Below are 288,358 nucleotides of genomic sequence, written 5' to 3' on the forward strand. Positions count from 1 at the left end.
TAGCCACCATATAAACCGATCCCCAGATTTGACCTCCGGAGCCTCTTGGAGGGGCAAAATTCATCCGATCCGGTTGAAATTTGGTACCTGATGTTAGTATACGGTCTCTAACAACCATGCAAAAATTGGTCCATATCGGTCCATAAATATATATAGCTCCCATATAAACCGATCCCCAGATTTGACCTCCGGAGCCTCTTGGAGGAGCAAACTTCATCCTACCCGATTGAAATTTGGTACGTGGTGTTAGTATATGGTCTCTAACAACCATGCAAAAACTGGTCCATATCGGTCCATAATTATATATAGCTCCCATATAAACCGATCCCCAGATTTGACCTCCGGAGCCTCTTGGAGGGGCAAAATTCATCCGATCCGTTTGAAATTGGGTACCTGATGTTAGTATATGGTCTCTAACAAGCATGCAAAAATTGGTCCATATCGGTCCATAATTATATATAGCTCCCATATAAACCGATCCCCAGATTTGAACTCTGGAGCCTCTTGGATGAGCAAAATTCATCCGATCCGTTTGAAATTGGGTACCTGATGTTAGTATACGGTCTCTAACAAGCATGCAAAAATTGGTCCATATCGGTCCATAATTATATATAGCTCCCATATAAACCGATCCCCAGATTTGACCTCCGGAGCCTCTTGGAGGAGCAAAAGTCATCCGATGCGGTTGAAATTTGGTACATTTCGTTAGTATATGGCCTCTAACAGCCATGTAAAAATTGTAAAATTTTATTACTATAGAAAGTCTTGTCAAAATTTCATTTCTATAGAAAGTTTTGTAAAAAGTTTATTTCTATAGCAATGTTTGTCAACATTTTATTTCCATAGAAAATTTTGTCAAAATTTTATTTCTATAGAAAATTTTGTAAAAAATTTATTTCTGTAGAAAATTTTGTCAACATTTTATTTCTATAGACAATTTTGTCAACATTTTATTTCTATAGAACATTTTGTCAAAATTTTATTTCTATAGAAAATTTTGTCAAAATTTTATTTCTATAGAAAATTTTGTCAAACTGAATTATATACGTATTTAATCGGCCTTTTTTTGTTTAATATATACCCCTTATGGACTAACTTACAATTTAGAAGACAGTGTTAAAAAGTTTTACGATACCTTGCCATCGGCAAGTGTTATCGCAACCCAAGTAATTCGATTGTGGATGACAGCCTTTAGTAGAAGTTCCTACGCAATCCATGGTGGAGGGTACATAAGATTCGGCCTGGCCGAACTTACGGCCGTATATACTTGTTTTTTTTTTCGTGTCCAATCTGATAGTCGTCCAATCTGCTTTAGATGGCCCAAACAGTTTTTCTTCCAATGAAACGCAGGTCCAACCTCCTCATCCTACATTGCAACAGCCGCCATGATTATCATTATTATTGTTGTGCAATCTTTGGCATTTACAATGCTCATGGGAGAGTACTCCAGTTCTGGATTGTTATCCAAGATGTGTGTCAGTGCAATGTTTGTTTTGTTGTTGACAACATGACATGAAGTTAATGACCGAGTAATTGCATCATTTTCACAATACAACGCAGCAGGACATTAAGGAAATGAATAGTGAAGGCAATGGTTGAAACGACCAAACTGATGATTGTATACCTCTACTGTACACAAGAGGCTATTATTATAGTGAGGAAATGGAAATATTTTCATGAGAATGGGGGATACCACAGAAATTCATTTGAATCCATTTCGTAGAAGCGATCTGCCTCTAGTGGCTACACCCAGAAAGATGTCATATCTGTCGGATTGCAGGACACGCGAAAAGATGTCTCTTGGCGAATGCCCACACTCCGAATGTGTACAGATACCACATCCCAGATGCGATAGGAATGCTATGTTGTCTCTAGGTAACCAATTTCCATCTAGTACAATGCTGCACTGGTAGGAAGAAATTGTGACTCCAATCAGGTGATTAACGGATTACTTAGGTTAGGTTAGATAAGTCTCATATTTGCCTTCTGCTTACACGATCCGACTGGGGGTGTTCAACATGTTGTCTTCAGACGCATATAATCCTTCAAAGTTTGACTCAAGACGAAACGGAAAATTAGGGTTTCCGTTTGGGATCCGAGTCATCCAAATGCTTGGGCCAATCTTCTCTATTGTGAACAGTAATATACTGAATCCTAGGATTGACTGCAGTTTCTTTCTGGACCTCATCCCTCCTATGTGTTAAACTCCAAAGGAAACGTTGGCCAGATCCCACTTGGTGGAATGAAGCTCTCATTCTAGTTGACGCTGTAGCTGGCAGTTCGGTAAAGACAAATTCGCTTTTCATTAGCGAGATAAATGACTCTCAGTTAGCTTTAACAAACTTCATAAACGTTCTATTTTGGTGGCTTTATCAAAATGTGATATTGCCTGAGCTAATTATGGTAAGAAGAAGCTTTAGTAAGACGCTGATATGTAGGTCAGGGGTCTTCGTTTATGAAATCTATCTGATTCGCAATACTTTCTACCTTAATGTCACACCCAAGCTCTGAGCGTCAACTGTTACGAATACGCATACATGATCAACCAACATCGTAAAAGTTATCCCCCTATTTTCAAACGGGAGTCAGATGTGGTCAACGGCATGGACCTCTGTTTCACACGAACAGCTGTGGCAAATACCCACCGGCGTTCCTTTCCGATCTGTGGACAAAGTAATAGGACGCTTCAGTAAGACCGTTCTTATTAGAGAGTTTGTATTCATGCAGCGTACCAATGAGAATATCTTTTCTGTCCATTAAATCGGTGATTTCGCCCTCTGCAAGGTGGACTCTGTACCAACTGTACTATGTGGCACAAACGAATTGGACTGTTGTGTTGGTTAAAGAGCGGGAGCTGTGGTGCATTGTCCTAGTTAATATGTAATTAAATTCACAATTCGCGAATTCCTCTCGAGTATGACTGAAGATAGCAACACGGTAAGGGCTAGCGCACACAGCCCATAAAACCACAGTCTCTTGTTCCGATCATAGGATTGTTTGAACAGAGACAAACATATCCTTATGAAAAATCTATCTTCAGAACTAAGTCAAGGTGTATCCGTAGTATTCCCCTGCACCATCTTCATGTAAATAGAGGTCAAGAAATTACAAGTAACTCCTTGGTTGTTTTGGTAGTAGCCATCCCAATCGCCCTTATATGCATGGATTTCCCAGAATTTCAGGACCATCTATAGAGAGAGTCTCTAGCTTACGACACTCCTGTACTTGGAGTCCGACCAAACCAGATATCACCTGTGTGACTTCCCTCGGTATACCAATATAGTTTGGCCCATCTAATACCGGGCAATTTCAGCCACCTTAAGCTAGGCTAGGTAGAATGGATGGGATTGTTGGAACAGAGAAAACCCTCGATTTATTCTGGATTACACCATAAACACCTAATAAAGTTTATTTTCCGAACTATGTAAAAGTGTATCCGAAGTATCCCCCAGAACCATCTTCATATGGAGACCATGATAATTACAAGCTTCCAAATCAGTATCTCCTTGGGTATTTTCATAGTAGCCGTCTCAATAGTGTAACGACGAGTTTTCCCGCTCCTGGCTGGGATAAGATTCTCGGGACCGAGGTACGTCACAGAAAAGGAATTTGCTTTGGAGAAGACTAGTTTTCTGTTGTTCAGTAAACGTTATCTTTATTGAGTAGTTCAAAGAAATATGTTAAGATTTTACGGTAGAGGCAATGAAGAGGTGGGTAAAGCGTGCGCCGAAACCCGTCAGTCCTTGGACTTTGTTGAGCAGCTTTATGTAGAGGGCGCACAGTTAGGATTTTTTCTGGGAGGGGAGGTCTAGACTGTACTGCTAGGGTGATCACACACCCCTAGCAGGTGGTTGGAAGAACACTTAGGATCGGGAAAAACGTGGCTGGATGTATTGAGAAGAGTGAGGAGGCACAACGAAGCTAGAGTGTTCACACACACACACACATCTAGCTGAGGACTAGGAAAGAATGTGAGAAAGTAGGAGCCGTTGACTGGAGTGATTACACACATCTAGCTGTGGATTAGGAACAAATGAGGAAATGTGGAAGCGCGTGGCTAGTATGGTTACACAACTCGAGCGGTGGGACAGAAAAGGATGAGGAATTGTAGGAGCGCGTGGCTAGAGTGGTCACACATCTCTAGATGTGGGATAGAAAAGGAGGAGGATATGTAGGAACACCTGGCTAGAGTAATCGCACACCTCTAGCTGTGCAATAGGAAGGAATGGGGCGAAAAGCAGGAGCACGTGACAAAAGTGTACTTTATTCATAGTTAGTAGTCCGTTGTAATTTATATAAATTGGCCGCTAAGTGGCTTCAAATTACATGATGAAAATAAAAATAAATAAAATAAAAGTGGTCGCACACCTCTACCTATGGAATAGGAAGGGAGGAGGGAAAAGTAGGAGCACGTCACTAGAGTGGTCGCGCACCTCTAGCTGTGGGATAGGAAAGGTAGGAGCACCGTGGGTAGGGAGCCACCGTGGTTCAATGGTTTGCATGCCCGTCTTGCATACACAGGTTCGTGGGTTCGATTCCTCCTTCGACCGAACACCAACAAGTTTTTCGGCGGTAGACTATCCCCTCTCAGTAATGCTGGTACCATTTCTGAGTATTTCAAGGCTTCTCAAAGTACTTTCACCGCAATGTGGAACGCCGTTCGGACTCATCTATAAAAAAGTAGGTCCCTTGTCATTGAGCTCAACATAGAATCGAGCAGCACCCAGTCATAAGGGAGAAGTTTACCACTGTGTTATCAAAAATGGAATGGTCTAAGTGGGCTTGAAATATCGGGCTTCCACTATACCTGACATAACCTAGGAGCACGTGGCTAGAATGGTCGCACACCTGTAGCTATGGAATAGGAAGGATAAGGGAAATGTGGGAAGGCGTGCCTAGAGTGGTCGCTTAACTCTAACTTAATTATTTACTTTAACTTCGTTTCACTCTCCAATATTCTACAATTGCAAATATATACTAAGATCCTCACTTACCTTAATGATGTTACCTCCTTGACTGCTGCTGACCCAGATCTCGAACACTGCATGCCTTTTGAACTGTTCCCCAGCATGCTTTATAGGTGATGCTCGCCTGTGATGTTGTTGGTTTATAACGGCAACTTATTTACGCAAATTATTTACGCTAGATTATAGAGAATTAATATTTGAAATTAACTTTATAAATAAAAATGTAATTCGTTGTTATTAAATATTCCTTCACTATTATTATACGTTGTGGCTGAAAAAGAGGGTCTCCAACTTCCAGCGTCACAATCGCATTGACGTCCATTTCCCAGAAAGTCGGGACTTTTCATCACCATCTAGAGTGTACGATCCAACGTGAGAGAAGAGAGAGTCTCTGTTTTTGGTACGGACCACGACTAATTCCGAGCATTTTTAACGACCTTAACTCCTACTTATGTGGAATTGATAGCAGCCTGGCTGATATTTGCCCCCTATAGTAAGAAACCCACATACGTCTCAGTATCGCTACGGAAAATCCTAACCGGCGATCCTTTCCGATCCTGGGGGCAAAGATTAGGACTCTTTGATAAGACCGTTCTATTAGACAGTTTGGATTCCTGTAGCGCAGCAATGAGAACAACATCCAATTAGTTCCTGCCAATGCTTGAGGACGTTGCCCATGACGGATCTGTTTCGGGCCAATCCAACAAATTGAGGAGATTATTGATGCGAAGCTTTAGGTTGTCGGCCTATTGAAGATGGAACAATTGGATTAGTTTAGCTCTACTGAAAATGTTCCTTCTGCAAGCTTTGAATCAATGAATTGGATTGTGTCGATTTGAGAGCGGGAGTTGTGGTGTGGTTCTCCAGGATAATGAGCAAAACCGCGAAGACCTCTCGGCTATGACTGCAGATAAGAAAACAGTAAGGGCGAACGCACACACATGAGAATATAATGCTCTCAGTCTCGTCGATATAACGGAAAAGGATGCAACAGAAGATGGACAAGTGGGACTCCTTTTATCGATCCCGTAACTAAAAATTTATTGCAGCTGGGCTCATCGTTCTTGTTTTAACCACTGGTATTTGTATGAATATTGATAGGATTATTGGAACAGAGAAAACCTTCGATATATTCTGGGTTACATCTATTTCGGTTCTCAACAGTGACATTGGTCCCAAAGAAGACTCGATCAAAGAGTACGGTTAGGTTAGGTGGCAGCCCGATGTATCAGGCTCACTTAGACTATTCAGTCCATTATGATACCACATCGGTAAACTTCTCTCTTATCACTGAGTGCTACCCGATTCCATGTTAAGCTCAATGGCAAGGACCTCCTTTTTATAGCCGAGTCCGAACGGCATTCCAAATTGCACTGAAACCACTTATAGAAGCTTTGAAACAGTCAGAAATGTCACCAGCATTACTGAGGTGGGATAATCCACCGTTGAAAAACTTTTTGGTGTTCGGTCACAGCAGGAATCGAACCCACGACTTTGTGTATGCAAGGCGGGCATGCTAACCATTGCACCACGGTGACTCCCAAAGTAAAGTACGGTGGCTCAAAGAGTAAAGGATGAATTGATCGAGGAAACTAAACTGAATACTACATGAGTTTTTCAGCATGAAATGGATGAACTATGCAACGTCTAGGTGGATACAAACAACAAGCGACAGGCGCCACAAAAGACAAGCAGAACTTGTATTTTCCTGTACCTGTACCATGAGGCCATGATAATTACAAGTTTCCGAATCAATACCTTCTTGGTTTGATTCGTAATAGCCGTCTCAATCGCATGGACACCCACTTCCCAGAAAGTCAGGACATATCGTCACTATCTTGAGCATAAGGTCCAACATGAGAGAGGAGAGTCTATATAGCTTAGGACATCCCTGTTTTGGGAGTTCGACCAAAACCAAGCACTTCCAGCTACCTAAACTCCTACTTATCTAGAATTGTTAGCAACCAGACTGATATTTATTCCCTGTAGTAAGAAGCCCAGGTAAGTCTCAGTATCGGTTGCATTACCAAACTTAGTCAAATCACAATTAAGGCATTGGAATGTGTCCCACTGCAATGGCAGAGTTCATCGATCTAAATACAAGTTAACAAATTGCCAGCATACTGACCAAATGGAATATAATCTCAACTCTACATTGATTATATTGAAAAACTGGAGGCGCAAAGCGATCCTTGGTTGTATCCAAATCTTCCTACTACTTTCAGCATCATATAGAGGGAAATAATGGAATTATAAATATTAAATATCCACCACAGATAAAAGACTTATCCACATCTCCTCATATAACGGAACATCGTCGTTTATTTATGATTCTCCAGGGTTGTTATGGTAACAGCGATAAGGATACTTGTCTCTCTATCGCTCACATATTTCACCATAGAAGAGCACTTAGTCATTATCCATGACAACTGGCCTTTTTTGCAATATGGAATTTGATTGGGTGCGTGGTCCGTTTATGGTATGTCACACTTCCATAGATCTCATAGGTGACAAAGACACACGACAGTGGCTACTAAATTGAATGGACTCAAAGGAAAATCGAATTCATACAAAGAAAAACCCCACGCACAAGCGGCCCGTCCGTACATCAAGCCAAACCAAAAAAAAATACAGACCAAACAACACAACAATGACATAAAAGAGGAAATGAGTACAAATTCCACAATACGATGATGAGGGGAGGGATCCCACTGAATGGACAACAATATGACAATCATTCGTTCAAAATTTTGTCGGTGACATCTATCTATCCACTCTGCCAGTTACCCAATCCAATCAAGAGCATCTCGTCTATTGAGGCATTGTCTTGTAACATTTTCCTTGTTAACCATCATATCCAGTTTCTGGGTGGTTATGTTTCAATGAATATCTGATGGATAGATAGATGGATGGATGGATTGGTTGAATGGCTGTATGAATGTTGTGTTGTCAAATGAACACAGATTTCAAGTTGTACCACTCCTCCGGGTATTCGTTTAACTTTTGGATTAACTTCTCATTAATGAGCTTCATAATGGATTGGCTTGTTTCGATTTTTCCTTCATCTCTGAATGGAATGGATGGACGTGTGATGTGATGTGAATGAATTGGTCAATATTTTGTTACAATTAATAAAGCGGTTGATTCCTTTTTTGGGGCATCCTCATTTATAGCTCCCTTGATTTTTCCTTCCATTTTTGGTTCTTGTCAACTTGTTGCAGTTGAAGGCCAATTTCCATTTTTGAACTGGAAATTATTTCATTACCGGAAATTATGGAAAAACACGCCATCTGTATTTGCCATGAATTTGTTTTTCCATTTCCGTTTTTGAAATGGCTATAATAGCAACAGCTAACTCTGAATATAGTTCTTCTATATGAAGGTGTTGGTTTTAAAGCGGATGTTTTCATTGTTGAATACAATACAACAGCGTTATTTTATGGCAATCTAATTTAAAAGGGTCATTCATCAAGATTTGAATCTTAATAAAAATTATTTCCATTGTATGTGAATTATGGGAGGATATATGGGAAATGTTGTGCCAAAAACACGATACCATGAACACTTGGAAAAATTATTAACGTTATTGCTAAAATATGAAACAGGCGTCCGAAGATTTTTAAAATTTCTGCAGAACAAGGATAATTTGGGAAAAATAATTGGAGTATGTAATTTTCATAAGAAAAAAGGATATAAGACTCTATGAGAATCATCGAACCCCGCCAGATCTATGATGAAGACTATGGAAATTCTCTTTCGCCTGAAATGAATCTTATATCCAGGCTTTATCTACTTGTCCAATATGCTTCTATAAAAATTTAAATAATGTCTCCGTTAGAGATAGCATATAAGACCCAAAATTGACTTCATTATCAATTGAGAATACGTCAGAGGCTTCCAGACTACGGAAGGTTCTAGCATCCACCAACTCCGCTCCAGGTTTCATTAAAACATCGGAGGCCAATTGGACAACGTCCAGTGAGGAGACGCTGGAGGTACTATTGGACACATATTTTCCTGGAAATCAGACGGTTGAACCAGGTTCTGGCGGTGCCACAGTGGCTCAGCGGTGGTTTTCTATCGAGGAAAATATATCGGAATCTACACGCAGAGAAGGAATATGATCACCTCAAACATGTTTCAAGAGCACAATGTTATTTTTGTATGGTGACCATGTAACATGTTTGTCACTGAAATGTTATTTTCTCGTCAAAAATAACCTGCTTGCCGAAATCAGATACATGATTTTCGAGAAAATAATATGGTTGCGAAAACCATGTTACATGGTCACCACCCAAAAATAACATTTTGCTCTTAAAACATGTTTGAGGTGATCATATTCCTTCTCTGAGTGTAGAATAAAATGGGCTTTAAATAGCTTTGGACCATTCAAATCCCCCGAACCTGATGGAATTACTCCGGCGGAATTACAAGCAGTGGCTGAAAGAATTATCCCCTGGTTGACGGTGATATATAAACGATGTGTAAACTTAGCATATATTCCAGAAAAGTGGAGAGAAACAAAAGTCGTCTTCATACCTAAAGCGGGAAAAGCCTCTCACTCGAGTGCGAAGGCTTTCCGACCAAACAGCTTATCTTCATTCCTACTTAAGACCCTGGAGAGGATAATAGACATGTATCTTAGAACTAGCGTGGATTCAAGTTTGCTCTCGAAACGACAGCATACATACTCGAAGGGCAGGTCTACTGAGACCGCATTGCATGAACTAGTCACTAGTATTGAAAGCTCGCTATCTGTCAAAGAATACACAATCGTGGCGTTTCTAGACATCGAAGGGGCGTTCAATAAAGTCCATCCGAGCTCGATATTAAATGGACTGACAACTCTGAATGTTGATCCAGGTATACTTAGGCTGTTAGACGAACTTTTAATAAAGAGACGTATTTCAGCCACACTAGGACAAGCAAACATGCAATGGTATGTGAACAGAGGCACTCCCCAAGGAGGAGTTCTATCACTTCTTCTTTGGAATGTTGCTATAAACAACCTTCTGGTTTCCCTAGAAAAAGAAAGGATAAAAGTGGTGGCATACGCAGATGATGTGGCGCTAGCAGTCAGGGGAAAATTTCCATCAACAATCAGAGATATTATACAGAGAGCTCTCCGGATGACTGAGAAATGGGCAAAAGATAATGGTCTTGGGGTAAATCCAGCAAAGACAGAACTAGTCATGTACTGCAAAGATCGCAAAACTCCCACGGTTAGGCCCATTTCCTTAGGGGGTATTGAAATTTCCTTTGGTGAGTGTGCAAAATACCTTGACGTTATTTTGGACAGGAAGCTGAATTTTAGGCTTAATATTGAAGAAAAAGCGAGAAAAGCCACGGTAGCTTTTTACTCGTGCAAAAAGGCAATAGGGAAAAAGTGGGGACTAAAACCAAAAATTGTGCATTGGCTATACACGGCAGTGGTTAGACCTATAATGCTATATGGTGTTGTAGTCTGGTGGCCGCCACTTCAGAAACCGACTTATTTAGATAAAGTTCAGCGTATGGCGAGCTTATGTATCTCAGGCGCATTTAGTAAGACAGGAACAGACTCCCTTAATGTCATGCTGCATCTATTGCCTTTAAAGGGTGATACGGTCAAAATTTGGTCAATATAAACTTGACGTATTTCTTTCAATTTTGCTTTTAAAAAACCTGAACAACCCTCATTTTGAAGGTGTGTGTGTAGAATGTTGCTCCTATTTTGATTTTGGAATTCACTCTTCAGTTGTCAAAATGCCGTCCAAGCAAGAAGAGCAGCGTATCAAAATTTTGCTCGCGCATCGCGAAAATCCGAGCTACTCGCACGCAAAGCTGGCAAAATCGCTAAAAGTTGCCAAGTACAGTTGTCAAAATGCCGTCCAAGCAAGAAGAGCAGCGTATCAAAATGTTGCTCGCGCATCGCGAAAATCCGATCTACTCGCACGCAAAGCTGGCCAAATCGCTAAAAGTTGCCAAATCAACTGTTAAAAATGTAATTAAAGTGTTTGGGGAACGTTTGTCGACAGCCAGGAAGTCTGGAATGGGGGGGGAAATTGAAAACCGGAAGCCGCTGAGACGACGAAGAGAGTTGCCGGTAGTTTCAAGCTAAACCCTAACCTCTCTCTTTGAGATGTCGCAAATAAGCTTAGTGTATCGTCTACAACCGTGCATCGAGCCAAAAAACGAGCCAGACTATCGACTTACAAGAAGGCAGTGACTCCAAATCGCGATGATAAACAAAATACGACGGCCAAAGCGCGATCCCTGAGGCTGTACACGACGATGCTGACGAAGTTTGACTGCGTAGTAATGGACGACGAAACCTACGTCAAAGCCGACTACAAGCAGCTTTCGGGACAGGAGTTTTATACGGCAAAAAGAAGGGAAAATGTAGCAGATATTTTCAAGCACATAAAACTGTCAAAGTTCGCAAAGAAATATCTGGTTTGGCAAGCCATCTGTACCTGTGGCTTGAAAAGCAGCATTTTCATAGCTTCCGGGACTGTCAACCAAGAAATTTACGTGAAAGAGTGTTTGAATAAACGTCTGTTGCCTTTCCTGAAGAAACACGGTTGTTCCGTACTGTTTTGGCCGGATTTTGGCATCTTGCCATTACAGTAAAAAGGCCATGGAGTGGTACGCCGCCAACAACGTGCAGGTGGTTCCCAAGGACAAGAACCCTCCCAACACGCCAGAGCTCCGCCCAATTGAGAAATACTGGGCTATTGTCAAGCGGAACCTAAAGAAGACCAAAAAACTGCTAAGGAGGAGCAGCAGTTCAAGGCAAACTGGCTTTCTGCGGCGAAGAAGGTGGACAAGGTGGCTGTACAAAATCTGATGGCAGGTGTCAAGCGTGAGGCCCGGCAATTCGGATTTGGAAAAGCGAAAGCCTAACTGAATATTTTTCCTGAATTTTATACTAATTGAACTTGAAAAAGAAATTTAATTTGATTTTTTAAATAAAAGATTTCACCGATTTACACGCGTTTTCCCTTGACCAAATTTTGACCGTATCACCCTTTATAATGCTATATGGTGTTGTAGTCTAGTGGCCGGCACTTCAGAAACCGACTTGTTTAGATAAAGTTCAGCGTATGGCGAGCTTATGTATCTCAGACGCATTTAGTAAGACAGGAACAGTCTCCCTTATTGTCATGCCGCATCTATTGCCTTTAGACATTTTGGCCAAACAGTCAGCTGCAACAACGGCTGTGCGGTTGCGCGAGCTATCGCTGTGGTCGGAAAAATGTACGGTCACAGTTCGGTCCTCAAAGTAATGCCAGATGTGCCTAACGTAGTGGATTACACACTGGCAAAACCACTTTTCGACAAAAAGTTTGAAACTCTAATTCCCAACAGTGAGGTGTGGTGTACACAGACCCCGGGGAATAAAAGATATATAGATTTCTATACTGGTGGCTCCAAATTGAACGGACAAGTGGGGTTCGGAGTATATTCTAAAGATCTGGAAATTCGAATAGCGAAAAGATTACCTAATCACTGTAGTGTTTTTCAGGCTGAAATATTGGCAATAAGAGTGGTGGTGAATTGGCTGAGAAGTAATGTTCCAACAAATATTGACATTAATATATACTCAGACAGTCAACCTGCAATAAAATCCTTGGACTCTGTGTTCCTTAACTCGAAAACGGCCATAGACTGCCGCAAATCTCTCCACGAGATGGCTGAGCAGTACCATATTCACCTAATATGGGTGCCAGGCCATATGAACATACCGGGGAACTACAAAGCAGATGAGTTAGCAAGGCTAGGAACTACCTTACATATTCCAGGGGAACTAGAATCTGTTGGCATGCCTCTGGCCACCTGCAATATCTTACTGCGTGAGAAGGCTGTTATGATGGCTAATATTCGATGGAGAATTGCAAGGGTTGTAACGACACCAAGCAAATATGGCCCCATTTAAACTTAAACCGCACACTAGATATGCTAGTGTTCTCAAGGCGTCAGATAGCACTCCTGATATCTGCTATAACGGGTCGCTGCCTGATAGGCGAATTTACAAAAACTATAGATGCGAAGTATAATGACTATTGTATAAGCTGTCATGATGTGAAGGAAAAGGAATCAATTAAGCACATCTTGTGTGAGTGTCCTCCTTTTTGTGTAAGGCGTAAGCGAATTTTAGGAGCATATAGCTTTAGATTACTGGCGGATCTGGAAAACGTTAACTTAAGCAGTTTGTTAATGTTTTTGGAGCAATCTGGTTGGTTCAACAAAAGTAAATAATAGAGAAGGTTCAGTGGTTAAGACTAGAAGTGCCCATATGAAATAGGTACTTTTAGATAAATGTGGTATCACAATGGACTAAACAGTCTAAGTGAACCTGAAATTTAAGCGGGCTGCCACTTTAACCTATCCTATTATCAATTAACTAAAAATAGAATGGGACAGCACAATTGCTGTAATTCTCAGCAGCAAAACCAAAAACCAAGCAGAAAAAAATTGATATTGGCCGTTAATCTGAAGATGATTGAGAAACTCGCGTCAAACGATCATCGTTTTAGTGTGGGTTTTAGCGACGCTATAGTCAGGCAAATAAAGGATATGGAGAAGAGTTTGATATTGACAGCTAATCTGAAGACGACCGAGAAACTCGAGTCAAACAGTCAACGTTGTAGCGTGAGTCTTAGTAGCTCTTTCGTCAGACCAATAAAGGATATGGAGAAGAGTTTGATATTGACAGCTAATCTGAAGACGACCGAGAAACTCGAGTCAAACAGTCAACGTTGTAGCGTGAGTCTTAGTAGCTCTTTCGTCAGACCAATAAAGGATATGGAGGAGAGGTTGAAGTCTGGCTCAGCAAGTAAATGATGCCTAAAATAGTACAGAATCATGCAAAACGTTTCCGAAGATTCTTAAAAGATATAAAAACGAAGTAGGACAAAGTGTGATATTGGATGTGGAGGAGAAGCTAAGCACTGACTCAGTAATAGGGGTTTCTTTTGCCCGGACTTTTTCCATTCCCGAGAAAGCCGGAATTTTTTTTAATTTCCCGGGATCCCGGTCAAAGGGAAACCTGCTTTGATGTGGAATACATTTAGACATTTAAATAAATTAGAAATCGCCTAAAGCTATGGGAAAGCGGGAACGAAAAAATAGCAAATTCCCGGGAAATCCCGGGATTCCGTTCCCGGGAAAAAAGTAGGGTACTCAGTAAGTAAAATAGTACAGATCAATTTGTATCAATGTGAAGTGACTACCACTAATTAAACCTCCATTTACTTAGGCGCAAGATAGACGTCGCCCTGGTTCAAGAACCGCGATAAGGGGGAAAACGATAGAGGACTTAATGCTTATTTCATGGAAATGCTAATAATTTAATTTAATAATTTAATTTTATAATTTGTATATTATTAAGGAATAATATCAAGTGTTTCTTTTCAAATCAATTTTATGGCACGGAACAAACTGCACTGATTGTAGATCTGAATTCTGGGCAGGTCATTTTATCGTCAGCTTACTTTTCACACGACGATGTTTTATTGCCACCACATCAGTACTCGTAGTGAAAGTTTTTGTAAAATACTGCAGAGATATAAACGCGAAGCAAACGCTGCTACGGGCGAGCATAGACACTAATACCAGGGCAGGAAGTTTATTGGAATATTTTCTGGAAAATCAGCTGCAAGTCCCTAATAGGGAGAGGATTTCCAACTTCGAAACCCGTACTAGGAGGGAAGGGAAATTAAGGTTTGTAGAACCAATTTGGAGTAACATCGGTTATTAAATATGAAAATTATTGCCTAGTTTCGAAAAAACATTAGCCATATCTACATATATTTGAACCGATTGAAATGATATTTTGCAACTCCGGAACACAAATCTGGGGATCGGTTTATATGGCGGCTATACCTAAAAGTGGTTCGATATGGCTCATTTGGAATACCATCCGACCTACATCAATAACAATTGTTAGTGCCAAGCTGCCAAGGGGATGGCATATTTCGTTCGGCAGATACCAGACGGACGAACAGACGGATATCGCTAGATCGACTCAGAATTTCACCGCAACACAGCATATATACGCTTTATGTGTATGTGAAACCAATATTTCGATGTGTATCGAACTGCACGATAATAATGCGACTGGAATCTTGCGGGACACCAATGGCCAGATCGATTCGGAGTTTTTTGCTAGAGGCCATAGACTAACATCAACTACTAAAATTCAACCAGATGGGATGAATTATGCACTACCAAGAAGCTGTGGAAATCAAATCTGGGCATCGGTTTATATAGGGGCTATACCAAGGTTAGGTTAGGTGACAGCCCGATGTATCAGGCTCACTTAGTCTATTAAGGCCATTGTGATACCACAGTGGTGAACTTCTCTCTTATCATTGAGTGCTCCCCGATTCCATGTTAAGCTCAATGATAAGGGACCTCCTTTTTATGGCCGAGCCCGAACGGCGTTCCACTTTGCAGAGAAGCTTTGTAACAATCAGAAATGTCACCAGCATTACTGAGGTAGGATAATCCACCGCAAAAAAACTTTCTGGTGTTCGGTAGAAGCAGGAATCGAACCCGCGACCTTGTGTATGCAAGGCGGGCTTGCTAACCACCTTCCAACCTGGTATTGGAAATGGGAAGTAAGCATGATTTCAACAGACGAACGGACGGACGGCATTACTGAGGTAGGATAATCCACCGCAAAAAAAACTTTCTGGTGTTCGGCCGAAGCAGGAATCGAACCCACGACCTTGTGTATGCAAGGCGGGCTTGCTAACCACCTTCCAACCTGGTATTGGAAATGGGAAGTTAGCATGATTTCAACAGACGAACGGACGGACGGCTATCGGAAGATCGACTCAGATTTTCACCACGACCCAGTAAATATTATTTTTATTGAAAAATCTGTCAAAATATTATTTCTATAAAAGATTTTGTCAAAATTTAATTCAAAGTGTATTCAAAATTTTTTCAAAATTTATTTCTATAGAAAATTTTGTCAAAATTTTATTTCTATTGATAATTTTGTCAAAATTTTATTTCTATAGAAAATTTTGTAAAAATTTTATTATTATAGAAATTTTATGTCAAAATTTTATTTCTATAAAAAATTTTGTCAAATTTTTATTTCAATAGAATATTTGTCAACATTTTATTGCTATAGAAAATTTTTCAATTTTTTTGTTTTTTATAGGAAATTTTGCCAAGTTTTTATTTGTATAAAAAATTTTGTCAAAATTGTATTTCTATAGATAATTTTCTCACAATTTTATTTCTATAGCAAATTTTGTAAAAATTTTATTGCTATAGAAAATTTTGTCAAAATTTTCATTTCTATAAAAAATTTTGTCAAAATTTTATTTCTATAAAAAATTTTGTCAAAATTTTATTTCTATAGAAAATTTTGTCAAAATTTTATTTTTATAGAAAATTTTGTCAAATTTATATATCTATAGAAAATTTTGCCAAAATTTTATTTTTATTTAAAATTTTGTCAAAATTTTATTTCTATAGAAAATGTCAAAATTTTAAATCTATAGAAAATTTTTTCAAAACTTCATTCCTATGGAAAAATTTTGACAAAATTTTATTTCTAATGATAATTTTCTCAAAAGTTTATTTCTATTGATAATTTTCTCCAAACTTTATTTCTATTGAAAATTTTGTCAAAATTTTATTGCTATAGAAATTTTATGTCAAAATTTTATTTCTATAGAAAATTTTGTCAAATGTATATATCCATAGAAAATTATGACAAAATGTTTAATAGAAATGAAAATTTGGCAAAATTTCTATAGAGAATTTTCACACAACTTTATTTCTATAGAAAATGTTGTCAAAATTTTATTTCAATAGAAAATTTTGTCAAAATTTTATTTCTATAGAAAATTTTTTCAAAATTTTATTCCTATAGAAATTTTATGTCCAAATTTTATTTCTATAGACAATTTTGTCAAATTTTTATTTCAATATAATTTTTGTCAAAATTTTATTACTATAGAAAATTTTTAAATTTTTTTGTTTTTATTGGAAATTTTGCAAAATATTTATTTCTATAAAAAAGTTTGTCAAAATTTTATTTCTATAGAAAATGTCAAAATTTTATTCCTATAGAAATTTTATGTCCAAATTTTATTTCTATAGACAATTTTGTCAAATTTTTATTTCAATAGAATTTTTGAAAAATTTTATTGCTATAGAAAATTTTTAATTTTTTTTGTTTATATAGCAAATTTTGCCAAATTTTTATTTCTATAAAAAAGTTTGTCAAAATTTTATTTCTTTAGAAAATTTTGTCAAAATTTTATTTCTATAGAAAATTTTGTCAAATTTATATTTCTGTAGAAAATGTTGCACAAAATTTTTTTCTATTAAAAATTTTGTCAAAATTTTATTTCTATAGTTAATTTTGCACAAAATTTTATTTCTATTAAAATTTTTTTCAAATTTTTATTTCAATAGAATGAAAATTTTGTTTCTATAGAAAATGTTTTAAAATTTTTATTTTTATAGAAAATGTTGTCAAAATTTTATTCCTATAGAAAATTTTGTAAAATATTTATTTCAATTGAAGTTTTAGTCAAAATTTTGTTGCTATAGAAAATTTTTAATTTTGTTTTTTTTTTTTTTTTGGTTTTATAGGAAATTTTCTATAGAAATAAAATTTTTATTTCTATAAAAAATTGTGTCAACAGTTTATTTCTATAGAGAATTTTCTCACAACTTTATTTCTACAGAAAATTTTGTAAAAATTTTATTTCTATAGAAAAGTTTGTCAAATTTATATTTCTATAGAAAATTTTGTCAAATTTATATTTCTATTTAAAATTTTGTCAAATTTATATTTCTATAGAAAAGTTTTTCAAAATTTTATTTCTATAGAAAATTTTGCACAAAATTTTATCTCTATTAAAAATTTTGTCAAAATTTTATTTCTATAGAAAATTTTTTCAAATTTTTATTTAAATAGAATTTTGTGAAAATTTTATTTCTATAGAAAATTTTTCAAAATTTTATTTTTATAGAAAATTTTATCAAAATTTTATTTCTACAGAAAATGTTGTCAAAATTTTATTACTATAGAAAAATTTGTCATATTTGTATTTCAAACGAATATGAACTTTTTTTAAATAAAAATTCTGTATCTTAAAAAGAATTTGTTGTTAATATTAAGTAAGTCGCATATCCAAAAATTAAGGTTGCATAATCTTTCATAATTGGTCAATATTTTTAGTGTAATTATTAATACCTGTTTCATTCATGCTTATTGACTTTCAAATGTATTACTCACATATTATATATATAAAAACTTTGAAAGTAAATTTAAAAATTCCATCATTCCAAATACAAACATCACCTATAAACATGAAAGCTCTGAGCTTTTGCTATCACATATGCCAAGACATTTCGTACAGTGGCGCACAAAGGTTTTGGCACAGCTCTCTTAACCACAGAGTGGTCAGAGTATCTACGAAAATATGTGCCTGCCAGAAATATTGATTTTAAGCTACATAAAGTATATACCGATCGACTCAGAACCACCTCCTGAGATGGTTTAGCCCTTGATGTCCGTCCTCCTGACCATGACTTTGTTGTTCACAGTATTCAGGTCACTATTAAAGGGTGATTCTTTTGAGGTTAGGATTTTCATGCATTAGTATTTGACAGATCACGTGGGATTTCAGACATGGTGTCAAAGAGAAAGATGCTCAGTATGCTTTGACATTTCATCTTGAATAGACTTACTAACGAGCAACGCTTGCAAATCATTGAATTTTATTACCAAAATCAGTGGCAGAAAATCCGCTTTTTTATCGACAAATTTTGTTCAGCGATGAGGCTCATTTCTGGTTGAATGGCTACGTAAATAAGCAAAATTGCCGCATTTGGAGTGAAGAGCAACCAGAAGCCGTTCAAGAACTGCCCATGCATCCCGAAAAATGCACTGTTTGGTGTGGTTTGTACGCTGGTGGAATCATTGGACCGTATTTTTTCAAAGATGCTGTTGGACGCAACGTTACGGTGAATGGCGATCGCTATCGTTCGATGCTAACAAACTTTTTGTTGCCAAAAATGGAAGAACTGAACTTGGTTGACATGTGGTTTCAACAAGATGGCGCTACATGCCACACAGCTCGCGATTCTATGGCCATTTTGAGGGAAAACTTCGGAGAACAATTCATCTCAAGAAATGGACCGGTAAGTTGGCCACCAAGATCATGCGATTTGACGCCTTTAGACTATTTTTTGTGGGGCTACGTCAAGTCTAAAGTCTACAGAAATAAGCCAGCAACTATTCCAGCTTTGGAAGACAACATTTCCGAAGAAATTCGGGCTATTCCGGCCGAAATGCTCGAAAAAGTTGCCCAAAATTGGACTTTCCGAATGGACCACCTAAGACGCAGCCGCGGTCAACATTTAAATGAAATTATCTTCAAAAAGTAAATGTCATGGACCAATCTAACGTTTCAAATAAAGAACCGATGAGATTTTGCAAATTTTATGCGTTTTTTTTTTTTTTTAAAGTTATCAAGCTCTTAACAAATCACCCTTTATTAACCGATTATGATGAAATTTCGTACAGTGCTGATTGAAGAATGGTTGAATATATTTACAAATAATAATAAATGGACTGAATAGTCTAAGTGAGCCTGAAACTTAATCGAGTTGCCACTTTAACCTATAGTTACAAATAAAACAAAAAATATTTCCATTCATTGTCTAGACTACTTGATGCTGTTATCAAACAAACAGGATTGTCCAAAAAGTACAAAATGTACTAAAAATCTAATTTAGAACTAACTGTGCCAATAATTTTTTCCTCAAAAAATGTACCTTGTTTTATTTTTTTTTATAATTTAAATATTGAAAGAATCGTTTCTTTTTATTTTTTCTAAAAAAAATCTATATTCTTAATGCAGTTACAATCCTAATTAATTTTTTTTTAATTTAAAATAGTTCCATATCACTTTTAAAATATGGGTCTTAAACAAAATTGCTGGGTGTGCCAATACTTATGTACGTCACTGTATATCTCACCACACTTTTGTTGTTTATTTTGAACGGTTTGTTTTGTTACGGGTATTCGGTGCGGCTTTTATTTAGCAAAAGCTAAATTGCCGGCATTTTAATGCAGTGTCCACAATAACAAACCCCTGATGGATAGGGAGATAATGGGAATGTTGGATATAAACAAAACATAAAATTAAAGGAATACTGCGTCGGCGCTAAAATTGTCAAAAATTGAAATGTAAGCAAAAGGCGATGACAACCCTGGCAGACAGAAAAACAAAAAAACACAGAACATTTAGAGAAAAGAACCAGCAAAGGCACAAATCGATGAAGTAAAGTGAAAAGTGTGGATGGAATTCTAAATTAGTTTTCCAAATAAGAAAAAAAATAAATATTTGAAAATCCCCAAAGAGTAAAAGAAAAGTCCATAAAAAATTAAAGCAATATTCATTACAAGTGAATTATCTCTTTTATGATAATAAAATAAGAAAAACGAGTGAAATTACAAATAGCTTAAAAACCCTCAGCCAGACAGCATCCATATTTCAGTGACACTGTTCAGAAAATCTAACATAGAAAAAAAAAATTTACCATTCAATTTAATTGGAAAAATTGCAATTTACGGTCAAAAAAAGAAAAATCCTTGTGATATAAAAAAACTGTCCTTATTTGCTTCGGGTCTTTTTCACCTCGTCATTACGCAAGTAACGGTCACTTATACGGTTGAAATTTTATTCACGCTATAGCCGGTTTCCAGCGTCAGCCAAGACTTCGATATTTATATTCGTCTACATCTATTTTGGAGCCTCCACCCCTCTCTCTTTAAAAAAAAAACAGCAACCATTGCTATTCTATTGAGTCGTAGTCTGAGATTTCTTCGTTGGAGAAAAACAACAACTTTAAAGGTATTAGTCATCGCCGTCATCAGTGACGTCGTCATCGGCTTTGTCGTTATCATCACTACCCCACCAACAGACACCCACGCACTTATTCTCCCACCTCATTGTCCTCATTTCTCACCTACCAACTAAATCTGTTATTGTACATATGACCAAACAAACGCACACGCACGCAAACATACAAACTCACATACATTAGTGATTTACATGACATTGTCGCTGTCGCAGAAATTTTTATTTTTGTTTTCATCGATCTCCTTCTTTATTTCGACATACACCATCTTTTGTTTGTTTTTGTTTTATTTTGTTTGCCATGTTTCTTTGTTTGTTTTCTTATATATTTTTTTTTTATTATTGCATTCCACACTTTTGGTAATAATTTTGTCACGTGTTTTGGATATAATTGTCATGTATGTTGACGTGGCACAGTGTCTCCACATGGGTTTTGTGTAGGGTAGGATATTTCTATAGTGATAGGTTAGCTATTTCTGATATTAAACAAGAGGTGCTGGGTTTAATATCAGTTCCTACCGAACGCCAATGTTTTTTTAAGCGATGGTTTCGTTTCAGTAATGCTGTTGAAATTTTTGTCAAAATTTTATTTCTATAGAAAATCTTATTAAAATTTTATTTCTATAGAAAATCTTGTTAAAATTTTATTTCTATAGAAAATGATGTCAAAATTTTATTTCTATAGAAAAATTTTGTCAGAATTTTATTTTTATAGAAAAATTTTGTCAAAATTTTATTTCTATAGAAATTTTTTTCAAAATTTAATTTTTATAGAATGTTTTTTTTTTCGACTTTTATTTCTACAGAAAATTTTATTTTTATAGAAAATTTTGCCAAAATGTTATTTTTATAGAAAATTTTGTCAAAATTTTGCTGCAAGTAGAGGATGCTGATGAGGAATGTGGTAATTCCGAAACGTGCGTCCATCCAACCATCTTGCAGTCTATAGGGCTTTGCCCAAATAAATTTGACAAACATTCTTTTCCTCTGTTGGTTAAGCTACTCTTGTAGTTTAGTCAATGTATGGTTTTAAGCTGAAATAAAAAACAACAACACAATTTTATTTCTATAGAAAAATTTTGTCAAAATTTTATTTTTATAGAAAAATTTTGTCAAAATTTAATTTTTATAGAAAGTCTTTTTTTCGACTATTATTTCTACAGAAAATTTTTCAAAATTTTATTTTTATAGAAAATTTTGCCAAAATTTTATTTTTATAGAAAATTTTGCCAAAATTTTATTTTTATAGAAAATTTTGCCAAAATATTATTTCTATAGATAATTTATTCAATTTTTTTTCTATAGAAAATTTTTTTTATAGAAAATTTTGCCAAAATTTTATTTTTATAGAAAATTTTGACAAAATTTTATTTCTATAGATATTTTATTCAAATTTTTTTTTTCTATAGAAAATTTTGTCCATATTCTATTTTTATAGAAAATTTAGTCAAAATTTTATTTCTATAGAAAATTTTGTCAAAATTTTATCTTAGAAATTGTTGTCAATTTTTTTATAGAAAATTTTGTCAACATTTTATTTCTATAGAAAATTTTGCCAAATTTTATTTCAATAGAAAAATTTTGTCAAAATTTTATTTCTATAGAAAAATTTTGTCAAAATTTTATTTCTATAGAAAATTTTGTCAAAATTTAATTTTTATAGAAAGATTTTTCAACTTTTATTTCTACAGAAAAGTTTTCAAAATTTTATTTTTATAGAAAATTTTGTCAAAATTTTATTTTTATAGAAAATTTTGTCAAAATTTTATTTTTATAGAAAATTTTGTCAAAATTTTATTTCTAAGACAATTTATTCAAAATTTTATTTCTATAGAATATGTTGTCCATATGCTATTTTTATAGAAAATTTTGTCAAAATTTTATTTCTATAGAAAATTTAGTTAAAATTTTATTTCTATAGAAAATTTAGTCAAAATTTTAGTTCTATAGAAAATTTAGTCAAAATTTTATTTCTATAAAAAAAATTTAGTCAAAATTTTAGTTCTATAGAAAATTTTGTCAAAATTGTACTTCTGTAGAAAAATTTATCAAAATTTTAGTTCATTAAAAAATTTTTAATCTAACAAAACATCTAGAATTCTACCAATCTACCAAATGGTGAAAAATCTATCATTTTTGGTACCACTCTACCAACTGTGGCAACCGTGCCCCTGAGAATATGCAGCCATGTACGTCTGTCCATCCGTCCGTCTGTCTGTGAACACATTTTTGGAATCATTTCTGGAATAAACCCTATTGATTTGGGAAAAATCGGTTCGAATTTAAATAGCTCCCATATAATATCTTTCTTCCGATAGACACTTATTTGACCCTCAAAAAAATTTTTGAAAAAATTTTCTATAGAAATAAAATCTTGAGAGAATTTTTTATAGAAAAAAAAAAAATTTAAGAAAATTCTATATAGAAATAAAATTTTGAGAAAATTTTGTATAGAACTAAAGTTTTGACAAAATTTTCTATAGAAAAAAAAATTGACAAAACTTTCTTCAGAAATAAAATTTTGACAAAATTTTCTAAAGAACTAAAAATTTTAGCTACAATTTCTATAAAAATTAAAATTTTAACAAAATTTTGTATATAAATAAAATGTTGGTCTAATTTTTTATAGAAATGAAATTGTGACAAAATTTTCTATAGAAATAAAATTTTGACAAAATTTTCTATAGAAATAAAATTTTGACAAAATTTTCTATAAAAATAGAATATGGACAAAATTTTCTATGAAAAAAAATGAATAAATTATCTATAGAAATAATATTTTTGCAAAATTTTCTATAAAAATAATAAAAAAATTAGCAAAATTTTAGCAAAATGTTCTATAAAAAAATAAAATTTTGGCCAAATTTTTTATAGAAATGAAATTGTGACCAAATTTTCTATAGAAATAAAATTTCGACAAAATTTTCTATAGAAATACAATTTTGACAAAATTTTCTATAGAAAAAAAATAGACAGAATTTTCTATAGAAATAACATTTTTAACAAAGTTTTCTATAGAAATAAAATTTTGGCCAAATTTTTTATACAAATGAAATTGTTACAATAATTTTAATAGAACAAAAATTTCGACAAAATTTTTTATAGAAATAAAATTTTGACAAAATTTACTATAGAAATAAAATTTTGACAAAATTTACTATAGAAATAAAATTTTGAGTAAATTTACTATAAAAATAAAAATTTTAACAAAATTTTCTATAGAAATAAAATTTCGACAACATTTTCTATAGAAATACAATTTTGACAAAATTTTCTATAGAAATAAATTGTTGACAAAATTTATTTTGGAAACAAAATGTTGACAAAATTTTTTATAGAAATAAAATTTTGACCAAATTTTCTATAAAAATAAAATTTTGATAAAATTATCTATAGAAATAAAATTTTGACAAAAATTTCTATAGGAATAAAATGTTGACAAAATTTTTTATAGAAATAAAATTTTAACAAAATTTTCTATAGAAACAAAATTTTGGCCAAATTTTTTTATAGAAATGAAAATGTGACAAAATTTTCTATAGAAATAAAATTTTGGAAAATTTACTATAAAAATAAAATGTTGACAAAATTTACGATAGAAATAAAATTTTTACAAAATTTACTAAAGAAATAAAATGTTGACAAAATTTACTATAAAAATAAAAATTTTAACAAAATTTTCTATAGAAATAAAATTTGGACAAAATTTTCTATAGAAAAACATTTTCTATAGAAATTAGATTTTGACAAAATTTTCTATAGAAATTAAATTTTGACCAAATTTTCTATAGAAATAAAATGTCGACAAAATTTTCTATAAAAATAAAATTTTGATAAAATTTTCTATAGAAATAAAATGTTGACAAAATTTGCTATAGAAATAAAATGTTGACAAAATTTTTTATAGAAATAAAATTTTAACAAAATTTTCTATAGAAATAAAATTAATAAAAAGGCTTTATTTTGTCAAGCTTGAGATCTAGATCTCAAGCTTGACAAAATAAAGCATTTTTATTAAAACAGAAAAAGATCGAATAAGAAACAAAATAAATCAAAGAAATAAAATTTTGGCCAAATTTACTATAAAAATAAAATGTTGACAAAATTTACTATAGAAATAAAATTTTTACAAAATTTACTATAGAAATAAAATTTCACTTGTGCAACGTAACAAAAAAAAACATTTTTTATAGAAATTAAATTTTGACAAAATTATTTCTCAAAATTATTTATAGGAATACCATTTTGACAAATTTTTCTATATAAATAATAGCTTTAACAAAATATCATGTAGAAATAAAATTTTAAGAACATTTTCTATAGAAATCGATTTTTGACAAAATTTCTATAAAAAGAAAAATTTTAACAAAATTTACTATAGAAAAAAAATTTTGACAATATTTACTATTAAAATAAAATGTTGACAAAATGTACTATAGAAATAAAATTTTGACAAAATTTACTATAGAAATAAAATTTTGACAAAATTTACTATAAAAATAAAATGTTGACAAAATTTTCTATAGAAATAAAATTTTGACAAAATTTTCTATAAAAATAAAAATTTTAACAAAATTTTCTATAGAAATACAATTTCGACAAAATTTTCTATAGAAATAAAATTTTGAGAAAATTTTCTGTAGAAATAAAATTTCGACAAAATTTTTTATAGAAATAAAAATTTGATAACATTTTCTATAGAAATAAAATTTTGACAAAATTTACTATAGAAATAAAATGTTGACAAAATTTACTACAGAAATAAAATGTTGATAAACTTTTTTATAGAAATAAAATTTTGAGAACATTTTCGTCAGAAACAAAATTTTGGCAAAATTTTCTATAGAAATACAATTTTCACAAATTTTTCTATAGAAATAAAAACTTTGACAAAATTTTTCAATAGAAATAAAATTTTTTGCAAAATCTTGTATAGAAACAAATTTTTGAAAAACTTTTTTTTATAGGAATAAAATTTTGAGAATTTTCTATAGACATAAAATTTTGAGAATATTTTCTAAATTTTTGACATAATTTTCTATAGAAAAAAAATTCTATCGAACCAAAATTTTCTATCGAAACAAAATTTTCTATAGAAATAAAATTTTGAGAAAATTTTCTAAAGAAATCGATTTTTGATAAAATTTTCTAAAGAAATCGATTGTTGACAAAATTTTCTATTCACATCAAATTTTAACAAAAGTTGCTAAATTTTTGACGTAATTTTCTATAAAAATAAAATTTTGAGAAAATATGCTATCGAAACAAAATTTTCTATAGAAATAAAATTTTGACAAAATTTTCTATAGAAATAAAATTTTAACAAAATTTTCAATAGAAATAAAATTTTGACAAAATCTTCTATAGAAATAACATTTTGACAAAATTTTCTATAGAAATAAAAAGGAGTTCCCTTATCATTGAGCTAAATATGGAATCGGGCAGCACTCAGTGATGAGAGAGAAATACACCACTGTTAGGTTAGGTTAGGTTATGGAGGATGACACGAATCCGAACTAGCGGATTTGTGTCCACTTAGACCATAGTTGGTCCATTGCGATTCCTCAAACTTCTTCCCATCTTCCTCCTCGTGTCCGTCTATTTCCGGCCGGAATGAGTCCATTGTATGATAATGTATCCTTCGGACGCTCCTAGTTCCTCCACCCCGAAGCCTTCTTCCACAGCCTCGGGGTCCAGACACCACCTACAAATATCATCATTCGCTAGGCCTATCCTTACCATGTGTTTTCCCAAGGTGTTGTGTCCCATTATGACGCCTATCATAGTCCTCACATCCCTCAGAGTTCCTAATATTATTTTCGTCAGTTTGGTTTGTTCATAGCCAATAGAAGAAGCCCATCGTCTCTTCCATAAGTCTTCATATTTGCTATTGATCCTGTAAATAAACCACCTGCACCTTCCTTATCCCTACACCACTGTGGTATCACAATGGACTGAATAGTCTATAAGTGAGCCTTGAAAAATCCGGCTGACACTATACCTAACCTAACCTAAGTAAAGGGTGATTTGTTAAGAGCTTGATAACTTTTTTTAAAAAAAAAACGCATAAAATTTGCAAAATCTCATCGGTTCTTTATTTGAAACGTTAGATTGGTCCATGACATTTACTTTTTGAAGATAATTTCATTTAAATGTTGACCGCGGCTGCGTCTTAGGTGGTCCATTCGGAAAGTCCAATTTTGGGCAACTTTTTCGAGCATTTCGGCCGGAATAGCCCGAATTTCTTCGGAAATGTTGTCTTCCAAAGCTGGAATAGTTGCTGGCTTATTTCTGTAGACTTTAGACTTGACGTAGCCCCACAAAAAATAGTCTAAAGGCGTCAAATCGCATGATCTTGGTGGCCAACTTACCGGTCCATTTCTTGAGATGAATTGTTCTCCGAAGTTTTCCCTCAAAATGGCCATAGAATCGCGAGCTGTGTGGCATGTAGCGCCATCTTGTTGAAACCACATGTCAACCAAGTTCAGTTCTTCCATTTTTGGCAACAAAAAGTTTGTTAGCATCGAACGATAGCGATCGCCATTCACCGTAACGTTGCGTCCAACAGCATCTTTGAAAAAATACGGTCCAATGATTCCACCAGCGTACAAACCACACCAAACAGTGCATTTTTCGGGATGCATGGGCAGTTCTTGAACGGCTTCTGGTTGCTCTTCACTCCAAATGCGGCAATTTTGCTTATTTACGTAGCCATTCAACCAGAAATGAGCCTCATCGCTGAACAAAATTTGTCGATAAAAAAGCGGATTTTCTGCCACTGATTTTGGTAATAAAATTCAATGATTTGCAAGCGTTGCTCGTTAGTAAGTCTATTCACGATGAAATGTCAAAGCATACTGAGCATCTTTCTCTTTGACACCATGTCTGAAATCCCACGTGATCTGTCAAATACTAATGCATGAAAATCCTAACCTCAAAAGAATCACCCTTTATATGAATATGGGAATATTAACCTTTATATAGCTTCCAACAAATTTGAAGGATTTGAGATGGTACGAAAAATTTTGGTCTACACTGTGGTGAATGCTATAATATAGTCGGACCTGCCCGAGTTTAAATCTTTTTTACTAGTTCTTTTTATTATGCTTAAATACCTCTGCCTCTAGTTGCATTGAGAATAATTGGGTTTCTGTAGAAATTCCTATGACTAGCTTAAATTTATATTATTTCTTATATTCTTTAAAATATTTTTGTTTTATTTAATTAAAATTTTCATTTCCTTCATAGAATGTCGGTTTAAAGTCAATAAGAATCATATCATCAATCATATTCGGCCCAATAAAAATGCATACAATATATAGTCTAGCTTCGGCAGGTCGTTTATATTTAATTTCTAATCTAACCAAAATTTTCGAAGCATACTTTTAGGCTTGATTTAAAAAGACTACGTAGTACAATGAAAAACCAAAAGTAAATTCAAATTTCTAGCTTAATTCGATTATCTCTGAAGAATTTTTTTTATTTTGTTTTCAATTAAAACGTACACGTGTTTTAAAAACATTTATATTGATTACCGCAAATTATCTTTGCGCCATGCCATTTCACTTGTTCAACGTAACAAAAAGAATTGTGAAATATTCCATAAATAAATGTAACCTTTTGTTGATATTTCGTTTTTCTCGATTGTACCGTCCCATTCGTTTATGTTTGCGTTTATTCACCCTAAACCAGAAAACCTTTTTAGTTTATTGTATGTTTGTTTCCGTTTAGTTTCCAATTTCTTTTTTTTTTCTGTCCAATTCATTTCCATCCAGCCAGTATCTTATGCGTTGGCAAACCAAATCCATTGGCATGAAATACTCAAACACAAACCATCCATCAACCTTGACACATTGCCTTATTTTGCTAATCAATCAACAACGTAATTTTTCTAATGTATTTTTAATAAAATGGCTGTGCAATTTTGTAAAAATTTTATGTCAAAATCCAACCTAATCCGAAGCTCCACAAATCCTTTGTTGCACCACTTGAATTTAATCTCTTGTTGCTGCTGCTACCGCTGTTGTTATTGTCGGCTAACATCATCTGCAATACTAAAACGCCAGGTTTTCTCTAAAAGTACGAACAGCATCATTGACAGCACCACCCGCACCCGCACCTTTGTCATAGTCAACGGTCAGAAGCACCGAAGCACCATCTCCACCAACGTCACCTCTTCTTGTTGTGCTCTAGAAATCATGTCGCAAAAACGTTTCTTTCATGAAGGAAATATCGTAAGTAATGATGTCTTTTTAATTCGTCATCTATTTTTTCAGGGCGGGGAAGTAGTTGGAGACAGAGAGAGAGAGAGAGAGTATATATTTTTGTTATAATTATTAATATATATTTTTTCGAATGTAAATACCTTATTGTAGATTTCATCTGAAATTTTGTTTCTGTTTGTTTGTTCCATTTCATTTCTAGTTCAATTATTCAATGCAGGAGCCTTCGTTTGAATGTCTCACGCCCACTTCACCCAATGGTGGGGGCTTCTGTGATTTACCAAGTAAAAAATATTATCGCAAGGCAGCTCATAGGTGAGTAAAATACTAAAGAATATTATTTTTAAATTAATGACTATATGATTGAATAGATTTTTTAAATACATTTTTGATTTTTCGATAATATAATGAAATATCTTTTAACTAAAAAAATAATCGTTCATATTGAAAATCTAGGATTTTCAGTAAATAAATTAGGCAAATATAAAAATCATATTTTAAACAAAATTTCATACTAAAAAAATTAAAAAAATATATATAAACAAGTAAGTGAAGTAGATAGTCGGGCGGGGCCGTCTATATCACACCCTAAACCACCCTTACTGAATTAGTAATCATAAGCATTTGTGGGGTAACATTGATATAGGTATGGGAGATAAACCGCAGTTGCATATTTAAGAAAATTAAGGGGTACATGTTTATGGGTGCTTTGTGTCAATCTGACTATAGCTCATAGTCAATGTCGCCAGGGAAAATGTTCGGTTTACCCTACAAGGACAAAAAAGTTCCCTACTTTCCCATACATTCCCAAACAATTTTCCCTACTATATTTTTCGTTAAATTTAAAAAATTTTACAAAAAAAAATGGTTCTAAGTATTTTATTATCTTATAACATGAATATGCAAAGTATATAACTTAGAATATAAATTTGTATTACCACCACGGTTGCCACAGTTGGTAGAATTCTACCCAAATTAGTAATCTTTTTTGTTAAACCTCTATAAAAATAAAATTTTGGAAAAAGTTTCTATAAACAAATTTTTGTGAGAAATTTTTCTATAGAAATAAAATTTTGACAATAAATTCTATAGAAATAAAATTTTGAGAAAAAAATCCACAGAAATAAAATTTTGAGAAAATTTTTTATAGAAATAATATTTTGAAAAAAAATTCTATAGAAATACAATTTTGACAAAATGTTCTATAGAAATAAGATGTTGACAAAATTTTCTACAGGAATAAAGTTTACCACACATTGTTAAAGATCAAGCCTTACCGGCTTCAAATTTCCTTCTCTAGAGCCACCAAAATGTAAAAATTATTACAAATTGTGTTGAGTGAAAATGTCCTACATTGTGGCCCTACGTCCCTACAATACGCTAAATATTAGAAAAACCATACATATAGGGAATTTCCCCTAATTCTGGCAACACTGGCTGTGTTGATATTGTAACTACGGGGTTAGTATGCCACTAATATTGAACCTATTATTAAAAAAGAGAAAATCGCCCAATTAGTGTGGGTAATAAATACAAACTTGTAAAAATCGAGCAATATTCTTATGTAAGAGCTACAAGTACACATTAGTACGATCGGCTAGTACATCAAAATTTGAAATTTGAGTAACATTGGTTAATAAATAAGAGTACTATGGCCAAATTTGGGAAAATCGAGCGATGCATATATATGGAAGCTATATCTAAATCTGAACCAATTTGCATAATATTTTGCGGATTTTATTAATCCCACAAAATGTTACCTTGTGCAAGATTTTAGTAAGATCAGTTAAGAAATGAGGCCTGTATGGTCAAACATAAGGTTATTAGGGGCGAATTTTTCAAAATCGGGTGATACATATATGGGAGCTATATCTACATCTGAACCGATTTCGATAAAATTTTGCACATATAGTTAATGCTATAGAAGACTACATTTGGCCAAATTTCAGTAAGATCGGTTGATAAATAAGGGTTTTATGGCCAAATTTAGAAAAATCGGGCGGTACATATATATGGGAGCTATAGCTAAATCTGAACCGATTTCGATGATTTTTTGCACATATAGTTAGTGCTAGAGAAGATTATATTTAGCCAAATTTGAGTAAGATCGGTTGATAAATAAAGGTTTTGTGGCCAAATTTGGGAAAATCGGGCGATACATATATAAAGGGTGATTCTTTTGAGGTTAGGATTTTCATGCATTAGTATTTGACAGATCACGTGGGATTTCAGACATGGTGTCAAAGAGAAAGATGCTCAGTATGCTTTGACATTTCATCATGAATAGACTTACTAACGAGCAACGCTTGCAAATCATTGAATTTTATTACCAAAATCAGTGGCAGAAAATCCGCTTTTTTATCGACAAATTTTGTTCAGCGATGAGGCTCATTTCTGGTTGAATGGCTACGTAAATAAGCAAAATTGCCGCATTTGGAGTGAAGAGCAACCAGAAGCCGTTCAAGAACTGCCCATGCATCCCGAAAAATGCACTGTTTGGTGTGGTTTGTACGCTGGTGGAATCATTGGACCGTATTTTTTCAAAGATGCTGTTGGACGCAACGTTACGGTGAATGGCGATCGCTATCGTTCGATGCTAACAAACTTTTTGTTGCCAAAAATGGAAGAACTGAACTTGGTTGACATGTGGTTTCAACAAGATGGCGCTACATGCCACACAGCTCGCTATTCTATGGCCATTTTGAGGGAAAACTTCGAAGAACAATTCATCTCAAGAAATGGACCGGTAAGTTGGCCACCAAGATCATGCGATTTGACGCCTTTAGACTATTTTTTGTGGGGCTACGTCAAGTCTAAAGTCTACAGAAATAAGCCAGCAACTATTCCAGCTTTGGAAGACAACATTTCCGAAGAAATTCGGGCTATTCCGGCCGAAATGCTCGAAAAAGTTGCCCAAAATTGGACTTTCCGAATGGACCACCTAAGACGCAGCCGCGGACAACATTTAAATGAAATTATCTTCAAAAAGTAAATGTCATGGACCAATCTAACGTTTCAAATAAAGAACCGATGAGATTTTGCAAATTTTATGGGTTTTTTTTTTAAAAAAAGTTATCAAGCTCTTAACAAATCACCCTTTATGAGAGCTATATAAATCTGAAGCGATTTGGATGAAATTTTGCAGACTTGAAGGGCGATGGGAAAGATTACCTTTTGCCAAATTTGGTGACGATTCGTTTGAAAAAAAAGCGCAACGTGACCCCATTTGTCGAAATCGGGCGATACATATATATGGGAGCTATATCTAAATTTGATCCGATTTCTTCCAAATTCAATAGCGTTCGTCCTTGTTCCCAAAAAACTCCCTGTGCCAAATTTCATCAAAATCGGTTAATAATTGCGACCGGAATCCTGTGAACAACAAATACATGGACAGACGGACGGACGGACGGACGGACACCAAGCGCTAGATCGACTCAGGAGGTGATTCTGAGTCGATCGGTATATATTTTATGGGGTCTAAAATCAATATTTCTGGTAGGCACATTTTTTGGCCGATCAAACTTATTATACCCTGACCACTATGTGGTTTAGGGTATACAAAGCTAAATTAACAGTTCATACGAAAATACCTTTTTCAGTCTTCACATCTAGGATTTTATTAAACATTATTTGGTTTAGCTACAGAGTATTTAAGTCTCAACATTGCAAAATTTTTAATTAAAACCAACCCGTTGTACAGTTTATTTTAACGCTCACTGTATACCATGGAAATGTTTCCTTCACAACATATCAAAATTTAGTTAGAGGCTTCAAATTAAATTAAAACACAAATTGTGACGTCAGTGCCACCTATTAGTAAATAGTAAATTTGTATAAGAAAACAAATAAATGAAGAAATATAATCTTCATCAGAAATGGCGGACGGAAAGGGATTAGAAACACAGTTGCCAGAAATTTGAACAAACATCTACCAAGCAAAAAATCATAATATGCAAAATTTTACTCTTATTCTTGCCAGAAATTTTAACAAAAATCTACCAAGCAAAAAATCATATTTTGCAAAATTTTATTCTTATCGAACATTTTGTCAAAATTTTATTTTGAATAGAAAAGTTTGTTAAAATTTTATTTTGTATAGAAAATTATTTCCAAAACTTATATTGAATAAGAATTTTTGTCAAAATTTTATTTTGTATAGAAAATTATTTCAATTTTTTTTTTCGAATAGACAATTTTGTCAAAATTTTTTTTCTATAAAAAATATTCTCTAATTTTATTTCTATAGAAAATTTTTTCAAACTTTTATTACTATAGAAAATTTTATTTCTATAGAAAATTTTGTAAAAATTTTATTTCTACAGAAAATTTTGTCAAAATTTTATTTCTATAGCAAATCGTGTCAAAATTTTATATCTATAGAAAATGTTGTCAAAATTTTATTTCTATAGAAAATTTTGTCAACATTTTATTTCTCTAGGAAATTTTGTCAAACTTTTATTTCTATAGAAAATTTTGTAAAAATTTTATTTCTATAGATAATTTTCTCAAACTTTTGTTTCTCTAGGAAATTTTGTCAAAAATTTTATTTCTATAGAAAATATTCTCAACCTTTTATTTCTATAGAAAATTTTCTCAAACTTTTATTTCTATAGAAAATTTTGTAAAAATTTTATTTCTATAGATAATTTTGTAAAAATTTTATTTCTATAGAACATTTTGTCAAAATTTTCTCAAACTTTTATTTCTATAGAAAATTTTGTAAAAATTTTATTTCTATAGATAATTTTGTAAAAATTTTATTTCTATAGAAAATTTTGTAAAAATTTTATTTCTATAGAAAATTTTGTCAAAATTTTATATCTATAGAAAATGTTGTCAAAATTTTATTTCTATAGAAAATTTTGTCAAAATATTATTTCTCTAGGAAATTTTGTCAAAAATTGTATTTCTATAGAAAATATTCTCTAACTTTTATTTCTATAGAAAATTTTCTCAAACTTTTATTTCTATAGAAAATTTTGTAAAAATTTTATTTCTATAGAAAATTTTGTAAAAAATTTATTTCTATAGAACATTTTGTCAAAATTTTCTCAAACTTATATTACTATAGAAAATTTTGTAAAAATTTTATTTCTATAGAAAATTTTGTAAAAGTTTTATTTCTACAGAAAATTTTGTCAAAATTTTATTTCTATAGCAAATCGTGTCAAAATTTTATATTTATAGAAAATGTTGTCAAAATTTTATTTCTATAGAAAATTTTGTCAAAATATTATTTCTCTAGGAAATTTTGTCAAAAATTTTATTTCTATAGAAAATATTCTCTAACTTTTATTTCTATGGAACATTTTCTCAAACTTTTATTTCTATAGAAAATTTTGTAAAAATTTTATTTCTATAGAAAATTTTGTAAAAATTTTATTTCTATAGAACATTTTGTCAAAATTTTATTTCTATAGCAAATCGTGTCAAAATTTTATATCTATAGAAAATGTTGTCAAAATTTTATTTCTATAGAAAATTTTGTCAAAATATTATTTCTCTAGGAAATTTTGTCAAAAATTTTATTTCTATAGGAAATATTCTCTAACTTTTATTTCTATTGAAAATTTTCTCAAACTTTTATTTCTACAGAAAATTTTGTAAAAATTTTATTTCTATAGAAAATTTTGTAAAAATTTTATTTCTATAGAACATTTTGTCAAAATTTTATTTCTATAGCAAATCGTGTCAAAATTTTATATCTATAGAAAATGTTGACAAAAATGTTATTTCTATAGAAAATTTTGTCAAAATTTTATTTCTCTAGGAAATTTTGTCAAAAATTTTATTTCTATAGAAAATATTCTCTAACTTTTATTTCTATAGAAAATTTTTTCAAACTTTTATTTCTATAGAAAATTTTGTAAAAATTTTATATCTATAGAAAATGTTTTAAAAATTGTATTCCTATAGAACATTTTGTCAAAATTTTATTTCTATAGCAACTCGTGTCAAAATTTTATATCTATAGAAAATGTTGTCAAAAATGTTATTTCTATAGAAAATTTTGTCAAAATTTTATTTCTCTAGGAAATTTTGTCAAAATTTTTTTTCTATAGAAAATATTCTCTAACTTTTATTTCTATAGAAAATTTTCTCAAACTTTTATTTCTATAGAAAATTTTCTGAAACTTTTATTTCTATAGAAAATTTTCTCAAAATTGTTTTTTCTATAGAAAATATTCTCTAACTTTAATTCCTATAGAAAATTTTCTCAAACTTTTATTTCTTTAGAAAATTGTGTAAAAATTTTATTTCTATAGAAAAATTTGTCCGAATTTTATTTCTATAGAAATATTTCTCAAAATTGCATTTTGTATAGAAAATTTTGTCAAAAATTTTTTTTGTACATAAAATTTTTGAACTACCTCTTAGTTGGCGAGGCATATTTGCAAAATATACCAAAACATCAAGAAATATACTAATCTATCAAACAAACAACAATTTATGTATCTCCAACATATGCATTTATGAACACATCAACCGATTCTTCAAGTGTCGAAAAACGTCAGGACTAACATATAGATGTTTTGAGTGCTCAAAAAATATTTTTTTTTTCATTTTATTGTTAAAAAGCAAAACATGTCCGAAGTAACATTGCATTTTAGAACCAGTTTAGATCTGTTCGTATTCGCTACCTTTGCAATAAATTATAACCTTCAAGCGGACGTAAAAACCATTATGCCGTCTTGAGATTGTCAACCCTGGCATTTTTTTTATCTCCGAACTATGCAAAAATCCAACGGTTTGGTATTCGGAGAATTTTGTGGTAATTGCACAGAAGAAATATATAGCGACTGGTTGACAAGCACTGAGTGAGATGGTGCTGAGTACTGTAAGGAAGTCAATTTCCTAAATTTTAGCATGCCCAGGCCTTCCATACTGTCTTTAGGACATTTTTGCGACAATATTCAGCATTTCTTTAGAAATTAAAGTTTTAAAAAATTTTCTATTAGATTAAAATTTTGAGAACATTGTCTATAGAAATAAATTTTTGACAAAATTTTCTATAGAAATAAAATTTTGACAAAATTTTTATAGAAATAAAACTTTTACAAAATTTTCCATAAAATTTTGAGAAATTCTATAGAAATAAATAAAATAAAATAAAATGTTGAGAAAATTTTCTATAGAAATAAATTTTTTAACAAATTTTCTATAGAAATAACATTTTTAAAAAAAAGTTCTACATGAATAAAATTTTGAGAAAATTTTCTAAGAAATCAATTTTTGACAACAAATTTTTTATAGTAATAAAATTTTGACAAACTTTTCAATGAAAATACAATTTTGACAAAATTTCTGAGGAAATGAAATTTTAATAAAATTTCCTATAAAATAACATTTTTACAAACATTTTCTATAGAAATAAAATGTTAATCAAATTTTCTATAGAAATAAAATGTTAACAAAATTTTCTATAGAAATAAAATTTTAACAAATTTTTCTATAGAAATAAAATTTTGACAAACATTTTCTATAGAAATAAAATTTTAACAAAATTTTCTATAGAAATAACATTTTGACAAACATTTTTTATAGAAAAAAATGTTGACAAAATTGTCTATAAAAATAAAATTTTGACAAAATTTTCTATAGAAATTAAATTTTGACAAAATTTTCTATAGAAATTAAATTTTGACAAAAATTTCTAGAGAAATAAAATGTTGACCAAATTTTCCATAAATTTTTGAGAAATTCTATAGAAATAAAATATTGAGAAAATTTTCCATAGAATTAAAAAAAATGTAAAATGTATAAAAAATTCCAAAGAAATAAAATTTTTAAAAAAAAGTTCTATCGGAATAAATTTTTGGCACAATTTTCTTTAGAAATAAAATTTTGAGAAAATTTTCCAAGAAATCAATTTTTGACAAAAAATTTTTTATAGTAATAAAATTTTGACCAACTTTGCAATGAAAATAAAATTTTTTCAAAATTTCTGTGAAAAAAAAAATTGATAAAAATTTCTATACAATAAAATTTTGACAAACATTTTCTATAAAAATAAAATTTTGACAAAATTGTCTTTAGAAATTAGAAAAAAAAAATGTTTAAAGAAATTTCTATAGAAATAAAATTTTTAAAAAAAGTTCTATAGGAATACATTTTTGGCACAATTTTCTAAGAAATCAATTTTTGACAAAAAAATTTTTATAGTAATAAAATTTTGACAAACTTTCAATGACAATAAAATTTTGACAAAATCTTCTATAGAAACAAAATTTTGATAAAATTTTCTATGGAAAAAAAATTTTTCAAACATATTCTATAGAAATAAAATTTTGACAACTATAGAAATAAAATTTTGAAAAACATTTTCTATAGAAATGAAATTTTGAGAAAATTTTCCATAGAAATAAAATTTTGAGAAAATTTCTTATAGAAATAAAATTTTGAGAAAATTTTCCATAGAAATAAAATTTTGAGAAAATTTTCCATAGAAATAAAATTTTGAGAAAATTTCTTATAGAAATAAAATTTTGAGAACATTTTCTACAGAAATAAAATTTTAACAAAATTTTCTATTGAAATAAAATTTTGACAAAATTTTCTGTACAAATAAAATTCTAACAACATTTTCTATAGAAATAAAATTTTAACAAAATTTTCTATAGAAATAACATATTGACAAACTTTTCCAAAAATAAAATTTTGACAAAATTTTTTATAGAAATAAAATTTTAACAAAATTTTCCATAGAAATAAAATTTTGAAAAACATTTGCTATAGAAATAAAATTTTGAAAAACATTTTCTATAGAAATAAAATTTTGACAAAATTTTCTATAGAAATAAAATTTAAAAAAAGTTTTCTATAGAAATAAAATCTTAACAAAATTTTCTATAGAAATAAAATGTTGACAAACATTTTTTATAGAAGAAAAAATTTGACAAAATTTTTATATAAATCAAATTTTGACAAAATTTTTATAGAAATAAAATTGTGACAAAATGTTTATAGAGATAAAATTTTGACAAAATTTTTATAGAAATAAAATGTTGAGAAAATTTTTCATAGAAATAAAGTTTTGAGAAAATTTTCTATGGGAATAAAATTTAGCCACAATTTTCTTTAGAAATAAAATTTTGAGAAAATTTTCTAAGAAATTTATTTTTGACAAAAGAACATTTATAGAAATAAAATTTTGACAAACTTTTCAATGAAAATAAAATTTTGACAAAATTTCCTATAGAAATAAAATTTAAAAAAAAAAATCTATAGAAATAAAATTAAAAAAAAAATTTCTATAGAAATAAAATGTTGACAAACATTTTTTATAGAAGAAAAATTTTGACAAAATTTTTATATAAATCAAATTTTGACAAAATTTTTATAGAAATAAAATTGTGACAAAATTTTTATAGAGATAAAATTTTGACAAAATTTTTATAGAAATAAAATTTTGACAAAATTTTCATTAAAATTTTGAGAAAATTTTCTATAGAAATCATATTTTTGAGAAAATTTTCCATAGAAATAAAATTTTGAGAAAATTTTCCATAGAAATAAAATTTTGAGAAAATTTTCCATAGAAATAAAATGTTGAGAAAATTTTCCATAGAAATAAAGTTTTGAGAAAATTTTCTATGAGAATAAAATTTAGGCACAATTTTCTTTAGAAATAAAATTTTGAGAAAATTTTCTAAGAAATTTATTTTTGACAAAAAAACATTTATAGAAATAAAATTTTGACAAACTTTTCAATGAAAATAAAATTTTGACAAAATTTCTGTGGAAATAAAATTTTGATAAAATTTTCTGTAAAATAAAATTTTGACAAACATTTTCTATAGAAATAAAATTTTGACAACATTGACTATAGAAATAAAATTTTAACAAAATTTTCTATAGAAATAAAATTTTGAAAAAAATTTTCTATAGAAATTAAATTTTGAAAAAAATTTTCTATAGAAATTAAATTTTGAGAAAATTTCTTATAGAAATAACATTTTGACAAAATTTTCCATAGAAATAAAATTTTAACAAAATTTTCTATACAAATAAAATTTTAACAAAATTTTCTATAAAAATAAAATTTTAACAAAATTGTCTATAGAAATAAAATTTTGACAAACATTTTCTATAAAAATAAAATTTTAACAAAATTCTCTATAGAAATAAAATTTTGATAATCATTTTTTATAGAAATAAAATTAAAAAAAAATGTTTCTATATGTTTGAGAAAATTTTCTATAGAAATAATATTTTGAGAAAATTTTCTATAGAAATAAAATTTTGACAAAATTATCTATAGAAATAAATATTTGAGAAAACAAATTTCGATTTTGACCAAATTTGGTACACTTCGCTAAAATGTTAATTGTACTCCAAATAAATTGGAGTAAAAATTTGACATGACTCTAAATCGGTCGAATGTTATATACATATCCCCGAAAAAAATTATATGTGCCACGTGTAAATTTATGTTATAGCCTTATAAAAAACTTTTATTGAAAACATGTTTTTTCCTATTTTATTTACACTTTTGTACGTTACTTAAAAAAAAAATAAATTAAATCTTTAGTTAACGTTTGCTTTTATAGAAAATTCATACTTAAATGTTTAGTCATAAAAAATATTTATATGTGCAAAATTATATTTTAGTTATATGTCAAAATAAAATTAAGATAGTTTGATTGACTAATGTGATATACGTTGTTATTGGAGCTTGATGTAAACGGTGAGGCATAGAACATACCAAGTTTTTCAAAGTTGCCATATCGATTTTTTTTCCATTCCGTAATTGCCGACTTTAGTTCTTTGGGTGTTGTATATTGCTTGGACTTCGCAAATACCTTAGTGGATAATATGCCTATAGGATTTAGAGCGGGACTTAGCACTGGCCAGTCCAGTAAAGGTATATCACGAGACTTAAAAAAGGTTTTTGTGAGGCGTGCAACATGGATGGGAGCAATGTCTTGTTGGAAAGTCCAAACTTCATCATATAACTCATCTGCAAAATCTATTAAATTGTTCTCCAATAAATCGACATATATCTCTGCGTTCATTTCAGTGGGGAAAAAAACCTATTTCAAATTTTCTTCGTGCTCCAAAAGCTGAACATACCATAAGATATCCACCTCCGTGGATGCGTTTATAGCAAGTTTGACGAGGGTACCGTGAATCTCGCCAATATTTGTGATGGCCATCAGGGCCATCCAAATTGAATTTCTTTTCGTCGCTTAATATAACCGTTTCGAACTCTTTGTCCCAAAAATTGTACTTTTCTGCAAAATAAATACGAGCAATTTTATGGTGTTATGCTAACTGCGGTTTAGGAATTTTATTTTCGTATTTTAGTCCTATATCGTACTTGACAATTTGCTGTATTCATTGTCTAGTCACATTCAGACCAAATTGTACTTTTATTTCTCTGCAGCTCATATGTTTATTGGCAGCAAGTTGGCGAATATGTCGCTTTGTCCTTTGGTCAACGGTTGGAATGTGCCCACTGCGTTTAGCACAACCATAGTTTGTGGGATTTTTTAAAAAATTGCTAATCGTATTGCGGTGTCGATTTGTCGCCGATGCAATTTCTCCAATTTTTTTGCCAGCTAGGTCCATTCCGATAATTTTTCTGCGTTCTTCCTCTGAAAAGTTCACTTCCTCGAGGCATTTACTAAACTCGTGTCTCCCACAAAATAGATCAACATTTCTTAAAATTTATAAAATTTATATATTTAGCAATAATGCGCCCATCGTGAACTTCGTAGGGTACTAATGATGTTTTTGCAATTTTTAGTTAAGTCCAATTTTTTTTTTCGTCAAACTTTTTTCTTTTTTAATTTTCTAAAATTAACCAAAATTTTCCTTTCTGGTGGGTTCACAGTTTTTTTTTTTTGAGTGTATATTGTAAAATACACAAATTACTAGTTACGAATAATATTTCCAACAAATGCAGTTGGCAACACATCTTATCAATTATCTCCAATGTGTTAATAGATATCTTCCGCGTCTGTGATTCTTGTTAAAAAACATCAATTTCACAATTGATAAAGTAAAATTTTATAAATAGATATTATCTTCTTTTCCACATGGGATGCTATTCATGGCATTCATTTAATTACAATCACAGAATTAACATTACACAAAAAGAAAAAAAAATATTTTTCGAAACGAAAGTTTTGATAATAAAATTTAAAAATTAAAATATATTATATTTAAGAGAAAATAAATTTATACAAAGCTATTTAAAGATTGTCTTAATCTTTTATTGTTCTTAGAGAACTTTTGAGAAATTTTTGTTATACCCTCCGCCATAGGATGGGGGTTATATTAACTTTGTCATTCCTTTTGTAACACATAGAAATATTGCTCTTAGACCCCATAAAGTATGAATATTCTGGATCGTGGTGAAATTCTGAGTCGATCTAAGCATGTCCGTCCGTCCGTCTGTTGAAATCACGCTAACTTCCGAACGAAACAAGCTATCGTCTTGAAAGTTGGCACAAGTAGTTGTTATTGATGTAGGTCGGATTGTATTGAAAATGGGCCATATCGGACCACTTTTACGTATAGCCCCCATATAAACCGATCACCAGATTTGGCTTGCGCAGCCTCTAAGAGAAGCAAATTGCATCCGATCCAGTTGAAATTTGGTACATAGTCTTGGTATATGGTATCTAACAACCATGCAAAAATTGGTCCACATCGGTCCATAATTATATATAGCCCCCATATAAACCGGTACCCAGATTTGGATTCCGGAGTCTCTAAGAGAAGCAAATTTCATCCGATCTGGCTGAAATTTGGTACATGGTGTTAATATATGGTTTTTAACACCCATGCAAAAATTGGTCCACATCGGTTCATAATTATATATAGCCCCCATATAAACCGATCCCCAAATTTGACCTCCAGAGCCTCATGGATGAGCAAATTTCATCCGATCCGGCTGAAATTTGGTACATGGTGTTAGTATATGGTCTCTAACAACGATGCAGGAATTGGTCCATATCGGTCCATAATTATATATAGCCGCCATATAAATCGATCCCCAGATTTGGCTTGCGGAGCCTCTAAGAGAAGCAAATTTCATCCGATCCGGCTGAAATTTGGTACATGGTATTGGTATATGGTCTCTAAAATCCATGCAAAAATTGGTCCACTTCGGTCCATAATTATATATAGCCCCCATATAAACCGATCCCCAGATTTGGCTTGCGGAGCCTCTAAGAGAAGCAAATTGCATCCGATCCGGCTGATGTTTGGTACATGGCGTTGGTATATGGTATCTAACAACCGTGCAATAATTGGTCCACATCGGTCCATAATTATATATAGCCCCCATATAAACCGATCCCCAGATTTGACCTCCAGAGCCTCATGGATGAGCAAATTGCATCTGATCCGGCTGATATTTGGTACATGGTCTCTAACAACCATGCAAAAATTGGTCCATATCGGTCTTAATTGTATATAACCCCCATTTAAACCTATCCCCAGATTTGACCTCCAGAGCCTCATGGATGAGCAACATTCATCCGATGCGGTTAAAATTTGATACGTGGTGTTAGAATATGGTCTCTGACAGGGCTGTAGAGTCGAGCCAATTTGCTCGACTCCGACTACGACTCCAGCATTTTTCATCAGCTCGACTCCGACTCCGGAGTCGACTCCGGGTAATATAATTAAATCTCATTTTAATACCACTAATTTGTAGTTCTATTGTGTGGGTACCTTAAGTGGATCGATATAAAGTATCGTATTTATTTATGTGTGCAAAAAAAAGGTCTTAATTTCACATTAGATGCCAATTGAACTCTATATTTTAAATTTAGGACAATGTTTAATAAATAAGATAATGATATAAATGCCCATCATAATATTAGAATATACCAACAGTATATGTATTTGTGGACCAAAATTATTGATACTATCTCAAATCCTTTAAATTTGCTGCGAGCTATATAAAGGTTTATATATCCATATGCATGCATTTGAATCTGAATCGATTTAGACAAAATTGTATATACTTCTACAAAATCTATGTACTTAAAATTTAAAGCTAACGTTATGGGACGTAACACAATTTTAACAAAAAATAAAAATGCAAGGAAAGTCTAAAATCGGGCGGCCCGATTATAATATACTCTGCTCAACTTTGTATTTAGAACTACATTTTGATAAAATCTCAAATCAGACTTCTACAAAATCTCGGGCATTATTTGGGAAATATTTATAATTGCTAAGACAATTTCGCAAAAATGCATTTATGATTCATTCATTGAAAAATTTGAAAATTTGTGTCATTTCTACTAGTTTTCGACTTAGCAGTGAGTATCAGTGAGCATACAATTTTGGAAAAATTTTTGTCTAGTAAAAAAAAAAATTTGCAAAATTTTATATAGAAATAAAATTTTGCAAAATTTTCTACAGAAACAAAATTTTGACTAAATTTTCTATAGAAATAAAATTTTGACCAAATATATAGAAATAAAATTTTGAATAAAATTTTTATAGAAATAAAATTTGGCAAAATTTTTTATAGAGATAAAAGTTTGAAAAAATTATCAATAGAAATACAATTAAAAAAAAACTTGTGAAGCTAGCAAAATTTTGCAAAATTTTCTATAGAAATAAAATTTTAAAATAGAAACAAAATTTTGACTAAATTTTCTATAGAAATAAAATGTTGACTAAATTTAATATCGAAAAAAAAATATTTCTATAGTAATAACATTTTGGATACATTTTTTATAGCAGTGAGTATCAGTGAGCATCAGTAAGAAAAAAAATTTGAGAAAATTTGCTATAGAAATAAAATTTGACAATTTTTTCTTATAGAAATAAAATTTTGACAAAATTATCAATAAAACTACAATTTTAGAAAAATTTTTGTGTAGCAAATAGAATTCTGCAAAATATTCTACAGAAAAAAAAAAATTTCGACTAAATTTTCTATAGAAATAAAATTTTGACTAAATTTTCTATAGAAATAAAATTTTTACAAAATTTTCTATAGAAATAAAATTTTGACTTAAATTTTTATAGAAATAAAATTATCAATAGAAATAAAATTTTGAAAAAATTTTTGTGTAAAAAACAAAATTTTGCAAAATTTTCTATAGAAATAAAATTTTGCAAAATATTCTATAGAAACAAAATTTTGACCAAATTTTCTAATAAAAAAATCTATTACTATAAAATTTTGGCAAAATTTTCAATAGAAATAAAATTTTGACTTAATTTTTTATAGAAATAAAGTTATCAATAGAAATAAAATTTTGAAAAACTTTTTGTGTAACAAGCCAAATTTTGCAAAATTTTCTATAGAAATAAAATTTTGCAAAATATTCTATAGAAACAAAGTTTTGACAAAATTTTCTATAGAAACAAAATTATCAAAATTTTATTTCTATGGAAAATTTTGTCAAAATTTTATTTCTATGGAAAATTTTGTCAAAAAATTTTTTTTTTCTATAGAAAATTTTGTCAAAATTTTATTTTTATAGAAAATGTTGTCAAAGCTTAATTCCTATGGAAAATTTTTCAAAATTTCATTTCTATAAAAAATTTTGTCAAAATTTTATTACTTTACAAAATTGTGTCACGATTTTATTTCTATAGAAAATTTTGTCAAAATTTTATTTCTATAGAAAATTTTGTCAAACTGAATTATTTACGTATTTAATCGGCCTATTTTTGTTTAATATATACCCTGTATGGACTAACTTACAATTGAGAACACGGTGTTAAGAAGTTTTACGATACCTTGTCATCGGCAAGTGTTACCGCAACCCAAGTAAATCGATTGTGGATGACAGTTTTTAGTAAAAGTTTCTATGCAATCCCTGGCAATCGGCAATCTCTTCTTTCAGTGTAGTTGCTTAAATATTTGATAAAGATTTTCTGAGTTTATTTTTTGCCTTAGCTCTAATCTCAATCTTCCAACTTTGACTATCAGCAATTATATATTTTAAATAAATATTTACAATGGAATGGGACCTGTGTTGCTAGTAGCAAAAAGGTCTTTATCAAGGTAAACTTTGAATTCATAATCGATTCTATTTCCAGGGTTTGTCAATAGTAAATACAGCTAGATTTGGAAATAAGAATTTTCTGTTATTGTTGGTGTTTGCCAGAGGGAAAAATTAATAAATATTTAAAATCTTTAACATTGACATTGTAGTTTATTGAATGACTTTATACACCCTACCCCCATAAAAAGTCCTGTAGGCGCCTAAAAGTAAATGAACTTTTATCGTATTTAGTTTTCAATTTAGAAAATACGAAAAAAAATTAATAACAAACTTTGTAAATATTGTTAAATATTGTTAAAATATTTCAAAAAATATTTAAGTACATTGCTAAGTCTATTATTGTTGTTTTATGAATTTTTCTCCCCTGCTAATTAAAATTTGTCTATAATTCCTTTTGTTGAAAATATATATATTTTTTTTTTTTTTTGTATTTTTTTCCCAAACACCTCAATTTACCATAGACTGAGAGGTTCATTGATCCAATTGATACTCGTGGCCAGTGTCTCATGTATGGGGCCATTGTATTTTCTTTATTAAATCGAAGAAAAAAAACAAGACACAATTTTCAATAAATATTTCTATATAAACTCGTAAATATTTCTTAAATACACATCATTGTCTTACATATAAACGCCCGTATATGTGAATCTTGTCAAAACAAAATCTAACAAAATAAGGAGAGTATTTTTTTTTTTGCATCTATAGGAAATATTTGCAATGGCTCGTATTGCTTAAGCACAAAAATTCTATAGGAAAATAAGCAAATTTGCTTTGTCTTATCAGCATTACATAGAGAGCATTTGTCAGGCTTTACTTTACTTTGTCTATGGTAGCAATTTAGAATTTTCTTCATAAATTTCATTATTTATTTGTTTCATCTATGGAAGTATTCTAAACAGATAAAATGCAAAATAACTTAATTAGAATTTTAGTCTAATCCTTTGAAAAAATATTGTAAGACATATTAATATTCATCACTTGGTCGATTTGAAAATAATATTTTGTACATTTTGCATTTCTTAATAAATATGGTGTTAGATTATTTATTATTTCAGCTGTTATATATATTAAATATAATGTGTATATTATATTCCTAATAAGTCTTATTTACATTATCGATTAAATATTTGTAGAACAATATATATAGGGTAACAGTTCATCGAATGTCTTACTAATCGCATATTAAATCTCACATAAATTATCACCCTGATGTTAATTGAAGTACATTCACATATATTTATTGATGTATTTTTACACATTCGTATGACAATAACAAATTGGAAAATAGAAATAATTATTTGTCATCAAATAAATTAATGTGGTAGTGGTTTCCTCAATTAATATGTTTAATCTTTACGTATCAAAAGAAATTTTTACCAAAAATATACTAAATTCAAAAACAATTTTTTTCAACGTTTTGATCAAATTTTTGTCAAAATTTTCTTTCTATGGAAAATTTTGTCAACATTTTCTTTCAATAGAAAATTTTGTCAAAATTTTATTTCTATAGAAAATTGTTGTCAAAACTTTATTTCTATAGAAAATTGTTGTCAAAACTTTATTTCAATTGTCAAACTTTTATATCTATAGGAAATTTTGTCAACATTTTATTTTTATTTAGAATTTTTCCAAATTTTTGTTTCCTATAGACAATTTTGTCACTTTTATTTCTATAATATTTTGACAAAATTTTATTCCTATAATTTTGTTAAAATTTCATTTCTATAAAAAATTTTGTCAAAATTTTATTTCTATGGAAAATTTTGTCAAAATTTTATTTCTATACAAAATTTTGTCACAATTTTATTTCTATAGAATATTTGGTTAAAATTTTATTTTTATAGGAAATGTTGTCAAAACTCTATTCCTATTGAAAATTTTGTAAAAATTCTATTTCTGTAGATTTTGTCAAAATCTTATTTTTATAGAATATTTCGTAAAAATTTTGCTAAAATCTTATTCCTGTAGAAAATTTTGTTAAAATTTTATTTTTATAGAAAATTTTGTCAAAATTTTATTTCTATAGAAAATTTGGTTAAAATTGTATTCCAATAGAAAATTTTGTCAAAATTTTATTTTATAGAAAATGTTGTCAAACTTTTATTTCTATAGAAAATTTTGTCAACATTTTATTTCTATAGAAGATTTTGTCAACATTTTATTTCTGTAACAAATTTCGTACAAATTTTATTTCTATAGAAAACTTTGTCAAAATTTTATTTCTATAGAAAATTTTGTCAAAATTTTATTTCTATAGAAAATTTTGTCAAAATTTTATTTCTATATAAGATTTGGTCAATATTTTATTTCTATAGAAGATTTTGTGAAAATTTTATTTCTATAGCAAATTTCGTCAAAATTTTATTTCTATAAAATGTTTTAAAAATTTTATTTCAATAGAAAATATTGTCGAAATTTCATTTCTATAGAAAATTTTGTGAAAATTTCATTTTTATAGAAAATTTTGTCAAAAATTTATTTCTGTAGAAGATTTTGTCAAAATTTTATTTCTGTAGAAAATTTTTTCAAAATTTTATTTCTACAGAAAATTTTGTCAAAATTTCATTTCTATAGAAAATGTTGTCAAACTTTTTTTTCTATAGAAAATTTTGTAAAAATTTTATTTCTATAGAACATTTTGTCAACATTTTATTTCTATAGAAAATTTTGTCAATATTTTATTTCTATAGAAAATTTTGTCAAACTTTTATTTCTATAGCAAATTTCGTAAAAATTTTATTTCTATAGAAAATTTTCTCAAAATTTATTTTATAGAAAATTTCGTCACAATTTTATTTCTATCGAAAATGTTGTCAAAAATTTATTCCTATAGAAAATTTTGTCAAAATTTTATTTCTACAGAAAATTTTGTCAATCTTTTATTTCTATAGAAAATTTTGTCAACATTTTATTTCTATAGAAGAATTTTTCAACATCTAATTTTTGTGACAAATTTCGTAAAAATTTTATTTCTGTAGAAAATTTTATCAAAAATTTATTTTTATAGAAAATTTCGTCAAAATTTTTGTCAAAATTTTATTTCTATGGAAAATTTTGTCAAAATTTTATTTCTATACAAAATTTTGTCAAAAATTTATTCATATAGAAAATTTTGTCAAAATTTCATTTTTATAGAAGATTTTGTCAACATTTTATTTGTATAGAAGATTTCGTAAAAATTTTATTTCTATAGATAATTTGTCAAAATTTTATTTCTATAGAAAATTTTGTCGTTTTCTATAGCTAATTTCGTAAAAATTTTATTTGTATAGATGATTTTGCCAAAATGTTATTCTATTGAAAATTTTCCAAAACTTTTATTTCTGTAGAACATTTTATCAAAAATTTATTTCTTTCGAAAATTTAGTCAAAATTTTATTTCTATAGAAGATTTTGTCAAAATTTTATTTCTATAGCAAATTTTGTCAACATTTTATTTTTATAGAAAATTTCGTCAAAATTTTATTTCTATCGAAAATTTCGTCAAAATTTTATTTCTATCGAAAATTTTGTCAACATTTTATTTCTATAGCAAATTTCGTAAAAATGTTATTTCTAAAAAAATTTTCTCACAATTCTATTTTATAAAAATTTCGTCAAAAAATTATTTCTATAGAAGATTTTGTCAACATTTTATTTCTATAACAAATTTCGTAAAAATTTAATTTCTATAGAAAATTTTCTCAAAATTTTTTTTTTATAGAAAATTTCGTCAACATTTTATTTCTATCGAGAATTTTGTCAAAATTTTATTTCTATGGAAAATTTTGTCGAAATTTCATTTCTATAGAAAATTTTGTAAAAATTTTATTTCTGTAGAAAATTTTGTCAAAATTTTATTTCTACAGAAAATTTTGTCTAAATTTCATTTCTATAGAAAATTTTGTCAAAAGTGTATTCCTGTAGAAAATTTTGTCAAAATTTTATTTCTATACAAAATTTTGTAAAAATTCTATTTCTATAGAAAACTTTGTCAAAATTTTATTTCTAGATAGGATTTGGTCAACATTTTATTTCTATAGAAGATTTTGTCAAAATTTTATTTCTACACAATGTTTTAAAAATGTTATTTCTATAGCAAATATTGTCGAAATTTCATTTCTATAGAAAATTTTGTTAAAATTTTATTTCTACAGAAAATTTTGTCAAAATTTCATTTCTGTAGAAAATGTTGTCAAACTTTTATTTCTATAGAAAATTTTGTCAACATTTTATTTCTATAGAAGATTTTGTCAACATTTTATTTCTGTAACAAATTCATAAAAATTTTATTTCTATAGAAATTTTGTCAAAATTTTATTTCTACAGAAAATGTTGTCAAAATTTTATTCCTATAGAAAATTTTGTTAAAATTTTATTTCTATATAAGATTTTGTCAACATTTTATTTCTATAGAATATTTTGTAAAAATTTTATTTCTATAGCAAATTTCGTAAAAATTTTATTTCTATAGAAAATTTTGTCGAAATTTAATTTCTATAGATAATTTTGTCAAAATTTCATTTCTATAGAAAGTTTTGTCAAATTTTATTTCTATAGAAGATTTTGTTAAAATTTTATTTCTGTGGAAAATTTCATTTCTATAGAAAATTTTGTCAAAATTTTATTTCTGTGGAAAATTTCATTTCTATAGAAAATTTTGTAAAATTTTTATTTCTATAGAAGATTTTGTCAACATTTTATTTCTATAACACATTTCGTAAAAATTTTATTTCTGTAGATAATTAGCCAAAATTTTATTTCTATAGAAAATTTTGTCGTTTTCTATAGCAAATTTCGTAAAAATTTTATTATATAAAAATTTTTGTCAAAATTTTATTTCTATAGAAAATTTTGTCGAAATTTCATTTATATAGAAAATTTTATCAAAATTTTATTTCTATAGAAAATTTTGTCACAATTTTATTTCTATAGAAAATTTTGTCAACATTTTATTTCTATAGAAAATTTTGTCAAAAATTTATTTCTATAGAAAATTTCGTCAAAATTTTATTTCTATCGAAAATGTTGTCAAAATGTTATTTCTATAGAAAATTTTGTCGAAATTTCATTTCTATAGACTATTTTGTCAAAATTTTATTTCTATAGAAAATTTTGTCAAAATTTTGTTTCTATAAAATATTTAATCAAAATTTTATTCCTATAGAAAATTTTGTCAAAATTCTATTTTTATAGAAAATTTTGTCAATAGTTCTATAAAACAAGTATATACAGCAGTAAGTTCTTAAATACTCACCACCATGAATCAAATATAATAGTTTACTTTGAAAACTCTTCGTCGTGCCGGGTTGATAATAAATTGAATTTCAGGGGATTTGATGACAAATATTCTCCCAAGCAAATCAGTTCAATCAGTACACTTCCCGAAGATAGATTTAAAGATTTTACCTATGAAGACTAGATCAGATTCAGGATTTATAAGAACTAATATTGTTTGATTTTTAGAAAAATCATTAACATATCGTGTAAATGATGAAATAGCGCCTTGATTTGAAATTTTAAATCTGTCGATTTTTACCGACATTATTTAAATGATTACGAGGAGCAAAATCTGTAAATTTTACTTTCACTTTGAAGCAATTTTCATGATATACACTGAGAGACGAGTTTTCTTTTCTAAGGAACAAAATTTTCGACCAGCAAAGTTTCCTTTTGACACAAATTTTAGAGACAGTCGTTGAATCGCTTATCGAAAATGCTCTAAACGAATTTCTTTTGTCTAAAATTTCATTTCGGAGGAAAATATTTTTTCTTTGGCTGTACCCTCAAGAAGTGCAATCGATCTATATAGATGCCTTACCAAATGGACCGGTAAAAATAAATGCCATACACTTTTTTTAGGGTCTAAAATACCAGTACATTTATATTTTCGGGATAAAAACTATTGTTTCTAGAAGCCAAGAAGTTATACCGGGAGATCGGTCTATGTGAGAGCTATATCAAAACATGGGTCGACACACACCATATTCGGCTGACCTATTTGTCGTTAGCCGGATTCAAGAAGTCCAAGAAATAAATTCGGGTGTCAGGTCTATATGGAGGTTATACCAAAACATGGACCAACACTCACAATTTTCCTCAAATACCTCTAGAATTCCAATTTCAGACAAATTGGGTAAAAACCACGAATTGTAGAAGATCGGGAGACCAGTCTATATGGGGGCTACCATTGTCGACACAGCTTTTTATGGTCCAAATTAGATAAAAAAAACTTCGGTTTTTATAAGCCCAAGATCCCAAATCGGGAGGTCAGTAACCTAACCTAAGTATCAAAACTTAGGTTAGGTGGCAGCCCGATGTATCAGGCTCACTTAGACCATTCAGCCCATTGTGATACCACATTGGTGAACTTCTCTCTTATCACTGAGTGCTGCCCGATTCCATGTTAAGCTCAATGACAAGGGACCTCCTTTTTATAGCCGAGTCCGAACGGCGTTCCACATTACAGTGAAACCACTTAGAGAAGCTTTGAAACTCTCAGAAATGTCACCAGCATTACTGAGGTGGGGTAACCCACCGCTGAAAAATTTTTGGTGTTTGGTCGAAGCAGGAATCGAACCCACGACCTTGTGTATGCAAGGCGGGCATGCTAACCATTGCACCACGGTGGCTCCCATCAAAACTTGGACCGATACAGCACATCTTCGAACTTGACCTGCCTGCAAACAGAAAAAGAAAGCTGTGCCAAATTTCAGGACGATAGCGGCATTATTGAAGGCTGTAGCTAGATTACAACAGACAGACAGACGGACATGCTTATATCGTATTGGAATTTCTCTCTGATCAAGAATATATATACTTTATATAGTCGGAAATCGATATTTCGATGTGTTGCAAACGGAATGACAAACCCGTCACCATTCTATGGTGGTGGGTATAAAAATTAAATAGCTCTTTTAGTTGGAGTGGAATATTTTGCAAAATCTAACAAAACATTAAGTATTCTACCAATCTACCAAACAGTAAAAAAAATCTACCATTTTTTTTCGGCAACCTTTATTCATTAAAAACAGGATTTTCAAAACAGATCTGTGGACTGATAAAAGTTTGTAGATCAGTTATAATTTAAAATGGTCTTTAGGTTAAAATTGCATATCTGTAAAAAAAATTGTTTTGTTTTACCGTATATGAAAGTTTATAGGCACATTATAAAAAGTGTTTTCATCAAAAAAACTTAAATTTTCAATAATTGCAGGATCAGAAAAATCAACTCTTAGAAAATTTAAACATATTAGAAATAAGCGCAGACACTTTCAAAAGTCCAAAAAATGTAAAATTAAAATGATGCAAATCACTTTGCCAAAGTTTCAAATCTATAATTATGACTTTTGAGCCACTGTAATTCATTTTTTCCAATTCATGTTATGTTAGATACTTATGCACACAAACGAAACAATTCTTATGAAGTAGCACTTCAAGAGCGAGAGTAAAACACTACAACAACAAAAACCAAACTGCAATTACTACGTCATAGACGTATAAGTTACGTCGAAATTTCATCAAATAAACAACTCTTTGTTTTCATCTCTATTACTCTCTGTTTGTAGTGCTATAAACAAAAGCCAACAACAATTATACAAAAACAAAAGCACAACCAAATATATCTCCAGAATATGTAAAATCCTCACTCCACCACACAACACTCAATTCAAACAAACCACCACCACCATCCTTAACCATTTGCAATGGGTTGACTCAGTAAAGTTCCAGCCCCCCTCCCCGTTTAAACACAATCTATCTAAATAACTACGAGGTGTAGAAAGAGCTTCAAGACCATATGGGTTCTCACTCTCTAACTGTCTCTCTGTATATACGAATATCTCCCCAAAACTCTCGTTTATACGATTACTTGGCATTCATTTAATAGACTTTGCTTTGTTATTGTTTTCATTTCTTTGACTCACGATCAGTTGTACGCCGTACGTTGACCATACATGAGCATTATTATCATACTATTAAAGCAAAAGTTAAACAGAAAATCTACGAATTTCTTATAGACATTCCTATTCTCTTATTTATGTTTCATGAAATTATTGATAGAAAATATTGAGGAAACATAAGAAGAAAAAAAAACACAAACAATAACAAGACTACAAATCTAAAAAAAAAGAAAACAAAAACAAAGTGTGTCAGTGGAATTTCCTTAAAAAACATTTACACTCGGGTATATATAAACAATTGTAACAGGCATATATACATACATACATACAAAGTTATAAATAGATATAAAGAAGTGTTCAATATCTGCATATCATTGTTATCTGTAAATCATAAAAAAATCATAGTTTTCGCATGGTTCCCATTTCAATTAATAGCAATTTGTATAAACTTCCTGAACTTTAAGTGCATTCTCTACACTGAGAAAAAGATTGTTTACTCTAAAAAATAAATTTAAAAGAAAGTTAATTATTGTTGTGAAAGTATTTTCTTTAGGTCTCAATGTCAATCGCTATGTGGAAAGTCATCATTTCTTGCAACTGATACAATAAAAAACAACAGCTGAATGTGAACCAAAAATCAGCTGTTAATACACTCAGAGAAAGAAAATGATCATCTCAAATATGTTTTAAAAACAAAATGTTATTTTTGGTTGGTGAACATATAAAATGTTTGTCGCCAGCATGTTAGTATCTTGGAAATTATGCATCTCACATAAAATGTTTACCGGGAATTGTGTTTTGGGTCAAGAGTGTCGGAGAGTTCCCCATCTAAAAAAAAACAAGATTTTGCTCTTGAAACAACTTTGAGGTGATCATATTTCTCTCTGCGTGTAGGATTTTAGTCGACCACCATTACAAATTCGAATTAAATTGAATTTTCCACAACTCAGTGTCAATTTTAATGATCAATAGAAGGGAATGAAACCGACAAGTCTCGTCGCCGATTTTGGACGAGACCGATATCACCGGCTCCCACCCTACTTCAAGTTATGAAAAGTTTTATGATTTTCGAACACGGTTGCTATTGTTGGTAGAAATCTAACACAATTGGTAGATTTTTTTATTGTTTGGTTGATTGGTAGAATTTTCGATGCTTTGAAATAAAAATTTTGCAAAATTTTTGTATAGAAATAAAATTTTGTCAAATTTTATAACTATAGAAAATGTTCTCAATTTTCTATAGTTATAAAATTTGACAAAATTTTCCGTAGAAATAATATTTTGAGAAAAATTATAATATAGAAATAAAATTTTGACAAATTTTGACAATTTTTTTGTACAAAATTTTCTATAAAAATAAAATTTTGAAAAAATTTTGGTATAGAAAAAATTTCATAGAAATAAAATGTTGAACATTTTGACAAAATTTTCTAGAGAAATAAAAATTTTACAAAATTTTCTATAGTAATAAAATTTTGAAAAATTTTCTATAAAAATAAAAGTTTGACAAAATTTTCTATAGAAATAAAATGTTGACAGTATTTTCATTAGCAATAAAATTTTGACAACATTTTATATAGAAATAAAATTTTGACAATATTTTCATTAGCAATAAAATTTTGACAAAATGTTATATAGAAATAAAATTTTGACAAAATTTTCTATAAAACTAAAATTTTGAAAAAATTTTGGTATAGAAATAAAATTTTGACAAAACAACAAAATCTTTGATATAAAATTTTAAAATGGAAAATTTTCCTATGGAAATAAAATTTTGACAAAATTTCTATAGAATTAAAATTTTGAGAAAATTTTCTATACAAATAAAATTTTGACAAAATTTCTATAGTAATAACATTTTCAGAAAATTTTCTATACGAATAAAATTTTGACAAAATTTTCTATAGAAATAAAATGTTGAAAAAATTTTTTATAGAAATAAAATGTTGAAGAAATTTTCTATGGAAATAAAATTTTGACAACATTTTTGCTATAGAAATAAAATTTTGACATAATTTTCTACAGAAATAAAATTTTGACAACATTTTCTACAGAAATAAAATTTTAACAAAATTTTCTATAGAAATAAAATTTTGACAAAGTTTTCTATAGAAATACAATTTTGACAAAATTTTCTATAGAAATAAAATTTTGACAAAATTTTCTATAGAAATAAAATTTTGACAAAATTTTCTATAGAAATTAAATTTTGACAAAATTTTTGCTATAGAAGGGCAGCACTCTTATCACTGAGTGCTGCCCGATTCCATGTTAAGCTCAATGACAAGGAACCTCCTTTTTATAGCCGAGTCCGAACGGCGTTCCACATTGCAGTGAAACCACCAAGAGAAGCTTTGAAACCCGCAGAAATGTCACCAGCATTACTGAGGTGGGATAATCCACCGCTGAAAAACTTTTTGAAGCAGGAATCGAACGCACGACCATGTGTATGCACGGCGGGCATGCTAACCATTGCACCACGGTGGCTCCCGATTTGCTATAGAAATAAAATTTTGACATAATTTTCTATAGAAATAAAATTTTGACAACAGTTTTTCATAGAAATAAAATTTTGAATTTTCTATAGAAATAAAATGTTGACAATATTTTCATTAGCAAAAAAATTTTGACAACATTTTATATATAAATAAAATTTTGACAAAATTTTATATAGAAATAAAATGTTGACAAAATTTTCTATAGAAATAAAATTTTGACAAAATTTTCTATAGTAATATAATTTTGAAAAATTACCTATAAAAATAAAATTTTGACAAAATTTTCTATAGAAATAAAATAAATAAAATTTTCTATAGAAATAAAATTATGACAAAATTTTCTATAGAAATAAAATTTGGCAAAATTGTTGCTATAGAAATAAAATTTTGAGAAAATTTTCTATAGTTATAAAATTTTGAAAAATTTTCTGTAGAAATAAAATTTGGCAAAATTGTTGCTATAGAAAAAAAAATTTCATAGAAATAAAATGTTGAAAATTTTGACAAAATTTTCTAGAGAAATACAAATTTTACAAAATTTCTATAGTAATAAAATTTTGAAAAATTTTCTATAAAAATAAAATTTTGACAAAATTTTCTATAGAAATAAAATGTTGACACTATTTTCAGTAGCAATAAAATTTTAACAGAATTTTATATATAAATAAAATTTTGACAAAATTTTATATATAAATAAAATTTTTACAAAATTTTATATAGAAATAAAATTTTGACAAAATTTTCTATAGAAATAAAATTTTGAAAATTTTTCTAAATAAAATTTTCTAAATAAAAGTTTGACAACATTTCTATAGAAATAAAATATTGACAGTATTTTCATTAGCAATAAAATTTTGACAAAATTTTATATAGAAATAAAATATTGACAATATTTTCATTAGCGATAAAATTTTGACAAAATTTTATATAGAAATAAAATTTTGACAACATTTTCTATAGAAATAAAATTTTGACAAAATTTTCTATAGAAATAAAATTATGACAAAATTTATGACAAAAATTTGGCAAAATTGTTGCTATAGAAATAAAATTTTGACAAAATTTTATATAGAAATAAAATTTTGACAATATTTTCATTAGCAATAAAATTTTTACAAAATTTTATATAGAAATAAAATGTTGACAACATTTTCTATAGAAATAAAATTTTGACAAAATTTTCTATAGAAATAAAATTATGACAAAATTTTCTATAGAAATAAAATTTGGAAAATTGTTGCTATAGAAATAAAATTTGGAGAGAATTTTCTATAGTTAAAAAATTTTGAAAAATTTTCTATAGAAATAAAATTTTGACAATATTTTCATTAGCAATAAAATTTTGACAAAATTTTCTATAGAAATAAAATTTTGACAAAATTTTCTATAGAAATAAAATTTTGACAAAATTTTCTATAGAAATAAAATTTTGAAAAATTTTCTGTAGAAATAAAATTTGGCAAAATTGTTGCTATAGAAAAAAAAATTCATAGAAATAAAATGTTGAAAATTTTGACAAAATTTTCTAGAGAAATAAAAATTTTACAAAATTTTCTATAGTAATAAAATTTTGAAAAATGTTCTATAAAAATAAAAGTTTGACAAAATTTTCTATAGAAATAAAATGTTGACAGTATTTTCATTAGCAATAAAATTTTGACAAAATTTTATATAGAAATAAAATTTTGACAAAAAATTATATAGAAATAAAATTTTGACAAAATTTTATATAGAAATAAAATTTTGAGAAAATTTTCTATAAAAATAAAATTATGACAAAATTTTCTATAGAAATAAAATATGGCAAAATTGTTGCTATAGAAATAAAATTTTGAGAAAATTTTCTATAGTTATAAAATTTTGAAAAATTTTCTATAGAAATAAAATTTGGCAAAATTGTTGCTATAGAAATAAAATTTTGAGAAAATTTTCTATAGTTATAAAATTTTGAAAAATTTTCTTTAGAAATAAAATTTGGCAAAATTGTTGCTATAGAAATAAAATTTTGAGAGAATTTTCTATAGTCATAAAATTTTGAAAAATTTTCTATAGAAATAAAATTTTGACAAAATTTTCTATAGAAATAAAATTTTGACAAAATTTTCTATAGAAATGAAATTTTGACAAATTTGTCCATAGAAATAAAATTTTTAAAATTTTTTCTATAGAAATATAATTTTGACATCATTTTCTACAGAACTAATATTTTTGCTATAGAAATAATATTTTGACAAAATTTTCTATAGAAATAATATTTTGACAATATTTTTTTGAGAAATAAAATTTTGACAACATTTTCTATAGAAACAAAATTTTGACATAATTTTTTGTAGAAATAAAATTTTGCAAAATAATGTTTTTTTTTTTGTTTGTTTGGTAGTTTTTTGATTGAAGTTTTTTAAATTTTCAATTAAAAAATTAATTGATACAATTAACTTTTTAATCGAACTCGGAAGAATAAGACAGTTAAAAAAATTATGGATATATTGTCTTAGTAACAACCGCCATTACGAGGCCAAGAAATAGCAATGCCTAAAAAAAATGTTGTGATGAGGCCAAAGATTACATGTCTTTAAAATACGAATGCGAATTTTGCTTAGCATAGAAGACGCATTTCTCTGACATAAAGCTTTTTTCTTTGTCCTAAACTTTCCAATGAAATCGATTTGAAGTCGTTCTTATAGGTAAGAGATGCATCTTTTAATTGGGTATCCTAACATGAAAGAAAATTCCGTTTCACCAAGGTCAACTTGGCTGAACTTCTGAAAAAACCTTTAAAATTAATGAAATCCTCTTTAAATTTGTTGACTTTTTGGACTAGTTTCAAGTCTAAAATTCATAACAATAACCAATAAATGTTATCATTGTATTTATGAAATTGTTACGTTGGCTCTATTAGAATGACAAATTTCTTTAATATCATGGAGATTTTTTTCCACCAGTGTATAGCAGTGGAACAAGTTCAACAAGTTTGCCATGCCCTCAAATCAATTCAATATACAAACAAAACATTAAACAGAGCAATAAGAGTAAACTTTGTTTATCATTGAACTTCTAAACACTTTTTCGAGTGTAGCCACCCGCTTGTTCGGCAAATAGCTATTGTCGCATTTTCCCTACCTATATAAGCACTCCCAATGTTCAGGAGGTTATTATGGTATAGAATAATGAGTTCAAAAAGTACTAAAGACCCGTTTTCTGTATGTATATAATGTACCCTTCCATTACATCCAATTCAGCACCATAAAGTAATCTGTTAAATAATCGATAGATTATATTGGGCATTACCAGTTGAGCATGAAATCGATAAGAAAGACGCTGTCTCTCTCACAGAAAATAAATGAGAGAGAAATTCAAAAGTATAATCCAGGGACCATTTAATTTTGGTATCTAAAAGTAATGTACAAAATAGTGTCTCTAGCAAAACTAAACAAAAACACACACTTATGATCGGAATAGAGTTTCGGTGGTTACGCGTAATGCATAAAAAGATATGATATAATCGTAAGGTGAAGTTTGGTTTACTGAACAAAAATAAGCAAAGTCCCGCTCGAAGACGTCACAAAAATTCCACTTCTCATAATTTGTTTAGTTGTTCTCTGGGTTGCAAATGGTTTGGTCGGACACGGAGTTCTCATAGGGTAATCAAAACGAAAGAAAAATGTAAGTAAAAAATTAGTAATAATTCTATTATATAGCAACTATATTTATTTCATATTTATATTCAAATTTCAGGTGCAGTTTATTTACTTTCTAGCAGGATTGGACCTCCATAACAACACATACGCCTAACAATGCAGCGACAAAAGAAGTGCCAATTTGAAAGTAAATGCGTCTTACCACGAATATTAAAATAATTCCTTGTTGTTTGTATAGTCATAACTTAATTATTTTACTTATAAACTAAATAACATATTTAGTTAAAGTCCAAATATAAATTTGGCTTAATAAAAAACTATAAAAATCATTCTAGCAAAATTAGTGCTTATTTAGCTACCATTTTTTCACTATCCTTTTCAGTGGGTAGAGAAGTGTGTACAAATTATGTGTGAATTTTCAGCTACCAAATTGGTGGTTATCGATAATGCAGAGAATAGTCTATTGGTTATATTCAGCGACATGTTCTCGTTAAACTCTCCGCTAAAACACATGGGGTGTAATGCGGAGCGTAAGTAGGGGTGTTTATAAATTAGTAGCTATATAGTTAGGTATTCGCTGCTTCCCAGAACAAGCGGGCAATGTCATATTCTTGCATATGCCTACTGTGTATATGAATGTATGTATGGATGTATATGTGTGCCTATCTATTTATCTACAATTTCATTCATTTTGCGGGCTTCGGGTATAAAATCCATTAAAACCGATGCGATTATTGCTACTTTATCACTCCCACTCCGTATCAAAATAAAACCCGAGATAACAACAAACGCCGCATAACACACATATGGAATTTCGATAAAAACAAATACAAAAACAAAAAGCACATCTCTGAGCAAAAGCAAAAATATCGTATCTTAGATATATTACTTACTCTTCTTATTGTTGCTGGGGCAGTTCGTGGTATTGTTGTAGAATAGTGTTATGCCTTATAATGGATATAATAATCAAGTGTGCGAGAGTACGTACACATATACATACTCTTACCCCTCTCTCCATATTCTCACGTACAATTTCACCATAGCCTCCGTATGGAGCAAATGAAATTCTAAAAGTTATTTAATTTCAAATATAGTGCAAAAATAAAAATAAAAATAAAAAACAACTACTCAAAAAACTTTAAAATAATTAAAAGTGTCTTTGTTCCAAAAAAACATAAACAAGGTTGCGTTTGTTTGTTTTTATTTTTTACATAAACATTGAAATTCTTTATTGTGGTTTCCAAACTAAAACAAAAAATCAAACGGAAAAAACCTGAAAATGCAAAGTGTATGTACTGAAAAGTGTATGTTTGTTGTTGTTAAAAAAAATATTTCACAATTTAGAAAAAAAGAAAATACGCTAAAACAAAATCACACTGCAAACAAAAATTATATGTATGTACATATTTGGTTTATTGTTCAAATAACTACATAAGACGACGACGCCAACTTAAAACATACGCATACTGCCAAATTATGACGCTGACAACTGGTTATGCCAGTACGTATAAAATAGAAAAAATTAATAATTCATAGACACCACGTCATTTATTACCCAATCACCACCATGGCTATTTTCATATCGCATTGGAAAGCAATGACACCTTGGTGTATGCAATTGAAAATAACAACAACAAAAAACAAGACTGGGTATTATAAAGTGAAAATAAACTATTTATTTGTGATTGAAGAATTTATCTATTTTTCAATGTATGTATGTATGTCAAAAGGGGGTGTGTCATTCCACTTATATTAAAAAATTATTTAAGGAAATATGCATAATGAAAATTAAATACTTTATTTAACTTAGCCTATTTTAGATGATTTAAATTATCTTAAAAATTTTATCTAAATGTATCCCCCACATTTTAATTGTAGTCCAGTTGATATAATAACAAAACAATGGATTTCCTTTAACATGTTAAATGAGAGCAACATGCAATTAACATTTAATTAAAAATGTTGTTACTAAACAACAAAAAAACAAACAAGTCCAATAAAGAGCAACAAGCATTTTTGCAGGTCGTGATGCAAATTTTACAAAAATAATAAACCATTACGGAACATCTGCCTCAACAGTTTATTGCTCTGTATTACCATGAGTTTGAGTGTATAGGTTAATTTCCATGACGATATCTGCAAAAACTAAAATTAGAATTGAAACGTGACGTTTACCAATTAAACTCATTTATAGTAATCCAAAAGCCTAATCCACTTCATTATGATAAATTCTAACAGTGTACGAAAATATTTTCGTTTTCAAAATCTTGATATCACCAAGAATGTGAGTAGCAACATGAGTTGGTTTTTTGTTAAAAATAATTATGCTTTGAAAAGTGGGGAAACCCCCATGGCGTGTCATTAAATTCAAATTTATTTGCATTTTTTATATTGATGTACACACAAAAAAAAATTTCTGATTCAATCACGAAATTAATAGATCCAATTAATTTTTTAATTGAAAAGTCTTCAATCACAGAAACGATAGTATTAATTAAAAAAATCCAATTAAAACACTAACTGATACTATTAATTTTTGTATTGTTTTTTGTTTCAATTAAAAAAATTGTTGAATCCATTAAATTTTAAGTTGAATATTTTTTAAAATTCAATAAAAATTTTAATTGGAAACATTTTCGTGAATTTTTTTCTGTGTATAGACACAACCATAGCGGTAGGTGACAACTTGTTTATGGGCATTGGTAGAATTCTACCAAAAATGGTAAATTGTTTTACGGCTTGATAGATTGGTAGAATTCTTGATGTTTTGGTAGATTTTGCAAAATATTCCCAACTAATAGTTACTTCACAAATTTTCTAAATAAATAAAATTTTAACAAAATTTTCTATAGAAATAACAATTTTTGGTAGAAATAAAATTTTTTCTATAGAAATAAAATTTTGGCAAAATTTTCTATTAAAAAAACACTTTTGAGAAAATTTTCTAAAGAAATAAAAATTTGAGAAAATTTTCTATAGAAATAATATTTTGAGAAAATTTTCTATACAAAAAAAATATTGAGAAAATTTTCTATACAAATAAAATTTTAACAAAAATACTACAGAAATAAAATTCTGACAAAATTTCCTATAGAAATAAAATTTTGACAACATTTTTTATAAAAATTAAATTTTGACAAAATTTTCTATAAAAATAAAATTCAGACAAAAATTTTTTATAGAAATTACATTTTGACAAAGTTTTCTATAGAAATAAAATTTTTAAAAAATTTTTTATAGAAATAAAATTTAGACAAAAATTTCTATAGACATTAAATTTTGACAAAATTTGTTATAGAAATAAAATTTAGACAAAATTTTCTATAGAAATAAAATTTTGACAAAATTTTCTATAGAAATAATATTTTGATAAAATTTTCAATAGAAATAAAATTTTGACAAACTTTTCTATAGAAATAAAAATTTGTGAAAAATTTCAATAGAATAAAATCTTGACAAAATTTTCTACAGAAATAAAACTTTTACGAAATTTTCTATAGAAATAAAATTTAGACAAAATTTTCTACAAAAATTATATTTTGACAAAATTTTTGGTAGAAATAGAATTTTTTCTATAGAAAAAAACTTTTGAGAAAATTTACTATAGAATTAAAATATTGAGAAATTTTTCTATAGAAATTAAATTTTGACAAAATTTTCTATAGCAGTAAAATTTTGACAATATTTTTTATAAAAATTAAATTTTGACAAAATTTTCTATAGAAATAAAATGTATACAAAATTTACTACAAAAATTATATATTGACAAAATTTTTGGTAGAAATAAAATTTTTTCTATAGAAATAAAATTTTGGCAAAATTTTCTAAAAAAAAAACTTTTGAGAATATTTTCTAAAGATATAAAAATTTGAGAAAATTTTCTATAGAAATAATATTTTGAGAAAATTTACTATAGAAATAAAATTTTGACAAAATTTCTACAGAAATAAAATTCTGACAAATTTTCTATAGAAATAAAATTTTGACATATTTTATAAAAATTAAATTTTGACAGCATTTTTTATATATAGAAATAAAAATTTGAGAAAAATTTCTATAGAATAAAATCGTGACAAAATTTTCTACAGAAATAAAACTTTTACGAAATATTCTATAGAAACAAAATTTAGACAAAATTTTCTACAAAAATTATATTTTGACAAAATTTTTGGTAGAAATAAAATTTTTTCCTATAGAAAAAACTTTTGAGAAAATTTTCTATAGAAAACAAACTTTTGAGAAAATTTTCTATAGAATTAAAATATTGAGAAAATTTTCTATTGAAATAAAATTTTGACAAAATTTTCTATAGCAATAAAATTTTGACAATATTTTTTATAAAAATTAAATTTTGACAACATTTTTTATAGAAATAAAATTTTGACAAAATTTTCTATAGAAATAAAATTTCTACAAAATTTTCTATAGAAATAAAATGTTGACAAAGTTTTGTATAGAAATAATATTTTGACAAAATTTTCTATAGACATAAAAATTTTTTATAGAAATAGAATGTTGACAAAATTTTCTGCAAAAATAAAATTTTGACAAAAGTTTTGGTAGAAATAAATTTTTTACAAAATTTTCTATAGAAATAAAATTTTGGCAAAATTTTCTATAGAAAAAACTTTTGAGAAAATTTTCTAAAGAAATAAAAATGTGAGAAAGTTGTTTATAGAAATAATATTTTGAGAAAATTTTCTATAGAAATAAAATTTTCACAAAATTTTTTATAGAAATAAAATTTGAGAAAAATGTGTACAGAAATAAAATTCTGAAAAAATTTTCTATAGAAATAAAATTTTGACATTTTTTATAAAAAATAAATTTTGACAACATTTTTTATAGAAATAAAATTTAGACAAAATTTTCTATAGAAATTAAATTTTGACACAGTTTTCTATAGAAATAAAATTAAGACAAAATTTTCTGCAAAAATTATATTTAGACAAAATCTTTGGTTGAAAAAAAATTTTCTATAGAAATAAAATTTTCACAAAATTTTCTATAGAAATAAAATTTTCACAAAATTTTTTATAGAAATAAAATTTGAGAAAAATGTGTACAGAAATAAAATTTTGACAAAATTTTCTATAGAAATAAAATTTTGACATTTTTTATAAAAAATAAATTTTGACAACATTTTTTATAGAAATAAAATTTAGACAAAATTTTCTATAGATATAATATTTTGACAAAATTTTCAATAGAAATAAAATTTTGACAAAATTTTATATAGAAATAAAAATTTCTATAGAATAAAATCTTGACAGAATTTTCTACAGAAATAACATTTTTACGAAATTTTCTATAGAAATAAAATTAAGACAACATTTTCTGCAAAAATTATATTTAGACAAAATCTTTGGTAGAAAAAAAATCTTGACAAAATTTTCTACGGAAATAAAATTTTTACGAAATTTTCTATAGAATTAAAATTTTGAGAAAATTTCCTATAGAAATATAAAAATTAAATTTTGACAAAATTTTCTATAGAAATTAAATTTTGACAAAATTTTCTATAAAATTTAAAGTTTTCTATAGAAATAATATTTCTATGGAAATAAAATTTTGAGAAAATTTTCTATGAAAATAAAAATTTGAGAAAATTTTCTACAGACATAAAAATTTGAGAAAATTTTCTATAGAAATGAAATTTTGACATTTTTTATAAAAAATAAATTTTGACAACATTTTTTATAGAAATAAAATTTAGACAAAATTTTCTATAGAAATTAAATTTTGACAAAGTTTTCTATAGAAATAAAATTAAGACAAAATTTTCTGCAAAAATTATATTTAGACAAAATCTTTGGTTGAAAAAAAATTTTCTATAGAAATAAAATTTTGACAAAATTTTCTATAGAAATAAAATTTTGCAAAATATGATTTCCTTGTTTGGTAGTTTTTTGATAAAATTTTCTCCAAATTTTAGTAGAATATTTTTGGCTTGAGTTGCAACCGTGAGTCGCCATTTTTAAAATATCTTCTAATTCATTGGCGGATAAAGAGAATGAGTGTTGCTATTTGAGTACATTGAAAAATTTTTGATAATTATTACAAAATCTACAGGAAGTCGTTCGTTTACTCTAAAAAGCCAGCAAAAAAGAGCCAAAGAGAGATCACACTTATGTTAGCATTTGTGAAAATGCATGTTATTACTCTCTTGCAAAGTTTTACTGTACAATTTTTACAGGAAAGGTACACAAATACACCTAATATCCATCCATAATATCCATACGTCAAAAATATCAATAACAATGGTGTTGTTTTTATGTGTTAAAAACCAGCGTTTGGAGCCTATTGCCTTTTTAAGTTCTCTCCCAGAGCCGAATTAGAAGAAAAGCAATTTTTTCTCATAGCTCTCTACATTTTTTCGCACAGCACAGAGCTGTCTCTTAATATTCAGTGCTCTTTCCTCTTACATGAAATAATGCTGACATTGTTACTTATTTCTTAAACTCAACAAGACAACAACAACAAGTATGCATAACACATTTATCACTGCTTTCTCTGTATATAAACTCTTCTTATTCAATTATTTTCTCTTGATTATCAATACTATTGTCTCTTGATTATCAATACTATTCGCTGATTATTTTATCTTCGAATACAACAAATAATATGAATTTATTACGAGGAGGTCTCTGTCAATATTGTATAATAGCTCCGTTCAAGTACCCGATAATGTTTGCCAATTATCACAACTTTTTACTGGAAATCGTTCATTTACTCTCAAAAGCCAGCAAAAGAGAGCCATAGAGAGATCACATATGACATTTGAGTAATTGCAAGTTTAACTGGAGAATTTTTTACTCTCTTGAAAATTTTTACTGGATGACTTTTTTTTGGAAAAGTACGCAATACTTTTCATTCATATCATTAAGTTTACGTCCAAATATATCAATAACAATGGTCTTTTTTATATTTTTTGTGTTAAAAACCACAAAAGTAGTACAAAAACGATGAGAAAATAATAAAATATATAGTGTGCGTGGGTGAAAGTGTAGCTTCTTGAATACGAGTATATTGCCTATTGTTTGCGTTTTCTTCCAGAGCCGCTTTTCTCATAGAACTCTACACTTTGACATTTTTTCAGCAAAAATCTATCTCTTAATGCTCTTTGCTCTTACATGAAAGAGTGCTGCCATTGTTACTTATTTTTTAAACTCACCTCTAGAAATTGTTTTGCAACTTAACCCAGGAGGCAACAACAGCCACTATACATAACAAACTTATCACTGTTTTCTCTTTATGTAAACTCTTCTCATTCAATTATTTTCTATTCATTAAATTAGAATATATCAATACTATTTAGTCGGTTTATGCCAATATATTAAAATATGAAAGATACACAGAAACAAAAAAAATACATTTATCTTTAATTACAGATAAATTAAATATATCCAATTAATTTTTAATTGAAATTTCTTCAATCAACAAAAGACTCAACATCAAAAAATTGATTAAACCAACTTAAAAAATTAATTGATACAACTATTTCATGTATTGTAATTTATTGTTTTGATTTTTAATAAAATTTTTAATCAAATTCAAGTAAAATTTTAATTGAAAATTATTGAGGATATTTTTTCCTATGTAGATTTGTGCAAAATTTATTCTAATAAATTCCAAGTTGGTTTTAATTTTTAGGTTATTTGTCAGTTGTATTTTTAAATTTTAAGTATAATTTATTGAATGTGATATTTTTTCTCGATATAACCATGGAAATGCCACACTCAAAACACACACAAACCTACAATGCAGAGCAATAAACTCTTCTGGCAGATGTTCGTCACGGTTTATATTTTTCAAATTAGTTTTGTGCAGAAATCCAACACGAGCTGCATAAATTTCGATTGAATTAAATATTATTTGCTTTTTGTTTTGCTTTTCCAAATAACATCAAAAATTTGATGTTACCATTTTCAAATAGAACATAATTAAATCGGGGGATATTTCTATGAGTGAGAAAAGATTAAGGCCCAGGAGAGCTCAAAGTTAAAATATATTTAATTAAGACAATGGAAAAAAATAAATTATATAAATTGAAGGGTAATAAGCTCAACAAAACATTAAAAATTTATAATAAGAAATTGGACTAAATTACATTAACATTTTAGTTTAATAAAATAATTTAGCATAAAATTATAGTACAGCTCCACTAACATGAAAATGTCGTCTTAAATTCATTTAGAAATTTAAGAACTACTTAATTTTCTCGTCAGTTTCATAAATATTAACTTTGTCATTCCGTTTGTAACACATCGAAATATTGCTCTAAGACCCCATAAAGTATATATATTCTGGGTCGTGGTGAAATTCTGAGTCGATATGAGCATGTCTGTCCGTCCGTCTGTTGAATTCACGCTAACTTCCGAAAGAAACCAGCTATCAACTTGAAACTTGGCACAAGTAGTTGCTATTGATGTAGGTCGGACGGTATTGAAAATGGGCCATATCGGTCCACTTTTACGTATAGCCCCCATATAAACGGACCCCCAAATTTGGCTTGCCGACCCTCTAAGAGAAGCAAATTTCATCCGATCCGGCTGAAATTTGGTACATGGTGTTACTATATGGTCTCTAACAACCATGCAAAATATGGTTCATATCGGTCCATAATTACATATAGCTCCCATATAAACCGGCCCCCCGATTTGGCTTACGGAGCCTCTAAGAGAAGCAAATTTCATCCGATCCGGCTGAAATTTGGTACATGGTGTTAGTATATGGTCTCTAACAACCATGCAAAAATTGGTCTACATCGGTCAATAATTGTATATAGCCCCCATATAAACCTATCCCCCGGTTTGGCTTGCGGAGCCTCTAAGAGAAGCAAATTTCATCCGATCCGGCTGAAATATTGTACATAGTGTTGGTATATGTTCTCTAATGACCATGCAAAAATTGGTCCACATCGGCTCATAATTATATATAGCCCCCATATAAACCGGACCTCCGGAGCCTCTTACAGGAGCAAAATTCATCCGATCCGGTTGAAATTTGGTACGTGGTGTTAGTTTATGGTCTCTAACAACCATGCAAGAATTGGTCCATATCGGCCCATAATTATATATAGGCCCCATATAAATCGATCCCCAGATTTGTCCTCCGGAGCCTCTTGGAGGAGTTATATATAGCCGATCCCCAATCACACAAAAATTGGTCCATATCGGTTCATAATCATGGTTGCCACTCGAGCCAAAAATAATCTACCAAAATTTTATTTCTATAGAAAATTTTGTCAAAATTTTATTTCTATAGAAAATTTTGTCAAAATTTTATTTCTGTAGAAAATTTTGTCAAAATTTTATTTCTATAGAAAATTTTGTCAAAATTTTATTTCTATAGAAAATTTTTTTAAAATTTTATTTCTATAGAAAATTTTGTCAAAATTTTATTTCTATAGAAAATTTTGTCAAAATTTTATTTCTATAGAAAATTTTGTCAAAATTTTATTTCTATAGAAAATTTTGTCAAAATTTTTTGTTCTATAGAAAATTTTGTCAAAATTTTATTTCTATAGAAAATTTTGTCAAAATTTTATTTCTATAGAAAATTTTGTCAAAATTTTATTTCTATAGAAAATTTTTTCCAAATTTTATTTCTACAGAAATTTTTTGGTGGTGTTAGAAATTTGGTACGTGGTGTTAGTTTATGGTCTCTAACAACCATGCAAGAATTGGTCCATATCGGTCCATAATTATATATAGGTCCCATATAAATCGATCCCCAGATTTGTCCTCCGGAGCCTCTTGGAGGAGTTATATATAGCCGATCCCCAATCACACAAAAATTGGTCCATATCGGTTCATAATCATGGTTGCCACTCGAGCCAAAAATAATCTACCAAAATTTTATTTCTATAGAAAATTTTGTCAAAATTTTATTTCTATAGAAAATTTTGTCAAAATTTTATTTCTATAGAAAATTTTGTCAAAATTTTATTTCTATAGAACATTTTTTTAAAATTTTATTTCTATAGAAAATTTTTTAAAATTTTATTTCTATAGAAAATTTTGTCAAAATTTTATTTCTATAGAAAATTTTGTCAAAATTTTATTTCTATAGAAAATTTTGTCAAAATTTTATTTCTATAGAAAATTTTTTCCAAATTTTATTTCTACAGAAATTTTTTTCCAAATTTTTCTTCTATAGAAAATTTTGTCAAAATTTTATTTCTACAGAAATTTTTTTCCAAATTTTTCTTCTATAGAAAATTTTTTCCAAATTTTATTTCTATAGAAATTTTTTGCCAAATTTTACTTCTATAGAAAATGTCAAAATTTTATTTCTATAGAAACTTTAAACTTAATTATATAGTACGTAATTAATCTGCCTTTTTAATTTAATATATACCACGTATGGACTATGTGATAGATATTACGGTGTTAGGAAGTTTTAAGATACCTTGCCATCGGCAAGTGTTACCGCAACCCAAGTAATTCGATTGTGGATGACAGTCTTCAGTAGAAGTTTCTACGCAATCCATGGTGGAGGGTACATAAGCTTTGGCCTGACCGAACTTACCGTCGTATATACTTGTTTTTTTTTTTTTTTTTTTGTTTTAATTTACTGAGTGCTATTACTCTTAGTTTTGTTTAACTACAACCGTGTTATCTTTAATTTCTTACTTTAGCCATTTAAAATAGTGTTACCTAACTCATATTAAAAGTAACAAAATTAAAAAGAAAAAAGTAATAATTTGTTTGTCAACATTTTCCCCAAATCAATTATGTACAATTTACCACCGCCACAGTATTTATTTCACCTCAGTAGTTAAAGATTAAACATCTGATACACCAACAAATTTGTTCTTTTTCGCAAGTCACAAAAACTACCCACATTATTTTTTCCATTGCAATTATGTTCATACAAGATATAATTTGAGTAGAAAGCTTTCTCTTATTTCAATTACCTGCAAGTGGGTGTTGAGTATTCACTTCAAAAATCATCCAACAACGACAACAACAATAAGCCATTTGCCGGCTTAACATACAAAGCCAAAGAGATTATACACCATGTATACATACATGCTCGTATAACCCCCACCACTACTCCAATCAAAGTATATCTCTCAATCATTAATGCTCTTATTATGCTTGCTGCTCTTTTTTTTTAAACAACTCACTAAAATTGATTAAATTTCTCAAAGTGAAAACAAAATCAGATGCTCTTGAAATTGAATTTGATGTTTAATTATAATCGGCCAGTTTACCAGTTTTTATTGCAGTAAATATTGTTGTTTTTTTTTTTTTGTTTTTTTGCTTCATAGCTTTATCTCATCAGCGATAACGATGTATTTTGTAATTTTCCACATACATTCGTCTCCCACCCGAGATCGATGAAATCTTTGGTGAGAATGCATGTGTAAAGGCATATTGCAATGTAGTGAGTTGTTGTTTGACTGACGTTAGTCGCGTCTTTGACATCTGCTCTTGATTGGCCTCATAAAGTCGTCATAGTGTTACGTTTAAAATTTTTCTTATCGCTTGTTTGTATCGATGTTATTTTGATCACTCACCTATATGGTGTTAATCGTTAATCAGCTAATCGTACTATAACTTGTTTTTTTTTTATAATTCTTGTTGTTGTTGCTGCTGTTTGATTTTGTTACTTGTCAACTCTCTTTTTGGCTAAGGTATATTTAAAGTGCATAGCATAATGAGACCATATGTACTGTGGGGATTGTGCTTAATAAAAGTGTGTGGGAGCACAATGTTTTCGATTGAATTTTTAATGAATTTAGGATAGATGCTTTTTGGGAAATTCCCTACTCCCCTTGAGACACTCCAGTATTACCTGTAATGAATTTGTTCTCCATTGAATGAGTTTGTATATAGTCTAGCTCTATACTGAAAAATTAGTCGGTGTAAAGCCATGGGAGTTTATTCAAGAAATACCAAAAATTTAAAACTTTATCAACTTTGTAGAGACTAAAAAATTTAATATTTAAATAATAAACTTGAATAAAAACAAATTATAGGTTAAAAAGGTACTAAAAAAGTTACGGTCCCGAATCTCGTGGCGCTTAACTTTTGCTCTTTCTCGTTGGTTTATTTTTTTTTACTTTTTAAAAATTAAAGCAAACATACAAATCTTTGTACATTAATACCTGCAAGAATAATTTCTGTAAAAAATTATTTATTTATTTATCGACATTTACAATAAAATTATAAATATAATTGTATGATTTGACTGCCAAGGTCTTAAACTTTTCTGTAACAATTAATTTGTCATATTGGGATTTTCTCTTATTGATTAAAATAGGAAATATACTATTTCCATTTATTTTAAAATTCTACTCTATTCATAACTTTCGAGAAAATTCTGAAAACATCTTTCCATAACACGTCATTTAAAACAAACAAAATCATATCTATGTTTATGGTATTATTGGCTACCACATTATTATATTGTTTACTCGAGAGAAGCCATTGACTCTCAGACTAACTGTCTTACATTGATGATCTCTTTAATTGACTGTAAAGAGTAAAGAGCATGACTTACTCTATACAATGGTGATTGATAACAGGACAAGTAACAGACATGACGTTTTGGGGGGTGATAACGACAAGCAACCCCACCAAAACTGATAATGAAAAAAATTAACAACACATTAAGCATACAAATAACAAAAACAACAAGAACAACAACAAATATAAATGTGAAATAAAATGAGAACAACAACAACAACACACATTTTTCGCATGAAGCGATAGACAAAGGGCAGAAATTCCTAGAGATATATTCATAGCAAATACTAATGAAGATGAAAAATCGATTTAGACAACAACAACAACAACATGAAAACGAGACATACACGAAAAACAACAACAGCAACAAATATTTTAGTGTCAAAATTATATGAACTTTCTTCGGCCATTGTAAATCGAATTGGATCGGCGATCCATATGCATTTCCTAGGCGACTCAGTCGTAAAGTGACGTTCAATCGTAAGCAACGTCGGGTTAAGAAAACAAGCCGTGGAAAATCGTTAAATTGGAAATAATCTGAATTAAAAAAACAAAGAAAAGCCCAAGACAAAAAGATAATCAAAAAATCCGGTAATAAAAACTAGACAACAAAAAAAGTGATTTGAAGTGATTTTTGTGATTAGCCATAAAAACCTAAAACCTCCACAACTAAATTTTATAGCTTTCAAAGCTACTCTGTGTGTGTGTGTTTTTTTAAATTTAATTTCATTTCAATTTCTTGCCAAACGTTATTTTAAATTTTTTGTTGTTTTTTTTTTACTATGCCCGAAATCTCGCAAGATGCTTTTGAAATTGAAAATCCCGGTTTATTACCCATAACCCCCACTGAATTACGTTCTCGTTCCAATTCTTTAGCCAAAAGAAATACAAATAAAATCAAAGTACCCGTTAATAACGCTCCATTATTGAATTTAACTCCACCCGTTGTTGACTCTTTGGAAGTTCCGGAATTTCGTGGTCGCACTTTTACCGCAGGTGAACAAGATATGGATGAAGCTATAATCAATGGACTATCGGGAATTGATGTATCCCATCGTTATAAACGAGAATTAGATCACAGGTAAATAGAATCGAGGAAAAATAATAATAAAATAAAATTTGTGAATTAGAATTTAAAATTAAAAAAAAGGATTGATATTAAAATTAAAAATAGTGAATTAAAAAAATGGAATAATATTAAAATTCAATATAGTGAATTAATAAAAAAACTTAAGTACCACCCTATTATACAAGGCCCTTTATTAATTGTGACTGATGTTAGCATTTTCCCCATATTGTGAAATTATTTGCCACTTTTGCCAATGCATATCACTGCACAACTAAAAACTTTTAAACAATTTTTTTCATACTTAAAAAAAACAAAATTAATTATATTTTGTGAATTATAAATTCTAGAATTGCAATTAATTCACGGTAATCTAAAGTTTTGGCACGTGCCATGAGTTTAGCAGATTCGCTGTAAATAAAATGCAAATGGTTGATAGTTGATTTTTTGAGATGTTTCGTATTACGATAAAAAAATTGTTCTCTCATTTCATAAAATTTGTTTAAGTTGATGCTTGAAATTAAAAAGTAAAATTTAATTTAATTTAAAAAAATATCAAAATAAATTACAATATAAAGGGACGAAATTAAATAGTGCTAAGAGCATGTATCCTTAGCACACTCAAAAAAAAAAAAAAAAAAAAAAAAAAAAAAACAAGTGAATCCACCATGAAAGAAAATTTAGGTTTATTGTAGTACATTTTTACTAACCTATTTTACTAATGCAAATAGATTAATAAAAACTATTTAAGAAAATTTGCATATTATGAACGAAAAAAAAATGGAGTTGAAAATTTTTAAATGTCTTATATTGGTAGCAAAAAATACGTTTTTAACGAAACATTTCTTTTATTAAATTGAAGCCAATCAACCAAAATCGAAAATACAATGAACTTTTTTGTTACTATTCTTCATTTTCATGAAGCTCCGTTAGTGCTTCTCGGTGAAAAGATATTTGCAATTTACTTTCTGTCTGTAGTTAAACCCTAACAGAGCTACATAAAAATGGCCGTATATCGATTTTTTTAAACAATGAACTTTTTCGTACTGTTAACGAATATTTTAATAAAATTTAACAAAAATATTTAATCGTATCAATTTCGTTGGCTAAATTTTAATGAAGTTTTTTTTTTGTGTGTAACGCCGTACAAAAATTCGAGACAGACACAATTAAGGTATTTTTTTCTTTGAGACTTTTTTTTTAATTGGGACGTTATTGCACGGAAGTTTGTGTTTTAAAATATTGATATTGATAAAAATATTGATTGTTTGAAATTTTTAATTAAAAATTGAAAAAAAAATCCGTGACTTTTGTTAACTGACTTAGTCTTACGAGTTTAATTAAAAAACAAGTATATACGGCCGTAAGTTCGGCCAGACCGAAGCTTATGTACCCTCCACCATGGATTGCGTAGAAACTTCTACTGCAGCCGATGGCAAGGTATCTTAAAACTTCCTAACACCGTAATATATGCCACATAGTCCATACTTGGTATATATTAAACTAAAAAAGGCCGATTAAATACGTATATAATTAAGTTTAAAGTTTCTATAGAAATAAAATTTTGACAACATTTTCTATAGAAGTAAATTTGACAAAATTTTCTATAGAAATAAAATTTGGAAAAAATTTTCTATAGAAATAAAATTTTGACAAAATTTTCTATAGAAATAAAATTTGGAAAAAATTTTCTATAGAAATAAAATTTTGTCACAATTTTCTATAGAAATAAAATTTTGTCAAAATTTTCTATAGAAATAAAATTTTGACAAAATTTTCTATAGAAATAACATTTTCTATAGAAATGTTTTCTATAGAAATAAAATTTTGGTAGATTATTTTTGGCTCGAGTGGCAGCCATGATTATGAACCGATATGGACCAATTTTTGTGTGATTGGAGATCGGCTATATATAACTATAGACCGATATGGACCAATTTTGGTATGGTTGTTAGCGGCCATATACTAACACCACGTTCCAAATTTGAACCGGATCGGATGAATTTTGCTCCTCCAAGAGGCTCCGGAGATCAAATCTGGGGAACGGTTTATATTGGGGCTATATATAATTATGGACCGATATGGACCAATTCTTGCGTGGTTGTTAGAGACCATATACTAACACCACGTTCCAAATTTGAACCGGATCGGATGAATTTTGCTCCTCCAAGAGGCTCCGGAGGATAAATCTGGGGATCGTTTTATGTGGGGGCTATATATAATTATGGACCGATATGGACCAATTCTTGCATGGTTGTTAGAGACCATATACTAACACCACGTACCAAATTTCAACGGGATCGGATGAATTTTGCTCCTCTACGAGGCTCCGGAGGTCAAATCTGGGGATCGGTTTATATGGGGGCTATATATAATTATGGACCGATGTGGACCAATTTTTGCATGGTTGTTAGAGACCATATACTTACACCATGTACCAAATTTCAGCCAGATCGGATGAAATTTACTTCTCTTAGAGCAATCGCAAGCCAAATTTGGGGGTTCGTTTAAATGGGGGCTATACGTAAAAGTGGACCGATATGGACCAATTTTGCATGGTTGTTAGAGACCATATATTAACACCATGTACCAAATTTCATCCGTATCGGATGAAATTTGCTTCTCTTAGAGCAATCGCAAGCCAAATTTGGGGGTCCGTTTATATGGGATCTATACGTAAAAGTGCACCGATATGGACCAATTTTTGCATGGTTGTTAGAGACCATATACTAACACCATGTATCAAATTTCAGCCTGATCGAATGAAATTTTCTTCTTTTAGAGCAATCGCAATCCAAATTTGGGGGTCCGTTTATATGGGGGCTATACGTAAAAGTGGACCGATATGGACCAATTTTTGCATGGTTGTTAGAGACCATATACTAACACCATGTACCAAATTTCAGCCTGATCGAATGAAATTTGCTTCTTTTAGAGCAATCGCAAGCCAAATTTGGGGGTCCGTTGATATGGGGGCTATACGTAAAAGTGGACCGATATGGCCCATTTTCAATACCATCCAACCTACATCAATAACAACTATTTGTGCCAAGTTTCAAGTCGATAGCTTGGTTCGGAAGTTAGCATGATTTCAACAGACGGACATACTCAGATCGACTCAGAATTTCACCACGACCCAGAATATATATACTTTATGGGGTCTTAGAGCAATATTTCGATGTGTTACAAACGGAATGACAAAGTTAATATACCCCCCATCCTATGGTGGAGGGTATAAAAATTGACTTAAGATGAACTTCAAATTTTTTTACTGAGAAATAAAATTGCATGCTTCATTTGGGTATAAATTGTTTTCTTTCTGTTAGTTCTCGTATCTAAAGTACAGTACAAAACTTATTAAAGCGAAAGAAACCTACTCATATGGTGTTCTCATATGACCTAAAACATCATAATTTCCATGAACTAAAATAAATGTAAATTGTGCCCTCTTTCCCTTTTCTCTTTTTGTGAGTGTACAAATATGCAAATGAGTACGCAATAATCCACACAGTACAGAGTCGTTATTTGATTTAAAATCTCTCATCAATTCACTCGGTGAACACTTAATTCAAATAAATCGATCTGTATTACAAATGCATGAGCAGAAAACAAAAATCCATCAACAACAACAGTAACTACAACAACATTGATTAAATTGATGTTGAAAATATCAACTAACATGGTGATGGTGTGTAGGTGTGTAGGTGGCCTTTTCTCTTTTCACACAGAGCCTGTAAAACAGCCCACGCATAGGAAGTTCTCTGTGGTAGAGTAGTGGTATATGTGGTAGGTAATATTTTATGGTGAGATATTACTAGGCATTCGTCTATATTTAAAATGTTATGCTTTAAAAATAAAATGAGATTTAACTAAGAAAACGCACGGCATGGAAATGCATGCTAATAATGGTCAGTGTAGGGTTTTATTTCTCACAAAGAATAGAGGCAATGTGGGTTGATTTACATTTAGTCTCTGCTATATGGATTGCAAAGCAAAAAAACACAAACAAAAGAGAACAACTCTTTTATTTATATTTGGCACAACAATCAGCTCTGTCAGGAATTAGACTAATTCAAAATCTGTAACAACGCTAATTACAAACTAAATTTAAGTAGTTCCTCTCTCTTGATTAGTTTGAAAGCAAAAAACTGCCGTATTTAACATGGGTTTGTCATGAACGGAAACAAATTGACTTCCTTATACACTACCTGTCAACGACAGGGAAACTAATTCAGATATATGTCTTATTTACATAGCCTCAAAAGTTTAGCTGAACTTAACTTTTCCCTACTAAATGCTATCACAAATCTTCTTCTAGACACTTCTACCAAAATATAAATATTATAAATACTAAATGAGCTCAAAGCAAAAGTTTCCTAAACCTTGAATTTAAAGAAAATTTAAACTTGAAGATGATAGTTTTTTTTTATCATTTTATTTGAAAGATAATATTCCCAGTAAGTATTTTTCCAAAAATGTATTGCTTGTATCCCTGAAGGTTTTGTCATTTGTCCCATTTTATCACTGTAATCGGCTACCAGCTGTCATGTTTTCAGTGAAAAGAACAATCCAAGTTTTCCTTGAATATTTAGGATTTGGTCAAATTAAAAAGTTTTCACTTTTGCAAATAAACTTTATCCTTGCTATCTTTATTAAAAAACATTCCAACAAACTGAAATTGTAGGATTGTGTATTAAACTGTGAAGTGGTATCTTAATGTACTTCAAACAAAAAATAAATAAATCAGTAAACTTAATGGCTTTTATCAAATAAGTATTTCTTTGGTAGGGGATATTAACTGACATTTTAGTCGCAAAGTCTGTAATACAAATTAAATGACACAAAAATAAAATTTGTAAAGAGGTAAACAATAATTAGTTCTTACTCTTGGGAATATTTCAATATTGAATTATTTGCCGATGCCAGAGCTATCCCAAACCCTTGGTTATTCATAAGGGGAATGAGGACTTAAAAATTTTTAAAAGGGGTTTAATTTGATCAAAACTTTTCGCAAACATAACTGAAGTTTCGCCAGTGAGTAATTAATTTTATAAAATATTGATATAAGTTGTGAAAAGGCGCATTTATAAAAATCCATTATAAGGGTTTCGATGACAAAATTAAGAGTGAAAATTTTTGGAGTTTTTTTTAAACCACGGGCAACACTGATTTGTTTCACAATCATTTTAATAACAGACACATAAGAGTTGCCAGAATCCATTAAAAATTATAAACATTATTTATTTGACAAAATATCACAGAAATGTTTCATTTACATCCAAAACATTGAATTCGGATCACACCTAAAGAAGTGATGCAAATTCAGTGCAACGGCTGTTGAAATGAAGGACTTCCGTCCCATGTTAAATTCATCGCTTCTGCGTCAATTTTGCACCACTTCCGGATCCAAAAAGAACATTTTCATTACATTTTTGGAGATGCTTTTTTTGCTGGGTAATTTTTCCACTAAAAATGTCTTCCAAAGACGCTTTAGAAATAGGCCATTTTTGTATGCCTTTTACAAATCGATTTAGATCATCGTAATAGTAATTGACAGTTCATTGGGAGCTAAACGCACTACTTACTAAAGACAAGTTTCGTTGCATAGTTTTAGGCGCTACACGTGGCCATATCAACGTTTCAAAAAAATTCCACAAAAATATAAAAAGCATGTCACAATTACGTTTGCCACAGAACAAAAATGATAGATTTTTTTACTATTTGGTGGATTGGTAGAATTCTCAATGTTTTCTATGGATATAAAATTTTGAGAAAATTTTCTATAGAAATAAGATTTTGACAAAATTTTCTATAGAAAAAAGATTTTGACAAAATTTTCTATAGAAATAGAATTTTGTCAAAATTTTCTATAGAAATAGAATTTTGTCGAAATTTTTGAAGAAACAAAATTTTGAGAAAATTTTCTATAGAAAGAAAATTTTTAGAAAATTTTCTATAGAAACAAAATTTTTAGAAAATTTTCTATAGAAAAACATTTTGCGAACATTTTTTATAGAAATAAAATTTTCTATAGAAATTTTGACAAAATTTTTTATAGAAATAAGATTTTGAGAAAATTTTTTATAGAAATAAGATTTTGACTAAATTTTTTATAGAAATAGTATTTTGTCAAAATTTTCTATAGAAAAAAAATTTGAGAAAATTTTTTATATGAATAAGATTTTGAAAAATTTTTCTATAGAAATAGAATTTTGTCAAAATTTTCTATAGAAATAGAATTTTAACAAAATTTTTTATAGAAATAAGATTTTAACAAAATTTTTTAGGTATAGAATTTTGACGCGCATTCTTCCGTGTCTTTTTTGAAATTCATTCTCTTGTCAGGAGAGAGATCTATTATATTAAGCATCTCAAGAGTGTATCTGCGCCTATGATTATTCTCTTGAGCAAATATCTCGACGTCTGTGAAGTTGGGCTTGTGTCCTTCACAGACGTCGAGATACGGTGACTTGCAGAACGAAAAGCATCACACGAACTTACGTTAGTTATTTTCAATATATTATATATAAAATAATATTGTGATTTGTGAACATTAAAAGTAATTTAATTTTTGTATTTTATGTAGATACAAAATCCCAGAAGATGGTTAGTGGCACTAACCGAAATATTGGAAATAAATATTAAAACAAATCAATAATCGATTGTTTCTATGACCTCAAGCCGAACAAAATTAATAATCAGAATAAACATAAAATAGGTCAACAACACTCAAAAATATTTTTAAAAAATAAAATTTTGACAAAATTTTCTATAGAATAGAATTTTGTCAAGATTGTCTATAGAAATAGAATTTTGACAAAATTTTTTATATAAATAAGATTGTGACAAAATTTTCTATAGAAATAGAATTTTGTCAAAATTTTCTATAGAAATAGAATTTTGACAAAATTTTCTATAGAAATAGAATCTTGTCAAAATTTTCTATAGAAATAAAATGTTGAGAAACATTTTTATAGAAATAAAATTTTGAGAAAATTTTCAACAGAAAATTTGACAAAATTTTTTATAGAAATAATATTTTGACAAAATTTTTTATAGAAATAAGATTTTGACAAAATTTTTTATAGAATACAATTTTGTCAAAATTTTCTGTAGAAATAAGATTTTGTCAAAATTTTTTTGAGAACATTTTCTATAGAAATTTTGACAAAATTTTTTGTAGAAATAAGATTTTGACAAAATTTTCTATAGAAATAGAATTTTGAAATTTTGAAATTTTTTATTGAAATGAAATTTTGAGAAAATTTTTTATAGAAAAAAGGTTTTGTCAAAATTTTTGAAGAAACAATATTTTGAGAAAAAATTTTATAGAAATAAAATTTTGAGACAATTTTTTAATTAAAATTATTTGACATTATATTTTATAGAAATAAGATTTTGTCAAAATTTTCTATAGAAATAAGATTTTGTCAACATTTTTGAAGAAACAAAATTTTGAAAAAATTTTCTATAGAAATAAAATTTTGAGAAAATTTTTTATATAAATAACATTTTGAAACAAATTTCTATAGAAATTTTAACAAAATTGTTTATAGAAATAGAATTTTGTCAAAATTTTCTGTAGAAATAGAATTTTTTCAAAATTTTCTATAGAAATACAATTTTGGCAACATTTTTGAAGAAACAAAATTTTGAGAAAATTTTTTATAGAAATATAATAATAAAATTATTTATAGAAATACAAGTTTGTTAAAAGTTACTATATAAACAAAAATATTTGTTTGGTAGTTTTGTGGTAAAATTTTCTCCAAACTTTGGTAGATTATTTTTAGCTCGAGTGGCCACCGCAAAAAGTAAAAATTTTCTATTAAAGTTAACACAGACTTGAATCTCATATGAATTCAAGGCAGTGATATAGATTGTTCTTCCTTATTCGCCTTCATATTCCAATGCTAGTTCTGGCTAGAGGCATACCAGCATCTCGAAGGACTTTAATTCCAAATTTTAAACAAGTAAATCAAATTAGAAATTTTAGCCAAAAATTACAAAATTGGACACATCGAATTATTAACAGATTTCCCTTTCTTGGCCAAAAAATATTCTTGGCTTTTAAATATTTTTAGAATTCCTCCAAAAAATAAATTCGATGGGAAAATTTTCTCTTCTTAAGAATCACAAACAAAAAAAAGTTCAATTAAACATCACAGACATTCTATTCATCGACCTCTGGCGTTTGTTCATTGGTGAATGTGGTGTTAAGTGGTGGCAGGCGAATATCTTTTTTATGGTTAATTTAATTTCCTCATCTTCAAACGAATCGATGAGAATAATTTGCGGATTTACACATGGGCTAGTTTCAATGTTTGTTTATTTTTGATAATGTGCTAATAAAAAAATTTTGTTGATATTTTTCAAGTAAATTTTAGCATACAATCAATGCCTCCCTGTGTAGCATCAAAGAATGATGCCTGCCCACCACTTCTCCCCTCCGCTCGAGATAATCATAAATTTTTTTGAATGAATGAACGAATAGAAATCAGAATATTTTTATTTTGTCATTAAATTTAGCATGTATGTTTAGATAAAAAGATGAAATGGTGATGCTATTGTCCTAAGTATTATCGGAATTTTTGTTACAGTTCATATTTACCATAAGGAAATTTCACTCATGTTAGTAACTAACAAATGTCCATTAGGCATCAATCATAATTGTCATAAAAGAATAGAAGTTTTTTCTACTAGAGACAAACAAAAAGGCAGTTCCATTTAAAAAAAAAGTCATTTCAATGTTTGAGGCCATCAACAAGATATCAAGAGTTTTTTGATAGAAATCCGAGGAAATTTGGACAATTTTGTCAAAATTTTATTTTTATAGAAAATTTTGTCAAAATTTCATTTTTATAGAAAATTTTGTCAACATTTTATTTTTATAGAATATTTTGTCAAAATTTTATTTTGATAGAAAATTTTTTTTCTATAAAAAAATTTTTGCAAAAAACAAAGTTTTATTTCTATAGAAAATTTTGTCAAAATTTTATTTTTATAGTAACTTTTGTCAAAATTTTTTAGAAAAATTTATCAAAATTCTTTCTATAGACAATTTTGTCAAAATTGTATTTCTATAGAAAATTTTGTCAAAATTATGTTTCTATAGAAAAATTTTTCAAAATTGTATTTCTATAGAAAATTTTGTAAAAATTTTAGTGCTATAGACAATTTTGTCATGGTAAAATTAATTTATGAAAACCCCCATAATATTCATTTGAGGCCATCAACAAGATATCAAGAGTTTTTTGAGAGAGATCCGAGGAAATTTGGACAATTATTTCAAAATTTTATTTTTATAGAAAATTTTGTCAAAATTTTATTTTCATAGAAGATTTTATTTTTTTTTTTCTTTCTATCTTTTCTATATTTATTTCTATAGAAAAATTTTGCAAAAATCAAAATTTTATTTCTATAGAAAATTTTGTCAAAATTTTATTTTTATAGTAAATTTTGTCAAAATTTTATTTTTATAGTAAATTTTGTCTAAATTTTTTAGAAAAATTTATGAAAATTCTTTCTATAGAAAATTTTGTCAAAATTTTATTTCTATGGAAAATTTTGTAAAAATTTAATTTCTATAGAAAATTTTGTCAAAATTTTATTTCTATAGAAAATTTTGTCAAAATTTTATTTCTATAGAAAATTTTGTCAAAATTTTATTTCTATAGAATAATTTGTCAAAATTTTATTTCTATAGAAAATTTTGTCAAAATTATATTTCTATAGAAAAATGTGTCAAAATTGTATTTCTATAGAAAATTTTGTAAAAATTTAATTTCTATAGAAAATTTTGTTAAAATTTTTGTGCTATGGAAAATTTTGTCACGGTAAAATTAACTTATGAAAACCCCCATAATATTCATTTGAGGCCATCAACAAGATATCAAGAGTTTTTTGAGAGAGATCCGAGGGAATTTGGACAATTATTTCAAAATTTTATTTTTATAGAAAATTTTGTCAAAATTGTATTTTCATAGAAGATTTTATTTTTTTCTTTCTATCTTTTCTATATTTATTTCTATAGAAAAATTTTGCAAAAATCAAAATTTTATTTCTATAGAAAATTTTGTCAAAATTTTATTTTTATAGTAAATTTTGTCTAAATTTTTTAGAAAAATTTATGAAAATTCTTTCTATAGAAAATTTTGTCAAAATTTTATTTCTATAGAAAATGTTGTCAAAATTTTATTTCAATAGCAAATTTTGTAAAAATTTAATTTCTATAGAAAAATTTGTCAAAATTGTATTTCTATAGAAAATTGTGTCAAAATTTTATTTCTATAGAAAATTTTGTCAAAATTTTATTTCTATAGAAAATTTTGTTAAAATTTTAATGCTATAGAAAATTTTGTCACGGTAAAATTAACTTATGAAAACCCCCATAATATTGATAAATATCTTATAGTCATCATAAACATCTACATCTACTTAACTTCTCATTTTCAATAACGACATTTTTTCTACCATTAAAACACGCCATTATTTCCCCTGTCGTTATTACAGCAAATAAAAATCCAGCAGCAATGGAATTTTTAAAATAATTTCTAAATAAAATTTACAATCCAAGTGTCTCTTCCTCAGATGCCCTAGTTGGCATTTTAATTTATCGTTGTATGCCACTACCATCACAAACATCACATAGTCATCCTTCTTATATGGAATGCATTTTGCAGATTTTTTTTTTAAAATAAACATTAACTATGATGATGGCATAAAAACAATACATAGAATGGGATGTGATGCATAGGAATGGGGGCAAACTCGACAGAGAGATGTACCACCGCTGTTTCCCCCCGAACCGAAACAGTTTTTGGTTTTGGTTTTTTGCTTTTTGATAGCTCATAATCTAAACCCTACTGACTTAACCTGTTTGCATTTTGTGGCGTTCTCAGTTACAAATTAAACACTCCTCGGTTATTTAGACCGTAATGTTTTCTTTCATCAAAGAATGTTTTATACAAAAAAAGAAAAAAACTTCACATTATCTCTAGAGTTTACGCTGGTATGCGCATTTAACAAAAATATCCATATTGTATCATAGCTAGAGGAAAATAGTAAATGAACCTAAATAAATGCGAAATATTAAAATTAAAATTTATTGAAAACTTAATTAAAATTAATGAAATTTTTTATAATTATTATTTATTTAGTAAAAAAATGAAAAGCTTAATTTTTTTAATTTTTTCAATTCAAATTAATTATATTTAACTTAACCTAAATTAATTAAATTATTTCTATTTATTAATTAAATTATTTCTAAATTAATTAAATTATTTCTATTTATTTGCAGGTAAGACACCAAAATGGTAGAAATCTCAAAACAATAAAACTTTCATTAAAATTGAGTTGAGTTGAGATCGGTTTTAATAGAACATTTGTTCTCTATTTGGAAGAACGAAAATCGTGAGTAATAAGACCTAAGAAAATTTTCTCCAAAAGGGTCCCCCCTATATCTTACGATTTTTTTTTATGTCATCATATCTATAGTATTTGTCATTACCCTCTTTATTGCATTTACAGATGCTTATCTGTTAGTCATAATATTAAAACTCGCATTACCTTAGTTGAATACATATTTGAGTTGGTTAATTTCTCATTTACTGAAGTGAGGAGCTATTTCCTGTCTGTCATCCGTTTAATTTTATTCCATACCAATGAGTAAGCATTTCAGTTGTCAGAAAACGCCATTTACATTTAGTAAACAGGTAACTGTATTTAATAAAAAATTAATTATTCTAAAACGAATGTTAAATATACAGTATTAAACAAATTTATAACACAAGAAAACACCAAAAATAGAAAAAATTGACAATTTTGCCAAAATTTTATTTCTTTAAAAAATTTTGCCAAAATTTTATTTCTTTAAAAAATTTTGCCAACATTTTATTTCTTTAAATAATTTTGCCAAAATTTTATTTCTTTAAAAAATTTTGTCAAAATTTTATTACTCAATCAAATTTTGTCAATTTTTTTTTTCTATATAAAATTTTGTCAAAATTTTATTTCATAGAAAACTTTGCGAAAGTTTTATTTCTATAGAAAATGTCGTCAAAATTTTATATCTGGAGAAAATTTCCTTAAAATTGTATTTCTATAGAAAATTTTGTCGATTTTTTTCTATAGAAAATTTTGTCAAATTTTTATTTCTATAGAAAATTTTGCAAAAATTTTATTTCTATAGAAAATTTTGCTTAAATTTTATTTATTTAGCTGTTTAGGGACCTTTAGCCCAGAGGAAAGAAATGTTCACAAAATTACTTACAGAAAAAAATTTTCCGCAAATCTCCTATAGAACTGAAATATTTAGGAAACTTTCTATAGAAATGAAATTTTCAGAAAATTCCAATAAGAAATAAACTTTTTAAGAAATTTCCTATAGGAATGAAAATTTTCAGATGATTTTAATTTTGTCAAAATTTAATTTCTATAAAAAAATTCAAAATTTCATTTTTATAGAAAAATAAAAAATTTTGTGAAAATTCTATATAGAAAATTTTGTCAAAATTTTATTCCTGGAGAAAATTTCCTTAAAATTTTATTTCTATAGAAAATTTTGTAGAATTTTTTTTCTATAGAAAATTTTGTCAAATTTTTATTTCTATAAAAAATTTTGCAAAATTTTTTTTCTATAGAAAATTTTGCTTAAATTTTATTTATTTAGCTGTTTAGGGACCTTTAGCCCAGAGGAAAGAAATGTTCACAAAATTACTTACAGAAAATAATTTTCCGCAAATCTCCTACAGAACTGAAATATTTAGGAAACTTTCTATAGAAATGAAATTTTCAGAAAATTCCAATAAGAAATAAACTTTTTAAGAAATTTCCTATAGGAATGAAAATTTTCAGATGATTTTAATTTTGTCAAAATTTAATTTCTATAAAAAAAATTCAAAATTTCATTTTTATAGAAAAATAAAAAATTTTGTGAAAATTCTATATAGAAAATTTTGTCAAAATTTTATTCCTGGAGAAAATTTCCTTAAAATTTTATTTCTATAGAAAATTTTGTCGATTTTTTTTTCTATAGAAAATTTGGTCAAATTTTTATTTCTATAGAAAATTTTGCAAAAAATTTTTTCTATAGAAAATTTTGCTTAAATTTTATTTATTTAGCTGTTAAAGGACCTTCAGCCCAGGGGAAAGAAATGTTCACAAAATTACTTACAGAAAATAATTTTCCGCAAATCTCCTACAGAACTGAAATATTTAGGAAACTTTCTATAGAAATGAAATTTTCAGAAAATTCCAATAAGAAATAAACTTTTTAAGAAATTTCCTATAGGAATGAAAATTTTCAGATGATTTTAATTTTGTCAAAATTTAATTTCTATAAAAAAAATTCAAAATTTCACTTTTATAGAAAAATAAAAAAATTTGTGAAAATTCTATATAGAAAATTTTGTCAAAATTTTATTCCTGGAGAAAATTTCCTTAAAATTTTATTTCTATAGAAAATTTTGTAGAATTTTTTTTCCTATAGAAAATTTTGTCAATTTTTTATTTCTATAGAAAATTTTGCAAAAATTTTTTTCTATAGAAAATTTGCTTAAATTTTATTTATTTAGCTGTTAAAGGACCTTTAGCCCAGGGGAAAGAAATGTTCACAAAATTACTTACAGAAAATAATTTTCCGCAAATCTCCTATAGAACTGAAATATTTAGGAAACTTTCTATAGAAATGAAATTTTCAGAAAATTCCAATAAGAAATAAACTTTTTAAGAAATTTCCTATAGGAATGAAAATTTTCAGATAATTTTAATTTTGTCAAAATTTCATTTCTATAAAAAAAAAATTCAAATTTTCATTTTTATAGAAAAACAAAAAATTTGTGAACTTTTATTTCTAAAGAAATTTTTGTCAAAATTTTATTTCTGTCGAAAATTGTCAAAATTTTATTTCTATTGAAAAAATTGCTAAAATTTTATTTCTATTGAAAATTTTGTCAAAATTTTATTTCTGATAGAAAATTTTTTCAAAATTTTATTTCTATAGAAAATTTTGCTAAAATTTTATTTATTTAGCTGTTTAGGGACCTATAGCCCAGAGGAATGAAATTTTCACAAAATTGTCTCTAGAAACGCAAATTTCCGCAAATCTCCTAAGGAAATTAAATTTTTAGGAAACTTTCTCTAGAAATGAAATTTTCAGAAATGAACTTTTTAAGAAATCTCCTATAGGAAATGCAATTTTTTTAATGAAATTTTCAGATAATTTTAATTTTTGTCAAAATTTCGTTGCTAAACAAAAATTTGTGAACATTTCATTTCTATAGAAAATTTTGTCAAAATTTTATTTCTATAGAAATTTGTCAACACTTTATTTCGATAGAAAATTTTGTCAAAATTTTATTTCTATAAAAAACTTTGTCAAAATTTTATTTCTATTACAAAATTTGCCAAATATATTTTTTTTCAAATTTTATTTTATTTTTATAGAAAATTTTGTCAAATTTTTATTTCTATAGAAAATTGTGTTAAAATTTTTTTTCTTTAGAAAATTTTGTCAAAATTTTATTTCTATAGGAAATTTTGTCGATTTTTTTTTCTATAGAAAATTTTTTCAAAATTTTATTTCTAAGAAAATTTTGCAAAATTTTATTTAGTTAGCTGTTTAGGGACTTTTAGCCCAGAGAAATGAAATTTTCACAAAATTCCCTATAGAAACGAAATTTTCCGCAAATCTCCTATAGAAATTAAATTTTTAGAAAACTTTCTATAGAAACGAAAATTTCCGCAAATGTCCTATAGAAATGAAATTTTTAGGAAACTTTCTATAGAAATGAATTTTTTTGAATAAAATTTTCAGATAATTTTAATCTTGTCAAAATTTCATTTCTATAATTTTTTTTTTCAAAATTTCATTTTTATAGAAAAATAGAAAAGTTTGTCAAAATTTTCCATACAAAATTGTCAAAATTTGATTTCTATTAAAAATTTTGTCAAAATTTTATTTCTATTAGAAAATTTTGTCGATTTTTTTTTCTATAGAAAATTTTGTCAAAATTTTATTCCTATAGAAAATTGTTTCAAAATTTTATTCCTATAGAACATTTTGTCAAAATTGTATTTCTATAGACAACTTTGCTAAATTTTATTTATTTAGCTGTTTAGAGACATGTAGCCCAGAGACATGAAATTTTCACAAAATTCCCTATAGAAACGAAATTTTCCACAACTCTCCTATAGAAATTAAATTTTTTGGAAACTTTCTATAGAAATGAAATTTTTTTATAGGAAATGCAATTTGTTTAATGAAATTTTCAGATAATTTTAATTTTGTTAAAATTTCATTTTTATAAATTTTTTTTTGTAAAAATTTCATTGTTGTAGAAAATTTTATTTCTATAAAATATTTTTTTCCAAATATTTTTTCATATATATATTTATATTTTTTCAAAATTTGATTTCTATCGAAAAATGTGCACAAATTTCTATAAGAAATTTTGTCAAAATTTTATTTCTGTAGAATATTGTCAAAACGTTATTTCTATAGAAATTTTTGTCAACAATTTATTTCTATAGAAAATTTTGTCAAAATCTTGTTTCTATAGAGAATTTTGTCAAAATCTTGTTTCTATAGAAACTTTTGTCTAAATTTTATTTCTATTGAAAATGTTGTCAAATGCTTTTCTATTGAAAATTTTGTCAAAATTTTATTTCTATAGAAAATGTTGTCAAAATTTTATTTCTATGGAAAATTTTGCCAACATTTTATTTCTATAGAAAATTTTGTCAAGATTTTATTTCTATAGAAAATTTTGTCAAAATTTTATTTTTATTGAAAATTTTATCAAAATTTTATTTCTTTAGAAAATTTTGTCAAAATTTTATTTCTATAGAAAATGTTGTCAAAATTTTATTTCTATAGAAAATTTTGTCACAATTTTATTTCTATAGAAAATTTTGTCAAAATTTTATTTCTATAGAAAATTTTGTCAAAGTTTTATTTCTATAGAAATTTTTGTCGAAATTTAAATTTTATAGAAAATTTTGTCAAAATTTTGTTTTTATAGAAATTTTTTTCAAAATTTTTGTTTTTTTAGAAAATTTTGTCAAAATTTTATTTCTATAGAAAATTTTGTCAAAATTTAATATCTATAGAAAATTTTCTCAAAATTTTATTTTTATAAAAAATTATCAAAATTACATTTCTATAGAAAGTTGTCTCACAATTTTATTTCTGAAAAAAAAAATCTGAAAATGTTATTTCTGGAGAAAATTTTCTTAATATTTAATTTTTATAGAAAATTTACCAAAATTTAATTTCTATAGAAACTTTTGTCAAATTTTTATTTCTGTAGAAAATTTTCTCACAATTTTACTTCTATAGAAAATTTTTCTATAGCAAATGTTCTCAAATTTCTGTAGAAAGTTGAGATGCCTCTTAGCTGAAGAGTAATATTTTGCAAAATCTACCAAAACTTCAAGAATTCTACCAACCTACGAATCAGTAAATAATCTACCATATTAGATAGAATTCTACTACTGTGGCAAAGGGCTGCCAATATACCTAACGTACAGATTACAAAATGTTTAATAGAGACATTAGCGTAGCTAGACAATTTTCCTAGGGGGGGCTATAGCCCCCCTAGCTGAAAATTTATATACTGAACTTATAGGTTCAATTAATGTTTTATTTCATAAAAATGAATAACAATATAGGCATCAAAATAACTCGACAATTAATTTATAATAAAGACACTAAAAGTAGTTCCACACTTTTCCCAGCAAAAAAATTGGGAGTTGTTCTAATGTCACAACTTTAAAAGCACTTCCAAAAATGTCCTCACAAAGAAGTTAATTATTTTAACTGCACAGGAAGTTTTTTTACTTCATTTTTTCATATTTTAATGCGTAATTTTTCTTTTAAAAAAGGTAAGAATAAATAAAATGGTACAAATTATTCAAATTTTGCCACAAAAATGCTAAATTCATTATAGAAATTTTTATAGAATTTTTGAAAATATTCGAGGGAAAACGTTTCAAAAAAGCGTTAGAATGCATTAAAAATCATAAAAAATTTAAAAATTAATTATTTGGGAAAATAAAACAAAATTTTTTAATTCACATTCAAAACACTGAATTTGCATCACAACTTAAGAAGTGATGCAAATTCATTGCAACGGCTTTTGAAACGGTGGACATTCGTTCTATGACAATTTCATATTACATTCATCGCTTCTCCGCCAATTTTGCACCACTTCCGGACCCAAAAAGAAGATTTTCACTTCTTTTTGGCTATGCTTTTTTGCAGCATTATTAAGATATTAATTTATGAAAGAATAGTATCAATTACTATTTTTTAATTAAATTGACTAAACCAGACTAAACAAAATAATAAAGGAGCTTTAGTTATTCAACTAAATCAAAAGTTCAACCACAGATTTATTTTATAAATATCAGATTTCAAACATTGCCATCGGCAACTGCTACCACAACCAAGCGGAAACTTTGTGCGGTTGTATATACTTGTTTAATTTTTAGAAAAATGTAAAATCGTAAATAGGTTTTCAAATTCTGGGGGGGCTAAAATTTTTCTGGGGGGGTCTAAGCCCCCTCCCCAGAGGCCTTCCTACGCTTATGAATAGAGATTCACTATTTTTTAAAGGTCTACAATTCTTACGCACTATAAGCTCTATTGCGAGAGCAGATATCATACGTAACCTCCATTGAGACTGACTATTGGCCATAACTCTTACACACATATACAACAAATGTCCTTTCGCATGTCTAATGGATGAAAGCATATTGCATACTTGCGAATGTATAAACTGTCATGCCAACAAAAATATAATAAAATGTGGACAATGGTTGACCATGTATGGCAGGATGATACCATCTTCAAAAGAATTAAAACTAACGACCGAATAAAAACACAAGGAAAACGAAAAAAACTTTACTCTCGAAATGATGGCGTAACTTCCAGAAAAGACAAAATATTATACGAGAAATTTTTTTCTGGATTTTACTTGCAATTTCCCATCAATATTTACCATCGCACCAAGCTCCCGCGGAGATGACATAGTTATCTTCAATTTTAAGCAATTTCCTTTTTTTCTGTTATACTCCTGTACGGTTGTGAGTGTTGGTGATGTCCGTTATTGCATTGCATCGCAATGACATGCATGATGGCAACAACAACGCCGGTGTCCTTTTTCTGCAATCTTGCGTGACATGAAGACTAATTGAAAAGAAAAATGACACGCGCTAATTCGTAAGGCATTGGAGAGAAAAACCTTACAGCAATCCGGTGGCCATAAATTTGGTTTCCATTGTTGTTTTTTGGTGGCATTTGGATTTTATTGGACTAGGGATGATAGAAGAAATTAAAGAGGCGAGAATCGCCTGAGAACTAGGAAAGAATTTTGATGAAAATATAAAGTGGGTGTGAGTATTTCTTCAAGGAATAAGAGATGAATGGAAATAAAAAAGATATTTTTTTATGAAATATAGTAGGTCAAGTACAATGCCAGTCCGACATTTCAGACACACTTAGACTATTCAGTCCGTTGGGATACCAGAAGTGGTGAACTTCTCATTTATCGATGAGTGCTGCTCGATTTATATATTTTTAACTTTTTATATCTTTTTAGGGACCTATAGCCTATAGAAATTAAATTTTCCGAAAATTTTCAATAGACATGAAATTTTCCGATAATTTCCAATCGAAATTAAATTTTCCAAAAAATTTCCTATAGAAACGAAATTTTCTAAATATTTCCCATAAACATGAAATTTTCCGAAAATTTCCTATAAGAAATAAAATGTTCCAAAACATACCTATAGAAAATGAAATTTTTCAAAACTTTCCTATAGAAAATGAAATTTTCTGAAAATTTCCCAAATGAAATGAAATTTTCTTAAAATTTCCTATAGGAAAGATGCGACTTCTTAAATATAAAGGCTAGTTTTAGGGACCTATATAGTTCAAAATCTAAAATCAATTCTGTGATATATTAATAAAGCTATTCAAGTGCAAACAAATCAAGTACAAAAGTCGAAATTATGTTATAAAGCCTAAAAATACATTTTTTCATATACCCAAAAAAAAAAAAAAATATGTGGAAGCTATATCTAAATCTGTACCAATCTGGCTTATGTTTTGATTCGGCACCATGGTTGCCACAGTTGGTAGAATTCTACCAACTATGGTAGTTTTTTCACTGGTTGGTATAAAAATAAAATTTTGAAAAAAATTTCTTTGGAAACAAAATTTTGAGAAAATAAAATTTTGTGGAATTTTTCTATAGAAATAAAATTTTGAGAAATTTTTCTATAAAAATAAAATCTTCAAAAAGTGTCTACAGAAATAAAATTTTGACAAACTTGTCTATAGAAATACAATTTTGAAAAAATTTTCTATAGAAATAAAATTTTGACAAAATTTTCTACAAAAATAAAAAAAAATAAAATAAAAAATTTGAAAACATATTCCATAGAAATGAAAATTTTGAAGAAATTTTCTATAGAAATGAAATTTTGACAAAACTGTCTATAGAAATAAAATTTTGACATAAATTTTCTATAGAAAAAATTTTTTAAATTTTTTTTTTTAAAGAAATAAAATTTTGACAAGATTTTCTATAGAAATACAATTTTGACAAAATTTTCTATAGAAATACAATTTTGACAAAATTTTCCATAGAAATTAAATTTTTACAATATTTTCCATAGAAATAAAATGTTGACAAAATTTTCCAAAGAAATAAAAATTTGAAATAAAATGTTGGCAAACTTTTCTATAGAAATAAAATTTGGAGAAAATTTTCTATAGAAAAAAATTTTGACAAACTTTTCTATAGAAATAAAATTTTGACAAACTTTTCTATAGAAATAAAATTTGGCAAAATTTTCTATAGAAATAAAATTTTGACAAAATTTTCTATAGAAATAAAATTTTGACAAAATTTTCTATAGAAATAAAATTTTGACAAAATTTTCTATAGAAATAAAATTTTGACAAAATTTTCCATAGAAATAAAATTTTGACAAGATTTTCCATAGAAATAAATTTTTGACAAGATTTTCCATAGAAATAAATTTTTCACAAAATTTTCTATAGAAATAAAAGTTTGACAAAGTTTTCTATAGAAATAAAAATTTGACAAAAATTTCTATAGAAATAAAATTTTGACAAAATTTTGCATACAAATAAAAATTTTGAGAAATTTTTCTATAGAAATAAAATGTTGAGAAAAAATTCTATAGAAATAAAAATTTGACAAATTTGCTATATAAATAAAATTTAAAAAATTTTCTTTTAAAAATCAAAAATTCGACAAAATTGTCTATAAAAATAAAATTTTGAGAAAAAAATTTTCTATAGAAATAACACTTTGAGAAAATTTGCTATTAAAATAAAATTTTGAGGAAATTTTCTGTAGAGCAAAAAATACAAAATTTTCTATAGAAATACAATTTTGACAAAATTTTTATATAGAAATAAACCTTTGCCAAATTTTCTATAGAAATAATTTTTGAAAAATTTTTCTATAGAAATAAAATTTTGACAAAATTTTCTATAGAAATAAAATCTTGAGGAAATTTTCTTTAGAAAAAAAATTACAAAATTTTCTATAGAAATAAAATGTTGACAAAGTCTTCCATAGAAATTTTTGACAAAATTTTCTACAAAAATAAAATGTTGAAAAATTTTTATATAAAAATAAAATTTTGACAAAGTCTTCTATAGAAATATAATTTTGAGAAAACTTTCTGTACAAATAAAAATTTGACAAAATTTGCTACATGTTTATTTTTATTTTGAAATCAAAAATTTGACAAAATTTTCCATAGAAATAAAAAATTGGAGAAATTTTTCTATATAAATAAAAATTTTGAGAAACTTTTCTATAGAAATAAAATTTTGACAAAATTTTCTATAGAAATAAAATGTTGAGAAAAATTTCCATACAAATAAAAATTTGATAAAATTTGCTACATATATATATTTTTTTAAATCAAAAATTTGACATAATTTTCCAAAGAAATAAAATTTTGACAAAATTTTCTAGAGAATTAACATTTTGATACAATTCTTTATAGAAAAAAAAATTACAATATTTTCTATAGAAATAAAATTTTGACAAAATTTTTATATAGAAATAAACCTTTGCCAAATTTTCTATAGAAAAAAAATTTTTAAAATTTTTTCTATAGAAATAAAATTTTGACAAAATTTTCTATAGAAATAAAATTTTGACAAAATTTTCTATAGAAATAAAATTTTGACAAAATTTTCTACAGCAATAAAATTTTGACAAAATTTTCTACAGAAATACAAATTTGAAAAAATATTCCATAGAAATAAAATTTTGACAAAATTTTTATAGAAATAAAATTTTGATAAAATTTTCCATAGAAATAACAATTTGACAAAGTTTTCTATAGAAATAAAAATTTGACAAAATTTTCTATAGAAATAAAATTTTGACAAAATTTTGCATACATATAAAAATTTTGAGAAATTTTTCTATAGAAATAAAATTTTGAGAAAATTTTCTATAAAAATAAAATGTTGACAGACTATCTACAGAAATAAAATTGGACACAATTTTCTAAAGAAATAAAATTTTGGCAAAAATTTTTATATAAAAATAAAATTTTGACAAAATTTTCTATAGAATTAACATTTTGAGAAAATTTTTTATAGAAAAAAATTACAATAGTTGCTATACAAATAAAATTTTGAAAAAAATTTTGATATAGAAATAAACCTTCGCCAAATTTTCTATAGAAATAATTTTTTGAAAATTTTTTCTATAGAAATAAAATTTTGACAAAATTTTCTATAGAAATAAAATTTTGACAAAAATTTTATAAAGATATACAATTTTGACAAACTTTTCTATAGAAATAAAATTTTGAGAAAAATTTCTATACAAATAAAAATTTGACAAACTTTGCTATATATATTTTTTTTAAATCAAAAATTTGACAAAATTGTCTATAGAAATAAAATTTTGAGGAAATTTTCTATAGAAATAAAATTTTGACAAAACCGTCTATAGAAATAAAATTTTCTATAGCAATAAAATTTTACAAAATTTTCTATCGAAAAAAAATTACAAAATTTTCTATAGAAATAAAATTTTAACAAAATTTTCTATAGAAATAAAATTTTGACAAAATTTTCTATAGAAATAAAATTTGACAAAATTTTCCATAGAAATAAATTTTGACAAAATTTTCTGTAGAAGTAAAACTTTGACAAAATTTTCTGTACATAGTACACAAAACTACATGAACAGGCAGACAGACAGACAGCTGCATAGACAGACAGTTGGATATCGCTAAATCGTCTTAGCATTTAAGACTATCGGTATACTAAACGATGGGCCTCAGACGATGGGTCAGAGTTACTTACTATGTTTTGTATAGAAAACTGAAATAAATTTAAATTTATTGTGAAAACTACGTAACCCAAAGTGAAAAATAAATCCATCTCTAAAAGATAATTTTCGAATATACACTAAAAGTAGTGACTTTGGAAAAACTTGACGGATTTGACGTTCTCGTCATTGCCTTTAATATCTTCCCCCATATAATTCTCCATTATCAATTACAATCCTCATGACTTAGCGCACGCATACGATGCGAATGACAAACAACTCAAGAATATTCGCATTCATGCCACACAGATCAAATGTGCTGGAATATTTCACTACGTGGCTTAGCATATCGCTGAAAAAGGTATCTTAAACCATTTGTACATCTGTGCATCTCTGATGAAGAACAAAAAAAAACAAAAACACGAGTATGCAAACCAAGTTAAAAAGACGTGCGATCATCAAGTATTTCTACTAAAGGGGACAATGTGGAAAAGGTGCACAGAAATGTCATAAGCATTTCACATCAAAACTGGTATTAACTATAATTCCTGGAATTGCATTTCTTTTACGGTTATGCTGTTATTAAAGCAATATGTTCAGCTATATTCCATGTCCTTGAATAAAAGTTATAATATGAGAATGTTGTAGATTTAATTCTCATATCTAGGGGTTATTCCAAGGAGATAAATAAAATGAATAAGTCGTTCTTGGAAAACTCGAATATCAAACGTATCAATGTTAAATGATGATGTTTTAAATGCGCGTCTGCAATGACATAGATATACGTACATTGTATTCATGGTTAGTATGTGGTATATAGCCACTTTAACACTCATACGCACAGAGGACCCATAGCAATTTAAGGAAAAATAGCAAATGCTCATACGCCCCATTGGTCACAGAGTTTGTTTTTTAAACAAGTATACACGACCGTAAGTAAACGTATATATTAAATAATATGTAGAATTTCAAGTGGATTTTATGAAACAAACGAAAGTTTCCTAAGAAATAAAATTTTCCAAAAATTTGCTATAGAAATTAAATTTTCAGGAAATTTCCTGTGGAAATTAAATTTTAAGAAAATTTCGTATAGAATTTAAATTTTCTGGAAATTTCCTGCGGAAATGAAATTTTAAGAAAATTTCGTATAGAAATTAAATTTTCCATAACTTTCCTATAGAAATTAAATTTTCCAAAAATTGCCTATAAAAATGATATTTTCAAAAAAAAAAAAACAAAATCCTATCGAAAAGGAATTTCCGAAAAATTTCCAATAGAAATGAAATTTTCCAAAAAAAATCTATAGAAATGATGTTTTCAGAAAAATTCCTAAACAAATTAAATTTTCCACAAAAAAAAAATCTATAGTAATTTTTTTTTTTAATTTTCCAAAAACTTTCTTAGAAGAAAGATTTTCCAAAAACTTCCTATACACAGAAAAAAATATCACGAAAACTTTTCCAATTAAACTCTTATTTGAGTTTTAAAAATTATTCAATTAAAAATTTAATTTATTCAAAACGTAATTTAATTGAAACAAAAATCAATCACAAAAATGTATAATAACAATTAATTTTTTAATTGGATCAATTAATTGATACTATCATTTCTATAATTGAAGACATTTCAATTAATTAATTAATTGGATTAATTAATTTCTTGGTTGAAGACAACAAATATTTTTTCGTGTGTAGCACTGAAATTTTCTGAAAATGAAATTTTAAGAAATTTTCGTATAAACTTTTAATTTTCTGGAAATTTCCTGCGGAAATGAAATTTTAAAAAAATTTCATATAGAAATTAAATTTTCCAAAAATTTTCTATAGAAATGAAATTTTCCAAAACTTTCCTATAGAAATTAAATTTTCCAAAAATTGCCTATAAAAATGAAATTTTCAAAAAAAAAACAAAATCCTATCGAAAAGGAATTTCCGAAAAATTTCCAATAGAAATGAAATTTTCCAAAAAAAAAATCTATAGAAATGATGTTTTCAGAAAAATTCCTAAAGAAATCTATAGCAAATTTTTTTTAAATTTTCCAAAAACTTTCTTTGAAGAAAGATTTTCCAAAAACTTCCTATACACAGAAAAAAAAATATTACCAAAACTTTTCCAATTAAAGTCTTAATTGAGTTTTAAAAAATATTAGATTAAAAGTTTAATAGATTCAAAATATAATTTAATTGAAACAAAAATCAATCACAAAAATGTATAATGACAAAAAATATTAAATTAAAAATTTAATTGGTTCAAAATATAATTTAATTGAAACAAAAATCAATCACAAAACTGTATAATAACAATTAATTTTTTAATTGGATCAATTAATTGATACTATCATTTCTATAATTGAAGACATTTCAATTAATTAATTAATTGGATTAATTAATTTCAACAAATATTTTTTTGTGTGTAGCAATGAAATTTCCTGCGGAAATGAAAATTTCGTATAGAAATGAAATTTTCCAAAAATTTTCTATAGAAATGAAATTTTCCAAAACTTTTCGATAGAAATTAAATTTTTCAAAAATTTCCTATAGAAATGAAATTTTCAAAAAAAAAAATCTATAGAAATGGTGTTTTCAGAAAAATTCCTGAAGAAATGAAATTTTCCAAAAAAAAATCTATAGTAAAATATGTTTAAATTTTCCAAAAACTTTCTTAGAAGTAAGTTTTTCCAAACACTTCCTATACACAGAAAAAAAATTCACTAAAACTTTTCCAATTAAACTCTTATTTGAGCTTTAAAAAATATTCAATTAAAAATTTAATTGGTTCAAAACATAATTTAATTGAAACAAAAATCAATCACAAAAATGTATAATAACAAATAATTTTTTAATTGGATTAATTAATTTTTAATTGACTTCCAATTAATTTTTTAATTGATACTATCATTTCAGTAAATGAAGACATTTCAATTAAAAATTAATTGGATTAATTAATTTCTTGCTTGAAAACAATGATAGCAATGACATTTTCTGAAAATGAAATTTTAAGAAATTTTTGTATAAAATTTAAATTTTCTGGAAATTTCCTGCGGAAATGAAATTTTCAGAAAATTTCATATAAGAAATTAAATTTTCAGAGCATTTCCTATAAAAATTAAATTTTCCACAAATTTCCTATAGGAATTAAATTTTGCGAAATTTTCCGTTACTTTATTAAAATAAAATAAATAAAGCGATTTTCTACTCGGTTTCCTATAGAAGTAAAATTTTCTGAAAAATTCCTATAGAAATTAAATTTTCTAAAAATTTCCTATAGAAAATAAATTTTCCATAAATTTCCTACAGAAATGAAATTTTCTGAAAATTTTCTATAGAAATGAAATTTTCTGTAGATTTCCTATGGGAATAAAATTTTCTGAAAATTTCCTATAGGAATAAAATTTTCTGAAAATTTCCTATAGAAATGGAATTTTCCAGAAATTTCTTTTAGAAAATAAATTTTCTAAAAATTTCCTGTAGAAATAAAATTCTCCAAGAATTTTCTATAGAAAGGAAATTTTCAGGTAATTTCTTATAGAAATAATTTTTCTGAAAATTTCCTACAGGAAATGAAATTTTCCAAAAATTTCCTATAGGAAATGAAATTTTCCAAAAATTTCCTATAGAAATTAAATTTTCAGAAAATTGCCAATAGAAATTAAATTTTCAGAAAATTGCCCATAGGAATAAAATTTTCCAAAACTTTCCTTAAAAACGAAATTTTTTATGAAATTTCCTATAGAATTTTCTAAGAAAAAATTCTTTAGACATGAAGTTTTCCAAAAATTTCCTATAGAAATTAAATTTTCCAAAAATTCCTTATAGAAATGAATTTTTCAAAAAAAACCTATTGAAAAAAAATTTCCGAAAATTTCCTATAGAAAAGAAAGTTTCCAAAAATTTCCTATAGAAATTAAATTTTTCAAACAATCCTAGAGAAATTAAATTTTCTACAATTTTGTTTTTTTACAAATGAAATTTTCCAAAAATTTCCAATAGAAATTAAATTTTCAAAAAAAATCCTATGGAGAAGAAATTTCCTATAGAAAAGAAATTTTCCAAAGATTTCCTATAGAAATTAAATTTTTCAAAAAATCCTAGAGAAATTTTCCACAATTTTTTTTTTAAATGAAATTTTGCAAAAATTTCCATTAGAAATTAAATTTTCAAAAAAATCCTATAGAAAAGAAATTTTCCAAAAACTTTCTATAAAAATTAAGTTTTCCGAAAATTTCCTATAGAAATGAAATTTTCCACAAATATCCTATAGAAATTCAATTTTCTAAAAAAAAAATTTTAGAAATTTTCCAAAAATTTCCCATAGTATTTAAATTTTCCAAAAATTTCCCATAGAATTTACATTTTCCAAAAATTCCCTATAGAAATTAAATTTTCAAAAAAAAAAAATCCTATAGAAAAGAAATTTTCCAAAAATTTCCTATAGAAATTAAATTTTTAAAAAAATTCTAGAGAAATAAAATTTTCTAAAAAATTTTCTTTAGAAACAACATTTTCCAAAAAATTCCTATAGAAATTAAATTTTCCAAACATATTTTTATAGAAATGAAATTTTCATAAAAAAAATACTATAGAAAAGAAATCTTCCAATAGAAATGAAATTTTCCGAAAATTTCCTATACAAATGAAAATTTCTAAAAAAATTCCTATAGAAGAATTATTTTCCAAAAATCTCCTATAAACATACAATTTTCTGAAAATTTCCTATAACAATGAAATTTTCTGGAAATTTCCTATAGAAATTAAATTTTCTGAAAATTTCATATCGAAATGAAATTTTCTGAAAATTTCATATCGAAATAAAATTTTGCAAATACTTTTTTAAGACATGGAATCTTTCAAACATTTTCAAAAGGAAATCTCCTACAAAAATGAAATTTTTCAAAAATTTCCTATAGCAACAAAGACACCGTGGTGCAATGGTTAGCATGCCCGCCTTCCATACATAAGGTCGTGGGTTCGATTCGTGCTTCGACCGAACACCAAAAAGTTTTTCAGCGGTGGATTATCCCACCTCAGTAATGCTGGTGATATTTCTGAGGGTTTCAAAACTTCTCTAAGTGGTTTCACTGCAATGTGGAACGCCGTTCGGACTCGGCTATAAAAAGGAGGTCCCTTGTCGATAAGAGAGAAGTTCACCAATGTGGTATCACAATGGACTGAATAGTCTAAGTGAGCCTAATACATCGGGCTGCCACCTAACCTAACCTACACACAAAAAAATTTTTCTCTGATTCAATCACCAAATTAATTGAACCAATTAATTTTTTAATTGAAATGTCATCAATCACGAAAATGATAGTATCAATCACAGTTTTAATTGGGCATAGAAAAAATTCTTGATTAAAAAATTAATTGATTTTTTCAGCAAAATTCAATTAATTTTTTAATTGATTCAATTAAAAATTTAATTGATGTTGATTGCAAAACGCAATTAATTTATTAATTAAAAAAGGTAACTATTTTTAATTACTTAGTTAGATTGGCTTAGAGTTTTTATTTGGATTAACAAATGATTGTTTGAAATACATTTGTAATTAAAAAAGTAAAAAAAATCAGCACTTTTTTAACTGAATTAGTCTTCCGAATTTGATTAAAAAGTTAATTGTATCAATTAATTTTTTAATTAAACATTTTAAAAATTTCAATCATTGACTTAATTAACTTAATGTTTCTATCATGATTAAAATGTTAATTGTATCAATTAATTTATTAATTGAAAAAATTTTCAACTTCAATTAACTTTTTAATTGGAAATATGTTGGTGATATTTTTTTCTGTGTATAGCAACGAAATTTGCCGAAAATGGGTTTCGAATTTTTTTATCCATAGAAAATTTTATAAAAAAAGTTATTTCATTAACATAAGAGAATAAAAAATCTAAAAAACAAAATTTTATCGAAATTTTAGTTTATAGGATGAGAGATTTCCTAATATTCATACATGACAAACCTGTTGCAAATGCATGTAACTATCTCTCTATTATATACTACCTGCGTCCCAACAATTAATTTTAAAAATGTCACAAGCAAACGGGAACATTAACAACAAATGGTACAACTTAAAAATAAAGACTCATGTCTTTAGTAAATCACAGGAATTACCATCATATGATAGAAGTCATGCTCTCCTTGTCCTAAATAAGCTTCACATACCAGTTATCCAATTCAAAAGACTCTACTCTACCTCTTCATCAATTCCCTCTTCTGTTAATGGAAGCGTTCTGCTCGAATGCATTTTGTTGCTCCAATTTCAAATGGATGGATTGCAATCGCATGAAAAATTTCAAGAAATCTTTTGTGCTCGCAACCATAGAGGATTGACTCTATGTGGTGATGCTAGCTAGGTCTCCGTGCCGTCTCCATTTAAACGATGCTCAAAAGTCATTTGAAGAACACAAAGTTACAGGATTTTCCGTTTAACATCTTACGAAAGCCAACTTGACATAACATTCCGGTGGAATATAGAACAGAAGCATATACAAACACTCCCAGACACCCTCACAAACACTAATATACAATAGATCCCCTGTGGCTAAGGGAAACTGGGGTAAATGCAACATTCATTTATCATAACACCCATTCACATATAGAGAAAGAGTGAGAGAGAGAGCATTGTAAAGTTGACGTATGCCAAAGCCACATGTCACATGGTGAAATGCATCAGAAAAGTCTTCAACAGCAGTTCATGCAATGAACACCTCCTGTGATTGCATTTCACGAGGCACTATCAATAGCCTCACATACACATTCACACGCACACGCCCCTACATACGCACATAACTAAGAAGCCCAGCGGGAAAATTGCGAAGTACTGCAAAAATCATACCTTCTTAACCCATGATTTTGGGATCCTTAACACCTTCCCATATGCCTTCTCCTATCATGCATGCTAAAATGCCTTGCACTTCCTTTCTAAAAAATGCCCGCACACATTATTCTGTGCCTTCTTTGGGAATTGGAAAAAGAAGGACCTACATTGTTGTTATAAGAACGAAAATTCAGTTTTTTTTTATATAATCATCAAACAAACATTTGTATCAACATTTTTAACAGGACACGGTTTTAATCCGATTTGCCTTAAAACTAGAATTTGCTGTTATTTCGCAAGATGATTTATATTTAGATATAGTTCTTGATTTTAGTTCTAGAGCATGTAATGCGCTATTCTCATCCATTTGCCAGAAATTTGAAAATTAGTATCCCTCCCCCGCCTTCCAGTGTATTTAAAATAGAATATATCATTATGCCCTCCACCATAGGAACAAAAAAAAGCAGTAGAAAAGTGAAGTTTTGTATTCGAAACAGCGTTTCTGGCGATGTCTTAAAATTTACGTATTTTTGGGATTAAGTTGGTTGTAGATCAATTTACCCACATATTTTCCATTGGTTTTACTATATACGTTTGTTTTGATCGTGATATTTCAATTTGTCTTCTATATTAGTTGTTGTTGTTATAATACAGTCTTGTAATGTTGTTGTGAGAGCATACACACAGAAAAATTCATCCAAAATCCAAAGATTTTGTCTTTACTTTAAAAAATTTGGTATTGATTCCGAGCCAAAGAAGCGGAGAATACAAGTAAGGATACTTTTAAGACACAATTCTCTTTTAAATTTAGGTTTTGTGTACTTGCTTCTAGGAAGCAAATTTTAATTTTTCGCTTTCTCAGCTTTTTTTCTTCATATGCTATCAAATTCCTTTAAAAACGAGTTAACGGCAACTTTATTTTCCAAATTAGGACTCGACTTACAGTAGAAATTATGCTATGTTTGAAGTCTAAAACTTGTCCTATTATTGAACGATTTTTTGCTTTGTAGTCAAGACGCAAAAAACCAACAAATTTAAAAATAATTTCATTAAATTTAAAGAATTTTTCTGAATTATTAAAGTCAAGTTGACCTTGGCCTATAAATTTTTTCTTTCATGTTAAGATACCTATTTTTAAGTCAAATCACTTAATTATTAGGACAATACGACTTCATTGAAAAGTTTATCGACTTTTGGACAAGGAAAATAACTTTATTTTAGAGAAATGCGTCTTCTATGCTAAGCAAAATTTGTATTCGTATTTTAAAGACATGAAATCTTTGACCTCACGACAATATTTTTTTCAGTGTAAACATAGTAAAAGTGCTTGCCACTCAAAAAAAGAATGATTGTTCAAAATTTCAAAAAATTGGCTGAGTAATATGGGATATAAACTCATATCGGACGATTATATATACGGGCACTATATATATACCTGACGCGATCTCTTTGAAAATTGACAGAGATACTACTATTAACAAGAGCAAACGTTTTGCCAAATTTCATGTAAATCGGTTGTTCCCTTGAATTAATACCAGTTTGGGGGTCAAATACCCCACTGTGCGACGGGATACTTTGTACAAGTAGCAACTATTTATGTAGGTCGGATGGTATTGCAAATGAGCTATATATTTAGGTGTATCCCACGATCCTCTTGGAGGAGACAATTTTATCACATCCGGTGGAAATTTGATACGTGGCCTGTAACAACCACACGCAGAGAAGGACTATGATCACCTCAAACCTGTTTCAAGAGCAAAATGTTATTTTTGTATGGTGACCATGTAACATGTTTGCACTAAAATGTTATTTTCTCGTCAAATATAACCTGCTTGCCGAAATCAAATACATGATTTCCGGGAAAATAACATGGTTGCGCAAACCACCCAAAAATAACATTTTGCTCTTAAAACATGTTTGAGGTGATCATATTCCTTCTCTGGGTGCAGGCAAAAATTAGTCCAAACCATCAAACCAAACGATCAAGAACTGATTTAGCATATATAGGTATTTAATCTACCTCCATGTACATTAAGGCAATATTAAGAGGTTTTAAGATACCTTGTATTTAGTAGAACTTTCTTCGTAATGGTCCATAAGACTCGGCCTGCCTGACATTACGGTCGTGTTTACTTATTTTTATAGTGCGGTTAAATAAATAAACATAAATCTTTCTAAATAATTACCCCCATATGCAAAAAAAGTTAAAGAAAACTTCAAGCCTACTTTTCCCATATAAATTTATTCGATAAACTGTCAATAAATTGTTTTGCATGTAGGCATTAATAACTAAATTAATAATAACAAAAATCTATAACTTTGCCTATGGTAGAATTTGTTCGAACCCACCACTGATCTCATACTCATTCTTTGTTGGCTGCCAAGCTATTAATTTGCTTATGTCTAGTTACTCCTAACTTTGGCCTTGTAGAAGACATTCTCTGTAACATATAAAAGATCCGATACCCATTATACGTTCACTTCCAACAGAAGGGAACGCGGAATGACCTCACGTGTAGCTTAAGTTTACCTTTTGGCGCCCACATCACATAAATGTGTTGTAGGCCAGTGGATGAGTGTAGGACTACCAATAACGAGGACCCCGGTTCAAATCCCGACGGAGCAGAAAAATAAAAATACACTTGAGGTAAATATTAAAATCACAAAAATAAGATAAACTGTATAGGAAAAGTAAGTCAAATTAAATTCTAACGTAAAAGATATGAGGGCAAATGTTCAGTTCATAGACAACCTTGCCTTCAAAATATTTATTTTTACACGCTTTATTTTATGCCTTCCTGTCCAGGCCTTTTTGAGGGCCTTCTTTGGAAGGCATGATTTTTATACTTAGTATGAAGGCCTGATAACATGGCATCGACGACACCACCTCTAGAAGGCATGCGAATAGAAGCGAGAGGCAAGGCCTTGGTCTCCAATCCAATCCAATGTTATTTTGAAATGAACACGTAATGCAGCGCCCAGGCCTTATAGCTACCCGGACAGCACTTCCATCATCGATTCCACGTCGCTTCCATTTCCCGCTGGGAGCTATTTCATTCAGTTGTGGTAGTAATTTTTTCTGATACGTGATAGTTCATAGAGTTACGTTTGGGAATTTTTCGATGGTGCTAGATGCTGGTGGTAGATCTCTTCTCCATATTCTTCTCTTCTCTTTTTTCAATTTTAAATTGTAGGGTTCTTGCATTCGTTTTGGGTTTTCTGAAACTTACCACAAATACTAGTTTACATTTTAGATGACAAGCAAATTGTTCGTTAGGAGCATTGTTTCCATAGCAGATTGGAAAGATTGTGGTTAAACAATCACTTCTCTAGTTTTGGTAATTCCATTTGGGGTTACTTTGAAAGGGGGAATGAAAATTCAAGGAAATTGCTTTGTGTGAGGAAAACGTTTGAAATTCACCAATCTCAGTAAAAACGAGAATAAAGAGAGTAATAGAGAGGGAGAAGCTGGCGATTATCTTAACACTTCAAAGCTTCTTGTGATTGTACGATATTTTGACCACAATGCATTCTTGGTTTACATTGCTAAAGCTTGGATTTTTGAATTGATTATATTTTTGAGAATTGAAGAAAAAACTTATAGGTATATGATTGAAATTTTTATTAGCAAATAAAATCAAAATAAATTATAAAAATATATACAGATAAAGTGTAAGGTACTAACGACCTTTTATCCAATTTTTGTTTGTCTTTTTTTATAAAATATAATTTTAGGATATGTAATGAAAAAAAAAATTATTAGTTAGTGTCATAGAAAAATTCACTGGAGTTTCAGTCTTTCACATCCTTCTTAACTCTAATCTCTATTTATTGAACTCAAATTTTATGAAACAAAATTTACACAATATGAAGGACAAATTTCTTAAAAAAAATAAGTGAAGGAAAGTTAACAATGAACATTTTACATTTTCATTCATTGAATTTAGTTTACTCATCGTTTTCCTGTTCGTTGGATTCGTATATTTTTGAAGTAATGCAAATTTCCCTCATCTTAAAGAAGCCAGATTTTGATATAAATCCTTCAATTATAAAAAAATAATACCCACATAATATCCACATTGTGGCGCAGAGTATAACAATTAAAATACAGGTTTTATTGAGAATGTTCTATCCTTGATTTATAGATTTTTAATACCCTCCACCATAGGATGGGGATATATTAACATTGTCATTCCATTTATAACACATCGAAATATTGTTCTAAGACCCAATAAAGTACATATATTCTGGATCGTGGTGAAATTCTGAGTCGATCTAAGCTTGTCCGTCCGTCTGTCTGTTGAAATCACGCTAACTTCCGATCGACCAGAAACTCGGCAAAAGTAATTGTTATTAATGTAGGTCGGATGGTATTACACATGGGCCATATTGGACCACTTTTACGTATAGCCCCCATATAAATCTACCCCCAGATTTGGCTTGCGGAGCCTCTTAGAGAAGCAAATTTCATGGTACATGGTGTTAGTATATGGTATCTAACAACCATGCAAAAATTGGTCCATATCGATCCATAATTATATATAATTATATATAATCAAAAATAATCTACCAACATTTTATTTTTATAGAAAATTTTGCCAAAATTTTATTTCTATAGAAAATTTTGACAAAATTTTATTTCTATAGAAAATTTTGTCAAAATTTTATTTCTATAGAAAATTTTGTCAAAATGTTATGTCTATAGAAAATTTTGTCAAAATTTTATGAATATAGACATTTTTTTCAAAATTTTATTTCAAAAGAAAATTTTGTCAAAATTTAATTTCTATAGAAAATTTTGTCAAAATTTTATTTCTATAGAAAATTTTCTCAAAATTTTATTTCTACAGAAAATTTTGTCACAATTTCATTTCTATAGAAAATTTTGTCAAAATTTTATTTCTATAAAAAATGTTGTCAAAATTTTATTTCTATAGAAAATTTTGTCAAAATTTTATTTCTATAGAAAATTTTGTCAAAATTTTATTTCTATAGAAAATTTTGTCACAATTTTATTTCTATAGAAAATTTTGTCAAAATTTTATTTCTGTAAAAAACTTTGTCAAAATTTTATTTCTATTGAAAATTTTTTTCAAAATTTTATTTTTATAGAAAATTTTGTTAAAATTTTGTCAAAATTTTATTTCTATAGAAAATTTGTCAAAATTTTGTCAAAAATTTTATTTCTATAGAAAATTTTGTCAAACTTTTATTTCTATACAAAATTTTGTCAAAATTTTACTTCTATAGAAAATTTTGTCAAAATAATATTTCTATAGAAAATTTTGTCAAAATTTTATTTCTATAGAAAATTTTGTCAAAATTTTATTTCTATAGAAAATTTTGTCAAAATTTTATTTCTATAGAAAATTTTGTCAAAATTTTATTTCTATAGAAAATTTTGTCACAATTTTATTTCTATAAAAACTGTTGTCAAAATTTTATTTCTATAAAAAATGTTGTCAAAATTTTATTTCTATAGAAAATTTTGTCACAATTTTATTTCTATAGAAAATTTTGTCAAAATTTTATTTCTATAAAAAATTTTGTCAAAATTTTATTTCTATAGAAAATTTTTTCAAAATTTTATTTTTATAGAAAATTTTGTCAAAATTTTATTTCTATAGAAAATTTTGTCAAAATTTTATTGTTATAGAAAATTTTGTTAAAATTTTGTCAAAATTTTATTTCTATAGAAAATTTGTCAAAATTTTGTCAAAATTTTATTTCTATAGAAAATTTGTCAAAATTTTGTCAAAAATTTTATTTCTATAGAAAAATTTGTCAAAATTTTATTTTTATAGAAAATTTTGTCAAAATTTTACTTCTATAGAAAATTTTGTCAAAATTATATTTCTATAGAAAATTTTGTCAAAATTTTATTTCTATAGAAAATTTTGTCAAAATTTTATTTCTATAGAAAATTTTGTCAAAATTTTATTTCTATAGAAAATTTTGTCAAACATTTTATTTTTATAGAAAATTTTATCAAAATTTTATTTCTATAGAAAATTTTGACAAAATTTTATTTCTATAGAAAATTTTGACAAAATTTTATTTCTATAGAAAACTTTGTCAAAATTTTATTTCTTTTGAAAATTGTATAAAAAAGTTTGTCACAATTTTATTTCTATAGAAAATTTTGTCATAATTGTATTTCTATAGAAATAAAATTTTGTCAAAATTTTATTTCTACAGAAAATTTTGTCAAAATATTATTTCTATAGAAAATTTTGTCAAAATTTTATTTCGATAGAAAATTTTGTCAAAATTTTATTTCTATACAAAATTTTGTCAAAATTTTACTTCTATAGAAAATTTTGTCAAAATTATATTTCTATAGAAAATTTTGTCAAAATTTTATTTCTATAGAAAATTTTGTCACAATTTTATTTCTATAAAAAATGTTGTCAAAATTTTATTTCTATAGAAAATTTTGTCACAATTTTATTTCTATAAAAAATGTTGTCAAAATTTTATTTCTATAGAAAATTTTGTCAAAATATTATTTCTATAGAAAATTTTGTCAAAATTTTATTTCGATAGAAAATTTTGTCAAAATTTTATTTCTATACAAAATTTTGTCAAAATTTTACTTCTATAGAAAATTTTGTCAAAATTATATTTCTATAGAAAATTTTGTCAAAATTTTATTTCTATAGAAAATTTTGTCACAATTTTATTTCTATAAAAAATGTTGTCAAAATTTTATTTCTATAGAAAATTTTGTCAAAATTTTATTTCTATAGAAAATTTTGTCAAAATTTTATTTCTATAGAAAATTTTGTCAAAATTTTATTTCTATAGAAAATTTTGTCAACATTTTATTTACATAAAAAATTTTGTCAACATTTTATTTTTATAGAAAATTTTGTCAAAATTTTATTTCTATAGAAAATTTTGTAAAAATTTTATTTCTAAAGAAAATTTTGTTAAAAATTTATTTCCATTTCCCTGTAAGAAAGTTGTTGTTTTTTTTTTTTAGAAAAGTATGTACATTATGTGAGAAACGTTGATTCTTTTAGAGGATGTAAAAACAATTTCAAAAGTGATTTTTATACCCTCCACCATAGGATGGGGGGTATATTAACTTTGTCATTCCGTTTGTAACACATCGAAATATTGCTCTAAGACCCCATAAAGTATATATATTCTGGGTCGTGGTGAAATTCTGAGTCGATCTGAGCATGTCCGTCCGACCGTCCGACCGTCCGTTCGTCTGTTGAAATCACGCTAACTTCCGAACGAAACAAGCTATCGACTTGAAACTTGGCACAAGTAGTTGTTATTGATGTAGGTCGGATGGTATTGCAAATGGGCCATATCGGTCCATTTTTAGTATAGCCCCCATATAAACGGACCCCCAAATTTTGCTTGCGAGGCCTCTAAGAGAAGCAAATTTCATCCGATCAAATTTCCGGCTGAAATTTGGTACATGGTGTTAGTATATGGTCTCTAGCAACCATGCAAAAATTGGTCCACATCGGTGCATAATTATATATAGCCCCCATATAAACCGATCCCCCGATTTGGCTTGCGAGGCCTCTAAGAGAAGCAAATTTCATCCGATCCGGCTGAAATTTGGTACATGGTGTTAGTATATGGTCTCTAACAACCATGCAAAAATTGGTCCACATCGGTCCATAAATATATATAGCCCCCATATAAACCGATCACCAGATTTGACCTCCAGAGCCTCTTGGAAGACCAAAATTCATCTGATTCAGTTGAAATTTGGTACGTGATGTTAGTATATGGTATCCACCAACCATGCAGGAAGTGGTTCATATCAGTCCATAATTATATATAGCCCCCATATAAACCGATCCCCAGATTTTACCTTCGCTGCCTTTTGGAGAAGCAAAATTCATCCGATCTGCTTGAAGTTTGGTACGTGGTGGTAGTATATGATATTTAACAACCATGCCAAAAGTGGTCCATATCAGACGACCATAATCATATATAGCCCTCATGTAAACCGATCCCGAGATTTATTTTTGGAGCCTCTTGGAGGAGCAAATTTCATCCGAGTCAGTTGAAATTTGGTACATTGTGCTAGCATATGACCGTTAGCAACCATGCCTAACTAGGTCCATATCGGTCTATAGTTATATATAGCCCTCAGATAAATCGATCCCCAATCACACAAAAATTGGTCCATATCAAGTTCATAATTCTATATAGCCCCCATATAAACGACCCCCGTATTTCAATTCTGGCTCTCTACGTACCGTTCAAAAGTCCATGTCGATTTGTAATTATTTGTAGGCTTACCTATACATAACTTTTTTGTCTAATATATACCACGTATGGACTAACTAACAATTTAGAAAACGATGTTAAGATGTTTTAAGATACCACAAACCATGTAATTCGATTGTCGATGACAGTCTTTCGTTGAAGTTTCTACGCAATCCATGGTGGAGGGTACATAAGATTCGGCCTGGCCGAACTTACGGCCGTATATACTTGTTTATTTTTCGGACCGTGAACCATACAGTTTGTAAGCCACTAGGCTACGTAGCTGTTACTGTCATCGACAGACAATTATCGCTATAGGCATCAACGCACAAGCAATGCGTAGTTATATTTATAGAGCATACTTTTGGGCGCCCCCAAGCCGATGTAAAAAATACCTTTAGTTGGCCACTTTCTTAAATATAAAAAATTTTGGAAATGGAACCAATGTAATTTTACATATATTCCAAAAGAAATTTTCGGCATTACATATTGCTGTATTCAATTTGTACTATGAAACTTCAAAATGTGTCTTACGAAAGACTTAAAATCAGATAAGAACACAGCTTGATATAAACGAAATGGACTGTGAGTTGGGAATAAAAATTATTTTTTTTTTCTATTTATTGCCAAACTAAAAGTTTTATAACAAAAACAAAATTTTATAATAAAAGTTTGAAATTGTCGTAGTAATTCAAAAACCTGTAACAAAAGAACAACGTTTTCGATACACGTTTTCCAAACGCTTTTTGTTTTTCTTAACGTAGGTTAAAGTAGCAGCCCGATTAAGATTCAGGCTCACTTAGACTATTCAGTCCATTGTGATAGATCGGCTTATATGGGGTCCATAGACCGCTGTGGACTAATTTTTTTATGGTTGTAAGAGAGCATAAACTTACCAAAATTTCATCTGAATCGGATGAAATTTGTTCCTTCAAAAGCAATTCAAATGTGGTGATCAGTTAATGTGGAGACTATATATAATTATAGACCGGTGTGGACCAATTTTCGCGAGGACTTCAAATTTCATCCAGATCGGATGATATTTGCTCTTTCAAATCTGAGGGTCGTTTTATATGTGGGCTATATGTAATAGTGGTAGTGGTACTATATGGTCCATTTGCAATATCATCCGACCTACATCAATAACAGTCACATGGGTTAAGTCGATAGCTTGTTTCGTTCGAAAGTTGTCATGATTTCAATATACATACAGACAAACGGACATCGCTAGATCGACTCTGAATTTCACCAATACCGAAAATATATTTTATGGGCTCTGATATCAATATTTTGAAGTGTTATAAATGGATTGAGAAAGTTAGTATACCTCTCATTCTTTAGTGGAGGGTACAATAAAATGTGGGTTTGAGACTATACATCGAAAACAAATCCGTAAATAAACTAGCGCTAAATTTAACTTATTTTTATTGGAAAAAATTATTTTAATGTAGTTAAATTTCATTATTTTTTTCTTCGAAATTATCCACAGCCCATGAAATTTTCCTTTGTTTTTGTGTATGTCTCAAACATTTTATGAACTAAACGTGGGTAGGAAGTTCAATGAAAATCTTTGTACAATTCCCAAAAAAAAAAATAAAAATTGGCCCCAATGATTTTTTCCTTTAATTTTAATTTTTTCTTCCATAAGAGAGTGTATTTTCGTATCTCAAATCTCAAAATGTGGAGTATATTTTAGTGAAATTTTCGCCCGGCAGTTTATTTTTATACCCTCCACCATAGGATGGGGGGTATATTAACTTTGTCATTCCGTTTGTAACACATCGAAATATTGCTCTAAGACCCCATAAAGTATATATATTCTGGGTCGTGGTGAAATTCTGAGTCGATCTGAGCATGTCCGTCCGTCCGTCCGTCCGTCCGTCCGTCCGTCCGTCCGTCCGTCCGTCCGTCCGTCCGTCCGTCCGTCTGTTGAAATCACGCTAACTTCCGAACGAAACAAGCTATCGACTTGAAACTAGGCACAAGTAGTTATTATTGATGTAGGTCGGATGGTATTGCAAATGGGCCATATCGGTCCACTTTTACGTATAGCCCCCATATAAACGGACCCCCAAATTTGACTTGCGAGGCCTCTAAGAGAAGCAAATTTCATCCGATCCGGCTGAAATTTGGCACATGGTGTTAGTATATGGTTCCTAACAACCATGCAAAAATTGGTCCACATCGGTCCATAATTATATATAGCCCCCATCTAACCCGATCCCCCGTTTTGGCTTGCGAGGCCTCTAAGAGAAGAAAATTTCATCCGATCCGGCTGAAATTTGGTACATGGTGTTAGTATATGGTCTCTAACAACCATGCAAAAATTGGTCCACATCGGTCCATAATTATATATAGCCCCCATATAAACCGATCCCCCGAATTGGCTTGCGAGGCCTCTAAGAGAAGCAAATTTCATCCGATCCGGCTGAAATTTGGTACATGGTGTTAGTATATGGTCTCTAACAACCATGCAAAAATTGGTCCACATCGGTCAATAATTATATATAGCCCCCATATAAACCGATCCCCCGATTCGGCGTGCGAGGCCTCTAAGAGAAGAAAATTTCATCCGATCCGGCTGAAATTTGGTACGTGGTGTTAATATATGGCCTCAAACTCCCATGCAAAAATTGGTCGAAATCGGTCCATAATTATATATAGCCCCCATATAAACCGATCCCCAGATTTGACCTCCGGAGCCCCTTGGAAGAGCAAAATTCATCCGATTCGGTTGAAATTTGTTACGTGATGTTAGTATATGGTATCCAACAACCATGCATGAATTGGTTCATATCAGTCCATAATTATATATATCGCCCATATAAACCGATCCCCAGATTTGACCTCCGGTGCCTCTTGGAGAATCAAAATTCATCCGATCTGATTGAAATTTTGTACGTGGTGGTAGTATATGATATTTAACAACCATGCCAAAAGTGGTCAGTTGAGTCAGTTGAAATTTGGTACATTGTGCTAGTATATGGCCGTTAACAACCATGCCTAACTAGGTCCATATCGGTCTATATTTATATAGCCCTCAGATAAATCGATCCCCAATCACAAAAATTGGTCCATATCAATAATTGTATATAGCCCCCATATAAGCGACCCCCATATTTCAATTCTGGCTCCCTACGTACCTTGCAAAATCCATATCGATTCGTAATTATTTGTAGACTTACCTACACATACTTTTTTTTTTGTCTAATGTATGGACTACCTCACAATTTAGAAAACGATTTAAGATACCACAACCCAAGTAATTCGATTGTGGATGACAGTCATTCGTAGAAGTTTCTACACAATCCATGGTGGAGGGTACATAAGATTCGGCCTGGCCGAACTGACGGCCGTTTATATTTGTTTTTTCCTGTGTAGCCACTGGCCGATGCTTTGAGTTATTCTGTAGAAGATCTATATTTGTGAAGGGCCATACGCATATCGTATAAGTTGATCTATTTAAATTATAAACCTCTTTTAAAATTAAATTTTATAATACATATATTTTTTTTATTTTCAGGTAAGACCCTTTTATATTTATTACGTCTCATCATCATAATGTGAAAACTTAGAATATCTAAAGAGACACAATAAAAAAAAAGCATGTAAGTCACAAAGTAATTATGAATCACGTATTTCATTTAGAAATACGTTTTAATATTTTTCGAATTTTTCGCTGAAAACTAAAATGTAAATTTCTGGTAACTGTGAGATTACTGCTGTTGTCGCACAATATATAACCATAATCATTTTTTTTGTAAATATTTATTTAATTAAAATCAATTTCTGCTAAAAACCATTTGTTACCCATATTTAAAAAATAAAAAGAATCATCAGTCATATTTTACGATGATTTTATATGTGACAGCTTTCATCAAAATACCAGAATAAACAATCTCCATTTCTATATGACATTGAACTATTTTACCCCTATAGCTGGGATTAAATAACGAAAAAACCTTTTTTTGAAATACATGACAATTTTAATGCGAATATTTGATGACATCTCTTCCATCATTCAATTTACAGTTCCAGTTAAATGACATTAATTTTATTTTCGTATGACGTTGTTGATGTTCGTTTTTCCCTAACTGATGATGATGATGAACCCACGTTTATTTGCAACAAATTAAATTTTATAACGCCTATGCTTTTGAACAATGTTTAATGCAACGAATTGTCAAAGACGAAATTAACAAATCGGTGATATGTTGTAGTTCGTTCCATTCATCCATTCCATTCCACTGTACTAAAATTCTTAACACAAAATTTACTTTGACCGATTAAATTCACGTTTCCACAACAACGTTGGCACAACGTCGACGACAGATGGTCTACGCGCAAGGCGCCCACCAACAGTGACTATAAACTATTGACTGTGCTAGTATCTCACATGTCTGGTTATTTTCCTTTAATAACTTGTCCACAAATTCATTTAGATAATATTGTTGGATATTTTATTGTACATTAGGATCGAATGGTGACAGTGATTGGTAAGGGAATATAGCCTCAGCAAAAACGACAACGAAAATGTTTATAGTATCTTTAACTTTATTTTAGTTAATGAAACTAAATTGATTTTCAATTCAAGATTTGAATTCTATAGAAAATTTTGTCAAAACAGAAAATTTTCTTAAAAAAAAATAAAATTAAAAATTTTATTTTTATAGAAAATTTTGTCAAATTTATATTTTTATCGAAAATTTTGTCATAATTTTATTTCTATAGGAAATTTTTGCAACAATTTCAGTTCAATAGAAAATTTTGTAAAAATTGTATTTCTATAGAAAATTTTGTCAACATCTTAGTTCCATAGAAAATGTTGTCAAAATTTTGAAAATGTTATTTCTATAGAAAATTTTCTTCAAATTATATTTCAATCTAAAATTTTGTTTCTATAGAAAATTATGTCAAAATGTTATTTCTATAGAAAATTTTGTCACAATTTTATTTCTGTGGAAATTTTATTTCTATAGAAAATTTGGTAAAAATTTTATTTCTATAGAAAATTTGGTAAAAATTTTATTTCTATAGAAAATTTGGTAAAAATTTTATTTTTACAGAAAATTTTGTCAAAATTTGATTTCTATCATTAATTTTATTTCTACAGAAAATTTCGTCAAAATTTTATTTCTGTCGAAAATTTTGTCAAAATTTAATTTCTATAGAAAATTATGTGAAAATGTTATTTCTGTAGAAAATTTTCTTAAATTATATTTCTATCAAAAATTTTGTTTCTATAGAAAATTATGTCAAAATGTTATTTCTATAGAAAATTTTGTCACAATTTTATTTCTATAGGAAATTTTTTAACAATTTCAGTTCAATAGAAAATTTTGTAAAAATTGTATTTCTACAGAAAATTTTGTCAACATCTTAGTTCCATAGAAAATGTTGTCAAAATTTTGAAAATGTTATTTCTATAGAAAATTTTCTTAAAATTATATTTCAATCTAAAATTTTGTTTCTATAGAAAATTATGTCAAAATGTTATTTCTATAGAAAATTTTGTCACAATTTTATTTCTATGGAAATTTTATTTCTATAGAAAATTTGGTAAAAATTTTATTTCTATAGAAAATTTGGTAAACATTTTATTTCTATAGAAAATTTGGTAAAAATTTTATTTTTACAGAAAATTTTGTCAAAATTTGATTTCTATCATTAATTTTATTTATACAGAAAATTTCGTCAAAATTTTATTTCTGTCGAAAATTTTGTCAAAATTTAATTTCTATAGAAAATTATGTGAAAATGTTATTTCTGTAGAAAATTTTCTTAAATTATATTTCTATCAAAAATTTTGTTTCTATAGAAAATTATGTCAAAATGTTATTTCTATAGAAAATTTGGTCACAATTTTATTTCTATAGGAAATTTTGTAACAATTTCAGTTCAATAGAAAATTTTGTAAAAATTGTATTTCTATAGAAAATTTTGTCAACATCTTAGTTCCATAGAAAATGTTGTCAAAATTTTGAAAATGTTATTTCTATAGAAAATTTTCTTAAAATTATATTTCAATCTAAAATTTTGTTTCTATAGAAAATTATGTCAAAATGTTATTTCTATAGAAAATTTTGTCACAATTTTATTTCTGTGGAAATTTTATTTCTATAGAAAATTTGGTTAAAATTTTATTTCTATAGAAAATTTGGTAAAAATTTTATTTCTATAGAAAATTTGGTAAAAATTTTATTTCTGTAGAAAATTTGGTAAAAATTTTATTTCTGCAGAAAATTTTGTCAAAATTTGATTTCTATCATTAATTTTATGTCTACAGAAAATTTCGTCAAAATTTTACTTCTGTCGAAAATTTTGTCAAAATTTAATTTCTATAGAAAATTATGTGAAAATGTTATTTCTGTAGAAAATTTTCTTAAATTATATTTCTATCAAAAATTTTGTTTCTATAGAAAATTATGTTAAAATGTTATTCCTATAGAAAATTTTGTCACAATTTTATTTCTATGGAAATTTTATTTCTATAGAAAATTTTGTAAAAATTTGATTTCTATAGAAAATTTGCTAAAAATTTTATTTCTATAGAAAATTTTGTAAAAATTTTATTTCTATAGAAAATGTTGTCAAAATTTTATTTCTATAGAAAATTTTGTAAAAATTTGATTTCTATCATTAATTTTATTTCTATAGAAAATTTTTTAAAAATTTTATTTCTATAGAAAATTTTAAAAAAATATTATTTCTATAGAAAATTTTGACAAAATTTTATTTCTATAGACAATTTTATTACAAATTTATTCCTAAAAACCATTTTCTCAAAAGTTTGTTTGTATAGAAAATTTTGTCAAAATTTTATTTGTATAGAAAATTTTGTCAAAATTTTATTTGTATAGAAAATTTTGTCACAATTTTATTTCTGCAGAAATTTTGTCATAATTTTATTTCGATTGTTATTGTTGGCTTCTCTTCAATCGTTATTGTTGTTTTCGATCTCAGCTTCAAGCCATGCATTGACTAAACTACAAGTGTAGCTTAACCAACAGAGGAAAAGTATGCTTGTCAATTTTACTTGGGCAAAGCCCTATAGACTGCAAGATGGTTGGATGTACAGCTGTTTCGGAATTACCACATTCCTTATCAGCATCCTCTACTTGCAGCAAAACTATCAACCAATTATCAGAATAAATTCGGGTAATTCACTCAACCCAAAGTGAACTGCACCTGAACCTTCCGAAAAAAGGTTTGATAGTCGGCTACTGCCTAAACAAATTTGCAAATTTTTTCGGAAGGTTCAGGTGCAGTTCACTTTGGGTTGAGTGAATTACCCGAATTTATTCTGATAATTGGTTGATAGTTTCGCTGCAAGTAGAGGAAGCTGATGAGGAATGTGGTAATTCCGAAAAAGCTGTACATCCAACCATCTTGCAGTCTATAGGGCTTTGCCCAAGTAAATTTGACAAGCATACTTTTCTTCTGTTGGTTAAGCTACACTTGTAGTTTAGTCAATGCATGGCTTTAAGCTGAGATCAAAAACAACAATAATAATTTTATTTCTATAGAAAATTTTCTATATACAATATATACAAGTTTGTCAACATTTTATTTCTATTGTAAATGTTGTCAAAATTTTATTTCTATAGAAAATTTTGTCAAAACTTTATTTCAGTAGACAAATTTCTTACAATTTTATTCCTATATTTCTATAGAAAATTTTGTCAAAACTTCAACTGAAATAAAATTGTTTCAATTGAAATAAAATTGTGACAAAAACAAAACAAAATTGACAAAATTTCTATAGAAATAATTTTTTTGAGAAAATGGTCTATAGGAATAAAATTGTAAGAAAATTGTCTCTAGAAATAAAATTTTGACAAAATTTTAAATAGAAATAAAATTTTGACAAAATTTTCTATAGAAATAAAATTTTGACAAAATTTTCCATAGAAATAAAATTTTTACAAAATTTTCAATCGAAATAAAATTATGACAAAATTTTCATTAGAAATAAAATTATGCCAAAATTTCTATAGAAATAAATTTTTTGAGAAAATGGTCCATAGGAATAAAATTGTAAGAAAATTGTCTATAGAAATAATTTTTTTTGAGAAAATGGTCTATAGGAATAAAATGTAAGAAAAAATTTTGATAACATTTCAATAGAAATGAAATTGTGACGAAATTTTCTATAGAAATAAAACGTTGACAATATTTTCTAAACAAACAAAACTTTGACAAAATTTCTATAGAAATAAATTTTTTAAGAAAGTGGTCTATGGGAATAAAATTGTAAGAAAATTGTCTATAGAAATAAAATTTTAACAAAATTTTCTATAGAAATAAAATTTTTACAAAATGTTCAATAGAAATAAAATTTCAATAGAAATAAAATTTCAATACAAATACAATTATGACAAAATTTTCTATATGAACAAAATTTTAACAAAATTTATGATAGAAATATAATTTTAAGAAAATGTTCTATAGAAATAACATTTTGACATAATTTTCTATAGAAATAAAATTCTGACAAAATTTTCGATAGAAATACCATTTTAGGAAAATTATCTAATAATTTTTATATACAAAAAAATTTTGTCAAAATTTTATTTCTATAGAAAAGTTTGTCAAAATTTTATTTCAATAGAAAATTTTGTCAAAATTTTATTTCTGTAGACAATTTTCTTACAATTTTATATCTATGGAAATTTATTTCCATAGAAATATTGTCAAAATTTTGGTTGTTTAGAAAAGTTTGTCAAAATTTTATTTCTATAGAAAATTTTGTCAAAATTTTATTTCTGTAAAAAAATTTTGTCACAAATTCTATAGAAAATTTTTTCATAGTTTACATAGAAAATTTAGTCAAAATTTGATTTCTGTCGAAAATTTTCTAAAAGTTTTATTTTTATAGAGAAGTTTGTCAAAATGTTATTTCTATAGAAAATTTTGTCATAAGTTTATTTCTATAGACATTTTTCTTACAATTTTATTCCTATAGACCATTTTCTCAAAAAAATTATTTCTATAGAAAATTTTGTCAAAATTTTATTCCTATAGAACTTTTTCTTAAAATCATATGTCTATCAAAAATTTTGTTTCTATAGAAAATGTTGTCAAAAATTTATTTTTATAGAAAATTTTGTCACAATTTTATTTCTATTGAAGTTTTGTAAAAATTTTATTTCTATACAAAATTTTGTCACAAAGTCCATACAAAATTTTGTCACAAACAATTTTTTGCAAAATTTTTATAGAAAATTTTGCCACAATTTCTATAGAAAATTTTAGCAAAATTTTATTTTTATAGAAAATTTTGTCAAATTTTATTTCTATAGAAAATGTTGTCAAAATTTTATCTTTATAGAAAAATAAATGTCAACAGTTTTATTAAGCTTGACATTTATGGAAAGAAGTAGATCGTATAGAAAAATTTTGTGAAAGAAAATTTTTTTGCAAAATTTTGAAGGAAAATTTTATCAAAATTTTATTTGTATAGAAAATTTTATCAAAATTTGATTTCTATAGAAAATTTTATCAAAATTTGATTTCTATAGAAAATTTTTTCAAAATTTTATTTCTATAGAAAATGTTGTCAAAATTTTATTTCTATGGAAAATTTTAGCAAAATTTTATTTTTATAGAAAATTTTGTCAAATTTTATTTCTATAGAAAATGTCAAAATTTTATCTTTATAGAAAAATAATTGTCAATAGTTTTATTAAGCTTGACATTTATGGAAAGAAGTAGATCGTATAGAAAAATTTTGTGAAAGAAAATTTCTTTGCAAAATTTTTAAGGAAAATTTTATCAAAATTTTATTTGTATAGAAAATTTTGGCAAATTTTATTTCTATAGAAAATTTTGTCAAAATTTTATCTCTATAGAAAATTTTTCAAAACTTTTGTCAAAAAGATAGAAAATTCTACAAGTTTTTGGGAAAACAAAGCTGCTTAATACATTTTAACAACCCAAACATCCCTCTTACTAAAATGTTTTTCATCAATTTGACAAAAATCTATTTACTTTTTGTATCTTATTGCAATTAGCAAAATATTTTATTTAAAATTTTGTAAAATAAATCTACATTTTCTTTCATGGTAGATTCACTATATTTTAGTAAATTAAGCAATACAATTCTTCCAATTACAAAGCTTCTCTCTATATGTATTTTGCATGCCCTTGAAATTCATCCCATTCATCATAATCCTTTTATGCGTATAACCTGTAATTAATTAAAATACACATGAAACATGTTGAACTTCCGTTATACCCTTCTGTCGTCGTTATAATCCCACGCTAAAACTAAAAGATCGACAAACCTGTGCCCCCCACTTCTACACAAATACCCGCAATCAAAGCCACATAGCCTTACAACAAAACTGTATGGTAAAATTTCATTTTAATTTTTTCAAATTTTGTGACGATAGTTCATGCATTTACTGATGGTGTTGTCGTTGTTGTTGTTTTTGTTGCTTATTTCAATGTTGGACCCAAGCATCAATGGGTGTTTCAGTGTGTGTGTTCTTTTCATGCCTCCAAATATTGCTACAATTGATGTTGTTATTATTCTAGTTGCTGTAGTTGTTCTTGTTGTTTTTGCTGTTGCAGCTCTTATATTGTTATTGTATTTGATTGCTGTTTTTTCGCATGCTTTTACACGTTGGCTGTTAATGTCTGTCTGTTAGTTTATCGAAAGGTCTTACAGTGCAAACACGCTTTTCTCGGTGGTGGCCGACGATTTACGATTTACAAAAAAAAAATTAATGGAAAAATTATAATAATGAGATTTTCGGAAAATTGATTTTCTCTAAACGAAAGAAAAATATCCGAAATACCTTTTTGTGAAATAACCAAAGATAAAGTAAAGTGGGCTTTTATGCCGGCAGCTAATTAGCTATAATAACAAAAACAAATAAAGTGCCATAAAATCGGGATTTCTTATGCACCTCAGACATAATAAGAACCAACGCGCTGCGTATTTAAGATATTAGCCTATTATGTTTGTTGTTGCTGTTTAATCGCGTGCTTTGTCATCATCATCATAAATCTAGGCGCCATTGTTGTTATGACGAATAGTGGTAGTGTAAGAAAAAGGCCAGAAGTCTAACACTTCCTTCTTAACTTTCAAACGAACTCTTTCACCTTCCTCTCTCTCTCTATTTGTCTCAAGTCGAGAATACTTTTGAGTGTTGTTTTCAACAGTCTTCAGCGAAAATGTGTTTTGTTCTTCTCGCCTTTTTATACTCTCTTATTATAGGCTGCCAACAATTGACTCTCACCCACACATAGGCACCCGAGTATATTTCGTCTTTTTCCCCCACATCATGACTCTGAGCACAAGGAAATTTTCGTGTTTAGTTGCTTCAGACATCACGTTGCTGTTGCTTTGTTGTTTCTTGGGTTTCTAGCGCATGGAAGAAAGTGTTGTAACCGATATTCTGACGTATTTTGCAAACAGCCATAACCAATTTGAACGAAGCAGGGAGATGTATTCCCACAAAGGGGTTTAAAATATGACCAGCAATTAATTTATATTATTTTTTGTAAATCTAATACGCACACTTTGTCGATCGGCGACTTAGGATAAACTACTAAGAACCGAGGTCTTATTAGAAAAGGGGTGAGATACAAATTTCGTTGACAATAATGATAATGGTGGTCATAGTGAGGCTTTAGCTTATGTCACTTTATTACAAAATTCAATGATAATTCTACTTTTTAAGTAGAGATGGGTGGCTTATTAAGTACTTCATTTTAAAATAGCAAACGATTTGGAAAAATTAATACGATTTATTTTTCTAATTTTTATTCGGTCAAATTTAGCTCCTACTTTTTTAACCTATCTGGAAAGTTTATCTGCTCGAGGGTTGCTCATAGGCCTCCCAAACGGTGCCAGCAAATGACTTTTAAAAATATAAACAAGCCCTACATGGTCACAACGTAATCCAATAAGACCAATTTCGTCGCCTACTGATGAGCTCTTCACCTTACTAACAATGATATTTTGGAGAAACTAAAAAAAAATATTTTAAAAAATATTCTATTAAAGAGCACACAGAGAAAAATTGTGACGCCTCAAGGCCTCAAGGAAAACATTTTTGTTGCAACGATATTGTTTTCACGCCAAACAGTTACATGTTTGTCAAAATCGGAAAAAAATTCTCTAAAACAACTGGGTTGTGACAACCATGTCAAAAGTTAGGTTAAAGTGGCAGCCACGGTTGCCACAGTTGCTACAATTCTACCACAAATGGTAGATTTTTCCTGTTTGGTAGATTGGTAGATTTTGCTAAATATCCCTCTCCAACTAAGATGTAAAAATTTTTCAATAGAAATAAAATGTTGACAAAATTTTCTATAGAAATACAATTTTTATAAAATTGCATATACAAATAAAATTTTGAAAAAAATTTTCATAAAAATACAATTTAAAAAAAAAATTCATAAAAATAAAATTAAAACAACATTTCTCTTACAAATAAAATTATGACAAAATTTTCTATAAAAAAAAATTTAACAAAATTTTCTATAGAAATAAAATTTTTATAAAATTTCATATAAAAATAAAATTTTGAAAAAATTTCTCATAAAAATAAAATTTTAATAAAATTTATCATAAAAGTAAAATTTTAACAAAATTACTCTTATAAAAAGATTATGACAAAATTTTCTATAAAAATAATTTTGACAAAATTTTCTATAAAAAAATTTTTTTGACAAAATTTTCTATAGAAATACAATTTTGATAAATTTTATATAAAAATAAAATTTTGAAAAATTTCTCATAAAAATAAACTTTTTACAAAAAAAAAGGAAACATATCTCTTGTTTGTTTCGAATTTATTTCGGCATAAGCCGGCTATCATACAAAACCTTTTTTCGGAAGGATCAAGTGTGGTTAATTGTTGGGTTTAATGAACTGTCTGAATTTATTCTGATAAGTGGTTGATAGTTTTGCTGCAAGTAGAGGATGCTGATGAGGAATGTGGTAATTCCGAAACGTGCGTCCATCCAACCATCTTGTGGTCTATAGTTCTTTGCCCAAATAAATTTGAAAAACATTCTTTTCCTCTGTTGGTTAAGCTACACTTGTAGTTTAGTCAATGCTTTTAACAAAATTTCTCATAAAAATAAAATTTTAACAAAATTTTCTATAGAAATAAAATTTTGACAAAATTTCCTATAGAAATAAAATTTTGACAAAATTTTCTATAGAAATAAAATTTTTATAAACTTTTGAAAAAAATTCTCATAAAAATGAAATTTAAAAAAAAAATTCATAAAAATAAAATTTTAACAAAATTTTTCATAAAAATAAAATTTTAACAAAATTTTTCATAAAAATAAAATTTTAACAAAATTTTTCTAAAAAATAAAATTATGACAAAATTTTCTATAAAAATAAAATGTTGACACAATTTTCTATAAAAATTTAATTTTGACAAAATTTTCTATAAAAATAAAATTTTTAAAACATTTTCTATAGAAATAAAATTCTAAAAAAATTTTCTATAGAAATAAAATTTTGATAAAATTTTCTATAAACATAATATTTTGACTAAATTTTCTACCAAAATAAAATTTTGACAAAATTTCCTATAAAAATAAAATTTTTATAGAATTTCATATAAAAATAAAATTTTGAAAAAATTTCTCATAAAAATAAAATTTTAACAAAATTTATCATAAAAATAAAATTTTAACAAAATTACTCTAACAAGTAAAATATGACAAAATTTTCTATAAAAAAATTTTGACAAAATTTTCTATAAATATAAAATTTTTAAAAATTTTTCTATACAAATACAATTTTGATAAATTTTATATAGAAATACAATTTTGATAAAATTTCATATAATAATAATATTTTGACAAAATTTCTCATAAAAATAAACTTTTAACAAAATTTCTCATAAAAATAAAATTTTAACAAAATTTTCTATAGAAATACAATTTTGACAAAATTTCCTATAGAAATAAAATTTTGACAAAATTTTCTTAAAAAATAATATTTTGACAAAATTTTAATAACATGTCCCATAAAAAAATAAAATTGTGGCAAAATTTCATATAAAAATAAAATCTTAACAAAATTACTTATAAAAATAAAATTTTAACAAAATTCTATACAAAATAAAATGTTTACACAATTTTCTAAAAAAAATAAAATTTTAACCAAATTCTATATAAAATAAAACTTTTACAAAATTTTCTACAAAAATAAAACTTTTACAAAATTTTCTATAGAAATAAAATTTTGACAAAATTTCCTATAGAAATAAAATTTTGACAAAATTTTCTATAAAAATTTTATAAAATGTTATATAAACATAAAATTGTGACAAAATTTTCTATAGAAATAAAATTTTCACAAAATTTTCTATAAAAATAAAATTTTGACTAAATTTTCTATATACATAAAATTTTGACAAAATTTCATATACAAATAAAATTTTAACAAAATTTATCATAGAAATAAAATTTTATATAAAAATAAAATTTTTACAAAATTTTCTATAAAAATAAAATGTTGACAAAATTTTCTATAAATATAAAATTTTGAGAAACGTTTTCTGTAAAAATAAAATTTTGAGAAACGTTTTCTGTAAAAATAAAATTTTGAGAAACATTTCTATAAAAATAAAAGTTTCTTTTAAAAATTAAATTTTGACTTCTATAAAAATAAAATTTTGACAAAATTTCCTATAAAAATAAAATTTTGACAAAATTGTCTATAAAAATAAAATTTTAGTAAAATGTTCCATAAAAAAAATTATGGCAAAATTTCATATAAAAATAAATTTTTAACAAGATTTCTCATAGAAATAAAATTTTAACAAAATTTTCAATAACAATAAAATTTTTACAAAATTTTCTATAAAAATAAAATTTTGACAAAATATTCTATAAAAATAAAATTTTGACAAAATTTCCCATAAAAATAAAATGCTGACAAAATTTTCTATAAAAATAAAATTTTAGTAAAATGTTCCATAAAAATAAAATTGTGGCAAAATTTCATATAAAAATAAAATTTTAACAAAATTTCTCCTAGAAATAAAATTTTAACAAAATTTTACATAAAAATAAACTTTTTACAAAATATGCTATATAAATAAAATTTTGAGAAACTTTTCTATAAAAATAAAAGTTTTACTAATTTTTCTATAAAAAAATTTACAAAATTTTCTATAGAAATAAAATTTTGACCAAATTTACTATAGAAATAAAATATTGATCAAATTTACTATAGAAATAAAAGTTTGCCCAAATTTACTATTAGGACTAAAATTACTATAGAAATAAAATTATGAAAAAATAAGTTTTTTTTTTTTGGTAGTTTTTTTTTTTTTTTTGTAAAATTTGCTTCAAATTTTGGTACATTATTTTTGGCTCGAGTGGCAACCCGGTGGCAGCCCGATTTAATTTCAGACTCATTTATACTATGCAGTCCATTGTGATTTACAACCATGTTACATTTCCCCCGAAAATATAACATTATATGATCTTGAAACATGTTTGAGGTGATAATATTTCGCATATTAAATATATGCGCCTTGAATACTAAAATCCTGAGTGTTATACTTCTCAACTATACCTAATAATGGTGAATATTTACCAATTCACCAATTTTCACATAGGGTCATTTTTCCAACCAAACTGGATCATTACTCATTTATGTACCCTGGCAATACATCCCCGGCACATTATAACAAGTTCAGACTTTGTGCCTTTATGCTGTTCATAACAGCAACAACAACACCATCTACTTAAAATTTAGCACACATTATATTTTTTCCAAACGTATCAGAGAAGACCTTGAAACTTGGACACTTTATTGTTTTTTGTATCCAAACGTTGTTGTTGAAAGTCTTGGCAAAAACAAACATCACTTGGGCTTTGCATCGCAGATGTTATGTGCAGGAATAGAATCTTAAGTGAAGAGTTTTTCACTGTCAAATGGCCAGGGCAGTAAGGGTTAGGCCTTAGACTTGCTGTCATCGTAACTCTTCTAATTCAGGTATTACAAAAGTGTTAACGTCGTAATTGTCTCAAGTGAATGTGAAAAGTGTGAAAAGAGTTAGAGAGGTGAATTTTCGTAATCGTATATGTCATTTGTCGTAATGTTTGTTGTTGTGTTTTGTTTTTTCTCACCAGCCCATTCATCGTCTTTCAATTACGTGAGATAAATACCATAACAGAGAGAATATCTATTGGCAACCAATAACAGTAAACGTGACTTAGTAATGGCAATGTAACAACAACAAAAAAAGTGAATAGCCACCCAAACCCATACATTTTTTTCTCTTGTCCAGCAATTGCCAAGTGTGTGTTCCTATGATTGTTGCAAAACCGCAAGTGTCAATTGAGAAAGGAGCACAAAAAAAGGAATGAATATGAATATTTCTCTCGATTTTCATTCATGGAATATTGAAATATTGATTTTTCTTTGCCATTTGCATATCTATACATTCACTGGTAATAATTTCAACTTGTGCTATTCTTTCGTGCATTCAATAAAATTAATTTTAAATGTGTATGTAATATGCAATCACAACAAATACACACTCATAGACTCTGTGTGTGTATGCGATTGTAGAAAAATATTAAAGGATGTGTATGAAACCAATCTACAATGGTTTAACCTTTCGTGGGATTTCGTTTAACTTATGCCTCAGGTTGGTTTTCTAGAATTGTTTTAATCAGAATATCATATGAACTTTATTGTTAGAAAAAATTTTGTCGTTTTGACATTATAGGAAATTGTATAAAATGTTAGCCGTTACAGGAACCTTGATAAAAATTTGATTGTTGGAAAAACAGTTTGAAACAATTTGTAATAAAAGAAAATGTTTAAAGAAATATTCTTATAATGAGAAATTTAAAAAACATCACTTTTATAAAAATTTTCAGTTATGAAAATTTACTAAAAAATTAACTTGTTGCAAAATAACTTTATAGACAATTTGTAATTAAATAATATTTTAACGAACTGTTGTTATTCGGAATAAATTTAAAAAATTAAAAAAAAAACTTTTTTTTTAAGAAAATGTTCTACGAACAATTTTAAGAAATTTGTTTGCTAGAGAAAATTTTATGAAACTTTTTTCTCACAAAACCAAAATATTTTCAAGGTAAAAACTTTCCTAAAATTGTTGGAATATAAAATTTCATACAAATTTTAACGATATGAATTTATCATAAAAATTTTGTGGATTAATAAACATTTAGCCGACATTTTACAGAATACTTTGAAAGAAAATTTGTTAAAACATTTTTGTTTTTTTTTTTTATTTTTTTGTTAGAAAAAAATTTTTAGAAAATAGTTTTTTGATTTTTTAGACAGTTTTCCCCCCCAAAAAAATAGTACGAAATTTCTTCTAACAAAAAATGTATAAGAACTTTTTTTCTGTCATGACAATTTCCCTTACATTTTTACGGTTTCATAAATATTTTGCGTTTTGAAAATTTCATAAACAACTTTGCTTGTTTCCAAAGAAAAAATCATATCTAATTTATAATTAAATAAAATTTTATACAAAAAAAAATAATGCCGATAGAAGCATAAATTTTTTCTTGAACTAAAATTTAGTAAAAAATATTTTTTTGGACAATATTTCGTTAGAGAATATTTTATAGAAATTTTGTTATTGGAGGACATTAATACTTTTTTTTCACGACAGAAACATTTCAAGAAATTTTTTCGTTATAAAAAATTTTATAAAAATTTATTGAAAAATATATTTATGACATTTTTTCTATCACAAAAAATGTCCTTAAATTTTTGACATTTTGAAAATTTCATAAAAAAATTGACAATATGATAATATTATAAAAAAAAATATTTTTTATGAAAATTTCATAAATATATTTGCTTGTTGTGTAAAAATTTATAAAAAACATTTGTAATTAAAGAAAATGTTATAGACATTTTTATCACACAAAACAATTAATAAAAATGTTACCGATAGAACAATTATACAAAACCTTTTTGTTGAAATCAAATTTAGTAAAAACATTTACAAGAATTTTTTAATGCATTTTATAAAAAATGTTTGTAGTTCCAGAGAATTTTATAGATTTATTTCTCACGCAATAAATCATATAAAATTTATAAATAAATTTCTATAAAATTTCCCCAATTTTCCCCAAAATTTCTATAAAATTTTCCCCAACGAAAAAACTTCTACATCGAAAAAAAACCTAAACTGTCTTATTACAATTAGTCAACTCGTGCGAAATTTTCAATAAATTGTACTTTTATGCTGCAATTCACGAAATTACACCCTCCCATAGATAAACAAAATTAACAAAAAGTAAAGAAGAAAATCATCTTACTATTCGTACGAAATCGTACGAAAATTTTCTTTCGGTTTAGTTCATATTGAACTTATCTATACGGTTATCGAACTTTATATTAACGTTTAGTTCATAAAGTCTTTCAGACATACTTAAAAAACATAAGATTTCATTAAGTTGTGCAAAATTTCGAAAAAAAATATTAAAATTTAAGTAAAAAACAAGTATATACGTCCGTAAGTTCGGCCAGGCCGAAGCTTATGTACCCTCCATCATGGATTGCGTAGAAACTTAATCTAAACACTGCCATCCACAATCGAATTACTTAAGTTGCGGTAACGCTTGCCGATGGCAAGGTATCTTAAAACCTCCATCTTCTAAATTTTATGTAAGTCCATACGTTGTATATATTAAATCAAAAAAGATCGATCCAATACGTATATAATTCAGTTTGACAAAGTAGACATAAAATTTTGACAAAATTTTCTACAGAAATAAAATTTTAACAAAATTTTCTATAGAAATAAAATTTTCACAAAATTTTCTATAGAAATAAAAATGTTGACAAAATTTTCTATAGAAAGAAAATTTTTACAAAAATTTCTACAGAAATAACATTTTAACAAAATTTTCTATTGAAATAAACTATGACAAAATTTTCTATAGAAATAAAATCTTGGTAGATTATTTTTGGCTCGAGTGGTAACCATGATTATGAACCGAATAAAATTTGAACAAAATTTTCTATAGAAATAAAATTTTGATAAAATTTTCTATAGAAATAAAATTTTGACAATGATGAAAATTTTATTATGAACCGAATAAAATTTTAACAAAATTTCCTCTAGAAGTAAAATTTTGACAAAATTTTCTATAGAAATAAAATTTTGGTAGATTATTTTTGGCTCTAGTGGCAACCATGATTATGAACCGATATGGACCAATTCTTGTGTGATTGGACCAATTTTGGTATGGTTGTTAGCGACCATATACTAACACAACGTGCCTAATTAGAACCGGATCGGATGAATTTTGCTCCTCCAAGAGGCTCCGGAGGTCAAATCTGGAGAATGTTTTATATGGGGGCTATATATAATTATGGACCGATATGGACCAATTCTGGCACGGGTGTTAAAGATCATATACTAACACCATGTTCCAAATTACAACCGGATTGGATGAAATTTGCTTCTCTTGGAGACTCCGCATGCCAAATCTGGGGATCGGTTTATATGGGGGCTATATATAATTATGAACCGATGTGGACCAATCTTTGTATGGTTGTTAGAGACCATATACCAATATTATGTACCAAATTTCAGGCGGATCGGATGAAATTTGCTTTTCTTTGAGGCTCCGCAACCCAAATCTGGGGATCGGTTTATATGGGCGCCATATATAATTATGGACCGATGTGGACCAATTTTTGCACGGTTGTTAGAGACCATATACCAACACCATATACCAAATTTCAGCCGGATCGGATGAAATATGCTTCTGTTAGAGACTCCACAATCCAAATCTGAGGGTCCCTTTATATGGGGGCTATACGTAAAAGTGGACTGATATGGCCCATTTTCAATACCATCCGACCTACATCGATAACAACTACTTGTGCCAAGTTTCAAGTCGATAGCTTGTTTCGTTCGGAAGTTAGCATGATTTCAACAGACGCACGGACGGCCGGACATGCTTAGATCGACTCAGAATTTCACCACGACCCAGAATATATATACTTTATGGGGTCTTAGAGCAATATTTCGATGTGTTACAAACGGAATAACAAAGTTTATATACCCCCATCCTATGATGGAGGGTATAACAAAAAATTTTTTGCAAAAAAAAAATATGTTAAATTTAGCGTTAGTTTAACTACGGAATTTTTTTCTCTAACAAACAAATTTCTATAAAATTTTATCAAACTAAAAAATTGTCTACAAAATTTCTATATAAAAAATTTCTATTAAATCTTCGAAAAAAAAACGAAAAAATGTCAATAAATTTTATTCTAAAGAATTTTCTCTAACGAAAAATTGCAACAAAATTTTCTATAACAAAAAATATCCATAAAATATTTTCCATCGAAAAATTTTCTATAACAACTTCTCTATAAAAATTCTTTTAAATCTTCTTTAACGAAAAAATTTCTATAAAATTTGTGTAAAGACAAAGTCACTCTACGAATTCTACAAAATTTTCTATAACAAAAAAATATCCATAAAATATTTTCCAACGAAAATTTTTCTATAACAACTTCTCCGACGAAAAAATTTCTATAACAATTTTATTAAATCTTCTTTAACGAAAAAATTTCTATAAAATTTGTGTAAAGACAAAGTTACTCTACGATTTCTACAAAATTTTCTATAACAAAAAATATCCATAAAATGTTTTCCGACGAAAAATTTTCTATAACAACTTCTCCGACGAAAAGATTTTTATAAAAATTCAATTAAATCTTCTTTAACGAAAAAATTTCTATAAAATTTGTGTAAAGACAAAGTTACTCTACGATTCCAAAGATTTTGTCTTCACTTAAAAGGCATTTCATTTTTATGAAAAAATCATAATTCGTTAGTTTTTCTATCCGTTATTATCCGCCCTTATCAGATTTAAAGCAGCTATGGTGAAATAATTAACATAAAACGTATTAAATAAGAACACAAAATGCATAAATACCCACGTCTCAAGTTCATGGAGAACTATTATCATAAGGCAATTATCATAAGGCTAATAACGAATTTATGCACCCCAGGAGACCATTTATGATACATAAGCATCTAATCACTATTAGGCTATCTCAGAAAATAATTTGAATCTCGATTGTTCTCAAAGATTCTTAATAAGCAGATTGTACTCACCACACACACACACTATCTACTTAATATTTTCCGAGAAGGGAAAGTGGGAGGCTTACACTATATTGGCCCTCACAAAATGTCTATATTTGCGCATTGCGTATGTGGTTAGTATAGTTACACTAAAATGTAAATTTCATTAAATCTCATCTAAAACCAAAATTGCAACAACATGCTATTGTTATAGTTCGCAGGTAGGTCTTTTCATTTGTCTCCCTCATATGTATGGATATGTTAGAGGGAGAGCACCATAAAAGAGTTAACTACTGTAATTGTCATAATCACCAGTTAATCGATGAGAGTATAGAGCAAATTTTCTTTAATTAATCTCCTTTGTTTGGTAAATGCTGTCATGAATATGCAGTGTATTTGAGATTAGGTTTTGAAGGAATTGTGTGTGAGTGTGTTTTTGTTTGTGGTATGTTTCGCTTTAATGTACAAGTGTACTGACCACAGCTTTATAACCACTCCTATTTGAAATTTGGTATTTTAAGAAAATAAAAATCGATTATTGCGTGGTTCATATGACTGAAGGTAATTCTTTTGTTAAGTTTTATTTGTTGCCTTGTGGCAAAACAATTTTAATCGAATTTCTTCAAAATAATATTTTAGGGAAATGCAATTTTCTTTTGAAATAAAATAAATTAAATGGCCTTTAAAATACTTAAAAAAATCTGATGTTGAACAACATTCTTATTTTGCAAAGAGCTTCCCTTAACTTTTCCTATCCATTTCATTGTCCCCTATATTACTACATTGTGCAGAATTATATTGTTATTGTTGTGCTATGTCTATATGTTCCCTACTTGTTTTCCTGCTGCTATGTTTACAAAGCCATTAAATTTTCAATATTGACTATTGGTTTTGGCCAATTTGTAAATTTTAGCCTATATAATACCATCATTAAATAATTTTGCCAGTTTGTTTATTCATTTTGCTTCGAAAGACATTTAAGGCTTTTCCAAACACAATAGGGGCCAGACTATGATAGGTTGAGAACATAATTGGTTTAATTTTGTATAGAAATTTTATGAAAACAAATTCATTGTGTTTTGAGAAAATAAATTAATACCCATTATGGCTTTACAAGGAATACACTGAAAATAATTTATATCTCATACAAAAGTATAAGACAAGGATTTTGACAATAGTCTATAGAGAAGAAAAAAAATTCCATTGTTAAACCGAAGCTAAAATTAAATAATTTTTTATTGCAAAAAAAATATTTTTTTTAATTTATTTAATTTTAGAACCTTTTCCCATCCTAATGAAATTTTCTTAATTTTTCAAGTATGTTCCCATATTTTAAGAAATAATCGTGGGTGTAAATTTCAATGATCTACAAATAAGATCAACGTTAATTAAAGCAGAAGAAAATTTTCGTACAGTACTCAATAATTTCACAACTAGAAGATGTCCTTCGAGACTTTATTCTAAAGTCGCTCTTTTGTATTTAGAAATTTAAGTTCATGAATATACCCGAAAAAAAATTATAAAATTTAGGTGCGTTTCCTACTCTGAAACTATTTTGACTTAATATTAAAGGACTATAAACCATAGATTTCAGGACACACAATTTGCATAACAGGACAATTTTTTTACCCTGAACAGCCTGTCCGTTCGTCCGCCAGTCCATCTGTCTGTGAACACATTTTTGTGATGAAAGTCTAGGTGGCAGTTTTAGTCCAATGGACTTCAAATTTGGCACAAGTATCCCAGCAAATAAAAGTTGGAATTTGTTCTAAAGGCAGAATCTAGTATGCCCAACTCACATTTATATTCATCTTTGGATAAATTCTCCGCGCTTGGACTCGGAAATCAATGCTAAATTCTTTAAAGTGTAAAGGCAATATCCTTGGACAAACTTTTTTCAGTATATGATGAAATATTGGCCCAAGTTATCCATAATTTGAGTTTTTCAAATGATAATGCGCACTATGATTTAATACCTACCAATCGCATTTTATATTTATTTTTTATCCAAAGGTTTCATACAGTCCCTTGAATATCACCAAATACAGAGCGTTTTTAATTTAAGTAGATTTCGGGTTTTTCCCATTCAACATCAAACAGGGTTTAATATGAAATATCAAATTTCTCCCTTACCGTCTGCTTTGGTCATTTGTAGCTGATCCTCCTGAATTCATTTGAATACGGAGTGTTCTTGTTTTGAATATATTTAGGATTTCCCCCCATTCAATGTCATGTTGTCAAATTTGAACCAATTTAATTCTAGTTTCCTACAAATACTCTCAACTCTTCATCTAATGAATGTTTGCAGCACACGAATAATTTCCGTTTCCAAATAAAATATTGCACATCAACGTTTGAGTCCTTCTAATGCTTGAAAACGACACGGAACATGCCATTGTGATTGTACACAGTTCAAATGCAATGTGTGGTAAGGTGGTAACAAAGTTTTAATAAAAGAATCTAAGTGATTTTCGATGTATTAAGAATTTAACATGTTGGACACATTAAGATGGTATATAAGTTGGGTTAGAAAATCTTTATCCACAGGAGAAAAAATAGAAATCTAAATTTTAAATTGTAAAGAGCTAATTAATTTAGATGGATATGCAATCAGTTCATATTTTAAGGTTTAACTTGTTTTCTTTATGCCATTTATTTGCCTAAAACACATAAGACAAGAGAAACTGTCTCATTTCGCCCGACTTTCTACTTTACTCACTTGTTTTACCTATAATTTTGAACTCTCTCTCATCACCGCCCCCCCACTCTAATATATTCAACCTGTTTTACCTTATGTATGCACCTAATCGCTTTTGCTACATGTACAATAAACAATCTACGACTATAGCTGAGTTGCATTTAAATTTTCAGTATGCAAATAGCAACACACACCAATTCTACTAAACACAATTGAAAATCTGAAAAGGACTACAGATATTACCAAGAGCATATGTGTTTGTGTTCATAAAGTAACTATGACCTTTACTATTATATTAGTTGAACTTTTGCAAAATTCACTTTCACCACTAGAAGAAAAAAAACAATTGAATCAGTATCAACCAGAATAAGGCGAAAGTATTTGAGTTTTTGGGACATTTTTTTAAATAAAAGCAACAAAAAATTGTATACTTCAATATTAAAAACGGTTGTTTTTAGAAAGAGACCTGATAATATTTTACTAGAAAATTCCCATTGATGGACATTTGTATCTCCAAGATTTGCTCTCTTCATACAAGAGAACAAAGCATTATCTCAAATCCAAATTTCCTTTGTTTGTAAGAGAGACAATTTACATTTAAAATAGATCCCTTCTCTTTTTCTATTGAGAGAGCAAATATCAAGACTATAGAGCAGGACAGAGACATTACGCGGCGTTTCGCTCTCACTCTCCAGAATATTCTCTCGGTAAGCAGGAGCACAAAATCAATGTTTGATATGGCAAACAACATAACACCCATATTCATAACCTTTCTAAACTTGTTCAAGTTCAAATACCGAATCAGGTGCATACCCTGCAAACATTTTCTATCGAAAGTGTATTGAAGTAGTTTCGCCGCGGAAGATAAAACTTTCGCAGGCGATATCATCTTCTTATCGAATTAGGGTCCCCGTTCGAGAACAAATGTCCCACTATGCGATAGTGTTCTCGGGGAATCGAACCAGTGAATAAAAGTAGTTAGAAAAGCGACAGTTATTTTTTAAAAAATAAAAATAATGATCGGATGCACCGAGCATTGAACTCGGAACCTTTCATTTTCAAGTCAGAGGCTCTCCTCCTCTGTGCCACCCAAGCTCGTTGTACACACATGTACTCTCAGAGAGGTGCTATTGAAAAATTAGCTATGTCGATGTATGGAGTCTATATTTAGATTTTTAATCGCTGTTAGAGTCGAATTTGTTTCGAAACGGAAACACCCCACGAGATAGTTGTTTTTATTGTTGCTGTGCTTGAGATTTTACTACCAGAAAACTTCCTTGCGATCCGAAATAGTGACATCTTAGCGAAAGACGATAAAACTATCACCCAAATGTTGGCAGGGTAAAGAGAGCAATGATATGCACTCGCACACAAACACAAATGTCTCTCTGTCTATCTCTGCTTTACAGGTATATGAGTAAAAGGTATTTTTCTGAAAAGTTTCGGTAATTTACCGAATGACCCTCATTACACGCAGAGAAGAAACATGATTGTCACAATCATATTCGAAGAGCACAATAATATGATAGGAGCTATTTTTGCGGCGACCATTTAACATTTTCACCTGCAACCATGTTGGCTCAGTGAACATGGTTCTAAGAAAAATAAAATTGTCCTCATCTAAAATCTTTTTATATTGATAAAAATAATTTTGTTTGAATCAAAAGACAATGGTCACGATCTAAAATGTTATGGTATTCGTCAAAAATGGTTTTCTTCCAGTTAAAAGAACATGGTCACCACCTAAAATGTTTTGATCTTATGAAAAAACGTTTATCGCCGTCGAAAAAAGGACGCCACTTGAGAAAAGAAAACACAAAATTAACTTTATTTATTGGTTTTTATTTATTTATACATGAAATCATTGTTTATTTGTATTTATAATGTCGTGCAAGCAAACATCATATATTTTTACACACTCTATTTTGGTTCAATTTCAACAATAAGTAATCATTCCATATTTACTTCGTGCCCAACAAATGTACCAACGCAGACATCATGCAACTGCAAATAAAAATAAATTATACCATATATCAAAATGCAGAACAAAAACCAGGTACATTTTTTTCAATTACACTTTCCTTTTTTTTGTGGTCACACAAAACCACGTGCCACTTCTGAATAAATAAATTAACACAAAACACAGTAATTCCGTATTCTCCGTCCATTCCAAGAAACAACCAACACACGACTGACGCGAAAAATTAAAATCGTGTGTACCTGCTCAATGTTTTTATAAAATTCTTTTCGCTGCAAAAAAATTAAAAAAGTAAATGGTCACGAAAACAATGTACATGGTCTTTATGGCCATATAATGGTTCTAGACATGTCTATACGTAACCTATAAAAATACTTTTTTCTCTGCAAAAAAGTAAGCAAATTGAATGATCAGGAACATAATTTTCCCGACCATGTAATGGTCTCAAATTCTATCATTTAAATAATAGAACATGTTTGCGGCATTTGAGAACCATTTAAATGCTTATTGCCAACATATATTTTTCTTAGCTCGAAAATTATTTTTACAAAGACAAAATACATGGTTTTCGCGACAATTACATACTCTAGATAAGCATTAAATGGATGCGGCAACCATGTCCAAACATGTTTTTTCTGTGCGTGTAAAAAGAAGAATGAAAAGATTATCTATCTAGTCTCTCTAGGCAACCTTCTCTCGTCTTCATTTATGGGCAATAGTCATTAGAAAAAACAACACTCCCGTGTGAGTAATGTCCTTTATACCCTCATCACCAATCATCACAGAAACAGATGAAGCATACCATACACATTCGGTGTTCCAACGGTATATTCTAACAACAACAAAACACTCACAGCAACGTCTCTAGTGGTAAATAGTGACGAAAATAAACCAACATTCATTTACTCCATTAACAGTAACTGTTAATTTAAATCGGAATAACATAAGCTGTGGTGAAAACAGGCTCATACGATGATTGGTGGCATTAAAGCCGATGTAACGACAATATGGACTTGAGGATCCTGCCCCTCCACCACGGTTGCCACAGTTGGTAGATATCCACCAAAAATTGTAGATCTTTTACTCTTTGGTAGATTGGTAGAATTCTTGATGTTTTGATAGATTTTGCAACTTATTCCTTTCCAACTAAGAGATACTTTACAAGTTTTCTAAAGAAATAAAATTTTACCTAAAATCCTTATAGAAATAAAATTTTGACAAAATTTTCTATAGAAATAAATTTTTCACAAAATTTTCTTTAGAAATAAAATTTTCAGAAAATTTTCTTTAGAAATAAAATTTCGACAAAATTTTCTTCAGAAATAAAATTTTGACAAAATTTTGTATAGAAATAAAATTTTTCAAAAACTTTCTATAGAAATAAAATTTTTCAAAAATTTTCTATAGAAATAAAATTTTTCAAACATTTTCTATAGAAATACATTTTGAGAAAATTTTTTACAGAAATAAAATTTTGACAAAATTTTCTATAGAAATAGAAATTTGAGAAAATTTTTTATAGAAATAAAATTTTGACAAAATTTTATATAGAATTAAAATGTGGACAAAATATTCTGTAGAAATAAAATTTTGACAAATAAATAGAAATACAATTTTGAGAAAATTTTCTATAGAATTCAAATGTAGACAAATTTTTCTGTAGAAATAAAATTTGACAAAATTTTCTATAGAAATAATATTTCGACAAAATTTTCTATAGAAATAAAATTTAGATAAAATTTGACAAAATTTTCTATAGCAATAAAATTTTGACAAAATTTTCTTTAGAAATAAAATTTTGACAAATATATAGAAATACAATTTTGATAAAATTTTCTTTAGAAATAAAATTTTGACAAATATGCAGAAATAAAATTTTGATTAAATTTTCTATAGAATTAAAATGTAGACAAAATTTTCTGTAGAAATAAAATTTTGACAAAATTTTCTATAGAAATTAAATTTTGACATTATTTTCTATAGAAATAAAATATTGACAAAATTTTCCATAGAAACAAAATTTTGATAAGATTTTCTATAGAAATATTTTTTTTCAAAATTTCCTTACTTTCCTTACTTGTTAAGTTTCTCTTTTAACATTTGTGTTATCTTCAGACGTGTTTCAAATGCAGTCTTAATATATTAAGGAACTCTCTGCTCCACTTTGTCCATATTTATTTAAAATCGATTTCCCTATACTCTTCCTCCATAGTGTGCATTTCATTGCATCTAATGCTTAAATTGAACATCTCCAAAGACAAGTGTCATTAAATTCTTTCGAAAACAAAAACGCAAATTCCAAACCAAATTCTGCAGCAGGTAGGCAAACAATGGTGAAATTCCAAACCGTGACTAAAAGTGAAAAATGCCAAAACCAGAAAATTCCTCAATAGCCCCAAAGACCAGCATTGCTATTGTTCCATCCATGTAGTTGTGGTTTAGCTAAATGAACTTTAGCACGTCTCTGAATCTCATTCCGAATCAGAGAAATTCAAGTCGCGTTTTTTATTCGCTTTTCTGATTCAATGCATTTGCAGCATAGAAAATTCAAAATTCTTTTGGAATTTTCCAACTTTTACCATTGCAATTGCTGTAAGGAAATAAATCACCGTCAGTGAAAACCACAAAGTTTTCTCTGTTTTCCAAATGCTATTCATTTTGGTCTTTTGGGGAATACAATTTCTTAATTGAAAAGTGGTCTACAATATTTATCTTTTTACTTTGGAGATTGTGATGAGTGGGAAAAAAACTTAAATAATTATAACCTACAGGCACAAGGAAATAGAAGGGATCCACTTTCAATCACAATGAAGAAATGAATGAAGTTTCTGATTTGTTTAAGTTTTGCTAAATACAAAGAGAAAAAAAGTCCATCGTTACACTAAATGTTTTTGTTAACAACCTCACAGCACAGTGGTTCTAATTCGGAATTAAAAAAAATGGTCAAAAACCAAATTATTTCTATAAAGGTGCCTTTCTGCTTTAACATCTTTGTTCAAGACTTAGCCAAATTTTGTATACACTACACCATAGGATTTGGGTGTATTGACACTGTCATTCCGTTTGTAACACATCGAAATAGTGCACCGAGAGAAGGAATATGATCACCTCAACCATGTTTCAAGAGCAAAATGTTATTTTTGAATGGTGACCATGTAACATGTTTGTCGCAACCATGTTATTTTCTCGGAGATTATGTGTCTGATTTCGGCAAGCATATTATTTTTTGGCGAGAAAATAACATTTTTGCCATAAACATGTTACATGGTCACCATCCAAAAATAACATTTTGCTCTTGAAACATGGTTGAGGTGATCATATTCCTTCTCTGCGTGTGGTCTCAGACTCGGGCCCAGAAGATACTTTATATATTTTGGGTCGTTGTAAAGTTCAGAGTCGACCACAAAGAAAAAATTATTCTGATATCTTTCTCCGTACAAAAGTTGCAGAATTATTTCCAAAAAAAAGTGATTTGTTAATTATAAAAGGACATAAATAATTTGTACAGTGATAGTTCTCTATTAGAATGGTTTATATCTCTGCTACTGTAATTGGATTCCCCTCAATATCATTCAAGTGGTAATTCACCACTTTACTCTGCATACGACAATCAATGACCATGTAATTGTTGTTGTTATTTTTTGCTTATGATATGCTTTACATAGCAGTGTATTTCAATTAGAGAATTAAAGTGTTCTCTATGAAACTCACCACTTCATATTCTCTCTCCTCTCATACTTTGAATTACAGAGCATAGGTAGAATGAATGGGAGAATCAAACTATTATTTGATTCTCCCGTTCGTGCATTTCTGCTAATTTCAGCAAAGAGAGCAAAATTATTTTTTTTATTCTCCTGCTAGTTTTTACTGGGAAAATACACAAACAGACCTAATATAAGCTTTTTTAGTGAAAGAGAGAGGGAGAGAGAGATCGGATTCCATATTTGAAATTTGAGGAGTTGTATGTTTTAGCTGGAGACCTTTTTCCATTAAAAAAGGCTAATAAATAAGAGTCTTGATAAATGTTTTTGAAATAACAAAGATTAGAAAACACAAACAATGCTAATCTATTTTCCCAATTAACATCTGCAATCAAAAATATATAAATGAAAATTTTACTCCGATCACTAAATTTCGTGAATGCATCAGAATAAGTTTTTTTTTTTATTCAGGCGCTACCAAAGCCTAGTCATAATATTACACAACCACCCTCATTAAATTTTTTTTTATTTTATTTTACGTGAAATTATTTCATATGCTGGCTAATTACAAGTGTACTTCAGAGTTTAATACAAGACAATAACTAAAAATAAATTTGAAAACTAAAAAAAAATAATACCTGAAATATTGACTATTAAATTCAAAGAGTGATAATCAAAAAAGCAAAAGTGATAATATAAACAAAAATTATTTAAAGTGTTAAAATACAAACAAAACACACTCTACGAACGCGCATCTAAGTAAATTCGTATTACGGCTATAGGCCGTGACATCCCACTCACATAATGGATTTATCACAGGATATGCGTCGTAATTCCTTTTCATCTCAGCAAAATATAGCTAATGACGTAATTGCTGACATTTATGTGACACCAGATGTGGCCGATGAATTTGTATCCTTTACCACAGACATATCCTTTAGCAGGAGCAGTATCAATGGAGCAACCAGTGACACCTTAACACCAGTACCTCGTAGCAAAGGCACAACGAAACGTGAATCTCACAATTCCAGTAAACGTAGCTATTCCGTGGATGCAATAAAATTTCAATATCCTCAATCACAACAACAACACCAACAAGAGCTAACACCATCACCGCAAAATCAAACAAAAGCCAATAGCCTTGTATCGGAGAAGAAGGATTTAATAACACCACCAAATGCTGCCACATCAGCCGTATCGCCTCCATCAACCTCATCGTCATCGACTTTAGGCCCACGTCAACGCAGCCAATCGGCCCAATATTTTCCAGGTCATCTATGTGTCATGGACAAATCCTCAACAATGGACCAAATTCCATGTGAACATTCAGAAGAAGATGTCATCAAAGAGGATTTGGAGGACAGCACATTCATTGATTCCATGATAGCTGAGTATAATTTTCCTATGGAAGATTTGAACAACAACAGTGCCAGCCACCGCCTAAGTGAGGATGAGGACGATACAAATTATCATGATTTGTTGGAGGACATGGATGGCGAAGGTGATTGTGGTGGTGGTGGCGGTGGCGGTGACCACGATTATGGTGATATCTTAAGTGGTAGCTCGCAAAAGCATCATAGTGTTTGCCATCAGGATACAACGGAGGACATAACCCAGGCTTCAAGTTTCGATGATGATTGTTATGTCTTTGATACAGCATGTGCCATACGTAATGAGTAAGTTTTGCATTTTAATTTTCTTTGTTTGTTTTTGGCTTTCAATGGGGGATTTTATTTTATTTTTACCATTTACACAAAATTGTAGTCAAATATTTTTTTTTTTTTGAAATTATAATTAAATTTCATAATTGCATATGTATGTATATTGTATATATCTTTAAAGGCATTATTTGTCTGCGAAACATTTTGAGAATTAAATTTTCTTGGCTATGGTATATGATTTTATGCAACCAAAGCTATTAAATTATCCCATTTATTGGCATCATTTAAAATGTCTGAAAGATAATTTAATAAAATTATTAAACGAATTTTAAAATAACCCATCATTTACAATTTATTATTTATTTGATAACTTTATATCATTCGAAATTGTATAAAAATTTTATTTTTTAGAAAATGTCGTCAAAATTATATATTTTATTTCTTTAGAAAATTTTGTCAAAATTTTATTTCTATAGAAATTTCTGTTAAAATTTTATTTCTATAGAATATTTTGTCACAATTTTATTTCTATAGAAAATTTTGTCAAAATTTTATTTCTATAGAAAATTTTGTCAAAATTTTATTTCTATAGAAATTTTTGTCAAAATTTTATTTCTATAGAAATTTTTGTCAAAATTTTTTTTCTATAGAAAATTTTCTTACAATTTTATTTCTATAGAAAATTTTTTCAAAACTATATTTTTATAGAAAATTTTGTCAAAATGTTATTTCTATAGAAAATTTTGTCAAAATTTTATTTCTATAGGAAATTTTGTTGAACTTTTATTTTTATATAAAATTTTGTCAAAATTTTATTTCTATAGAAAATTTTGTCAAAATTTTATTTCTATAGAAAATTTTGTCAAAATTTTGTTTCTATAGAAATTTTATTTCTATAGAAAATTTTTTCAAAACTTTATTGTTATAGAAAATTTTGTCAAAATGTTATTTCTATAGAAAATTTTGTCCAAATTTTATTTCTATAGGAAATTTTGTTGAACTCTTATTTTTATATAAAATTTTGTCAAAATTTTATTTCTATAGAAAATTTTGTCAAAATTTTATTTCTATAGAGAATTTTGTCAAAATTTTGTTTCCATAGAAATTTTATCAAAATGTTATTTCTTTAGAAAATTTTGTCAAAATTTTATTTCTATAGAAAATTCTGTCAAATATTTATTTCTATAGAAAATTCTGTCAAAATTTTATTTCTATAGAAAATTTTGTAAACATTTTATTTCTATAGAAAATTTTCAAAATTTTATTTCTATAGAAGATTTTGTCAAAATTTTATTTTTAAATAAAATTTTGTTGAAATTTTATTTCTATAGAAAATTTTGTCAAAATTTTATTTTTATAGAAAATTTTGTCAAAATTTTATTTTTATAGAAAATTTCTTCAAACTTTTTTTCTTTAGAAAATTTTGCCAAAATTTTATTTCTATAGCAAATTTTGTCACAATTTTATTTCTATAGAAAATTTTGTCAAAATGTTATTTCTATAGAAAATTTTGTCAAAATTTTATTTCTATAGAAAATTTTGTCAAAATTTTATTTCCATAGAAATTTTGTCAAAATTTTATTTCTTTAGAAAATTTTGTCAAATTTTATTTCTATAGAAAATTCTGTCAAAATTTTATTTCTATAGAAAATTTTGTCAACATTTTATTTCTATAGAAAATTTTATAAATTTTATTTCTATAGAAAATTTTGTTGAGATTTTATTTTATATAAAATTTTGTCAAAATTTTATTTCTATAGAAAATTTTGTCAAAAGTTTATTTCTATAGAAAATTTTGTCAAAATTTTATTTCTATAGAAAATTTTGTCAAAATTTTATTTCCATAGAAATTTTGTCAAAATTTTATTTCTTTAGAAAATTTTGTCAAATTTTATTTCTATAGAAAATTCTGTCAAATATTTATTTCTATTGAAAATTTTGTCAAAATTTTATTTCTATAGAAAATGTTGTCAAAATTTTACGTCTATAGAAAATTTTGTCAAAATTTTACTTCTATAGAAAATTTTGTCAACATTTTATTTCTATAGATAGTTTTGTCAAAATTCTATTTCTATGGAAAATTTTGTCAAAATTTTATTTCTACAGAAAATATTGTCAAAATTTTATTTCTATAGAAAATTTTGTCAAATTTAATTTTATAGAAAATTTTGTCAAAATTTTATTTTTATAGAAAATTTTGTCAAAATTTTATTTCTATTGAAAATTTTGTCAAAATTTTATTTCTATAGAAATTTTTGTCAAAATATTATTTCTATAGAAAATTTTGTCAAAATTTTATTTCTATAGAAAATTTTGTCAACATTTTATTTCTATCGAAAATTTGGTTAAAATTTTACTTCTATAGAAAATTTTGTCAATGTCGTTGTATACGTTGTCTACTATATTATTTTATATTATGTTAAGGATTGTGACTTCCCCTTTGTCCACATATTCTAATCAATATACAAAGTATTTTTTTTTTTTTATTTTATGCTAATTTTCGTTGATTCTGCCCTAGACCAAGAAGATGAAACATTTTCTTTAGAATCATTTTAATTGTTGTTGATTGAGATTGCAAAAAATCGACTCAAAACAAATTAATCGTAATCTAATTTTGTATACAAGACAATATAGAATCCTCGCCACGATAATTGTCATTAAGAAATACACAAAAGTACTTTTCGCTATGAATAAGAGATATTAGAAAGGCCAAAAGCGATGGCAAATCAACGCCATTCTGAATTATGGTTTATGAGATATTTTAGATAGATTTAGAATTTCCTTGTATTATATTTTCTACAAAAGAAAAAAAATCAAAAGAACATTACCTAAAATTTTATGTGAAGACTGATCAGAGGTGGCAAACATTTATGTTGAAAATTAGTTGCCAGACAAAATTTATTGACTAATTGATGGAAATTAAATATATTTTTCAATAAATTCAAATTTTTCTCAGTTATAAGGATAAATCAAATAATGGGAATTTTCCAAAAGTAACTAGTATTACAAAATCTTTACGTAAAAACAAAAGTATAAAAGTTAAAAATATATATTTTTGTTTTTTTACAAGCTTTTCCCCATTTTGAAATAACCACACATACAAAAATAGCATCACAACTGACGAACTAATGGGAAATCAATGCTGCGGATGCTTAAAAGGATGACTTCTGACAAGCTCATGTAAAATGCATTAGTTCAGCTCCAATTCAGCATCACATCCCTCTCCAAAGAGGACATTTCCATTGTTTTTTTTTTGATTACGTTTTGTTTTGCTGGGATATTATTACCAACCGAATAATTATAACGCCTGAACATATACATCAAAAATTTTCTATAGAAATAAAATTTTGGCAAAATTTTCTATAGAAATAAAATGTTGACAAAATATTCTATAGAAATAAAATTTTGACAACATTTTCTATAGAAATAAAATTTTGACACAATTCCCTAAAGAAACAACATTTTGACAAAATTTTCTATAGAAATAAAGTTTTGATAAAATTTTCTATACAAATAAAGTGTTGATAACGTTTTTTTTGTAGAAATTAAATTTTGACACAATTTTGTATAAAAGCAAAATTTTGACAAATTGTTCTATAGAAAAAAATTATGGCAAAAATTTCTAAAGACACAAAATTTTGACAAAAATTTTCTACAGAAACGAAATTTTCTACAGAAATAAAATTTTGTATAGAAATAAAATTTTGACAAAAAATTTTTTTTAATTACAATTTTGACACAATTTTCTATAGAAATAAACTTTAGACAAAATTTTCTATATAAATAAAATTTTGATAACATTTTCTATAGAAATAAAATAATTATACTAAACGGTCAAATGTACAACAACTACAATTTTCTATGCAAATAAAATTGTGACAAAATTTTGTATAGAAATAAAATTTTGACGAAATTTTCTATAGAAAAGAAATTTTGACAAAATTTTCTATAGAAATAAAATTTTGACACAATTTTCTATAGAAATAAAATTTTCTATAGAAATAAAATTTTGACACACTTTTCTAAAGAAACAAAATTATGACACAATTGCCCATAGAAATAAAATTTTGACAAAATTTGCTATGGAAATAAAATGTTGACAAATCTTCTATAGAAATAAAATTTTGACAAAATTTTCTATAGAAATAAAATTTTGACAAAGTTTTCTATAGAAATCAAATTTTGACAAAATTTTCTATAGAAATAAAATTTTGACACAATTTTCTATAGAAATAAAAATTTGACAAAATTTTCTATAGAAATAAAATTTTGACATTTTCTATAACAATAAAATTTTCTATAGAAATAAAATTTTAACACAATTTTCTATAGAAATAAACTTTAGACATAATTTTCTATAGAAATAAAATTTTGACAAAATTTTCTGTACAAATAAAATGTTGACAAAATTTTCTATACAAATAAAATTTTGACAAAATTTTCTATACAAATAAAATTTTGACAAAATTTTCTATACAAATAAAATTTTGACAAAATTTTCTATAGAAATATAATTTTGACAAAATTTTCTATAGAAATAAAATTTTGACAAAATTTTCTATACAAATAAAATTTTGACACAATTTTCTATACAAATAAAATTTTCTATAAAAATAAAATTTTTAAAAATTTTCTATAGAAGTAAAATTTTGACAAAATTTTCTACAGAAAAAAATCTTTACAGAGTTTTCTACAGAAATAAAATTTTGACAAAATTTTCTATAGAAATAAAATGTTGACAGAATTTTCTATAGAAATAAAATTTTGACAAAATTTTCTACAGAAAAAATCTTTTCAGAGTTTTCTACAGAAATAAAATTTTGACAAAATTTTCTGTAAAAATAATATAACATTTATAAACAATTTTCTATAGAAATAATTTTTACACAAAATTTTTCTATTGAAATAAAATGTTGGCAAAATTTTCTATAGAAATAAAATTTTGACAACATTTTCTATAGAAATAAAATTTTGACAAAATTTTCTATAGAAATAAAATTTTGACAAAATTTTCTATACAAATAAAATTTTGACAAAATTTTCTATACAAATAAAATTTTCTATAAAAATAAAATTTTTAAAAATTTTCTATAGAAGTAAAATTTTGACAAAATTTTCTACAGAAAAAAATCTTTACAGAGTTTTCTACAGAAATAAAATTTTGACAAAATTTTCTATAAAAATTTAATTTTTACAAAATTTTCTATAGAAATAAAATGTTGACAAAATTTTCTGTAGAAATAAAATGTTGACAAAATTTTCTATAGAAATAAAATTTTGATAAAATTTTCTATAGAAATAAAATTTTGACAAAATTTTCGATGAAAATAAACTTTTAACAAAATTTTCTGTAAAAATAAAATTTTGATAAAATTTTCTATAGAAATAAAATTTTGACAAAATTTTCGATAGAAATAAAATTTTGACAAAATTTTCTATAACAATAAAATTTTCTATATAAATAAAATTTTAGCACAATTTTCTATAGAAATAAACTTTAGACAAAATTTTCTACACAAATACAATTTTGCCAAAATTTTCTATACAAATAAAATTTTGACAAAATTTTCTATAACAATAAAATTTTCTATAGAAATAAAATTCTTACAAAATTTTCTGTAGAAATAAAATGTTGGCAAAATTTTCTATAGAAATAAAATTTTGACAAAATTTTCTATAGAAATAAGAGTTTGACAAAGTTTTCTATAGAAATAAAATTTTGACCAAATTTTCTATAGAAAAAAATGTACACAAAATTTTCTATTGAAATAAAATGTTGGCAAAATTTTCGATTAAAATAAAATGTTGGCAAAGTTTCTATTGAAATAAAATTTTGCCTAAATTTTCTATAGAAATAAAATGTTGACAGAATTTTCTATAGAAATAAAATTTTGACAAAATTTTCTACAGAAAAAATCTTTTCAGAGTTTTCTACAGAAATAAAATTTTGACAAAATTTTCTGTAAAAATAAAATTTTAACAAAATTTTCTATATCAATAAAATTTTCTATAGAAATAACATTTTAAAACAATTTTCTATAGAAATAATTTTTACACAAAATTTTTCTATTGAAATAAAATGTTGGCAAAATTTTCTATAGAAATAAAATTTTGACAAAATTTTCTGTAGAAATAATGTTTTAACAAAATTTTCTATAGAAATAAAATTTTGACAAAATTTTCTATAGAAATAAAATTTTGACAAAATTTTCTATAAAAATAAAATTTTGACAACATTTTCTATAAGAATAAAATTTTCTATAGAAATAAAATTTTAACACAATTTTCTATAGAAATAAACTTTAGACATAATTTTCTATAGAAATAAAATTTTGACAAAATTTTCTGTACAAATAAAATGTTGACAGAATTTTCTATAGAAATAAAATTTTGACAAAATTTTCTATACAAATAAAATTTTGACAAAATTTTCTATACAAATAAAATTTTCTATAAAAATAAAATTTTTAAAAATTTTCTATAGAAGTAAAATTTTGACAAAATTTTCTACAGAAAAAAATCTTTACAGAGTTTTCTACAGAAATAAAATTTTGGCAAAATTTTCTATAAAAATAAAATTTTTAAAAAATTTTCTATAGAAATAAAATTTTAACACAATTTTCGATTGAAATAAACTTTAGACAAAATTTTTCTATAGAAATAAAATTTTGACAAAGCTTTCTATAGAAATAAAATTTTGACGAAATCTTTTTTAGAAATAAAATTTTGGCAACATTTTCTGTAGAAATAATATCTTAACAAAATTTTCTATAGAAATAAAATTTTGACAAAATTTTCTATAGAAATAACATTTGGACAAAATTTTCTATAGAAAAAAAAATTGACAAAATTTTCTATAGAAATAAATTTTTGACAAAATTTCTATAGAAATAAAATTTTTACAAAATTTCTATAGAAATAAAATTTGTTGAAGAAATTTTCTATACAAATAAAATTTTCATTTCCTTCGAAGGATTTTTTTTCATATTCACCGCAAAAATTGAATTAAAAACTTCAAATTCAAAGTTTATTATAATTATCTCCTTAGGGATATTTAAATCCAGAAAATGAGACATATGTCCCATCATTTTTTTCTGTGCCACAACAAAACCCCTAATAGTACAATGGCATTTAAATAATTAAGAATATTATTTTTAGAATTGAAACACACAAATCTAAAATAATCAAAATTATTTTGTAGCCATAGATGTGATTGCTTTTATTGTAGCTATAAATTTAATAAAAAAAAAACATTTGTTTACATTCTTTTTGAAAATTCAAATAATTTTGGCATCTGGGGCACATACGTACATATTGGTGGGATGCCACATCACGGTCAAGGTAGCCATTAAATGTTGTCGTCTATTTCATTCACATGTGTGACGCTATAATATGATATAGAAGCAAATGAGGAGGAGGCGACATATTGTCAGAGGGGATTTATTTATAATTAATGGGATTTTTCATTTATATGTTGAGAGGTTTGGACTTGGGCTAATGTACTCCGCCAATGTGTATTTAAAATTATTTTTCTTTCTTTGTTTATTTTCTTCTGCTGTGATGAGGAAGGCAAATTCTTAATCATCATTTCAAATAATCTGATTTCTCTAATTTATTAGAAGAAATCATATGTTTTGCGAGTGTGCGTGTGTGTGTGTTTATGTTAAATGTTCATGTGTCTGTTCAATTTCGAGGTTTATGGCGATTATTTCCTAATGATTAGGTTTGAATTGTCGGTCGCAGCTGCATAAATGAAAAATTAATAACACTCATACGCTACGGGGTGCCAAATATTGTGAAAAATTATTAGCACTCATACGCCTAGGGGGGTAAAATCTTCGATAATCAAACGATGTGGCTTTTTCATTTATGCATTTTAACAAATTGACATTTTTAGATATTTATGGTTCATTTTTATTGAAAATCTTTAACAGTTGGAAATAATAAATGTATCGCTTGTTGTTTTGTTTTCAATACAAATTTGTTAAAAATTTATTTTCTTTATATAGAGAACTTATTTATTTCCTGTTTTACATATTTCATCATGCTAAAATTTCTATTTTACGTATGGTTTTTGGAATCATTTTCCCTTTTTTTTATTATTCAATATTTACTATTAGTTAGTACCATAAACATGAATGTTATAAGTAAAACGTTCAGTTTGTGTTGCCTCCAGCACAATGGAGATGAAACGTTGCCCCAAACCACCGGCTACCACATATGCATTGCCAGCATTATCATCTTGCAAACAATGGATTTCGACAGCAGTGACTACACTTCCAGTTCCAGTTGCTGGATAGGTCACTTGTGTGGTCACATCCTTTTTCGCTGGATAAAATGTAGTATCACCATATTGAGCCACCAGGCGATCACCTAGAAGAAAATTGAAATGAATAAAATAAAATAATTGAATGTTGGCAAAGAAAGGTCAAAATAAAAAACAAATTTCCATTGGTCAAAGATTTAACTTTGATTACTAAAAATTTATAACACTCATACGCTCAGGAGTACAAACTATTAAGCAAAATTATTAACACTCATACTTCAAGGGGGTATTTTTCGATAATCAATTGTGAAAATTAAATTTTATAAAAATTTATCTACCTATGACTTCATTTAATTTTCTTTTTAATTTTAATTAGAAATATAAACAAATTATTAAATTAATTCAAATTTACTTAAATTTCCTATCGTTTGATTTTAATCGCCATGAAGTGCCAAGTATTATTATTAAATAATAACACGCATACCCTCAGGGGTCCCACTTTTATGAAAAATTATTTAAAAATCGCAGGACGTAAGCGAAATCATCTTCGATAAGCGCTTTGTCACTTTTTGAATAAGTACCACACATTTATCAAATATTAAAATTGTTTAAGCGTGGCATGCAATAAATAACCCCTAAGTATTTCGTGGCCAATACAAATTGCTAACAATTTCTAGGAAATTTATTCATTAACCTTCTAGTGTTGCACAGAAAAACTGATAATAATTTACACAGAAAAACTGAGAAATAATTTATAGTGAATTTTATTTTCTATTTATTAGGCTTTAATTATAGATCTTAGAAGCCAACATTTAAATGAGCAATTATTTAGTAAATTCCAATTTAATTAACTCAATTGATTTGATTTGAGTTGTCGGAGACATTTGCACAAATTAAAAAATCAAAAATGACAAAAATCAATAACACTCATACGCTATGGAGTACAAGCATTATGATAAAATAGTAACACCCATACGCTCAGGGGTTCCCAAGTTTTAGGAAAAATTATTTATCATACGCCCAGGGGTACGAAATGAATATGAGGCTATACGATAATCACTTTGTCACTTTTTTAATATGTACAACACATTTATTAAATATTGTTTTTTTTTTTTAAACATCGCATGCAATAAATAACCCCCTTAGCGATTCGGTGACAAGACAAATTACAAACAACTTGTAGCAAATTTATTCATTAAACTTCTAGTTGCATAAATGTTCACAAAAAAACTGATACAACTAAATTATAGTAAATTTTAATTTCTATTGATTGGAAGCAAAAATAAAAATGAGAAATTCTTAAAAATGCTTTAACAAATTCAAATTTAATTAAATTTTCAATTGGTTTGATTTGACCAACAATTCAAATAAAATTAATTGAAAAGCTATTTGTAATTATTAAAAAATCATTAATTACAAAAATTTTAAAATTAAAAGGTTAAAAAGCAATGAAATGAAAATTTTGTCAAAATTTTATTTCTATAGAAAATTTTGTCAAAATTTTAGTTCTATAGAAAATTTTGTCAACATTTTATTTCTATAAAAAATTTTGTGTAAATTGTATTCCTTTAGAAAATTGTATCAAAATTTTATTTATAAAGAAAATTTTCTCAAAATTTTATTTCTAAAGAAAATTTTGTCAACATTTTATTTCTATAGAAAATTTTCTCAAAATTTTATTTCTATAGAAAATTTTGTCAAAATTTTATTTCCATAGAATATTTTGTCAAAATTTTATTTCTATAGAAAATTTTGTCAAAATTTTATTTCTATAGAAAATTTTGTTAAAATTTTATTTCTATAGAAAATTTTCTCAAAATTTTATTTCTAAAGAAAATTTTATCAAAATTTTATTTCTACAGAAAATTTTCATATTACATGTTAGCCTGATACCGAAACAGGCAATTGACGTCCAAATGCATTATATCTAATTATAAATTATTTTCTCAAAATTTTATTTCTAAAGAAAATTTTCTCAAAATTTTATTTTTAAAGAAAATTGTCTCTAAATTGTATTTCTTTAGAAAATTTTATCAAAATTTTATTTCTGAAGAAAATTTTCTCAAAATTTTATTTCTGAAGAAAATTTTATTTCTATAGACAATTTTAAAAAATAATGAAATGAATTAAGGAAACTCAAACATTATGATATAATATTAACACTCATACGCTTGGGGGTCCACCTTTTTAGAAAAATTATTTTAAAAACTCATACGCCCAGGGATCCGAAACTATTGTAAGTACATTGTCACCTTTTGAACACATTTATTAATACAAATAGCTAGGTTAGGTGAGGGGGAAGCTCAATATTTCAGACTCACTTAGACTATTTAGTTCATTGTATTGAAGTTCTCTAGAAATTTATAGGAAATTAAGCTTCTAGTTCAATTAAATTAGTTTTTCTAACCAATGACCCAACTAATACAAAAAATTGCATCTATTCCATCTGAATGTCTATTGCATTCACTTAAAATTGGAAATATATGGCCGATCTTAATACTCTCAAGAACTATATACAATTATTAAATTAAATTGCATTAAAAATTAAATTATATATAATTTTGTATTTAAATTCCTTGTGGCATCTGCAAAAATTAATAAAACTCATACGCCAAGGGGTCCCAAGTATTTTCAAAAATTATTAACACTCATACGCCTAGGGGAACTTAACAATAGGAGGATATTCTTTATACACCATCCACCATAGGATGGGGGCCATACTAACTTTGTTATGCCATTTGTAACACAACGAAGTATTAGTCTCAGGCCCTATAATGTGTATGAGTCCTAAGTAGTGGTAAAATTTGGAGTAGATATAGCGATGTCTGTCCGCCCGTCTGTTAAAATCATGCTAACTTCCGAACGAAGCAAGATAACGACTTCAAAATAGGCACAAGTAGCTGTTCGCATTTCGGATGGTAATACAAATAGACCATATCGAGCAAATTTTAAGTATAGTCCCCACATAAACCGTCTACAGATTTGACTATCATATGCAAAAATTAATAAAACACATACGCTAAGGGGTCCCAAGGATTATCAAAAATTATTAACTCTCATACGCCTAGGGGAACTAAACAATATGAGGATATTCTTTTTATACCCTCTACCATAGGATGGGGGTATACTAACCATGTTATTCCATTTCTAACACAAAGTAGTATTAGTATCAGACCCTATAAAGTATATAAATCCTGACTCGTGGTAAAATATTGAGTCGATATAGCGATGTCTGTCCCCCGTCTGTTGAACTCACCCTAACTTCAGAACGAAACAATCCTTTAAATTTTACACAAGTAGCTGTTATTAATCCATTTTAGATGGTATTGCAAATGGACCATAGCAAACGACTTTTTAGGTATAGCTCCTTTATAAAGCGACCCCCAAATATAAGCTCTATCATCTCTTGGAGGAGTAAGTTTCATCCGATTTGCTTGAAATTTGATACGTATATTAGTATACGCCCTCTAGAAACATGCACAAATTGTTCCCTATCGTAGCATCGCCAAAAATTAATAACACTCATACGCTTAGAGGTACCACAACAATTATTAACAATCATACGCTTTGGAGCACTAAACTCATCAAAATTTCGTCCAAATTTGATTTCTATAGAAAATTTAGTCAAAATTTTATTTCTATACAAAATTTTGTCAAGATTTTATTTTTATAGAAAAGTTGGTCAAAATTGTATTTCTATAGAAAATTTTGTCAAAATTTTATTTCTAAAGAAAAATTTGTCAAAATTCTATTTCTATAGAAAATTTTATCAAAATTTTATTAAAAAAAAACCAACAATAGCAAAACAAAACGAATAAAAAAAGAGGAAGCACGCTCAAAATAAACCCAGCCAACTGCACTCAAATCGATGATTTGACGGTGGCAAAGGAAAATAGATATGTTTGTACGAATTTATTTCGGCATAAGCCGGCTATCATGTAAAACCTTTTTTGGAAGGTTCAAGTGTGGTTTACTTTTGGATTTAGTGAACTGCCTGAATTTATTCTGATAATTGGTTGATAGTTTTGCTGCAAGTAGAGGATGATGATGAGGAATGTGGTAATTCCCAAACGTGCATCCATCCAATCATCTTGCAGTCTAGAGGGCTTTGAACAAATAAATTTGACAAACATTATTTTCCTCTGTTGGTTAAGCTTCACTTGTAGTTTAGTCAATGCATGGTTTTAAGCTGAAATAAACAACAACAAATTTTATTTCTATAGAAAATTTTATTTCTATAGAAAATTATGTCAAAATCTTATTTCTATAGAAAATTTTGCCAAAATTTTATTTCTATAGAAAATGTTGCCAAAATTTTATTTCTATAGAAAATATTGTCAAAAGTTTATTTTTATGAAAATTTTTTCTAGATTGTATTTCTTTAGAAAATTTTATCAAAATTTTATTTTTATAGAAAATTTTGTCAAAATTTTAATTCTACAGAAAATTTTCTCAAAATTTTATTTCTGAAGAAAATTTTATTTCTATAGACAATTTTGTCAAAATTTTGCTTCTATAGATAATTTTGTCAAAATTTTATTTCCATAGAAAATGTTAACAAAATTTCATTTCTATAGAAAATTTTTGTCTTAATTGTATTTCTTTAGAAAATTTTATCAAAATTTTATTTCTATAGAAAATTTTGTCAACATTTTATTTCTATAGGAAATTTTGTCAAAATTTTATTTCTATAGAAAATTTTGTCATAATTTTATTTTTATAGAAAATTTTGTCAAAATTTTATTTCTATAGAAAATTTTGTCAACATTTTATTTCTATAAAAAATTTTATCAAAATTTTATTTCTACAGAAAATTTTGTTAAAATTTTATTTCTATAGAAAATTTTATCAAAATTTTATTTCTATAGACAATTTTGTCAACATTTTATTTCTATAAAAAACATTTGTCTAAATTGTATTTCTTTAGAAAATTTTCTCAAAATTTTATTTCTAAAGAAAAGTTTCTCAAAATTTTATTTCTATAGAAAATTTTGTCAAAATTTTATTTCTATAGAAAATTTTGTCAATTTTATTTCTATAGAAAATTTTGTCAAAATTTTATTTCTATAGAAATTTTTTTCAAAATTTTATTTCTATAGAAAATTTTGTCAAAATTTTATTTCTGTCGAAAATTTTTTCAAAATTTTATTTCTATAGAAAATTTTGTCACAATTTTATTTCTATAGAAAATTTTGTTAAAATTTTATTTATATAAAAAATTTTGTCAACATTTTATTTCTATAAAAAATTTGTCAATATTTTATTTACACAGAAAATTTTATCAAAATTTTATTTCTATAGAAAATTTTATCAAAATTTTATTTCTATTGAAAATTTTGTCAAAATTTTATTTCTATAAAAAATTTTGTCGAAATTGTATTTCCTTAGAAAATTTTATCAAAATTTTATTTCTATAGAAAATGTTGTCATAATTTCATTTCTATAAAAAATTTTGTCAAAATTTTTTTTTCTATAGAAAATTTTGTAAAAATTTTATTTCTATAGAAAATTTTTTTCAAAATTTTATTTGGATAGAAAAATTTGTCGAAATTTTATTTCTATGAAAATTTTGTCAAAACTGAATTTCTATAGAAAATTTTGTGAAAATTTTCTTCTATAGAAAATTTTGTCGCAATTGTATTTCTATAGAAAATTTTGTGAAAATTTTATTTCTATAGAAAATTTTTGGCAAATTTTTATTTCTATCGAAAATTTTGTCACAATTTTATTTCTATAGAAAATTTTTGGCAAATTTTTATTTCTATCGAAAATTTTGTCAAAATTTTATTTCTATAGAAAATTTTGTCAAAATTTTATTTCTGTAGAAAATTTTGTCAAAATTTTATTTCTATAGAAAATTTTGTCATAATTGTATTTCTATAGAAAATTTTGTCAAAATTTTATTTCTATAGAAAATTTTGTCAAAATTTTATTTCTATAGAAAATTTTGTCAAAATTTTATTTCTATAGAAAATTTTGTCTAAATTGTATTTCTTTAGAAAATTGTATCAAAATTTTATTTCTATAGAAAATTTTGTCAAAATTTTATTTATATAGAAAATTTTGTCAAAATTTTTTTTTTCTATAGAAAATTTTGTCAAAATTTTATTTCTATAGAAAATTTGATCAAAATTTTATTTCTATAGAAAATTTTTTCAAAATTTTATTTCTATAGAAAAATTTGTCAACATTTTATTTCTATAAAAATTTTTCAAAATTCTATTTCTATTGAAAATTTTGTCAAAATATTAGTTCTATTGAAAATGTTGTCAAATTTTATTTCTATAGAAAATTTTGTCAAAATTTTATTTCTGTAGAAAATATGGAAAATTTTGTCAAAATGTTATTCTATTGTTTTTATTGATACATATCCCACATGAATTTATATTTTACTTTTTCTAATTCTTGTTTTTTTTTTCTTTTTCAACTGACCCCATCTTCATCAACTCTTATCTAATTTCAGATTTTGTTCATTGTGATTTTTTATTCCTTTATTTTCATTTCGCTGGATTTTCCCTAGATCATAGTACGTCTTCACTTCAGGATTCATTAAATATGACATTGTGTTTATGAATTCCCCGGATACACTTTCACACCCTACTTCACTTTCACAGCTTACCTGATACACGTCCACCCAAAGTGTATTTCACAGTTTGCAAAGTATTTTGACGTTCCTTTTTCATCAAGCGAGTCAAATGCAAATTGGGATGTTGAGCTATAAAGGCGCGTATATCCGTAATCGTTTTAACATCCCGCAAATGCATCTCGCTCTCTGTGGTATTGGATGTTAGGGCTGCTAGAGGTGCAGATGTTGGTATATTCATAGCGGAAATTGCATGACCACCAAGCCACAACATGACCAGGGTATACAAAGCCAAATTCAAATGAAATGTAAACATTTTTTTGTAGAGTTACGTTGTTGGTTTTTTGTGTTCTTCTCAAAATTTACAAAAGAAAATCGTTTGCTGCGAAAACACGAAACCTCCAGACAAAGGTTATTTCCTACTCAGAGTGGGATGGATTTACGTTGTAGATAACGTGGTGGTGATTCTTTTTTGCGTTTCTAATTTCCTTTTCAATGTTTCGATTCAAACTAAACCAAATATGATCCATAAACTTGATTTTATATGAAGTATAGCTAGAATGATGAAATATTTGTTGTCAGTTTGCGTTTTGTTTTTTTCGCAAGGAGCTATGGTTGTTATTCTGATGATTGTATTACCTTATCAGTGATGGACAGACAGACAGACAGATGGACGGACAGATTTATTTGTACTAATACTCATAACGAATTTTGTCATTTTATTTAGTCGCTTATTGATGTTGATGATGATATTGATGTTCCTCGTTCATTGGCAATCATATGAAATGATATGGAAAATAATGAAATTATTATAAACAAATAAGTAAATGTTTTCTCCCTCCTCATCTGATTTCATCGAACCCTAAGTTCGTTAGTTGTTTTTTCGTTTTTTTTTTTTTTTTTGCTGCCCAGTACCCTGGTTAAACTCTGCGATAAGCTTCAATTATGTGACAAGCCATCATAAACAAGCATTGTAATGGAATTTTCGTAAATGAAGTTAATTCAATTTCTTTGCTGTCAATGAAGTCTTTCCATGGCAGTCAAAAATAAAATTTTTATTTACATCGCACTTTTTTACTTTTTAAATGGATTCCCCGCAATTATATTACAGTTAGTGGCCTTCGATAATTTATTTTCAGTTTTCTTGGAATAAAGGCCTAGGGGTAATCGTGTATATATGATTCAATATTTTTCAATAGTACTCTAGAAACACTGAGATAAAAAAACGCTTTATTTTTTTTTTATTAAATAATAACAAAATAAAAGTGTAATATAAAATTTCAAAAAAAAAAAACAAGTAAGGAAAGTCTAAAGTCGGGCGGTGCCGACTATATTATACCCTGCACCACTTTGTAGATCTAAATTTTCGATACCATATCACATCCGTCAAATGTGTTGGGGGCTATATATAAAGGTTTGTCCCAAATACATACATTTAAATATCACTCGATCTGGACCGAATTAGATAGACTTCTACAAAATCTATAGACTCAAAACTTAAGTCGGCTAATGCACTAGGGTGGAACACAATGTTAGTAAAAAAATATGGGAAACATTTAAATCTGAAGCAATTTTAAGGAAACTTTGCAAAAGTTTATTTATGATTAATCGCTCGATATATATGTATTAGAAGTTTAGGAAAATTAGAGTCATTTTTACAACATTTCGACTAAGCAGTGGCGATTTTACAAGGAAATTGTTGGTATTTTGACCATTTTTGTCGAAATCAGAAAAACATATATATGGGAGCTATATCTAAATCTGAACCGATTTCAACCAAATTTGGCACGCATAGCAACAATGCTAATTCTACTCCTTGTGCAAAATTTCAACTAAATCGGAGTTAAAAATTGGCCTCTGTGGTCATATGAGTGTAAATCGGGCGAAAGCTATATATGGGAGATATATCCAAATCTGAACTGATTTCAACCAAATTTGGCACGCATAGTTACAATGCTAATTCTACTCCCTGTGCAAAATTTCAACTAAATCGGAGTTAAAAATTTGCCTCTGTGGTCATATGAGTGTAAATCGGGCGAAAGCTATATATGGGAGATATATCCAATAGCTATATATGGGAGCTATATCTAAATCTGAACTGATTTGACTGATATTTTGCAAGTTTTTCGAGACCAATAAAATATTCGGATGTACGGAATTTGAGGAAGATCGGTTGATATACACGCCAATTATGACCAGATCGGTGAAAAATATATATGGCAGTTATATCTAAATCTGAACCGATTTTTTTATAAAATCAATAGGGATCGTCTTTGAGCCGAAACAGGACTCTATACCAAATTTTAGGACAATCGGACTAAAACTGCGAGCTGTACTTTGCACACAAAAATACATCAACCGACAGACAGACGGACATCGCTAAATCGACTCAGAATTTAATTCTAAGCCGATCCGTATACTAAAAGGTTGGTCTATGATTACTCCTTCTTGGCGTTACATACAAATGCACAAACTTATTATACCCTGTACCACAGTAGTGGTGAAGGGTATAAAAATAGAAAGTGAAGGTGGTTATCTTTTCATTTTCTATACCATACACCACATAGTAGTGGTCAGTTTATAATAACTTTGATCTGCCAAACGATCGACTCAGCTCCTCAACTCTACAACATTTCAACATTTTAAGGAAATTCTACCAAAAAACTACCAGAAAAAATGTTGTACAAATTTTATTTCTATAGACATTTTTTGGCAAAATTTTATCTCCATAGAAAATTTTTTGGCAAAATTGTATTTCTATAGAAAATTTTTCGCAAAATTTTATGTCTATAGAAAATTTTATCAAAACTTTATTTCTATAAAAGATTTTGCCAAAAATTTATTTCTATAATAAATTTTGTCAAAATTTTATTTCTATAATAAATTTTGTCAAAATTTTGTTTCTATAGAAAATTTTGTCAAAATTATATTTCTGTTGATTTTTTTTTTCAAAGTTTTATTTCTATAGAAAATTTTGTTACAATTTTATTTTTATAGAAAATTTGGTCAAAATTTTATTTCTATAGAAAGTTTTGTCCAAATTTTAGTTCTATAGAAATTTTTTGGCAAAATTTTATTTTTATAGACAATTTTTGACAAAATTTTATTTCTATAGAGCATTTTGACAAAATTTTATTCTTATAGAAAATTTTTGACCAAATTTTATTTCTATAGAGCATTTTGACAAAATTTTATTTTTATAGAGAATTTTTGGAAAATTTTATTTTTATAGAGAATTTTTGGCAAAATTTTATTTCTATAGAAAATTTTTGGTAAAATTTTATTTCTATAGAAAAATTTTGGTAAAATTTTTTTCTATAGAAAATCTTTGGCAAAATTTTATTTCTATAGAAAAATTTTGGTATAATTTTATTTCTACAGAAAATTTTTGGCAAAATTTTTATTTCTACAAAAAATTTTATCAAAATTTTGTTTCTACAAAAAATTTTGTCAAATTTTTTTTTCAGTGTTGTTTTTTATTGTGGGTTTGTACTTCAATCATATTTGTTGTTTTGATCTCAGCTTTAAAACCAACTGCCTGAATTTATTCTGATAATTGGTTGATAGTTTTGCTGCAAGTAGAGGATGCTGATGAGGAATGTGGTAATTCCGAAACGTGCGTCCATCCAACCATCTTGCAGTCTGTAGGGCTTTGCCCAAAGAAATTTGAGAAACATTCTTTTCCGCTATTGGTTAAGCTACTCTTGTAGTTTAGTCAACACAATGGTTTTAAAACTGAGATCAAAACAACAAATATGATTGAAGTACAAACCCCCAATAAAAAACAACACGAATTACGTAAGAGGAAGCACACTAAAAAAAAACAAGCCAACTGCACTCAAATCAACAATTTGATAGTGGCAGAAATGTTTGTATGACTTTATTTCGGCATAATTCGTCTATCATAAACCTTTTTTCGGAAGGTTCAAGTGTGGTTTACTTTTGGGTTTAGTGAACTGCCTGAATTTATTCGGATAATTGGTTGATAGTTTTGATGCAAGTAGAGGATGCTGATGAGGTATGTGGTAATTCCGAAACGCGCATCCATCCAACCATTTTGCAGTCTATAGGGCTTTGCCCAAATAAATTTGACAAACATTCTTTTCCTCTGTTAGTTAAGCTACGCTTGTAGTTCAGTCAACACAATGGTTTTAAAGCTGAGATCAAAACAACAAATACATTTTTTTCTATAGAAATTTTTGGCAAAGTTTTTTCTACAGAAAATTTTTGGCAAAATCTTATTTCTATTTAAATTTTTTTCAGAATTTTATTTCTATTGGAAATTTTTTTCAGAATTTTATTTCTATTGAAAATTTTTGCAAAATTTCTATAGAAAATTTTGTTAGAATTATATTTCTGTAGAAATTTATTTCAAAATTTTATTTCTATAGAAAATTTTGTTACAATTTTATTTCTATAGAAAATTTTGTTACAATTTTATTTCTATAGAAAATTTTGTCAAAATTTTTTTCTATAGAAAATTTTAACAAAATTTTATTTCTACAGAAAAAGAAAATTTTGTCAAATTTTATTTCTATAAAAAATTGTGTGAAAATTTTCTTTATATTGAAAATTTTATGAAAATTGTATTTCTATAGACATTTTATTTCTATAGAAAATTTTGTCAAAACTTTATTTCTATAGAAAATTTGGCAAAAGTGTATTTTTATAGAAAATTTTGTCAAAATTTTTTCAGAATTTTATTTCTATTGAAAATTTTTGCAAAATTTCTATAGAAAATTTTGTTAGAATTATATTTCTGTAGAAATTTATTTCAAAATTTTATTTCTATAGAAAATTTTGTTACAATTTTATTTCTATAGAAAATGTTGTCAAAATTTTTTTCTATAGAAAATTTTAACAAAATTTTATTTCTACAGAAACAGAAAATTTTGTCAAATTTTATTTCTATAAAAAATTGTGTGAAAATTTTATTTATATAGAAAATTTTGTCAAAACTTTATTTCTATAGAAAGTTTTTGGCAAAATTGTATTTCTATACAAAAAAAACATTTTGTCAAATTTTATTTCTATAGAAAATTTTGTTGTTTTTTTTTTTGATTTCAGCTTAAAACCATGCATTGACTAAACTACAAGTGTAGCTTAACCAACAGAGGAGAAGAATGTTTGTCAAATTTATTTGGGCAAAGCCCTATAGACTGCAAGATGGTTGGATGGACGCACGTTTCGGAATTACCACATTCCTCATCAGCATCCTCTACTTGCAGCAAAACTATCAACCAATTATCAGAATAAATTCGAGCAGTTCATTAAATTCAACAATGAACCACACTTGAACAAAATTTTATTTCCATAGAAAATTTTGTCAAAATGTTATTTCTTTTTGTTTTGTTATTGTTGGTTTATTCTTCAATCATTTTGTTGTTTGATTTCAGCTTAAAACCATGCATTGACTAAACTACAAGTGTAGTTTAACCAACAGAGGAAAAGAATGTTATTTCTATAGAAAATTTTGTCAAATTTGTATTTCTATAGAAAATTTTGTCAAAATTGTATTTCTATAGAAAATTTTGTTAAAATTTTATTTCTATAGAAAATTTTGTAAAAATTTTATTTCTATAGAAAATTTTGTTAAAATTTTATTTCTATAGAAAAGTTTGTTAAAATTGTATTTCTATAAAACATTTTGTGAAAATGTTATTTCTATAGAAAATTTTTATTTCTGTAGACAATTTTTGACCAAATTTCATTTCTAGAGATAATTTTTAACAAAATTCCATTTCTATAGAAAATGTTGTCACATTTTTACTTTTATTGAATATTTTGTCAAAATTGTATTTTTGTATTTTGCAGTGTTACAAATGGATTGACAAGATTTATATACATACCTCCATCATATGGTGGCAGTGTGACTTATTACCTTTTGAAATGTTTTTTTTTTTTCTTTTATGTGGAAAGAAAATAGCAAAATTTTTTTTCTTTCACTTCATTGAAATCCCTTCAAAGTTTGTTTTGCTATTTTTCTATATAATAAAGATATTGAAAGCATTGAAAAATATATATGAGATTAAAATAAAGTTTATATTTTTTAATATTTACTGCTGGAAAATCTTTTGAAGAGCTTTCTTAACCAAATGAGAAAACTTTTTCATATTCAAAGAACGCAAATATACCTGAGTAGCTTATTACTCAAATTCAAAGACATTCTTTGGACGACTTACCAAAAATGTTTGTTAAAAGGAATCTATTGTATTTCAACAACTTGCAATTGATAGATTTTCTACAAAGTCTAATTTTTTTTTTGTGATTTGTGCATTAAAGTACAAGGTGCATTAAAGTACAAGACAGGCGAAATGATTTAACAAACCCATTAATTTAATTTATTTTATTGAATTAAAGTAAAATTAATTTTATTTTATTATTTAATTTTAATAAAATAAATATAGTTTGGCTTCTTTTTCATTCATATAATTAAAATCTTCGTAAGTTGCCCACTTTATTTCAATATTTTTGGTTTCCTCTTTGGCAACACACAACTGGCAAGGATTCAAGCATGCTGTAAAACTAAAAAACAAAATTCTCTAAATTACAAACAATTGTTCACCATTATTGTTATAAAATTATGACAATCCTTGTGTGTGATTGTTTATATGGTTCTTTTGTGCCAGTTCCTGTTTCCAAAAAAAATCCTTTTTAAAAAATGCTTGGCTTTTCCCTATCTTTTTGGTTTACAGCTAGATGTGGTTGCAAGTCGTTGATTATATTCAATGACATATGAATACATTTTACCTCCAAAAAATAACAACAAAAATTTTGTTTCATTTTTATTCTTATGACATTTTTCCATAGCTATGGTTTTGTTTTTTATTTTTTCTTTGTATTCTCATTCAGCCCTGCCCTATTTCGTTTTTTCAAAGCTCATTTTAAATTGAGATGAAATCTGCAATAGATTTATTTATAATGGTGTTGTTTATTGTTTTGACATTCTTGGCCAAGCTTTGTCATCCATACGTTGCTATAGTATCCTGGATACCCATTGAGTTTCGGTAGTAGGGGAAGATTTTAATTTGCCCTCGTTAAGAGTAATGGCATATTACGATGCCTTTTTTTCTCAAATAAGGTCACCGAAGGAAGCTGTGATCTGCACTCAAGCAGAATGATTATTGAGCACAACATCAGTAGGTGGTAAAAATACTGCATTAATACAGTAAGTGGAGGAAGTCACATGACTCTATGGGAGGATTATATGGGGATTAAACTTTGTGTTATATCATTAACTTTGTGTTATATCATTGAGAAAAAATTTCATATTATTGTTTTAAAACAAAAAGTATTTGTTTTTTTTTTTTATTTTTATTGATAATTACATTTATAATTAAAGCATAATTATATCTATAAGCCTTGACTAAAACAAAAGTGCCAATTTTTTTTTTTTTGTACCAATTCGGTAACAAATTTCAAAATGGAAATATTGTAATCATCGTTGAAAATTTCTAAAAAATGACACAATGAATGGCGCTCGCAATAAAAGGTGACATATCAATCAGGGATGGCTAATGCATTACTATAGTCAAAATCGAGAAGAAAATCTCGATTTTGTTAAAGCCATAGTCAAAACCACGATTTTATTGAATTTCAAGAATATTTTAGTTGAAAAAAAGTATGTGTTTCTATATTACGCTTCCACACGAACACTTTCTAGATAAGAAATTATCGATCGCAAACTAAACGAGACAAAAATAATCTACCAATATTTGGAGAAAATCTTATCAAAAACTACCAACAAATATTATTTTGCAAAAATTGATTTCTTCAGAAAGTTTTGTCAAAAATTTATTTCTATGGAAAATTTTTTAAAAATTGTATTTCTATAGAAAATTTTTTAAAAATTTTACTACTATAGAAAATTTTATCAAAATTTTATTTTTATAGGATATTTTGTCAAACTTTTATTTCTATACAATATTTTGTAAATTTTTTTATATACAATTTTGTTAAAATTTTATTTTTATATTAAATGTTGTCAAAATTTTATTTCTATAGAAAAATTTGTCAAAATTTTATTTATATTAAACACTTTGTCAAAATTTTATTTCTATAGAATATTTTGTCAAAATTTTATTGCAATAGAAAATTTTGTCAAAATTTTATTTCAATAGAAAATTTTGTCAAATTTTATTTCTACACAAAATTTTTTCAAAATTCTATTTTTATAGAAAATGATATCATAAATTTATTTTTATAGAAAATTTCAAAATTTTATTTCTATAGAACACGTTGTCAAAATTTTATTTCTATTTGTCAAAATTTTATTTCTATAGAAAATGTTGTAAAATTTCATTTTTATAAAAAGTTTCTATAGAAAATTTTGTCAATATTTTATTCCTTTAGAAAATTTTATTTTTATAGAAAATGTTGTCAAAATTTTATTTCTATAGACAATTTTGTCGAAATTTTATTTGTATAGAAATATTTGTCAAAATTTTATTTCTATAGAAAATTTTGTCAAACTTTTATTTCTATACAAAATTTTCTCAAAATTTTATTTAAATAAAAAATCTTGTCAAATTTTATTTCTATACAAAATTTTTTAAAAATTAAATTTTTATAGAAAATGTTGTCAAAATTTTATTTTTATAGAAAATGTTTCAAAATTTTATTTCAATAGAAAATTTTGTCAAATTTTATTTCTATACAAAATTTTGTCAAAATTTTATTGCTATAGAAAATTTTTAAAAATTTTATTTCTATAGAAAATTTTGTCAAAATTTTATTTTTATAGAAAATGTTGTCAAAATTTTATTCCTATAGAAAATTTTGTCACACTTTTATATATATAGAAAATTTGTCAAAATTTTATTTCTATAGAAAATTTTGTCAAAATTTTATTTTTATAGAAAATTTTGTCAAAATTTTATTTCAATAGAAGATGTTGTCAATATTTGTCAAAATTTTACTTTTATTGAAATTTTTTTCAAAATTTTATTTTTATAGAAAATTTTTTCAAAATTTTATTTCTATAGAAAATTTTGTCATAAATTTATTTCTATAGAAAATTTTGTCAAAATTTTATTTCTATAGAAAATGTTGTCAAAATTTTATTTCTATAGATAATGTTGTCAAAATTGTATTTCTATAGAAAATTTTTTCAAAATTTTATTTCTATAGAAATTTTTTAAAAATTTTATTTTTATAGAATATTTTGTCAAACTTTTATTTCTATACAATATTTTGTAAATTTTTTTATAGAAAATTTTGTTAAAATTTTCTATAAAAAAATGTTGTCAAAATTTTATTTCTATAGATAATGTTGTCAAAATTTTATTTCTATAGAAAATTTTGTCAAAATTTTATTTCTATAGAAATTTTGTCAAAATTTGTCAAAATTTTACTTTTATAGAAAATCTTTTCAAAATTTTATTTTTATAGAAAATGTTGTCAAAATTTTATTTCTATAGAAAATGTTGTCAAAATTTTATTTCTATAGAAAATGTTGTCAAAATTTTATTTCTATAGAAAATTTTGTCAAAATTTTATTTCTATAGAAAATGTTGTCAAAATTTTATTTCTATAGATAATGTTGTCAAAATTTTATTTCTATAGAAAATTTTGTCAAAATTTTATTTCTATAAAAATTTTTTTAAAAATTTTATTTCTATAGAGAATTTTGTAAAAATTTTATTTCCATAGAAAATTTTGTCAAAATTTTATTTCTATAGAAATATTTGTCAAAATTTTATTTCTATAGAAATATTTGTCAAAATTTTATTTTTATAGACAATTTTGTCAAAATTTTATTTCTATAGACAATTTTGTCAAAATTTTATTTTTATAGAAAATTTTGCCAAAATTTTATTTCTATAGACAATTTTGTCAAAAAAAATTTTTTTTTGTATTTACAGTACTACGGTAGTCGTTGAAAGCGGATATAAAACTAAAAAAATGTTTAAAATTGACGAAATTTTTTCAAAATTTTATTTCTATAGAGAATTTTGTCAAAATTTTATTTCTACCCCCGTGAATTATTAGTACTTTTTGTTGTGAAAAAATATTTTGAAAAAGTCTTTAAAAAACTTATTTGCTAATATTTTTTTACAAATAGTCAAAATCGAGAAGAAAATCTCGATTTTGTTAAAGCCATAGTCAAAACCACGATTTTATTGAATTTCAAGAATATTTTAGTTGAAAAAAAGTATGTGTTTCTATATTTCTCTACCACACGAACACTTTCTAGATAAGAAATTATCGATCGCGAACTAAACGAGACAAAAATTATCTACCAATATTTGCAGAAAATCTTATCAAAAACTACCAACAAATATTATTTTGCAAAAATTGATTTCTTCAGAAAGTTTTGTCAAAAATGTATTTCTATAGAAAATTTTTTAAAAATTGTATTTCTATAGAAAATTTTTTAAAAATTTTACTTTTATAGAAAATATTATCAAAATGTTATTTTTATAGAATATTTTGTCAAACTTTTATTTCTATACAATATTTTGTAAATTTTTTTTATAGAAAATTTTGTTAAAATTTTAGTTTTATATAAAATGTTTTCAAAATTTTATTTCTATAGAAAATTTTGTCAAAATTTTATTTCAATAGAAAATTTTATCAAAATTTTATTTCAATAGAAAATTTTGTCAAATTTTATTTCTACACAATTTTTTTTCAAAATTTTATTTCTATAGAAAATGTTGTCAAAATTTTATTTTAATAGAAAATGTCAAAATTTTATTTCTATAGAAAATGTTGTCAAAATTTTATTTCTATTTGTCAAAATTTTATTTATATAGAAAATGTTGTAAAATTTCATTTCTATAAAAAGTTGTGTCAAAAATTTATTTCTATAGAAAATTTTGTCAAAATTTTATTTTTATACAAAATTTTTTCAAAATGTTATTTTTATAGAAAATGTCAAAATTTTATTTCTATAGAAAATTTTGTCACAATAGACAATTTTGTCAAAATTTTATTTCTATAGAAATATTTGTCAAAATTTTATTTCTATAGAAAATGTTGTCAAAATTTTATTCCTATAGAAAATTTTGTCAAAATTTTATTTCTATAGAAATTTTTTGAAAATTTTATTTCTATAGAGAATTTTGTAAAAATTTTATTTCTATAGAAAATTTTGTCAAAATTTTATTTCTATTTGTCAAAATTTTATTTTTATAGAAAATGTTTTCAAAATTTTATTTCTATAGAAAATTTTGCCAAAATTTTATTTCTATATAAAATTTTGTCAAAATTGTATTTCTATAGAAAATGTTGTCAAAATTTTATTGCTATAGAAAATTTTGTCAACATTTTATTTCTATAGAAATTTTTTTAAAAATTTTATTACTATACAAAATGTTATTTCTATAGAAATATTTGTAAAAATGTTATTTCTATAGAAGTATTTGTCTAAATTTTATTATACCCACCACCATAGAAAGGTGACGGGGGTATAATAAGTTTGTCATTCCGTTTGTAACACATCGAAATATCGATTTCCGACTATATAACGTATATATATTCTTGATCAGGGAGAAATTCTAAGGCAATATAAGCATATCCGTCTGTCTATCTGTTGTAATCACGCTACAGCATTCAATAATGGCGCTATCGTCCTGAAATTTGGCACAAATTCGTCTTTTGTTTGCATGTTCGAAGACGGGCTATATTGGTCCAAGTGGTGATATAGTCCCCATATAAACCGACCTCCCGATTTGGGGTCTTGGGCTTATAAAAACTGTAGTTTTTATCCAATTTGCATGAAATTGGAAATCTAGAGGTATTTTAGGACCATCCAAAAGTGTACCGAAAATGGTGCCTATCGGTCCATGTTTTGGTATAGCGTCCATATGGAACGATTTCCCGATTTTGCTTCTTGGGCGTCTAGAAAGTGTATTTTCTATCCGATTTGCCTGAAATTGGAAATCTAGAGGTATTCTAAGACCATAAAGAGGTGTGCCGCAAATGGGGTGTATAGGTCCATGTTTTCATAGAGCCCCCATATAGACCGATCTCCCGATTTTACTTCTTGGGCTTCTAGAATCCGTAGTTTTAATACAATTTACCTGAAATTTGAAATCCAGAGGTACTCTAGGACCCTTAAAACGTGTACTGCAAATGGCGAGTACCGCTCCATGTTTTGATATAGCCCCCATATAGACCGATCACCCGATTTTACTTCTTGGGCTTCTAGAATCCGTAGTTTTGATACTGGGAAAAAATCTTAATGTACGTTTTTTTTCATTTTTTGAAAAATCATAGCCATCTGTACTTGCTAACCACAACTTAAAATTCCAATTTCAAATGATTTTTACAAGTTACAAAAAATCATCGAATTTATAGAGACGATGCCAACTATACTAAACTAAATATTTCTTATACAAAATTTTTCATTTTATTATGACATTATGTTATCTCTCTTTTCTTTTGGGTTACTATATAGGAAATAAACAAATAAAGATTAATTCATTCCCAAAAGCTAATCTCGTTCTCTAATAATACTTCATTAAAATCTCATTATCCATCTCTCTTAGCATAGTAATTGTGGCATGTCTTCTTTAATATATGACGTTGATGTGATTTTTCTTTGGAACGCAAAAATTATAAATTCATATAAACACTCATATGAAAATTACTGTGAATACAATATTGCAATTATTTCTGATACGCTTCAATTGATGACTAGCATTTGACTACTATAACATTCACCGCCACTCATACTGATAACCTCTTAACCAATCCCACAACGTAACAGAGAAGATAATGAAATTTGTTATCACCTGAAACAGAAATGTATTGTGTCAATGGATTTCCATCGAATATTTGATTTAAGAACATATGAATAAATAATACATGAAAGAGTAATCATTAGCAAATAATTTCAACATCTTGACACTTTGCAAAATGTCAAACATTATGGATAATGCCTAAAAGTAGGCAATAAAATAATTGAGTTTTCAATGAAATATTAGGTTTATTTTTGAAGACGGTTTATTAAAATTATTTAAAAATCAATTTTAATAAACTATCTTCAAATTACGTATAGTTTTATTTTTAAATGAAAAGTTTACTCAATTTCTTTATTAAATTTTTCTCTTTGCAGAATTTTTGTCAACAGATCCTTGCATTTGGAAAATATCAAATTCTATGGCTTCGATATGGACTACACTTTGGCAGGTTAGTAAAAGGGATTCGAAAGGAATTAAATTACTTGTAAGATGATTTTTGATAATTACTAATAATAGTATAAAATCATTTTTAAGAACATTAAAGCATGCATTATTGCACCATATTTTTTGAGAAGTAACCATGAATGCCACTCTAGACAAAATTAATCTACCAAATTTTTAACAAACTTTAACCAAAAAATTACCAAATAAAATCTTATTTCGCAGTGTTTTATCATTTTTTTCTGTCAAAAATGTACTTCTATAGAAAATGTTGTCAAAATTTTATTTTTATAGAAAAATTTGTCAAAATTTTATTTCTATATAAAATTTTGTCAAGATTTTATTTCTATGAATAATTTTGCCAAAATTGTATTTTTACACAAAATTTTGTTACACTTGTATTTTCTTACAAATTTTTTTGATTTTTTTCTATAGAAAATTTTGTCTAAATTTTATTTCTATAGAAAATTTTGTCGAAATTTTACTTCTATAGACAATTTTGTCAAAATTTTAATTTTATAGAAAATTTTGCCAAAATTGTATTTTTATAGAAAATTTTGTCAAAATTTTATTTTTATAGAAAATTTTGTCAATATTTTATTTCTAGAGAAAATTTTGTCAAAATTTTATTTTTATAGAAAATTTTGTCAAAATTTTATTTCTATAAAAAATTTTGTCAAAATTTTATTTCTATAGAAAATTTTGTCGAAATTTTACTTCTATAGAAAATGTTGCCACAATTTTATTTCTATAGAAAATTTGGTCAAAATTTTATTTCTATAGAAAATTTTGTCAACATTTTTTTTCTATAGAATATTTTGTCAAAATTTTATTTCTATCGAAAACTTTTTACAAATGTTATTTCTATAGAAAATTTTTAAAAAATTGTACTTCTATATAATTTTGTTAAAATTATATTTCCATAGAAAATTTTGTCAAAATTTTATTTCTATAGAACATTTTGACAAAATTTTTTTCTATAGAAATTTTTTCAAAATTTTATTTTTATAGAAAATTTTGTCAAGATAGTTTTTTTACAGAAAATTTTGTCAAAATTTTATTTTTATAAAAAATTTTTCCAAATTCAGTTCGTGAGAAATATTTTGTAAAATCTACCAAAACATCATTATCCCACATCAGTAATGCTGGAAACATTTCTGAATGTTTCAAAGCTTCTCTAAGTGATTTCATCGCAATGTGGAACGCCGTTCGGACTCGGCTATAAAACGGAGGTCTCTTGTCATTGAGATTAACATAGAATCGGGCAGCACTCAGTGATAGGAGAGAAGTTCATATTTTTATAGAAAATTTTGACAAAATTGTATTTTTATAGAAAATTTTGTCAATATTTTATTTCTATGAAAAATTTTGCCAAAATTGTATTTTTATACAAAATTTTGTCAAAATGTTATTTCTATAAAAAGTTTTGCCAAAATTTTATTTCTATAGAAAATCCAAAATTTTATTTCTATACAAAATTTTGTCAAAATTTTATTTCTATAGAAAATTTTGTCAAAATTTTATTTCTATAGAAAATTTTGTCAAAATTATATGTCTATAGAAAATTTTGTCAAAATTTTATTTCTATAGAAAATTTTGTCAAAATTTTATTTTTATAGAAAATTTTGTCAAAATTATATTTTTATAGAAAATTTTGTCAAAATTTTATTTCTAGAGAAAATTTTGTCAAAATTTTATTTTTATAGAAAATTTTGTCAAAATTTTATTTCTATAAAAAATTTTGTCAAAATTTTATTTCTATAGAAAATTTTGTCGAAATTTTACTTCTATAGAAAATGTTGCCACAATTTTATTTCTATAGAAAATTTTGTCAAAATTTTATTTCTATAGAAAATTTTGTCAACATTTTTTTTCTATAGAATATTTTGTCAAAATTTTATTTCTATCGAAAACTTTTTAAAAATGTTATTTCTATAGAAAATTTTTAAAAAATTGTACTTCTATATAATTTTGTTAAAATTATATTTCCATAGAAAATTTTGTCAAAATGTTATTTCTATAGAACATTTTGTCAAAATTTTTTTCTATAGAAATTTTTTCAAAATTTTATTTTTATAGAAAATTTTGTCAAGATAGTTTTTTTACAGAAAATTTTGTCAAAATTTTATTTTTATAAAAAATTTTTCCAAATTCAGTTCGTGAGAAATATTTTGTAAAATCTACCAAAACATCATTATCCCACATCAGTAATGCTGGAAACATTTCTGAATGTTTCAAAGCTTCTCTAAGTGATTTCATCGCAATGCGGAACGCCGTTCGGACTCGGCTATAAAACGGTGGTCTCTTGTCATTGAGATTATCATAGAATCGGGCAGCACTCAGTGATAGGAGAGAAGTTCATAAAAACTGTTATTTCGCAGTATTTTATCAATTTTTTGGTCAAAATTTTATTTCTATAAAAAATTTTGTCTAAATTTTACTTCTATAGAAAATTTTATTTCTATAGAAAATTTTTTCAAAATTATATGTCTGTAGAAAATTTTTTCAAAATTTTATTTCTATAGAAAATTTTGTCAAAATTTTATTTTTATAGAAAAATTTTGTCAAAATTTTATTTCTATATAAAATTTTTTCAAAATTTTATTTCTATATAAAATTTTGTCACAATTTTATTTCTATAGAAAATTTTGTCAACATTTTATTTCTATAGAAAATTTTGTCAAAATTTTATTTTTATAGAAAATGTTGTCAAAATTTTATTTCTATAGAAATTTTTGTCAAAATTGTACTTCTATTGAAAATTGTGTCAACATTTTATATCTATAGATAATTTTGTCTAAATTTTATTTTTATAGAAAATTTTGTCAAAATTTTATTTCTTTAGAAAATTTTGTCAAAATTTTATTTCTAAAGAAAATTTTGTCAAAATTTTATTTTTATAGAAAATTTTGTCAACATTTTTTATACCCTTCAACACTACTGTGGTACAGGGTATAATAAGTTTGTGCATTTGTATGTAACGCCAAGAAATAGTGGTCATAGACCCATCTTTTAGTATACCGATCGGCTTAGAATTAAATTTTGAGTCGATTTAGCGATGTCCGTCTGTATGTCTGTCTATCTGTCTATCTGTCTGTCTGTCTGTCTGTCTGTCTGTCTGTCTGTCTGTCTGTCTGTATATGTAATTTTGTGCACAAAGTACAGCTCGCAATTTAAGTCCGATCGTCCTCAAATTTGGCATAGGGCCGTTTCTTGGGACAGAGACAATCGCTATTGGTTTTGGAAAAAATCGGTTCAGATTTAGATATAGCTGCCATATATATTTATCCCCGATGTGGTCATAGTTAGCGTGTTTATCAACCGATTTTCTTGAAATACCGTACATCCAAATATTTTATGAATCTCGAAAATCTTGCAAAATATCAGCCAAATCGGTTCAGATTTAGATATAGCTCCCATATATATCTTTCGTCCGATTTAGACTCATATGACCACAGAGGCCAAAGTTTACTACCGATCTTCGTGAAATTTTGCTCAGAGGGTAGCATTGACATTCTACCAATGCTTGGTAAATTTGATTGAAATCGGTTCAAATTTAGATATAGCTCCCATATATATCTCCCGTCCGATTTGCACTCATATGACCAGGTGGGCCAAAGTTATACTCCCATTTACGTGAAATTTCGCATAGATAGCAGAATTATTATTCTAACTATCCATGTCAAATTTAGTCAAAATTGGTTCAGATTGTATATAGTTCCCATATATACGTACGCCAGAGTTGGGGAAATATGGTAGACTGTTTCATATTTTGGACCCATTTTCAATGGGATTTTCCTCCACTTGACTAGATAGTTTCCTCAAAAAATACAAATATGGCCAAAATTCTCACACTTTACACAAAATTCTGTGATGATTTCCCCATATCTTAGCCATATCCTACACACTGCAATGCCAAAATTTCCACAGAACGGATGAGTTTTAAATAAGGCTCCAAGTGGCCCGACTAGACCAAATAATATATCACAACCCACACTTTACCACATATCTTGGCGAGATCTAACCAATCCTTGTAAAATCGCCACTGCTGAGTAGCATAAATTGTAAATATTACTCTAATTGTCCTATATCTCGAATACATATGTATCGCCTGAAAAATCATTAATCTCTTTTGTACAATTGCATTAAAATTTCTCTCGCTTCATATTTCCCATATTTTTTACTAACATTGTGTTTCATCCCAGGGCGTTAGCCTATTTAAATTTTAATTCTAGAGTTTTTGTAGAAGTACAAAAAATTGTTTCCATTAAAAGTATTTGTATCTGGAAATGCAAACTTTTGTATAGCTCCCAGCAAACTTTAAGTAGTTGAGATGGTAACACAAATGTTTGTCTACATAATGGTGAAGGGTATAATATAGTCGGCTCCGCCCGACTTTAGACTTTACTTACTTGTTTTTCTATGGAAAATGTTGTCAAAATTTTATTTCTACAGAAAATTTTGTCAAAATTGTATTTCTTTAGAAAATTTTGTCGACATTTTATTTTTATAGAAAAATTTGTCAAAATTTTATTTCTGTGAAAAATTTTGTCAAAATTGTATTTCTTTAGAAAAATTTGTCAAAATTTTATTTCTATAGAAAATTTTGTCGAAATTTTATTTCTATTGAAAATTTTTTCAAAATTTTATTTTTTATAGAAAATTTTGTCAAAATGTTATTTCTATAGAAAATTTTGTCGAAATTTTATTTTTATAGAAAATTTTGTCAAAATTTTATTTCTATGAAAAATTTTGTCAAAATTGTATTTTTTAGAAAAATTTTTGAAAATTGTATTTCTATAGAAAATTTTGTCAACATTTTATTTCTATTGAAAATTTTGTCAACATTTTATTTTTTATAGAAAATTTTGTCAAAATGTTATTTCCAAGAAAATTTTGCCAAAAAATTATATTTATAGAAAATGTTTTCCAATCAATCTGATTGAATCAGAAAATTTTTTTGTGTATATAAAAACAATTCTGATTGATTCAGAATTTTTTTTTTATTTGTACATAATTTTTTTTTCTGATTCAGTCACGAAATTAAATTATCCAATTATTTTTTGAATTGAAATGTCTTCAATCACAGAAATGATAGTATTAACACATTAATTAAAAAATTAATTGATCCAATTTAAAAAATAAATTGATAATATTAATCTTTGTGTTTGATTTTTGTTTCAATAAAAAAAATTGTTGAATCAGTTACACCTTTAATTGAATATTTTTTCAAAATTCAATTCAATTAAGACTTTAATTGGAAAAACTTTTTCTGTGTATGATGCCTGGAGTGAAAACCCCATAAATTAACTAAATCTCTTCATTTTGCATTTTCAGAATACAAATCGCCACAATATGAACAACTTGGATTTGATTTGGTCAAAGAACGCCTGGTCAGCATGGGTTATCCCAAAGAGATAATGCAATTCGAATATGATCCTTCGTTTCCCATCAGAGGTTTATGGTTCGATACTCTGTATGGTAATCTCTTGAAAGTGGATGCTTATGGTAACATTTTAGTTTGTGTCCATGGATTTGAATTTTTAAAACAGTAAGTATTTTATTATTCATAAAATTTATTTATAAAAGTTAAATAAATCTTTCCATTTTAGTTCTCAAGTATATGAATTGTATCCAAATAAATTTTTAAAATTGGATGAATCGCGTGTCTATGTTTTGAATACACTTTTCAATTTACCTGAAACCTATTTGTTGGCATGTTTGGTGGACTTCTTTACAAATAGTTCGGAGTATACAGAGTAAGTATTGAATTGAATAATTGGAGAATAAAAAAATAGGAAACATAATATACAATGAAAAAAACTCTAAATTAGGGGACACAAAATTAACACAATATTATGAGAAAATTTCTTTGAATAACGAAATTTTACTTTTTTTTTGTATTTGTTTTCAATTCTTCTAAATTATGTATAAAAAAAGTAATTTTTGGAATTTGGGTCCCCGTGTAAAAATTGGGGGATCTAATCAGATATGATTAAATCTCAAAATTGGCCCCTTTAGATGTAAGAAGATATCTGCATTACATATAAATGTATATGATTCCATATATGAGCAGATCTAACATCAGATCCAATTATATATAGGGAGAGATATAATTATATCCAAGACATTAGATCTGGGCCAATATTGAGATCTTATCAGATCTCAATTTTTACTTGGGATGTTAAATTTGGTGTGTCATCGAAGAAATGGAAATGTTCCCTAATGAATATTATGTATGTACCCTACACCTTGGATTGCGTAAAAACTTCTTCTAAACACTACCATCCACAATCGAATTACTTAAGTTGCGGTAACGCTTGCCGATGGCAAGGTATCTTAAAACCTCCTAACACCGTCTTCTAAATTGTATGTAAGTCCATACGTGGTATATATTAAATCAAAAAAGATCGATCCAATACGACAAAATTTTCTATAGACATAAAATTTTGGCAAAATTAATAAAAAATAAAATTAATAAAATCTATAGAAATAAAATTTTAACAAAATTTTCTATAGAAATAAAATGTTCACAAAATTTTCTATAGAAATAAAATTTTCACAAAATTTTCTATAGAAATAAAATTGTTACAAAATTTTCTATAGAAATAAAATTTTAACAAAAATATTCTATAGAAATAAAATTTTAACAAATTTTTCTATAGAAATAAAATTTTGACAAAATTTGCTATAGAAATAACATTTTGACAAAATTTTCTATAGAAATAAAATTTTGGTAGATTATTTTGGTAGATTATTTTGGTAGATGATTATGAACCGAATAAAATTTTAACAAAATTTTCTATAGAAATAAAATTTTCGTTTTGTTTGTTATTGTTGGCTTCTCTTCAATCGTTATTGTTGTTTTTGATCTCAGCTTAAAGCCATGCATTGACTAAACTACAAGTGTAGCTTAACCAACAGAGGAAAAGTATGCTTGTCAAATTTATTTGGGCTAAGCCCTATAGACTGCAAGATGGTTGGATGTACAGCTGTTTCGGAATTACCACATTCCTCATCAGCATCCTCTACTTGCAGCAAAACTATCAACCAATTATCAGAATAAATTCGGGTAATTCACTCAACCCAAAGTGAACTGCACTTGAACCTCCCGAAAAAGGGGTTTGATAGAAATACAATTTTGACAAAATTTTTCTATAGAAATAAAATTTTGACAAAATTATTTGTAGACATAAAATGTTGATAAAATTTTCTATAGAAATCAATTTTTAACAAAATTTTCTATAGAAATAAAATTTTGACAAAATTTTCTTTAGAAATAAAATTTTGGTAGATGATTATGAACCGAATACAATTTTAACAAAATTTTCTATAGAAATAAAATTTTAACAAAATTTTCTATAGAAATAAAATTTTAACAAAATTTTCTATAGAATTAAAATTTTGACAAAATTTTCTATAGAAATAAAATTTTGGTAGATTATTTTTGGCTTGAGTGGCAACCATGACTATGAACCAATTTTTGTGTGATTGGAGTTCGGCTATATAAAGGGTGATTTGTTAAGAGCTTGATAACTTTTAAAAAAAAAAAACGCATAAAATTTGCAAAATCTCATCGGTTCTTTATTTGAAACGTTAGATTGGTCCATGACATTTACTTTTTGAAGATAATTTCATTTAAATGTTGACCGCGGCTGCGTCTTAGGTGGTCCATTCGGAAAGTCCAATTTTGGGCAACTTTTTCGAGCATTTCGGCCGGAATAGCCCGAATTTCTTCGGAAATGTGAATCTTTTGAGGTTAGGATTTTCATGCATTAGTATTTGACAGATCACGTGGGATTTCAGACATGGTGTCAAAGAGAAAGATGCTCAGTATGCTTTGACATTTCATCATGAATAGACTTACGATCTGCCACAACGTCGAATTTTCATTGAATGGGCCCTAGAAAAGTTGGCAGAGAATCCGCTTTTTTATCGACAAATTTTGTTCAGCGATGAGGCTCATTTCTGGTTGAATGGCTACGTAAATAAGCAAAATTGCCGCATTTGGAGTGAAGAGCAACCAGAAGCCGTTCAAGAACTGCCCATGCATCCCGAAAAATGCACTGTTTGGTGTGGTTTGTACGCTGGTGGAATCATTGGACCGTATTTTTTCAAAGATGCTGTTGGACGCAACGTTACGGTGAATGGCGATCGCTATCGTTCGATGCTAACAAACTTTTTGTTGCCAAAAATGGAAGAACTGAACTTGGTTGACATGTGGTTTCAACAAGATGGCGCTACATGCCACACAGCTCGCGATTCTATGGCCATTTTGAGGGAAAACTTCGGAGAACAATTCATCTCAAGAAATGGACCGGTAAGTTGGCCACCAAGATCATGCGATTTGACGCCTTTAGACTATTTTTTGTGGGGCTACGTCAAGTCTAAAGTCTACAGAAATAAGCCAGCAACTATTCCAGCTTTGGAAGACAACATTTCCGAAGAAATTCGGGCTATTCCGGCCGAAATGCTCGAAAAAGTTGCCCAAAATTGGACTTTCCGAATGGACCACCTAAGACGCAGCCGCGGTCAACATTTAAATGAAATTATCTTCAAAAAGTAAATGTCATGGACCAATCTAACGTTTCAAATAAAGAACCGATGAGATTTTGCAAATTTTATGCGTTTTTTTTTTTTTTTAAGTTATCAAGCTCTTAACAAATCACCCTTTACTAACACCATGTTCCAAATTACATCCGGATTGGATGAAATTTGCTTCTCTTTAAAGCTCCGCAAGCCAAATCTGGGGATTGGTTTATATGGGGGGTATATATAATTATGAACCGATGTGGACCAATTTTTGCATGGTTCTTAGAGACCATATACCAACACCATGTACCAAATTTCAGCCGGATCGGATGAAATTTGTTTCTCTTTGAGGCTCCGCAAGCCAAATCTGGGGATTGGTTTATATGGGGGGTATATATAATTATAAACCGATGTGGACCAATTTTTGCATGGTTCTTAGAGACCATATACCAACACCATGTACCAAATTTCAGCGGGATCGGATGAAATTTGTTTCTCTTTGAGGCTCCACAAGCCAAATTTGAGGATTGATTTATATGGGGGCTATATATAATTATGAACCGATGTGGACCAATTTTGGCATGGTTCTTAGAGATCATATACCAACATCAAGTACCAAATTTCAGCCGGATCGGATGAAATTTGCTTCTGTTAGATGCTCCATAAGCCAAATCTGAGGGTCCCTTTATATGGGGGCTATACGTAAAAGTGGACCGATATGGCCCATTTGCAATACCGTCCGACCTACATCAATAACAACTACTTGTGTCAAGTTTCAAGTCGATAGCTTGTTTCGTTCGGAAGTTAGCGTGATTTCAACAGACGGACAGACGGACGGACATGCTTAGATCGACTCAGAATTTCACCACGACCCAGAATATATATACTTTATGGGGTCTTAGAGCAATATTTCGATGTGTTACAAACGGAATGACAAAGTTAATATACCCCCCATCCTATGGTGGAGGGTATAAAAATTTAATTTGATTAAAAAATTAAAAAATCAAATTTGGTCTAAGATTTAATTTTATGATGTTTGATCCTTGATTCGAAATTCTACAAAAAAGGTAATTATTTACTTCTAATTCTGTATATTGTGAAAAAATCTAAATTTTTATTATGCCTATGTCTGTTTCATGTACAACTCCTTCCCTGTTTTTCTCTTTGAAAAAATCATAATCATAATTAGCTCATCATTCCAACCGAATTCTAATTAACCTTCTCTTCTGACCTAATTGTTATCCTTGTGGGCCTCATACCCATGTATGTATGTGTGGCTTCTAATGACATCGATTGATTTGCTGTAAAACCCTGTTGCCTTGGCTTTTTTTTTACTAATTATGAATGATTTTCACACTTGGCTGATGCGCTAAGCCTCCACCATCAACACTACGGTCGAATATTAATGATGGTAGGCTACCATTATCTATTCTCCCTTCATATATGACCATGAACTCTAATGCATTTGATCTGTACTGTTTGGTTTGACATCAAAATTATTATCCTTTATGAGGAGATAAGCGCCAGCAAGCGAGCGAGTAAATTTATTTATTCAGCTGTTCATCATTGTCGACATCGTCAGGACAATGTCACATTGCGATGACAACATTAATGCTCATTTATTATTTAAGGACGTTAGTGATGATGATGATGCTGCTGGTGTTAAATCTGAAATGCTAACAACGGCACATTAATCTATAATTATTAAAATATGTTCAATGAATATTCTCATTCCATGATATGAGCCGGACATAAAAAAAATTATAAAAAAATGTAATCAAGCATAGAAAATAATTTCGCAAGAATAATTTTAATATTAAACTTTTTTCGTAATGGGTGTGGACAAATTTGAATTTGTCCTTAAATTATTATTTCCAAATTCTATCTACAAATTGAATATCAAACTACAATGAAACATCTCAAACTTGGACAATCTGAAAATCGAATATTTCTCAGAAGTCGACAACTTTCGTGAGGAGTTTGCTATATTATCACATTAAAATTAATGTCATTTTTTAAATTGTGCACTCAAAAAAAAGTGACCCCTCTAATTCTCACAAAATAGTTCATTATTTCTTTAAATTTGTACTACAAATGCGCTTATCTGGAATTTCGTATGGCGTTTAAGATATTCTTACCATTTTGAACTGCAATTTGTTCCTTCAAAGTACAAAATTGTCTTGAATTTGTTGAATAATATTTACTTACCCAGCAAAAAAACAGCGTCGCCAAAAAAGTAATGGAAATTTTCTTTTTGGATCCGGAAGTGGTGCAAAATTGACGCAGAAGCGATAAATTTAACATGGGCTTATCATAGGACGGAAGTCCTCCATTTCAACAGCCGTTGCACTGAATTTGCATCACTTCTTTAGGTGTGATCCGAATTCAATGTTTTGGATGTAAATTAAAAAATTCTGTGATATTTTGTCAAATAAATAACTTTTATAATTTTTTATCATTTTTATGGATTCTAAGGCTATGGTCACACTAAGCAAATATTTGACCAAAATGAGTGTCAAACATTTTTCCAGAACCATTTTCCAAATATCTGAGTACCGTTTTTGGAAAATACTCCTACATGCTCACAAAAAATCGCTTCTGTAACATATACTCCCAAACATATTTTGCTTCAAGCATATACATTTTTGGGTATTGCCCAAACATTTATATGTTTGATCTCTTCCAATATATAATATGTTTGAAAGCATATTAGTCTAAACAATATATGTTTGGGTAGTCTAAGTTCCAAACATTTTGTATTTTTGCATCCAAATTCAATAATGTTGTCTTCCAAAAAACAATATGTTATTATGTGACCATATAATATGTTTGGAAGCATTTTGCACCCAAAAATATTATATGCTTAACAAAAATTCTCCCAAACAATATTGTGCTCAAAATTTTATTTATTTATTTATATATTTACAATCATAATGAATTATGAAAATAAACAGGTAATATAGGTGCTAACAACATAGGTTTTCGACCTGAATGCTCAAAATTTTGTTTCTGCCCAATTGTATATTCCCTCACATCTTTCTCACTTCCACGAGATTTTTAGTTCTTAGCACCTTTTTCTGTAATACAAACATTGTAGAAGAAATTATTCAATTGTATGATTTTTTTTTATATCGCTCCCTGTTAAATAGCGCTCCAAGCTACTAAACACATATATGTTTATAGGCTATTTCTAAATTAATATATGTATGCATCCAAGCATATTATATTTACAAACATTTTATGTCCCAAACATAATATGTTCTAACATATTAACATATATGTCCCAAACATGTTATGCTAGTTTATGAACATTATATGCATGCACTCAAAAATATTGTGTTTAAAAATTTGTGTTCCAAACATATAATGTTTATAGCCAAACATATGAAAAACAGCCTTTTTCATCCGTGTACCATGATGTTATATATCCAATATGAACTCAAAATGTTAGCTGGTTTGGCTGTGGCGACGGTTTCTGTTTTGACTTCTGTCAAATATTTGCCTAGTGTGACCAAAGCATAACGCTTGTCTGAAACGTTTGACATCAAATATTTTCAAAAATTCACATTTTTTTCAAATTGGATTTAGCATTTTGTTTTCGATAAAATTTAAATAATTTGTACCATTTTATGAATTCTTAAACTGGTTTTAACCAATTTGAAACAAAAAAAGTTAATATTACCCATTAAAAATATGAAAAAAGCATGTTATAAAAAATTGAATGAAAAGAACTTCCTGTGTAGTTAAAATAAATAACATCATTGGGAGTACATCTTCTGGAAGTGCTTTTAAAGTTGTGCTTTTGGAAGAACTTCCAAATTTTTTTGCTGGGTATATATAGTCGATCCCCAATCACACAAAAATTGGTCCAAATCGCCAAAAATAAACTGCCAACATTTTATTTCTATAGAAAATTTTGTCAAAATTTTATTACAAAAAAAAATTTCGTCAACATTTTATTTCTATACAAAATTTTGTCAAAATTTTATTGCTATAGAAAATTTTGTCAAATTTTTATTTCTATACAATTTTTTTTCAAAATTTTATTTCTATATAAAATTTTGTCAAAATTTTATTTCTATACAAAATTTTATCAAAATTTTATTTCTATACAAAATTTCGTCAAAATTTTATTTCTATACAAAATTTTATCAAAATTTTATTTCTATACAAAATTTCGTCAAAATTTTATTTCTATACAAAATTTTGTCAACATTTTATTTCTATAGAAAATTTTAACAAAATCTTATCTCTATAGAAAATTTTGTCTAAATTTTATTTCTATAGAAAATTTTGTCTAAATTTTATTTCTATAGAAAATTTTGTCTAAATTTTATTTCTATAAAAAATTTTGTCAAAATTTAAATTCTATAGAAAAATTTTGTCAAAATTTTATATCTATAGAAAATTTTGTCAAAATTTTATATCTATAGAAAATTTTGTCAAAATTTTATATCTATAGAAAATTTTGTCAAAATTTTATTACTATAGAAAATTTTGTAAAAAATTTTTTTCTATAGAAAATTTTGTCAAAATTTTATTACTATAGAAAATTTTGTCAAAAATTTTTTTCTATAGAAAATTTTGTCAAAATTTTATTTCTGTAGAAAAATTTTGTCAAAATTTTATTTCTAGAGAAAAATTTTGTGAAAATTTTATTTCTGTAGAAGGTTAGGTGGCAGCCCGATGTATCAGGCTCACTTGGACTATTCAGTCCATTGTGATACCACATTGGTGAACTTCTCTCTTATCACTGAGTGCTGCCCGATTCCATGTTAAGCTCAATGACAAGGGACCTCCTTTTATAGCCGAGTGCGAACGGCGTTCCCCATTGCAATGAAACCACACCCAGAGAAGGAATATGATCACCTCAAACATGTTTTAAGAGCAAAATGTTATTTTTGGGTAGTGACCAAGTAACATGGTTTTCGCAACCATGTTATTTTCTCGGAAATCATGTGTCTGATTTCGCAAGCAGGTAATATTTGACGAGAAAATAATATTTTAGTGACAAACATGTTACATGGTCACCATACAAAAATAACATTTTGCTCTTGAAACATGTTTGAGGTTGAGCCGAGTCCGAACGGCGTTCCCCATTGCAATGAAACCACACCCAGAGAAGGAATATGATCACCTCAAACATGTTTTAAGAGCAAAATGTTATTTTTGGGTAGTGACCAAGTAACATGGTTTTCGCAACCATGTTATTTTCTCGGAAATCATGTGTCTGATTTCGGCAAGCAGGTAATATTTGACGAGAAAATAATATTTTAGTGACAAACATGTTACATGGTCACCATACAAAAATAACATTTTGCTCTTGAAACATGTTTGAGGTGATCATATTCCTTCTCTGCGTGCACATAGAGAAGCTTCGAAACCCTCAGAAATGTCACCAGCATTACTGAGGTGGGATAATTCACCGCTGAAAAATTTTTGGTGTTCGGTCGAAGCAGGAATCGAACCCACGACCTTGTGTATGCAAGGCGGGCATGCTAACCATTGCACCACTGTGGCTCTGTAGAAATTTTTGCAAATTTTATTTCTATAGAAAATTTTGTCTAAATTTTATTTCTATGGAAAATTATGTCAAAATTTTATTTCTATAGAAAGTTTTGTCAAAATTTTATTTCTACAGAAAAATTTTGTCAAAACTTAATTTCTATAGAAAACTTTGTCAAAATTTTATATCTATAGAAAATTTTGTCAAAATTTTATATCTATAGAAAATTTTGTCAAAATTTTATTTCTATAGAAAATTTTGTCAATATTTAATTTCTATAGAAAATTTTGTCAAAATTTAATTTCTATAGAAAATTTTGTCAAAATTTTATTTCTATAGAAACGTTTGTCAAAATTTTATTTTTATAGAAAATTTTGTCACAATTTTATTTCTATAGAAAATTTTGTCAAAATTTTATTTTAATAGAAAATGTTGTCAAAATTTTATTTTTATACAAAATTTTTTCAAAATTTTATTTCTATAGAAAATTTTATAAAAATTTTATTTCTATAGAAAATTTTGTCAAAATTTTATTTCTATAGAAAGTTTTGTTAAAATTTTATTTCTTTAGAACATTTTGTCAAAATTTTATTTCTATAGAAAATTTTGTCAAACTGAATTTTATACGTATTTATTCGGCCTTTTTTGTTTTTTTAGTATATACCCCGTATGGACTAACCTACAATTTAGAAGACGGTGTTAAGTAGTTTTAAGATACCTTGCCATCGGCAAGTGGTACCACAATCCAAGTAATTCGATTGTGGATGACAGTCTGTAGTAGAAGTTTCTACGAAATCCATGGTGGAGGGTACATAAGATTCAGCCTGGCCGAACTTACGGTCGTATATACTTGTTTTAATTAAAATTTTTCTATAATTGACTTAATTAAGTTAATGTTTCTATCTTGATTAAAAAGTTAATTGTATAAATTAATTTATTAATTGAAAAATGTTTCGACTTCAATCAACTTTTTAATTGGAAATATTTCGCTGATAGCTTTTTCTGTACTCATGAAAATGGTAAGATTTCCAAAGATAAATTCAAAGTTTATACATATGGAGACTACATGAAAATTTATAAGAACCATTTTTGGTTGAGTTTTAGAGGATAATAGTTATAATACCCTGACCCCATAGTGTTGTAGGGACGCAAAAATACTCACAAATCTCTCTGTGTCATAAATCTACAACACAATCCCATTGTTCATTAAATTCATTGGCAGAATTTCAAATCAAATGAATCATTTATGAATCGCTCGATTTACGCTTTAATTAATGAGCATAAGTAACCTTTGAGCGATTGAAAATCAATAAATTCCCAAAAAAGGGCCAGCAAACATTCAAGTTCATCTAACTGGCAGGCAATAAAATATTTTCGTGATAAAACATCAAAATGGTCACTTTTATTGCTGAAAACCTTTGAACTGATGCTGAAAACAATCGAACATAAAACCGTTTCGGTTTGGAGTACAAAGGCAAACTCAATGTGATTCTTTATTATCTTTCATATATCAATTTGTCCACTCATCATCCAATGCTTTGGGGCGAAATATATACACTGCCGAAAAAAGAGGAAACTTCTACTAAATCATTGGAAAAAAAAACAAAAAATCGTGTGACCATTATTTCCAATAATATCAAAATTTCAAGGACATTTAAAGAGAACGCAAAATGTCATCCTGTATTGGTGGCGGAAGGGACCGTAAAAGCTTTTGTAAATTTCGATGTTAAGGAGGATTTTTTTCCAAGAATTTAAGTTAAAGCAAAAACAAAACGCAATTTAATCATAACTAATTTGTGAAGTATATTAGCAAAGCAGTGTCCTTGTGTCTAGTTTCTTCCTTGCCTTAGAAAAGGAAGGGAACCCCTGCCACCACCAGTTGTCATTGCTTTCTGCGACGGTCGAAAATATTATGGCATACATTTGTTTTGAAAGTTTGCAGAATTGCCTTCAATTACGCCATTAACATGGCCCATTGCATAAGAGTCCATTAAGCCATTAGCGTAATCTTTACATATTTAGTTATCCAATTTATTTATTTATTGATTATCTATAACAGGCAGTGTTGCCAGTATTTTTCTGGCTCTTGTCCCCAAATTATAATGTTTTCGTCCCCAAAAATCCCCAATTTAAACTTAAATTCCTCACAAAAATTCCCAATACATTTTTTACAAGTTTTTTTGTGAAAAAAAGCAAATAAGGCAAAAGGCTCTGTTGTAGAAATCAGTAATACTTTATAAATTAAAATTTTGTCAAATCCAGCAAGCTGCAATAAGATCAAGATTTCGAACCACAACACCAAGAGACTGATGATCGTCTTCCAAATGCTGTAGATATGAAAATGGGAGTTCGGTCACCTTGTATTTATGAACGAAAATTTGCTTCTAAATATTCAAGTGGTAGAATTGGGTGGTAACACGTTGCCAAAATTGGTAGAAATCTACCAGAAATGCTAAATTTTTTATTGTTTGGTAGATTGGTAGAATTTTTAATGTTTTGGAAGATTTTGCAAAGAGGTATTTCATAAATTTTCTATAGAAATAAACTTCTGACAAAATTTTCTATAGAGAAATAAAATTTTGAGAAAATGTTCTACATAGAAAAAAATTTCCTATAGAAATAAAATTTTGACAAAATTTTCTATAGGAATAAATTTTTAGCAAAATTTTCTATAGAAATAATCTTTTTTAGAAAATTTTCTATGGAAATAACATTTTGAGAAAATGTTCTATAGAAATAAAATTTTTGCAAAATTGTCTATGGAAATTTTAACAAAATTTTTTATAGAAATAAAATTTTGACAAAATTTTCTATGGAAATAAAATTGTGTATAGAAATAAAATTTTGACAAAATTTTCTTTAGAAATAAAATTTTAACAAAATTTTCTTTAGAAATAAAATTTTAACAAAATTTTCTTTAGAAATAAAATTTTGAGAAAATTTTGTATAGAAATAAAATTTTGTTAAAAAAGATAAATCGATTTCTAGAAAAAATCCCCACAAAAATCCCCAAATTTATGGAAATTCCCCAACCAATCCCCAAGTCCCCAACTCAGAAATTTCGTCCCCATTTACGAAAAAATATCCCCAATTTGGGGACAAATCCCCAATACTGGCAACACTGGTAACAGGTATATAGCATAGGCATTTCAATAAAAATACTTAACATTTACCATATAATTAGATTAGAGGCCATTTAAAGGAAAGATAGAATAAGAGAGAGAGAGAGAAAGGGAGAGTGAGAACAGAATAATAATGAAGAATATATGCAATAGAAATCCATATTGAGCTTCCTGATGGTAGCTTTGTTGTTTAGAGGACAGATGTGTTCTGGGAGGTCAATGTTTAGCAATCACTGGAAATGGTTAGCATGACTTTTTCGAAAGCGAAGGACCAACTGCCAAGACTTCGATTGGCAGTTCAAACATACGAGTATAAGATTTCAGTCGCTGCTCAAAATCTGAAGTTACGGCCTGCAGTTAAAATATCGCAACTCTGGTTTGAGTTGATCAACCATTGACTTTAAATTCAATCCCTACTTTGGTTTGCACTTCAACCTATGAGGTCTCGATTTTCAATTCAAGCTGCGAGACTTCGACGACAGTTCAAACCTGTAAGACTTCGTCTTCAGTTCAAGCATCGCGACTCTGGTTTGAGATGATTAACCATTCCAGAGACTGAGCAGGTCATCAGCATAACAATATCATCAAAAAAAAACAAGTTATGTACTTGTTCGGCCAGGCCGAATCTTATATACCCTCCACCTTGGTTTGCGTAGAAACTTCTACGAAAGACTGCCATCCACAATCGAATTAATTGGGTTGTGGTATCTTAAAACTTCTTAACATCGTTTTCTAAATTGTGAGATAGTCCATACGTGGTATATAATAGGCAAAAAAAAGGTATGTATAGGTTAGTCTACAAATAATTACGAATCGATATGGACTTTTGCACGGTACGTAGAGAGCCAGAATTGAAATATGGGGGTCGCTTATATGGGGCTATATAGAATTATGAACTTGATATGGACCAATTTTTGTGTGATTGGGGATCGATTTATTTGAGGGCTATATGTAACTATAGACCGATATGGACCTAGTTAGGCATGGTTGTTAACGGCCATATACTAGCACAATGTACCAAATTTCAACTGACTCCAATGAAATTTGCTCCTCCAAATGGCTCCAAAATCAAATCTCGGGATCGCTTTATATGGGGGCTATATATGATTATGGACTGATATGGACCACTTTTGGCATGGTTGTTATATATCATATACTACCACCACGTACTAAATTTCAACCAGATTGGATGAATTTTGCTTCTTCAAAAGGCACCGGAGGTCAAATCTGGGGATCGGTTTATACACGGTTGAAAAAGACTGTTTTTCATATGTTTGGCTATAAACATTATATGTTTGGAACACAAATTTTTAAACACAATATTTTTGAGTGCAAGCATATAATGTTCATAAACTAGCATAACATGTTTGGGACATATATGTTAATATGTTAGAACATATTATGTTTGGGACATAAAATGTTTGTAAATATAATATGCTTGAATGCAAACATATATTAATTTAGAAATAGCCTATAAACATATATGTGTTTAGTAGCTTGGAGCGCTATTTAACAGGGAGCGATATTGAATTAAGTTGGTGGTTGTTGCTTGTTATTACAAAATTAACATTTTATTTTTCCTTGGGCAATTGATCAGCTACTTCTTTGATCCTTACAAACTGTGTGGTCCGCTGTTCGAATCCCCGTCCGGCAAAAGGTAAAATTAAAATAAAAAAGAATTATACAATTGAATAATTTCTTCTACAATGTTTGTATTACAGAAAAAGTGCTAAGAACTAAAAAATCTCGTGGAAGTGAGAAAGATGTGGGGGAATATACAATTGGGCAGAAACAAAATTTTGAGCATTCAGGTCGAAAACCTATGTTGTTAGCACCTATATTACCTGTTTATTTTCATAATTCATTATGATTGTAAATATATAAATAAATAAATAAAATTTTGAGCACAATAGTGTTTGGGAGAATTTTTTTTAAGCATATAATATTTTTGGGTGCAAAATGCTTCCAAACATATTATATGGTCACATAATAACATATTGTTTTTTGGAAGACAACATTATTGAATTTGGATGCAAAAATACAAAATGTTTAGAACTTAGACTACCCAAATCCATCCCTGAGACTTGGATGCAGTTCAACCTCTGAATTCCCGTTCTAAACTTCACAACTGAGGAATCGATTTAAATTTCAATCACTGAGTCTTCGGTATGAGGTTAAGCCTCTTATACTTCGATCTATAGTTCATCTCATGCGTATTCGATCAATTCTATTTGAAGCTCACTCATTGAGTCTTCGGTGTGCAGTTTAAACTGTCTGTTCATACACTGAAACTTAGCCTGCCGCTTAAACTCTGAGTCTTAGGTCTGCAGTTCATCCACTGGCAATTTAGTCTGAGGTTTTTTCCCCAGGTCAAGCATTCTGGTTTGAGGTTGCATTAAAACTAAGACTTTGGTGTGTATGTTCATACTTCACTCCAGAGTTTATCCCTTAAACTTCGGGGTACTTTGAGTTGCAATTCAAATTCTGGGACTTCGAGTTGCAGTTCAAACCTGTAAGACATCGACTGGGTGCTCAACTTCTGAGTTTTCCATCTACGGTCTATACTTCGATCTATAGTTCATCTCACGCGAATTCGAACAATTCTATTTGAAGTTCACTCATTGAGTCTTCGGTGTGCAGTTCTGTCTGTTCATACACCGATACTTAGCCTGCCGCTTAACCTCTGAGTCTTAGGTCTGCAGTTCATCCCCTGCCAATTTTGTCTGTCTGTTCATACACCGATACTTAGCCTGTCGCTTAACCTCTGAGCCTTAGGTCTGCAGTTCATCCCCTGCCAATTTTGTCTGAGGTTTTGTTCACCAGGTCAAGCATTCTGGCTTGAGGTTGCATTAAAACTAAGACTTTGGTGTGTAGATCAGTCATTCATACTTCACTCTAGACTTATCCCTTAAACTTCGGGGTATTTTGTGTTGCAATACAAACTCTGGGACATCGATTTGCAGTTCAAAACTGTAAGACATCGAAATGCTGCTCTAATCAAAATGGACTGAATAGTCTAAGTGAGCCTGAAATCTCGGGCTGCCACTATACCTAACATCTGAGTTTTCGATCTACAGTTCAAGCACCGCGAGATAGCTTAACCATTGACTTCAAATTCAATCCCTGAGACTTTGATTTGCAGTTCAACTACTGAATCTCCGGTCTACACTTCAACAACTGAGGCAATGGTTATTCTGTCCACCCTTCGTACAAAGGGTCATGGGTTCTTGGCTCGAACTCCACAGCGTTCTCCACTTTCATTATAGATGATGGAATAAATGAATGTTTTAAAGCTTCTCTGAGTAGCGTGAAACTATAAGACGGATAAAATGGAATTTTGTGTCGGTATGAATGGCGTGCACCGAACCTCAGCTTAACTGTCGTTAAATAGGCTTTGCATCTATCCTCGGTGGTGTACAATCAACGATCCTATCAGTTTCCGGGAGCCACCGTGATTCCATTCCTGCTTCGACCAAACACCAAAAAGTTTTTTCAGCGGTGGACATTTCTGAGTGACATTTCTGAGGGTTTAAAAGCATCTCTAAGTGGTTTCACTGCAATGTGGAACGCCGTTCAGACTCGGCTATAAAAAGGAGGTCCCTTGTCATTGAGCTTAACATGGAATCGGGCAGCACTCAGTGATAAGAGAGAAGTTCACCAATGTGGTATCACAATGGACTGAATAGTCTAAGTGAGCCTGATACATCGGGCTGCCACCTAACCTAACCTATCAGTTTCCGAAAATAAATCGTTGCCCAGTTGCTGATCATACTAGAGTAGTAACTGGAAAATAAGTTGTCATGCAAATGTTAGCCTTGATATATAAATTTTCTTTTCGAACAAGGAGGATCTCTATTTTCTTGCGGTTTTGTGTAATAGACCCTATTTTGGTGTTTTAAAAATTTTGAAATTCTTCCCCTGTAACTTTTTTGAGTACCCAGACCTCTATTTTATTTCATTTCTTCGTTTTTTTCAGAGATCGCACTGGCGTCAAAGCTGGCGAATTATTCATGTCATTTAATTCCATATTCCAAGATGTGCGTCGTGCTGTTGATTGGGTTCACATACAGGGTGATTTGAAAAAACGTACCGTAGAGGTAAGAGGTCTTTGGAACTCAACTCCTATCATTCGATAATAATTTTATTTATTGGATTTTCAGAATCTTGATTACTATGTGAAAAAGGATCCACGTTTGCCTATGGTCTTGGCACGTATTCGTGAATCAGGAGCCAAAGTTTTCTTGTTGACCAACAGTGATTACAATTTCAGTAATAAAATTATGACACATATCTTCGATTTCCCCCATGGAGCCAAGCCCGAGGAACCCCATCGTGATTGGAAGACCTATTTCGATGTAATTGTTGTAGATGCCCGTAAACCCTTATTCTTTGGCGAAGGCACAATTCTACGTCAAGTAGATACTGAGACAGGAGCTTTGAAGATAGGTACCCATATGGGTCCTTTGCAACCGGGTCAAGTTTATTCCGGAGGCTCCTGTGAAGTTTTTACCAATTTCATTAATGCCAAAGGCAAAGATGTCCTCTATATTGGTGATCATATATTCGGTGATATTTTGAAATCAAAGAAAATACGAGGATGGCGTACATTTTTGGTTGTACCAGAATTGGTTCAAGAATTGCATGTGTGGACCGATAAATGTCAATTCTTTGCTGAGTTGCAACAACTCGATTGTCAATTGGGTGATATGTACAAGTAAGTTGGAATAGTCAAAGCAAGAAAAGAGTCTTGGACAACAATGTATCTATAACTTTCGATTTGTTTCTCTTTCAGAAATCTCGATTCAAGCAACAAAGAAAAACCCGATATTTCCAAATTGCGAGCTTCCATTCGTGATGTTACCCATAAAATGGATATGGCCTATGGTATGATGGGTTCGCTATTCCGTTCGGGCTCTCGTCAAACCTTCTTCTCCAGTCAAGTGGTTAGATATGCTGATTTGTATGCTGCTACTTTCCTCAATTTCATTTACTATCCATTCTCATACATGTTCCGGGCCCCGGCCATGTTATTGCCTCATGAGTCTACAGTGGCCCATGAGCAGCGTTATCAAATTGAGGCTCCCATGATACAGAGAGCAAGAGCTATTAAAACCGATTCCGTAACTAGTACATCGGCTAGCACAGACAATGGTGCTGCCTCGGAAGTACCAGCTGCTGCTGTTGCAGCTAAGCCAGCTGTCCACAAGGAGACCGAATCCACAGAGGAAACTGTAAAGTCATAACTGAATATATTCACTGAGAGTTCTTTATTGACTTTGATTTTGATTTTTTCTCTACAATTTCAGACCGTTACCGTTCCCCATACTAGGCCCAGTACACCCCGCACTGTTACCCATACGCATGATGAGGATTACTCCGAGGAAGAGTCTGATCCCAATAACAAAAGCGATGGTGAAAACAATCAAGATCCACCAGCTGATGGCAAAGAGGCTCGCAAAACTAAAAAATAAACTTTTATAATTCCCTCTTCTTGTGTTTCCCTTTTTTCCTCTCTTCCCCCAAAACATTAAGAAGAAAAAGCCCCACAAAATTTTTATTTTATATTTGAGGGAAACGGTTGATCCGCTACTCCCCCCTTCAAATAAAATAAATGCCTAAAGTTATTGAATTGTAACCCTCTTCCCTCCCTTTCTCCTCAAAAAAAAAAATTCTAAGGAATTTGTATTTTCAATGAACTCAAAGATTTTATTTTGTTAAATTGACGATTTTATTATGTAATACTTACCTTACCATATACCTTATTGTGAATGTAATCTGACGTTCATATATTGCTATCTAATCGTAATGCTGTTCCATTTTTCTTTTTCTTTCGTTATGCGCTAGTTTAATTTGTAACCTCTATATATCTATTCTATCTATCTATTGTACGGTGATGATGAAAAATTGATTGTATGATTTATATGTAGTATGCGTAGAATGTATTCCAAGTGTTTATTTTTCTGTTTTTATTGTGATTTATAACAAACAAACAAAATTGAGAAACGTTACATACAAAAAGAAAAACAAAAACATTTTTATACACTTAGACACAAATGTGAACTTGACATTATATAAAATTCAAATAAAATAATATTACATACAAAATTATCAAAATATTGTTACGTTTTTATTTTGAGGCCAATAATTAGACCATAGTTTATTTCAGCAACGATAATCTACAATTTCAAGTTCAATTCAATATTTTTATTCATACTCTATAAGCCGTATAAAGGGCCAAATCGATTACAGAGTAATGTATTATGGCACTAGATTCTCTTATAAACTGTCTCAAACAATTGTCCGTATACCCTTAAGTTAAATAAAAATGTTGCCGAATTTCATGAAAAATACCTCAAACATGAATTATTTCAACATTTATTTGCAATATTTTGTGTTTCTCCTATGTGCACAACTGAAAAAGTCCTTTCCAACCACTATTTTTAGCAGAAATTAAGGAAAATAGGAAAATGTCGAAAAAGTGAAGTCAAACAAGTATATACGGCCGTAAGTTCGGCCAGGCCGAATCTTATGTACCCTCCACCATGGATTACGTAGAAACTTGTACTAAAGACTGTTATCCGGATCGGATGAAATTTGCTTCTCTAAGAGGCTCCGCAAGTCAAATCTGGGGTTCGGTTTATATTGGTGGCAATTGCATGGTTGTTAGAGAGCATATACGTACCAAATTTCAACCGGATCGGATAAATTTTGCTTCTCTAAGAGGCTCCGCAAGTATCTTAAATCTTCTTAACATCGTTTTCTAAATAGTGAGTTAGTCCATACGTGGTATATATTAGAGGTCTGCATCGAATAACTTTTCACTACATGTATGCAATTCGCTGTCGAATATAGTACATACTCTGTCTTTCTCTCAGAGCGCAAGTAGTGAAGTGAACACTTGCTTGTCAAATACCACCAAGTACTTATCCGAAACAATATGTGTTCCGAAGAAAAGGAACAATAAAAATGTAAGTACTTGAGAAAAAGTACAACATGGATTCTCTTCACTTCACGTGGTACCACAAGTATTTCTCAGTTATGTGCGAAGCAAAACTTTCCATTATTATTAATCATAGATATGTATGTATATCACATATTTCATATATTTATGTATGTCACACACTTACCTTAACGTTTGCCGTTCTTTATAACAAACCAAAACATATATTATGGAGAGTAACTGTTTCTGAAACTGCACGTGGTACATGGAGTACTCTATGAAGTTTTGTTCTCGCAACATACTCGACGTGATCACTCTGAGTACACTTCAATAAGAGAGAAAGAGGAATATGTGTTTGTTGGTAGTGAAGACATCAGAGTAGCAACAAGAAGTTACTCGTGGCTTTTGGTGTTCATTAAAATGTGTACCAATAGTTTTGCGACTCTCTCAAATAGATGTACTCATGTAACAAGTACACGTGTACTCTGCATTTACAAATGGAATGGTGCAGACCTCTAGTATATATTAGACAAAAAATTTTTGCATAGGTAAGTCTACAAATAATTACGAATCGACAAGGAAATTGAAATATGGGGGTCGCTTATATGGGCCAATTTTTGTGCGATTGGGGATCGATTTATCTGAGGGCTATATATAACTATAGACCGATATGGACCTAGTTAGGCATGGTTGTTAACGGCCATATACAAGCACAATGTACCAAATTTCAACTCTGATGAAATTTGCTTCTCTAAGAGGCTCCAAAACCAAATCTCGGGATCGGTTTATATGGGGGCTATATATGATTATGGATTGATATGGACCACTTTTGGCATGGCTGTTAAATGTCATATACTAACATCGGAATCGGATGAATTGTGCTCTTCTAAGGGGCTCCGGAGGTCATTTCGACCAATTTTTGCATGGGTGTTTGAGGTCATATATTAACACCACGTAGCAAATTTAAACTAAATCAGATGAATTTTTATCTTCCAAGAGGCTCCGGAGGTCAAATCTGGTGATCGGTTTATATGGGGGCTATATATAATTATGGACCGATGTGGACCAATTTTTGCATGGTTGTTAGAAACCATATACTCACACCGCAAGCCAAATCGGATAATCGGTTTATATGTAGGCTATATATAATTATGAACCGATGCGGACCAATTTTTGCATGGTTGCTAGAGATCATATGTTGACACCATGTACCAAATTTCTGCCGGATCCGATGAAATTTGCTTCTCTTAGAGGGTCTGCAAGCCAAATTTGGGGGTCCGTTTATATGGGGGCTATACGTAAAAGTGGACCGATATGGCCCATTTGCAATACCATCCGACCTACATCAATAACAACTACTTGTGCCAACTTTCAAGTCGATAGCTTGTTTCGTTCGGAAGTTAGCGTGATTTCAACAGACGGACGGACGGACCGACATGCTCAGATCGACTCAGAATTTCACCACGACCCAGTATATATATACTTTATGGGGTCTTAGAGCAATAGTTCGATGTGTTACAAACGGAATGACAAAGTTAATATACCTCCCATCCTATGGTGGAGGGTATAATAAAGCACTTAAATGTAGTTTGACACTTTTTCATATATTCCCAGGAAAAAAATTGGGAGTTGTTCTAAAGGCCAGTTCCCTCGGTTGGCCAGTTTCTGGAACTCAGTTGTAGCTTCGGTATGCTAATGAATTGAATTATAGAATTCATTAAATACTGGCAACTACACAGAGAATACAGATTGGTTGTGACAATCGAATTTATTGCCAACCTCCTTTTGGCAGTTATAGCAACTACCAGTTGGCAGCTGTGTCACCCGACTGATTCGGTCGACACAACTAATATCTCATATGGTGTAGGTTAGGTCTGCCGACGACATCGGTTGTTGCTACCTTCATTATTCGGTTGTGCTGCCCGACCTTAATAGTGCTCATGACCAAATTAAAGACCAATTTCTTCTCAATTAAGGGGGCTATATCAAAAACTATGCCGATACTCAATATATTGGGCACACCCCTTTATGGTCCCAGAATACCTCTAGATTTCCAATTTCAGGCAAATTGGATAAAATCTACGGATTCTAGAAGCCGAAGAAGTAAAATCGGGAGATCAGTCTATATGGGGGCTATATCAAAACATGGGCCGATACTCACCATTTTCGGCACACCTCTTTAAGGTCCTAGAATACCTCTAGATTTCCAATTTCAGGCAAATCGGATAGAAAATTCAGTTTCTAGACGCGCAAGAAGCAAAATCGGGAAATCGGTCCATATGGGGGCTATACCAAAACATGGACCGACAGGCACCATTTTCGGTACACTTTTTGATGGTCCTAAAATACCTCTAGATTTCTAATTTAAGAGAAATTGGATAAAAACTACAGTTTTTATAAGCCCAAGACCCTAAATCGGGAAGGTCGGTTTATATGGGAGCTATATCAAAACCTGGACCGATATAGCCCATCTTCGAACTTGACCTGCCTGCAAACAAAAGACGAATCTGTGCCAAATTTCAGGACGATAGATAGCCATTATTGAAGTCTGTAGCGTGATAACAACAGACAGACGTACATGCTTATATCGTCTTTGTCAAAATTTTATTTCTATAGAAAATTTTGTCAAAATTTTATTTCTATAGAAAATTTTGTCAAAATTTTATTCCTATGGAAAATTTTGTCAAAATTTTATTCCTACGTGGTAATTCCGAAAAGTGCGTCCATCCAACCATCTTGCAGTCTATAGGGCTTTCCCCAAATAAATTTGACAAACATTATTTTCCTCTGTTGGTTAAGCTACTCTTGTAGTTAAGTCAACAAAATGGTTTTAAAGCTGAGATCAAAACAACAAATATGATTACAGTACAAAACAAAACACGAAAAAAATTATTTCCCTAGAAAATTTTGTCAAAATTTTATTCCTATAGAATAAAAATGCAAAATTTGATTTCTATAGAATATTTTGCCAAAATTTGATTTCTATAGAATATTTTGCCAAAATTTTATTTCTATAGAAAATTTTGTCAAAATTTTATTCCTATAGAAAATTTTGTCAAAATTTTATTCCTATTGAAAATTTTGTCAAAATTTTATTCCTATAGAAAATTTTGTCAAAATTTTATTCCTATAGAAAATTTTGTCAAAATTTTATTCCTATAGAAAATTTTGTCAAAATTTTATTCCTATAGAAAATTTTGTCAAAATTTTATTTCTATAGAAAATTTTGTCAAAATTTTATTCCTATAGAAAATTTTGTCAAAATTTTATTCCTATAGAAAATTTTGTCAAAATTTTATTACTATAGAAAATTTTGTCAAAATTTTATGGTTAAGCTACACTTGTAGTTTAGTCAATGTATGGTTTTAAGCTGCAATAAAAAACAACAACAACGCTTAAAGAACAAAACCAACAGTAGCAAAACAAAATGAATGGAAAAAGAAGAGGAAGCACGCTCAAAATAAACCCAGCCAACTGAATTCAAATCGATGATTTGACAGTGGCATAGGAAAAGAGATATGCTTGTTTTGAATTTATTTCGGCATAAGCTGGCTATCAATGTAAAGCCTTTTTTCGGAGGGTTCAAGTGTGGTTTATTGATGGGTTTAATGAACTGCCTGAATTTATTCTGATAATTGGTTGATAGTTTTGCTGCAAGTAGAGGATGCTGATGAGGAATGTGTTAATTCCGAAACGTGCGTCCGTCCAACCATCTTGCAGTCTATAGGGCTTTGCCCAAATAAATTTGACAAAGATTCTTTTCCTCTGTTGGTTAAGCTACACTTGTAGTTTAGTCAATGTATGGTTTTAAGCTGCAATAAAAAAACAACAACAAAAATTTATTTCTATAGAAAATTTTGCCAAAATTTTATTTCTATAGAAATATTTGTAAAAATTTTATTTATATAGAAAATATTGCAAAAATTTTTTTCTATAGACAATTTTGTGAAAATGTTATTTCTATAGAAAATTTTGTCAAAATTTTATTTCTATAGAATATTTTGTCAAAAATTTATTTCTATACAAAATTTTGTCAAAATTTTATTTCTATTGAAAATTTTGCTGAAATTTTATTTCTATGGAAATTTTGTCAACATTTTATTTCTATAGAAAATTTTGCCTAAATTTTATTTCTATAGAAATTTTGTCAAAAATGTATTTCTATAGAAAATTTTGTCAAAATTTTATTTTTATAGAAAATTTTGTCAAAATTTAATTTCTATAGAAATTTTTGTCAAAATTTTATTTCTGTGAGAAATTTGGCAAAAATTTTATTTCTATAGAAAATTTTGTCAAAATCGTCTTTCTATAGAAAATTTTGTCAAAAATTTATTTCTTAGAAAATTTTGTCAAAATTTTATGTTTATAGAAAATTTTGCAAAAATTTTATGTTTATAGAAAATTTGCAAAAATTTTATTTCTATAGAAAATTTTGTCAAAGTTTTATTCATACAAAAAATTTTGTCAAAATTTGTATAGAAAATTTGTTCAAAATTTTATTTGTATAGAAAATTTGGTCAAAAATTTATTTCTATAGAAAATTTTATCAAAATTTAATTTCATTTTCTTTAGAATATTTCATCAACATTGAGCCGAAAAAGCTTTTTCCATAATATAACGAAACTTTTTAATTAAGTCAATGAAAATATTCTTTATGAAAAATATTCATTAATAGTATGAAATGTTTCGTTATTGAGTCGAAAACTCAAACACAATAACGAAATATTTCATTTTATTAATTAATTGATTTAATTGGCAAATTTCATTAATATTTCCATACTTTTTCTCCCAGTGTATGATCCAATTCAGTAGCTCTTATACGATATAAATTGGAACATTCATTAGGCATTATCGTAATATTTTGCAAATAATTAAACCAATCAATATGAACAAATAATTATTGAGAACAGCTTGCGTATGCATAATTAATAGATTTTTGCAAAAAGATTTGTTTAATTTATGCCAAAGAGATCAAGCCAATCTATTGCCAGAGCAAATATGCCTCAAGTGTTAGAAATTTTGATTGCCACTATTTCGTGAAGAAAAATTAGTAGCACAACCAGCTTTTTTGAAAACAAAAAACTCTCCATCGAATATGAACAGAAGCCGTTGTGACGTGAATTAATTTAGAGAAATTAATTCGCAATTCTATTTTCGTTAGAAAACTATAAAAAAAGAAACCGGCTGCACATCACTCTTCAGCAGTTAAGAAAGTTACTTCAAAGTGGAAAGAACAAAATTTAAAAAATATATTGGATATTGGTTTTAGAATTAAAAAAAACAAAAAATCAAATCATGGGTACAACAAAGATCTCCTTTGTATGGGCTTTTATCCTTACAGTGGTAGCCTTGGGCCAGTGTGAAGAACAAATCTGTAAGTTAGAGATATTAGATCGAAAATTGGAAAAATGGAATTAAAAATGAGAATATATTTTGATTAGATCGCATGTGTGTTCCACAAAAATACTATGAGGATTGTTTAGCTTTACTCAAGGATCCCTCAGAGGCTGGTATCCATATGGAATGTGTAGCTGGTCGTGATCGTATCGATTGCTTGGATTTGATCAATCAACATAAGGCTGATGTTTTGGCCACTGAACCTGAAGATATGTATGTGGCTTATCATACCAAAAATGCAGACTATCGCGTAATTTCGGAAATTCGTAACAAGGATGACAAATATGGTTAGTGCGAATTTACAATTTCCCTTCATTTTTCCAATCGTAATCTATTGCCTTCCCATTCGTCAGCTCCCTTCCGCTATGAAGGCATCATTTTGGTTAAGAAAAATTCCAAAATTCAATCTCTCAATGATTTACGTGGTTCAAAATCTTGTCACACCGGATTTGGTCGTAATGTGGGCTATAAAATTCCCATAACCAAATTGAAGAACTCTAAGGTATTGCATGTCTCATTGGATCCAGAAATCACAGCTACCGAACGTGAACTTAAATCTTTATCGGAATTTTTCTCACAATCTTGTTTGGTGGGAAGCTATTCTCCATATCCGGAAATTGATCGTCTATTGAGTAGGTTTTTGAAAAAAAATTGCATAGCAATGAAATTTATTTGCTAATTTATGCCTAATTTTTTTTTTGTTTTAGAGAAAAAATATTCCAACTTGTGTGCCTTATGTGAGAAACCTGAACAATGTGATTATCCTGATAAATTTTCGGGTTATGATGGTGCCATACGCTGTTTGGATAAGGGTCAAGGTGATGTGGCCTTTACTAAAGTTCACTTTGTTAAGAAATATTTTGGAGTAAGTATAAAGTCCGATTTCTTAAGAAATATTCCGTTTTTGAAAAATGAGAACGATAGAAAGAGAGACAGATAGAAAGATAGGAAACGAGATAAAGATAACACTAGTTTACATTGAAAATTTACACTTGATGAGAGTCGACGTATTTTGATCTGCTGAATTTGGAATTCCTCAGTTGGTTAAGCTACACTTGTAGTTTAGTCAATGCTGAAATCAAAAAAAAAGATTAAAGAACAAAAACCAATAATAACAAAACAAAACGAATGAAAAACCAGTAAGGAAAGTCTAAAGTCGGGCGGGGCCGACTATATTATACCCTGCACCACTTTGTAGATATAAATTTTCGATTCCATATCACATCCGTCAAATGTGTTGGGTGCTATATATAAAGGTTTGTCCCAAATACATACATTTAAATATCACCCGATCTGGACAGAATTTGATCGACTTCTACAAAATCTTTAGACTCAAAATTTAAGTCGGTTAATGCACTAGGGTGGAACACAATGTTAGTAAAAAAGAAATATGGGAAACGTTTAAATCTGAAGCAATTTTAAGGAAACTTCGAAAAAGTTTATTTATGATTTATCGCTCGATATATATGTATTAGAAGTTTAGGAAAATTAGAGTCATTTTTACAACTTTTCGACTAAGCAGTGGCGATTTTACAAGGAAAATGTTGGCATTTTGACCATTTTTGTCGAAATCAGAAAAACATATATATGGGAGCTATATCTAAATCTGAACCAATTTCAACCAAATTTGGCACGCATAGCAACAATGCTAATTCTACTCCCTGTGCAAAATTTCAACTAAATCGGAGTTAAAAATTGGCCTCTGTGGTCATATGAGTTTAAATCGGGCGAAAGCTTTATATGGGAGATATATCCAAATCTGAACCGATTTCAAGCAAATTTGGCACACATAGTTACAACGATAATTCTACTCCCTATGCAAAATTTCAACTAAATCGGAGCAAAAAATTGGCCTTTGTGGGCCAATGAGTGTAAATCGGGCGAAAGCTATATATGGGAGCTATATCTAAATCTGAACCGATTTTGCTGATATTTTGCAAGTTTTTCGAGACTCATAAAATATTCGGATGTACGGAATTTGAGGAAGATCGGTTGATATACACGCCAATTATGACCAGATCGGTGAAAAATATATATGGCAGCTATATCTAAATCTGAACCGATTTTTTCCAAAACCAATAGGGATCGTCTTTGAGCCGAAACAGGACCCTATACCAAATTTTAGGACAATCGGACTAAAACTGCGAGCTGTACTTTGCACACAAAAATACATCAACAGACAGACAGACAGACAGACGGACAGACGGACATCGCTAAATCGACTCAGAATTTAATTCTAAGCCGATCCGTATACTAAAAGGTTGGTCTATGATTACTCCTTCTTGGCGTTACATACAAATGCACAAACTTATTATACCCTGTACCACAGTAGTGGTGAAGGGTATAAAAATGTTTACAAATTTTTTATGGAACTGTTTTTGAGATATTTTGAAATCTTGTCTATTGAAATCTTGTCAACATTCTATTTCTAAAGAAAATGTTGTCAAAATTTGATTTCTATAGATTTTTTTTTTCAAAATTTTATTTCTATAGAAAATTTTGTCAAAATTTTATTTCTATAGAAAATTTTCTGAAAAATTTTATTCCTAGAGAAAATTTTGTCAAAACTTTATTTCTATTGAAAATATTGTCAAAATTTTATTTCTATGGACAATTTTGTCAAAATTTTATTTCTACAAAAACATTTCTTCAATTTTTTTCCTATAGAAATTTAGTCAAAATTTTATTTCTATAGAAAATTTTGTCAAAATTTTGTTTCTATAGAAAATTTTGTCAACATTTTATTTCTATAGAAAATTTTCTGGAAAATGTTATTCCTATAGAAAATTTTGTCAAAATTTTATTTCTATGGAAAGTTTTGTCAAAATTTTATTTCTATAAAAAAATTTCTTCAATTTTTTTTCCTATAGAAATTTAGTCAACATTTTATTTCTATAGAAAATTTTGTCAAAATTTTATTTCTATACAAATTTTGTCAAAATTTTAATTCTATTGAAATCTTGTCAACATTCTATTTCTATAGAAAATGTTGTCAAAATTTGATTTCTATAGAAAATTTTGTCAAAATTTTATTTCTATACAAATTTTGTCAAAATTTTAATTCTATTGAAATCTTGTCAACATTCTATTTCTATAGAAAATGTTGTCAAAATTTGATTTCTATAGAAAATTTTGTCAAAATTTTATTTCTATAGAAAATTTTGTCAAAATTTGATTTCTATAGAAAATTTTTTCAAAATTTGATTTCTATAGAAAATTTTGTCAAAATTTTATTTCTATAGAAAATTTTGTCAAAATTTTATTTCTATAGCAAATTTTGTCAAAATTTTATTTCATAGAACATTTTGAAAATTATTTTTAGTTTTTCGCTTTTTTTCACTAAATAAATTATATGTCGAGTTAGAAATGTCCGATTATATCATTGTTGGTACTTCAATGAAAGGCATTAAGATGACGAATAATCGTGTATAATTGGAGCTGTGATAAGTTAAGTTTTTTATATCGATGCGAAAAAGCCAAATTTTCAAAAACATCGTATTTTACAATGGAACTTTTCCGCCAAAAAAGTATAAACCATTGAAAAAAGTCGGGTTTCTCTTTATGGTCGTATAGATGATACTCTAGCGTGAACAAATAAGACCAACTAGAAGAAAAACGACCGAAAAATGATAGAGTTATAAGCAATTGAATGATGTCAAATCATGCAAATATGAGCCACTCACCCACACAAAAATGCATTTCTCTGCGGGCGAGAGGCATTTTTGTGTGGGTGAGTTGCTCATATTTGCATGATTTGATATCGGATTTGTTCACTCAATTGCTTATAACTTTGTCATTTTTTGATCGTCTTTCTTCTAGTTGGTCTTATTACTTACGTTAGAGTATCATCTATATGACTTCAAACTTTTCTAGCGGAAAAGGTTCATTGTAAAATACGTTTTTTATTTTTTTGAAAATTTGGCATTTTCCCATCGATATTTTTTGAACCACTTAACTTATCACAGATCCAATTATAAACGATTAATCATCATCTTAAAACCTTTCATTAGGGTACCAACAACGATATAATCGGACATTTCTAACTCGAGATATAATTTGTTTAGTGAAAAAAGAGCGATATCTCAAAAACTGTTCCATAAAAAAAATTTTAAAAATTTTTCGAATTCAGCAGATCAAAATAAATAAGAAAAGTTGCCTCTCATCAAGTGTACATATTTTTTTTGTAAAATAGAGTAATTGGATTTGGTTGTAGGTTACCCTACACAAGCCAAAATTTCTCAAAATTGTATTCTTCTAGAATATTTTCTCAAAATTTTATTCCTCCAGAAAATTTTCTCAAAATTTTATTCCTCAAGAAAATTTTCTCAAAATGCATGTAAAAAATTTTGTCAAAATTTTATTTCTATACAAAACTTGACCTATTGGCACCTATTTGTTGGAGAGAAATATTTTGCAAAAAAAATCTACCAAAAATCAATCAATTTTAAAAAGTCTTGTATTGAAACTGTTGATCAAAGTATATAGGATATTATTAACGAAAGTTACCACTTCTACAAAAAGTGAGAAAAGTCCATAGTGAGGACTTTGACACCTTTCTGACGAGAAATTTTGTAAAAATTTTATTTCTAAAAAATTTTGTCAAAATTTTATTTTTATAATTTGTTTTTTTTTTTCAATTTTGTCAAAATATTTTTTTTATAAAAATTTTTGTCAAATTTCTATAGAAAATTTTATCAAAATTTTATTTCCATGGGAAATTTTGTCGAAAGTTTATTTCTATGGAAAGTTCTCTCAAAATTTTATTCCTATAGAAAATTTTGTCAAAATTTTATTTCTATAGAAAATTTTATCAAAATTTTATTTCTATAGAAATTTTGTCAAAATTTTATTTCTAAAAAATTTTATTTCTAAAAAAATTTCTTCAATTTTTTCCTTAGAAATTTAGTCAAAATTTTATTTCTATAGAAAATTTTGTCAAAATTTTATTTCTATAGAAAATTTTGTCAAAATTTTATTTCTATAGAAAATTTTGTCAAACTTTTATTTCTATAGAAAATTTTGTCAAACTTTTATTTCTATAGAAAATTTTGTCAAAATTTTATTTTTATAGAAAATTTTGTCAAAATTTTATTTCTATACAAATTTTGTCAAAATTTTATTTCAATTGAAATTTTGTCAACATTCTATTTCCATAAAAAATGTTGTCAAAATTTGATTTCTATAGAAAATTTTGTCAAAATTTTATTTCTATAAAAAATGTCTTCAATTTTTTTATAAAAAAATTTCTTCAATTTTTTTCTTATAGATATTTAGTCAAAATTTTATTTCTATAGAAAATTTTGTCAAAATTTTATTTCTATACAAATTTTGTCAAAATTTTAATTCTATTGAAGTCTTGTTAACATTCTATTTCTATAGAAAATGTTGTCAAAATTTGATTTCTATAGAAAATTTTGTCACAATTTTATTTTTATACAAATTTTGTCAAAATTTTATTTCTATTGAAATTTTGTCAACATTTTATTTCTATAAAAAATGTTGTCAAAATTTTATTTCTATAGAAAATTTTGGCAAAATTTGATTTCTGTAGAAAATTTTGTCAAAATTTTATTTCTATAGAAAATTTTCTGAAAAATGTTATTCCTATAGAATTTTTTTTCAAAATTTTGTCAAAATTTAATTTCTATAGAAAATTTTGTCAAAATTTAATTTCTATAGAAAATTTTGTCAAAATTTTATTTGGATGGAAAATTTTGTCATAATTTTATTTCTATAAAAACATTTGTTCAATTTTTTTCCTATAGAAATTTAGTCAAATTTAGTCAAATTTTATTTCTATAGAAAATTTTGTCAAATTTTTTTTCTATAAAAAATTTTGTCAAAACTTTATTTCTATACAAATTTTGTCAAAATTTTATTTCTATTGAAATTTTGTCAACATTCTATTTCTATAGCAAATGTTGTCAAAATTTTATTTCTATTGAAATTTTGTCAAAATTTTATTTCTATAGAATTTTTTTCCAAATTGCATTTCTATAGAAAATTTTCTGAAAATTTTATTTCTATAAATTTTATTTGATTTCTATAGAAAATTTTGTCACAATTTTATTTCTATAGAAAATTTTCTGAAAAATGTTATTCCTATAGAAATTTTTTTCCTATAGAAAAGTTTGTCAACATTTATTTTCGATACAAAACTTGACCTATTGGCACCTATTGGTTGCAGAGAAATATTTTGCAAAAAAATTCTACCAAAAATCAATCAATCTTAAAAAGTCCTATATTGAAACTGTTGATCAAAGTATATAGGATATTATTAACGAAAGTTACCATTTCTACAAAAAGTGAGAAAAGTCCATAGTGAGGACTTTGATAGTATGACACCTTTCTGACGAGAAATTTTGTAAAAATTTTATTTCTAAAAAATTTTGTCAAAATTTTATTTTTATAATTTGTTTTTTTTCCGATTTTGTCAAAAATTTTTTTGTTATAAAAATTTTTGTCAAATTTCTATAGAAAATTTTGTCAAAATTTTATTTCCATGGAAAATTTTGTCGAAAGTTTATTTCTATAGAAAGTTCTCTCAAAATTTTATTCCTATAGAAAATTTTGTCCAAATTTTATTTCTATAGAAAATTTTATCAAAATTTTATTTCTATAGAAATTTTTTCAAAATTTTATTTCTAAAAAATTTTATTTCTAAAAAAATTTCTTCAATTTTTTCCTATAGAAATTTAGTCAAAATTTTATTTCTATAGAAAATTTTGTCAAAATTTTATTTCTATAGAAAATTTTGTCAAAATTTTATTTCTATAGAAAATTTTGTCAAAATTTTATTTCAATTGAAATTTTGTCAACATTCTATTTCCATAAAAAATGTTGTCAAAATTTGATTTCTATAGAAAATTTTGTCACAATTTTATTTTTATACAAATTTTGTCAAAATTTTATTTCTATTGAAATTTTGTCAACATTTTATTTTTATAAAAAATGTTGTCAAAATTTGATTTCTATAGAAAATTTTGGCAAAATTTGATTTCTGTAGAAAATTTTGTCAAAATTTTATTTCTATAGAAAATTTTGTCAAAATTTTATTTCTATAGAAAATTTTTTGAAAAATGTTATTCCTATAGAATTTCTTTTTCAAAATTTTATTCCTATGGAAAATGTTGTCAAAATTTTATTTCTATAGAAAATTTTGTCAAAATTTTATTTCTATAGAAAATTTTGTCAAAATTTTATTTGGATGGAAAATTTTGTCATAATTTTATTTCTATAGAAAATTTTCTGAAAAATGTTATTCATATAGAAATTTTTTCAAAATTTTATTCCTATAGAAAATTTTGTCAAAATTTTATTTCTATAGAAAATTTTGCCAAAATTTTATTTTTATACAAATTTTGTCAAAATTTTATTTCAATTGAAATTTTGTCAACATTCTATTTCCATAAAAAATGTTGTCAAAATTTGATTTCTATAGAAAATTTTGTCAAAATTTGATTTCTATAGAAAATTTTGTCAAAATTTTATTTCTATAAAAAAATTTCTTCAATTTTTTTTCTTATAGAAATTTAGTCAAAATTTTATTTCTATAGAAAATTTTGTCAAAATTTTATTTCTATACAAATTTTGTCAAAATTTTAATTCTATTGAAATCTTTTCAACATTCTATTTCTATAGAAAATGTTGTCAAAATTTGATTTCTATAGAAAATTTTGTCAAAATTTTATTTTTATACAAATTTTGTCAAAATTTTATTTCTATTGAAATTTTGTCAACATTCTATTTCTATAAAAAATGTTGTCAAAATTTGATTTCTATAGAAAATTTTGTCAAAATTTGATTTCTATAGAAAATTTTGTCAAAATTTTATTTCTATAGAAAATTTTCTGAAAAATGTTATTCCTATAGAAATGTTTTTCAAAATTTTATTCTTATAGAAAATTTTGTCAAAATTTTATTTCTATAGAAAATTTTATCAAAATTTTATTTCTATAGAAAATTTTGTCAAAATTTTATTTGGATGGAAAATTTTGTCATAATTTTATTTCTATAAAAACATTTCTTCAATTTTTTTTTCCTATAGAAATTTAGTCAAAATTTTATTTCTATAGAAAATTTTGTCAAAATTTTTTTTCTCTAAAAAATTTTGTCAAAACTTTATTTCTATACAAATTTTGTCAAAATTTTATTTCTATTAAAATTTTGTCAACATTCTATTTCTATAGAAAATGTTGTCAAAATTTTATTTCTATTGAAATTTTGTCAAAATTTTATTTCTATAGAAATTTTTTCCAAATTTCATTTCTATAGAAAATTTTCTGAAAATTTTATTTCTATAAAAAAAATTTCATTACTAAAATTTCATTTCTACACTACAAGTGTAGCTTAACCAACAGAGGAAAAGTACGCTTTTAAAATTTATCTTTTTTTTGTGTGGGCAAAGCCCTATAGGCTGCAAGATGGTTGGATGGACAGCTGATTTGGAATTACCACATACCTCATCAGCATCCTCTACTTGCAGCAAAACTATCAAGAAATTATTCGAATAAATTCGGGTAATACACTAAACCCAAAGTGAATTAAACTTGAACCTCCCGAGGAAAGGTTTTTGATAATTGACTATCGCCTAAGCAAATTTGCAAGCATATCTCTTTTCCTTTGCCAAAGTCTTTTGCAAGTGTGACAAGCATACTTCTCCTCTGTTGGTTAAGATACACTTGTAGTTTAGTCCATGTATGGTTTTAAGCTGAAATCAAAACACAACAATAATGATTGAAGAGTAAACCAACAATAATAAACAAAAAAGTTTATTTCTTCAGAAAATGTTGTCAAAATTTTATTTCTATAGAAAAATTTTCCCAAAATGTTATTTCTATAGAAAATTATGTCAATATTTTATTTTTACAGAAAAGTTTTCCTAAAATTTTATTTTTATAGAAAATTTTGTTAAAATTTTATTCTATAGAAAATTTTGTCAAAATTTTATTTCCATAGAAAATTTTGTCAAAATTTTATTTCTATAGAAAATTTTGTCAAAATTTTATTTCTATAGAATATTTTGTCAAAATTTTATTCCTATAGAAAATTTTGTCAAAATTTTATTTCTATAGAAAATTTTGTCAACATTTTATTTCTAAAGAAAACAAATTTTTATATAAAAAGTTGTAAATATGAGTCACAGCGCAAAGACGTTCATTCATAAACACCATCAAAAAACTTAAATATTTTATGAATATATTTAAAATATCAAATATAATTATATTATAAAAAAATTATCTTTTGCATATCTCCTTTACTCAGCATCGTAGAGCGCATGTAAAAAAAGTCACCACCCACAAAAAATCAATTTTTTTAAATAAAAATCCAAGTTTTTGTATAAAATTTTGTTTGTTTATATCTTAATGAATATGCAGCAAATTCCACAAAAATGTCATGTACTCTTTCAAAACCCCGATTTACTACAGTTAATACAAAGCTGACTTCAGCCACACAGAAGGATTTTTTGCTTACCCATGCTGTACCCATGCTGATTTATTCTTTTTAATTCTTTAAATTTAATTTTTAATTTTATTTTAAATTTAATTTTTTTTACCTTTTGTTTCCTGATTTTCTTTCTCCCAGTTAATTCCTAGTACTACAGCTGAAGGTAATCCTGCTGAATTTGAATATCTATGCGAAGATGGCAGCAGACGCCCCATTACTGAAGCTGCTTGTTCTTGGGCTCAACGTCCCTGGACCGGTTATATTTCAAATGCTGATGCTGTTAATGGTGATGAAAAACTTCATCAGTTACAAAATCGTTTAGAAAAATTCTTCGAAAATGGTCTACATGCTGAAAACAAAGAGGCTGCCTCTCATCTATTGATCAAAGAAGACTCAGTCTATCATAGCAAACCTGCCGCTGTAGAGCCAAAAGAATATTTGGAAAAGGCTGGATACAAGGATGTCATTGAACGTGATGGTTCGGTTATAAGGAAAATGAAGTGAGTACAAGTATTGAGAATTATTGAAATATTACAAATGTTTTCTTATTGGTAATGGATATTCAAGTCGGTGATGGACAAAACAAAAATTATGTGTCATACATTTACTCACATAAGTTTACAATGATTATTGTCACAATGTTTATTCACAATACAGCGAATTTTTTGGAAATTCTAAAAAAACATAAAAAATTATTTTTATTTGCACTTTCTCTTAGATGGTGTGTTCAAACCGATATCGAATTGGAAAAATGTAATGGTATGCGTCGTGCAGCTTATTCCCGTGATATACGACCAGAAATTGAATGTGTCCTAGAGAAAAATTGTATTGAGGCTGTCAAGAATAGCAAGGCAGATATGGTAGCAGTACGTGGTCAAAACTATAAAGAAGCTAGAGATGGTCAACTCAAACCCATTGTGTATGAAGGATATTGTGAAAATAATGTGCTAGTTGCTGTGGTAGAACCATCACTAGCCAAAGAGAGTCTGGCAACTAAGCCCATGTAAGCATTCCTGAAAATCTGTCTTTCACATCAGCATTTTATCATATTGTTTTCCTTCTTTTCTTCCCTAAGTTTCTTCAATGACAAATGTGAAAGAGCCCAAAAATCTGCCGAATATTTGAATAAGCTAAGAGGCATTAGCACCTGCCATACTACTCCCTCTGACGAAAAGGATATCATGATTGTCAATGCCAATAGCTTGGAACAATATAAAAATAAACAATTATTATGCCCCAATATGGAAAAGAAACCCGTCACAGAATGGAAATCCTGTAATGTTGAAGCTAATCTTCCTGCTGCTGTATTTATACGTGAATCCATGACCCGTGTCGAGCAAGAAACCTTAAAACATTTATTCATCTCTCTATCCGATAATTTTGGAAAATCTTCCAAATTGGCTGATGTGTTTGCCCTTTTTGGAAAATATTCCGAAACGGAAAAGAATGTTTTATTCCGTGATAGTGCTGTGAAATTCATCACTGAACTGACCAATGAAAATACCAGTGAAAAGATCTATCATAGCTTGGCATGCGATGTTAAGGCCTAGATGGGTGATCATTAAGGAGAAATGACCATTATAAAGAAATTTTGAAAGGGTTAATGGCTATGTAAGAATTTTAAAAATAAATTTAAATAAATAAATTGTGTATTGTTGTTTTTTTTTTTTTTTTTTAATCGTCATCTGATTTGCATGTAATTTTACCTCTTGGGAGCATGAATGCCGGAATTTTAACCCTTTCACTACCGAAATAAACCTACTTGTTTCTACTTGTACTAACAGCATGTAGAACAAAAATTGTCATTTTGAGAAGCTACTTCAATTACTTCAAGATCTATATGAGCTTGTTCTGTAAACTTAATTCTAGAATTGTGACCAAATAGCCTTACGAAAATAAGCGCTATTTGGCCGATAATATCGTTCAAAGTCAGAGAAAAAATACAAAAAAGAATTCGAAAACGTATCAGCTATAGTTTTTGTATGAATGTCAATTTACTAGAAACATGCAGTAGAAAATTGTCTCAAATTTTCGTATTTTTCGTTTATTGTTAAAGAAGTTTATAAAAATGTATTTTAGTGCTCACCAATATGGAAAATATTTATAGCTTATTTAGGTTAACGCCTCTCCTTTAAAATAACATCGAGAAAAAATCGAAACTAAGTGGGAAAATAGAATTTGGTGTCTTTTTCAAATGTCCTTCTAAGTGGACATCGGTAGTGAAAGGGTTAATCCTAGTTGGCTGAAACTTTAAATACAGAAGAATTTTATATATAAAAATTTCGTCGAAATTTTATTTAAAAAAATCATTATAATTTTATTTTAGCAGAATATTTTGCGAAATGTTATTTTTATAAAAAAATTTCGTCGAAATTTCATTTTTTAGAAACTGTTGTCAAAATTTCGACAAAATTCTATTTTTGTAAAAAATTTCGTCAAAATTTTATTTTTCTTTTTCGAATATTTATTTTTGTAAAAAAAACAGATAATTTCAGGAAAATTTTATTTTTATAAAAAATTTTGTTGAAATTTGATTTTTATAAAAAATTTTGCCTAAAGTTTATCTTTTTACAAAACTTCATCGAAAATTTCTTTTTATAGAAAGCTTTGTCGCAATTTAATTTTTATAAAAAATTTTGGTGAAATATTATGTTTTAGCCACCGTGGTTCAATGGTTAGCATGCCCGCCTTGCATACACATGGTCGTTGGTTCGATTCCTGCTACGACCGAACACCAAAAAGTTTTTCAGCGGTGGATTATCCCACCTCAGTAATGCTGGTGACATTTCTGAGGGTTTCAAAGCTTCTCTAAGTGATTTCACTGCAATGTGGAACGCCGTTCGGACTCGGCTATAAAAAGGAGGTCCCTTGTCATTGAGCTTATTACAAAATTTACTTATGTAGAAAATTCCATCAACATTTTATTTTTATAGAAAATCTCTTCAAAATTTCATTCTTATCGAAAATTTCATCGAAATTTGATTTTTTGTTGAAATTTTATTTATATAGAAAATTTCGTACAAATTTTATTTTTATAGAAAATTTTGTAGAATTTTAATTTTTATAGAAAATTTCGATAATTTTTTTCGATGGAATTTTCTAAAAAAATAAATGTCCACGATAAAAAATAAAATCTCACCAAATTGTTTATAAAAATTAAATTTCGATAATACTTTCTTTATAAAAATAAAATGTTGACTAAATTTTCTATATAAATAAAATTTCAACGAAATTTTCTGTAAAAATAAAATTTCCACAAAATCTTCTATATAAAAAGAATTTAGACCAAAATTTCTGTATAAATAAAATTTTCTATAAAAATAAAATTTCTACAAAATTTTCAATAAAATCAACATTTCGGCGAAATTTTCTATATGAATAAAATCTCACCAAATTTTGTATAAAAATAAAATTTCGACATATTTTCTATAAAATACAATGTTGACGAAATTTTCTACAAAATTTTCTATAAAAAAATTTTAATTTTATAGAAAATTTTTTTAGAAATTTTATTTATTAGAAAATTTTATTTATATAGAAAATTTTATTTATACAGACATTTTGGTCAAAATTTTTTTATATAGAAGATTTTGTAGAAATTTTATTTTTACAGAAAATTTATACACAAAATTTGGCGAGGTTTTATTTTTATAAAAAATTTTTTAGAAATTTAATTTTTATAGAAAATTTCGTCGATATTTTGGTCCAAATTCATTTTATATAGAAGATTTTGTGGAAATTTTATTTTTACAGAAAATTTATAGACAAAATTTGGTGAGATTTTATTTTTATAGAAAATTTGGTAAAATTTAATTTTATAGAAAATTTCGTGGAAATTTTATTTTTATAGAAAATTTCGTGGAATTTTATTTTTATAGAAAATTTCATGGAAATTTTATTTTTATAGAAAATTTCGTAAAAATGTTATTTTTATAAAATATTTCGAGCCTATTCTATTTTTTCGAACATCTCGAGAATATTCTATTTTTATACCCTCCATCATAGGATGGGGGTATATTAACTTTGTCATTCCGTTTGTAACACATCGAAATATTGCTCTAAGACCCCATAAAGTATATATATTCTGGGTCGTGGTGAAATTCTGAGTCGATCTAAGCATGTCCGTCCGTCCGTCCGTCTGTTGAAATCACGCTAACTTCCGAACGAAACAAGCTATCGACTTGAAACTTGGCACAAGTAGTTGTTATCGATGTAGGTCGGACGGTATTGAAAATGGGCCATATCGGTCCACTTTTACGTATAGCCCCCATATAAAGGGACCCTCAGATTTGGCTTGCGAAGCCTCAAAGAGAAGCAAATTGCATCCGATCCGGCTGAAATTTGGTACATGGTATTGATAAATGGTCTCTAATAACCGTCCAAAAATTTGTCCACATCGGTCCATAATTATATATAGCCCCATATAAACCGATCCCCAGATTTGGCTTGCGGAGCCTAAAAGAGAAGCAAATTTCATCCGATCCGCCTGAAATTTGGTACATGGTGTTGGTATATGGTCTCTAACAACCATGGAAAAATTGGTATATATCGGTCCTTAATTATATATAGCCCCCATATAAACCGATCCCCAGATTTGGCTTGTGGAGCCTCTAAGAGAAGCATATTTCATCCGATCCGGCTGAAATTTGGTACATGGTGTTGGTATATGGTCTCTAACAATCATGCAAAAATTGGTCCACATCGGTCCATAATTATATATAGCCCCCATATAAACCCATCCCCAGATTTGGCTTGCGGAGCCTCAAAGAGAAGCAAATTTCATCCGATCCATCTGAAATTTGGTACATGATGTTGGTATATGGTCTCTAACAACCATGCAAAAATTGGTCCGCATCGGTCCATAATTATATATTGACCCCATATAAACCCATCTCCAGATTTGGCTTGCGAAGCCTAAAAGAGAAGCAAATTGCATCCGATCCGGCTGAAATTTGGTACATGGTATTGATATATGGTCTCTAATAACCGTCCAAAAATTTGTCCACATCGGTCCATAATTATATATAGCCCCCATATAAACAGATCCCCAGATTTGGCTTGCGAAGTCTCCAAGAGAAGCAAATTTCATCCAATCCGGTTGTAATTTGGAACATGGTGTTAGTATATGATCTTTAACAACCGTGCCAGAATTGGTTCATATCGGTCCATAATTATATATAGCCCCCATATAAAACGTTCTCCAGATCTGACCTCCGGAGCCTCTTGGAGGAGCAAAATTCATCCGATCCGGTTCAAATTAGGAACGTGGTGTTAGTATATGGTCGCTAACAACCATACCAAAATTGGTCCAATCACACAAAGATTGGTCCATATCGGTTCATAATCATGGTTGCCACTAGAGCAAAAAATAATCTACCAAATTTTATTTCTATAGAAAATTTTGTCAAAATTTTATTTCTATAGAAAATTTTGTCAAAATTTTATTTCTAGAGAAAATTTTGTTAAAATTTTATTCGGTTCATAATAAAATTTCCATCATAGTCAAAATTTTATTTCTATAGAAAATTTTGTAAAAATTTTATTTCTATAGAAAATTTTGTTCAAATTTTATTCGGTTCATAATCATGGTTGCCACTCGAGCCAAAAATAATCTACCAAGATTTTATTTCTATAGAAAATTTTGTCAAAAGTTTATTTCTATAGAAAATTTTGTTAAAATTATATTTCTGTTGAAATTTTTGTCAAAATTTTCTTTCTATAGAAAATTTTGTCAAAATTTTTATTTCTATAGAAAATTTTGTGAAAATTTTATTTCTATAGAAAATTTTGTTAAAATTTTATTTCTGTAGAAAATTTTGTCAAAATTTTATGTCTACTTTGTCAAACTGAATTATATACGTATTGGATCGATCTTTTTTGATTTAATATATACCACGTATGGACTTACATACAATTTAGAAGATGGTGTTAGGAGGTTTTAAGATACCTTGCCATCGGCAAGCGTTACCGCAACTTAAGTAATTCGATTGTGGATGGCAGTGTTTAGAATAAGTTTCTACGCAATCCATGATGGAGGGTACATAAGCTTCGGCCTGGCCGAACTTACGGCCGTATATACTTGTTTTTATTTAAAAAAATTTAGTTTTAGAAAAAATTCGTCGAAATTTTAGATTTATAAAAAATTGCATTGAAATTTTATTTTTATATTAAATTTCATTGAAATTTTATTTTTTGCATAATTTCGTCGAAGTTTTATTTTTATAGAAAATTTTAGTTTTATAGAAAATTTTGTGGAAATTTTAGTTTTATAGAATATTTCGAGCATATTTAATTTTTTCAAAAAATTTCGTTGAAATTTTATTTTTGTAGAAATTGTATTTTTATACAAAATTTTGCCAAAATTTTATTTTGATAGACTTTTTCGTGTAAATTTTAGTTTTTAGAAAATTACGTCAAAATTTTAATTTCACAGAAATTTTATTTTTATAGAAAATTTCATGGAAATTTTATTTATATAGAAAATTTCGCGAAAATGTTATTTTTATAGAACATTTCGAGCATATTTTAGTTTTTCGAACATCTCGAGAATATTTTATTTTTTTTATTTAAACAAAAATTAGTTTTATAAAAAATTCATCGAAATTTTAGATTTATAAAAAAAAATTCATCGAAATTTTATTTTTATATTAAATTTTATTTTTTACATAATTTTGTCGAAATTTTATTTTTATAGAAAATTTTGTGGAAACTTTAATTTTATAGAAAATTTCGTCAAAATTTGATTTTTATACAAAATTTCTTCGAAATTTTATTTATAAAGCAAATTTTATTAAAATTTATAAAGAAAATTTCGTTGAAATTTTTTGATATGAAAAACTTCGTCGCAATTTTTTTTAATATAAAAAATTTAGTTGTTTTTTAGATTTCAGCTTAAAACCATGCATTGACTAAACTACAACCCAGCAAGAAAAAACGTCGCCAAAAAAGTAATGAAAATGTTCTTTTTGGATCCAGAAATGGTGCAAAATTGACGCAGAAGCGATGAATTTAACATGGGCTTGTCATAGGACGGAAGTCCTCCATTTAGGTGTGATCCGAATTCAATGTTTTGGGTGTAAATTAAAAAATTCTGTGATATTTTGTCAAATAAATAATTTTTATAATTTTTTATAATTTTTAATGGATTCTAACGGTTGTCGGAAACGTTTGGCCTCAAATATTTTACAAAATTCACAATTTTTTCAGATTGTATTTAGCATTTTTTTTCGACAAAATTTAAATGATTTGTACCATTTTATTAATTCTTACTCTGTTTTTAACAAAAAAAAAAGTTTAAATTACCCATTAAAAGTATGAAAAGCTCAAGTTATAAAAAATTGAATTAAAAGATCTTCCTGGGTAGTTATAATAAAGAACATGATTGGGAGTGCATCTTCTGGAAGTGCTTTTAAAGTTGTGGAGGAAAAGAATTTCGTTGAAATTTTATTCATATTAAAAATTTTGTCGAAATTTTATTCATATAAGAAAATGCGTCGAAATTTTATTCATATACGAAAATTCGTCGAAATTTTATTTATTTAGAAAATTTTATCGAATGATGGTTTTATTGAAAATTTTGTAAAAAAATTATTTTTATAGAAAATTTGATTTATATAGAAAATTTTTTAGAAAAATTATAATTTTTATACCCTCCACCATAGGATGGGGGTATATTAACTTTGTCATTCCGTTTGTAACACATCGAAATATTGCTCTAAGACCCCATAAAGCATATATATTCAGGGTCGTGGTGAAATTCTGAGTCGATCTAAGCATGTCCGTCCGTCCGTCCGTCTGTCCGTCTGTCCGTCTGTCCGGCTGTCCGTCCGTCTGTGGAAATCACGCTAACTTCCGAACGAAACTAGCTATCGACTTGAAACTTGGCACAAGTAGTTGTTATTGATGTAGGTCGGATGGTATTGAAAATGGGCCATATCGGCCCACGTTTACGTATAGCCCCCATATAAACCGATCCCCAAATTTGGCTTGCGGAGCCTTCCGGAGCAGCAAAATTCATCCGATCCGGTTGAAATTTGGTACGTGGTCTAAGTATACGGTCTCTAACAACCATGCAAAAATTGGTCCATATCGGTCCATAATTATATATAGCCCACATATAAACCGATCCCCAGATTTGACCTCCGGAGCCTCTTGGAGGGGCAAAATTCATCCGATCCGGTTGAAATTTGGTACCTGATGTTAGTATACGGTCTCTAACAACCATGCAAAAATTGGTCCATATCGGTCCATAAATATATATAGCTCCCATATAAACCGATCCCCAGATTTGACCTCCGGAGCCTCTTGGAGGAGCAAACTTCATCCTACCCGATTGAAATTTGGTACGTGGTGTTAGTATATGGTCTCTAACAACCATGCAAAAACTGGTCCATATCGGTCCATAATTATATATAGCTCCCATATAAACCGATCCCCAGATTTGACCTCCGGAGCCTCTTGGAGGGGCAAAATTCATCCGATCCGTTTGAAATTGGGTACCTGGTGTTAGTATACGGTCTCTAACCAGCATGCAAAAATTGGTCCATATCGGTCCATAATTATATATAGCTCCCATATAAACCGATCCCCAGATTTGACCTCCGGAGCCTCTTGGAGGAGCAAAAGTCATCCGATGCGGTTGAAATTTGGTATATTTCGTTAGTATATGGCCTCTAACAGCCATGTAAAAATTCTCAAATTTTATTACTATAGAAAGTTTTGTCAAAATTTCATTTCTATAGAAAGTTTTGTAAAAAGTTTATTTCTATAACAATGTTTGCCAACATTTTATTTCCATAGAAAATTTTGTCAAAATTTTATTTCTATAGAAAATTTTGTAAAAAATTTATTTCTGTAGAAAATTTTGTCAACATTTTATTTCTATAGAACATTTTGTCAACATTTTATTTCTATAGAAAATTTTGTCAAAATTTTATTGCTATAGAAAATTTTGTCAACATTTTACTTCCATAGAAAATTTTGTCAACATTTTATTTCTATAGAAAATTTTGTCAAGTTTTTATTTCTATAGAAAATTTTGTCAAAATTTTATTTCTATAGAAAATTTTGTCAAACTGAATTATATACGTATTTAATCGGCTTTTTTTTTATTTAATATATACCCCTTATGGACTAACTTACAATTTAGAAGACAGTGTTAAAAAGTTTTACGATACCTTGCCATCGGCAAGTGTTATCGCAACCCAAGTAATTCGATTGTGGATGACAGCCTTTAGTAGAAGTTCCTACGCAATCCATGGTGGAGGGTACATAAGATTCGGCCTGGCCGAACTTACGGCCGTATATACTTGTTTTTAATTATATATAAACTACCTTGTTTTGCAGCAACAAATTTATTTTATTTTTTAAAGCATAATATATTTGTGTTTATTTTAACCAATTAACGGTTATGGATTGAATTGCCATTGCAATTCAAATTTTGATAAATAGTTTCACTGGTATTCTCATTTTTCAATTCGGTGACAAATTCCACAGCATTATCATCGAATACAACATTCGATTGGCCATCCTTATAGGCTCCAAATAATGCGAAAACATCAGCCAGTTTAGCATTCTTGCCAAATTTATCAGATAAAGAGACAAACAAATGTTTCATTGTCTCCTGTTCCACACGAGTCATTGAGTCCCGTATGAATACAGCAACTGGAAGATTCGCTTCTAAATTACAATCTTTCCATTCAGTGACAGCTTTCATCTGTCTATTGGGACACAATAATTTTTTATTTTTATATTGATCCAAGTCCTTAGCGTTTACAATCATAATATTCTGCTCCGAAGAGGGTGAGGTTTGACAGGCATTCAAGTCTCGTAATTTATTCAAATACTGGGCGGCTTTGTGGGCACGTTCATCCTGGGCATTATAGGAACTGAAAATAAAAAAAGTTACTTACTTAGGTGACCTCGTTATAGTCTCCAAAATGGGAAAACTTACACTGGCATATTACGTATATTATCATTGGTCAAAGTAGGATCCACTACCGCGACATAGACATCGTTTGGTTCAAAGCTTTCATAGACAATGGGTTTAAGTTTAACATCTCTGGCCTCTTTGTAGTTATTAGCCCTTACAGCTACCATATCAGCCTTATTATTCTTAACAGCCAAGATACAATCTCTCTCTTGGACACATTCCATTTCGGGCCGTATATCACGAGAATAAGCTGCCCGACGCATGGTATTACATTTTTGCATTTCAATATCGGTTTGGATGCACATTCTAGAGTCAAAACAAAATCATGAGAATTAATCTTGTTCGGTACTACTCCCTCTTAGGTATCAACTCACTTCATTTTCCTTAAAGCCGAACCATCACGTTCAATGACATCTTTATAGCCAGCCTTTTCCAAATATTCTTTAGGATCCACAGCCTGAGGTTTACTGTGATAGACTGCATTTTCATTGATCAAGAGATGCGATGCAGCATCCTTGTTCTGAGCATGTAAACCATTTTCGAAGAACTTTTCCAAACGTTTTTGCAAATTATGTAGTTTTACGTCACCATTAACAGCATCAGTATTGGAAATATAACCAGTCCATGGACGCTGAGCCCAAGAGCATGCGGGACCAGTGATGGGGCGTCTACTACCATCTTCACATAAATATTCGAAATTCGATGGATCACCCTCAGCTGTAGTTCCAGGAACCAACTAGAATTGCAATTGGAGGAGAGGAAAAAAATTCTTCAGATGATAAACTTTTTCCAAATATTATGCTTTAAGAAATTCGTTTCTCGTATAAACTTTGTACATAAACATTTTCCCATAATAACAATTCGAGTAAACTAAATGGCATCCCTTATTTTAAATATTATTTTCATAGAGCGAAATCCCTATAAAAGTGAATGTAGTGAAGCCGTTATGAAGCCTTTGACAAAGCAAGAACAATGTGTTGAACTTGTCGCAGCCAGTGATAAGAGACGCCGACCAATTTTATCCAGATGACGCCACCACTGAATACACCGATGTTTAAAGCACAAATAAAACAAACTCTCCAAATAAACCAGATCTTATTTTTATAAGAAATTTCGTTGAAATTTTATTTTTATAGAAAATGTTGTCGAAATTTTAGTTTCATAGAAAAGTTCGTTGGAATTTTATTCCAATGACTTTGTTGTAGAAAAAATTTCGTTGAAATTTTATTTTTATAGAAAAGTTGTTTTTTTTATAGAAAATTTCATCGAAATTTTTTTCTATAGAATATTTCATCGACATTTTACTTTTATATAAAGTTTCATCGAATTTTAATTCCTATAGAAAATTCCTTCAAATTTTATTTCTATTTTAATTTTGAAATCTTATTTTTTTGTTGTAATTTTATTTTTATTGAAAATTCCATGGAAATTTTAATTTTATAGAAAAGTTCGACGAAAAAGTTTTACTTTTTTTTCATCAAATTTTTATTCTTATAGAAAATTCCAACAAATTTTAATTTTATATAATATTTTGTCGAAATTTTATTTTTATAGAAAATTTCATCGACATTTTATATTTATAAAGAATTTCATCGAAATTATATGTTTTCTAGAAAAATTAATCGAAATTGTACTTTTATAAAAAGTTTCATCAAATTTTTATTCTTGTTGAAAATTCCATCAAATTTTTTTCCTATAGAAAATTTTATCGAAATTTTATTTTTATAGACAAATTTCGCGAAAATTTTATTTATAGAAGATGTTATTGAAATTTTTAATTTTAAAATTCTTCGAATTTTTATTTTTCTTGAAATTTTATTTTTATAGATTTTTTTTTTTTAGAAAATTTCGTGAAATTTTTACTCCCTTAGAAGATTTTATTCAAATTTTACTTTTATAAAAAAATTAAAATTTTCTCAAAATTGTATTTTTTTAGAAAATTTCATCGACATTTTATGTTTTCTAGAAAAATTCATCGAAATTTTACTTTTATAAAAAGTTTCATCAAATTTTTATTCTTGTGGAAAATTCCATCAAATTTTTTTCCTATAGAAAATTTTATCGAAATTTTATTTTTATAGACAAATTTCGCAAAAATTTTATTTATAGAAGATGTCATTGAAATTTTTAATTTTGAAATTCTTTAAATTTTTATTTTTCTTGAAATTTTATTTTTATAGAAATTTTTTTTTTTAGAAAATTTCGTGAAATTTGTACTCCCTTAGAAGATTTTATCGAAATTTGACTTTTATAAAAAAAATGTTTCAAAATTTTGTTCTATTAAAAATTTTGTCAACATTTGTCCTAAATTAAGTTTCTCATAACCGACACCATTTGAAGAGTTTTCTTTTCTGAGGAACGTACTTTAAGGCAAACGAAATTTTCTCTTCACTTTTTCTTTAAAATCTTTATAACGCTAATATTTCGTTTCGGGCGAAGTATTCTATTTTTATTGATAATTTCCTCGAAATTTTATTTTGATTGAAAATTTCGTCAAAATTTATTTTGATTGAAAATTTGGTCGAAATTTTATTTTTATAAAGAATTTCATAGAAAAATTTATAGAAAATTTCATCGAAATTTTATTTTGATTAACATCTTAACAAAATTTTATCTTTATAAAAAGTTTTGTTGAAATTTGTTGAAAAAAAAGTTTTGTTGAAAATTCTGTCGTAATTGTATTTTTATAGAGAATTTCATCGAAACTTTATTTTAATAGAAAATTTCATCGACATTTTATGTTTTCTAGAAAAATTAATCGAAATTGTACTTTTATAAAAAGTTTCATCAAATTTTTATTCTTGTAGAAAATTCCATCAAATTTTTTTCCTATAGAATATTTTCGAAATTTTATTTTTAGAGACAACATTCGCAAAAATTTTATTTATAGAAGATGTCATTGAAATTTTTAATTTTAAAATTCTTCGAATTTTTATTTTTCCTGAAATTTTATTTTTATAGAATTTTTTTTTCTATAGTTATATATAGCCGATCTCCAATCACACAAAAATTGGACCATATCGGTTCATAATCATGGTTGCACTCGAGCCAAAAATAATCTACCAAAATTTTATTTCTATAGAAAATTTTTTCAAAATTTTATTTCTATAGAAAATTTTGTCAAAATTTTATTTCTATAGAAAATTTTGTTAAAATTTTATTCAGTTCATAATCATGGTTGATACTCGAGCCAAAAATAATCTACCAAAATTTTAAAATTTTCTATAGAAAACCTTATTTCTATAGAAAATTTAGTCAAACTTTTATTTATATAGAAAATTTTATTTCTATAGAAAATTTTGTCATAATTTTATTTCTATAGAGAATTTTGTCAAAAATTTTATTTCTATAGAAAATTTTGTTAAAATTTTATTTCTACAGAAAATTTTGTTAAAATTTTATTTCTGTAGAAAATTTTGTCAAAATTTTATTTCCAAAGAAATTTTTGTGAAAATTATATTTCTAAAGAAAATTTTGTCAAAATTTTATTTCTATAGGAAATTTTGTCAAAATTTCATTTCTATAGAAAATTTTGTCAAAATTTTATTTCTATAGAAAATTTTGTCAAAATTTTATTTCTATAGAAAATTTTGTTAAAATTTTATTTCTATAGAAAATTTTGTTAAATTTTTTTTTTATAGAAAATTTTGTCCAAATTTTATTTCTATAGAAAATTTTGTCAAAATTTTATTTCTATAGAAAATTTTGTTAAAATTCTTCTTCTAAACACTGCCATCGATTGTGGATGACAGTGTTTAGAAGAAGTTTCTACGCAATCCATGGTGGAGGGTCAGTGTTGCCTGGTTAGGGGTTTTCCCCCCAAATGTAGGGATTTTTCACGTTTAGGGGGATTTTTAGGGGTAAACTTTATTTTCAGACCTTATAAAGTGGAGCAATTCTCAAGCAAACTCGGAACAATTCTAGCATGAGTTATGAGAAAAAAGATGCGGAAAGTCAACAAGAAGATCCTAAATACAAACAAGTATCCAATAGCATTATTTTCGTTATCTTTTTTAAACTCTTCTGTTGAAAGGTCATTTTTAATAATTGACAAAATTAAAAGCAATCGTATTTTAACTTAGCAGCTGAAAGCTTTTTAAGAGTAAGCCCGCTTTTTAAATTGATATACATATTGTATTATTACATCCATAGAAAAAATAATTTCCTCAGGGATGAAATTTTAAACAAACGAAAATCTCTTTTGTTTTAAAGTATTTTCTTAAATAGCAAATTTTATTTTTTATTTACTTCAAACAAAAAAAAAATTAGCATCAAAAGAAAATTTAGGTTTTCTAAAATTTCGTTTCTCAGGAAAGAACTTTTCTTTCAGGATATATATTTGTGTTAAACTTAATTTTTAAAGTGTATCACTACAGGATTTTTTTCAGCCAATTTTGGGACCACTTTTTGTACTTTTATATTCTGAAATTTTTGGGGGGTTTTTGAAAAAAGCTTAGACCAATTTAGGGGTTTTTTTCTTAAGATTTTGGGGGGAAGAATGAAGAATTACCTGGCAACACTGTGGAGGGTACATAAGCTTCGGCCTGGCCGAACTTTCAGCCGTATATACTTGGTTTTTGTATAAAATTTAGTCGAAATTTTATTTTTATAAAGAATTTCATAGAAAATTTCATCGACATTTTATTTTGATTAAAATCTTAACAAAATTTTATCTTTATAAAAAAAATTTTGTTGAAATTTCATTTTTACAGAAAACTTCATCGAAATTTTATATTAATAGAAAATTTTGTCGAAATTTTATTTTTATAGAAAATCCCGTCGAAATTATGTTTTTATAGAAAATTTCTTCGAAATTTTATGTTTTATGGAAAATTTCACCGATATTTTATTTTTATAATAAGTTTCATTAAATTTTTATTCTTATAGAAAACTACATCATATTTTGATGTTTATAGAAAATTTTGTCGAAATTTTATGTTTATAGAAAATTTCGTCGATTTTTTTTTTATAAACAAATTTCGCAAAAATTTTATTGAAATTCTTAATTTTAAAATTCGTTGAATTTTTAATTTTGTAGAAAATTCCTTTAAATTTTTTTTTCTATAGAAAATAAATTCGTTTTTATTATAGAAAAATTCTTCAAATTTTATTCTTTTAGAAAATTCGTCAAATATTTATTCCCATAGAAAATTTTGTCGAAATTTTACTTTTATAGAAACAAGTTTCAAAATTTTGTTCTACTAACACTTTCGTCAACATTTGCCGCAAATTAGAATTCTCATAACCGACTACACTGAAAGAAGATTTTTCGTTTCATTGAAATCTTATTATTATACAAAATCTCGTCGAAATTTTATTTTTATAGAAAATCTCGTCAAAATTTTATTCTTATAGAAATTTAATTTTTTTTTTTGCAAATTTCGTTAGATTTTTATTTTTATGGAAAATTTCGTTGAAATGTTAAATCGTCGAATTTTTATGCAAAATTCGTCGTAATTATATTTATATAAAAAAATCTTCGGAATTGTATTTTTATAGAAAACTTCGTCAAATATTATTCTTATAGAAGAAAATTTCAAAATGTTATTTTTGTCGAAAATTTCGTCAAATCTTTATTCCCATAGAAAATTTTATCACAATTTTACATTTATAGAAAAAAAATTCAAAATTTTGTTTTACTAAAAATTTTGTCAACATTTGTCGCAAATTAAATTTCTCATAACCTACTACACTGAAAGAAGAGTTTTTCTTTTCATTTAAATCTTATTTTTATACAAAATAATCTCGTCGCAATTTTATTTTTATAGAAAATTTCGTCGAAATTTAATTTTTATAGAAAATCTCGTCCATAATTTATTTTTATAGAAAATTTATTTTATGAACAAATTTCTTAAATTTTTATTTTTATATAAAATTTCTGTAAAATTTTTAATCGTCGAATTTTTTTATGGAAAAAAATTTGTATTTATATAGACATTTTGTCAAAATATTATTCTTATAGAAAAATTCGTCAACATTTTATTTTTGTCGAAAATTTCGCCAAACTTTTATTTTTATACAAAAAAAAATCAAAATTTTGTTCTATTAAAAAGTTCGTCAGCATTTTTCGTAAATTTATTTTTATAGAAATTTTATTTTATGAACAAATTTCGTAAAATCTTTATTTTTATATAAAATTTCTGTAAACTTTTTAATCGTCGAATTTTTTATGGAAAAAAAATTGTATTTATATAGAAAATTTTGTCAAATTATTATTCTTCATTAAATTTTTATTCTTGTAGAAAATTAATCATATTTTCATATTTATAGAAAATTTTGTCGAAATTTTATGTTTATAGAAAATTTCGTCGCAATTTTTTTTTATAAACAAATTTCGCAAAAATTTTATTACAATGAAATTCTTAATTTTAAAATTCGTCGAATTTTTATTTTTGTAGAAAATTCCTTTAAATTTTATTTCTATAGAAAATTTCGTTTTTATTATAGAAAAATTCTTCAAAATTTTATTCTTTTAGAAAATTCGTCAAATTTTTATTCCCATAGAAAATTTTGTCGAAATTTTACTTTCATAGAAACAAGTTTAAACATTTTGTTCTACTAACACTTTCGTCAACATTTGCCGCAAATTAAATTTCTCATAACCGACTGCATTGAAAGAAGAGTTTTCTTTTCATTGAAATCTTATTATTATACAAAATCTCGTCGAAATTTTATTTTTATAGAAAATCTCGTCAAAATTTTATTCTTATAGAATTTTTTTGCAAATTTCGTTAAATCTTTATTTTTATGGAAAATTTCGTTGAAATGTTAAATCGTCGAATTTTTTATGCAAAATTCGTCGTAATTATATTTATATAAAAAAAATCTTCGAAATTGCATTTTTATAGAAAACTTCGTCAAATATTATTCTTATAGAAAAAAATTTCAAAATGTTATTTTTGTCGAAAATTTCGTCAAATTTGTATTTCCATAGAAAATTTTATCAAAATTTTACATTTATAGAAAAAAAAAATCAAAATTTTGTTCTACTAAAAATTTGTATTTTTATAGAAAACTTCGTCATATATTATTCTTATAGAAAAAAATTTCAAAATGTCGAAAATTTCGTCAAATTTTTATTCCCATAGAAAATTTTATCAAAATTTTACATTTATAGAAAAAAATCAAAATTTTGTTCTATTAAAAATTTTGTCAACATTTTTCCTAAATTAAATTTCAAATAACCGACTACTCTGAAAGAAGAGTTTTCTTTGCATCAAAATTTTATTTTTATAAAAAATCTCGTCGAAATTTTATTTTTATAGAAAATCTCGTCGAAATTTAATTTTTATAGAAAATCTCGTCCATAATTTATTTTTATAGAAATTTTATTTTATGAACAAATTTCGTCAAATCTTTATTTTTATGGACAATTTCGTTGAAATGATTAATCGTCGAATTTTGTATATAATTTTCGTCACAATTTTATTTATAGAAAAAAATTTGTCGAAATTTTATTTTTGTAGAAAATTTCGTTAAACTTTTATTCCCATAGAAAATTTTGTTGAAATTTTACTTCTATAAAAAATTTTTCAAAATTGTGTTCTATTAAAAACTTTATCAATGAAGGGGTTTCTTTTCATCGAAATGTAATTTTGTTGTTGTTTTTGATTTCAGCTTAAAACCATGCATTGACTAAACTACAAGTGTAGCTTAACCAATAAAGGAAAAGAAATTTAATTTTTATAGAAAATCTCGTCGACATTTTATTTGTATAGAAAATCTCGTCGAAATTTTCTTTGTATAGAAAATTTCGTCGAAATTTCGTTGAAATATTTAATCGGCGATTGTTTTTATGGAATATTCGACAAATTTTTATTTTTATAGAAAATTCGTCGACATTTTATATTTATAGAAAATTAGCAAAATATTATTCTTATGGAAAAATTTTCAAAATTTTATTGTTATAAAAAACTTCGTCAAACTTTTTTATAGAAAATTTGGTCGAATATTTACTTTTAGAGAAAAATTTGCCAAAATTGTGTTCTATTAAAAATTTCGTCAAAGTTTTTGTTTTGGGGTAGGATATCCGAAACTGCTAAATTTTCTATTGAAATATGAACAGTTTTTGTCGTTTTAGTCCAACTAAATCCTTCGTTTCGGCTATGAGAAAATGTCTGTTATTATTTTTTATTTGCTTTTAAAGAACATTTTTAGCATCAAAGAAAAACTTTGTAAGTCTAAAATTTCGTTCCTTCGAAAGCCATTTCGACTCAGCTGTTAAACTACCGCCGCCAAATGTAAGAACGTAATAGGAGCCAAAAGGGTTCAATGAAAGAAGAGTTTTCTTTCCTGAGGAACGAAGTTTTCTCTTGATGCAACATAAATTTCCTTACAAAACGAAAAAAGGCCTACGGAATCAGACATCACTCATCGATAAGAGAGAAGTCCACCACCTATGCAATTACAAAGAACTGAACAGCCTAATTGATCCTGTTCAGTCCTTTGTGATATCATAGGTGGTGGACTTCTCTCTTATCAATGAGTGATGTCTGATTCCGTAGGCCTTTTTTGGTTTTGTAAGGAAATTTATGTTGCATCAAGAGAAAACTTCGTTCCTCAGGAACGAAAGAAAACTCTTCTTTCATTGAACCCTTTTGGCTGCCACTATACCTAACCTTTACTAAGGTCAAGATGTTTGTCGTACTCACCCCAAAGTATTTCTTGATGTATTGAACCTTGGTGAAGGCAACTTCACCCTTACCCTTATCCAAACAACGAATGGCCCCATCATATCCAGAATATTTATCAGGATAGTTACATTGTTCGGGTTTCTCACACAAAGCACACAAGTTGGAGTATTTTTTCTCTGGAGAAATTAAAAGCAAAAATATACTAAATATTCTTCAAAAAATCTTCTCAAAGATCTTTAACTTACTCAACAAACGATCAGTATCAGGATATGGTGAATAAGTTCCAACCAAACAAGATTGACTAAAGAATTCCGATAAGGCCTTAAGTTCACGTTCAGTGGCTGTTAACTCGGGATCCATAGATACCTTCAAGATACGATGATTTTTCAATTTGGTAACAGGGATTTTGAAACCAACATTACGACCGAATCCTGTATGACAAGATTTGGCTCCAGGTAAATCTCTTAAGGATTTAATATGGGAGTTTTTCTTAACCAAAATAATGCCCTCATAACGGAAGGCAGCTAGAGAATGAAATTACAAAAGAAAATACTTTCAAGTTCATTAAAGGCCTATAACCGAAATTCCTACCATCCTTGTCATCCTTGGTACGAATTTCCGAAATCACTTTATAATCCGAGTTCTTTGTATGATAGGCCACATACATATCTTCAGGCTCTGAGGCCAAAACATCTGCCTTACGATGATTGATCATATCCAAACAATCAATACGATCTCGTCCGGCTACACATTCCATGAGAATACCAGCTTCTGAGGGATCCTTCAATAAATCCAAACAATCCTGATAGTATTTCTGGGGAACACACATACGATCTACAAGTATATATTGATGAGATTTGGCAAGCCTCTCTCTCTCTCTTTTTCGGGGCCTACTCACAGATTTGTTCTTCGCTTTGTGCAAAAGCTATAATGCTTAGCATCATGGCTAGAGCAATCCAACGTTTGGAGGAATTCATTTTTAATTCACAGATTTACGTTCGTCTTGAATATTTTATTCCAGACTCAAGTTATTTTTGTTGACAATTTCACTTTTCCAACTGATGCAATTTAATAAACAACCGGTCTCTTTATATACTCGATCTCTTCTAAGATGCTCTCGTCCAGACACAGCATCCCTCTCCGATAGATATGATCGTTCATGTGCATGCATTACTTGTGGGTTATCGGGGAAAGGCTATCGGTTTTCATTGTATTACCTACAAAAAAAAATGAATTCGTAAACAGTGATACACAGAAGTATGTATACATTCCATGATCAGTTAAATTATATTTAACTTTTTGTATCAAATAGAAAAGAAATTTTCAATTGCGATCTCAAGCTTGAAAAAGTTTTTTCTATTTGCTTTTTGAATATCTCTAAAGTGGTCCAGCGTTTAGGCCAGGTCAGGTATAAGGGCAAGTCGTTATTGTTAGGCTCACTTAGACTACTCATTCCATTGTGATATCACAAAAAAAAAAATACTATTCTCTCTTATCAATGAGTGCTGCCCGATTCTATGTTTAGCTCAATGACAAGAACCAGCATTACTGTTGGAAATATCTAAAAGGTGTCACTCTCAAAAAAGGTGGCACACTTAAAAAAAGTGGGCACACATCTGTATAAATACAAACTAGTCACAAAATGGATCCTATAATTATACCCTCCACCATAGGATGATACCCCCCACCATTAACTTTGTCATTCCGTTTGTAACACATCGAAATATTGCTCTAAGACCCAATAAAGTATATATATTCTGGGTCGTGGTGAAATTCTGAGTCGATCTGTCCGTCCGTCCGACCGTCCGTCTGTTGAAATCACGCTAACTTCCGAACGAAACAAGCTATCGACTTGAAACTTTGCACAAGTAGTTGTTATTGATGTAGGTCGGATGGTATTGCAAATGGACCATATCGGTCCACTTTTACGTATAACCCCCATATAAACGGACCCCCAAATTTGGCTTGCGAATCCTCTAAGAGAAGCAAATTTCATCCGATCCGGCTGAAAATTGGTACATGGTGTTAGTATATGGTCTCCAACAACCATGCAAAAATTGGTCCACATCGGTGCATAATTATATATAGCCCCCATATAAACCGATCCCCTGATATAGCTTGCGGAGCCTCTAAGTTAAGCAAATTTTATCCGATCCGGCTGAAATTTGCAAAAATTGGTCCACATGCAAAAATTGGTCCACATCGGTCCATAATTATATATAGCCCCCATATAAACCGATCCCCCGATTTGGTTTGCGGAGCCTCTAAGAGAAGCAATTTTCATCCGATCTGGCTGAAATTTGGTACATAGTGTTAATATATGGTCTCTAATGACCATGCAAAAATTGGTCCACATCGGCCCATAATTATATATAGCCCCCATATAAACCGATCACCAGATTTGACCTCCGGAGCCTCTTGGAAGACCAAAATGCATCTGATTCAGTTGAAATTTAGTACATAGTGTTAATATATGGTCTCTAATTACCATGCAAAAATTGGTCGAAATCGGTCCATAATTATATATAGGCCCTATATAAACCGATCCCCAGATTTGACCTCAGGAGCCTCTTGGAAGAGCAAAATTCATCCGATTCGATTGAAATTTGGTACGTGAAGTTAGTATATGGTATCCAACAACCATGCAGGAATTGGATCATATCAGTCCATAATTATATATAGCCCCCATATAAACCGATCCCCAGATTTGACCTCAGGAGCCTCTTGGAAGAGCAAAATTCATCCGATTCGATTGAAATTTGGTACGTGAAGTTAGTATATGGTATCCAACAACCATGCAGGAATTGGATCATATCAGTCCATAATTATATATAGACCCCATATAAACCGATCCCCAGATTTAACCTCCGGTGCCTTTTGGAGAAGCAAAATTCATCCGATCTGGTTGAAATTTGGTACGTGGTGGTAGTATATGGTATTTTGCCAAAAGTGGTCCATATCAGTCCATAATCATATATAGCCCCCATATAAATCGATCCCGAGATTTGGTTTTGGAGCCTCTTGGAGGAGCAAATTTTATCCGAGTAAGTTGAAATTTGGTGCATTGTGCTACTATATGGCCGTTAACAACCATGCCTAACTAGGTCCATATCGGTCTATAGTTATATATAGCCCTGAGATAAATCGATCCCCAATCACACAAAAATTGGTCCATATCAAATTCATAGTTGTATATAGCCCCCATATACAACTGGGACAGTCACGAACAAAGTGTGTGGCGTCAAGGCAATTACCACAACATTTATGAAGCGCTACGGTACGCAGCCTTCGTTCAATGCGCATCGCCCTGAACTCTTTGCAATCACGTAAGTGATGCTTTACCTTGCATATGACACATTCTCTTCTGCCACGTTGAATATTCGAACCCTGGTTCTTTCGAACTGGTGCCGAAAGGGGTGTCGAAGCCACAGATAATTCTCCTGGAGGAACTCCAGGAGCCGCCGTCAACGGATTTTTATTGGTTGCTATTGCAACATTGTCGGCCAGAATGGCAGAATCAGTAGTCGTAGCTATAATTAATCTCCCGTTCCTCATCCAACATGGGGACGTCGTCCTCAGACTCTGGAAGGGTAGCAGCCATCTTTGCTAGGTTTTCTATCTATGAAAATATAGAAAGATTTCGGAACGGAAAACCAAAACGGAGAACGAATTTTCGGTCTCAAAAAAATATTCATGTACATAACTGTCAGTTTGAAAATTCAAATTATAACAGATACTTCAAAGAAAAAAATGTTTTTTTTTTATTTCAGATAAACTTTAAACTAAAGATGCAGCATCCTTAAAATATGTATTCGCCTATTTGCTCTCTACGTATTGTCTAATATATACCACGTATGGACTAACTCACAATTTAGAAAACGATGTTAAGAAGTCTTAAGATACCACAACCCAAGTAATTCGATTGTGGATGACAGTATTTCGTAGAAGTTTCTACGCAATCCATGTTGGAGGGTACATAAGATTCGGCCTAGCCGAACTTACGGCCGTATATACTTGTTTTTATATGAAATGTTGACATCGCTTTTTAAAATTAGATAAAAAAACAGCAATCATTTTATCTCCTATAATACTACGTTCACACTAGACACGAAATACTCGTAAACGAGGATTTTGGCCGAAATCCTCCTAGATCTCAGTAGATTTGCTATAGGCAAATATCAGCTGGCTCGTAGAGGATTTCAACAAAATCTCTTTCAAAATCCCCTATACTGCCTTGTACAACTGTGGTTTTAGTACTAAAAGTGCGCTTTTTGCAACCCTGTCCCTATTTTCCTTGTAGATTAATGCGTGTGTGCGTGTACACTTACGGGTTTGTGTTTGTATTGATATATTCACAAACACCCAGCGGCGGAAATCGCTCTTCATAATGCCTTTTAATAGGAATTTATATGCAGACACAAGGCATTGACTTCCCATTACATATTCATTGGTTTTTTACACAGGGTGTCATAGCCGACCAAGGGCTCCGACTTCAACTTTCAACACAAGGGCTAATATAAGGTCATTATTTTAAGGCCTTTTAGGAAGTGCCTCAAATAAGTTCTTTATAATGTGTGATAAAATAAGGCCTTTTGTAGTGTATACATCAAAAGGCTTTATGAAGCATATGTAAATAGAGGCCTCTTAATAGGAGTTTAAAATAATGCCAATTTAATGCCTTTTTATGAAGGCTGTTTAAAAGGTCTTGTTTACATACCTTATATAGGACCTACTCCAAATTTCATATGTAAATAAGAAACCCAAAATTCTTTTTATTTTTTCTTTTTATTTTTTCTTTTTATTTATTTTGTACTATATAAAATTGTACTATAAAAAATAAATCACCTTCTTCATAGGAACTGATTTCGTATTGGACGGCTGATTTCCACATATTGAAGAGAACATTGGCTTTCATGGTAGAAGGTTCCGCTAAATAAATAAGTAAAATTATTATAAAATTATTATTATAATGTAATTCAATATAGTATATTAGTCAAAAAATATATACTTACCGCATATTTGACACTTCAGTTACTTAAAAAAAAAAAAAACAATCACAAACCCGAATGAAAAAACACGTGTTGCTTTAAATTGTGCAAAATTATTTTTATTCTTAACTTTCGGTTACTTATAAACTAACGGCATAAGGGCTTATGAAAGGAGAACATGACTTGTTTTGTTTTAAGCCGTTATATTGTTTGTGCGTTGTCGAAAAACTTATGAATTGGCTTACGGCATAAGGGCTTTTCAAAGGTCTCGTAAATTATGAGAGCTTGCTATGGGAAAATGAGTTGCTTTTTAAAAATCGTTTTATTTTGCCTCGTTGCAAGAACAGATTGTAATTCACAATACCAAACAAGGACTATTAGGAGTTCTTTAAAATGTGTCTTTAAACACGTGTCCCAGATAAGCCATTTCAAAAGGCCTCGACAAGTATGCTAAAGGGTGATACGGTCAAAATTTGGTCAAGGGAAAACGCGTGTAAATCGGTGAAATCGTTTATTTAAAAAATCAATTTAAATTTCTTTTTCAAGTTCAATTAGTATAAAATTCAGGAAAAATATTCAGTTAGGCTTTCGCTTTTCCAAATCCAAATTGCCGGGCCTCACGCTTGACACCTGCCATCAGATTTTGTACAGCCACGTTGTCCACCTTCTTCGCCGCAGAAAGCCAGTTTGCCTTGCACTGCTGCTTGTCCTTAGCAGTTTTTTGGTCTTCTTTAGGTTCCGCTTGACAATAGCCCAGTATTTCTCAATTGGGCGGAGCTCTGGCGTGTTGGGAGGGTTCTTGTCCTTGGGAACCACCTGCACGTTGTTGGCGGCGTACCACTCCATGGCCTTTTTACCGTAATGGCAAGATGCCAAATCCGGCCAAAACACTCTTTCACGTAATTTTTTTGGTTGACAGTCCCGGAAGCTATGAAAATGCTGCTTTTCAAGCCACAGGTACAGATGGCTTGCCAAACCAGATATTTCTTTGCAAACTTTGACAGTTTTATGTGCTTGAAAATATCCGCTACCTTTCCCCTTCCTTTTGCCGTATAAAACTCCTGTCCCGGAAGCTGCTTGTAGTCGGCTTTGACGTAGGTTTCGTCGTCCATTACCACGCGGTCAAACTTCGTCAGCATCGTCGTGTACAGCCTCCGGGATCGCGCTTTGGCCGTCGTATTTTGTTTATCATCGCGATTTGGAGTCACTACCTTCTTGTAAGTCGATAGTCCGGCTCGTTTTTGGCTCGATGCACGGTTATAGACGATACACCCAGCTTATTTGCGGCATCTCGGAGAGAGAGGTTAGGGTTTCGCTTGAAACTACCGGCAACTCTCTTTGTCGTCTCAGCGGGTTCCGGTTTTCGATTTCCCCCCGATCCAGACTTCCTGGCTGTCGACAAACTTTCCCCAAACACTTTAATTACATTTGTAACGGTTGATTTGGCAACTTTTAGCGATTTTGCCAGCTTTGCGTGCGAGTAGCTCGGATTTTCGCGATGCGCGACCAAAATTTTGATACGCTGCTCTTCTTGCTTGGACGGCATTTTGACAACTGAAGAGTGAATTCCAAAATCAAAATAGGAGCAACATTCTACACACACACACCTTCAAAATGAGGGGTGTTCAGGTTTTTTAAATGCAAAATTGAAAGAAATACGTCAAGTTTATATTGACCAAATTTTGACCGTATCACCCTTTATGAGAAAATGGATAGCGATCTTAGTAAATAAAGACCTTTTTTAAGGCCTGTTTTTTGCAATGAATGATGAATGAGTATCAACTTTTTTGTAAAGAATGAAGAGGTCTTACAAAAGGGATTATTTTATAAGATCTAATCGTATGAGTATTACCTCTAAAATAAGGGCTCCGTGAATGCTTTAAATCGAAAGTGCTCTCGATTTACGCCGCTGGGCAATTGTTAAATCCTCAAATCTACGAAATCTCGTTATTTTGCCAGTCCGAACACTTGAGATTTGTAAAGAGATTCTGGTTCTAAATAGCGAGATTTCGTGTCTAGTGCGAACGTTGTACTAGACGAAAATCAATCCTTGAAATTAACAGTTCAGCGGAGAACCCGGTTTACCCACTATAGACCATTTTCTTTGCATATCTTCAGGCCGCTTGATAACGCTATGGTATGTGAATGAAAACGTGTTCAAAATTATAATAGCGGATGTGCAAGCTCAATTTTATTTTAAAGGTTTGTACTAAGTTCGATTTAAACTACTAATCCCCAAAACTAAATCTATAATAAGCTGCTACAAAAACTAAAATGAAAGGGATTTTCTTTCTTTCTTTTCTTTTAGTAGTACAACAAAGAGTGACAAAAAAGTGTCAAAGTTTGAACACAGTGTCAAATTTTTTTAGTACCAACCTTACTCTCTAAAATGCCCCAGGCGCTAAAGCCCAACTAATTGAGATGTGGAGATATTGGTGGCCATTGTGCGGTATTAATGAAGCGAGGAACCTTCTTTTTAAGGCATTCTACAATGAAAAAATTTAAAAAAAAGAACATTTGTTACTAAAAAGTAGGTTCTACATCCTATTTTCCTCACGTTTCGGCAAAGAATTGAACTTGGTGAAACCTTGGTGTCACCAAGAAACAAGGACAAAAACTGAGGAATTTTCCTAATTACTGCCATCTACTGACGCAGTCTCGCTTCACAGTTTCGTTCTCTTGTATTTCGTACTTTCTGGTGCACTTCTCACCAGTATTTCCAAATTTAATTAATGTGAACTGGCATCTCCTTGATTCACAATAGCCATTTATCAGTGTTGGCAGTATTGGGAATTTTCCCCGAATCGGGTATATATTTTCGTGGATGGGGACGAAATTGTTGAGTTTGGGGCTTGGGGATTCGGTGGTGAATTTTCACAAATTTGGGGATTTTTGTGGAGAATTATCGAAACCTTTTCAGTATAATAAATCAGGTTTGCATAAAATTCTTTGCTCTTAGATGCTTAAAAATAGGGTTTAAGCAAATACTGGGAACCTTCAAAATAAAAAAAAACAACATTTATTCCACGACATTTTTTTGGGGGCCCAATAATTACTTTATAATTTACTCTGTTTCCTAAGAATTTTTTTCCAATTATTAAATTTATACGAATTTTCTACAAAAGGAATAGGTTCCATTACTATTTGAAAAAAATATATATTTGTTGTTTTGATCTCAGCTTAAAAACCATTGCGTTGACTAAACTACAAGAGCAGCTTAACCAACAGAGGAAAAAAATTTGCCAAAAATTTATTGGAAATAAAATTAGGTATTTCAGGATATGATAGCGTCACATTTTGGGGACAAGGTCCCTGAAAATACTGGCAACAGTGCAATTCTCAGCAGTATTGCCAAATTTAAGCGTTGTGAGGTGACGTCTCCTTGATTCACAATAGCCATTTATCAGTGTTGTCAGTTTTAGTGATTTTCCCCAATTCGGAAATATTTTTCGTGGATCGGGACGAAATTTTTGAGTTGGGGATTTGTTGGGAAATTTTCACAAATTTGGGGATTTTTGTGGGGAATTATCGAAATCTATTCAGTATAGTAAATCAGGTTTATATGAAATTTTTTACTTCTAAATGCTTAAAAAGGGCCTAAAGAAAATACAGAGAATCTTCAAAATATTACAAAGAACATTCCTCCTCCTTATTCCTTGGCATTTATTTGGGGGTCCAAGAGCTACTTTACAATTTACGCTGTTTCCTAAGAAATTTTTTGCAATTATTAAATTGTTACGAATTTAATACAACAGAACCTCGAAAAAAATTGCCAAAAATTTATTTTCAATTAAATTGGGTATTTGAGAAGATGAAAGCGTCACATTTTGGGGACAAGATCCCGGAAAATTCTGGTAACACTGCCACTTATTGTGATTAAAACTTGCCAATAAGCGTCACATTTTGGGGACAACAGTGCTATTCTCAGCAGTATTGCCAAATTTAAGTGTTGCGAGGTGACGTCATTTATCAGTGTTGTCAGTTTTGGTGATTTTCCCCAAATCGGGAATATTTTTCGTGGATGGGGACGAAATTTTTGAGTTGGGGATTCATTGGGGAATTTTCAAAAATTTCGGGGATTTTTGAAATCTATTCAGTATAGTAAATCAGGTTTATATGAAATTCTTTACTTCTAAATGCTTAAAAAGGGCCTAAGGAAATACAGAGAATCTTCAAAATATTACAAAGAACATTCCTCCTCCTTATTCCTTGGCATTTATTTGGGGGCCCAAGAGCTACTTTACAATTTACGCTGTTTCCTAAGAAATTTTTTGCAATTATTAAATTATTACGAATTTTATAACCCAGAACCTCGAAACAAAATTGACAAAAATTTATTTTCAATTAAATTGGGTATTTGAGCGTCACATTTTGGGGACAAGATCCCGGAAAATTCTGGCAACACTGCCACTTATTGTGATTACTTTCTCCATTAAGATGAAATAGAAAGCTTTAAAGGGTCATAAATAATCGCACTAGATTGAACATTATAAATGTATGCATTGAATATGTAGAAGTTCACTTATTTTGGTCTTCCTATTTAAACAGCTGATGGTAGTGTTGCATACTTTTGTACATATTCTGGAAAAAACGTAGAATATGATTTCTTTTAGGTTCTCGTGACTTGGGTATAGAACACTAAAAGAAAGTAAGCCTAATATATAATCACAGTAATCACTAACCATACTGGAAACGTACTGTTACCCATAGATAAGTTCGGGCCTACTGTTCCACCACTGAGACCTTATAACCTTATGAAAATCACACTGGTAGAAAAAGCTGTATTATATTAACGAAATGTATCATTAAAATTGAGCTAACGAAACAAGCTCGTTAATATAAAGAAATTGTTCTTTATTGTAGAGAATGTTCGTGCTATTAACAAATAGTTTTTTATCCTAATGAAAATGTTTCGTTATATCAATGAAATTTTCATTGAAATTTTCATGAAATGAATGAAATTTTTCTTTGAATCCACGTAAACTTTTTTCATTCACTATAGAAATTAAATTAGTCCGTCAACATCTCACATCTGTATCAATTGTCTGCAAGGGATTCCCAATTCTATTTAAGATTAAAGCATTGTTGCATCTGTGTGTGTGTGTGTTTTTTTTTTATAGAAATATTTTTTTTTTTTTTTTCTTAGAAAAATACAATATTTATATTATGCAAAACTTTATCATGCAAACAAAACAAAAAAATTGGTGATTACAGACGCTATAGCTTAAAAAAATTACAATCATACAGTAAATGCGGCGAATATTTATCTGGGCCGAATCATATATACCCTTCGAATACACAATTTGATGTGCAAATTCAATTAATAGGTCTATTTTCTTTTACTGGATGCAATATTCGTATGAGCTATCCAGAACATCGTTCCTCGGGTGTTCTATTCTGAACATCTCAAATCTCGCAAGTGTTGCCAGATTGAATTTTCGTAAAGTGACGTTTCTTTAGTTCCAAATTGTCATTTATTGTGATTGATTTGTCGAAATACATATCATGAATAAAATAATAAAATCCCGATTTTGTAAAAGCCATAGTCAAAGTCACCAATTTATTCAATTTCAAGAATGCTTTAGTCGAAAAAAGCACCCGTTTTTACATTACGCTTGCACACGAACACTTTCTAGATGAGAAGTTATCGATCGCTTACTAAAATAATGCGAACCAAAAATTACCAAAAAATATTATTTTGCAAAAATTTATTTCTTCAGAAAGTTTTGTCACGATTATATTTCTACAGAAAATATTGTCAAAATTTTTTTCTTTTGGAAAATTTTCTCAACATTTTATTTCTATAGAAAATTTTGTAAAAATAAAATAGAAAATTTTTTCAAAATTTTATTTCTACAGAAGATTTTGTCAAAATTTTATTTACTAGGAAATTTTATCAAAATTTTATTTCTATAATTTTTTTTTTTCAAAATTTTATTTCTATTGAATATTTTTCCAAAATTTTATTTCTATTTTGAAATTTTGATTTCTATAGCAAATTGTGTAAAAAATTTATTTCTATAGAAAATTTGGTCAAAATTTTATTTCTATAGAAAATTTTGTCAAAAGTTTATTTCTATAGAAAATTTGGAAAAAGTGTATTTTTATAGAAAATTACCAAAATTTTCTCAAAAATTTATTTCTAATTATACTATTATTTTTCGAGCTTTATGGACAGATATAGATTAAGGAACATGGTTAATAGAGCCATTGAAAAGAAAACGCCAGATACCAATCTATACACGCCTGGACTGTACATGTTTCGGTTCGGGCGAATGAACCTTTCCACAGCCTTTAGTATAGATCTGGCTGGGAGAGATAACTCAATTTTGGGCCCTTTATGCTAATTCCTTATGGAGAAAATGGCTCTATTAACCATGTTCCTTAATCTATATCTGTCCATAAAGCTCGAAAAATAATTGTATAATTAGATATAATGCATTTGGACGTCAATTGCCTGTTTCATTATCAGGCTAAAATGAAATATAATAAAAAATTTATTTCTATAGAAAATTTTCGAATTTTTTTTTAATTGAGGAGTTGACAAACAAAATTTTATTTGCTTTAAATTCAGTCTAACGGAGCTTTTGACAATGGAATTTTTGTTGAAATTTTGTGAAAAGTACTTTTTCGCTCAAAAGAATACCTTTTTTGTACTTTCTTAAAAATTGTATTTTCCATCACTGATTGGTCTATGTCTTCGTAGTGACTCAATTTCTTTTTGGAAAACGAGAATTATCGTACAAATCAGTCAATTTCCATTACAAAAAAGGTGTGGATGTATAGAATTTTACATGTTTTTCCAATATTTGGTGTTTCATCAAAATAACAAACGAAAGAAAACAAATTAAAGCCAAATTTATCCAGCACTAAAAGCACACAAGTCTAATGTTGGGACTTAAGCATACTTTGAAGAAAGATATTTTGGATTTAAGGAATTAATCTGGCTACAAAAAGGAAGCTAATTGTGATTGAGCTAAACATAGAATCGGGCAGCATCCTTTAAGTTAGGTTAGGTTAGGTAACAGCCCGATGTATCAATTCAGTCCATTGTGATACCACAGTGGTATCACAATGGACTCTTATCACTGAGTGCTGCCCGATTCCATGTTAAGCTCAATGACAAGGGACCTTCTTTTTATAGCCGAGTCCGAACGGCGTTCACCATTGCAGTGAAATCACTTAGAGAAACAGAATTACTGAGGTGGGATAATCGGAAGCATTACTGAGGTGGGATAGTCCGCTGAAAAACTTTTTGGGTTTCGGTGAAAGCAGAAATCGAACCCACGACCTTGTGTATGCAAGGCGGGCATGCTAACCATCTCAACACGGTGGCTCCCAACATCCTTTGGGCTCATCCTCCCTCGAAGTTTCATTTGCACTCACTCTAATGTTGGTGTTTTTATACCCTCCACCGTTTGTAACATATCGAAATATTGCTCTAAGACCCCATAAAGTATATATATATATATATATATATATTGTGGGTCGTGGTGAAATTCTGAGTCGATCTGAGCATGTCCGTCCGTCCGTCTGTTGAAATCACGCTAACTTCCGAACGAAACAAGCTATCGACTTGAAACTTGGCACAAGTAGTTGTTATTGATGTAGGTCGGATGGTATTGCAAATGGGCCATATCGGTCCACTTTTACGTATAGCCCCCATATAAACGGACCCCCAAATTTGGTTTGCCGATCCTCTAAGAGAAGCAAATTTCATCCGATCCGGCTGAAATTTGGTACATGGTGTTGGTATATGGTCTCTAACAACCATGCAAAAATTGATCCACATCGATTCACAATTATATATAGCCCCCATATAAACCGGTCCCCCGATTTGGCTTGCCGATCCTCAAAGAGAACAAATTTCATCCGATCCGGCTGAAATTAATTCGATTGTGGATGACATCTTTTGTAGAAGTTTCTAGCCAACCCATGGTGGAGGGTACATAAGATTCGGCCTGGCCGGACTTACGGCCGTATATACTTGTTTCTACTACCAATCTCGATTATCCATACTGTAGAGTAGGGTATTTCAAAGTCTGACATAAAAATCTCTTGCAATGTGAGCTTATAGGAACTGTAGAAGATAACATGATGGGGATTCACCAACTGACATTACTAATTCAATAAAAGCATTGTACTAAAGAAAATTTTGTATGTGCGTGAGGTGATTCCCATATGTGGTGATTCCCATAAATATGTTTTTATGTATGTTGGCCCATCTTGAACTATATGGCAATTATTATTTTGTTTTTGCTTGCATTTAGTAAATCCATTTATTTTATTTCAATTACGAGAGTGGGTCGAAAAGTACTTATCTGACTTGATGATGATGTGAGAGTATCACAAGATAAATGTACTGCTACACAGAAAAAAAGGAAACTACATTATGGGAAAAATGAACTATCTCGTGCGAAAATTGAATTCTATTCCAAATTTTGAGATGCATTAAATTGACGAAAAATTTTCGACATTTTTGGATTTTTAACCACCATTTACGAAATGCATCTTTCTCGAAAAGCAAAAATTAACAAAAAATAAAGAAAAAATCTTAGGCGCCAAATCATTCCAATCAGTAAACAATTTTTTGTTGTGTGGGCGAATCTTGGATTGGGTGATGGGTTACCCTATTGTATCTGTAATAGAGGTGTGCACGTGAGTAATATTTTACTCACGCTCACGCACACTCACGACGGAAAAATCTTACTCACGCACACTTACGCACGATATTGTTTGGTAGGACTCACGCTCATGCACACTCACGAAAAGAAAATTTGTACTCACGCACACTCACGCACGAAAATACCGTAACTCACGAAAATACCGTGACTTACGAAAAATATCGTGATTCACGAAAAATGTGACTCACGAACAATTTTTTGAGTAATTTACCTCAGCGACGTGTCTGAAAACATGAGCATTATTAAAATCGAGAGCGTTATTACACTCTTAACATCCCAGTTGTCACTAAAATTGTAAATGAATTTAACTCTTAAGCGTTTTATGTTGGTGAGCGGGATTATTTTAACTCTTTACTCACGCACATTCACGAAGATAATATTCTCGTGACTCACGCACACGCACGACATTTTGGTTTGTTAATCACGCTCACGCACACTCACGCCGTTGCCATGAGCGTGACTCACGACTCACGCCGTTGCCACGAGCGTGAGTCACGAAAATTTTCGTGAGTCACGACAATTTCGTGTCACGTGCACACCTCTAATCTGTAAGAGGGATGTTGGAATATCAATTTGGCTTCTTGGCGCTGACAGATCCGAAAATACTGGTAAGGATTTCCAAGCGGCAGCTTGTAGAACAACCTGAGAGTGATACAGAGACAGGGAGAGTCTATCATCGCATTCGTGACCTTCAAACCAACGACACGCCACAATTTATTTCAACCGAAATTGCCAATATCGTAAACAAAGTCATAGCTACGAAGAATTAGCTATGGTAACGACTTTTAACCTCGTGACGTGCGAGTTATTGAGGAATTTTCAACATAAAAATACTACGTCATATTTCCCTTTCAAATCAAATTCGATTATTCGTTAAAATTCGATTAGTTGATTTCGGACAATATAAAAAGTCGATTTCCGCCAACATCGAATGTTGATTAGTCGATTTTATTCGTTGTTCAAAAGATTCAAAAGTCGATTAGTCGATTTTGTAGAATACAAAATGTCGACTTCGACTTTTCGATTTCCTTGACAAACAAAAACGATTAGTCCATTTTCGACTACGATAAAATCTCTATGCTGATGTTGAGCATCTGCGCATACCAGAACAAGGAGAATGGACCAGACATTTGGCTTTAGACTCATTTATACCCGATGTCTGGGAAAACTGCTACTGAAACCAAGCTATGACTCGAGTAGTGGATAATCATTACGAACGATCTCTCTTTTCTCACCAGTAGCGAACATGCATGAGACATTACTTCTCCTGAGACTCGATTAGAACATAACAGCTACCAATTAATGCGCTTTACAGACTATCAGTTATTCCGGACGGAATGTCGGTGTTTGTAAAGAATCTTACAGTGTGTCGAATCGATACGACTTGTCGGCGATAACTAAATAATCGGTAAATGTGTTATCGATCCCATAAACATGCAGCAGTATCGATTATGCCTTAGGACTTAACTTATAATGTGCACAATATATGGGATATGTTTGACACGAGCACTGTCGTCTGGAATAACTGATAGTCTGTAAAGCGCATAACATGCCAAATGACGGACATCGTAGGTTAGTTTAGGGGCAGCCCGATATTTCAAGCCCATATAAACTATTCAGTTCATTGTGATACCAGTACTGGTGAACTTATCTCTTATCACTGAGTGCTGCCCGGTTCCATGTTAAGCTCAATGCCAAGGGCCCCCGCTTTTATAACCGAATTCGAACGGCGTTCCACATTGCAGTGAAGCAACTTTCAAAAACTTTGAATCACTCAGAAATAAGCCACCACTGACAAACTTTTTGGTGTTTGGTTGAAACTGGGTTTGAACCCACGACCCTGTATATGCAAGGCGGGCATGCTAACCATTGCACCACTGTGGCTCCGCCTATCGCTATGGTTGTGTTTATACACTTAGTAATAAAGCCGAAGGACACAAGCGAAATTTATCAGTGGAAATATAACTTAGGTTTGTTAAGTATGTATTGTAGAAGTTTTATTATATTAATTATATGACAAGTGAGTCAGAACATATATGTTTTGTAATATATAAATTATTGGTAAAGTAGTAATACAATAGTAACATAAATACAGTAGTAATATATACAACATCTCCCTTCTCAACATATGATTATAATGAATAGATGTGAAGATAAAACAAAATTAATTTAAGTATCAATATTTAATAATAAAGGACAAGATAATAACCATAATTGAAAGATTCATTGAAATGATGTTAATATTTATTTATTGTAATTTAATACCCAAATCTAATTGGTTGTTTAACGGTTCTGCCACACCTAGTCGTGTTACTAGTTTTTTCATTATTCTTCTTATTTGGATTCTCAACATCTCTCTCATCTTCCCTTTCGTTAGAATTGTAGTTATTTATTATAGGTGGCAATTTTCTGATATGGTCTTGGTTCCTCCTAAAAAGAGAACCATTGTTATCCAAAACTACAAATGATCGGGGTTCTTTGCAAACATTTACAACTTCTCCATGAAACCAATTACTATCAGGAGTTTTCTTAAACATAACTTTCTCTCCATTTATTAAAGGCTTCACTTTATTTGACTTTCGATTGTAATAATTAGATGTATACTCAGCGTTCAATTGTACATTTCGTTTATATTTCTCTAAGTCTATTCAAATTTCTTGGATCCAAACAAACCCTTATACTTCCATTTGGCTTTGTTACTAGCACAATGGAATTAACCCACTCAGTTGGTTCACTGACAGGCACAATCACATTTAAATCTATCATTCTTTCCAATTCCTTTTTTAAGCTATTATACAATTTGAACGGAATTTTCCGAGGTGGTTCCACTACCGGAGTGACATCTCTATTAATTGTTAGTTTACATTTGTTTTGTAATAGACCAAGACCTTTAAACACATCCGAATATCTTTCAGTTATTTGTTCCGATGAAATTGCATTAACTTTTGATATTAAGTTCATTTCAATGGCACTTTCAATTCCTATTATATTTTTACAGTTTAAATTTACAACAAAAAATGTTATAGAAAACAATTTAGAATTGTACCTCACATTCAAATCTGTGGTTCCCAAAACAGGAATCCTCTCCTTACTAAAAGTAAAAATACGAACAGGTGTTTTTCTTAGGACTTTTAGAATATCTAACTTCCTGGCTGTTTCATATGAATATATTAGCTTGTGCCCCAGTGTCTATTTGTAATGATATCTCAAATTCATTAATTTTTACCTCCACATTCCACTCCGCCATTTTTTTCTCTACATTGTCTACCATTCCAATAAATAGGTCGTCTTGATTTTCATCAACATCAGTGTCATCATTTTTACCCAGCTGTTTAACTAATTTGTTATTTGAGAAACACATTCTTGCGAAATGATTGAAGTTTCCACACTTATGACATCTCACACCTTCTGCAGGGCATTTATTTTTATGCCATTGTCCACATTTATTACAGTTGTCATTTCTAGCACTTCTACCGGTTCCTTCATGCTGACGCCGAAAACTTCCAAAACCCTTATTTCTGATTGAATCTGGTATCTTGAGTTCTGATTTGAGATTTTACATATCCTTTTTGAACAACATTAATAGTGTTTTCTTCGGCATTTCCAGAATGCAAAACCAAAGCATTCTGTTTTGCCATGGCAATATTTTTAGCTATTACAATAGCTTTCTCTAGCTTTATATCACCCTCCGACAAAAGCCTCTCCTTTATATTTGTATACGAAACCGACAGTCCACATATAAATATGTCTCTCACTAATGCATCTCTCAGCACACCAAAATCGCAATTAGAGCTTAAATTCCTTAAGAGTGTAATATATTCGTCAATGGATTGAGTCTCCTCTTGCTTGCAGGTAAAAAATTTGTGCCTTTCCATAACTATGTTGATTTGTGGCACAAAATGAGTCTCGAGCATTTTTACTAAATCATCATATTTTACCGTATCCTCATTGACATCGAACGACTTAAATATATCCATGGTCTGACTTCCAATGTGATGAAGTAATAATGCAACTTTTCTTTGGTCCGTTTCGGACTCCAAATTTGATGCACGTAAAAATATTTTAAACTGCGTTGACCACCGCTTCCACTCTTTTGCCATATTTGCGGCTTTTAGATTTATTGGGTTCAACGAGGCAACAAATTGTCCACCAACTGCTTGGTGGTTTCCCGTTTCAGAAGGCATGATTTAAAAAACTTTTCTTTTATGATACAAAATTTTTAGCTTTATTTTTTTCACTCTGACACCATGTTAAGTATGTATTGTAGAAGTTTTATTATATTAATTATATGACAAGTGAGTCAGAACATATATGTTTTGTAATATATAAATTATTGGTAAAGTAGTAATACAATAGTAACATAAATACAGTAGTAATATATACAACAAGGTTAAGCCCCAGGAATGTTGTGTACAATAGGAAGATCTCTTTCGAACTCCTGAAGGAGGGATGATGGAACAGGGATTGTAATGAAAAGTCGTAATACAAAGAGTCGAGCAGTGTATAAGTGTTGCGGCCGGTCTCTCACTAGTAGCTGCCAATCAATAAGTCACAGGACGGACTTAGAGGCTTATGAACTATCGAAGGCTTTTAAAACCCTCAACCATGCCACCCTCATAGAAGACATAGAAAATACAACAAGGGTCCTGAATTAAAGATTTTTTTTATTTATTTAAGCGAATACATATTGATGCTTAACTTATACTACAACTACACAGCAAAAAAATTTGGAAGTTCTTCCAAAGGCACAACTTTAAAAGCACTTCCAGAAGATGTACTCCCAATGATGTTCTTTATTTTAACTGCACAGGAAGTTTTTATACCCACCACCATAGAATGGTGACGGGGGTATAATAAGTTTGTCATTCCGTTTGTAACGCATCGAAATATCGATTTCCGACTATATAAAGTATATATATTCTTGATCAGGGAGAAATTCTAAGACGATATAACGATGTCCGTCTGTCCGTCTGTCTGTCTGTCTGTCTGTCTGTCTGTCTGTTGTAATCACGCTACAGTCTTCAATAATGAAGCAATCGTGCTGAAATTTTGCACAAACTCGTCTTTTGTCTGCAGGCAGGCCAAGTTCGAAGATGGGCTATATCGGTCCAGGTTTTGATATAGTCCCCATATAAACCGACCTCCCGATTTAGGGTCTTGGGCTTATAGAAATCGTAGTTTTTATCCAATTTGCCTGAAATTTGAAATCTAGAGGTATTTTATGCCCGTAAAGAGGTGTGCCAAAAATGGTGAGTATCGGTCCATGTTTTGGTATAGCCCCCATATAGACCGATCTCCCGATTTTACTTCTTGGGCTTATAGAAACCGCAGTTTTTATTCTATTTACCTGAAATTGGAAATCAAGAGGTATTATAGGACCACAAATACGTGTGCCAAAAATTGTGAGTATCGGTCCATGTTTTGGTATGGTCCCCATATAAAACGACCTCCCGATTTGGGGTCTTGGGTTTATAGAAACCGTAGTTTTTATCAAATTTGTCTGAAATTGGAAACCATGAGGTATTTTAGGGCCATAAAGAGGTGTGCCGAAAATGGTGAGTATCGGTCCATGTTTTGGTATAGCCCCCATATAGACCGATTTCCCAATTTTACTTCTTGGGCTTCTAGAATCCGAAGTTTTTATTCAATTTACCTGAAATTGGAAATCTAGAGGTATTGTAGGACCACAAATACGTGTGCCAAAAACTGTGAGTATCGGTCCATATTTTGGTATAGCCCCTATATAGACCGATCTCCCGATTTTACTTCTTGGGCTTATAGAACCCGCAGTTTATATTCAATTTACCTGAAATTGTAAATCTAGATGTATTATAAGACCACAAATACGTGTGCCAAAAATTGTGAGTATCGGTCCATATTTTGGTATAGCCCCCATATAGACCGATCTCCCGATTTTACTTCTTGGGCTTATAGAAACCGCAGTTTTTATTCAATTTACCTAAAATTGGAAATCTAGAGGTATTGTAGGACCACAAATACGTGTGCCAAAAATTGTGAGTATCGGTCCATGTTTTGGTATGGTCCCCATATAAAACGACCTCCCGATTTGGGGTCTTGGGTTTATAGAAACGTAGTTTTCATCCAATTTGTCTGAAATTGGAAATCTAGAGGTATTTTAGGACCATAAAGAGGTGTGCCGAAAATGGTGAGTATCGGTACATTTTTTTGGTATATCCCCCATATAGACCGATTTCCCGATTTTACTTCTTGTGCTTCTAGAAACCGTAGTTTTTATCTGATTTGCCTGAAATTGTAAATATTCTGGTATTTTAGGCTCACAAAAACGTGCATCGGATTAAGTTTTTATCGGTCCATTTGGTAATGACTCCATATAGACCGACTTCACTTCTTGAGGGTGTAGAAGGCGCACTGATCATGAAAATTGCTTGAAACCCAATGTAAAATTTCCAGATTTTACTTCTACAGATTTAAGATTTCAAATCAAGACGTTATTTTATAATTTTCTTGCACACTTACAAGAGATGTTAATGATTCCTCTAAAACTCAAACAAAAATGGTTCTTATAAATCCAGAATCTGATATAGTCCTCATAGTTGAAATCTTTAAATTTATCTTCGGGAAGTGTCCTCAAGTCCTCAAGCCCTCCTGAAATTTCAAAGGAAACCCTAATATTTGGTTCACGGTGGTGGGTATTTAAGATTCGGCCCGGCCGAACTTAGTGCTGTATATACTTGTTTTCATTCAATTTTTTATAACATGCTTATTTCATATTTTTAATGGGTAATTTTAACTTTTTTTGTTTCAAATAGGTTAAAAACAGAGCAAGAATTCATAAAATGGTACAAATCATTTAAATTTTGTCAAAAAAAAATGCTAAATCCAATCTGAAAAAATCGTGAATTTTTGAGAATATTTGAGGTCAAAAGTTTCAGACAAGTGTTAGAATCCATTTTAAATTTTAAAAAATTATAAAAATTATTTATTCGACAAAATATCACATAATTTTTGAATTTACATCCAAAACATGGAATTCGGATCACACCTAAAGAAGTGACGCAAATTCAGTGCACCGGCTGTTGAAATGGAGGACTTCCGTCCTATGACAAGCCCATGTTAAATTCATCGCTTCTGCGTCAATTTTGCACCACTTCCGGATCTAAAAAGAACATTTTCATTACTTTTTTGGCGACGCTTTTTTTGCTGGGTAGTCCCTTTATGAAGAAGTGACTAACCAGTAGTTTATTTATTAACAATCAATAGACTTATAGAAATTAAAATATCCTAAGACTAAGCTAGGACAAATATTCTTGTAAAATTGTTGTTTGCATTGAGACTTTCATATATTAAAGCGAGTTAGTAAATCATGTGGTTTGAAACGGCGCAATCTTCTAGGTTGATTGGAAGTTTGAAGTAAATTACAGGCTTCGCGATTTGTATGGTTCTGTAAGCGGATAAAATGTTTTTCTGCATTTCTAGAGATTTTCTCTTTGATCGTAGTCATTTTTAAGTCTCGGTTGAGGTCAATATCATATTTCGGACATACCATGGAGCGTTTACTGCACTTTTTATCACTTTGTTTTGAAACCTTTGTATTTTCTCGATAGAACTGTTTGCCGGACATCCCCATAGTTTAATGCCATATAACCACATTGGTTTTAATGCTTGCTTATATATTAATGCCCATATTCATAATAATTAACTGAAAGTTTATCAAAGGAATTTGTATGGTAATATTAGGTTTAAAGTGTACGTTAACTTTTATGAATTTGGGTGTAAGAGTTTATTATCTGTGGACAGGACTGAATTTTTTCCGATTAACCAGCTTAGTTTGCGGTATTTAATATTTAGTTCTTCGCACTTTTTATCAATATGAATTTTCCAATTTAATTTAGAATCCAGTGTAAAACCAAGATATTTTGCTGACTTTGAAAAAGGCACTTCTTCATTGCCTATATTTAGGGGTTTGTATCTTGAGGCAATTTTCGCAAAGTCAACATGAACAGATTTGCTACTGTTTTTTGTCCATTGGTGAACCTTGTTTAAAGATGCCTGAAGGCTATGTACGGGGATACCTCTATATTTTTTCCAGTTGATATTAAAACTGTGTAATCTGCAAATGTTCCAATCTTCCATGGGCGGACGACTTATAAAGGCTGTCGAATGTGACCCCGAGAATCTGGGGGTAATTTGTTGTTGGAATTGTTTCGCCATCAACTCTGACATTCAACTGCCTGCGTACTTCCGCCGTCCATGTAGTGAATAGTGTGGCTGAGGATTTGGTGGGAGATATCCTCAAATTTCTTGCAGTGAAATAACTGCACACTCACAAAAAATCGCTTCTGTAACATATACTCCCAAACATATTTTGCTTCAAGAATATACATTTTTGGGTATTGCCCAAACATTTATATGTTTGATCTCTTCCAATATATAATATGTTTGAAAGCATATTGGTCTAAACAATATATGTTTGGGTAGTCTAAGTTCCAAACATTTTGTATTTTTGCATCCAAATTCGATAATGTTGTCTTCCAAAAAACATGTTATTATGTGAACATATAATATGTTTGGAAGCATTTTGCACCCAAAAATATTATATGCTTAAAAAAAAATTCTCCCAAACAATATTGTGCTCAAAATTTTATTTATTTATTTATATATTTACAATCATAATGAATTATGAAAATAAACAGGTAATATAGGTGCTAACAACATAGGTTTTCGACCTGAATGCTCAAAATTTTGTTTCTGCCCAATTGTATATTCCCCCACATCTTTCTCACTTCCACGAGATTTTTTAGTTCTTAGCACCTTTTTCTGTAATACAAACATTGTAGAAGAAATTATTCAATTTTATGATTTTTTTTATTTTAATTTTACCTTTTGCCGGACGGGGATTCGAACAGCGGACCACACAGTTTGTATGGATCAAAGAAGTAGCTGATCAATTGCCCAAGGGAAAATAAAATGTTAATTTTGTAATAACAAGCAACAACCACCAACTTAATTCAATATCGCTCCCTGTTAAATAGCGCTCCAAGCTACTAAACACATATATGTTTATAGGCTATTTCTAAATTAATATATGTTTGCATCCAAGCATATTATATTTACAAACATTTTATGTCCCAAACATAATATGTTCTAACATATTAACATATATGTCCCAAACATGTTATGCTAGTTTATGAACATTATATGCTTGCACTCAAAAATATTGTGTTTAAAAATTTGTGTTCCAAACATATAATGTTTATAGCCAAACATATGAAAAACAGTCTTTTTCATCCGTGTGGTAAGATCAGCGAGGTAGACATTTAATCGATCGCAAATGTCATCAACAATGGGCCCGGATGCCATGATTGTGCAATCGTCCGCATAAGACACAATCTCGACGCCTTCAGGAGGGGGTGGAATCGAGGACAGGTAGAGGTTAAACAGTGCCGGAGATATCACCCCGCCCTGGGGAACTCCCTGTTTAACTCTACGGGGTTTTGACTTCTTGTCCCTGAATTCCACGTACGACTGGCGTCCACACATATAATTCAGAACCCAACGCTTCATTCCTGCCGGTAGGGACGTGTTCTCGATGTCCTCGAATAATGTGGCATGGTTGACCGTATCGAACGCTTTCGATAGGTCAAGCGCCACGAGGACCGTCCTATGACACGGCTTGGGCTGATTAATTCCCCTATTGATATGTGTCGAAATGGCATGTAAGGCTGTCGTCGTACTGTGTACCTTACGGAATCCATGTTGATGGTGGGCAGCTGGAAAATTCTCCACAAGGCTGGGGAGGAGTAGTGCCTCAAGTGTCTTGGCTACTGGCGAGAGAAGGGATATCGGTCTGTACGATTCACCTTTACTCGAATCTTTGCCTGGCTTCAGTAGTGGAATCACTCTTCCCATCTTCCAGACATCGGGTATAATGAGTGATTCCAAGGACAAATTGAGGAGTCTGGTCAGGTACTCAACTCCCAGTATTCCCAGATGCTTCAGCATTAGCATTGAAATTCCGTCGGGGCCCAGCGCCTTAGATGGTTTCGCGCTGCTGATGACATTAGTAACTTCGGCTGCGGTAAATTGTGGGGTGTCATCTGCTCGGAGACCACGTATGCGACGAGTGACTCTCCTTTTCGCTCTATCACTCTCGGGATGCTCGACAAACAGTCGGTTGAAGTATTTGGCGCATCTCTTCGGATCAGTCACAGTCACGTCGCCAAATGTGACTGAAATCCCATCGTCCCTTGTAGCGGGGTTCGAGAGGGTTCTCACTGTCGATCACAATTTACCAGTTCCTGTGCCTATGTTACATTGCTTCAGGTGCTCTAACCGAGTGTTCCTCTTGTGCTCGTCGACTATCTTACTAATCTCTAGATTTAGTTCTTTGATTCTAGGATCAGCAGGGTTAGCACGACGGCGTTCATCACGCTCGTCTGCGAGTCCCGCCGCTTCGGCTGGGAAGTTGGGCCTCACTTTGGCAATTCGACCAGCGGGTATGAAGTGAGCGGCTGCTGCGTTGATGATGTCCCGGAACACCCTCTGGGCAACATGAACATGAGAGGGGGACGGGAGCTCACTGAAGCGGCGATCGGTGTATTTTTTGAAGCCTTCCCAGTTGGCTTTCTTTTGATTGATAAACGTCCGGCGTTCAGAGGGGGACGGGAGCTCACTGAAGCGGCGATCGGTGTATTCTCTGAAGCCTTCCCAGTTGGCTTTCTTTTGATTGATAAACGTCCGGCGTTCAGAGGTTATGAAATCGGAGGGTCGGTTAATGGTGAGAATTATGGGGAGGTGGTCCGATCCCAATGAAATGACGGGTTGCCAGGAAACGTCATTTATCAGACCAGGCGACGCTAAAGATAAATCTGGCGAAATGCTGCCGTCACCCATAATTCTCGTGGGGGCCTCTTCGTTCACCGTGCAAAATGTGGAGTCATCTATCTGCACTGCCAAATCTATGCCTCTCTGGTCATTACCTAGGAGTGAATGCCAAAGTTCATGGTGGGCATTAAAGTCCCCTAGAACCAATCGGTTATGCCCGCACAATAGCCACTCAATGTTTGGGCAATAACCTGGAGCTACCAACCGGCGGTATATACACATTGTATAGCTCTATCTCGGCAGCCCCAGACTTGACTGCTACCCCCATGCATTCCATATACGGGTCACTAGTGTCTGGCACAAGCGGGATAGGTCTATACTGCACGGAACGGTGTATTATGAAAGCCAGGCCACCACCTCCACTTCTTGTGCGATCCTTTCGAAGCACATTGTATCCATCACAATGGCGTAGGCTGCAGGTGGAATTCAGCTTAGTCTCCTGGATCGCTGCGACCCTTATCCTTTTCCGATTCATAAAGTCCACGATTTCGCTAATCTTTCCTCGGAGCCCGTTGCAATTAAATTGCAAACACGATGCACTATCCGGAACTGGAACAACAATATTGGGTGTAAGATGCTGCGGCGGAGAATATTGTTGTACGGGAGATGTCGGGGGGTCGCATAGTCAGACGACCCACTGCTGCTATCGCTGGCACAGCATCCTGCCACGTAGTCAGTATGACTATACTCCCGCAGCGATGTTAAGCCGGAGCAGTTCCGGTAATGCACCCACTCCAAGCACCGGTTACACCTGACCGAAACCGAACGGTGGTGGATCAGTTTTCGGCAGACTGAACAATACCATGGTCCGGGGTTCTCCTCTATCCCGGCTCGGACCAACAGCAAACGGAGAAGGCTCCCCGGGATGCACCTTCTCCAACACAAAAAGACGGCCGAAACAACACGTACACTGATGTGGCAGCCGCTGGCCAATGGATGGGGTCCATCGGGTCAATCCGGTACACAGAACCCGCCACCGTGGGATTTTTTGACCTTGATTTGATTCACTGCATCATAAACTTCTTTAGTAGTTATTTTGTAAAGCGGCTGCTCTTGTTACATAAGAATTTGAATAGGTCATCTGAAGATTATTCCTGTAAAGTCTTGCCGAAATATAGAGGAACCAGGACCTGTGCTTCAATTGAGTTAATTTATATGCTTTATATTGAAATTAATAAATTAAGCGCAAAAATGTGAGAAGCGAACAAATGATGTACATTTTGTACAATACATGGTTTTGGATACAGAAAAACGAAAATAATGGAGCACTGCAAAATTTATTATTCGCTGTAAATTACAAAAAAAAAAACTGTTCAAAATCTCTTAATTTACAAGACATCACATTCCAGACGTCCATACAGTTCTTCGCTTGTATTCTCATTTTTTAAATCGGTTACGAATTCTTCAGCATCATCATTAAATAGGACATTCCTATCGTTAGGAGTGAAAGGACCGAATAAACTAAAAACATCCGAAGAATCACCATGTTTGCCAAATTCTTCCGAAAGTGAAAGTAACAAATGCTTCAAAGTATCCTTTTCGATAGGGGTCATGGTATTACGAGCAAAGATGGCCACAGGAAGATTAGCTTCTAAATTACAAGATTTCCATTCGGTTACAGGTTTCCTTTCCAAATTTGAGCAAAGCAATTGTTTATTTTTATATCGTTCCAAAGACTTGGCATTAACAATCACAATATCCTTTTCATTCCCGGAACTTATTTGGCAAGTTCGAATACCTCGGAATATATTCAAATAATCAACAGCTTTACGGACTCTTTGATTTGTGGCATCGAAGAAACTAAAATGGTAAAGAGATAAAAGTTAAACTCTAATAATGAATGGCCTCTCTGTCTCCTACATACATGGGCAATTGCTTTAGCTTATCCTGTGGCAGAGCAGGATCCACTATAGCCACATAGACATCATTTTCAGCATATTTCTCATAGACCATCGGTTCTAGATTATACGCACGGGCTCGTCTATATTGCTTGGCTTGTACTGCCAGCATATCTGCCTTATTTTCCTTAACAGCCTTAAGACAATCCTCCGATTGAATACATTCCATTTCAGGACGAATATCACGAGAATAAGCAGCACGTCTCATTGCATGACATTTTTGCATTTCAATATCTGTTTGGACGCACATTCTGAAAGAAAAACAAAATATGGGAATTTGATAAATCTTTGGGCGTTAAGAAATTCCATATTCCCTCACCTCATTTTCCTTAATGCGGAGCCATCACGTTCTATGACATCCTTATATCCTGCTTTCTCCAAATACTCTTGAGGTCGCACAGCTTCAGGTTTTTTGTAATAGAAGGCATTCTCTTTGATTAGTAAATGGGAAGCTGCCTCTTTATTCTCAGCATGCAATCCATTTTCAAAGAATTTTTCCAAACGATTTTGTAAATTATGTAACTTTTCTTCTCCCTTAACGGATTCCGCATTTGATATGTAACCACTCCAAGGACGTTGAGCCCAAGAACAAGCTGGTCCGGTAATGGGTCGTCGGCTGCCATCTTCGCATAGATATTCGAATTCGCTGGCATCACCTTCTGCTTTGACGCCGGGAATTAACTAGAAAACATTTGCAATAAGAAATGGAATTAAATTAGACATGAAGTAGGCAATAGGGTTCTTGGAAAGAATGCCTCAGTATTCCTAGAGAGAGAGAGAGAGAGTCGAGACTCATTGTCACTTTCCTACATTTGTTTGATGCGGTGGGTTCGACTCATTGGTCAAAAGGTATCATTTCAGTGACATTAAACCTCTATTTCTTGATGTGGGAGAAAGTTCATCTCTCCGTTTGCTGGTGGTACGATAACTACGGATCAAAATAGTGCACGGTCTGCCGAAAACGGTTTTTGATTAGGAGAGGAGTAGGTTTGGTTAGGTATTGTTGCTGCCCGATATTTCAGACTTACTTAGACTATTCAGTTTATTGGGATTCCACATTGAGAAGGGACTTCGTTTTTATAGCCGAGTCCGAACGGTATTCCATATTGAAACCACTTAGAGAAGTTTTGAAACTCTCAGAAATGTCACCAGTACTGAGAGGGAATACTATTTGTAGTTAGGAGTAGGTTAGGTTAGATTAGGTATAGTGACAACCCGATATTTCGGAGGCTCAGACTATATACCACAGTGGTGAACTTCTCTCTTATCACTTTTTATAGCCGAGTCCGAACGGCGTTCCACATTGCAGTGAAACCACTTAGAGGAGCTTTGAAACACTCCGAAATGTCACCAGCATTACTGAGATGGGATTATCCACCACTGAAAAACTTGTTGGTGTTTGGTCGAGACTGGGTTTGAACCCACGACCCTGTGTATGGCAGGCGGGCATGCTAATCATTGCACCACGGTGGCTCCCTAGGTTAGCCATAGTGGCAGCCCGATATCTCAGGCACTTGTACTTCCTCCACCGCTGAATCTTTGAACACATGACCCTTTTTATGCGTGGCGAGTATGATAATCATTACACCACGGTGGCTTGCTTGGTTAGGCCTAATCCATGGATTAAATGGACCATGGTTCTGGTCAGACTGCATTAACCAAATGCATCCTATTTCAGTTTTTAATGAGTTGTAAACGGTATATGGAGTGAATACAATTCCGGAACTGTTCTGACGAACGGAGTATGTTACACTAAAATCTTTTGAACTTTTAAGCTAAGAATTTTCGCGAATATTAAGAGAGCCAGCAGAAACAAGGTTAACGCGTGGTTGGATCATCTAAAGTTATGTAACCTAGGGTAAGTTCTGCTCTACACCAAGAATCTTACCGAACATTAAGAGAGTCAGCAAAAAGCAGGTTAACGTGTGGTTAAAACGTCAGAAGTTTTATAACCTGGGTTAAGTTCTTGTCTACACTAACAATCTCCCAATATTTTGATGTTTTTTTTCAGCGTCCCGATAGTGGTACAGCTGGTGGACTCCGAGCTAATGATTGCATAGCTTACCTCTCTGACGTGACCTGACATGCTTCAAAGGAAGTCCGACAGAGACTCGTATGTGAGGATGAAACCAATGCCCTTTCTCTCCCAAGTACCTAAGGAGGCATCACTCTTTCAAAGCCTCCTGGAGAAGTTTACACTTTCTAGAATTCCGCAAAGATAGTAGTACAATAATAGCTTTACATGTCGTTGCTGCTTAGAGAGGGAGTTGGACAATTCTTGTCCTTCAAGCATCCTGGTAGAAGGTGGACTCTGCGCAAATGATTGCATAATTACTATTATATATTTGCATAAACCTGGTGCAGATCACGTTAGGAATATGCAAGATTAAATTCGCCAATAAATTCACTTGCCATAACCAATACCTCGAAATTACAGAACAGAAGTCCAACTGAGACTTAAGTAAGGATGAAGTCCATACCCTTCCTCTCCCACGTGGGTAAGGAGGCATAACTCTTTCGTAGTCTCTTGAAGAAATGTCAATTTGATAGGATTCCGCAAGCAGCACAACAACAGTTTTACATGCCATTGCAGCTTAGGGAGGAGGTCGGACAATTATTATGCTTCAGAAAGTTGTTCTTTTCACTCGCAAACTCCACTTGAGAATGATTCCGACCTCTGCGTCTGTTAGAGGCCCATTTTTACACTAGAACAGTTTTCCAATTTCACAACCTCTTAATTTGAAATTCTGAACATATGGAACAGCTTCATCCTTCCCAGGTCAAATTCTCTGACGTGACTTGACAAGCTTTAATTTGTCACTTGCCGTATCCGATACCTGTAAATTCCGCGAATGAAGGCCGACAGAGACTCGCCAATGTCCTTTCTCTCCCAAGTAGCTAAGAAGGCATCATTCTTTCGTAGCCTCCTGCTGACGATTTGACTTTCTAGAATGCCGCAAATAAAACTGCACAACAACAGCTTTCCATGTCATTGCTGCTTAGAGAGGAGGTCGGGCAATTCTTATGCTTCAGAAAGACGCAAACTCCACTTGGAAATGATTTCGACATAAGAAGAGTTTCGCCTTTTCCTAGCTCCGAAAAACTATGGATCATACTTCTAAGAGCGTACTGCTTGTTTAACCGAACTAAATATTTTTATATGGAAGTAACCTTTAAATCTCTTTATAATTTCCACTTTTTCAGAATAATGAGGTTCTTCCTCCTTCGACCTGCCTACTTGGCGTCACTCAAGACGAGTTGCGATTATACTCAATTTCCGTAGCATCTGGTCCACATCGCCCCGAAATATCGCAAGTAGAGTGGATGATGAGTTTTTCGTATCACCATATACTTAGATACTAAGGTCCATTCACAATCGCGTTTACCAAACGAGTCGGATACCTAACTTTAGACTCGAGAATTAGAAGAGACAATTCATATCAATTCCTACTTATATTCTTCCTCCTTCTATATACCTGCCTACTGGGCGTCACTCAAGACGAGTTACGATTATACTCAATTTCTGAGTGTTTCAAAGCTTCCCTAAGTGGTTTCACTGAACGTCGTTCGGACTCGGCCATAAGAAGAGGGTTCCTTGTCATTGACCTTCACGTATAATCGGGCAGTACTCAGTTATAAGATATAAGTTCACCACTGTGATATCATAATGAGCTGATTAGAGTACCTTAGCAGTTTGGAATTCAATTGTCCTTAACCGTTTGGTTCATATCTCTGCTTAGTCAAGATAGATGGCATTGGGAATCACCACTGAACTACTCACAAATTTTATCCGCCAACTGCATATTTTGTGTCTGCCAGCTACAGTGACCAAGAGTGTGTCCAATTACAATTGAAAATCGGCCAATTCTCAGGCCGATTTTCAAACTCCCTGAAGATTCTACTGGATTCAAAAGGTAAAATCTCTCAACTCCCAGGATCATATCTTTACCGTGCTAAGCACTTCAAATATTTGGACTCCCAGGAAACCCCTATGTGTCAAATGAACTATACTTACTCCAAAATATTTCTTGATGAATTGAACCTTGGTAAATGCCACATCACCCTTGCCTTTGTCCAAACAGCGAATGGCACCATCATAACCGGAGAACTTATCAGGATAATTGCATTGTTCGGGTTTCTCGCATAAGGCACATAAATTTGTATACTTTTTCTCTGGAACATACATATAGAAACATTTTAATGGAAGACCATGAAACCATCTCACTCAACTTACTTAACTGATGATCAATTTCGGGATAAGGAGAATAGGTCCCCACTAAACATGATTGTGAAAAGAATTCCGATAAAGATTTCAATTCACGTTCGGTAGCTGTTAAATCTGGATCTTTGGAGACATCTAGAACATGAGCATTTTTCAACTTGGTAATGGGAATTTTATAGCCAACATTACGTCCGAAACCAGTGTGACAAGATTTAGCTCCACGCAACTCATTAAGACTATGGATATTGGAATTTTTCTTAACCAATATAATACCCTCATAACGGAAAGGAGCTGTAAAAAATATTCCATTAGTTAACAATATTCCAAAAGCCTCTGAATTTTCATACCTTCGTTATCCTCTTTAGTGCGGATTTCAGAAATCACTTTATAGTCATCATTCTTAGTATGGTAGGCTACATACATATCCTGAGGTTCGGAAGCCAAGACATCTGCTTTACCTTCATGAATCATATCCAAGCAAGCAATACGATCTCTACCAGATACACACTCCATGCGTATGCCAGCCTCCGATGGATCCTTAAGTAAACTCAAACAATCTCCATAGTATTTATGGGGAACACACATTCGATCTACCAAATAAAGAGAGATTATAAGACATCCACAGATAGATCTGTCATAAATTACAACTTACATATAGGCTCCTGGTTTTGTGCAGCTAAGGCAAAATTTAAAACCACTGCCGTCAAGGTAATTATAATTGAATATCCTCCCATTGTAATTTTCCCAATATTTCGTTTTTTTTCAGAAATTCTTACAGTCCAAGTTTCCACGACAATGTCACTTCGTCGACTGTTCACTAGATATGTCCAGCCAGTAGGTTTTTATAGACCTCAGTCACAGCTCACACTTGCAGCTCCAACGTTGTCCTATACTCTTCCCTCTGTACGCTTAATCGCATAAACAAATGGGGGAACACCTTCTCAATCGTTCTTGAAGATCAACAGAGCAACTGCCAATTGTTAAACTTGGCGAACGAAGTTTAATGTACAATACAGGGCAAAAGTTTAACATTTTTTAATAAATAAAAATGTCGGAAAACAAAAAAATAGAGCAATGGTTTTTCCCAATAACTGGGATTCGGAAAAATATAATTGGCTCACAACTAAGTTCACCACCTGTGCAAAATATCCCTCTCCAAATAAAAAAGTACTTCACAAATTTTTCACAAATTTCCTATAGAAATAAAATTTTTACAAAATTTGTTTATTTCAAAAGAAAATTTTCTCAAAATTTTATTTCTATAAAAAAATTTCTCAAAATTTTATTTCTATAGAAAATTTTGTTAAAATTTTATTTCTATAGAAACAGAATTTTGACAAAATTTTCCATAGAAATAAAATTTTTAAAAATTTGCTTATTTCAATAAAAAATTTTCTCTAAATTTTATTTCTATAAAAAATGTTCTTAAAATTTTATTTCTATAGAAACAGAATTTTGACAAATGTCGGAAACCAGACAAATAGTTTTTCCCAATAACTGGGATTCGGAAAAATATAATTCGCTCACAACTATGTTCACCACCTGTGCAAAATGTCCCTCTCCAACTAATAAGGACTTCAGAAATTTTTCTATAGAAAATTTTGTCAAAATTGTATTTCGGTAGAAAATGTTGTCAAAATTTTATTTCTATAGAAAATTTTGTCAAAATTTTATTTCTATAGAAAATTTTGTCAAAATTTTATTTCTATAGAAAATGTTGTCATAGAAATTTAGTAAAAATTTTATTTCTATAGAAAATTTTATTTCTACAGAAAATTTTCTCAAAAATTTTTTAATAGAAAATTTTCTCAAAATTTTATTTCTATAGAAAATTTTCCCAAAAATTTATTTTTATAAAAAATTTTCTCAAAATTTTATTTCCATAGAAAATGTTCTCAAAATTTTATTTCTATAGAAAATTTTGTCAAAATTTTATTTCTATAGAAAATTTTGCCAAAATTTTATTTTTAAAGCTAATTTTGTCAAAATTTTATTTGTATAGAAAATATTGTCAAAATTTTTTTTGTATAGAAAATATTGTCAAAATTTAATTTTTATACAAAATTTTATTTCTATAGAAAATTTTGTCAAAATTTTATTTCTATAGCTAATTTTGTCAACATTTTATGTTGTCAACATTTCATTTCTATAGAAAAATTTTATTTGTAAAAGTTTGCAAAATTTTTATTTCTATAGAAAATTTTGTTAAAATCTTATTTTATTTATATTTCTATAGAAAATTTTGTGAAAATTTTATTTTATCAATTTTATTTATTATTTCTATAGACAATTTTGTCAAAATTTTATTTCTTTAGAAAATTTTTCCAAAATTTTATTTATGTAGAAAATTTTGTTAAAATTTTATTTCTGTAGAAAATTTTGTCATAATTTAAATTCTATATGTTATTTCTATAGAAAATTTTGTCAAAATTTTATTTTTATAGACAATTTTGTGAAAATTTTATTTCAATAGAAATTTTTGCCAGAATTTTATTTCTATAGAAAATTTTGTGTAACATTTGTGTAAGATTTATTTCAATAGAAAATTTTCTCAAAATTTTATTCTATAGATTTTTTTTTTTTTAATTTTATTTCCATAGAAATTTTTCACAAAATTTTATTTCTATAAATTATTTTGTCAAAATATTATTTCTATAAAATATTTTATCTATCTGATTTTTTATTTCTATAGACAATTTTGTCGTTTTTTTTAGAAAATTTTTCCAAAATTTATTTATGTAGAAAATTTTGTTAAAATTTTATTTCTGTAGAAAATTTTGTCATAATTTAATTTCTATACAATTTTCTTTTTTTTTCAAAATTTTATTTCTACAGAAAATTTTGTCAAAATTTTGTGTAACATTTGTGTAAGATTTATTTCAATAGAAATTTTTCTCAAAATTTTATTTCTATAAATTATTTTGTCAAAATTTAATTTCTATAAAATATTTTATCTATCTGACTTTTTATTACTATAGACAATTTTGTCATTTTTTTATAAAATTTTGCCAAAATTTATTTATGTAGAAAATTTTGTTAAAATTTTATTTCTGTAGAAAATTTTGTCATAATTTAATTTGTATACAATTTTCTTTTTTTCATAATTTTATTTCTATAGAAAATTTTGTCAAAATTTTGTGAATAATTTGTGTAAAGTTTATTTCAATAGAAGTTTTTCTCAAAATTTTATTTCTATAGAATTTTTTTCAAAATTTTATTTCTATAGAAATTTTTCTCAAAATGTTATTTCTATAAATTATTTTGTCAAAATTTTATTTCTATAAAATATTTTATCTATCTGATTTTTTATTTCTATAGACAATTTTGTCATTTTTTTTAGAAAATTTTGCCAAAATTTATTTATGTAGAAAATTTTGTTAAAATTTTATTTCTGTAGAAAATTTTGTCATAATTTTATTTCTATAGAATTTTCTTTTTTTTCAAAATTTTATTTCTATAGAAAATTTTGTCAAAATTTTATTTCTATAGACAATTTCGTGAAAATTTTATTTGCCAGATTTTTATTTCTATAGAAAATTTTATCAAAATTTTATTACAACAGAAACATTTGTGTAAAATTTATTTCAATAAAAATTTTGTCAAAATTGTATTTCTATAGAAAATGTTGTCAAAATTTTATTTCTATAGAAAATGTTGTCATAGAAATTTTGTAAAAATTTTATTTCTATAGAAAATTTTGTAAAAAGTTCATATCTATAAAAAAATTTATTTGTATAGGAAATTTTCTCAAATTTTTTTTTTAAGAAAATTTTCTCAAAATTTTATTTCTATAGAAAATTTTCTCAAATTTTTTTTTCGTAGAAAATTTTCTCAAAAATGTATTTCTATAGAAAATTGTCTTAAAAATTTATTTTTATAGAAAATTTTGTAAAAATTTTATTTCTATATGAAATTTTGTCAAAATTTTATTTCTATAGAAAATTTTGTCAAAATTTTATTTCTATAGAAAATTTTGTCAAAATTTTATTTCTATAGAAAATTTTGTCAATTTTTTTACACAATTTTGCCAAGATTTTACTTTTATACAAAATTTTCTCAAAAGTTTATTTATATAGAAAGTTTTGTCAAAATGTTATTCTACTATTTATATTACATTTTATTTTTTGGATGTTTTGGGGGGAAACATTTTTAGCTTGGGTATTTTCTGGGGATATACTTTCGAACATTTGAGGATGTCTGTTAAAAAAATCTGGGAATCGTGGCCACTATACCTGTCCTATTAGAGATTACGTGTAGTATCTAATACCCCATTATATTTTAGGAATATCTATCGGTGGTATGTTTAATTATATTTAAAGTCAATATTTAGGATTCCAACTATTTTTACGACTCGATACTAACTATTGCTAGTTAAACTGAGCTTTGTCTCTCAACAAATTTATATGCTCAATTTTGCTTCACACTATTCGTGTGCAGCAGACATTTGGGCATAGCGACAATTCTTACTTTGCCGGGAATCACCCGACTGTCAACTCCATTTGGTTATAAATTATTTAAGTTTTGTTGCTTCTTGCTGCTTTTGTGTGAGTTTTTTTTTTTTTTTGGTTATTCTTATGATTATTAAGTAGACACCATGTAAATAATGCTAAAATAAATAAAATACTTTAGATTCAAGCTCAATATGCCTCATCTAAAAATACTTTATTTGTAGCTGATAGCATCGCTTCAATATTGTTAAATTTCATATTGTCTTAAACCTTTTCCAATAAGAATCCTCTATGCATCAGTTCCTTTGTAGGCAAAGAATATTGAGAAGATAAATAAACACAAATTATACGATTGGTTGAATAGTAATACTAATAATCATGTCTATGCTAAAGAATGAATTTCACAAAAGCATTCTTTAATATTATACCCAAAAACTAAAATAAGTTTAATGCTACTTATTTTAGGTTAGGTTAGGTTAATAATGTCCCAAAAAATAAAATATACCCAGCAAAAAAAGGCGTAGTCAAAAGGCTATGAAAATGTTCTTTTTGGATCCGGAAATTGACTCAGAAGCAATGAATTTTACATGGACTTGTCATCTTTCTCATCTTTTTAAGTATACGATACATTTATTTCGCATTAGTTCTTCTGATGTGATGTTATTTCAGTATTTCGGATATAATTTTAAAAATTAGGGAAAAATAAAAATTAAAATTTTCTCGGTTTTTGTGTCTACGTAAAGATTTTTTGAATAATTCCAGACAATAAAGGGTGATACGGTCAAAATTTGGTCAAGGGAAATTTGGTCAAGGGGCGTGTAAATTGGTGAAATCGTTTATTTAATAAATCAAATTAAATTTCTTTTTATACCCTCCACCATAGGATGGGGGGTATATTAACTTTGACATCCCGTTTGTAACACATCGAAATATTGGTCTAAGACCCCATAAAGTATATATATTCTGGGTCGTGGTGAAATTCTGAGTCGATCTGAGCATGTCCGTCCGTCCGTCTGTTGAAATCACGCTAACTTCCGAACGAAACAAGCTATCGACTTGAAACTTGGCACAAGTAGTTGTTACTGATGTAGGTCGGATGGTATTGAAAATGGGCCATATCGGTCCACTTTTACGTATAGCCCCCATATAAGCGGACCCCCAAATTTGGCTTGCAAGGCCTCTAAAATAAGCAAATTTCATCCGATCCGGCTGACATTTGGTACATTGTGTTAGTATATGGTCTCTAACAACCATGCAAAAATTGGTTCACATCGGTCCATAATTATATATAGCCCCCATATAAACCGATCCCCCGATTTGGCTTTGCGGAGACTCTAAGAGAAGCAAATTTCATCCGATCCGGCTGAAATTTGGTACATGGTGTTAGTATATAGTCTCTAACGACCATGCAAAAATTGGTCCATATCGGTCCATAATTATATATAGCCCCCATATAAACCGATCACCAGATTTGACCTCCGGAGCCTCTTGGAAGACCAAAATTTATCTGATTCAGTTGAAATTTGGTACGTGATGTTAATATATGGCCTCAAACACCCATGCAAAAATTGGTCGATATCGGTCCATAATTATATATAGGTCCCATATAAACCGATCCCCAGATTTGGCCTCCGGAGCACCTTGGAAGAGCAAAATTCTTCCCATTCGGTTGAAATTTGGTACGTGATATTAGTATAGGGTATCCAACAACCATGCAGGAATTGGTTCCTATCAGTCCATAATAATATATAGCTCCCATATAAACCAATCCCCAGATTTGACCTCCGATGCCTTTTGGAGAAGCAAAATTCATCTGATCTGGTTGAAATTTGGTACGTGGTGGTAGTATATGATATTTAACAATCATGTGAGTTGAAATTTCTGGATGACAGTCTTTCGTAGAAGTTTCTACGCAATCCATGGTGGAGGGTGCATAAGATTCGGCCTGGCCGAACTTACGGCCGTATATACTTGTTCAAGTTCAATTAGTATAAAATTCAGGAAAAATATTCAGTTAGGCTTTCGCTTTTCCAAATCCGAATTGCCGGGCCTCGCGCTTGATACCTGCCATCAGATTTTGTACAGCCACCTTGTCCACCTTCTTCGCCGCAGAAAGCCAGTTTGCCTTGAACTGCTGCTCGTCCTTAGCAGTTTTTTTGGTCTTCTTTAGGTTCCGCTTGATAATAGCCCAGTATTTCTCAATTGGGCGGAACTCTGGCGTGTTGGGAGGGTTCTTGTCCTTGGGAACCACCTGCACGTTGTTGGCGGCGTACCACTCCATGGCCTCTTTACCGTAATGGCAAGATGCCAAATCCGGCCAAAACAGTACGGAACAACTGTGTTTCTTCAGGAAAGGCAGCAGACGTTTAAAACTCCTGTCCCGGAAGCTGCATGTAGTCGGCTTTGACGTAGGTTCCGTCGTCCATTACCACGCAGTCAAACTTCGTCAGCATCGTCGTGTACAGCCTCCGGGATCGCGCTTTGGCCGTCGTATTTTGTTTGTCATCGCGATTTGGAGTCACTACCTTCTTGTAAGTCGATAGTCCGGCTCGTTTTTTGGCTCGATGCACGGTTGTAGACGATACACCCAGCTTATTTGCGGCATCTCGGAGAGGGAGGTTAGGGTTTCGCTTGAAACTACCGGCAACTCTCTTTGTCGTCTCAGCGGCTTCCGGTTTTTGATTTCCCCTGTCGACAAACGTTCCCCAAACACTTTAATTACATTTGTAACGGATTATTTGGCAACTTTTAGCGATTTTGCCAGCTTTGCGTGCGAGTAGCTCGGATTTTCGCGATGCGCGAGCAAAATTTTGATACACTGCTCTTCTTGCTTGGACTGCATTTTGACAACTGAAGAGTGAATTCCAAAATCAAAATAGGAGCAACATTCTACACACACACCTTCAAAATGAGGGATTTTGATAAAATTTTCTATAGAAATAAAATTTTGACAAAATTTTCTATTGAAATAAGATTTTGACAAAATTTTCTATTGAATTAAAATTTTGACAAAATTTTCTATCGAAGTAAAATTTTGGAAAAAAAATTAGCTTTTAAATAATATTAATTTAATTTGGAAAAATGCTCCGCTGCTAGGAATTTTGCTCCAATTTTGGAAAAATCTTGGTCCCAAATAAAAATTCATTGAGGCAACGCTGTATCCGTTTTACATGAAATTTTGCACAGGGAGTCGAATTAAAATAGTTACTATGTATATCAATTTTGGTTGAAATCGGACTTGGATATAGCTTCCTTGTAAATTTTTTCCGATTTAAAAAAATATGACCAAAATACCCAAATTTTCCTTGTAAATCGCCACTGCTAAATTGAAATTTTTTAAAAATGACTCCAATTTGGTGCAGGGTGTAATATACACGGCCTCGCCCGACTTGAGACTTTCGTTACATGTTATTAGTTTATTTGTACATGGTGTGGTTTATGCACTGTAAAATTCAGAAAATTTGAATTTATTTGAAAACAGCCAAAAACAAAAAAATTGCATATATCACCTCAAAAGAACTTTTTGTAAAGTTGAAATTAGAAGAGCTTCTAATTTCAACTTCAGAAGCGCTTTTTTAGATGTACTTTAAAAGTAATGACTTAGGAAGAACTTCCATTTTTTTTTTGCTGCACCCTCAAAAAAAATCGCTTCTTTAACATATGTTCCAAACATATTTTGCAGGAAGCACATATATTATTGGATACTGCCGAAACATTAATATGTTAGTTTTATGTGAACATATTATATGTTTGGAAGCATATTGAGCCCAAAAATATTATATGCTTGGAAGAATTTTTTGCAAAGACGATTGTGCTCATTCCCTAACATACTCGTAATTTTCACTTTCACGAAATATTTTAGTTCTTGGCACCTTTTTCTGTAATACAAATAATGTTGAAGAAATTATTCACTATTATAAATTGTACCTTTCGCCTGCACGGAGAATCGAACCGAGGACCATACAGTTTGTAAGCCAACACACTATCCACTGGGCTACGTAGCTGTTATAGTCACCAGTAGATAATTATCGTTATAAGTTACATTTATATAGCATAGTTTCCAGCGCCCACGAGCCCATAACATTATTTAACAGAAACATACATTTGTTTGCTACGTGGAGCAGTGGTTAGCATGTCTGCCTTGCATGCAAAGGGTCGTGGGTTCAATCCCTACTCCGACCGAACACTTTTTTGTTTTTTATTTTTAATTTACACATTTATATTTATACTATATTAAATTTTTATAATGAAACTTCGAAATGTGGGTTATTAAAGATTTATAGTCAGTAACAGTGCTTGGTATAAACGAAATTGACTGATTTTTGGATAAAATATTATTTTTTTATTGCAAAAATAACAATTTTGTAACAAAAACTGTTGGAAGGAATTCAAAAACTCTAACAAAAGAAGAACGTGGAGTCGAGTATAAACATACATAAAAATTTTTATAATATAAACATAAATTTATTTAGGCGTGAACAGTTTTTTACTAGCATTTAACAACATCGCTATAAAATGCCTTTTATTTTTCTTTAATAATTCATTTTAAAGAAAATAAACTTTTTAAATTGTTTTAGCTGCAAAACTCGAACTTAATGCCCGCTTTTATATTTGAAGGTGTCCGTCAACTCCTCGTGGACTACTTAGTAATAAGGAGGAACTAAACTTTATTTTTATACATTTTACTTTGTAATTTTTCACTATTTCCTCCTTATTTTATTTTACTGTCCCAACTCTAGAAAAATTGTGCCCATAGTGCCAAAATGGTAAACAAAACACATGTCCACACATAAATAAAATGCTGCTCTCAAGGCGAAAAGGCCGAATATCTATTCTCTTTATTCAAATTAAATAATATTTAGACTTAAGCATATCAAATTTTTGGCCTGATCATAAAACAGTTTTCCGAAACAACATACAAGCGGTTTCACAGAAGTTGTTCTCTTTTGATTCTTTTGCTGTGTTATGTTGATATCTTTCGTCAACTCTCCCGGTTTCCATCTCTATTTCTTTCTCTATACTCGCTCTCTGAAAAAAATATCACAACATATGTATGTTTAGTCGAAATTTGTAAATTTATATATGTTTGCATTCACACATATGATTTTTATGAAACATGCATGCCCCAAACATAATATATTCTAACATATTAACATAGATGTCCCAAACATTTAGTGTTAGTTTAGGAACATTACATGTTTGCACTTAAATATATTGTGTTTCAAAATTGTGCCCGAAACACATTTTGTTTATATGAAAAACATATTTTTCTAACAGTGTGGGTACTTACTATTTGGTTCCTTCGCCATTTAGAAGGAAGTTCGTCACTGTGGTATCCATTGTGACTGAAGAGTCAAAATAAGAAATATCGGGCTGCCACTATACCACTATGGAATATATAACTTTGAATTTATTTTAAACAAATAAGTAAAGTAGAAAGTCGGGCGGGGCCGACTATATCATACCCTAAACCACCATTACAGAATTAGTAATCATAAGCATTTGTGGGGTAACATATAGGACTGGGAGATAAACCGCAGTTGCATCTTTAAGAAAATTAAGGGGTACATGTCTATGGGTGCTTTGTGTCAATCTGACTATAGCTCATAGTCAATGTTACCAGGGAAAATGTTCCCTACTTTCCCATATATTCCCAAACAATTTTCCCTACTATATTTTTCGTTAGATTTAAAAAATTTTACAAAACAAAAATGGTTCTAAGCAATTTTTTATTATCCTAAAACATGAATATGTAACGTATATAACTTAGAATATACATTTGTATTACCACCACGGTTGCCACAGTTGGTAGAATTCTACCCAAATTAATAATCTTTTTTGTTAAATCTCTATAAAAATAAAATTTTGGAAAAAGTTTCTATAAACAAATTTTTGTGAGAAATTTTTCTATAGAAATAAAATTTTAACAATAAATTCTATAGAAATAAAATTTTGAAAAAAAATTCCACAGAAATAAAATTTTGAGAACATTTTTTATAGAAATAATATTTTGAAAAAAAAAATCTATAGAAGTACAAAATTGACAAATTTCTCTACAGGAATAAAGTTTACCACACATTGTTAAAGATCAAGCCTTGCCGGCTTCTAATTTCCTCCTCAGAGCCACCAAAATGTAAAAATTATTACAAATTGTGTTGAGTGAAAATGTCTTACATTGTGGCCCTACGTCCCTACAAGACGCTAAATATTAGAAAAACCCTAGATATAGGGAATTTCCCCTACTTCTAGCAACACTGGCTGTATTGATATTGCGCCTACGAAGTTAGTATGCCACTAATATTGAGCCCATTATTAAAAAAGAGAAAATCGTTAAATTAGTGTGGGTAATAAATACAAATTTGTAAAAATCGACAATATTCTTATGTAAGAGCTACAAGTACGTATAAGTACGATCGGCTAGTACATCAAAATTTGAAATTTGAGTAACATTGCTTAATAAATAAGAGTACTATGGCCAAATTTGGGAAAATCGAGCGATGCATATATATGGAAGCTATATCTAAATCTGAACCAATTTGCATAATATTTTGCGGGTTTGATTAATACCACAAAAGGTTACCTTGTGCAAGATTTGAGTAAGATCAGTTAAGAAATGAGGCCTGTATGATCAAACATAAGGTTATTAGGGGCGAATTTTTCAAAATCGGGTGATAAATATATGGGAGCTATATCTACATCTGAACCGATTTCGATGAAATTTTGCACATATAGTTAGTACTATAGAGGACTGGATCTAGCCACCTTTTAGTAAGATCGGTTAATAAATAAGGGTTCTACGGCCAAATTTGGGATAATCGGGCTATACATATATATGGGAGCTATATCTAATTCTGAACCGATTTCGATGATTTTTTGCACATATAGTGAGTGCTATAGAAGACTACGTTCAGCCAAATTCGGGTAAGATCGGTTGATAAATAAGGGTTTTATGGCCAAATTTAGAAAAAACGGGCGGTACATATATATGGGAGCTATAGCTAAATCTGAACCGATTTCGATGATTTTTGCACATATAGTTAGTGCTATAGAATATTATATTTAGCCAACTTTGAGTGAGATCGGTTGATAAATAAAGGTTTTGTGGCCAAATTTGGAAAAATCGGGCGATACATATATATGAGAGCTATATCTAAATCTGAACCGATTTGGATGAAATTTTGCGGACTTGAAGGGCGATGGAAAAGATTACCTTTTGCCAAATTTGGTGACGATCCGATTGAAAAAAGGCGCAACGTGACCCCATTTGTCGAAATCGGGCGATACATATATATGGGAGCTATATCTAAATTTGATCCGATTTCTTCCAAATTCAATAGCGTTCGTCCTTATGCCCAAAAAACTCCCTGTACCAAATTTCATCACAATCGGTTAATAATTGCGACCGGAATCCTGTGAACAACAAATACATGGACAGACGGACGTACGGACGGACGGACACCAAGCGCTAGATCGGCTCAGGAGGTGATTTTGAGTCGATCGGTATATATTTTATGCGGTCTAAAATCAATATTTCTGGTAGGCACATTTTTTGGCCGATCAAACTTATTATACCCTGACCACTATGTGGTTTAGGGTATAATAAAAAATTAATTTATTTTAAATTTTCAATTTAATTTAAATGTTTATGTAAAATTTCAAATTTCGTTGAAATTTTATTTTTAACGTTTTAACGTATAATGTTTTTTGTTCATTTTAAGTTATATATGGAATACCCTTCGAAATAGTTTTTTTTAACACTTTGAACAATAAAATATAAATGTATTTTAATGAATTTTGAGAAAAACGAACAGGTTTCAGATCTTAAGTGGATGCATTAACGTTAACTACCGTCGACAGTATTTTTTTGTCATTAAGAATTATTATTTTGCGTTGAATATCAGTACGAATATCAGTAAACAGCAAAAATACAGACAATAGGTTATATTTACATTTTTGCCGGCCGGCGAAAAATGCACATAAATATTTTTTGTATAAACGCCATTCATTAAATATATATCTCAACTAATTTGTATTTGCCATAAAACACAAAAATTTGACAAATTGTCTATACTCGTTTCGAATAAATTTTCTAGTGAAATTCGATTTTTTTTTCTGTGGGAGCAAAATGCAAACAATTGATAAGAATGCTCGCAGAATTCGGTAGCAAAAATACCAATGCATTCGTCAGAAAAAAAGCGTTATGCTTTTTAACGTAAATTTAGTTTGCATTTTCTTCATAAACCTATTCCATTAAATTTTAGTGTTTGAATTTAATTTCTAATAGCAAATTAAAACTACAACAAGCAGAATGTCTGTTCAATATTCGCAAAACGTTTCTATGTACACAAATTATGGAATATATTAAATAAAAATTTCATCATTTGTGTTATTAGTTACCTGAAGCACGTCCGAATTCTTGGGGAATCACCTATGTGACGCTTTATATGTGCCATTGTACGATAAAAATGAAGCGAGCTACGGTTACCACACTATTACCATCGTATAGAAATATAATTTTGACAAAATTTTCTATAACAAGTATATACGGCCGTAAGTTCGGCCAGGCCGAATCTTATGTACCCTCCACCATGGATTGCGTAGGAACTTCTACTAAAGGCTGTCATCCACAATCGAATTACTTGGGTTGCGATAACACTTGCCGATGGCAAGGTATCGTAAAACTTTTTAACACTGTCTTCTAAATTGTAAGTTAGTCCATAAGGGGTATATATTAAACAAAAAAAAAGCCGATTAAATACGTATATAATTCAGTTTGACAAAATTTTCTATAGAAATAAAATTTTGACAAAATTTTCTATAGAAATAAAAACTTGACAAAATTTTCTATAGAAATAAAATGTTGACAAAATTTTCTATGGAAGTAAAATGTTGACAAAATTTTCTATAGCAATAAAATTTTGACAAAATTTTCTATAGAAATAAAATGTTGACAAAATTTTCTATGGAAATAAAATGTTGGCAAACATTGTTATAGAAATAAACTTTTTACAAAACTTTCTATAGAAATGAAATTTTGACAAAACTTTCTATAGTAATAAAATTTGAGAATTTTTACATGGCTGTTAGAGGCCATATACTAACGAAATATACCAAATTTCAACCGCATCGGATGACTTTTGCTCCTCCAAGAGGCTCCGGAGGTCAAATCTGGGGATCGGTTTATATGGGAGCTATATATAATTATGGACCGATATGGACCAATTTTTGCATGCTGGTTAGAGACCGTATACTAACACCAGGTACCCAATTTCAAACGGATCGGATGAATTTTGCCCCTCCAAGAGGCTCCGGAGGTCAAATCTGGGGATCGGTTTATATGGGAGCTATATATAATTATGGACCGATATGGACCAGTTTTTGCATGGTTGTTAGAGACCATATACTAACACCACGTACCAAATTTCAATCGGGTAGGATGAAGTTTGCTCCTCCAAGAGGCTCCGGAGGTCAAATCTGGGGATCGGTTTATATGGGAGCTATATATATTTATGGACCGATATGGACCAATTTTTGCATGGTTGTTAGAGACCGTATACTAACATCAGGTACCAAATTTCAACCGGATCGGATGAATTTTGCCCCTCCAAGAGGCTCCGGAGGTCAAATCTGGGGATCGGTTTATATGGGGGCTATATATAATTATGGACCGATATGGACCAATTTTTGCATGGTTGTTAGAGACCGTATACTTAGACCACGTACCAAATTTCAACCGGATCGGATGAATTTTGCTGCTCCGGAAGGCTCCGCAAGCCAAATTTGGGGATCGGTTTATATGGGGGCTATACGTAAACGTGGGCCGATATGGCCCATTTTCAATACCATCCGACCTACATCAATAACAACTACTTGTGCCAAGTTTCAAGTCGATAGCTAGTTTCGTTCGGAAGTTAGCGTGATTTCCACAGACGGACGGACAGCCGGACAGACGGACAGACGGACGGACGGACGGACATGCTTAGATCGACTCAGAATTTCACCACGACCCAGAATATATATACTTTATGGGGTCTTAGAGCAATATTTCGATGTGTTACAAACGGAATGACAAAGTTAATATACCCCCATCCTATGGTGGAGGGTATAAAATAAAATTTTATCAAAATTTTCTATCGCAATAAAATTTTGACAAAATTTTCTATAGAAATAAAATTTTGACAAATTTTTCTATAGAAATAAAATCTTGTCAAAATTTTCTATAGAAAATCAAGTATATACGGCCGTAAGTTCGGTCAGGCCGAATCTTATGTACCCTCCACCCATGGCCGTAGCCAGGATTTTAATTCGGGGGGGTTCAACTTAAAAAAAATATTCATATAATCTCATGTCTAGAAAATTTTATTTATGAATAGGTATGTATACAATATTTTTATAATATTAAATTGAGCCGACGGGCTTTTTGGGCAGCAAATAAATCAATTACTTCTTCAGTCGGCACATTTATTCGGCGATGAACCGACATTAATGCCAATCCATTGAGTCTACTCTCGCTAGTCGAATTTCTAAGATACGTCTTTAATCTCTTCATTGTTGAAAATGAAAGTTCGGATGAGTACGTAGTAACTGCAGGGATGGAAAATGCAGTACTATAGTACTTTCTTCAATACTTTTTCACCCCGGTCAGTACCGTAGTACCCCCGCGAATGATTTAGTACCTTTTGTGTAGACATTTTTGAGTCGATATCAGATTTATGGTACAATAGCTTTCACAAAATATTTTAATATGTTGAAAAAGTCTTTATCAACCTTATTTGCTAATAGTCTTTTACAAATATGGCAAAACAAACATGTTCATGTGGGAAGAAAATCTCGATTTTGTAAAAGACATAGTCAAAAATAGAAAATGTTGTCAAAATTTTATTTCTATATAGAATTTTTGCAAAATTTTATTTCTATATAGAATTTTTGCAAAATTTTATTTTTATAGAAAATTTTGTCAAAAATTTATTTCAATTGAAAATTTTGTAAAAATTTTATTTATATAGGAAATTTTTGCAAAATGTTATTTCTATAGAAAAAATTTTGCAACATTTTTTTTCTACAGATTTTTTTTGCAAAATTTTATTTCTATAGAAAATTTTTGTAAAATTTTATTTATATAGAAAATTTTGTCAAAATTTTATTTTCTTTAAAATTTAGTTTCTTGACAATAATTTTCCAGTGAAATTTTTGTTGAAATTTAGTAAAAAGTACCTTTCCGCTCAAATAATACCTTTTTTGTACTTTCTTAAAAACTGTATTTTCCATCCCTGAGTAACTGGCAAAGTGACCAAAATTTTTAAAAGAATATGCATTCATCGCTGAATTAGGCAGGTTCTTTTCGCAGGTTTTACGCCATTTCATTTACACATGTGTGTTTAGCTGTTTCGTTGTTGTTGCTATGGCCAAACAAAGCGAGTCATGTTCACAAAAAGAACAACAAACACAAATAAAAAGCAGAAAGACATTTTCCAAAAATGAAATTTGTGGTGCGAGAACAAAAACAATTTGTTTTTTTTTCGACCGTCGTTTGACGGGCTTTTCAACTAGTATTCTATGATTTGTGCAAGTTTTATAGGTAAGCGTTTTTCAAAAAAAAACCTCCAGCTTTTCTTCAACATCTTCGATAAGATTTTTCTATGCATCTAAAAATATATATTTATATCGAAATTGTGTGTTAGTCCATACGTGGTATATATTAGACAAAAAATTTATGTATAGGTAAGTCTACAAATAATTACGAATCGACATGGGAATTGAAATATGGGGGTCGCTTATATGGGTCAATTTTTGTTGATTGGGGATCAATTTATCTGAGGGCTATATATAACTATAGACCGATATGGACCTAGTTAGGCATGGTTGTTAACGGCCATATACTAGCACAACGTACCAAATTTCAACTGACTCGGATGAAATTTGCTCCTCCAAGAGGCTCCAAAACCAAATCTCGGGATCGGTTTATATGGGGGCTATATATGATTATGGACTGATATGGACCACTTTTGGCATGGTTATTAAGTATCATATACTACCGCCACGTACCAAATTTCAACTAGATCCGATGAAGTTCTCTTCTCCAAAAGGGAAAGGATTATATGGGGGCTATATATAATTATGGACTGATATTAACCAATTCCTACATGGTTGGTGGATACCATATACTAACATCACGTACCAAATTTCAACCGTATCGGAATTTTGCTCTTCCAAGGGGCTCCGGAGGTCAAATCTGGGGATCGGTTTATATGGGGCCTATATATAATTATTGACCGACTTCGACCAATTTTTGCATGGGTGTTTGAGGCCATATAAAGGGTGATTTGTTAAGAGCTTGATAACTTTAAAAAAAAAAAAAACGCCTAAAATTTGCAAAATCTCATCGGTTCTTTATTTGAAACGTTAGATTGGTCCATGACATTTACTTTTTGAAGATAATTTCATTTAAATGTTGACCGCGGCTGCGTCTTAGGTGGTCCATTCGGAAAGTCCAATTTTGGGCAACTTTTTCGAGCATTTCGGCCGGAATAGCCCGAATTTCTTCGGAAATGTTGTCTTCCAAAGCTGGAATAGTTGCTGGCTTATTTCTGTAGACTTTAGACTTGACGTAGCCCCACAAAAAATAGTCTAAAGGCGTCAAATCGCATGATCTTGGTGGCCAACTTACCGGTCCATTTCTTGAGATGAATTGTTCTCCGAAGTTTTCCCTCAAAATGGCCATAGAATCGCGAGCTGTGTGGCATGTAGCGCCATCTTGTTGAAACCACATGTCAACCAAGTTCAGTTCTTCCATTTTTGGCAACAAAAAGTTTGTTAGCATCGAACGATAGCGATCGCCATTCACCGTAACGTTGCGTCCAACAGCATCTTTGAAAAAATACGGTCCAATGATTCCACCAGCGTACAAACTACACCAAACAGTGCATTTTTCGGGATGCATGGGCAGTTCTTGAACGGCTTCTGGTTGCTCTTCACTCCAAATGCGGCAATTTTGCTTATTTACGTAGCCATTCAACCAGAAATGAGCCTCATCGCTGAACAAAATTTGTCGATAAAAAAGCGGATTTTCTGCCAACTTTTCTAGGGCCCATTCACTGAAAATTCGACGTTGTGGCTCGTTAGTAAGTCTATTCATGATGAAATGTCAAAGCATACTGAGCATCTTTCTCTTTGACACCATGTCTGAAATCCCACGTGATCTGTCAAATACTAATGTATGAAAATTCTAACCTCAAAAGAATCACCCTTTATTAACACCACGTACCAAATATCAACTGAATCAGATAAATTTTGGTCTTCCAAGAGGCTTCGGAGGTCAAATCTGGTGATCGGGCTATATATAATTATGGACCGATGTGGACCAATTTTTGCATGTTCATTAGAGACCATATACTAACACCATATACCAAATTTCAGCCGTTTCGGATAAAATTTGCTTCTCTTAGAGGCTCCGCAAGCCAAATCGAGGGATCGGTTTATATGGGGGCTATATATAATTATGGACCGATGTGGACCAATTTTTGCATGTTCATTAGAGGCCATATACTAACACCATATACCAAATTTCAGCCGGATCGAATGAAATTTGCTTCTCTTAGAGGCTCCGCAAGCCAAATCGGGGGATCGGTTTATATGGGGGCTACATATAATTATGGACCGATGTAGACCAATTTTTGCATGCTTGTTAGAGACCATATTCTAACACCATGTACCAAATTTCAGCCGGATCGGATGAAATTTGCTTCTCTTAGAGCAATCGCAAGCCAAATTAGGGGGTCCGTTTATATGGGGGCTATACGTAAAAGTGAACCGATATGGCCCATTTGCAATACCATCTGACCTACATCAATAACAACTACTTGTGCCAAGTTTCAAGTCGATAGCTTGTTTCGTTCGGAAGTTAGCGTGATTTCAACAGACGGACAGACGGATATGCTCAGATCGACTCAGAATTTCACCACGACCCAGAATATATATACTTCATGGGGTCTTAGAGCAATATTTCGATGTGTTACAAACGGAATGACAAAGTTAATATACCTCCATCTTATGGTGGAGGGTATAAAAATGTTGTCAACATTTTCTATAGACACAAATGTTGGCAAAATTATCTATAGAAAAAAATGTTGACAAAATTATCTTTAGAAAAAAATGTTGGCAAAATTTTCTATAGAAAACCATTTTGACAAAATTTTCTTAAGATATAAAATGTTGACAAAATTTTCTATAGAAATAAAATTTTGTCAAAATTTTCTATATAAATAAAATTTTGTCAAAATTTTATATAGAAACAAAATTTTGTCAAAATTTTCTATAGAAATAAAATTTTGACAAAATTTTCTATAGAAATAAAATTTTGACAAAATTTTTTATAGAAATAAAATTTTGACAAAATTTTCTATAGAGATAAAATTTTGACAAAATTTGCTATAGAAATAAAATTTTGACAAAATTTCTATGCCTCGGCGAAAGTGCAGCGCAAAAGGTGAGTATTGTACCAGTTGAGTAATGGTAATGGTCACGTATTCTGGGTTAAACAAAATGTGGTCCACATCCCTGGCCTGGCCACGACCACTTGGTCCCGCGCCGCATCATCTGTTTCATATTTAAAAGTCAAACGTCATTCAATTGAGGTTTTCATCCTATAGGAAACGTATCTTTCAGACAGATTAAAGTATGTTGGAGCGTCCCTGGTCCAAGTGTATTTAGTTGAAAATGGCAACGAGGCCTATAATCCAAAGCATCTTGTCAGTGAAAATCTCATCGGTGTTGCCAAGATACATTTAGATGAAGTGACGTTTCATAGATTCAAACTAGCGATTTATTATCAATAAGTCTTACAATACCATGAAGTTAAAATTAGTTAACTCTCATAAATAATAGCACTAATAAATACTTATTACAATTTGAGCAATTTATCCCTTCCATTCCATCTGTTTAAGTTCAAATTCGTAAGGTCAAAATTTATTCGTTAGATGGGGACTTAAAATCTTGTAAAATAACAATTTCCCCCTCGTTAGGAAATGTACCCTAAGCTCTGGATGCAGCTCTGTGCTTTCAGCACAATTCGTTACATTTTTCTAACGAGTCGCGCCATTACCGTCTTGCGGCGTCTAACTTTTGTTATTATTCGTTTCTGGATTACGTCCGTCCAACGATTGTTTTGTAAAAGGTAAATAATAATCTCCCAAAAATTCAATAAAATTACGTTTTATTGAAACATCATTGAAAAGAAAAACTAAATCCCTTGTGTTTTTATTTATTTTATTTTTCGGTGCTACGCAATCATTGGTCCAATCGAGCCGGATACTTGCTTACAGCAATTAATAAAGGGTTTTCTTTTTCTTTTCCAAAGGAAAGTGCTCATCATTGTGAAGCAACAACAAAAAGCAGCCATTTGCAGCCATATTTGTGAAGGATTTATATTGAAAATTTATTTAAATAATTATTTATCAACACACAGGTGCGTATGTCAGTGTTTTATTAAAATAATTGAGCAAATCGCGAGTGTTTTAAATTTAAACCGCGGTCGTTTTACAACATTGATTCAATTATTTCGTTTTGCCGACGGCAAATTGCATTTCTAAAAACACACATTCGTTGCTACATACGTACGCACATTTCTTTCGTTTGTTTGATTTCGTTTTGTTAAATGATATTCAAGTGAAAGAATAATCAAAATAAAAAGTGAAAAATCTATTGTATATATTGGTGTTGTGTGGTGAATTTAAACGTTGACAGTGCTTATTTACTTCAAAACATTATTTGCAATTACGTTGCCTTTAACTTGAAGTAAATAAAACAATAACAAAATACACGCAGACTCCAAAGGCTCTGTTGGTCGTATTACTATTGTAAACAAACATCAATCGTCACTGCAGTCAACGTTTGAATTACATACCTACGTATGATCAGTGATACACACACGTATATACATACATATTTTTTTTGAGCTGTGTTTCTTTGGTTTATTTGTTAACCCTCACGGGGCCGCGAGTCGTAAATATTTTGAGGAAAATTATAAAAATTTTTTTGAAATTGAGTTTTTTGGGTTTTCGTGTTGTATGACCCATTAGCGTTACGCGCATTAGTAAAAATTATCGGTTTGGTCACTGTGCACCCTACAGGCGGTCCGGTACGATCGTATAATTTTTATTTTATCATATATATTACGTATATATTTTTATTTCTATATTTTTTATTATTTGCGATTTTTAATTTTTTTGGGGAGATTATTTGGCGTGGAAGTGTAGAGGTGTATTTTACAGTCCGTGCACCCTACATTTGGTCTTACAGACATTTTTTTTATAATTTCTTATAATTTGTTGAATTTTTTTGATCATCTGGTTTTCGTGTGTGAAGTTTTGATACAAATTGGCGGCAGTCAGTATTCTTCGGTACACTGAGCGTAATTTTCGTAAATTCATTCATACACTGAGAGAAATAGTTCGAAGATTTTAGTAGAATTTTGAGATTTTTAGAATTTGACTTGAATAATTTGCCTATTTTTTGTACAAGGGGAAAATATTTTGTGATTCGGTACACTGAACGAAAATTAATTGTTTCTACACTGAGAGAAAAATAGTCCAATATTTTACAAATTGTTTGAAATTTTTGATTTTAAGTTTTGAAGTGGTTGTTTTACGAACAATTGTTTACACTTCAAGAAATTTTGTGGTAATTTTGGTGCAGTGTGAGAATTTGATACACTGAAAGAAAAATTTTGTAAATTTTTGTTTTTGCATTTTTGGGCATTTTGTGCAAATTTATTGATTTTTCGGCCAGTTTTCGCTGTCGATAAGTGCGTGTTCACATACTTTACGAGTTTTTGTGAATTTTTGTGACGCTAAATTATTTTCAATATGCCAGTTAATACATTCGCGCGATTCATTAGAGCCGCTGATGCGGTTGTGAAGTTTGGGACACGGGTTAGCTCTTTGAAGGAGGAGAATTTAGATGTTTATTCTCTAAGGGCTCAGGTCGAAGAGGCGAAATCACTCTGGGAGAAAGTGAAAGAGAGGTATGAGGAGTGTTTAGACGATCTTCAGGAGGATTCAGATAAGGGAAAGGTAGAATCTGCTGACGGCAAGTATGAGGCAACTTATGATGCCTATATTCGTATTGTTTCCTCTATCGAAAGGAAAATAGACGGTCTAAAAGCCGTTCCTAGGGCGTCAACTCCTATACAGCAGGCCGATGTGGCGGATATTTCTGCTCGTTCTGGTAATGTGGATGTATCGGGAAATTCTCTTTTGTTAGGTGTTGACCATGGTGCGGTCCATAGTTTGGCGTTACCACCATGCGATATTGAGGTTTTCGATGGTGACTTTCAGTCTTGGCCAACATTTAGGGATTTGTTTACTGCTGTTTATGTAAAAAATTCCCGTCTGAGTGATATTGAGCGCTTGTGTCATTTGCTCAAAAAGACTAGTGGCGACGCCCGTGAAGTTGTAAGAAGATTTCCTCTCACTGATAGAAGTTTCGAGTTAGCTTGGAGGACGTTAAAGGAAACTTATGACAACTTGAGAATTTTAGTCAGCAATCAGTTGAAGCTTCTTTTTGACCTTCCGGTCTTAGACACCGAGACAAGTTCTGGGTTGAAGAACTTGCAGCGTGGTATAAATGCATGTATTTCGGCGATGGCTGTGAATAACGTTCCTACGAACGATTGGGATCCGATTTTGATATATTTGTGTGTGCAACGTCTACCGAAGATTAGTGTTACTTTGTGGGAACAGGGTATAAGTGATAAGTCTGCGTTGTCGTCTTGGGTGGACATGGATCGTTTTCTTACGGAAAGGATTCAGACACTCACGTGTCTGCGCGATTTGAAGGGTATCGATGCTTCGAGGAGAACTGATGGCAGGAAACTGCGAACGCATTTTACGAATGCAGCTCCGAAATCTTCGCCATCTAGGTCGCGTAATTCGCAATACACTTCTCATTCTTCTAGAGATTCCGTCGATAAGATGTGTGTTCTTTGTCCACGACAAAGCCATCATCTTCGTGTTTGTCCGAAATTTAGGAATCTTTCTGTGAATGATCGGTTGACTGCTGTGAAACGGTACCGCTGTTGTTTCAATTGTCTATCTCGTAGACATGACGTTAACAACTGTGCTACATCTCGCAGTTGTGAGAAGTGTCAAGGAAGGCATCATACTTTGCTTCATCGCGATTCTTCCCATTCTACGAATGTGGCGACTACGTCTTCGACGGTTTCGGCCGCTCGTCCTACGGATTCTAGCGGTTTGATTGACCCGCAGCCTTCCACTTCGTCTGGAATCGTGTCTGGCACTTCGGCCAGGCAAGTATTTCATGTTTCCCAGAACAGGTCGGTACTATTAGGGACGGCTATGGTGAACATCGTTCATCAGGGTATGACGTACCCAGCTCGGGCTCTTATTGACCCAGCATCGGAAGCCTCCTTTATTACCGAAAAAATGCAAAAGTTGCTTAGGATTTCGATAACGAGTGCGACGTCTTCGATATCGGGCGTGAATCAATCGGTTTCGATAACTTCTCGAGGTATTTGCCCTCTGAGTATAGGGTCACCCATAGATGGATCGGTCTTGGTAGAGGCGACTGCGTTGGTCCTGCCTAGGATTTCTGGGAATTTACCGTCTTTCCAAGTGAGTCGGAATTATATGTCACGTTTGCCAAATTTGCGTTTAGCTGATCCTAATCTGTTCGATAGTCGTCCGGTTGATCTATTGTTGGGGGCAGACGTGTATCCCAGAATTATATTACAGGGGGTTCAGTCTGGTATTTTAGGTTCGTTGATTGCTCAACAGACAGTCTTCGGCTGGCTCATTACTGGTTCAATTCCCACTTCTAATGTGACGGTTTTTTCAACGACTGTTGAATTTATGGAAGAAGATGGTCTTGACAAGACTCTTCTTCGATTTTGGGAATTAGAGGACTTACCAAGACGGGCAATTTGTTCTCCCGCAGATAAATTTTGTGAAGAAAATTTTAAGAATACCACATATAGGGATTCCGATGGAAGATACGTAGTGACTCTTCCGATAAAACCCGAATTAAAGGGACAAGTCTTGCTTGGACATTCGCGGACAAGTTGTTTGAAGCAGTTTATTCGTGGTGAGGCTTCGCTTTTACGAAAGCCTGAAACAAAATTAATGTATGACGGGGTGATTAAAGAATATTTGGACTTGCAACATATGAGACCAGTGTCGTCGACTTCTCCTGCAGATCAAACTGTGTGTTATTTGCCACACCACCCGGTAATCAATCCGGACAAATTGACGTCCAAACTTCGAGTTGTCTTTAATGCTTCGCATAAGACCTCAAATGGTAAAAGTCTGAACGACATTCTTTATGTGGGACCCACATTACAATTGGAATTGGTTCATTTGATTTTGAGGTGGAGATTTTTCAAATACGTTTTTAATTGCGACATCACACAGATGTACCGCCAAATTAGGGTAAATTCGGCCCATACTTCTCTGCAGCGAATTGTCTTTAGGGACTCCCCACAAAAAGATGTACAAGACTATGAGCTGCAGACCGTGACATTTGGAGTGAATTGTGCTCCCTATTTAGCTATACTGACGTTATTGCAATTGGCCGATGACTCCGAAGATGACTATCCCCACGCGGCACATATTCTACGAAGGTGCATGTACGTGGATGATGTTTTGACAGGATACCATGACGTGGATACTGCTGTTGAATCTAGGGACCAATTGATTAGAGTACTATCATCGGCAAAGTTCGAACTGAGGAAGTGGACTTCTAATGAGCTAGCCATTTTAGAATCGCTTCCGGCTGACCATTTGGTTGACGCCAAATTACTGGAGTTTGTTGAGGCCAGTAGTTCGAAACCGTTGGGTATTAGGTGGAATGCGCAGTTAGACTTGTTTTATTTTGAGATGAAACCGATTGAGCAAAAATCTCGGTTTACGAAGAGAGAGGTTTTATCGGCTATAGCTAGGCTATTTGACCCTGTTGGCTGGCTGGGGCCAGTTATTATAGTGGCGAAGATAATTATGCAACAGGGTTGGTTGGATAAGATAGGATGGGACGAGTCTCTTCCGTTACAAACAGAGCGACAATGGCGAAAGTTTGTCGAGACCTATCAGGATGTGAATCACGTTCGTATTCCTCGATGGGTCAATTACTCCACAGACTGTGAGGTAGAATTACATGTTTTTTCCGACGCCTCGGAAAAAGCATACGCGGGGGTAGTATATGTTCGTGTGGTTACGCCGCAGGGACAAATCTTCACCCATTTGCTATCTTGTAAGACTAAGGTAGCCCCCATCAAATCTATATCTTTGCCACGTTTGGAGCTTTGTGGGGCAGTTTTGGCCTCAGAACTTTACAAGTCTATAGCCAGGGAGTTAGATATTGAATTTCGACGTGTTTATTGTTGGACGGATTCTACGATCGTCCGCTCTTGGCTTCGAAAGACGCCATCTACGTGGTCTACTTTCGTTGCGAATCGCGTATGTAGGATTCAGGAGAATACTGGGGGACAGAATTGGTACCATGTTCGTTCTGAGGACAATCCGGCCGACTTGGGAAGTCGCGGAGTGTCGCCTGCAGAGTTGGCAGTTTCAACGCTTTGGTGGCATGGACCAGAGTGGCTGTGCTCAGCTAGTTCTCAGTGGGATATTAGTGATTTGACCCCTCTTGAGACTGACGTTGAGGTACGGGCGGTCAAGACTCACGCATCGTTTTTTACGAACTATGAGGACATTTTAGAGGGATTTTCTTCGTTAGATAGGGCTCTACGAGTCATCGCGTATATATTTAGGTTTTATCAAAGGACCCATTATTCACATGCTAGTCGAAATGTGTATCACGACACGACGTTGACGGCAACCGAATTAAAGGCAGTGAGATTACGTCTAGCTGTTCTTTCTCAAAGGGCTCATTATCCAGATGAGTACGGTTGTTTGATGGAAAAGAAACCGTTAGGTTCCAGGAGTTCGTTGTTGTCATTGAATCCATTCCTGGATGAGGAGGGGGTTATGAGGTTGAATGGTCGTTTGAGTAGGTGTCCTACCCTTTCGTATAGTGAGCGACATCCAATTATAGTGCCGTATAATAGTAGATTCGCTAGGTTACTGGTGAAATATGTTCACGACATATCTATTCACGGAGGAAACCAGTTGGTTCTACGTCTTATTCGGATTGAGTATTGGATTCCTCGTTTAACATCTTTGATTAGATCGACTATTAACCGGTGTAAACGGTGTCTGTTGGATAGGAAGAAGTCTTGTACGCAGATCATGGCGGCTCTCCCACCGGAGAGAACTGTACTTACCAGACCGTTTACTACGACTGGCGTTGATTTTGCGGGGCCTTTCGAAATTAAGTCATTTATAGGGCGCGCATGTAAGATAACAAAGGGTTATGTTTGCGTTTTTGTATGCTTTTCGACGAAGGCCATACACTTGGAAGCCACATCAGACTTGTCTACGACAACATTTCTGGCTGCCTTTCACAGATTTATATCTCGGCGTGGTTGTCCCAAGACCATTTTTTCGGATAATGGTACAAATTTTGTAGGCGCTTCACGCGAAATGGAAAAAGAATTGAGAAGTGTTCTTAAGGAGGGACGTGATAAGGTGTGTTCCGCATACCAGTTTCAGCAGCTTTCCTGGCAGTTTATCCCTGCCGGGGCGCCACATATGGGTGGTCTCTGGGAAGCTGCTGTCAAAAGCTTCAAGACGCATTTTAGGAAACATGCATCTGGATTCAAATATACATTTGAAGAGTTTTCGACTGTTCTTTCGAGAATTGAGGCTTGTTTAAATTCTAGGCCGTTGTGCCCGATGAGTGAAAGTTCTCAAGAGTTGGTGGCACTTACGCCCGGCCATTTTTTGGTAGGATCTCCGATCTTGGCGCCTCCTGAACAGTTAGAGGAGGAATCACCACTTCATTTGGTGCATCGATTTAGGAAAATGAAGGCGCTGTCGCAACAGTTCTGCTTACGGTGGAAAGATGAATATTTGAAAGGCTTACAGAAAAGGTATAAATGGAAATTTCCGCAGCGTGATATCGAAGTAGGGGACTTGGTAGTAATTCGTGATGAACAATTACCTCCTACATCGTGGAAATTAGGTCGTGTGGATGACGTCCACCCAGGATCTGACGGTCGCGTTAGAGTTGCAGACGTGAGAACGGCAAACGGTGTTGTAAGACGACCGGTGGTAAAATTGGTCATACTGACCGAATAGTTTTCGATCGTTCATATAGTAAGCGTCATCTTTCTTTTCGCAGTACAATGGAAAGTATGAGGGAAATTGTTAAGACTCTCCCTGACTACGAAGATGACGTCCCGATGTCCGATGAGGAAAGAGAGATTATAGAAAGTGATGTTGCACCGGTTCTTCGCGAGCCGTTACCAGCAATCGAGCAGGTCCCTGACGTCGGGATTACCCCAGTCGTCGCCTCTTCACAAGAGGTAGTACCGACACAAAAAGTTGTCCCTCCGTCGGGGGCTGATACGGCTCCAGCTGAAGTATCTGCAACTAAGGCAGCAGAATCTTCGTCTTCCCCTACGGGGACTGCCCAAAGAAATTCGGACTCGAGCCCAAAGCTTCATTTAAACAATTGTGTGTTATGCAGGCGGAAGCATAATCTACGGTCGTGCCGCAGGTTCTTGAAAATGCGGTTGGAGCAAAGGCTGCGCACCGTAGTTCTACATCGGGTGTGCTCCAACTGTCTGGGCAGGTCACACATGCGATCGACCTGCAATGGTCGCGAAAGGTGTCGCGAATGCGGAGAGAGCCACCATACGCTTCTGCACTCCTTCGACCAGCAACAACGTCCTTCCGCTCCATCGTCCGATTTGTCTAAGAGAAAGTCAAATTCAAGTCCGTCCGTTAATTCGTCCGCGTACTGCATTACAAATGCTACCCCCATATTTAGTCCGTTGTTAGTTTTGCAACCAACTGTTACACTTGGTCCCACTATTGTGTTGATACTCGTCTTGTCCGGTCGTCGAATTCCCGTCCGAGCTGTCCTCGACCCATGTGCGGGGTACAGTATGATATGCAGTAGTCTTGCCCAAAGCTTACGGCTTACTTCGGCAATGACAGCGCAGAACGCCTTTTGTCCGCTGATCGTCGTATCCCGGCACAACGCGGAAAATAAATTGATTTTTTCCGCCCGGGTGACAGATTTATCCCGTGTGGTCACCCCATCGGCGTCGGCTCCAGACTCCATACGAGAGCATTTTGAATGTCTCCAGCTGGCCGATCCAGTGTTTTATCGCCCTTCCGGGGTGGGGTTGGTCCTGGGGCCCGACGTATACGCAAGGGTTATTAAGCCTCAAATGTTTTCGAGTCCGGGATTCCCCTTGGCGCAGCTGACGATATTCGGCTGGGTGATTTCAGGGCAATGTCAACCATGAATATGTGTCGTAGGTCATCCTGGCCAATAACCCAGACACTGCAGACCCTCCGGGTCAACGGCTCTACGAGCATTTAGTTAAGAAAGAATGAAGTTTGAAAAAAATTAAAAGAAAAAAAAAAAAAAAAAAAAAAAATGCTCAATTTGAAAATGATACTGACAACGCATTTTATATTTATTTTGATATCAATATATTGTACATATGTAATATTCTATGAATTACTGAATTTCAATTACAACATAGCTGGATGTTGCAAGGCGGGCGGAATGTTTAAGTTCAAATTCGTAAGGTCAAAATTTATTCGTTAGATGGGGACTTAAAATCTTGTAAAATAACAATTTCCCCCTCGTTAGGAAATGTACCCTAAGCTCTGGATGCAGCTCTGTGCTTTCAGCACAATTCGTTACATTTTTCTAACGAGTCGCGCCATTACCGTCTTGCGGCGTCTAACTTTTGTTATTATTCGTTTCTGGATTACGTCCGTCCAACGATTGTTTTGTAAAAGGTAAATAATAATCTCCCAAAAATTCAATAAAATTACGTTTTATTGAAACATCATTGAAAAGAAAAACTAAATCCCTTGTGTTTTTATTTATTTTATTTTTCGGTGCTACGCATTCACCATCCATCCATTAAAAAGTGTGATTTTACATGCTTTCTGTGATTGTCATAGACCAAGGAAGGTATAGACATCTCAAGTGAATTCACAGCGCTGTAGTTTGTCTGCACACCGTAGATGGCTCTTTTTCGTCTGCAATTGAGTGATTTTTTAATTTGGCTTTAATTTGTTTTCTTTCCTTTGTTCTCTCGTTGAAACACCAAATATTGTGAAAGTTTATAAAATACTGTTCATCCACACCTTTTTTGTAATGCAAATTGACTAATTTATACGGTTATTCTCGTTTTCCAAAAAGAAATTGAGTCACTTGACTGCGCACTGCAAATAAACAAAACCATGGTGAATTATCAAGGTATGTCTCTATATTTTCTTGGTCTATGGTGATTGTCATAGACCAAGAAAATATAGAGACATACCTTGATAATTCACCATGGTTTTGTTTATTTGCAGTGCGCAGTCATTCCACTCAATTGCGCAGTCAAGTGACTCAATTTCTTTTTGGAAAACGAGAATAATCGTATAAATTAGTCAATTTGCATTACAAAAAAGGTGTGGATGTATAGAATTTTACATGTTTTTCCAATATTTGGTGTTTCATCAAAAGAACAAAGGAAAGAAAACAAATTAAAGCCAAATTAAAAAATCACTCAATTGCAGACGAAAAAGAGCCCTCTACGGTGTGCAGACAAACTACTGCGCTGTGAATTCACTTTCGTTGTCTATACCTTCCTTGGTCTATGGTGATTGTGTTCAAACAGCTGATGTAAGGGTTGCACTTTTCTGTACATATTCTGGAAAAACGAGGGCTTGCATATCCAGTTCTATAACAAAACAAATCATTTGCTGAAAAATAAATCGCCATTATCGTAAAATTTATTTATCGAAAATAGTAACTAGGGATTTAAATGAAAACTGGTTTAAGACATCATTCCAAACTCTTTGGATTATGGCCTTGATCGTAATCATTGCAGTGCAGATAATTAAAAACTTTTTCATTGACACCATTACGATAAGTTGGTCGGAGATCGAATCCAATGGTATTTTTCTACAAAAAAAATAACCATTATTATCTGTCTTATTTCAATATGAAAATCGTATGTGAATATCACTCGACTGTATCTCATTTTATACTTGCCTTAAAAATCACATTATCTTCACCCAAAAATGTGTCAAAGAAATTAAAGGTAAATTCAGTTTGATCATGAGACTGGCGTCCAAAATGTTGTAGTATGATTTGAAATATTTTGTAGATTTGACGGATTTTAGATTTAGATACAGTGGATTGCATAAAAATGGCCCTTTGTAGGCTGGCTTCAAAATTACACCTAGAATAATCCTTGAATTCGCCTGGGAAACGATTTGGGCAGATAAGAATCTCTTCATCATTAGGTTGGTATGCAGCAGAATCTTCGATTCGAATGTAAGGACCGATATTGATATTTGTGAAGCTACAAATGCTGTATCCACGTTTGAGATTAAATAATACTGCAGCATGGAATTGACGATGGACGGAATGATCGTAATAACTGGAAAATATAGAGTGGCAACAAGTAATCAAAATATATGACAATCAGTTGATCACAGTTTTTTGCTGAAATATACATCCAAATGTCAAATACACAGAACTAGGGTTGTCATATATTAAAAATGTCTAGTAAAACAAGCAAATAGTTTGCATTTATGGAGCAACTCTAACAAAATTTGGACCATGGTTCGAAGTACTCGAACATTTTTTTTCTAATATACAATATTCAGTAGTTGTTAGCTTAGGTTAGGTTAGGTTAGGTATAGTGGCAGCCCGTTATTTCAGGCTCACTTAGACTTCTCTCTTATCACTGAGTGCTTCTCTCTTATCACTGAGTGCTGCCCTATTCTATGTTGAGCTGAATGACAAGGGACCTCCTTTTTATAGCCGAGTCCGAACGGCGTTCCACATTGCAGTGAAACCACTTAGAGAAGCTTTGAAATCTTCCGAAATATCACCAGCATTACTGAGGTGGGATAATCCACCGCTGAAAAACTTGTTGGCGTTCGGTCGAAGCATGAATCGAACCCACGACCTTGTGTATGCATGCTAACCATTGCACCACGGTGGCTCCCTAGTTGTTAGCTTAGTTTATAGAAAAGTCTAAATTTCCATTACTCGAGGATTTCGGAGTTATTTCCCTACATTTCCCTACCAGACCCTATTTCTAAGGTGGGACAGGTCCCAATCATTTCTTCTGGTTAGGTTTAGAAAAAGTACCATGTTTCCCGGCCGACACCTATGCATTAGCCCTCGGCTTGTCGCGCGCCCTTTCTTCATCTTTTCATCGTACGCCCATTTTGTTCGGGGGACTTCAAGTCAACGAATTCACTAATTTGTTTTCAGGCTCTGGTACCAAGCTGGGACTTTTTCCGGATATCTTCCTCCACAAGTCCAAAGACGTCAGTTTCTCCTCAAACCAGGCCTTACATTTACAATTATGCTACTATTCCCAAAATGTGTCTTCAGCAGTAGTTCAAGGCCATGATTGACACAGCCCTTCTGACTATCTTCCCAGTCTTCTTCCTGTTTGGCTCACATTAAGTATTTCCGTCACTCTTACGATCGTTGCTC

At 29.5% G+C, this 288,358-nt stretch overlaps 9 protein-coding genes and 1 long non-coding RNA gene across 15 annotated transcripts in view; 4 read left to right on the forward strand and 6 right to left on the reverse strand.

Moving 5' to 3' along the window:
• Nucleotides 1-28,737: 28,737 nt before the first annotated feature.
• Nucleotides 28,738-114,395, reverse strand: LOC142232000 (uncharacterized). The gene is made up of 3 exons (XR_012720988.1): nucleotides 114,145-114,395; nucleotides 29,220-29,403; nucleotides 28,738-29,118 (listed from the first exon to the last, which is right to left on the reverse strand). It is a non-coding gene; the product is annotated as an uncharacterized LOC142232000 (long non-coding RNA).
• Nucleotides 28,765-192,417, forward strand: Nt5b (5' nucleotidase B). Of its 6 annotated transcripts, none has more exons than XM_075302673.1 (9): nucleotides 28,765-29,088; nucleotides 29,279-29,391; nucleotides 169,077-169,150; nucleotides 174,481-174,694; nucleotides 174,756-174,902; nucleotides 190,280-190,400; nucleotides 190,464-191,017; nucleotides 191,096-191,534; nucleotides 191,610-192,417. In XM_075302673.1, exons 1-9 carry the CDS (start codon nucleotides 28,765-28,767, stop codon nucleotides 191,772-191,774), a joined length of 2,151 nt encoding a protein of 716 aa, XP_075158788.1. In that variant the 3' UTR covers nucleotides 191,775-192,417. The 6 variants fall into 6 exon arrangements, with proteins under 6 accessions (XP_075158788.1, XP_075158791.1, XP_075158790.1 ...); XM_075302676.1 differs by lacking the exons at nucleotides 28,765-29,088; nucleotides 29,279-29,391 and adding exons at nucleotides 52,985-53,232; nucleotides 72,440-72,644; XM_075302675.1 differs by lacking the exons at nucleotides 28,765-29,088; nucleotides 29,279-29,391 and adding exons at nucleotides 72,002-72,154; nucleotides 72,365-72,644.
• LOC142231998 (uncharacterized) lies at nucleotides 149,055-156,537 on the reverse strand. Its single transcript, XM_075302671.1, has 2 exons — nucleotides 156,050-156,537; nucleotides 149,055-149,537 (listed from the first exon to the last, which is right to left on the reverse strand). Exons 1-2 carry the CDS (start codon nucleotides 156,327-156,329, stop codon nucleotides 149,281-149,283), a joined length of 537 nt encoding a protein of 178 aa, XP_075158786.1. The 5' UTR covers nucleotides 156,330-156,537; the 3' UTR covers nucleotides 149,055-149,280.
• Nucleotides 192,418-198,413: 5,996 nt separating the features above from the next.
• On the forward strand, nucleotides 198,414-209,726 carry LOC142229646 (transferrin-like). Its single transcript, XM_075300229.1, has 7 exons — nucleotides 198,414-198,617; nucleotides 198,685-198,927; nucleotides 198,994-199,272; nucleotides 199,348-199,505; nucleotides 208,226-208,587; nucleotides 208,806-209,090; nucleotides 209,163-209,726. Exons 1-7 carry the CDS (start codon nucleotides 198,539-198,541, stop codon nucleotides 209,635-209,637), a joined length of 1,881 nt encoding a protein of 626 aa, XP_075156344.1. The 5' UTR covers nucleotides 198,414-198,538; the 3' UTR covers nucleotides 209,638-209,726.
• A 7,695-nt stretch (nucleotides 209,727-217,421) lies between these two features.
• LOC142232001 (transferrin-like) lies at nucleotides 217,422-227,726 on the reverse strand. The gene is made up of 7 exons (XM_075302678.1): nucleotides 227,550-227,726; nucleotides 227,243-227,485; nucleotides 226,897-227,175; nucleotides 226,670-226,827; nucleotides 218,393-218,754; nucleotides 218,040-218,324; nucleotides 217,422-217,974 (listed from the first exon to the last, which is right to left on the reverse strand). The coding sequence occupies exons 1-7, from the start codon at nucleotides 227,626-227,628 to the stop codon at nucleotides 217,488-217,490; spliced, it is 1,893 nt and encodes a 630-aa protein (XP_075158793.1). The 5' UTR covers nucleotides 227,629-227,726; the 3' UTR covers nucleotides 217,422-217,487.
• A 16,109-nt stretch (nucleotides 227,727-243,835) lies between these two features.
• On the reverse strand, nucleotides 243,836-244,507 carry LOC142231417 (uncharacterized). Its single transcript, XM_075302024.1, has one exon. The coding sequence runs from the start codon at nucleotides 244,505-244,507 to the stop codon at nucleotides 243,836-243,838; it is 672 nt and encodes a 223-aa protein (XP_075158139.1).
• Nucleotides 244,508-252,447: 7,940 nt separating this feature from the next.
• On the reverse strand, nucleotides 252,448-258,131 carry LOC142232002 (transferrin-like). The gene is made up of 7 exons (XM_075302679.1): nucleotides 257,962-258,131; nucleotides 257,657-257,899; nucleotides 257,322-257,600; nucleotides 257,103-257,260; nucleotides 253,407-253,768; nucleotides 253,054-253,338; nucleotides 252,448-252,989 (listed from the first exon to the last, which is right to left on the reverse strand). The coding sequence occupies exons 1-7, from the start codon at nucleotides 258,041-258,043 to the stop codon at nucleotides 252,518-252,520; spliced, it is 1,881 nt and encodes a 626-aa protein (XP_075158794.1). The 5' UTR covers nucleotides 258,044-258,131; the 3' UTR covers nucleotides 252,448-252,517.
• Nucleotides 258,132-276,698: 18,567 nt separating this feature from the next.
• LOC142232003 (uncharacterized) lies at nucleotides 276,699-285,716 on the forward strand. Its single transcript, XM_075302680.1, has 2 exons — nucleotides 276,699-277,220; nucleotides 284,006-285,716. Exon 2 carries the CDS (start codon nucleotides 284,010-284,012, stop codon nucleotides 285,138-285,140), a length of 1,131 nt encoding a protein of 376 aa, XP_075158795.1. The 5' UTR covers nucleotides 276,699-277,220; nucleotides 284,006-284,009; the 3' UTR covers nucleotides 285,141-285,716.
• LOC142231418 (uncharacterized) lies at nucleotides 278,620-283,962 on the forward strand. The gene has a single exon (XM_075302025.1). It carries the CDS (start codon nucleotides 278,620-278,622, stop codon nucleotides 283,960-283,962), a length of 5,343 nt encoding a protein of 1,780 aa, XP_075158140.1.
• An 882-nt stretch (nucleotides 285,717-286,598) lies between the features above and the next one.
• The window catches only part of LOC142232005 (transferrin-like), a 5,457-nt gene continuing 3,697 nt past the window's right edge, over nucleotides 286,599-288,358 (reverse strand). Inside the window, exons 2-3 of the mRNA XM_075302684.1 lie at nucleotides 286,895-287,285; nucleotides 286,599-286,804 (exon numbers count right to left, since the gene is read on the reverse strand). Of these exons, the coding sequence (XP_075158799.1) occupies nucleotides 286,685-286,804; nucleotides 286,895-287,285 (511 nt within the window). The 3' untranslated portion in view covers nucleotides 286,599-286,684. The remainder of the gene's footprint in view (nucleotides 286,805-286,894; nucleotides 287,286-288,358) is intronic.

Source organism: Haematobia irritans, chromosome 3, assembly GCF_050003625.1.
Source record: "Haematobia irritans isolate KBUSLIRL chromosome 3, ASM5000362v1, whole genome shotgun sequence".
Classification (NCBI taxonomy): Eukaryota; Metazoa; Arthropoda; class Insecta; order Diptera; family Muscidae; genus Haematobia; species Haematobia irritans.

Coding starts and splice junctions, on each gene's coding strand:
- Nt5b (XM_075302672.1), top strand. CDS start 140,308: ATGGATTTATCACAGGATATGCGTCGTAATTCCTTTTCATCTCAGCAA. Junction 174,695..174,755: donor GGATTTGAATTTTTAAAACA/GTAAGTATTTTA, acceptor TTTCCATTTTAG/TTCTCAAGTATATGAATTGT. Junction 190,401..190,463: donor TGAAAAAACGTACCGTAGAG/GTAAGAGGTCTT, acceptor TTGGATTTTCAG/AATCTTGATTACTATGTGAA.
- LOC142231998 (XM_075302671.1), bottom strand. CDS start 156,329: ATGTTTACATTTCATTTGAATTTGGCTTTGTATACCCTGGTCATGTTG. Junction 149,538..156,049: donor TTTGGGTGGACGTGTATCAG/GTAAGCTGTGAA, acceptor ATTTTCTTCTAG/GTGATCGCCTGGTGGCTCAA.
- LOC142229646 (XM_075300229.1), top strand. CDS start 198,539: ATGGGTACAACAAAGATCTCCTTTGTATGGGCTTTTATCCTTACAGTG. Junction 198,928..198,993: donor TAACAAGGATGACAAATATG/GTTAGTGCGAAT, acceptor CCCATTCGTCAG/CTCCCTTCCGCTATGAAGGC. Junction 199,273..199,347: donor GGAAATTGATCGTCTATTGA/GTAGGTTTTTGA, acceptor TTTTTGTTTTAG/AGAAAAAATATTCCAACTTG.
- LOC142232001 (XM_075302678.1), bottom strand. CDS start 227,628: ATGAATTCCTCCAAACGTTGGATTGCTCTAGCCATGATGCTAAGCATT. Junction 218,755..226,669: donor ACATCAAGAAATACTTTGGG/GTGAGTACGACA, acceptor TTGCAATTCTAG/TTGGTTCCTGGAACTACAGC. Junction 217,975..218,039: donor AATATACGTAATATGCCAGT/GTAAGTTTTCCC, acceptor TTTTATTTTCAG/TTCCTATAATGCCCAGGATG.
- LOC142231417 (XM_075302024.1), bottom strand. CDS start 244,507: ATGCCTTCTGAAACGGGAAACCACCAAGCAGTTGGTGGACAATTTGTT.
- LOC142232002 (XM_075302679.1), bottom strand. CDS start 258,043: ATGGGAGGATATTCAATTATAATTACCTTGACGGCAGTGGTTTTAAAT. Junction 253,339..253,406: donor TCCGCATTAAGGAAAATGAG/GTGAGGGAATAT, acceptor TTTTTCTTTCAG/AATGTGCGTCCAAACAGATA. Junction 252,990..253,053: donor AAGCTAAAGCAATTGCCCAT/GTATGTAGGAGA, acceptor TTACCATTTTAG/TTTCTTCGATGCCACAAATC.
- LOC142231418 (XM_075302025.1), top strand. CDS start 278,620: ATGCCAGTTAATACATTCGCGCGATTCATTAGAGCCGCTGATGCGGTT.
- LOC142232003 (XM_075302680.1), top strand. CDS start 284,010: ATGGAAAGTATGAGGGAAATTGTTAAGACTCTCCCTGACTACGAAGAT.